This window comes from Apus apus, chromosome 17 (assembly GCF_020740795.1).
Source record: "Apus apus isolate bApuApu2 chromosome 17, bApuApu2.pri.cur, whole genome shotgun sequence".
NCBI classification, from domain to species: domain Eukaryota; kingdom Metazoa; phylum Chordata; class Aves; order Apodiformes; family Apodidae; genus Apus; species Apus apus.
The window spans coordinates 6,426,685-6,703,765 of NC_067298.1; the positions used below are offsets into that span (position 1 = coordinate 6,426,685).

Here is a 277,081-nt window from a genome sequence, read left to right on the forward strand (position 1 = left end):
AAAGTTCGCTGTAATACATAACTGCTGTTATGGCACCTCAGTCCTCCTATCACCCATGTTTTGCTGCTGCCCAGGAGCTGGTGGCCCCATCCTGTGCGTCCCCTTGGGTCACACTCTGCTGTTACCCGGTGCTTGAACCCTTCAGTTTATGGCCATGGCAAGGGGCCTTTTTGCTTGAGTTCAGTTGCAGGACCCTCCTTGCTGGTCCCTTTGCTGTGCCCTGGCTGAATGGGGTGCCAGGGCACCCATGGGTGCTGCTCCTCCTTGGCATGGGCCATGACTGCGGCCGTTAAGCCCTCCTGGCAATGCCTCCTTCCTCATGTCATTCCTGTCACTAACCCACCTGTCGCTGCAAATGCCATTGCTTTGCTGCAAGTGTTGTTTTTAATGGGAGAGAGGGCTGGCAGGGGGTGATGGAGCAGGGTTTTGGTGCTGCTCCAGGGTCCCACACCATTTCACAATACCCATTTTCCTGGCTCCTTCCCATCTTTCCTTTGGCAGTGGATCTGGGGGCTGCTGGGGCTTTGCCACGGGGCAGCACCAGCCACCCCTTTTCCCCACTGGTGGGAAGGCTCAGGATGTCAGGAGGCAGCATCCTGTGCTCCCCCCACTCTTCTCCAGCTGCAGAGTTGTCAAAAAAGACCCCGAAATGCGTTAAATAACCCGTGTGCTGCTTTTCCCCCACCATCACTTGGGTCTCTCTCATCAGGCTGCTCAGGAGGGTGCAGGGGGGGGGTGAGTTTGTCACCCTCCCTGGGGCTCCGGGCTTGCCTGGAAGCCCCAGCAGCCATGGATGGGGAGAAGCAGGTTTCCCCCTTTCAAAATAAATAAAAATAAATTAAAAAAACTTCCAGCATTTTAATTTTGACCTCTCACATCGAGGTAACTGTGGTGCACCTCATCCCTCAGCCCACCGAGGGGAGGCAGGGAGGCAGCGCCGGTGGCCACCCTGGCTGCTCTAATGAGGCTTTCCCTCTAATTAATATTCCCTGACAAAGCTGGCGCTGGTTCTGGGTCTCTCAGCTTTCATCTCTGTTGGCATTGATGTGACATCAAGGGGAGAGAGGGCTTTGAAAACTGTTTGCTGTTTGTGCTGTTGCATCTGCCGGAGAGGGAGGATGGAGAGGGGCGTCCCCAAGCCGGGGTCCAACTCTGCACCTCCCAGAGACCCACGTGGGGGTGTAATTTGGGCATCCCCATTTCCAGCCCCTCTGAGAAGGTACGTTAGGCAAAAGAATGAGATTTCTGCACCCAGCTGCTTCCCACAGAGGTGCCCAGCCATGGATGCCCAATTCACAACCCAGCACGCAACTAATTAACGGGTGAGCACCCAGTTAGGTCACTCCTGAGCACCCCATTGTGCCATGCTTGGGTGGCCAATTAGCCAACACCTGAGCACTCAAGCAGCTGACACCTGAGCACCCAAATGCTCCTCCTGCCTGAGGGTCGTTTTGGGTATAAATAGGAAGGTTTTGGTAGCTGGGGGCTGTGGTGGAGGCAAGAAGTTAAGAAGGATCAGGTACTAGTCATGGCTGCTCTGAAAGTGATGGAAAAGCCCCATTACACCCCGAAGCACTGGGGGAGCGTGTGGTACCCAAATGCAGGCAGATCCAGGGAAAGCCAGTGGCAAGGAGGGCAGGAAATGTGGGGCTGGAGTCCTGCTGGTGTGAGGGGTCCCTCCGTGTCCCCCCTGTGCCCTCCAGCCGTCACTCATCATCTAAAAGGAATCTGCAGCGGATAAGCTGGTGTGGTGAGTTCCCCCGGGGTTGCAGACTTCCCGGCCTCGGGGTGTTTTGTGGAGCTCGCTGGGGTCCCCTTGCCCCGGGAGGCGGGTGGGGGACACGTTTTGCGTGGCAGGCATCCTCCCAGGGGCTGGCTGCGTTCCCGCAGGCAGCCGGCTCCGCTCCCCCCTCCTCGGCGCCGCGCTTTGCACAGATGTTCACGCCATCCAGCTCCAGTCATTCCAATATTCCTGACAAGTGAATTTGCAGCTGAAGCTGGCCAGCGCTTGCTCAAAATATGCTGCCTTTTAATTTATTATTATTTTTTTCCCCTCTTTTTAAGCCGACTTTCCCTGCAGATCGCTGCCAGGGCTTGGAGGGCAGCACCAGACCCTGGTGTGGGGGCTTGGGGGGGGCGGACCTTTGCTTAGCTCGGCTGCTGCCTTAGTTTCCCCTCCCGTGAAAGCGTATCCTGGCTATTCCCATCCAAGCCATCCACGCGTGGCCCTTGAGCAAGTTCCCTGCTCAGCTCCTCCCAGAGCCACCGTTTGCTCCGACTCGGCTTTTGCAAGGATAAGCTGGGAATCCTGAGCCCTGCGTTTCAGGGCAGCGCCCTCCAAAGCAGGGAGAGGGGGAGCCCCGGAGACAAGCTGATGGCTTTGCCCCCTCCAGTCGGGTGGTGTTAGGGCGCTGCTGGGTGCGGTGAGAAGAGGAGGGATGGGGATGCTGCCTGCTAACCCGCCCGGAGGAGAAACACGAGCAGGATAACGCGGAGCTGTTTAACACCGATTTTATTTATTATTTTTTTACTGGGCAGAGGGGGAGAGACACGCTCCAGGGGCTGTGCGGGGGGATTCGCAGCTGTCCCCAAGCTGGCTGCCATGGCCACCAGCACATGCCGAGGTGTTTTGGGGCTCACCAATACCCACGGGGTGCTCAGCCCCTCCAAACAGGCGCCGCAGCCGCCGGGCCAGGCTTTGGATCAGTATTAAGGCTTGGAAATCTCCCCCCTCCTGCCCGGCAGCGACTTCATCCGTTTCCCGTGGGACTGTCCCCGTCGGCCACCTCTGGGAAGGATGGGAAGGGATGGCTGGAGGAGCGGCGAGAGGCCATCAGTGCTTATTAAGGGTTATGCAATAGGCACTTGGCTATTACACGGCTATTAATCCTCCTTTAATATGGTTTTGGTATTTACTGACCGCGATAACTATTGCGTTAAATCGAAATTAAATGTGTGTTTTGGAGGCTTTACAGAAGGGCAGAGGAGGATGTCTGGGGAGGAGGGCGCAGGTTTGCTGGTGGGAGGAGAGATTTGGGGGGGGATAGGGACCCCAGTGGGTCTCAAACGGCCTCACCTTGGGATGTCCCCAAGGTGGTGTGTTGGGCTGTCAGTCCAGGTGAGATGCTGGTGGCATCCCTGGTGCCTTTGGCTTTTTGTGAGCTGCTAAATTAGAGGCAAGAGATGCTGAGGGCTTTGGGGAGCCTCGGCTGCTAACCAAAGGGGAACAGGCTCTGCTTTTCACCTGGGGTTTTACACACAGCTCCAGGGAGAGCCGAGGCTGCTCCTCTCCCCGTGGCTGGGTGGATTTGGGGTTAACCCCCTGTGTGCTGCAGCCTGGCAGCAGCATGTAGCAACTCTTCACAGGATCAGCTAGGGCTGAAACCCAGAACAGAGGACCCCGGGGCTTGGGTAGGGCAGGAGGAGGATGGTGATGCTTGGGATTTGGAGCCAATTCTCTTGCTGAAATGGCTGGATGTGGCCCTGGCTATATGAGCTGGGTGTCTGGCTGTCCCAAGGCCACTTCCCCTGGTGCCTCAGAGCTGCTGACTTGTTCGGGGGCTTTACCCAAAGGTGAAGAACCTGAATATCCCTGCTGGACCCAGTGCTCTCCCTCCCACCCATGAATCTGGGGCAGGCAGAGCCAAGCTTGCTGCAATTATCCACGGATTAGAGGCAGCTAATTTAGTTTGAGTTACAGAGGCTGGATTGAATCGATATGGAGGGGTGAAACACACAACAGAGGAATCAATATGTGTTCAGAGATGCAGACGATGGGCTGCACAGATCAATGGGGTGATATGATGCCCAGGTGTGGTGCATCCTCCCAGCATGGGAGGGAGCCAGTGGTGGGTGATCCCTGGTTCAGCCAGAGTTTGGGCAGAAGCTGGCTTGGCTCATCTGTAAGGTGTGGATCAACCAGGCCTCCCAACAGCAGGATGTTCACTGGGGTAAACAGGGGATGTCCCAGTGGCCCCCAGGGTTTCTGAGCCCCTGTGGCTGCTGCCCTCTGGGCAGCATGGAGGGAGGCAAGGTACTTTTTCATAGCTGACAGCTTATGAATATTTATAGCAGTATATTAAAAATGTCCACTGCATCCCAAATTAGTCCTGGTGCCCTGGATAGAGCCAGGGTGCTGGATATGGTGACACTGATGACAGTCCTGGCTGCGTGGTTGGGCAGTGGGTGTGTGGCCCCACAGGCAGGGAGTGGGGGTCCTTGTCCTTCTGGGGCTGCATGAGCAGTTCTTGGGTCCTGCTTTTGGACCTGTGCCCCCATCCCCATGGCCTGTGTATGGGACTTGGGGTTCTTTGAGGCTTGCACAGCTGAGGAGGATGGGCAAAAGCCCCCCTGGGAAGCTGCTGTTCTCTCTCTACATCCCCTCTAGTCTGTCTGTCCTTCTGCTCTGGTCTCCCTTGTCACACACTCATGACAGTCCTGTTTAGTGCCACTAATGAAGGGCTGTGGCTTTGGTTGCCTGTGCTCATCTCTGTCCCAGTTACTTATGGCATTAATAAAGCCCTGAATTCACTCATCTCGGGGGGCAGCCAAGGGGAAGGGCTGCAGTGGGGTGGGGGTCTTGCACACCCCCCTCCCTCTGGAAGGCTACAGCACCCCGGGCTCCTCCTGAGCTGCATTGCCATGGCAACGCTGAGGGATGCTCCTGAGGGATGCTCTTGCAAGGCACAGAGGGGAATCCCAGCAGCCTGGGGGCTTCAGCAGCTAGCAGAGGTGGGAAGAAAATGCTTGTCTGGGCTGGGAGCAGGGCTGTCTGTCTGTCTGTCCACCCACAGCAATATCCCTGTGGATAGTGCTTGATCTCAGTCCTGGCAGCAGCTGCTTCAAGCCCACGTCCATGAGGCCTCCTCCGCTTCTCAGCCTCAGCAGTGATGACGAGCATCTCCCAGAGCAAATAAGCACAGAATTAACCCCATGATCCTTTCAGCCCCTAATTTTCTGTCCCTGACTATGTGGCTTCAGCGAGCCAAGGGACAGATATCTCCAGCCACTTCCATAGCAGGGCACCAGAGCAGCATTTGGGCCCCAATCTATGTCTCTCTGTAACATCTGTCTTTCCTTTTCACTGTTTTTTATTGCTAGACACATTTGTATTAAAGTAAACACAGCCCAGGAGCAGGGGGCTTGGGGGTCCTCATGATGATGAGGACCAGCTGGGAGGCTGGGGTGTCTGTGGCTGCTTTGCACGAAGGTTCAGAGCAGTTTTCAAGGAAGCAGGATCCATCCTGCTTCTCCGAGGCTCTCCTGTGGGATGTCTTGGGGCAAAAATCTGCCCTGCAGAGGACCTGCAGCACCGTGCCTGGTTGCTGTGTGACAGTGGTGGCTTCTGTGGGGCTGTCCTCTTCTCCAAGAGCTGTCACCCTTGTTTCCTCCCCAGCTGTGCACGGGGAGCTCACACTGCTCCCCTTCATTTGTTGCCGTTTATCTATAATTTAGCATGGTTTTTAGTTATATTCTAATTGAGTTTCATGTGTCATAGTGTGTCTCAAACAGAAAGTATAAATATTTAACAACCTCCACTGGTAATAAAGATTCACATTTGCCTCGTTCTGGTTCCCAGTACATGAATATTCTGCACCACACTCTGTGGGTATTAACTTCATTCAGATTTCTCCCCAGTTGTACAATGTAATGGTAATGACAGATAGAAACCAGATCTTAAAAAAAAAATAGTAATCAAAACCAACAACAAACCAGTTTGATGTCATAAACTCCCCTGCAATGGTTGGGGGACCACTAATGTGTTCCCTTTCACTGCTGGCTTCTCCAAGTATGCAAGCAAGTGTGCCCACTCTGGCAGCACTGAGCTGCCCCTGTCACACCAGTATGGGTGAGAACTGGGGTATGGGAAGGGTAGGCACAGCTTGTGGTGGGTGAGAGGCATTTGAGGGTTGTGTCTTTCAGGGCAAGGGCTGAATGGAGCTTGGTTTGGGCTGAAATAAAGACAGAATTTGTCTTTGCTGTGCTGCCACTCCAGTGGGGATGCATGTGAGGTGGGACATGAACTAAAGCATCACTGGGCTGGGTTGTCACAGCCTGGCATTGGGATGGTGAAACAGGCTGGGGCCCTCGCAGGAGGCAGCCCCAGGTGATTTTGGGGTGATGGCTGCTACCCACAAGAATGAGCTGGGGCTGTCCCGAGGCAGCGGGACCTGGGCACTGCAGGAGAGCAGCTCTTGGGGCAAGACTTCTTGTGCTGGGGGTGACTAAGGGCTCCAGCCAGGACCAGCATGCAGGAGCTTGCCCAGGTCTGCACCAGGGGAGATGAAGCCATTTGGGTCACAGCTGGGTCTGGGTTTCCCACCCAAACAACCCCCAACCTGCCCTTAGTGCCAGGATGAATGTTTTAAGGCATGTTGGCTCTGGTGTGATGGGAGCAGGAGGTGGCAGGGGACAGGCTGTGAGCCTGTCAGTGCCTGGTGCCTTGCTGTTGGGCTGCTGGGAGGTCAGCATGGGGCAGCTGGGGGTCCCTTGCTCCCTGTCACTGTGTGGTCTGGGGACTCAGGCTGCTCCTGGGAAAGCTCCCACGGGAAAGGCTGGAGCTTTGAGCGCTCGAAGGCTGCCTTGCAAACACCAAACCCCAAGAAAAGGGAGGACAGGGAGGTTAAAACCCTGTCTGCAAGCTGCTCATGTTCTCTGGGGATTCGTTAAGGTGATTATGATTCAAGCTGGAGAAAGGCCACGGGTGGACTGGGGGGTGTTGATTAAGCTAGATGGTGTTGGACCAGCTAGAAGCACCCCGGGTAGCACCAGCATCTCCCGGGGAGCTGTAGGGGACGGGACCACACCAAGTGGCATGTGGCTTGTGCTCGGGGCTCTCCAAGGTGGCCACGCTGCTCTGCCACCTTTGGCATCACCCCCCTCATCCACATGCCACACGTCCCCCTGGGCACACCTGGCCCAGGGGCTGAGCTCTGCCGAGAGCTGTTGCCTGGGCTCCTGAACAGCACGGAAATGTTGCAAGCTGCTGAGAATTCAAAGTGCTGCTTTAATTACATGCTATGAGGAAAGCTGTCTGAATCTTGGAAGGAGGCTAATGATGGGACTGCCAGGATATTTTCACTGGTAGGAACCCAGGATACATCCCGAAGTATCTCTAAAAGGGAAAAATGTCAGGTTCGTCTATGAGATAATAACTAATAACCAATAAACAGTGACATCACCGTTCACCTCGCTGGCGAGGAAGTGATTTAGAGATTCCTTGCCTATGTGAAACGAGAACATCTGCTCTCTGCTGGAAAGAGGAGGAAGATCTCCTCATCAGCATTAAATTTAAATGAGCCAGTCCTCATCTGCAAGCTTCTGCTGTGCTGCAGCTCCTGCAGGAGGGCGACAGGGGAGCGCAGGCTCCGGCAGAGGCTCAGCAAGTTGTTTCTCCCTCCTTGGCTTTCTGAAAGTGTGAAAATCCAGACTTTTCTATCCAAGAAGGCTCCCCAAGGCGTGGACTGACCCAGTTGCAGCCCCACGAGCAGCCGGGTGGGGTCGTGTCTCCTGCCCCGGTGTTTCGTGCTCAGAATCTCCTCCCAGCGATCCTGCCCCGAGCTCCATCTCCCATGGGAGGCTGAGGATGAAGCGTGACCCAGTGTCCCCGTGGGTGGGACAGAGAAGCCCGGCGTTCTCGGCGATTTAGACATTAAGTTAAGGCTAAACGAGGCCTGGGTGAGCCCACCCCAGCACCTCAGAGCAGGTACCCCCAGACCTGCTTTGCAGCACCCGTGGCCACCCAGCTGCCCCTCTCGCCATCAGCCACCCACCTTGCAAACTGCCAGCAGCTTTCTGCCTGCTCCACATTAATTTTAATTATATTTTACTTTAAAGGGCCATTAATTACAAAGATTTCCCAGCAGAAGCCTTAAAAAAAGAAAAAACACACACCAAAAAATAGAAAAGGAAAAAAAAAAAGCCCCTTCTACTTCAAGGGCTGTTAGAGGTGAACTGGGATATGAATAGAGGGCAAAAAGTTCTTGCTTGTGGCCCAGGGTCCTGCTGTCTTGGCAGCATCTCCTCTCCTTCTGCAGACCCTGAGTTAGCCTCACTCTCCCTCCTGACCCCTCTCCTCCCATTTCCCCAAGGATGTGTTTCTCCATCCCCTGGCCTCACTCCTCAGAGAGCAGGAGCCATTTTTGCCACATCAGTTGGTTCTTGCTGTCAGCGCCACGTGCTTGGTTAATATTTATTTATTATAAAACCATTTGGATCATTTGCTTCCCAGCTTGGGCTGGGGAGGGGGAAGCTGCTTTTCTGGGACAAGGTGAGGGGTGCAGAGTCTGCTGTGACGCCTCCAGACCTGCCAACTGGAACTACAAGGCAGGGGCTGCTGTTGTCCCCTTTGGAGTAGGGGGGGTGACCCCCCACCCCATGGCAGCACAGCCTGTGCAAGGGGGGGTTTAATGAGAGTGACCTCCTTGACATGGGACTCAGCTGGGGCTGTCCCAGCCTGGTGACTGTGTGCCAGGAGAGTTGGCTGGAAAAACCTTCACTAGGGAATATTTTCTTAATCCTTTTTATGTGGGACAAGAAGCTGGTTTGCTTATGTCTGTCCACCAGCAGCACCAGGAGCTGCTGTCCTCTCTGTATCCCCTCCTCCTTCCACCTCCTCCTTTTCTCAATTAGCACTTGCTCAGCTTGTGCCCATCACTGCTGAGGCTTCTATCTCCCCCAAACAGGCCCAAGGACAGGAGGTTGCCTACAGTGCTGCTGCAGCTCTGGGAAGAAGGTGGTTTCTGGCTGGAGCTCCTGAATGTTCAGGTAGGAGCTAAGGCGAAGCTGGCACAGTGGGACCTCTTGTTGATGTTGTGTATGTTGTGCTGGGGCAGGGGAAGAGGTGCCCTCGGGTGCCTCTGGCTGCTGTGAGTTCCTGGATGGAGATAAGGTCATTGTTTTTCTTGAGCTTGAAGTTGCTTGGGAGTGTGGGAGGGTGACTTCTGGGTGTGCTGCTGCTCAGAAGGTTTGTCTTTCCTTGCAAACCCATGTTTGCTGTGTGAAGTCTTGGTGTCCTGGGCCCTGTCAGGGTCAAGCTCTGCAGCCCGTCCTCTGCCTGATGTGAGCTTTGCCCTTCCCCTTGTCTGATGTCTTCACTCTGTTGGCTTTCTGACACCTAATATCTTTGCTTCCTGGGGCCACCCTGAGCTGTGGTGATGCCTTCCTGGGCACACTGGGATGCTGGAAGTGCTGGTGGCAGTACTGGGGGCCAAGGCAGGCACTCTGGAGCACCACACGATGCTCCCCGGAATTCCAGTGCTTTGCAGCGCTTGGGGACCTGGGGCTCAGCAACAAGCAACTCATTTCCCTCTTGTCTCTTCCTGTCAGACAAGATTTGAAGATTCAATTAGAGCAGGAGCTGCTGATGGCGCGGTGCTGGCGTGTGCCCCCCTCCTGCAGCAGGGGAGCCAGATGAAAGCCACAAGCAATGTGAGGGGGTGGGGAGACAGGGGTATTGGGAAGGGAGGTTCTTGGGCTGGCAAAGAGCCTGGAAGAAAAAGGCAAGAAATGCACATTTTGGGTGGTTTGAAGGATGGCTGGAGGCTCAGGATCTGCTCTGGCTCCCATAGCTGCAGGCTGGTGCCTGCTCGGAGAGTGGCTCTCAGGGCAGCACTGAGCTGGGGGAGACCTGCACTGAGATCCCCCTGTGTGTGCTTGGCAGGGTGAGGCTGGGAGTCAGGTCAGGGCTTGCTCACCCAAAACCTCATCCTGGTGAGCTGGGTCTCTGGGAGAGCAGGTGCAGTGAGCTGGGAGGGAGGCTGGGTCTCTGCACCAAAGGGAGAGCAAGGCAAAGCCTCCCAGGTGGAGGGGATCCAGCAGAAGGCTGGATTACACTCTGGGTTTCTCCCTGCCACCCTCCCAGAGTTGAGCATTGTTTTGAATTAACACTTCAGAGATCATAGAGACCATCTGAGGGGGTTGCTGACCCACTGCAGCCTGTGGTGAGAAGCCTCGTGGCCACTTGGCCAGGAGTGGGGACAAGAATGGGCTACTGTGCTCCAACCAGAGAAGTGAGAGGGTATTAAATAGGGACACTGTCAAGTGTGGTGCTGAGTTCTTGTGTCCTGTCTGAGGAAACTGTCTTTGTGGGGCTGATGGACCTTTTCCCCTTTTGAGGATTGCTCTGGCCACTAAAACACCCAGGCTGCCTAATCAGGATAGTCTTGAAAGAACAATTCCATCTCCTCTTGACGTTCTCTGCAGGTAATAGCAGTTGTTAAGGAAAATGCAATTTTTTTAAGGACTGAGGAGCAGACAGATTTTTATTACAACCTATATTTTTACTGTAAATTATATTCAGCTCTTGCCAAGTCCAGAGATTCAGCTGCACCTATGCTCCAGCCCCAAGGGGCTCAGAGGTAGCAGTTCCCAAAACTCGGGCTGTTTTCAGGCATGGATTTATTGTGTACCAAAAAGTCGAGGTGCGAACATTGATCATGCAGGAAAGTGCTGGTCAACAGCCAAAAATAAGCATTTCCCAGCCTAAATTATTAATTCCTTTCTGCACAGCAAACTGATGGTTCTGGTTGCCTAGGTCCCTTCTGCACAATGGTTGTGCTTCATGCCATAGTATATTTTCTCTCCAACTACTTGTCTGGCTCTTCAGTTAATAAAGATTGAGAGAGACAATAAAAACATTCATTAAAGGGGGCGGGGGGGGGGGGAAGAAAATGAAGCCCTGCTTGTAGCCTCTAGCAGTTGGTTTCATTAAGCAATTACTTTTTCCAAAGAGGCTCTCAATGCTGTTATCCAGCCCCAGGGTTTGGGGATACAGCACTGAACTGGGAAGCCCTGGAATGCCTGGAGTGAAGGACTGGCCGTGGCACTGATGGGGTAACTCAGGAGGCCAAGAAACCACTCAGGTGATGAAAAAAGGAATTAGCAAAATAAGCTCCTGGGAAAAGCAGCTGTTTGGACTGGGTCATGCAGGGTTAAGCTGTTATCTTGTGCTGTGTGGAACCTGAGGCTGATCTGCTCCTACCAGGTCATTAGCTCCTGCCCTAAGAAGTCAATGTGCTAAAATTATTAGTCTGGGCCCTTCCAGTCTTCCAGCTGTGGGCACTGAGGGACTGGAGCACTCGGTGGGCTCTGCCAAGGCTGGAGAAGCAGGGGGAGGGAACAGGGCTGGCTGGGGCCAGGTTTGGGGGGAGGAGACAGGAGGGATGGGCAGGGTGGGCTCTGCTGTAGCTGAAATACGGTGAACAGCATTTCTCAGGAGGTTAATTCGGTGATGGGGAGCAACCAGGAACCCCTGTGCACGGCAAGGGGAGGTCCCACAGCACTCCCTGTCACTGGCTGGGGGAGGACATGAGAGCAGCCTCGCTGCTGTCAAAGTGCTCTTCAGCAACACCCCTGTCTGTAAAGTGCTTGTGGGAGGCCTGCTCTGCCCCCAGACTGTGACATCTGAAACAAGATGTGTGTTTTCTCTCTGGTTCCAAGGCATGAGAAGAGCTTTGGATCTTGTTGCCATTTATCACTCAGCCCTGAGCCAGATTGTCTATATGGGTTCAATCTATGGCTTCCAGAACCGATAGAAATATTATCCCATCTTATTAAAATCACCCACAGCTACTGCAGCTGTGTGTCAACAGCAAAGCAAATAGCGACCGGTTCTCATCGGATTGGAGCCTCTCTATTGAGGCTGTCTTCAATCCTCCTCCTGCTAAAACGGTTACAGATGTAGGCTTTTCCCAGTGCAGCTCCTGTGTAGCCAGTTTCAAATCCCATTACCATGCCAGAGCTGTCTTTGGTGAGCAGCAGCTCAGCTAAAGCTCCCCCGCTGACCTGAAACGTTGCTCGTGGTGATTTTCCTAGAAGTAAGAAAGAGAGTACAAGGCTGTGCTCCCCAAACAAAGCCCTGGAATGGCAGGGGGCAGTTCAGCTGTGGGGGAGAGGAGAGCAACAGAGCTGTGCTGGGATGAGAGTGGGGCTGCTGCTGCTTCCTCCTCCTTGGGTCACATGGTTCCTGTCCCTGCAGGGGGGTCTACTGAGTAATTTGGGGTGCATCTGCTGCTGGAGGCTTACTGATGTTGTTTTGTGTGATCCCCTTGCCCTCCATCCCCTCTGGAAACGCCACAGCCCAAAAGTTCCTGCTGCCACCCAAGCTGTCTCTGGCTCACCCTCATCCCTCTCCTGTGCTATCTTTGGTATAATTAGGAGGCCAGGACTGTGCATGTGAGGTGAATGTGACCTCATTAGTTTCTTAGGCTGTATTGAAATTTCTTCTCATTTGCATCCCTGGTCCCTAAATGTGCAGCTCTGGTCTCCAGGGCTGCTTTCTGCTACTTCCCATCCCTCTCACCAAGGCTCTGGGCCAGGGCTGTGCTCCTTCTCCTCCACTAATCATTCTCTGTGTGTCTCAAAGCTGAAGAGCTCAATGTGTTTGAGGAAGAAAAATTCCTGGTCTACCCTGGGTGGGTGGGAAGAGCTTCTTTGGAAGATGCCCTGGGCTGGGGCAGCACTGGGGAGCTCTGGATTTAACATCTCTGCCCATGTCAGGTGAGTTAGCAAAGCTCTGGGTGCTCCCTCTGCTCCACTGCTGGCTGAGACAGGGGATGACAAATGTCCCACCTGGGCTATGACAGGCTCTGTAGTCTCATCCCTCTAAGATCCACAACCAGGATCACTCTTCCCTGGTAAGAGCTTCCTTATCTGTGTTTGCTGTAGCACACAGATGCCAGAATCCTTCCAGACTGGTGCTGGCTTGATCCTCCTGATGCTCAGATGCTTCCTTTTAAAGTTAGAGGATATATAAAGGCTCTGTTGAGCCTTTCTTCTTTTCCCGTGCTAGCTGGAGGGGGAGTGCTCTTTGGGAAGGTTTGCATCGTCTCTCCTGTGTGATGTTGGATCCCTTTATAGGGCAGGTATCTTCTAAAGCAAAACGTTTTCAATTCCCACGAGGAGCATAATTCCTGAAAACGTACGCAATAAACAAAACGAGCCAAATGTAATTAAAATGGAGACAGTATATAATCTGGTAACCCACTTAGAGGCTCAAAGCTTCGGCTTTAAAAAAAAAAAAAATGTTTGCTCCAAATCCATTTAAATAAACAGACCAACACACAAAGGCTCTCTGTGCACTAGCAGGGTACAAAGAGAACGGGATCAAAAGCAGCTGTGGCCAGGCTGTACATATGTAGGGAGGAAATTGCTTGATCTAAGACTGCACCTTGCACATGCAAACGTCTTTGTGGACCTTTCTGTGAATTACATTTGCACAACAGCCGAGCTGCTGGGCTGTGCTCTGCTGGAGGGGCAAAGGCTGGTGTCTCCCCTGCCATGGGAGGCTTTGCTGGGGAAGTGGGAGAGGTGCCAGCGTGTCTGCTTGCTTTGGCAGGAGTGGAGAGAAGCCAAAGACTGAGCTTTGCCCTCTCCACTAGTGCAGATGCTGCATCCGGAGGGGGAATTGCTCAGAAATATAGAAAAAAAAAAAAAAATGGGAATCCTCATCCTTGGCACCCGTGCTGTGAGGTCTGTGCTTGTCTGGTGTCCTGTGCCATGTGTTGTTACACTTGTGTCCCGCTGGGCTTGCAGGAGGGTCTCCTGGTGGGGGGGCTGTGGGGTTTGCATCTCCTCTCCCCGGACTCTGTCTCTCGCGGTTCTGCAGCAGAGCTTGGCTGGCCTTGAAGTTTTGCCAAGAGCCATGTGATTTGTCTCGGGCTGGACAGCACGGGCTGTGAATCCAAGATCAAGTGTGCTCCCAGGCCAGCAGGACTTGGCCCAAAGAAGGAATTTTGGGTCAGATAAGAGCATCTTCCTACTGCTCTCGCAGGTGGTTTTGGGCTTTCTGGAGCTCTTGGGAAGGGGATGTTCGTACATATAAACATATAATGTGGGGGATATCAGGGAAAGGTGAGAAAGCTGTTTCTAAAGTGGCAAGAAATCTTAAGCATTAAGAGCCAGGGCTTTGGCTCCGCCTGGGGGATGTCTGCACTCGAAATGAGCCGCGTCTGCAGAAAATCCTTTACTCTGGCTCTCCTGAAAGAAGGTCTCTGGCTTGCGCCGTGGCTGCCCCCACCCGCCGCCGTGTCCCCGCTCCGGGGGATGGTTGCGGTGCGGTCCCAGCCGTCGGGGCTGGCTCCGGTGGCGGGCGGGACTCGCACCGGCAGAGGGAGCTCCGGCCGCGTCCTCCGAGCTGGGGGGACCGGGGGCACCCGCTGCTCCGGGGTTGGGGGTGGCGGGTCCGGCCCGGCTCAGGGCTCAGCTCCACTGAGTCGTGCACCCGCCCAGCCCAGGGGTTACCTGCTCCGAACCGGGTGGCCCCTTGGCGGGGACCCCCACACACCGAGCCCAGCAGCGTCGTCCCCGCTGGCAGGCGGTGGGGGGCACAGCGGGGAGGTGTGTGGGGGGGTGGGGTCTGGGACTCTGCAGCATGGCGACGATGTCGGGCAGGGGCTGCAGAAGGAGCAGCGGGGAGCGGGACCGAGGCGCTGGGAAGGGGACTGGTCCCCCTCCCTGCCCCCGGGATACCGGAGGCTGCTGTTGGCTTGCGCTCCGGTACCGGCTCCTCCTGCCCTCGGCCCCGGTGGGCCTCCCGTTGCCTGGGGCTCCTGCCCTCCCGCAGGAGGGCCCCAGCCGGGGCAGTATTCCTCCCTCCGCCCCATCTCTCCCCCTTTACCGTCCACCGGTTTTCCCCTTTCCCGGTGCTGCGGTAGGTCCCAGCGGGGTCTGTCTCTGTCTAACACAGTGCAGGGCTCTGCCCCCCCAGCCCCCGTCTCCACGGATAGGTTCTGCAGGTCCCCCCCAAAAAGCCTCGTACGCCCCTCAAGGCAGGGGGTGACCGGACCCGACCCTCGGGCGGGTGCGCCCCGTCCAGCCCCGCCGGGGGACCGTGCCTGCCCGTCCAGCTGTGCTGCCCGGACGGACGTGTGCGGCATCCAATGGGGAGGAGCGGAGGGGCCGGGGATGAGCCCCCATTGGCGGCGGGGGGAGGAGGAGCCGGGACTTGAAGTTGGAGTGAGGGATCCAGCTGTGCGGAGCGCTCGGCTCGGCGCGGCCGCCCGCGGGAGCATCCTCCACCCGTCCCCGGGGCGCCGGGCAGCACCGCCCGCCCGGGGCAGATGGTGGGGCGCGGAGGGGGCAGACAGAGCCGCTAAGGCGGCCCCCCCCGGGGGTGGGGGCCAGCACCGGCAGCGGGGGCCGCCCCACCGCCGCCTCCCTACCCGCGGATCGCCCGGCTCGGGCCCCCGGAGGCACGGCGAGGAGGAGCTACGGAGCCCGCAGACGGCAGGGCAGGGCGAGGGGGCGGCCTGGCCCCGGTGGGGGGCGAGGCAGCGGCTTGCCCGGCCATGCCACCCAGGAGCTGAAGCCGCCCCGCTACAGCCCCCAGCCCCCCGGCCCCGCCATGGCCGCGCCCCTCTAGGCTCCCCCCGGCTCGCCCCGCGACGCCCCGGCTCCCCCCGGGGCCGCCGGCTGGAGGATGGACGAGGATGGACCGCGAGCTGCCGAGGAGGAGCCGGAGCCGGGCAGAGCCAAGACTTTCATCCGCCTTAATGACCTGTCCGGGGCCGGGGGTCACCCGGGGCCGGGGGACAGGGAGGTGGGCAGCGGCGACTCGGAGGCGGAGGCGCTGCCTTACCCGGCGCTGGCCCCCGTCGTCTTCTTCTACCTGAGCCAGGAGAGCCGGCCGCGGAGCTGGTGCCTCCGGCTCGTCTGTAACCCGTATCCTTTGCAGGTGCTCGGCGGCGAGGTAAGCCCCGCGGGGCCCCCCCAGTTCCCGCAGCGGGGGGCACCTCCCGGCTGGAGCCCACCGGGTGATGGCGAGGAGCCGGGGTTTGCGGTCCCCGGGGTCGGGGGGCGGTCGGGCGGTGCTCGCCCCCTCCCCGCTGCTCGGCCGAGAAGTTTTCTGGGCAGTTGCGGGGCTGAGAACGGGGCGGGGGGGGGAATCCGGAGCTCCCCTCCTCCAGCCTCCCCGCCGCGATGCTCCGGCTCCCGCGGGCTCTGCCGCGCCTCTCCAAAGGGAATCGGGGCGGGGGCACCGGGCTGCTCTTCCTCCCCTGGGGATCGGTCGGCCTCTGGTGTTCCTGCTCCCCCCAGCACACTGAGGGACCCTAACTCCTGTCTCCTCTCCTTGCAGAGCCGTTCTTCCTCCCTGACCCTGTTTCTCGCCCGTTTTAGGCTCCCTGGCCCCTTCCCCGAGGGTTTTAAGGAGGAGGCAATCTGGGGGGGTTGGTTTGCTGCCTGACTCCAGGGTCCCTAAATCATTCACAGCATGCGAGGCCGGTTGAAGGGCCCGGTCTCCAACACCCCCTGGGGGGATGCTCCTTGTTTGGAGGGTTCCAGGCAAGGCTGGGGTCATAGTCCCTGGGGTGTGCATCAGCTAAGGGCTGCTGCTTGCCAGGTTCTGGGGTGAGCTGTGACCCCTCAAAGGCATCTGGTCTCCTTCCAAACTCCCCATCTGCTCCAGCATAGGCTCTGTATCCGAGCTGCTTCAGTCAAGTTTAAGCTTTCCAAAGAACAGGAAAAAAAAATAAATTAAAAAAAAAATATGGAAAAGACAATAGAAAAAATGCTTCTTGCCACGGTCTTGGTGTCTTTAAAACCTCCCTTGGAGTTGAGTTGCAACCAGTACACGGCTCGTAGCATCGCAAGTGTTTTACCATCCCCGAACTCCGGTTCCATTTATTATTTGCAGAAACAAAACCCCCAAATTAAATCAAGTGGAGTGATGTGGCTTCCAACAGGGCTGGTGCAGGAGAGGCAGCCGCGGAACGGGAACTTACCGGGTCTGTGCTGCTCTGCCTGGGCAAGAGGCAGGCCAGGGTGGATGGGCAGCAAACCCACATCTGGAGTGGGAGAGGCTGGGCTGTAGCAGGGAGGACATGTTCCATGGTATAGAGGGAATATCCTGCGCAAGTCCCCCCGTGCTCCTGCTGCGTGGGATCTGTTAGGAATTGCATCTCGGCTGAGCTCGGTGTGTCCAGGAAGAGTGGCCAGGGGCTGCCAGAGTTGTGCATGTTGTTTTACTGGAGCTTCAGCAATCGTTTATCTGATAAACAGGCTGCCTTCTTCCCCAAAATGTCCCCCAGGAGGGGAAACCCAAGAATTCTCTTCCCAGTCGTGAATCCTCCCAGCAGTTTCCCCCCAAATCTCTTTCACACTAGCTAAGCAGTTCAAAGCTGCATTTATTTAAGCATCTTGGGAAATCTTGCAACTTTGTGAAGCCTTCTGTTTTGGGAAGAAATATGCATGACAGGCTGCAAGTCAGTGTGTTCTTATTGCCTGCTATGACTAATATTATTTATGATTGCTAATTTAAATATGTTTTCAAGTCTCTTTTTTCCCCCCTCTTTGCTAATGATGTTTTGAAGCAGGTAACACCTGCATTTTTAAAATTGCTTTCAGTAAAATCCCCCACCCCAGTAATACCTTGAAACGTGTCTCCTCCTCTGTGGCTGCAAATACAAGCAGACTAACTTTTGTCCTTGGAAAATTTGTGTAATTCTGGGCACCTGCAAACACTGCTGAGCAGGGGATGAGCCCCACAAGCTGGGATTTTCCTCCTCACTGATTTTCCCCTCATTGCTGACAGAGGAAGGCACTTGCTGGGAGCTCCTGGGCCACGGGGGTGATGCTGCCGGTCTCTGAGTCGCGTGTCTGCCTGTGGCTGTTTGTTTTCAGGGTCGCTGACCCAGAACTGGGGGAGCTGGTTTAAAAACAACACAAAAGAAGCAGTTCATCTTACAGATGAGAGGAAGGCAGCGGCCAGCTTGGCATCTGTGCCGTGTCCTGTCACTTGCTGGGCTGTTCAGCAGAGCAGCATCTCACTTGTCCCTTGGCTCAGTGTGCCCGAGTGCCTGATCTGAGCCTATTGCTTGTTTATATTTATTACTTTTCTCCTCCCCCCCTCCCCACTTAGCGTGGTGGGCCAGAAAAGTGACTCTTTTTCTTAGGCTGTAATCTAGGAATCATGCCCTGGTGCTAAAAATGTATAATCACGTCACTGGAAGGTCTTTGTTGCCAGCAGCTGCCCTGGAGAGGAGTGACAGTGCTTGGGCTTATGTGGCTGGCAAATCCTGCCCTGGCCGTAGGGGGGTTGGAGTTTTCACTGGCTTCTGCTGCTCTCTGGGCTGGCCATTTGTGTGGAAACTGGATGGATGAGCTCTTGTTTGAGCTGTGCAAGTGGAGATGGATGGATTGCCAGGTCAGGAAGGTGTTTTTGTGGTGTGCTAGTCTGGCTGAAAACTTTGCCATCGATAGGGTGTTGGGAGGAGGTGCTGGAGCTGCTCCTGTGCCTGAGACTGTCTCCTGCCCTGGGAAGGGCAGCTTGTGCACCCTGGGTGCATCTGGAGCCTCTGGGATGCTGTTCTCTATCCTTCTCCAGGCAGCTTGCATGACCGTGGTAGCCAAGGCTGGGATGTGAGGTTAGAGGGAAGGTGATGGTTGATTTGCCGAGTCCAGCAAGGATGCAAAGTCCTGTTGAGATGGTTTGTCGGGCTTTTCTACCATGTTTCCATTCAAAGCATCCTCTGCCTGAGAAGGTTTCACCCTTGCACAAACTAGGGGACCTCTGCTGTGCTCTGGCTCCTTTTTCCTGTTAGAGCTAGAAAGAAATCTTGAAGCTTGTCCCAGTCTGGAGTATTCAATTTCTAGAGCTTGAAATCTTGGCATTTTAACCCTAAATCTGTATCAGTCCTGCAAAGCTGTCCTTCCCCTCCACTCTGTTGTGGTCTTTCAGCGAAAATCTGGCTGGGGCCAGGTGGGCTGTGCCATGGACACCAGGGGGACAAACCTGCTTTCCCACCTGTGTGTTCATCTTGGCTCTAGCTCTGCCCTGGGTGAGGACAGTCCAGGTCAAAAGGGAAGGAGCAGGGACACCAGAGGGACAGGCTTAATGGTCATAGCTTGGCACCCACGGGTTTGGGGCTGTGGGAACAGGCAGGGTAAGGCAGTGAGAGGAGGAGCCAGCATCTCTAGTTGGGGAAAAAGAGAAGGCAAGCTGGTTTCTTGACTTTCCCTTATAAAAGCACCATGAAAGCTGGGAGGATGAAAGGCTGTAGCAGGGTCTGTGCCAGGCTGCTCCTCTGATCAGAGAGAAGAAATGAGGCTATTTCTGGAGAGTTGTGGAGCGATTGAAGAGTGGGGATGGAGAAAGCAGGGAGGATGCTACCACTTAGTGTTAAAAGCTCTGAATGGGAAAATAACAGTGTAACTGGAGGGGCCTGTGATCTCTATTGTAGTTCTGAAACCTGCCTCCTCGCCCGCGCTGTGCCTGCCTAAGGAGCTGCTGCCTGGAGAGCAGCAACGGGAGGGCTGCAAAAACCTACTGAAAGGTGCTGTTCTGGGGAGATGTCGCCTAATTGGTTGAAATCCCATCTTTTTCTCCTGGTTTGGAGAGTGAAGGGCAGCTCTGCAAATGCCCTCTCTGGGGAGGGGAGATTTTGAGTGGTACTGGGAGGGAGGGCTCCTGTCTTGCCTGGTTGCTCTGTTGCCCCGTCCCCAGGATTTGGGTTTCAAAAATGGCTTTAGGGAAGAAATGGGTCTTGATCTGGTCACAGCAACCAGCCCTGCCTTCTGCCTTTGGTCTGCAATAAAACCCAGAGGGCTCTTCCAGCAGTCGTCTCGCAGAGCTCTGCTTGCTTCCCATTAGTGAGAGATGGATGATCAAAGGCTCTGTCCCAAGGAGCTGCTGAGTGTCCCCAGCTCTCACTGGAAATCAGCAGAGCTGCAGATGGCTGGTGGCCTCCAAGAGTGGGCTTGGAGCTCTTGGGCCCTCATGCCACAGCATAGCTGAGGTCTGCACTGGGCTGGTGGATGGGATGGCTGGAGCTGCCCAGCTGGGTCTCAAAGCAGTGATGGTCCCACCAAAGGGTTGGGTCAGCCCTCGCCTGCTGAGCTCTGTGGGTGTCTGTGCCAGCCCTGCTCTGATCCTCACTGGATCCAGCTCTCCTGGCTAGGTCCATGTGTCTGCACTGGAGCAAGTAGCCTTCTGTGTGGTGGGGACAAGAGCTGAACCTGCTAAGATTTGTGCTCCCCAGCCCCTGCAGTGATCCCATGGGAGTGCCTGAAGTGGGTGACTGGGACCCTGCTCACTCAGTGGGTGCTGGGGGTTCTTGGCCCCTCTCAGCTCCTGGGGAGAGCCAAGTGCTGTGTGTGCTGCTGTTTGAAGGGCTCAAGCTGTAGTACAGAGCTCAGAATGTAATTTCTTTTAATCAAAGGGTGTGTTTTGAGGATAGAGCACATGTAGTGTCCTTTAAAGTTTTGGGTTTTCTGTTCCAACTTCACTTTGAGATGTAACAAAGAAAAATACTCCATTTTGAGAGGCTGGACCTGAAAGGGATCTTGTTTTGATTTAAAAACCTGGCAAAGGAGTCAGAATCTGTTTGCTTCACCTGGGTCTGATTGATCCCAGGGCACCTGAACTTGTTTTTCCTCCTGTGTCTGGATTTGACAGCCCTCCATGAGCAGATGGAAATGCTCCCATTGCAGCTCTGTGCCCCTTCCCTGACTCCTTTGGGGAATGAGAAATACGACTTGCCTGGCTGATGCCAGTCGGGGTGGGGGGGCTCCCTCAGTCCCCTGGGACAGAGCATCCTACTGCTCCCTGGGGCAGGTGTTGGCACATCCCTGGGCTTGAGCCAGCTCCTGTGTGAGGATCTCAGAGAGAAGCAGGACCCTTTGCCTTCTAGCAAAGGCTGCAGGAGGGTGCAGTGGTTATTTCCCTCATCCCAGGGGAAAAATAACTGCAAAACCTCTTCCCCACTGTTCACAAACCCTTCAGGAGCAAGTTTGGCAGCCAGCATCCCTCTCATTGCTGCTTCCCCAGCAGAGCCAGGATCCGGTCGATCCTAATCGAGGTAACGAACCACATCTCACCAGGGATCTCCGGACCCATCCGTTGCTTCCTTTGCTCCCTGCGTGTGTGTTTCTTAAGGAGCTGCTTCTTCGAATTCCCTCTTCCAGGCTGTTGTGTCACATCTGGAAGTTTGTGTAGGAGTTTATCCAAGTGCTGGAGTACAGCACAGCTTTTTCTCATTTAAAAATCATAGGCTGGCATTTTGAAGCGGGCTGGAGTGGGGAGGGGGTGGTTGAGCGGAGGGGGTGCGGAGGAAAGGGGAGAGGGAAGCTGTCTGCCAAAAAGGAGACTGGAGCAGAGGAATAGTAATGACTTCCAGAAGTGTTCTTTCTTTCTTCCTTTCTTGCTTTCCCTCCCTCTCTCCCGGCACAGACAAAAGACTCGGCCTCATGCAGTTCATGGTTATGTCATGTCGGCGCGGGGAGCCCTGGCTGGGAGGGGTGGCCCCGTCCTGCCTGGGGACCCTGCTCTCCTCTGGGACAGCTTGGCTTTGGCTCTGTGTAGGAAATCCGGAACAAGGGCTCCCAGGCAGAGCGGGGGGGCTTGTCTCCAGAGACCTGCTTCTCATTTGGGGCCAGGAGTTGAAGCTGGGTGGCTGGGAGGGGATCACAGCATCTTCCCCAGCCCCTCGTGCCCAGGGCCGAGAGGTTCAGATGGGTCGGTGGTAGTTTGGGATGGGGCTGGACCACCCCAGCCACCACTAATCCATGGGGCTGACGTGTCTCCTGGCTGATCCATGCAGACTCATTGCTTTCGATCAGCTTTTGTGCTCTCTCCTCCATTCAGTAGCTCTGGGTGTTGGAGCCGGTCTGGAAATGCCCGGGATTTTATGATGCATAGAAAAGTTTTTGCTTTCTTCTCCCCCTACACCCCCTGCAGATGTTCTGGCATCACGTTGTAAAATGCTTCTTTCCCATTTTTACTTTAAACTCTGTTTCAGAGGTTTTTTTTTTCTGTGCAAAAAAGATGAAGTTTTTGATTGTCCCAAGTTCCCTGCCCAGGTCTCTCTCAGCTCTTCTTTTCTTTTTCTACTGTTTTGCTGGAAGGGAGCAAACCCTTTGGCCAAAATGAACCTCCCTGATGGCTTTTTCATTTGGATCATGAAACAATTTTCCCTTGGAAGAGCAATCCCGGGGAGCCTTTGCTCCCGGCAGCTTTCTTGGCTGCTGATGATGGGGAGGAGGGTCTAGGGGAGCGGGGCCATCCGTGGGGAACCAGTGAAGGAGCATCCGGAGTCAGGTTGGGAGGGCTTTGAAGCTTTAGTGTGGTTTGGAGGGAGTTGAATTTCCTAGTTAATTAGGAGCCCCAAGTGTTTCTGGGTTTGTTACGAAGCCAGATCATGGCTTTCCCTTCCCTGGCGCCTTGGCTCTCCGCTGAGCGACCTAGATGTGAAATATTCCTTCTGGTCGGTGATGCACATGGAGGTTTCCCCCAACCTGGGTTGGTTTGGCTTTCACCAGCCTTGGCCTCTCACCCAGGAATGTGGCCCAGTGCTAAGAAACGAGGGGAAACAAAAAAAATAATAAAAAAAAGAGAATTCTCATGGTTTTATGTAACGGAGTGAGTAACGGCCAGTCGTGCTTTGGGATGCTCTCACATCTGCTTCCTACCAAAGCCCCGGCAAAGAGGCTTTTGAGCAGATGGAAAAAGCACATATTTCAGCCTGAATATTTGCTGAGAGAAACTTTCAGGCTGGATGTCAGTGCTGGCTGCTGTGGTGCTGGTTGCTGCCTTACGGGAACTGGGTGGTGGGGAGCCAGGAGCGGCAGCGTGTGCCCGAGGTGTGGCACGGCTGGGCAGGTCCTGCTTGGACCCCAAGCTGGGTCTGTGCACAAGTGTGTGGGACCAGGATGTGCCCGTGACTCAACCCTCAGAAGTTCACCAGTTAGTCACAAGTGAATGGAAATTGTCTATTGGTTTGGCTCTGGTGTCTGAAATGTAGTTTTGGTTGGGATTTTTAACACTTTTTTTTTTTTTTAGGTGGAAGGGACTGGCTGCTGTTTGGTGGTGGTTTGGGTTTTTTTGGGTTTGGTTTTGTTGGGTCGCCCATGCCCTCCTTGCTTTCTCTCTCCCACTGCCAGGATGTGAAACCCCAGGGTGAGGGCAAGAGGGGGCTGAAAATGGGAACGAAATGCTAAAGCAGGTGATGGGGAAGAGCTGGGAGCTTGGCACAGACAAGCTTATAAAGAAAAGGGGATTTATTTACTGTAATCCATACGCTAGCCCCACACTTACAGGGTTCCTGATGCAAAGCATCCTTATATTTATCTCTAATTTGGGTCTCTTCCAAGAGATTTTCCCTGGTACATCCACCAGGCTCGAGATGCTCCCTAACCCTGCAGCTGAAGGCAAACCCAGAGCCACAGGCAGAGCTGGGTGAGGGGATTCACGGGGATTCACACACCTCGGCAGCCTGACCGCCCCAGGGGGGGTTTCTGCCTTCAGGGTTTCCTGTGATTCATAACTTAATCAGGTCAGGTTTAGCACTCGCTCCTCCTACGGCCTTACTGGCTGCCTCTGCACACTCCTGAGCTGCTGGTGGCCAGAGCAGCCCAAGGCAGAGCCCTCCCCTGCCCAGATGACGAACAGGACTTGTTAATGATTTCTTAATTCAATTAGAAAGCGCTCATTAACCCGTGGTGAGGAGGAAGCTCCTTTCTGGAGGGCAGGGCTCACCCCCATGCCTGCGACTCCCTCTGCCAAAACACTTACTTGGTGTTAAGCTGCCAGCCACACTATGCAAATATTGATGTTAATAATGAATAAGGTTAGTTTTTTGCTCTGGGTTGAGACTAGACTTGGGAAGAACCTGGTTCTGGGGGTGGTGGGGAGTGATGCCTTTAGGGGGGGAGCACAGTTCCAGGGCCAGGTTGGCTGGATCCTGCGGGAGGGAGCAAATGTCTCCACTCCCTCTCAGCCTCCAGGTTTTGTAGGAATAAAATGTTCCTCCTGCCATGGGTTGAATGAGGCTTTCAAGGGCCTTTGATGGGCTGCACTTTCACCAGCCTCCTCTGCATTGGCATTAGCTGCTAATAGCATGAAACCCAGGTTTGGGCTGGCAGACCCTGGGCCTGTGTCGGATGCAGAGTATCTTTAATTTAGGAACCATTGTCCCTAGGTAGCCTGGCTGTAGCAATTCTACCTTAACAGGAAAAAACAGAAACCCCGCTAAGAATGATAAATAACGGAGCTCTGATGTTCCATTGAATTAATGCTTATTTGGGCAGACAGGGAGGAGAGGAATTAAATTAATATCTGACTTGTAACTGCTACTGTATGTGGTTATTGACTTATCTTGCTTCAGAGGACCATAAATATGTCTTGGGATATACCCCTGAGACCATAATCTGCTTGGGGTCACAGTGCACGTCTGTCTCTGATGTTCCTTCAGAGACTCATCCTGACTTCTGGGGTCAAAAATCCAAATTCCTTTGACAAAGGACCCAGCCACGTGTGGAGGGGATGGTGTTTGCACTTTACTGTGAGCACACGGCATAAATCTTGAAGGCCTCTGCCTTGCATCAATTGCTTTATTGTTTGTGATCCCTCGTGCTGGAGGGTGTGGAGCCCTGTTTGACTGGGGGAGAGGCAGGAGTGAAACTCCTCAGCTCTGGAGCTGGGATGGATCACAGCTGGAGCCTCATACTCTCATCCCTTCCATTTTGTTCTGTGCCTGGGGTTATGTCCTCCTTAGGCAGTTGTTAGGGCGCTTGGTGAGATAAGCTGGGGTGTCTTGGCATGCCCCTCAAATAGGGGCACAGGTATCTGTAAGCCCAGGTAGAGGAACGAGATCTTCCCTTTCAGCCCCCAATTCCACATGGATGCTCAGGTTTGGATAACCCAGTGGATGTGATGTTGATCCCAGGCACCCCAGCAGAGCCAGCTGTGGGGCATTTAATGGCACAGCATGCCCTGTGCCCGGGTGGGTGGGCTTCTCAGTGTCCTGGGTGCACGTTTGTGGGTGCATGTGGGATCACCAGCTTGGGAAATGCGTGGTTGGTGACACTGTGGCCCAGGCTGACCTGCCATGGTTTCCTTGTGAGGCTGGAGCTGGTGCTGGGACACCCCTGAGTGGCTGAACCGTGGCAGTCTGGCTTTCCTCTAGCTAAGGTGGACATTTCCTTCCCACCTCTTGGGCTCTGTTTCATTTAGAGGATAAATCTGTATGTGACTTCTCATGGCAGTGTGTGTCAACCCTGTTCTCCGACACAGCCCATGTTAGTGCAGAAGTCCCCAGACCAGACAAGCAGTGCTCTGAGCCCCCTGCCCTGCCCCTCACCCATTGCTCCAGGCCCTGGTGCATCCCTATGCCTGGGTTAGGCATTGCTCTGGGGAGTATATTTGTTAGGATGCTTCTGTTTTACCTTGCCAGCCCATCCCTTAGGATGGAGCCTGGTCTGTCCCCTCCTGCAGCCTCTTCTCTGGGCTCTGTCTCTCCCCTCCAGCCATCAACACGCAGCTCCCATGGCAGCAATTTCCCCCACCATGGGCAAACTGAAGCCCCTTCTTCAGAAACCATTCATGGCAGCAGCAGAGGGGAATCCTGCCTTTTACCAGGCTGGAAAACAGCAGAGGACCCCAAGGCCAGCACAGGGTCCCTGCAGCGAGGGTGGAGACGCTTCTTCCTTCATCTCAGTAAATGGGCTCTGGCTCCTCCAGCAGCGGATGTTCAAATCTTGCAGCTGGGTTTTGGGCTTGGCTTTTTACTGGGTTTTGTTTTCTCTTTTCTTGTGGCTCCCTGGAACCAGCTCGTCTCATCTCTGGGAGCTCAGAGGCTTGGGCACGTGGTGGTCCAGCTGCAGAGCTGGTGGTGAACTAGGGGGAAAAAAGGGACGCACCGAAAGCACTTAGGTGTGCTGCCTCTTCCTCTCCCCCAAATTCCCCCCTTTCATCTGCTGAATACCTTGATTTTTCCACCTTTCTTTTTTTTTTTTTTTTTTAAATTTGTTTTACTATTGCCTGGGTTTTGCATGGGGGGCAGGATGGAGCTGCAGGGCTGCGTGTGTGCGCGCGCTGAAGCTATTCGAGGAGTTGTGATCTCTGCGTTTCATTTTGCAGTTCAGTTGGAAAGATCTCGTTTCCAAATACACCCACACACACAGGCACTGCAAGAGAGAAAGCAGGCGAGGGAGCTGCTCGGGGGGGTGGGGAGGGCTGGGGGCCGGGCAGTGCTGGGTGCTTGGGAACCTTTCCCTGCTTTTGGGGAATCTGGTTGGAGTGATCCATAGCATTTATCTGGGGACAGGAGATGGCACCCTCTGCCTCAGCCTGGTATCTCAAGGGCACGTAGGTGCTTGGCTGCACCCATGGGTGCCTGGCTGCTTTAGTCCAGAGCAAAGGGGGAGCAGGAGGAGCGAGGGTCCCTGAGAAGAGCCTTGCCCTGAGCCTGGCGGTGGCCAGGGGAGCCCAGGGCAGTTGTGGGGTTACTCACAGTGTATGTGTGTGTACATAGACATCCCCACTGTGGGTTGAGCAGAGCCCAGGGCATGGTAGCACAGTGGTGAGACCTGCTTCCGCAATGGAAGAAGAGCGAAGATGCAGAAAGGAGTCACTAAACTCCTCTCCCAGTGACCTTCAAGCCAAAGTCATCTTGTTTCCAAAGATGAGCCAGTGCTGGAGTTGCCCTGGCTGGAGTAACCCTCTAACTCCCTATCTGTGTCATCTTCCTCCAGCAGCTTCTTTGCCAGTTGGGTCCTGACTCCAACTCTCAGTTTCTGGAGGACCTGATGGTGGTATGGATCCATCCTCCAGTGCAGGGAGGCATGGGGTTAGCAAAAAGCAGATGAACCTTCCTCTGGGTGGGTCAAGGTGAGGGGTTGGCTGAGAAGCCAAGCAGATAGGGGTTCAGAGGTGGTGTAAGGTTTTGGAGAGACACCTCAGCCTGCCCGGGCTGCCAGCCAACAGCAAGGGAAGCTCACAGGGGCACCTGTCTGTGCCATGGGTCTGGGTCCTTCCTTGGCTTTGTGGCTACAGAGCAGCTCAGGACACTGGTGTGTGTGTGTGTGAGCATCCCCTCCTGCAGGGATCTGCCACCAGTGCCTGTGTCCTCCCCAGCTCCTCTCTGGGCCCTGTGGGTGGGTGCTGGTGGCAAATCTCTCTACTCAGCCCCCACGCACCCCGAGTCCTCCTGCCATCGCTTCAGGGTCAGCGCGTGATTTTTTCCATGGCTCTGAAGAGGCTGAGCTCATAAAACAATATTCCCTGGGCCAAAGCCGCTCCTTTCAGAAGTTCCTTGTTTTGGTATTCCTCAAACTTCAGATCCTCAGGCACGAAACACAACACCCTTTGGCACTGGAGGCTTTTCCCCAGTGCCACGGCTTTGGTTATCCCCAGCATCCCATTGCCTGGGGAAACCACTGCCCCATCCCTGAGCTGCCAGCAGATGCCATCCCCTCCCATACTCACCACAGGTCTTAAATGGTGCTAAAAGAGGATCCTGGGGCCAGCTGGGCACGCCACAGCGTGCTGCCTGGGCTGGCAAGGGGAGGGCAGGCACTGGAACGTGCTGCAGGATCTGTTTGTCTTAGCCAGGGGCCACCACCAGAGCCGAGGTTCTGCCAAGCAGGGAAAATGCCAGAGCAGTGAGTTTATCCCACCATGTTTGATTTGTGGTCCCAGTAGAAGTCGGGTCAGGAGTGAATGTGGAGGATGCGGCAGGAAAAAAAAGCAATTTGGAGACGGTCACAAAAACATCTTGTGGTGTTAGAAGTTGGGATTTTTCTTCTTGTTTTCCCTCCCCCCGCTGCTGGCCAAGCTGGCTGCGAGGTGAAGTTTATGAGAGAAATAGCGGAGGTTCCGGGAAATATTTTGCCTAGCCTGTATTGTTGAATTTTATTTTCTGTTTCTGGCAGCGGATGAAGCAAAAGGGAACACAAACAGCTTGGCCAGTGGGTTGTTGGTCCAGAATTCAGGCTGGCCAGCCAGCAGCTGCTTTGGTGGGGAGAGAAAATACTCGAAAGCGGACGGGTTCTCGTTGCTTTCGTTCCTCTTTCCATTCTCGCTCCTGGATGGATTTTAGGGTGTTGTTAAACAAGGGGCAAATGCACCTGCAGGCAGAAACTGTCAAGGCAAGGATGTGCATTGATGCTCCTGGCCTCCCATGTGTTCTCACTGATTAAAATCTTAAATTATTTCATTTTTTTGACAAGATTTGGGGTTTCTGTGCCGAGCGGGAGAGTCTCTATGGCAACAGCAAAAGGCAACTTTTATCCCTAACCCTTTTTTTCTTTGCTTGCAGAGGGGGAAGGGGATGGGTGCACGATCACAGGATCTTAGGGGTTGGAAGGGACCTCGAAAGATCATCCAGTCCAACCCCACTGCCAGAGCAGGATCACCCAGAGCACATCACACAGGAATGTGTCCAGGCAGGTTTTGAATGTCTCCAGCAAAGGAGACTCCACAACCTCTCTGGGCAGCCTGTCCCAGGGCTCTGTCACTCTCACAGTAAAGAAGTTCTTTCTGATTTTTGTCTGGAACCTCCTGTGTATTTATGAACATTGATGAGGTCGCCCCTCAGTCTCCTCCAAGCTAAAGAGACCCAGCTCCCTCAGCCTTTCCTCATCAGGGAGATGTACCACTATGCTGGGACACTGATAAGTGTTTGAACCCTCCCTATTATTTGCGGTAGTGAGTTCTGGGAGAGGGCTGGGACCAGAGAAATACAAAATTGCTTTGTGCCTATGAAACTGGAGGGTTGGGATGAGCTCTGCCCTTGCTGGGCCCCTCTGCCAATAAAGGTGGTTTTTGATTGTGGGAGGAAACGAGGTTGCATCCATCCCCACCCCTAGGCTGGGTGTTTCCCACCCAGGTTTGTCACATCTACAGGAATTTGTAGCTGTTCTCAGAGCACCATTGCAGCAACGTTTCAAAAAGCAATTAAAACCTGAACCTTTCAGCAAAAAGTCTTGCAGCACGTAATAGAAAGGAAACCAGCTGGGCTAGATGGAAACATAATAGGTTTGGGGAGTAATTTTTCGAATCCTATGCTGTAGGTCTTTCTAGAAAGATACTATACAATTTAATAATGTGTTATATTCCTATATGTTAAATTTAAATAATCCTATAGTATAGTGTAGGAGGAATCTAATTTTCCACTACAGGCTAATATACCTTTCTATAGATAGTTATATTTTTTTTCAGTTGTGGGGGTTTTTCTGTCCAATGGAGTTAAATGAAAAATTATATCCTTCCTAGAAAATCTAACAAAATGATGAGAACATTAATACCTTTAATTTATTTAATAAATTGTGTAAGTATTTTCTGTGGGGGGGGTTATGTGGCCACATAAAAACTCACTTTGAGCTTGTTAGGTTTGTGATTGGAGTTCAGATATGGTCCTGGCTGGGCACTGTGGGGGTCTGGACCTCTCTAAAGGGGGGGTGGAAATAAATAAAACCAGAACTTTCTTTTCTCTCTGTTTCCTTCCTGGAATGCAAGGAAAAGGCAATCTGCACCTCAGGGTGGACAATGCTCATATTTAGTTTTCAGTGCTGTTTTGTCTGCAAGGGCTGAGTCCTGTTGTGTTTCTGCCTGATAGTACTTGGTTTTGGTCATGCAGTTGTGTTCAAAGTGAGGCAAAGATTTCTTCTCTCCCCTGTGCTACTGGGAGGTGTAATGGGGATCAGTGGGCAGATGGTGACTGGGCTTTTCCTCACCCTAGGGAGTGGGAGTCTCTCTGTTGGCTTTAGCTCCACCAATAAATTCACCTTGCTGGGATGCTCTGTTTGGGTGCAGGTAAGGCTGGGGTATGTGATGGCCTGGGGGTCCATGCTGCAGGGAAAATATGAGGCTGGGCCCCCACTTCATCATAGCTTGGGGGTGCCCATCACCGTGGCTTTGGCAACCTGCCTGGTCCTTAGGACATGCATGGCTGTGTTTCCACTGGGCTTCCAGGGAGCTGATGCCATTCCAGAGAGGGGTATAGGAGAAGGTGGTAGCCCTGGTCCTTAGAGGTCCCCAGAGGACAAGCGCCTTTTAATAGCCATGGCAACTAATAAGCCCTGCGTGGTGACATCCCCACCATCTCCATGGTAACGGGCTGAACATCACGTAGCAATATGTGCCTCACGTACCCATGGAAACGGGCCTGGTAGTTTTTTAGCATCCCAGCATTATATCTCTGCTCTGGGAGGTGATCATGGGGTTTATCCCAAGGTGAACCCTTCACTGCAGGGAGGAGGGAACCCAGGGGCTGCAGGACCCTGGGGTGTTCCTGGAATTTGGGCTAGTAATGTGACTGGGGAGTGCAGCCCAGCGGGGTGTTCCCAGATGGAGGGGGAAGGTGAACACTGTCTGGGGCTTTTTAATCTCATGAAGGCTGCAGGTCTTGGGGGGGGGGAAATGGTTTTAATTAATTTTTTGATGGGCTTTGGGTTGCTGGATGGGGTGGAAAAAATAAGAGGTACTCAGGGGTGGAGGGCTGGAAACTACCTTGCTGCACACAAAAGGGTTTCCCAGTGGGGTATCTGCAGGGTGGTTTTCCTTGCCATGTCTGGGACCTCCTTGTCCTCAGTCTCCCAAGCTGGGGTTTTCCAAGCTGCCAAAATGGGGTGTAGAGGCTGGGAACATCCCTCCTAGATGGGCAGTATCCAGAAAGTGGGAGGCAGCAGGACATGCACCTGCTCTCCATGCAGCCCCTGGCCATGGTTTGCTCAGCACCTCATTAACTAGCCCTAGATGTTACGTGTTAATTAGGGTTTGTAGCTGTTGCAGGTGAGGGGTCTGCCAGGGGGACACCGTGGCAGGGCTGTGGGGGCTCAGAGCAGCTCTGGTGAAATGCTGCGGTAGTCAAGTTGCACACATGTGCTGGGTGCAGTGTTTGCACTGAATGGCTCCAGCAAATGCAATTGTTTCCCAAATTTTTCCACCAAGAGACTGAAAATTTTATAAATTAATTTATTTGTAGCTGTCCATGCACTTCTTGCAGATGCGTTTGAGCAGATCTACCATTAAAACACATTGCACAGGCACTTAGGAGTATCTCTGGTTTCTTTGAACACTCTTTCAAATAAATGTGATTGCTTTGGGAAGGTTTACAGGTCTGTTTTTTTAAAGGCTGTTAACTAAGCTGGTTAACTAATTAATTTTGTGAGCTTTCAGGCCAACCTTTTCTCTCATTCATTTTTCTCCTCCTGGCTGGTGCTCAGTCTGCGAGGGGCTGGGAGATGTGGTCAGGTAGCACATTCAGTGTTGTCCATGTCCTGCTGGCTTTCTGGAGGACTTCAGCTCAGACTTTCCTCAAGTGCTTGTTAGGTGGGACTGGGGGGTTTCAACAGTTGAGGCTTTTCAGAGTTTTACCCGTGGTCAATTTGTGGTGGGAAGATAAACGCTGGCCAAGCACAGGACTGGTGCTGTGGGAGAGATGGTTCATGCTGGAGTGTTTAGGGTTGTGGGTTTGTCCTGGTCAGGCATGAAATTGGTGCAGTGATGGATGGGCTTTAAAACCACAGGAAATCTCTGTGCCAAAGCTCTTCTGGCTGTTGGGACTGGCAGCAAAAAGCTGCTTCTGCAGTTGTTGTGATGTGCTTGGTCTTGCCTGTCCATTGGGACAGTGGGGCTCTTGGAGCAATGGCAGCTGTTTTCCCTACTTCCCAGCTCCATCCCAATGGGAAATCCTTCCCCTCATCCCCAAAATCCCACTGCACATTTCACCCTGTTCCTGTGAAAGGCAGTTGCAATGCAGTTGGCCTGTGGTGCTTTGCAGCCTTTTCTCTGCTGCTCATCTTGGGCATTTAATGGTTTAGAATTCAGGGAAAAAAAAAAATCCCTGGATGTCCACAATAAATGGCAAAAGGCAGGAGTGATTTGGCTGATGTACCATTGTATCCCCACCAGCCTCAGCTGCCATGGCCAGGGGGCTTCTGGTGATTCTTGGGACCATAATTCCCAGCTTGTCCTTTAAAGCAGGACTGGAAATGGGTTTATGTGAAGACTGAGGCTGTGCTGGCTGGGTAAACCAGTGTGCCAAGACCCAGAGCACACTTTCTCTGCTCCTCCTCTGCCTAGTGAGCAAATTTGGGTGACACTTGGGGGATTTCAGTTATCTTTGGGGTGTTTTCTACTCCTGTTCCAGTTTCTGCTGGAATTGGTCAGGGTGGCTGGCAAGGGAGTGTGGAACACCTGATTTTGTGTGTCGCTGCTTTGCAACCTGGAAACTTTCTGTAGGTAACTTGCTGTATCCCAGGCAAAAAGCAAACCCCAGCCTGGGGAGGTCCTTGTCACAGCCACCTCCCTGCAGTCTGTCCCTAGCACCCGTTGTCCCTTAACAGAGAATTAACCTGCAGTTTTGAGTAGGTTCATTGGGTGCTTCAGTCTCTGCTGGGGAGCTCGTTCCTCCTGCACGGTCCCCTTTGGTGTCTGTAGGACCCTTCTCTCCTCTAGCATTGGAGACCTGAGAAAAGCTTCCTTTGGGTTTACTTTAGACCCTGGGCAGAGCTGGGGAGCACAGCCTCCTCTCCCTCTGGGATGGGAATTATCCCCAGGCCATGGAAATAGTAGGGATGCATGTGCTAGTATCAGGCAGGAATTGCCCACTCTGGCTCCCTGGCATCAGCTTGGGCTCATCCCACTGTGTGAGGGAGGCTCAGAGATAACAGCATCAGTGCCAGCCTCGAAGGAGGGCTGCTGCCAGCTCAGAGAGGTTTAATTAAATCTGAAATCCTGGCCGTTTTCTCTCCTGAGCTTTGGCTTGGGATGCCATGGGTAGGAAATCAGTGGAAGAAACTAATGAGAATTAGAGTGACTTCAAGGGCCGTTGTGTTCCCAGCTAGCAGCGGGCTGGAGGCTGGGTGGGCTGCGGTGGGATAGAGCTGTGCTTCTCCTTTGGGATGTGCACGACATCGATGGGATAACTCCTGGGGAAAGGCTGTGCCATTGCTCCAGCCGCGAATCATCTGAATATGGGATTTGTTCAGACTGGGAGCTTGGAGCTGGCAGTGCCACCCCCAAATCCCTCTTAATGACCGAGCCACTCTGAGCCTGGCTGCAAACATCCCCTGCAGTAGGTGTCTTTTTCCCCCCTTTTCTTTCCAGACGTGCTCATTAGGGCTGCAGAGAGCCTGACTATAGATTAGATACAAATGTACAGTTACTGCCGAGTCTCCCCAGGGCCAGGGTAGGTATTCTGGTATTTAAACTAGCAGAGCCAAGGGTGTAAGGATCCAGTGAAGGGAGAAAGAGAAAAAGGAGGGGAGGGGGGGGAGGGAAAGGAAAAGTGCCTCTAATTGAAGTCTGTATTTGAACAGCGAAGACTAATTAATGCTCCTGAATCAATAGGTCTGTGTGACTGAACTAATACATCCTCAGGGAGGATTTGTGTGCACACAGTGCCTGGGGTGCTTTTGCCAGGAGCCCGCCTGGGGTGACCCAGGGTAGAACCTCCCTGCCAGGGCAGAGATTCTGGCATTGGCAGAGATGTTGGTGTTTGCAGCCCCGGGGGAGGCTGCCGGGCTGAAGCCGTGGGTTGGTTGCGAGGGTGAACCTGCAAGAGCCCAGTCTGCTCCTTCTGGCTCCAGCCTTGCAGGAACCTGCCAAAAATCTGCTTATTCCCCCAAAACATGGTCCCTCCCCACTACACTTCCTCTGCCCAGTTTTCCAGGCCAAAGTGGATTATCCTGGGGTGGGTTTCCTGGCCAGGGCATGCTGCCGGCTCAGCAGCTGAGCTTCCCCCCAGCTTCCCATCGGGATGTCCCGGAGCCGTGGGCATCCCTCCCGTTGCCTTTTGGCCATCTAAACCTTGCTGGGGTGGTGGCTTAGCAAATGTCCAGCATTCCCAGACTTGCATTTTTATTCTCCTTTCTTGAGCTTCCAAGAAAATGCCTGTGTGCGTGGGGAGAGGAGATTATCGCTTTAGTGTTCAATGCCCTGGGGGAAGGTGGGGAGGGCTGGCTACGTTACTATTGCCTGGACTGTCTTCCAGGGACAGACATAATGAGCAGCAGCATGTGCTCCTGTGATGTGCCACCCATGGATGCTGGGCATCGTGGGGTGCTCAGGCAGCTGATGCCATCCTGGGGAGTCTGCGTTGCCAACAGACACAGTGGGAAAGGGGGGGGGAATAAAAATCCTCATTGTTATTATTCCACGAATTTTATACATTGAACTGATGCATGTGGCAGATGAGATGATTTGCCTCTGGGCATACAGGAAAAGCGACGTGAGGCAGGATGCTGTTGTCAATCCTGTGTCTTAATCATGAACCCCAGGGAGGTTGTTGATGCTCCATCCCTGGATGTTTTTAAGGCCAGGTTGGATGAGGTTTTGTGCAACCTGGTCTAGTGGTAGGGAGGGTTCCCTGCTCACGACGGGGGGGTTGGAACTTGATGATCTTTAAGGTCCCTTCCAACCTTAATGATTCTGTGATTCTAAATGAAATTTTTTTCTGGGCTGGGAAAGGGGTGGGAGGGGCCACAGTTCATGCATCCATGGGTCATGCAATCCCTGCCTGTGGGGCCAGGTGGGGCTGCAGTTTGCCCCAACGCTGCTGCTTTTCATCCCCATCTTTTCAGAAGTGGGGTAGAAAGTTTGCTGCTATTTCCACCACCTTGCTCCATTTCCAGGTTAGGAATTCAGGACGTTCCAGGTTTGCCGGAGGAAGGTGGGGAAAAGGCTGTAAAACCTGGCTGTGTTCAGGAGATTATTTATGGCCAGGTTTGATGCCACATTCAATACCTTTCCCTGCCTTGTTCCCACCTCCCACGGCCCCATGCTGCAGCTGGGCTGGAGGAGGGGGAAGGGGAAAATGCTGTTGGCAGCTCCCAGGGGGCCTGATCCTGCTCTGGTGGTGCTGGGGGAGATGAGTGTGTCAGGTCTCTGCATGGAGATGTGCTGCTCTGGGAGACAGGTGTCCTTCCCATGGATTCCTGTCTTGCCCAGCCAGAGCAGCGCAGGGGAGAGGAGGCTGGTGCCAGTGTCCCTGTGCCAGCTCCTTGTAGGGTGATGCAGTTCCTGGGGTCCCCTCCGCCCCTCCTGCTGTCACTGCTGAGGCCGTGTGGGCAGACAGATGAATGAGCAGGTGCTAACGAGTGTGGCTTGAAATACCTCATCCCCTTAAATGTGTGGATTTTGTTATTTTGATAAAAACCAAAAAAGTAGAAAACAAGCACCTATGCTGGCCAGGAGTGTCAGGGGAGGAGCATCCTGCTCCTGCTTCTCCCTTACTACCAGCAGTGCCCCAGGACCAGAGCATCTTGGTGAGGATGCTGCAGGTTGTGAGGCCCTCAGGTACCAGGGTGGAGGGATGGGTGCAGTATGAGACCCCCTGTACCACTCTGGGTGCACAGCACAAGTGGGCTGTGGGTGCTGGACAGATGTCAAGGCTCAAGTGCCAGTTTAAATCTGCTCCAGCTGGACCTATAGAAATTAAGCCCAGCTCTTGGAGGTCCCCGTGGCCTCAGTGTTTCAGCCACTGTCCTTGGCTGTTGTTTCCCTTCGAGCTGGCAGAGACACTTGGTGACGCCGGCACCAACTCCGTGCGTTTAGAAATGGCACAAGCGGCGCCTTCCCCTCGCTGAGCCGCGGATGGGGGAGCGTGATTGATGTTTTCGTGCTTTTCTAGCGATTTCTGGTGTGTTCCCACGACTCCAGCTGCTGGGACAGCCGGGGGAGCAGCTGGCCAGGCGAGCTGGCAGTGCAGGCCGCTCCTCGCTCCTCCCGGCTGGCCCACGCCTGCCCAAATACCAGCTGGGGAGGACATGAAGCTGCAGGCTGGCGCTGGAGGTGTGGCGGGTGCTTTAGCAAACTGGCATTTTCTAAAATTACTAAGGCTGGTTCCCTGCCGGGGGAATCACTCACCCAGTGCCATCACACCCTGCTGCCCCGGCATCTCTCTGCTGCTGGAGAGGTTTTCTGCTCAGCACCCTGGCTGGTGGGAAGGCCACGGGCGATGGGGTGGGGGAGCTGGCATTGGGTGGGCTGTGGGGACCTGATGCGAGCCTGTTGGTGGAGAGTAAACGCTGTCACTTCGTGTTATGTCCCCTCTTGCTGTTGGACAGGCACTGGCAACTGCTGCCTGCACCCCCCGAGCTCGGGCAGCCCCGCAGAGCCCCAGGCGGCCGCGCTCCGCGGAGCAGCCTCTGTTGATTAAGGGATTGTTGCGTAACCTCTAACGAGGCTCCTCTCCGGTTTACAGCTGCTTTGCCTCTCTGCCCTCTAATTAAGCTGCTGCGTGGTTCCCCCTGGGTTTGCCTTCCAAGGAGGGCTGGCTGTGCGACCACCTCGCCTGCCCCAGTTTTGGATGTTGTTTTTTTGTTGTTTTTTTTTTTAAACGTTGGGTCAGTGGTGTGGTTGAGGGGGGGGGGGGCGGACAGGGCCCTGCACACCTGCCGGGGGGCTGGGGGATGTCCTGAGGCATCACGAGCATCATCGCTGCCTTGGATGGGAGCGGGGTGAGGCTGCTGCTCTGGCATTGCCAACTCTGGGTGCCTGAGCTGCTGTGCTCACCTGCTGAAAATATTGCTGAGTGGCTGAGTATTGCTGCCTGGAAGGAGGAAAAAGCTGGAGTATTTATCTTGGAGAGAGGATTAGCAGGGAGGGATGCAGTGTGCTGAAGCTCAGCTGCTGCCAGTGGGGATGGATCCTTCCTGCCGTGACCCAAAGGCTGGGCATGTTCCCTTTAGTCCAAGCCCTCTCTTACTAACATGCTGTTGGCCCTTTCTGGGTGTGGGGTTGCTGTCAGAAAACCTGAGAGGCTTTGGCTTTACTAGAAATGAAATGGAGAGAGGGTGGGGGGGGGGGGCCCTGTTGGCATGGGGGGGGTCTAGCCTTGCTTCCCTGCTTGGGGCTGGGGGAACAAAAGAGAAACCCTTGATGACTTTTCGAGTGTTGCACAACTTGGCACAATTGGCAGCGGGTTGACTTTCTCATGCTGCTCCCTCCATGCATGCCCTTCTTCCCTAGCTCTTTTCTTCCTCCCTGCGGCAGCAGCTGGTTTTGGGAGCCACTCCCAGATGCTGGTCCTAGGGAGGATGTGCCCCATGAGCCCCTTTCCCACACTGGGAGAGGAAGATGCGTGATGGAAACCCTCAGCTGGGAGGCTGACAGCCCTGCTTGGCTTCTGCGTGGGTCCTGGGGAGCACAGAGAGGTAGTGCTGAGCCCCACAGGGTGTTTGCTTCTGCCTGGGGATAGTGGCAGGAGGGCAGGACATTCCTCAAGTGGTCCTCTTGGGGCTGAGCCAGCCCTGTAATCCCATTCCCATGGGACAGGCATTTGGTGGTTTCTCTTCCCCTGTCCTGCTGCTGCAGCTCCACACAGTCCCCACAGCTCAGCTGGGGGAGCCCCATGTGAACAGATCTGGGGGCTGCTGGATGTGCTGGCTTGTCCCTCTGTCTTGTGTCCCTGAGGCAGTCCCACCAGAATGCCTGCCTGCCTGTGAGCAGTTTTTGGGGTGGGCATCTCAAGGAATTAATCTTTGCCCTGGCAGCTTCTGGGGTTTTGGGATTGTAGGGGGCTCAGGAAATCCCAAAGGTCTGTCCTGCCTCAGTTTCCCCATCAGTAGCATGGGTATGACAAGGCAGAGCATCATCCCTGACCGATGATGTAAAATGAGTATGAGGAACCGGCAGCTCTCTGGCTTCTTTCCCACCACTCACAACCTTTCCCTTGCTCACGCAAACAGTTTTTGAATTTTACTTCTCAAGATACGTATATAGGTATAAGAATACCATCTCTTGGCAGCTGCTGTTCCTCAGCACCTGTGGTTTCCCTGGGCAGATTTGGTAACGTTGCAGCCTCCCCAGTCCCTGGAGCCCCGTAAACCCGAGTGTTGTTTACGGCGCAGTTCCTGCTCCTCTGCCAACACCTCCCTGCCTGCTCCCTGCTGCAGCAGGGCGGGCTCCTCTGGGGCTTCTTCTGCCTCTAACATGAGCTGTGCCAGGGGCTGGGGGTTCTTTGTGGTGGTTGAGCTGTTTGAAGGTGCAGGACAGAGCTGGTCCTGGCTCAGTCCTGGTTCATCCCTTTGTCCTGTCACCCCAGCGCATCCCTGTTCTCGCAGCCACTGCTTTGGGTTTGGATTTTAATGTCTTGCTGGCTTCTGATAATCCAGGGGTGGGTTTGTGGTCTGTGCAGGTGATGTGCCGAGGGTGCCCTTCTGGGTTTTAGCGATAGCAGGGCAGAGGCATTGTGTGGGCTTTGCACCCTTGCTGGAGACTTTGCAACTTCTCCCTGTTCTGCCATGGCTTTGGGATCCTCCTCATCCTCCTCCAGCCGGTGCGCGCAGCGCTGGGGCAGCCTGTGCCGTGGTCACCTTCCCCTGCGCTGCTGTGGTGGGGCACCAGGGCGTTGCCATCTCCCTCCTCTTCCTCTCCATCAGCCTGGTGGTTTGCAGGACCCCAGCGGGGACAGCTCCTGCCCTTCGCCCCTGCCGCCGGGTTCCCAGCTCGGCCCCGCGGAAGGAAAACCCCAGCCTGGGGGCAGCTGCAGGGATTTGGAACCCTGAGAACGAATCCCAGCGCCTGTCCTGCCTCTCGGGGGAGCGGGGTCACGTCCCTGCCCAGGAAACCGCTCCCTGGGAGCGACAGTGGGTTAAAAAGGGAAAGAAACCCGCGGGGGGGGGGAGCGGGGGCGCGGGAAGCCGCGCTGGCAGGCAGCGAGATCCCTGCAGGGCTCCGGGGTTACGTTGCACCATCTGGGTGCAGGACTGTGGCATTTCGGGGTGTGTGTGGGGGGAAGATGTGATTGCGTGTCCAGCACAGCGATCCCACTCCAATGGGTACAGAATCTTGAGCTTCATCCCTTGCTTCCGTGTGGGGCAGCTCTGGTTTTGGGGGAGTCCAAAAAGCCAGGAGCTGGGGTGCAAGTGGGTGCCCCGGGCAGGGTGCAGCAACCCCTGTTGTTGTTTATTTGTGTTTGAGCTGTCCATCCTCACATCTGGGTTGGATCATGCTGTCTCATCATCTCACCCCTTGTGGCTCTGCTAATTAGGAAGTCATTAGGCTGAGGTGTGAGGTCAGGGAGGTGGTGGCAGCCCCACGAAGGCACTGCTGGCTGGTTGGCACAGGGAGGCTGAGGGTGGATGGAAATCCTGGGGGTCCCAGGGGAGGTGTGGGGGTGAGGGAGGGGTGAGTGGGAGAGGACAGCCTGAAAGGTGATGGGGTGTGTGGGACCCAACTCTTCCTAAATGGACAAGCAAGGCTGGGATCTAGGGTCTACAAGGGTACCTTGGAGGACATGCAGGGCCTGTGGGAATGCCTGTGTGTCACCAGCAGTGGTGGCCCCACTGTTGGTGAAGCAGTGGGACAGCAGGTATGGCCTCAGAGGGGGACAGTGAGGTGGCAGTGACATGCAGGTTCTCTGACCCTGCACCACTGCTGACCCAAACAAACCATTCCCTCAGTGGTGCTGGGTAGGGCTGGGCAGAGCTGTCCCCCCTTGTAGGAACATGTGTGTGGCCCCTGGCACCCAGCACAACTCCTGTGTACGACATCCCCAGCCTCCGTTTTTTTCTCTGCTCGCTCCATTGCCAGGGTGAAAACTGCCCAAACCCATCTCTGCTGTGTGGGGTCCTTCCTGGAAGCATCAGCAGCAAATACCTCACCAGGGTTCCTGGCTCCTGTCCGTGCACTCGGCTCCTCACAGGGACGCAGAGCCAGGCGAATAATTCACCCTGAATAATTCATCTCACTAATTTATTAGCTGGATGAACGTCACCACATTCCTTCCTCGAACTGCCCACCAGCAGATCCCAACCTTCCTAAACTGGAGAGCATTCCTACCCTGCCATTTCCGCTGGTGAGCTCTGGCTCCCTCTGTTTATTTGCAAATAGCCTGTGTGTGTGTGTGTTATTTGGAACCCTCTGACTGTGCCTGCCTTTGATCTGGACACGTAGCTCACTCCAGGGGTTGCTGACCCATGATGGGGTGAGATGTAGCTCTGAGAAACCAGGGCTTTGCCATGAACAGCTGCAGGTTGTGGTTTGGTTTTTTAAATTCTTTTTTCCATTTAGAATTTGTTTTCTACAGCCCCATCCTCAACTTTTCTCACCGCTGCCTTTCCCGCAGTCGGGAGCATCCCGTGGGAAGTGGGAGGAGAGCAGGCAGAGGGATGGAGTGAGGCTGGTGGTGCACGCTGGGCTATTTGGATCTCCCTGGCTGGTTTTGGCAGTAGTTGCTGCTTTCCCATTCCCAGTATTGTGGGATGGGGCAGGCGATGCTGGCATGGCCAGAGCTGCTTTTCTCTGGAGGGAGCAAAGGGCTTGTCCTGTGGGAAGCACAAGCTGTCCTGTCCCCTGTGAAGGCATTCCAGGCTGGGGAGCATGGAAGGGAAAACTGCTGGAGGAGGGGAGAACCCTGTGCAAGCTGGAAGCAAAGCAGCTGAGCCCTGGGGTGAGAAACTCACCTTCTGGGCCAAATCTTCCCACTGTGAGGAAGGGTTAGGAGGAAGAGAATGTTGTTTGCTCTGGGAGATGTCTCTCCTGGCTTGGTGGGGAGAGCCTGACTCCCCCAAGGGTTTCTTGAGAAGCTGTTGGCCTTGGCCATCACCTCTGTGTGAGGAAGGGGTGGCCAGTTTTAGGACAGGTGGTTTCCCCAGCTGGGAAGCATGTCCCAGTGCTGCTGTGCTGGGCTCCTGCGGGTGAGTGGCAGCAACTCTAATTGTGCCTGAATTCCTGCGAACCACAAGTGAAATCTGCAGAAATATGGAAAGTAAACAGCTCAGAGCCAAAATTCCCAGCACTTTAGGGAACCTTCCACCAGGAAAGAGTTTCCAAGCTGCTGACAAAAACTCTGCTTTTGCCTTGGGCTGCCTGTATGGGGACCCCCTGGACTGGGTGGGATGTGGCTGCAGTACTGTGAGGACCATGCTGGGGACCCCATGGAGCCAGGCTGGCTTAATGCCTTGGAGCAGCTGGAATAAGAACTCTTTTTCATTTTATTTTTTTTTTAATGTTATTATTCTTCTGCCACTCACATCTGCTCAGTGGAGATGCTTTAATCTCCTTCTTGCAGACTGCGAGAACAATTGCCCAGGATGCTGGAGCAACCTTGCTGCACAGATAGGGGATAGGAGAATGGCCCTGGGAGCCAGCACTCTGCTGCAGCCTGGTGCTGTCCTGGGGGTGTCCCCTTGTCCTGGGGATGTCCCCTTGTCCCTAGCTCGACGGGGGCAGAGCCTGTGGCAAAGCACTGAGCAGCCCTTGCTCTTTTCACCCTGGGGACAATGCTGCCTGTTGGCTCCACCTCTGGGAACCCTGTGGCCAGCTGGGTGTGCCAGCCTGGGACCCAAAATGGTGGTAAATTTGGGTGAGGAAGCCTGAGATGTGCACACAAGCTCACCGGCATGTTTTCAGGATTCTCTCCATGGGAGAAGACTTGACATTCCTGGGAAAGATCCCCCCACCCTCCCACCCACATGTGGCCAATTCCCAGTGACCCCATTTCCCTCTGGCTGGGACTGTCCCGGCTCCTCCAGCCCTGCGGGGCAGCTCCGGTTCCCTTGGCCTCTCCCTGTGGGTCAGGCCTTTCTCTGGCTCCCCTCCAAGGTTTTGAATTGCTCTTGGAAAAGTCAAGCCATAAAGTTTGCCCTAGCTGGAGCATGAGCCCACAGTGGCTGGCCTGGGAGGCGAGTGCCAGACCCCATGGATATTTATAAAGCAGCAGCAAGGTTAAAAATAACAGAAAGTTAAGCTCAGGAAGTTGTTTTGGAGGATATGCAACTTTCTGCTTTGGCATTTGGATGCCAGGGCTAGTGCTAGCCATAATCTGCCCCTGTTGTCCCTGTGTTGTGTCCCTTGGGGGCTCCAGAGGCTCCACCCAGTGTGTTGGGTCCTGTTTTGTGGCTGCAGGGATGGTGCCCAGTGGGTGCTGCAGGGATGGTGCCCAGTGGGTGCTGCAGGGTTGAGCAGAGGGAGGCAGAGCAGGGCTCTGCTCCGGGGTTGTGGCTCCCGTGCATCCCACTCAGTTGTTTTTATTGTTGCTGCAGCTGTTTATTCCCCTGCCAGGGGTCAGAGGGGTTCCCACCCCCTGCTCCCAGCATCTCTGCCTCTGGCTGACACATCTGGAGCCAATTCCTGCACTGCTCTTGGCACCTAGAACCTCTTCAAAGCCTCTAAGGGCTCCTGCAGCTCCCTTGCTCCCTGGGACAGGCTGGGAGGAGGGTGCTCCCTATGCCCAGCTCTCGGTGCCAGGCTGGGCCCTGCTGAGCATGTTCCTGGCACAGCAGGTTTGCAGGGGGAGCTGCAGGGGCTGCTTTGCCATCCAAAAGCCCAGAGCTGTTTGGTGACACAGCATCCCCTGTGACCTCCCCTTCCAGCCTGCTGCAGCTGAGACACCAACCTTCACAAACCCCTGTGCAGGCACGTTTCTTGGTGTCTATGTCTTATTTTGGTTCACCTTGAACCTTTTCCCTGTTGACACAGTGGCAGCTTTGCTTGAGCTCGCCGGGCTGGAGCAGGGGTGACCTTTCCATGTTTGCTGTCTGGGCTTGGGATCTATCCGTGCTGTGGGCTGCAGCTCTGCACCCTCCACCGAAGCTGGTGGGTGAGGGTGAGCAGCTTGCAGAAATGCTTCCTTGCTCCCAGCTGACTCCTGATAGGTCTGCTGCTGCCTCCCCCTTCTCCTTTCTGTCCTTCTGGCTTTTGGTCCCTTTCTTTGGACCTGGCAGTGTCTTGTTTCCCCAACGTGGAGCTGTGCTGAGTGCATATGGGTCTGGGTTCCCCTGCATCTGCTCCTCAAAGCCAGGCACCCCAGCCCAGGCTCCCCACAGGGGCTGCATTCCCAGTTGAGGGAAAAGGGCTGATCCATCCCATCTCTGTGTAGTTGTGATAGAACCCTCTTCTCCTGGGAAAAACCGTCTCTTTAGGAGTGCTCTTCAAGGCTTAACCTCCTGGTCACATTCTCTGTGGGAAGCTGCTTGTGCCCAGACCCAAGGGACATGTAGGGACACCTGGTCCTGGGGTGGGTGCCAGTGGGCAGGGAGAGCATCCCTCTGCCAGGGTGGGGACAGCCTAGGACCCGCTGCCACTTCCTTGGTTGTGGGATGTGTTCAGGGAGCAGAGCTGGGGGCTGCAGGGCCACCTTGGCAGCATTTCCAGCAGAGCAAAACAAGGTAGGAATGGAAAGTGGAGACAAGCTGGAGGCTCCATCTGTGACAGCAGTTCCTGTGGGATCCGTGTGGACTTGCCTGTCTGGTTCTGGGTAGCAAAACCAATGTGTTAAACCCTCTGGGGCCTGTCCCAGAGCATCCCTGGCCCTTCTTTTCCTACTAGGCCTGAGCAGTGCATGAACCCAAACTTTGGCTTTTATTATCTGCAGTGAAGCAAACTCACTAATGTTACTTTTTGGCAAAGTCTTGCTGAGAAGTCCTCGAGGGTGAAATGAAACAGGGTCACGGAGGGTTTAATTCGGTACGTTGTCCTTCAAGGGAAGGAAAAGTCAGACAAGAAGTTTTAAACATTTTATAAAAATACCCACATGTGCTCAGTGCAAAACTCACCGTCTTTACCTAATTTAGAAAATGACTTTATATGGAGAAAGATTTAACACTGCTCCATGGAGGGGAAGAATAATGAATCCGTCTGTACCAAATCACACTGTCATCCGAAGATCTCCAAGTGCTTTTGAAAGGGTTGGAGAGAAATGATTGTCCTTCTCTTCCCTGGTTTTAGAAACTGAGGCATGGGATGAGAAAGCCAGAAAAGTGCAACTTTCCTGGCTAATTTTAAGCATTAGAAGTCCAGATCTAAGCACCGAAATAAATGGCCTGATTTTAATAGACTGCTGGGCAAGTCTCTGGGGTAAAACCTGGGAAAAGTCTGGCTCTGTAGGTCTGCAAAGGTGGCCTGGGGCTGGAGTGGGAGGCTGCTTCCCTTCATTTGGCACCGCCACTGCTAACCTTGCTAAGATCTGGGAGCAGATGATGAAGCTTGTGAGAGGGAATTTATCTGAATTTCTTTGAACTTAAGAGAAGAAGTTTCTGTTCAGGGCAGCCTTCTTTTAGCTGGGGGAGTTCAGTGCTCGAGGCCTGGGTCCCTCTAGGTGTGGAAAGTAAAGACAGATTCAGGCTTTTCAGCCCTGTTACCACACCCCAACCTCTGAAATGTATTTAGTGATAAACAGTGGTGAAGGGAAAGAGGAAACGGAGGTAACCGAAGCACCTGCTTTAACCTGAGCTGCGTGCAGCTTCTCAGATGGGGAATTGGCTCCTCGATGCTTTTGGCAGTACATGGACCATCTTCCTCCATCATGAATGGTGAGGCTGAAGCTACAGCTCTCTGTGCCTGCCCCCGTCTGCTCCTGCTGCCCAAATATAAGGCAAAATCTCTTGAAAGGAAAATGCTATCTCACTCGCTCAGCTGAGCAGTGTGCCAGGTCTCCAGGGTCAATCTCACCAGGAATAAGCAGTGAAATGCTTGCAGAAGTTGAGCTTTGAATTAGGTGAGTTTAGCTGGGATCCTAAAGCTGAAAAACTAGGGGCAGACATAGGCTGGTGGGTTGCACTGGAAGGTGGGAGCCATTTCCAAAAAGCCTTTCCAGGCTGGAAGCTTCTTCCTGAGATCTGCAGCTTGCAGTGGAGGGGCAGCAGGGACCCCCACAACAGCCCAGCCCCGGGGAGGTGCCAGCAGGCCTGTGGCAGGGTGGCCATGCCAGGAGAAGCCAAAATACATCTTCATGTTTTGCCTTCTCCTACAGAGCAGAGGTCACTTGTGCTCTTCTGCTCTGGGCAAGAACAAATTATAATTTTAATTATGCGGCTATGACACCAACCCCTCCTCTGTGATCAGGGCTTGTCTGTGAAATTGGTTGAGAGAGAATTGCAATACGTGTTTCTTGGGACCAAGGGCTGGTTCCAGCCACGGCACCTGCATCTTCTCTTTGTCATTCCAGAGTTTGCATTAGTTTAGTTTTGTGTCTGGCTCATCGTCCTACAAAACTGCCTCCCTCTGAAGAGGTAGCTGGGCTGAGCACGTCCAGGGCTGGAAGATGCCCACTAGACTCCTCCATCTCAAATCTGTGTTGCTTTGGGATGGACCTTGCAGTGTGATCAGACAGGGGTGAAGCACAAATCCGTCTTCTCTGGTTCCCACTGGCACTAGGCAGAGTCCTGGGGAGCAGTGGTGTGGGCAGCACAGTTGGACAATCTGTGCCTGCATTGGGATTGGGGTGCAGGGCAGCTGGCAGCACTGGAAGTGGGGAAGAAGCACCCTCAGCCTTTCACATTTCGCTTGCTGCTTGCTGCCTGGTGGCTCTGTGCCTGTTCTATTGGTTTGTTTTTTTTGCTCCCTCCCAGTCTCAGTCATTCCATGACATGATCCTTCATGCCACGGGACAATGGGCATTGCTAGGAAGCCAGAGCCATCCCAGTGGAGGTCAACATGCCCCTCATGGAGCTTGGCGGGGACCGGTTCCCTTGCAGGCAGCTGCTCTCATGGGGATCCCACCCACTTTTTCACCCGTGTCATTTAGGGATGTCACCTCCCTGGGATGTCCAAAATGCAGCTCCTGTCCTGCTGGCACTCAGGGTGACAGGGATCATGGCACAGATGGGGCGGGAAAGGCTAGATCAGGGGAAAATGAATCGGGACGTGCAGAAGTACCCTTGATCAGGACAGTAACCTCTAATCCGGCTCAGTCCTCCTTATTTACAGCTGCCGAGAGGAAAGGCAGGAGAAAAGCAGCCTGGCAAGATGCACAAAGCCCGTCTCCTTCCCCCCAGCTGCTTTGCTCTCACTAATGTATTTGCTGGCAGCGTTCGCTGTCCCCGGAGCCTTTGAGCTCGGTGGGAGCAACTGTTCACAGCCAAAGGCAGGAGTGTCAGAGCTGGCACAGGGCTGGGAAGGGCTAGGGGGGCAATGGGAGCCCCCAGCCCCTCGGCACGGGGGGAAATGAAGTGCTGGGGACTTCCCTGTCCCCTCCTGGGCTGGCAGGGGTGCAGGCAGGGAAATGGTGCTGCTCCTGCCTGCAGCGATGCCCTGGGCTCTGCACTGTAGTTCTCTCCCCAGTGCTGTGCTGAGGGAAGGGCCTCGGTGCCTGAGGGGTTTTCCCAGGATGTTCTTGGGAATATTCACTGAGATGCCCTGAGGGTGCTTTTCTTCAGCTCAGCACTCAGAGGAGTGGGGACATCTTAGAGCACTGCCCTGTACAGGGACACAGGGAAGGACAGAACCTTGAGGGACTTGGTTTGTTCTCACCTTGCCGTGTTGCGGAGGAGACCAAAATCACCCCAAAAACCTTCTGCACCATAAAACGAGGTATTTTACACTCCTGGTCACAAGCAACTGCTTCTTTCCCGAGCATCACGTGCTGCTGTGGTGTGCTGGGCCCGTGCTGCCCATGCTGCGGCAGTGACACTCCAACTGGCTGCTGCAGAACGTTCTGGCATTTTTAATAAGGGTTGATGCGGTCACTGCGCTTGTTCCAGGCAAAAGCAATGAGAATTTTATGAGGTGTAAATGGATTGTGAGTGCCTGACAGCATCCGTGTCCTGCGCGGCTCCTCGCGTGCACACACGCCTGCACCCCCTCGCCTTGGCCAAAACACCTTCCCTCCTTGCAGGTTGGGAGAAAAGATAAATATTAGCACTGTGAGATGCTCTAATCTGAGTTTCTGTCCATGATGCTGCTGTTGTGGTTAAAATCCCCTTATTTTGACTGCAGGATTCATTAGGGCCCAGTCTGCAGGGTTGGGAGGGAAACCGGAGCAGCTGTTAATGAGGGAGCAGTAACATCAAGAGCTTGTTTCAAAGCAATAATGGAAAGATCCAGTCCATGGGCCTCCAGTCCCGTGCCTGATGGCTTTATTTTCGGCTTCTTTCTTGCTTTTCACTTTATTAGTTAGAATTAAAGCATCCATTTTGCATGAGAGGGCAGATGATGAAATCACACGGGATCAGAGAAAGGTCTCAGTGATGGGCTGAGCTGGGGAAGTTTGAGCTTTCCCGGCCGTTTTGGAGACTTTCCCCACAGACAAAAGGAGTGAAATGTGCAGGGGGAGCAGGAGAGGATGGTGAGGCTGTGGTGGAGGGGGAGGCAGGACAGCAAAGGGCAGGAGATGGAGCCTGCAGCCTCTTTAGCCTGGCTTATAACACGTTATTAATGGAAAAGAAACGGCAATTTTTATTTTTGTGGACATTCTTTTGTTCCACATTAATTTTTAAGCGCGCTTTGCTCCCATTACAGCCTCCTGCCGGAGCGCGGTGCTGGCTGGGAGGAACTGCCCTTTGAAAGGCTCTGGGGGGCCCACTTTGTGTCTGGGCAGGGGTGCAAGGAGCTTCCTCAGGGCCGGCACCCCCAACCCCACCGCTCTGTTTGCACCCACCAAACATCACCCAGGCTGCGGGGTGGGGGAAGGTGCTGGGGCTGGGCTGTGGTGGGCTCTGTGCCTTCGTTAGGTGCTGAGGCTTGACGAGGCCCTGCCTGCACGCTGAGCTCTTTCTTAATTAACTCCATGTGAGGAGACACGCGGATCCTGGAACAGGAACAAGGCGCCCTTATTCCCCAGTAAGCTTGTCTGCACATGGAGTAAATCAATGGCAGCTCATCAGGAGCAGCACGCTGGCTGGAGATGCCGCTTAAGGATGAGTCACGTCCAGAGAGGGGGGGCAAAAAGAAGAAATAAAAAAATATAAGCTGAGATCTGAGGTCAGAGCTGGATCTTAGGAGTGACCATCATGATTTTGGTGTACCGAACCAAAGGGGCTGGCTTTGTACCCTGTCCTTTCTCCTACCTGGTAAGCCTTGTGGGAGATTTTGCACCTTGAACACGGAATTCTGGGGTGGGGGTGGCTGAGTGTTGGGTGACTATGATTTTCAGACTGGTGGTGGGGGTTGGTGCTGCTATGGGGCTTTTGCTGGGCTTCCCCTGTGCTTCTCCCCTCCTGCCATTGCTCGGGCTGCCAGTGGCTTTCTGCCAGGGTTTGGGGCTTTTCCCCATATCCCCTGGGGTTTCCAGCAAGTAAGTGATTGAATGGGCAGGGGCTGAACAACTCTGAGGGTGTTTTGGGTTGCCAGGGGTTGTCCTTGTTGCTTTTCCCAAGCCAAAGTGAGCAAGGCTCTGGTGATGCGGGGGAGATTGGGAAACTGGGGAGTTTGGTGCATTTTTCATGAAGCTTTTGGAGAGATCAAAAGTGTTAGAAATCGTTTGGTTTATGGCTCCTGAAGTGTCCAAATGCTCTGGCTGAGGCTTTTCCCAAGCAGTGTGGAGCTGTGCCAGGACACAGTGGTGTGCAGGGCTGGATCCAGCTGCAGGAGCAGGGCTCACCTCACTTCTGGGTCTGGATTTGGTTTAATAAAGGTTTTGGAGAGGAAAGAACAGGGAGCTGCTTGCCAGGGCCTGAGTACTGGAGCGTTTCCCATCTCTGTCCCAGCCTAGTGGTTGCTGGTGGTGAGGGTCAGGTCATCTGCAGAGAAAGTGCCTGGTCCCTTGGCAGGGCTCAGTACAGGACACAGACGCCCAAAGTGACAATTTCCACCCAAATGTCCTCAGACTGACCTTGTTCCCAGCCACCTCAGTAAAGACGGGATTTGGAAGGGATGGAAGAATGGAGCTTTTGTGGCTGCCAGGGTCTCTCTGCCTGGTTTCTCTCTGCTGAGCAGCTCCCAGGACAGTGAGGACCCAACAGCCTTTGAGGCTTATTGTGCTAGAATGAATGAATGAAACAAATCTATTTTAAATGTCTGGTTGTGACACTGGTGACAAGCAGTAGAAGACATCAGTGGCTCAGCCTCTGCTTTCCCTTTGGTGAGGTTTGGCTCCTGTGGCATCTCAGTGCTGCCAGCACAGGAGCAGCCGTACGGGCTGGAGCTTCTCGGAGGCATCACGGGTGACGTGCCACCCTCTTCCTGAGCATCCTGCCTTTTGTCAGCTGCTGTTGAAGCCTGACACTAATTAAATGGCATGGTTTGTGTTTAATCAACTCCCACTTGAGTCACACTAGGTGGAGGATGCTGGCTGGATCCCTCCTGGTGGCACTGTGGGGTGGCAGTGCTGGAGTGGGTCCCTCTGTGGGTCCTCAGCACCCACTCTTGGGTGTTCCTGCACCCCTCAGCCCCATGGGGTGTCCTTGGGAAGAAGAAGCTCCCTTGCTGGGTGAGCCACACTTGGGGATCCCCAGAAGGATCTGTAAATGCCGAGAGCAGTGGTGCTGTGTCCCCTCCTGTCCCCTTCTCTGCCAGCCTCATTCACACTCCCCCCCCCAAGATCTGCTCTTTCTTCTTATCTCTGCAAGAAGATGTCAACACGCTGTCACTGAAGCTGACAGCACCAAAGAGGAGAGATGTCCCAACCCCCAGGAAGCTCAGGAGCACTGCCTGTGCCCTGCCTGTTGGGAAGGTGGGCAGCTGCCCTTGCTACCAGCTGTGCCTCCTCCTCCCCTTGGCTTTCCTTGCCTAGAGGGGAGGCTGGACTGGCCTCTTTCCCCTGGGGATGCCAGGATTGAGCAGAGCACAAACCTGGGCTATCTCCATCAGCAATCAGAGTGCCTGGGGTGGCAGAAGGGGGGATATGAGGTGGTGGATGTGGGCACAGATCTGACTGCTCCAAGCCTTTCTCCAGCAGAGCAGCTGGCAGGGTGGGATGCAGGTCCCCCAGCATCTCCTGCATCTGCACTAGTGTTCTTGCTGTCAGCTACTCTTGTGCTCACTCAGGGAGGGAAGCCAGGGGGGCTGTGCCATCCCTGCAAGCAGATTCTATATGATGCACCTTAAAGTTTACAAAAAAAGCTTTTTTGTGTAGCCCTTCCTAGGACTTGATGTATTTCATCTAACTTCCATCATACAAACCCCACTGTGGAGCTCCTACCTGCTTCTTGGGGTTGTGCACCTTCTCTCTGTGTCTGCCTGTGGGTTTTTTGGGCAGTAGCAGCAGGCAATGAGATGCGGCATGTGCAGGTCACAGTGTCTGAGCTCAGCCCAGGGCTTGGGGTGAGCACGTGGGCTGGGCTGTGGCTGTTTGGAAGCACAAAACTAGGAGGCTTTTTTTTTGAGGTGCCATCTCCTACAGCATCTGTGCAAGTGCCACGGTGGAGCTCTGCTCCACAGAAGGGTGTGCTGAGCACCATCTCTACCTTACCTTCTTGCCTCTGCCTCTCTCCTTTTCCTCTGCCAGCGAGATGCTAATGAATGAGTTCCTAGCCATAGATTTGCATGCAATTAGACCAAAGGCAGTCAGGCAGCACTGGGGAATGAGCTTTGCCTGAGTGCCCCAGCCTCCTCCAGCTCCCTCTCCCTGGGGAGAGCATCTTGCTGTGCCCAGTTGCTCCACATAAACCCTGCACCCGTGATGGCTTTTAGTCACTTTTAGGCACTGCAGTATTTTGATGTGGCATCAAGATGTTTCAGTTCATGCAGAGGCACATTGTGTGTAGACACCTCGAGAACTGAGTCAGGCACATCCACATGCAGCTCATGGCTTGAGCATGTTCTGGAGATGTTCTCCTCAAGCATCATCTGCTGCAGTCATGAACTGGCTGCTCCTTCCCTGTGTCACCAGGCAAGAGCAGCCTCCCCCAGACAGGGGCAAAGGCAAAGGGTTTTGGGACCAGGGTGGCCTTGACCTCCATTTCTCCACCTGCAGAATGACCTTAGCTCTCATCCCTGTTGTGAAAGCTCTGAGCTGCTTTCACTGAAAGACACTATTTTCCTTTTATTTATTGTAGACTTTAAAGTCTGAAGCATGTAAGATGGTTCCTGTCTAATTAAGTACTTGACCTGCAACAAAATATTTTATTTTACATAGTTTTTTTTAGAAAGGAAATGTTGGCTCCATTTCTAAGTGAAACATTGAAGCAGACCAGTTGGAAAATTGTCATCATATTCAGACTATGTAAACATAGTTTTTAATATTTCTTTTCCTCAGCTTGAAGCCAGGTCAGAAAATGTAATTTAAAAATTGTGGATAGTTTGAGTTGCCCCAAAGCTGTATTTCTTCAGCAAAACTTTGCATGGAAAGTGATACCCAGTGTTGGCTAATGTAAACCATTACGTGGAAAAAGTTCAGTTCTCTGGTGGTCAGGGAGGGGTGAAGGGTTTGTCCCAAAGGAGACGGTTACCTTGGTCAACCTTTCTATCACAGCAATTCTGGCAGTGTCCTTAGAAGGTCCTGGCAACCACCCTGGCTGGTGTCCCCAGGTTGGCAGGGCACTGGAACGAGAGGAGGGGAAGGAAGAAGGTGTTGTGTGGACACTGGGTCTGCAGCGCCTAACTCTGCTTTAGGTGGTGTTAAGCTGTTTGTGTCCTTCTGAAGCATCAATACTGGTTCCTCCAGCCCTTCTGCCCTGTCTCAGTCTGTAGGGTTAAAGTGATGCCGAGTTTGTCCTTGAATTTGTCCTCTGAGCTTTTGGCAAGGCTTGGCCAGGTCTCCCCAGGGGCTTTGAGCTCATACTCTTCTGCAATTAAAATTCTGGGCTGGGAAGAAGAAGGGCCTGGCTGCAGCAGATGTTGTTGGGAGCTTTCAGCTCCCTCTGGAGCTGGTGTAGCCAGGAATCCTGCTGCATCTGCCCCTTTGCTCCCCTTTTTCCTCTGCTGAGCCCCAGGTTATGTTTGAGCTCAAAGTGCAGAGTCCGAGATTCTCTAAAGGTGTCAGAATGTGTTTGTCTCTTGGCGGTGGAGACACTTCCCTGCTCAGTGGAAGGGGGCAGCTGGAAGGGGGGTTTGAAATGCCCCTGTGCCTGCTTGCCTTCCTGGGGGTCTGGGCAATGACTTTGTGGGTCTGGCAGGTGCCAAGGCTGCTGGCAAGGCCTGTTCCACGCCACGGGGTGGGATGCTCTGCCACTGCGGGGGGGTTTGCTCTGGTGCATCCCCCTGCCCCTCACCTGGATTTGTCCCTCTCTCAGATCCTGCCCATGAGCATCCCTCACCTGGGTGCCTGTGGGTGGACAGGAATGGGCTGGGAAGAGATGTAGGGCTAGAAACTGGTCATGCATCTTAGCTGGAGACAGTGCTGACTTGTTTTGCTTGCTTGCATCCCAGCTCTTCACTGACAGCTCCGAGGCTTCCCCTGGCCCTCAGTCAGCAGAGGGAATTCCCTCTCCTCTGCCCAGGCTCCAGCTGCAGCTGGGATCTCTAGGCTATAATTGCTGCCTCTCTCGGGTTTGCTTGGTTTTGTGATCCTTGTTTGGTTCCCACATCCCAGTGCCATCCTGTTGGGGTGACTGGGGAAGCACTGGATTAACCAGCAGCCGCTGTTGCCCCTGCAGAGCTGTCCCGTCTCCTGCGCTCCCGGCTGACATCCCCGCCCCGGATGAATCTTTCATGCGTTCGCCTTGTGTATTTTTAATAGGCTGGGATTGGGTTCCAGCTCCTGCTGGAACTGCAACCCAGCCCCCAGCGGGATGTGGCTGGAGGGAACAGAGCGGCCCCCGGGGGGGAAGGCGGAGGGAGGCAGAGCCCGCAGCTCCTGCGCTGGGCCGGGTGCTGATGCTCACAGGGAATGTTTCTGCTCCACAGGGAGTATTTTGGCTCTGCAGGGGTGGGAGTAGGGTTTTCCTGGCCAAGGGGGTTTAACCCACTTGCGGTGGGAGCAGAGATCCTGTCGAGGCTTCCTGGCGGGTGTTGGGGATCATAAGGCAAGTGGAGGAGCTGCCAGGACAATTAGCACAGGCTTGTTCTCACCAGCGCATCCCAGGGCTGGAGCAGGGCTCTAATCAGCCTGTCACTTCCCTGGCTTCATTAATACATTGATTTTCCGGGGGTTTTGGCTCCACGCGGCACGGTGCCTGCCAGCAAAGCTGCTGCAGGGAGAGGGGGGGCTCGAGGCAGCACGTCTCTGGGCATGGCAGTGTCTCGTTTTGGAAGCTGTCCGGGTTTCTTCCTCGGGGACCGATGAAGGAGGAGGAGGAGAGACATCCCCTCCATCTGTGCACTGCCCTAGGAAGGGATTTAAATCACAGGCTCGGGAAAAAGACGAAACGTGCCTGTTTTGCTCAGGCTTTGAAGCCTGCAGGAACCTCCTGGAGATGCTCCCTTTTCCCGTTTGGGAAGGGCTGGCTCAGACGGGATCTCCTTCCCTGGCCGTGGAGGTGGGCACTGTCTGCCCGGGGTGGGCTCGCTGCTCCGTGGGGTCGATCCTTGCCGGCTCCTGGGGCTGGGGATGCAGAGAGGACCTGGCTGCCCCCCTGCAGCTCCCGGGCGAGGGCAGGGAGATTTTCTCTGCCTGGGGTTGGTGCCCTAGTCCTCCATCTGCCCTCTGTTCCAGCAAAAGGCAAGATGCTCTCCGAGGAAATACATGAATATATAAGTATGAAAATATAAAGAGATATTATTATTATTATTATTATTATTATTATTATTATTATTATTATTATTAATATTAATATTAATATGTGTGTGTTTAGGGCAAGTTTTATCCTGATCCACCTTCCCATGTGTCTGGGATCTCCTTCTCTCTCTCCTGACCTCTCATTCTTTCCTGCTTTGCTCTGGACCTGCCTGAGCAGTGCAGCATCCCTGGCACAGCAACACTGATGCCACACGTGTGGCCATGCAGAGCCAGCTCTTCAATTCCTTTAGTTCACCAACTGTTACATAAATCCCCTTTTATACTCAACTTGTGGACGTCACTGGAGCTCTGTCCATACCCATAACATCACTGTTTCCATGGGAACCAGTGTACTTCCAAGGGGGAAAAAAGTAGAAAGAGCCTAAAAAAAGGACAAAGGAGGAACAAAATAAGACAAATATGTGACATATCCCAACTCTGTGTCGGTGTAGGATGTTACAAAGATTTCACTGCAACTTGTTTAGGAAGCCTTGCATAACAGGTTTTGTCTTGAGTAATGCAGCAAGCCAGATCAGGGACAGTAGAAACTTAATAGTATCCCAAATATGCTGAAACTCTTAGGGAGTCAGAGGAATCTCTGACAACTCTGCACGAGGTGCTTTTCCATGTGGGCATGAAGGGAAGGTGCATCTGCCCATGTTACAGTATTTGCCTGGGTTTCCATGGGTTGTTCTCCCTACCAGACCATGGCTTGGGCTGTGGGTTGCTGGGTGCTGTGGATCCATCCTGGTGAGCAGCCAGCCCTGCCACTCTTCTGCTCCACTGAGCTTTAAGGGAAGGTGCTATTAATGGGCAATTTACAGTGAGTGAGTTTAAAAATATATCTCTTTGGGGGTTAAGTGTCTATCCATGATGCACTTCATGAGGCATAGTGGGAGAAAAGGTCTTAAATATATTACTGAGCAATGGCTTTGGCACATTTAGGGTATTTTAACTCATAACCCTGGGTCCCTCCTGCAGAGGAGGAGTCCATTAGGAAGGATTTTACTGCTCACAACATCATCTTTGTTAATGCCACGTGTGAGCTGCTGGGAGGGAGCTCATCCCGGGGCCCCGTCATGGGAGGTGATGGCTGGTCCTGAGGCTGAACTGGGAGCTGGGAGGAGGATGGGAAGAGGCCTGTGTATGCTGGGACACAGTCCCACTTCCCCAGCCCTGCTTTGCTGGGGTGAGTGGGAGGAGAGCCCATCCCCAAGCCACCCAAATGTCAACAGAAGGTGCTAAGCCAGCGACAGAGTGGAGCCCTAAACCAGCTCGTTGCATGAGGCCATTTTTGGGCTGTTCTTTTGATCTCTGCTCTGTGATGCTGACAGGCACAGGGAGGAAGGACTGGGGTGGGAAACCAGAATAAAGTCAGCCTAAAGTGCTCTTGCTTGACACTTTATTTAGGTTTTTTAAAGCTCCCATCCTTCCAGGTGCTTGCCACAAGACAGGGCTGCCAGCAGCCAAGCCTTCCCAGTTCAGGAGTTAATTGCAAGTGTTATGTTGGGCTTTTCTTAAAATCTCCAGCTCCTGAAGTTGGGAGATTATGCAAGACACTTATCTTGCAGGATTTTTTGTATCTTCTTTTCTCCCCACCGCGCCCCCCCCCCCCCCCATTTAAGCAATAAGATTTAAAACTCTTTTTCATTGCTGGTAAAAAAAAAAAATAAAAAAATCCCTTAAAGTAGAAATCTAAAAGGTTGTGGGGAAACAATTCTAAAACAATAAAGCAAAAAAGTACCTCATCAGGATTATTATTATTATTTTTTTTATGAAACATCTTTTTTTATCAAGCTTCATCCTCTCTAAATACAGCATCATTCTTTGCTTCATCACCTGGGTGGCTGAGCAGGGCTCCTCCACACTGCTGAGCAAATCCTACATCCCCTGGAGAGGCAGCTGCGTTTCCGAGGCAGAGGAGAGCAGCTCCTGCCTGCAGCTGACAGTGCAGTTGTTAAATCTTTGGGAGAAAAATGAAAGATGATGAAAGTGATTACTCCCCCAAGCCCCCCTTTCTCCCTTCTTTTGGGGTTTGCAGTTGTGCATTACAGGGCCTTTGGGGAGCATCGTGGGGCCACAGCCCTGAGTCCCACCCGGATGGGAGCAGAGTGTGGCTATTTCGTGGCAGAGGGAAGCAGCTGCTGGTGCGTCCTCTGGAACATTGCAAGGGAAAAGAAAATAGAGATTAAATTTCAAAAAAAACCTGCTGGCATGAATAATCACCCTGTTCTGGTTTCCCAGGTTTAATTGTGAAGCTGCATGAATTAAAATAACCTCCTGGGTCTGTCTGCGCTGTGAGGGAAGCAGTTTCGAAGAGCTGCAGAGCAGTGATGATGCAGGGATGCTTCCCACCTGGCTTTTTCCCAGCTCAGAGCTTGTGGACAGGGATGTCAGGGCTATGCTGGGCTCAGCAGGGTCGTGTCAGCTCCTGGCAGTGTGTCCTTGGGCTGGCAGATGTGACTCAGGATGGGGCAGGCACTGGGAACGTTGTGGAAATGCTTTCTGAGTAATGTTTGAATTTTTAAACCCCTTTGCTGTAGCCCCACCAGAGTGCCTTTGGCTTTGCTTTCCAGGAATGGGCTGGCCTGGCATGAATCCCTGTGGACCACAGGCAAGGACCATGCCTGGGGCTGCTGTGCCCTCAGTGGGTTATCCACCCTGCTAGGAAAAAGAAATTGTTCTGCCAAGTGCAGTGCCTGTGGTGTGGGAAAGTTGCTGCATCTTCCCTGCTTCATCCTACTCTTGCATTCCGTGGAGGGAGGGGAGTCTTCACACCTGGAAAAGCATCTGGGAGGGCAAACTGGTGGGGTAGAGACTGTGTCAGGATTGTACCAGGGCAAATCCCTGCCTGGGCTCAGCTGGAAGCCAGGCAAGTGGACTCAACAGGGAAAGATGCTCTGAGAGCACCTCTGGAATGTGGCATCCAAGAGGATGCAAGTGCTCCCTGCAAATGTTAACGGCAAAAGATGGGTGCTGCTTCTGATTTTGAAGGAATATGGTAGGGGAAAAAAACATTCCCATAACATGTCCAGGGTTGTGATGGGAATCCTCTAACCTTTCAACTGGGCATGACATGAAGAGCTGTTTCCTGTTGGCCTGGTGCGGTTGGAGGCGAAGCTGGGAAGGGGTTATTATTTCCACCCATGAGGCAGATTAATTCTGAGAACTTTTAACTTTCCTTGCAAACTGCTTGAATTAATGTTTTAGGATTTTAGTCCCTGCCTCCTCCCGCCCCCCCAAAGGCCAGACCCTGGAAGTCCCATTATGCTCCTGTCAAAGGGGCTATTTCTGGAATTGATGATATGAATGAAGCCTAAAACTCGGCTCTCATTAACGTCTGCAGCTTATCCCAGTGTCACTCCTAAGCTGGTGGGACTTGGTGACACTGCAGGGGAAGGCTGTCATTTCAACCCAATTTTCACATCACATTTGCACAAAAATTTCCAGGCCTTGCCGGCGCTTTCGGCACTTTTGTCAAATCCCAGCTGCTGCGCCAGGGAGCGAGGGCTTTGCCTGGCACAAAAGAAATGGCTGCGTGTGGTGATGGGGGCCTCAGTCATGGCCACGGCCTGTGGGTCTGAGGGACTTCTCCTTGCCCCAGAAAACAGGCAGCAGAACAGTGTGGAGGTGCCACCTGGCTGGGTCCAGGCGGTTTGATGCGTTTCTCTGGTTGGGTTTTACTGCAGGATACAAGTTTGCAGCCCTTGGGAGGCTACCTGGGCATCCATCCTCATGGAGCCCCACTCCCCATCATGCTGGCTGGGCTTCTGGGGGGTCCCACCCCATCTCCCAGTGATGGCATGACAGTAGCATGTTGCCTTGGAGCTGTTTGTTGTTTTTTTTTGCTGGACGTGCTTAGGGAGAGTTGGAGGAGGAGGTCAGGGAATGAGCTGCAGAGGAGAGAGAGGGATGCAGGGAAGGAGAGAGGGAATGGAAGAATCTGCATGGGAGTAGCAGAGAACTAAGGGAAGAAATAAATATTAATCCCGTGGAAGAGCTTGTGTCCCATCACCACCACCATCTCTGGGGCTGAGTGATGCTGTGACACACTGGTGCCTCCTCTCCCCATCCCCACACCAAAGAGCCCACTGGGATTTGTGCTCCAGCTCAGCCAGGAGAGCCTGGAATGCTGCTGGACCCAGCATCGAGCCCACACTCCCCTTGGTTGCTGCTGCCCTCGAGAAACAGCTTCCCATTTAATTCACTTGCTGGTGAATTTGATCCAAACGTCTGCAACCAAATCATAGTGAGCATAATGCAATATCTTTCTCTTTTGATTATATTAAGCTGGGTAGTGCTGGCTAATTGAATCTGAAGCTCTTGCCTCTTAATTATGAAAGGTCAGGCTCTGCTGAGTGCAGGCAGGTGGCATGGGGATGTTTTGGGGTGGGAAGGGGCCTGAGGGCTCTTGCTCTGTGCAAAGTCTCCAGAGACTTCTGAATATTTTTATTTTTTGTTGCTCTTCAGCTTATGAACGTTAAGAGTCAGGTTACAACAAAAGTGTTATCGGATATTTCTGTGTAGCAGAAACAGATTATTTTAATTGAAAAGAATCTGCTGTTTTGACCAAGGCAATGGTAAAAATGTGCATTTTTAAGGAGAAGCTGGGATGACCAGGTGACCCTGAAAAGTAGGGACTCTTTCTCTGACACTGGTGGGATGGAGTGATGGGGTGACCACCTGCTGTGTGCACATGAACCCCATTATTTCTTGCCTTTAAATGTCAGCCCTATGCATCCTGCCTGCTCAGGGAGAGGCGGGGGGAAGGACCCTCAGGACCTGCTCTGCTCCTGGCAAATATTTATCTCATGCAGTGTGGACTGTGGGCTCAGCTTAGTGCTGGGGCAAGGGGCAGTGGCAATGCCACTGCTGAACTGAGTGTTTACTGGCTCCTTCTCCTTCTCCTCCTGGCCTCAGTTGCCTGCTGAGGGCCAGCATGGTGGCTGGTGCTTCCCAAAGCCCCTTTGCCTCTTTCCTGGCCAGGCTGCAGCAGTGAGCAGCATTCAATAAAGCACCTTCTGCTTTTGCTAATTCAAGAGTTTCCCTTTGTCAGCCTCCCGCCTCGACAGAGGGTCGGCACAAAGCCGTAGCCATCAGCACTTTGTGTGCCTCTGAAAATCCCATTAGCTGAAGAAAGAGCTTGAAGTTTCATTCAGCTGGAAAAAAAAAAAAAAAAAAAAAAAAGAAGGCAGAAAAAATAAAATAAACCTCCCCAACCTTCTGATCTGTCAGCTGCACATTAACATACCGCCCTCGGCACCACTGGGGTCCCCGTCCCAGGAATATTTAATCAGGGTGAAGTGTTATATTGGACTGAAATGTATTTGCTTGAGGGAGTGATATGCTGATAAGTGGGTCTGTGGTTAAAGCTGGGGAAAATAAACCTGTAAATAAAATCCTCTCCTGTTACTCCAGTCCCCCCCCCCCTGCTTCCCCAGGCTGTTTTTCTGCCCGTGGGGTGTTTGTTCCTGCAAGGGGAGGGCAGGGACCAGCCCTGGGCTGGGGGGGGCTGTGCCTGGGCCAGCACCCACATCAAACTGGGGGATGTTTGGGAAGGTGAGGGCTGTTGCCCACCTGTCTGCACTGCAGGGGATCCCTGGGTGGGTGCAGCCCTAGCATTGGTTCCCGCATTTCCCTCCTGGTTGCACCCTGTGTGCAGCAGTTGTGGCATCTAGGCAGGCTGTGTTCTCCTGCCTACTCTCCACTTGCAATTAGTCACTGGTGCTGGCACACTAACGAGCACCGAGGGGCACCCGTGACTTTGCCATCTGTGACATGCCAGAGGAGGATAGAGAGGGTGCCCTGGGTGCCATCCTGTGCTGTTCCTCCCATTTCAGCTACTGCTCAGCCCTTCATGCTGGACAGGGGACTGTGATGAGCTTGGATCTACTCAGCTGCTCTGAGGGGGCCTTAGGGTCTATGACTCAGTCTTGGAGAGGGTCTAGGTCTTGGAGAGAGGGTGGAGGTAAGATGGAAAGTGGCTCCAAGTGGGTACACATCATGGTTGTGTGCCCATCTCTTCTTGCTCAGGAGTTTGCGGTTCCCAGGCAGCTTCCTACCATCCCAAAAGCACCACCCAGATCCTCTGCTCAGCTGATATGGAGCCTGTAGAGGACAGCCAGGCCCAGCACAGGGTCTTGTCTACCACCAGGTCAGAATTGGTATGAAACTCTCCTTGTCTGGGGAAGCATCTGTCTGTTTCTGCAGGTTTTGACCCAACCAAGCAGGCTTCTCCTGACCCTTCTCGCTTCCCTGCTGAATATTTCACCCAGCCCTTCCAGACACATTCATGTTCTGTCACCTGTCTGGGATCTGAAAGGGTTTATTTTTTAAAAAATTTTTGATGTTCTCCAGGGCTTTGCAGTTCCTCTCTGGCAGAGCCATGGATAAGACAGGCTCTGCAGAGGGATGCTTTCCAGCCCCACAAGCCGGGAAGCACCTACAGGGGGAATGTCCCCTCCTCCAGCTGCCCTCCACGCCTGCCCCAGCAGGACTATATTTGGGCTAAATATTCCAGCTCGTAGCCCCAACCTGACAGTTGGAATGTCTATCCCAATATCTTGTAAACATTTCTTCCGATTAAAGGATCCAGATTGCCGACGACCGAGCCGTGACTCAGCCCCATGTGATTTCCCAGAAATCCACCCAGGATTGGGGTGGCAGGAGCTGCCAGCTCCAGCCCCATGTGCCCGGTGAGGAGGTACCTGCTGATTCATCTTCACCTTCCTCTTCCCCAGCCAGCTAACGCTACAGCACGGGCTCCCAAACACCTCCTGCTGCCACATGGCAGCCAAAGCTCTTGTCTGACAAGGGCTACGCTTATTTTCCTGGAGCCTGGAAGTTGCTGCCTGCACCCCAGCAGAAGTGTGGCCCCAACTGCCTACTGGTTGTGGCAGTCGATGGGGTGTTTTCCATGCTAGGCTGGAAGATAAACCCAGCCCTGTGTTGCACCAGCTCCTGGATTTCACACTTCTGTGCCCCTGACATTCAGGAGCCAGCTGGAAATTCTCCCATTGAAGGATACAGAAGTTGGGTGCCAGGTCTGAACCATCTCTGTGAAGATTTGCTGCAGCAGCCTACTTTTGTTCTGCCCTAAAAGTAACAGCATCCAAAGTCTGTCCCGGCAGCTCAGCTCTTCTAAAATTGGTCCAAGAGGGTAAGAAATGGGTTCCCTTGGCCCTCACAGTATTAAAGGCTTTTAGGCAGTTGGTTTATGGTTTTGACAGTCTTAATTTGGACTTGGAATGGAAAGTTCAAGCAGTGACTTCAAGGAAACGCCCCTGGGATAAGCTGTGACACGGTTAATAGAAAATTGTAATGTTGTTAAAGTGCTTTTCAGTGAAATGCCAGGAGAGGAAATGAACGGTGTGGGTTGTTGTTTTTTTCTTTTTTTTCCCCTAAAAGTTGATATCATTCTTTTAATGTAATGTTTTAATCCATCACACCAGCACTCAGCACTCCTGCCATGCTACTTTCATTTTATGGCAGTTTTCCCATTAGCTGTAGCCACTGATGGCAGCGTGGGGAGAACATACTGTGGCTTTGCAGGTACCTGCACAGCAGCCAGGCTTTCTCTGCAGACCCAGATAAAGTCTAACCTAGAAAAGCTGGTGTGAGCCTTGCTGTGAAGACCAGAATAACCCTCCTGGTTCAGCAGTGGCTGCTTGGGGATGGTGGTTTGGATCCATTGCTTCCTTGACAGGTGCCGTGCAGGTGGTTCGAGCGGGTGAGCATGTTGGTGATCCTGCTCAACTGTGTGACTCTGGGCATGTTCCACCCCTGCGAGGACATCGCCTGCGACTCATCACGCTGCAGGATCCTCCAGGTAGGGCCTGGCTGCTGCTTTCAGCCCCAGGCTGGTGGGGAGGGGGAAGGATCAAGCTGGGGCAGAGCTGGCTCCAGCCACAGCCCCGGAATGGCTGAGTCCTGGTCCTGCCTGCTCTGGCTGTCCTGCCAGCACCTAAAAATGCTGATTTTGCTGCTGGGATGTGAACACATGGTGTCATCAGGCAAAGCTCTGCCAGGCTGTGCCAGCCCCAGCATAGCCAAGTCTTGCTTGGAGGGTGAACCATCTAGTTTATGGGAAAAGCAGAGCCCAAAATGTGCTTGTCCCTTTATCCTAGCACTGTGGGTGCTGTTGGCCAGCCTGGATTGGGGAAAGACACGGGTCTGCTCCCAGCACTGCCCTTGCCTAGAGATTTTAGCCCTCTGTGGTGCAAGAGGAGCCCTGGTTGGACTCAGGTCTCTGATTCCCTGCCCCTTTCTGAGTGTGCAGTGCTGCAGGAGCCTCCCCCCTCCCTGCCTTTCATTTGCAGAGCTTCGACGATTTCATCTTTGCCTTCTTTGCTGTGGAAATGATTGTGAAGATGATCGCGCTGGGGATTTTTGGCAAGAAATGCTACTTGGGAGACACCTGGAACCGCCTGGACTTCTTCATCGTCATTGCAGGGTAAGCCTGGTGGGGTGTGTCCCCTTCTCTGTTGTCATTCGTGGCATCACTCAGCAAGTGTCAGATTTGGGGGAGCAGCTGGTTTGCAGTGGTGAAGGCTGAGGGCTGGCTGGGCCTTGGCACCATCAGTGTTGTCCATCCTGGCTCTGCAGTGGGGATCTGCACCTGGACTGCAGAGGTTCCTGGTCTTCTCCACAGCTCATGGAGAGAGCTGAGAAGGGGAACAAAGTCTGTTTCCCATTGATTTTGGTCAGCCCGTGCCCTGGGACTCCTTGCTGGGCACTGGGCTTGGCTCTTCTTCCTCTGGTCCCACCGGTGGCTTTGGTTTCCATGGGGTGAGGAGGTGGTGGAGTGGGTGGTCAGGAGCACTGAGCAGTGTGCCAGGGAGGAGGACAGTCAGTGAGATGTGCGTGATCATCCTCCTTATTATACTTTCCTTTTTCTTTTGTGGGAAAGTGACCAAGTTCACTTTTTTGAATGTTTTCCTTTCAAAGGCACCTGGTTTGAATTAAAGGCTTTTCCAGCACCCGAGAGTCTCCTGGCAGAGGCTGGAAATCCACATGAAAAGTCCCTGGCCCCTGGCCAGAGAGCTGAGTTTCTTTGACACACGAGTCGCTCGTCAGGCCTTGCCTCCCCTCCCTGCTCCAAGAGCCCAAAGACCTTTGGGAAAACAGTAGCTTTTTCCTCAGTGGCTTTTTCCTCTTTTGATAGCGCTAGAGATCAAATTCACTGGATTTTCCTGGGAAGGAGCAGGAGATCCTCCCAGCTGGGCTGTTTACTTGGCATGGGTTTTGTGTGCCCCAAGAAAGGGCAACATCTGGGTGGGCTTTGCTTACAGTCCATCACTGACCCCATAGGGTCATGGCACCCTGTGTGTTCTTTATTTCTTCTTCTTTATGTGTTTAAAGATGTGTTGACATGGTGCTTAGGAACACGGTTTGAGCGTTGGACTTGGTAGAGTTAGGTTAATGGTTGGTAGAGTTAGGTTATGGTTGGACTCGATGATCTTAAAGGTCTTTTCTAACCAGAATGATTCTGTGATTCTGTGATTTGTTGCTGAGGTTTTGCAGCCTTGCAGCTTGACCGCTCCTGTGACTCCTGCCAGGTTGGCTTTGCCTCTGACTAAGTGATGGGTCTTCCCTTCATGGGTGTGAACTGTTCCCATCTGGGCCCTGTCAAAACCAATTCAGGTGACAAAGGATCGGACTGGATTTAAATACAAAGTGGAGCCTCTCCTCCTCCATTTTCACTGCTCCTCTTTGCACCCTTGTGCTCTCCTCCAGCCCTTGCTTGTTCATCCTGGCGTGCTGTGTCTGGCTTGGTGCATCATTGCCATCCTGGAAGGTCCCTCAGCTGTCCCTGGCAGTGCTGGGTGTCAGAGAAAGCTAAAGAGGTGTCAGGAATGGGCCATGGTTGTAGCAGAGATAAAAATAAGGGACCCAAGCCTGTTAGTAATAAACACCATAAGGATAAGAGGAAAAAGCGCTGCAGGGTTAAATCAAATCCCACTGTGTTTGCTAAATACATGATAAAACACATTATGGTTTTATGTAGGTCCCACGTAAGGGCTTCAGCCAGGTTCTCTGGTGAGATGACAGGGGAACAGAACCCCAAACTCACATTTCCATGTGGCTCTGGTGACCACAATGAAGCAGCTCTGCTTCTGCCTTCACACTTTTTTCTTCCCTGTTTTCATGCAGGACATAGGAGGGGGGAAGCAGCAGGACAAGGTGGTCTCCCAGTGCCCAGCAGGTCATAGGCTCCTTCTCTCCTGCTTTCCCTGCTGCTTTCCTGCCCTTGGGCTGCAGCAGAAAGTGAGAGCAGGGGGAGAGGAGAAGCAGCAAACTGTGTCTACAGGGCGTGGGGTGGGGAAGGCACGTTGTGCAGGGGACAGAGGATGTGCTGTACACTCCCATGGGCACACACCATCCATAGCCACCCTCACCCACCACCACCACTGTAGGGTAGGCTTCCAAAAACATACCAACTCCAAACTCATAGTATTTCATCCTTCCTGTTCCTTGATCATTTTCTGGACCTGCTGGGGCTTCAGATGGTAGAGAAACCTTTTTGTGCATGTTTTGCCCCAAATGTGCCGCCAGCAGAGGGCTGGGAGAGCCACTTGAGTGCTGTTCTCGCTCCCACTGTGCTGCTGGCCACTGGTGGGATTGCCATGAAGTACTTCTCAGCTCTGTTAAACTGTCCAGACCAATCTCATGAGCTCAGAGGAAGTAAATGACTTCTTTGTGACAATGTAATGCAATTAGTGCTAATTGTAGAGTGTGTAATGTCTGCAACACGTCTCTGTAATTACAGTAAAACTTGCTGGAGATGAGAATAGAGCTGTATTATCTAAACTCAGCTTAGTGAAACGTGGCTTTGGCTGTAGGTTATGGAGTTGCATGGGGAAAAGGGAAGGGGAAAGAGTGATGAATGATGTAATTATGTTGTGTTATTTTAAAGAAGAAGGTTTGGGAGTTGGTTTTCTAGAGAACGCTTGAAGGTTAATGGGCATTATAAGGCAGCTCTTGTCCTCTAAAGAAGGCTCAATATGATTTCAACCTCTCCCAGAGTAAGATGCTGAAATATTGAGGATGAACATTTGTTTACATCAAAAAATATTCAGAAGTTTTTACAATGTAGTGCTGGTTGAGGGTCAGGCTGGTGAACATGAGCTGTGGGGTGGAGATGTGCCCTGATTTGGCCACTGCAGGACCCAGCACCCACTCTGCCTCCACCTTCTCCAGGCAAGGCCCAAGGACCTTCTCTCTGACCAGTCCATGGGAAGAGGGTAGCCACAGATTGAGCTCTACCTGCTCCTCAGCTGGGGCCAGCCCCAGCCACTTCGTTGCAGTCCCACCAGCTTGCAGGACATCAGCTTGTTTTGACTTTGGCCAGATGAGGTCATCCCTGAACCTCTGCATCCCTATGGGTTGAGTTGTGCTTGAAACCATCCTCATGGAAAAAAAACAACCCAAAGCAACAAAAACCCCAATGATTAATTGTTTTCAAAAGAGAGAAGCTTTAAATAATTTGACAGGGTTGAGCAGGGCTCAGGGTCCTTGCCTGCTTTTCTGCTCCCCTCCAAGCTGGGCTCTGCACCGTCTGTGTTGGAGTCCTGAAGGTCTGTTGTTACTCTGGGCTCAGCCAGTTGTTTGGCCAAGTCTGTGGAGTCCTCCTTGTGCTTTGCTCATTGTAATGGGCCTCTTAAAGGACTTTGTAGGAAAGTTAAACACTTCTGGAATATTTTGCTTACAATTTGAGAGGAGCCAGGGCTGGAAGTGGTTGGCCAGCTGCTCTCTTTAGAAACACACTGTTTCTTTTTGCTTCCTCAACACTTCTAATGTTTGTTATCATTTTTTCTCCCTCTGTTGAGGGCTGTATTAAAGAGTTAGTTCCACTGAAGCCTTCATAAACAAACCTTAAGAATGTCTTGCTCCCTCCTGGTTTTGTGTGCTGAATTTCAGGGTTGAAATACACTGCAGGAAGCCTTGCTGTGTTCAGAAGTACAGGAGAGGAAGGGATGCCACAGACCCCCACTCAGTCCGTGCTCCACCTGGATGGTTTCTGAAAAGCTCTTTAGCTCAGAAATTGGGATCAGGGCAATGCTGCCAGATGGGTCCCCACAGGGAGCAGGGATGCTGTGGCTGCAGCAGCCAGAGCAAGGTTCCTGCTGGGTTCCTGGCCTTTGCCTCACAGCACCGGGTCGCTTTGCAAGCAGGCATGAGAGCTCTTCTGAAGGGCTCTTTAGCTCTATGAGGCTGATCAAGGGGCTGTTCCAGCTCCTGGGTGCAGGTGGGGCAAAGAAAGTGCTGGCGTGGGGCTGCCAACCAGGGTCCCTGCTACAGCCTCCTGCTGTGAACTGCTTGCAAAGGATTTTCCCCCCCCCTATGTATTAGTCCCTTCATCCCTTAAAAAAAAATAAAAAATAAAAAATTAGAGAAGCAGGGATGAATGTTGCTGTTTCATCTCCTCTGCCTGTCTGTATTGATCCCTCTCGCACCGAGGAGCAGCACCTTGGAGAGGCGGGTGCGCGGTGACCCCTGCGCTGCCCTGGCACCAGCAGCACCCTGGGGTAATTGTCCATGTAAGAGGCTGATTTACACATGCAATTACCCAATGTGCAATCACTGCTGCAGCCCCTGGAACTGCAGGAAAAGCTGCACCCAACCCTCTCCCAGGAACTTGCCCTTCTCCAGTGCTTTCTGGGTGGGTGTGAGTGTCCTGGAAGCCGGGAGCCTCTTCCTGGGGCTCCATGGCTCCCTGGCTCACCCCAGAGTAAGAGCTCTTTGCTCCAAGCAGAGGTGGCAGAACCATATCAAGCTGATACTTATGATTGCAGACACCCAGGGGTTCAAAATCTGGGGCTGAGCTTTGCAATTTAATGCTTTAAGTGAGTTTTCGGAGGTTGAAGAGCAGCCAAGACAGGGGGCTAGCAAAGCCCTGGCTGCTCTCTGCTCCGTGCCCCCTCACCACAGCCCAAACAAGCCACATTCTTGGCCTATGGAAACCTTCTGGGTAAGAGAAACCCCTCAGCAGCTTCCCTCACAGCTGAGCTGACTCAAACCCACCTGCAAAAAACTTTTGTTTTTTGAAGTTTTAGGACTCTAGAAGGAGAATCCTTTAGTTTCTTTCAGTTCTTCAGCTGAACTTGCTGCTGCTTCAGAAGCCTCGTTAGTCAAACATCGTGGCTGGGACATGGGGTGCCTCTGCTCAGCTGGACCCAGCAGGCTGTGGGGCTCATGGTCCCTCCAGTGCTACTCTTTTTATTTCATTCAGCTTGATCCAAATTAGTATTTTTAAAATTAAACAACACCCACGAATGCTGGGAGACTCATAAGGCTTCCAAAACTGTGCCTGAGCAAAGGTGGAGCACGGCAAAGGCGGTGAGGGCTGGGAGGATGTTTCATTCTGGCTTTCTGAAGATACAGCACTGTCTAAATAATTTCCCCTTGTCTTTTCCTACACTGGTGGCTTAATAACACCCACTGATTGCTGTGCTTTGTAGATAAAAGGTGCCTATATGCCCAGTTTTGGAAAGCTTTTAACACTGAATAAATCTGAGCCTATCTCCTGCTGGCAGTGAGCAGCGGCTCTGTGCCCAAGCAGGCTGAGGGACAGGCCTGGGATGCCTGCAGGCATCTCTGTCTTGTTATGGGTTCCCCTGCCTGTGAGAGGAGAAAGGCCAAGTTCTTCTCAGAAAGCATCTTCAGCACAAACTCCACAGCTCTGGTGGGTCTTCACACTATCTTCTGCTCCTAGAGTACGAGCGATCCCAGGGGTCGGAGTAGAACCAGGGCTGAGGGCAGGGTGAGTCAGAGAGGCAATGCTGGGTAGGTGTGGGAAGGGCTTTTCCAGCATTTCTGTGCTCTGTTAGTCTCACTAGTTGGGAAGAGGCCCTTCAACCTCTCCTGCAATGCTCCTGAGCATCACTTCTGCAAGCCCATCATCACAGGCAGGGATGCTGCCTGACACTGCGCTGCCGAGATCCTTCCCAAAGCTTTGAGTATTATATGAAGGAAACCCAAGTGTGCTCAGAGTCTCAACATCTCCACACAGAATAGGGATGAATTTCTGACGCCTGGTCCATCTTTAACCACCCCTTGTGTCTTGTCTGTCTTTTGAGTCCCAGGAGTTTTCCTTCCTGGAGGAGTGTTTGCCAAAGGTCTGCAGCAGCTCTCTCTGCATCCCACCACCAGCCCGTTGTACGTCTGGCTTTGCAGATGCTCTGCTTTTGTTCTTAGAAAGTTCTAAATATTTCGGCTTTCCTTTTTAATAACTCTGGTGATCAGGGGTTGCTGATCACTCTGACAAGTCTCAGCATTTGCTTTGAATCCATCCTAATTTAATGCCATGTATTTTTCTGAGCCTTTAACTTGGCTGAGCACCCAGGGCTGTGGCAGAGGTGCTGACAGCCCTCGTGCTTTCCCGTTTGAACAGAAGTGACATTTGAGTTGAAGCTTCATCGGGGGCTTTTTACACTGCAGATCCTCAATGCATTCATGTTATATATGCTGGCAAATGCACCTGTCACCTCGCCAGTTGGTGACATCCTGACATCCTCTCCCTGGGTATCTCTCCTTGCCAGGGACGTGGATTGATTCCTCCCATGCATCCCATTGCCTTTGGAAGTGACCTTTAAGCTGGCAAGCGGTGGGATTCTCGTTGGACTTGCTCTTTGGTGACTGATTTTTACCCACTTTTTTTTCCCCCCAACCCTGGTTTCTCTCAAGGCTTTTGAGCTGTTAGTTTACAGATCCTGTAGTCTCACTCTGGGGCTGAGCTTGTGGTGCTGGTGCTGACAGCAGCGTCCAGCAGCAAAGGCAGGAGGGCATCTATCTGCTCCTGTCTTGGTGTTCAAGTGTTTCAAGTGTTTTCACATTGTTGGTTTTTTTTGTTGATTTTTTGTTGTTGTTTGTTTTTACATTAGGCATTATAATTGTTCATTAATATGTTAAATCTAAATGCATTTTACAACATGCCCTTTGCTGGTTACAAGCATGTGCCCTCTGCATGCAAGTCTAGAACTGTCACTAATCAGAAAATGATTTATCTTGGTGCAAATAACCATATGCTGCTCTAAATTTTGCTGGTAGCTTCTGTTTTAATAACAGATGAAAGAAAAGCTGTATGTGTGACATGAGCTTTTTACCCAAATCCTGCAAACCATACAAAAATCTTGTTTTCAAACAGTGAGTGAAACTTAAGAACCATTAAAACCCAGGCAAATTGTTGCCCCTCTCCTTACTGCTTGGTGTCTATTTGGGTAGGATGGATTCAGGCCAGGGCAGGTGTAGAGAAAGGTTGTGAGTGGGAAGCAGGGAGCCTGGCTGGGAGATGGGGCTGGAAGTGCCTGGTTTTTTTGGCTTTGCAAAATCAAGGCTGAGGGGACCTGTGGTTTGTCCTCTGTAAGTACGTCAAGTGGGTAAACACCAGTGACAAAGAACAGTGATAGAAGCTACTTAAAAGGCAGTGCTGCTGTAAGAACAAGGGAGTATGAGCTTGTCCTGAATAAATCTAGGCTAGAAGTTGGGCTTCTAACCATCAAAGTTGGAGGGAGTGAATGACCCAATTGGTTTTGAGGTAAAATTTGGTAATTTTTGGGAGAGATTAACTGTCTGTGGTTGCCTGTGGCAGCCAGAGCCTGGCTGTGCAGGGAGCCTCGTGGTCCTCTTCCTTGCCTTTGCCTGGTTCTGCCTCTTCAGGAACACTTTTGAGCAGAGAGCTTGTTTCCCACGGCTGGGAAGCAAAGCCCTGGAGGTGATGTGACTGATGGCCTCACTGTGCTTGAGCAGAAGTGCCATGAGCAGAGCGAGACACTGCAGGGGGGATGCCAGGGACTTGCAACAGTCCTAGGGCATCCTCAGCCTGTCACGTGAAGGTTGTACCTCCGTGTCCTGAGCTGTGAAATAACCCCAACATGCACTGTATAGAAGCACTGGGAGGTTCCCTGGTCCACGGTCGCCTCATTTTTTATCTCCAAGTATCATCAGTTTGGATTTGTGTGCTTGCCCAACCACCTGAGACCTGCCTGTGAGTGATGGCTGCTGGACAGAGCTAGCAGGGCTCAGTGTCCTGTGCTGTGCACCTCCTGTGCCCTGTGGAAAGGCTCTGTGCCAGGGGATGCTCCTCTGCTTCTCAGAGGCTCTCAGAACAGGGAACCCAGATTCGTCTGAGTATCTGTACAACTGTTGCTGAAAAAAGGACTCCTGGAGTCAGCCCTGAAGTTGCCCTCCTGGGGTGTGCAGAGACTTCCAGAAGCTTCTGCCCTGGACCTGTGCAAAAACAGTAACCAAAGCAGATGAGAGAGGGAGAAGATCTGTGGCTGTGTCAGCTGGTGTATCATGTTCTCGCTCGTTGACTTTATTCTGATACGCAAACAACCTTTAATTAATTCCTCTGGCAAACTTTCCTGATGAGAGAGATGCAGTAACGAGTCCCTCTGTGAGTGGTTGGCATATAATGTTTGATTTATGATGTTTGATAACCCAGCATTTCTCCAGAAGGATCCCTGATGCTCCTCTGCGTTGGTGTCTCTTGCAGGATGCTGGAGTACTCCCTGGACCTGCAGAACGTCAGCTTCTCAGCCGTCCGCACTGTCCGCGTCCTTCGGCCCCTCAGGGCCATTAACAGGGTCCCCAGTAAGTCAGACCTTTATTCCTCCCAGTTGATGCAAGTTCTTTATCTCTGTGCCCCAAAGATGGAAGAGCAAACAGAGATGCTGCCCATCTTACATTGCCGCTCAAACGTTCACCCAAGCCTGGTAGTGTTAGGTCCTACCACCACCCTCTGGTTTCCAGTGCCTGTCACTCTCCTGCTTTAAATAATGTTTGTTTTGGCACCTGTGGTGTCAGAGATGAACCATCCATCAAAAAGATATCCAGGACTGTCTTCAGATGCCTTTCATTCTCATCTGAAGGTGGTCTTGGGAGGCTGGTAAGGTGAAGAGATGCAAGTGATAGGGATTGACTGAGCCAACAGCCTCTGCCAGGCAGTAGGGGCAGAGGAGTCCAAGCCATGCTGGACTCACCCTCCCTGCACTACCCCATCCTTTCCTGGAGAAACTGAGGCAGGGAAAGTTTGTTGTGCCTGGAGACGGCTTCCTGGGATGGGGGAACATCTCTTGGTCTGCTCCTCAGAGTACAGCCAGAACCCCCAACACCTCCAAAGCAAGCCTGGGTGGGATGGGAGGGGCTAGTCAGTGCTAGTTTATCAGGTTATGCATGAGACTCTCAGGCCCTCCTTGAACAGCAGCCGGTGGCATTGCCTGCTCCTGCCTCGCAGCTGGAGATGGCAACCCAGCCCTGTGCTTGGAGAGGCCTTGGCTATGGCAAACCCAACCAGATGGGCCACAAGCTGTTCTTGCTGTACCACATGGGCAAAGCATCCATCCCTCTTGGATGCTCTGGGAATCAGGTGTGATAAGCTTAAGTACAACCACATCAGAAATGTTGTTTTCCTGGTCCTACAACCCTGGGTATTGATTCCAACATTGTTTCAGACAAATTAAATACAAGTCTGAGCTCCCCTGTCTGAACTAGCTCAATGCCTTGATGAGAACTAATCAGCTTCAGTTCTCTCTGCTGATGCTGGAGGTGCCTGGATTCTGTTTATTTTTCTGGTCCTTCCTCTTGAACTGAAACTGGATTTGCTGCTATTTCACTCTTTATAGTAGCTGCAGAATCCTGTTGGTAATGTGTTTTGGTTTTTTTATCCCCTCTGATGAACTGATGGATGGCTGAATTTATCCACCACTGTCTAACTGGGGATGTAATTCACTTAATGTATTTTGAAACCCCGGGTAATTTATCTTGGCTTCTCTGCAACATTGTTCCAATAGGTTAGAAATATAAGGTGGGAAAAGAAAAAAAGAGTTTTGTGTGATGATAAATGCAGTAACCACAGAAAGTCATTTCAGTTAATTAGGAGTTGACGTAAGGTGGTTGTTCCCCAGTAGAGGAGTAGAAGGAAAGCCCTGATAGAGGAGGTGACAGCATCAGGAAGAGAGAAAAAAGTCCTCTTCAAGTATCAAAGTAAAGGGTTCAACAGTAAAGCTTTCTTTAAATTAAAATCAATATAAGTGAGTGAGAGAATGTGGAATATGGGGAAAGGAGGAGAGCGAGAGATGAGCAGAATATTACAGAGATGTCAGATCAAATAAATTTTTTGTGTGTGTAAATGTCAAGCTGAAGTCACCATCAATTTGTCTTTGTTACAGAACTGGCTGTTCCTGAACTTGTGAGAATTAACTGCCAGAGAGAGTCCTGTATTTTAAGGAAGAGAGGGGATTTAGGGTAGATGAGGGGAATTAGGGAGGGGAATTTTAATATATACAGAGCGGGGAAAGAAATATGACTGAGCAAGGGAGAATGTCAGAGTTTGGTGTCAGGGATGAAAGGGGACATATAATTGCTAGAAAGCTTAGGGAGAAGAGGGCTTGAGATGGGGAGTGAAGGAAGGGAAGGGAGAAGGTTGGGTTGTTGCCCAGGAGCAACAGATGAAGTGCATATCCTAGGGGCTTTGGGGGAAGCCAAAGGGGACTGGGGAGCTGCAGAAGTTTGCAAGTCTTGTGTGGGTGACAAGGGCAACGGTTGAGAAGGTGGTGGCTGTCACTGGAATGAAAACTAGGGATGGAGAGGAAAAGGTCAAGGGGACATAGCTGAAGTAAGAAAATTCAGTGTGGACTTTTCTGCTTCGCCTCAGGTATGCGCATCCTGGTGACACTTCTTTTGGACACACTGCCCATGCTGGGGAACGTCCTCCTCCTCTGTTTCTTTGTCTTCTTCATCTTCGGCATCGTGGGAGTCCAGCTGTGGGCAGGTTTGCTCAGGAACCGCTGCTTCCTCCCTGAGAACTTCAGCATGTGAGTCTGGGTGGGCAGAGGACGTATCTCTCCAGCTCAGGCTTGTCTATCCCTCCAGGAGACAAGGATCTCCTCCATTAAAAAGCCCTGGTTTTCTGCAAATGCTCCAGACTCCTAAATGCCACCACAACTCCTGTCCAGGCATGTGTGGTTGGCACAGAGCGAGCTGTGACAGTTTGCCATTCAAGTCCTGCAGGGCTGTCCTTAACCCTCAGCTGGAACTTGGAAAACTCTTGATTGATAAGAGCCTCCAAAAAACGCTGAGAATACGAGTTCAGGCTCTCTGAATTCAGTGTATCATTAACATGTGACCTTTTCTGCACTTGTGGAGACGTTGAGGTGTGAATCCTGGTCAGCTGCTGGTGGTGTTCATTGGCATGGTGTTTGTAATCCCACCCAAACCCCAGGGGATGCTGATGGAGCTGCCGCACACTTCAGGATGCTAGATGCTTTACAGTCTCAGAGCAAGGGATAGTCCCTGTCCCACAGTGTTATTTTTCACAGATTCCTGGTTTTTAAAGCCAAGAAGATTATACTGATCAAACAGGGTTTTATAGCACCCAGTTTCCTGGCCAGCCAGCTTGCCAGGAATATTTGAACAGTGGTTATAATACCTGGTAGCTGTCAGCCTCTTTCAGACCAGCATTTCCATACCTGTTCTCCTCCCTACATGCTTTTTTCCACCACCTCCCACACTTTGGATGCCAGGAGAATGGCAGGTGACTCCAAGCCCTCAGTGGCTGCTCCACCAGACTCTGATGTTCCAGGCTGGTGCTCAGTTATCTGGTTGTCTTCATGTACAGCAACCACCCTGCAAATAGTGCCATGAGCCCAGAACTGGAGGAAGATGCCAACCTGACAGGCATGTCGCTTGTTATTAGGGGTTACCAGCTGCAAAGCAGGTCTCTAAAATCTGTCTCCTTTCTGTCAATTGCTTAGAAATGTTGACTTGGAGCTGGCTGAATCCACACTGGGATGGAGGAGTCCTGCAAGCCCAGAGGCTCTCACTTGCACACAGCAGGGTCACGATGATGTTGCTGTAGCTGTGCTGGGTCCCAGGTCTGGAGTTGGCACCATGCACCTTTTATCTTCTCCCAGGCATCTCCTAATAGCTGTCACCCCTCTAGTAGGTCGTGCCCTCAGGGGGCATTTGGGAGAGTCTCTACCAGGGCACATCCATGTTAAGTAAATGGCAGCAGAGCAGAGGGGCTGCTTCACCACTGAGCAAATCCAATAGAGCCACAGGTTTGGGTGCTGTTTAATTGAGCCAAAATTCCAGGGGTTTAGATAAGCTTTGAAGAGTATTAAAGGCAATTCTGCAGGAATTAACCGGGCTGAACTAGGCTTAAAAATATCTTTGCAAGCTTTAGTGGGAGTCCTGGCAGCATTAAGGAGATAGCTGCATGCAGAGCAAGAAGCCAGTTTCTGGCTGGCCAAGGGTTGTTTCATCTCCCTGAAGAGCATTTTTGCCTGGGTTACTGTGGTAAGGCCACCCTCAGAGGGAATTTAGAGCTTATCTATGGGCTGAACAGGCACTATAAAATGCAGCTGAAGGCCTTGTCTCTGTTTTTAGGAAGCTTGGGAGGTCCTTGTACATAGTGTCCCCCAGCCACACTAAGCTTCTCCAAGAGGACAGGAGATACAGGAGCTTAAACTGATTTCTATCTTACTACAGCAAAGACATTTCAGAGAAGCCTTGCTGGGCTGAATCCTGCTTTTAGTCCCCCAAAGCCCAAGCACTTCCAGATGGAGTGACTCTTAGTAATGTCACCAGAGGGGCTGCTAAGCGCACTGCCTCAGTTTCTCAAAACCCAGTTAGGGACATGATCTCAGCCAGTGTGGCTGCAGGAAGTCCACAAAGATCCCATTTAAAAAAAAAACAAAGCAAAACCAAAACACAAACCTTTACGATCCAGAATCACAGCTGCCAGACGTTGCTGTCACAGTTGTTACTTTACCAGATTGCCTACAGTTGGTGTGCAAACCCCAGCCCTGTCTGGACTTTTTCAGCCCCTACACAGTGGATTTGGAGCCATACTACCAGACAGAGAATGAAGACGAGAACCCTTTCATCTGCTCCCAGCCCCGGGAAAATGGGATGCGCTACTGCCGGAGCATCCCAACACGGAGGGAAGAGGGTCTCGAGTGCACCCTGGATTATTATTCCTACAATGACACCACCAACACATCCTGTGTCAACTGGAACCAATATTACACCAACTGCTCTGCTGGGGAGCACAACCCATTCAAAGGAGCCATCAACTTTGATAACATTGGCTACGCCTGGATCGCAATATTCCAGGTGAGTCCTGCGTGCAAACTGTCACCAGGTGGGGAACAGCCAGGCATGCCCCCCAGCATGTTCCCAGGGGCTGCATAATCACATTCCCAGTGGCTATTTTGCACCAAGAAGGAGCTATATAGTAGCACACAGGTGCTTAAAATGTCAGGGATACAATTTGAAGCCTTCTTTGAAGGTGCCTCCATCTCACATGCATGGACAAAAGGCCAGACTCCACCCTCTGCCTGTGTGCAGTAGGACCATCCTGATGTGGAGCAGAGCCCGGAGCCTGCCCTTCCCTCTGCAAAGTGCAGTAGTGGGTCTTTGGTCCAGCTGGAAAAGAAGGGCTGGGTTCAGCCTGGGCAGCTGGCCACATGGCTATTGGCATTTGTGGGAGCAGGACTTGGCTCTTCAGTGTCTTGCTCTGTGCCAAGACCAGTTATGGGGTGTCAGGAATGACCCAGCCAGGAGAAATGTTGCTTGCACACTTGGTGTTGTAACTGAGCCCTGACAGGTTCGTATTTCCTTCCTGTCTCCACCAGGTCATCACGCTGGAAGGCTGGGTGGACATCATGTACTTTGTGATGGATGCACACTCCTTCTACAACTTCATCTACTTCATCCTCCTGATCATTGTGAGTGGCCTTAGGGGAACATGGGGGACTTCCTGGCATTTGAGAGGGCAGAGAGGAGAGATCCAGAGGAACTGAGCAGATAATGCAGAGAATATAAAAGCTAATGCCATGTAGGAGGGATGGAAACCATCTTGCTAGAAGGCATGGAGCTTCCATACAGCATTGCATTGCAGCTGTGTTTTGCTGCAAAAGAAGGAAAGAAAGAAATGCTTTAAGCTATAGTAGATACACTCCTGTTGCTGCTGTGTCTACTGCTCCTCTCCTTGTGCTCCAAGGTCCTCTCCCCAAGTTGCCACCTGGAATTTAAATTTTAAACCAGTTAGGTTTCAAAGGGGGAGGAGGTTGTCCAGACATTCCCCCAACTTGAAGAACCCAGCTGGCTGGCTCCTCAGTGAAGAGGGGACATTCCAGGAAAACAGTCCCAACCTTCAGAGAGCGCATTAAGAAAGGAGGGAAGAGATTACTGCCCACAGCCCACCCACACTTCACAGCATCAGCTGAGACCACCCATTAAGGAGCCAATAAAGAGCTTCTGTGGGGTGGGCTCCATGATGGGCTTCATCTATGCAAGCAGAATTGTCTACCATGACTGCCTGAGCTGGTTGTCTAGACTTCCTTTATCATCAAGGGAGAAAAGTAGGTGCTTTAAGGGGGTGATTCATCTCCTCCGAAGGTAGACATTCAAAATAAATTAGGTGCATTGCAGACTTGACGTGCCTGCTTCTCTCTTGACTCTAAAGGATCATTAGGTGCCTCACTTAGATGTATCTGAGGTAAGTGAGATGGGTCCCTTTCTTCCTCTCTAGTTGGACTAAGTCCAGCAAAATAGCTGCACATCATCCACTAGGAGATTGTGGGGATTTCTGCTCCTCATCAAACCGGGACTCAAACCCTGATGAGAAGGTCATTTAGTCTGTGGTGCTTTTTCTGGTTCATCTATTAGCTTCCCCCCCAAAAAGAAACAATCCTCAGCTCTCAGCATTCCTGAAACAGCAGAGAGGAAGGGCAAGCAATGCTTTTCCAGGTGCCATGCAAGTAACATTCACAGTGTGTCATAGCCTGTTAGTATGGCAGTAATTGTCTGTGATCCAGGCTGTGCTCTGCAGAAGGCAGAACCTCACAAAACCCTGGTTGGAAAGAAAACCTCCAAGCTATAGGTACATATTGCTGTGAAGGCCTTGTGTAACAGTCCCCTGAGAATCCCATTAGCAGGGGAGAGGGATCTGCTCTTGAGCTGCCCACACATTGCCAGGAAAAACACTCCTATCAGGAGGGCTCAGCGTGTTCATCGTAATGCCACTAATTGTGGTAATTACAACCACTGTCTGCGGAGAGAGAAAAACACCATCTTAAAACAGTAAAAGCTTTTTGTCAAAATAATCTTTTCTCATCTTTGATCTCTGACATAGAGCACTGGTGTGGGAGTCCCCAGGGTGGGGGCTTGGGGGGTGTCAGCTCCTCCATGGTCCTGGTGGTCTCTGCTGGGTGACGGCAGGGAACAGGGCTGTCTGGGGTTTGCCCCGGCTCCTGCAGCAGGGTGTGAGGTGAGGTAGGGCCATGGGGTGGGGCATGGCCACCCGAGGTGGCTGATGGCTTCTGTTTCCTGTAGGTGGGCTCCTTCTTCATGATCAACCTCTGCCTGGTGGTGATAGCAACGCAGTTCTCGGAGACGAAGCAGCGCGAGAGCCAACTGATGAAGGAGCAGCGGGTGCGCTACCTGTCCAACGCCAGCACCCTCGCCAGCTTTTCGGAGCCAGGCAGCTGCTACGATGAGCTCCTCAAGTACCTGGTTTACATTGCCCGTAAAGGCAGCAAGCAGCTCGTGAAGGTTTACCGGATGGTGGGCGTGAGGATGGGCTTCCTCACCAGCCCCACCAGCAAGGCAGGGGACAAGCGGCACACCAGGAAGCGCAGGAGCAGGAAGAGGTCCTCCGTACACCACCTCATCCACCACCACCATCACCACCACCACCACTATCACCTGGGCAATGGGAACCTGAGGGCTCCCCGTGCCAGCCCGGAGATCAGTGATGTGGAGACCAGCTCGCTCCACAATGGGACCAACCGGCTGATGCTCCCCCCTTCAGCACCGAACCCCCACGGGGCCTCCAGCCCTGCTCCCACCAACACCGAGTCCGTCCACAGCATCTACCACGCTGACTGTCACTTCGAGCCAGTGCTCTGCAGGTCATCCCTCCCACAGCCAGGCCTCAGCTTGCCGAGCCCAGAGGGGATCCCCAAGAACATCGTGGGCAGCAAGGTGTACCCCACGGTGCACCCCAGTGCCCCCCACGAGATGCTGAAGGAGAAGAGCCTGGGGGAGGCAGCAGTTGGTGCTGGGAGCAGCACCTTGACGAACCTCAACATCCCTCCTGGGCCATACAGCACCATGCACAAGCTGCTGGAGACACAGAGTACAGGTGAGCCTGGGGCTGGATGTTGGTCTGGGGTTGCTTGGCAGAAATATGAGCTATCACTTAATTTCTTTCTCTTTCTAAATATTTGCAGGGTTCTTTTCAGTCCATGTTACGGAGAAAGGCGATGGCTTTCCAGGTGAGGCTAAGATGAATCTTCTGATGCATCTATAGCAAAACCAGGAGGGAGGTTTCAACCTCCCAGACTTTGATCTCTTCCTGGACATGTTCAAAGCCAGGTTGAATGGAGCTTTATGCAACCTGGTCTGGAGGAAGGTGTCCTTGCCTGTGGCAAGGGGGTTGGCACTAGATGATCTTTAAGGTCCCTTCCAACCATTCTACGATTATGTGACTTCATACTTGCAAAAATCCAAGTAAAACACATGCTAGAATGTTCCCATTTTCTTTCCCATCCCAATTTCCTCCCAGTCAAACAGATTTTTCTGCAATTAAAGGGAGCACTCCCCAAATCCTTGAACTTCCAAAATGGGCTAGAACTGGGCTTGGTGTCACCAAGCAGAGCTGGAGCCCAGCCTGGCTGCTTGGAGATGACCATGTCCCTTCTTTGTTAAAACGTAGGGTTTGGAGGTGATGGCTTTGCCCACTGTCCAGCACAGGGGTGGAAGCCTTCCAGATCTAGCTGACCCAAACCCCAGCATCCCCTCCAGGTAGCTCTGCTCCCCAAGGGACCTGCAGCTCAGGAAGCTGGGGTGTCTGCTTTGAAGGAGTACTCACTGCCACACCCCAAGAGGACTTTGTAACTGGGGAGGAGGCACTTGGGGTTTGCCCTGGGCTCTTTAACCCATCAGGAACCCTTTGCCTCTCATGTCCAGGGCAGTGGTTTTGTGCTAGCAGGGATAGTGTTTTGCTCCCATGGCTTCCCACAGCCCCCCAGTCATGGCTGATGGGCTCCCCTGCCCCCCTGGCATTTCAGGTCCCTGCCAAAGCTCCTGCAAGATCTCCAGTCCCTGCACGAAGCTGGATGGCGGCTCCTGTAACCCCGAGAGCTGCCCTTACTGCCTCAAGGTGCTGGCGAGCGAGGCTGAGCTGACAGACAATGAGTCGGGTGACTCGGACAGCGAGGGGGTCTACGAGTTCACGCAGGATGCCCACTACAGTGACCAGAGAGACCCTCAGCGGGGCAGGACCCGGGCCCGGAGAGCCAGCCGGGTGCTGGCCTTCTGGCACGTGGTGTGTGAGACCTTCCGGAAGATCGTGGACAGCAAATATTTTGGCCGTGGGATCATGGTGGCCATTCTCATCAACACTCTCAGCATGGGGATCGAGTACCACGAGCAGGTGAGTGCTGTCCCAGTGCCTCCCTGAGCAGCTGGGATGCCAGAGGTGTTACTGGTCCAAATCTGGCTGCTGGTGGGATGGTTTGGGGTGAGAGGAATTGGGGTGCTGTAGGAAGGGTCCCAGGACAAAGCAAGGCTGATTTTTCTCCTCTGAGCCTGCTTCCAGCTTGCTGGGTGAGCTTCTGCATCATGACCCCACCAGGGATGCTCAGCATCATGCTGAGACCACCACCACATTGCTGGTTCCTGAGGTGTAGGTGCCGAGGGGAGGGAGCAGCCGTTTGCCACGGGGTTTGTGCCAGGCTGGCAGTGGGTTCTGGGGTTGCTGTGGCTGCAGGCTGGGAAGTCTATTGAGTTTGCAGTCTCTGGAGAGGAGGTAACAAATGCCTTTGCCTCCCTGGTGAATGCTCCAGCAACAGCATGCTGAGTCCAAAATAGACTCATCACTGGCTGTTCCTCGCTCGATTATCTGAGTCCTTGCAGGCAAGAGGCTGCCTCTGCTCCAGCCTCGTGCACGCTTGTCACCTAGCAGAGCTTCTCCCTATATATAGTCATTAAGAAAAGGAGTTGCCACATTCCTCCGGAAACGTCTCCGTAAGGATGACAAGAGCTCTGCTTTTGGAAAGGCTTTTGTGCCGTCTGGTCTTAACGCAGGTTTCGTGGCTGCCACCTGGCCGGGTGCCCGCGGTCCTGCCTCAGGCCTGGGGTGACTTGGTGCTGCACCTGCACCCTGCCTTCGGGTACGGGGGAAGGGCTCACCAGCGGGGATGCTGAGATGTTGCAAAACCTTGTTCCATAGCCCTCCAGTGCTTGAGGGCTCCCAGTGGCCAGTCCAGAATGCTGCTTCTGGGATGCTGGAGCTCTCCCCTCGCAGACACAGCCACCTCTGTCCCAGCACCAGGCATCTCTGGGAGCTCCCTCGAGTCCTGACTGGCTGCTTTTCTCCCTTCCTGCCACATTTTGGATTTGCGGAGTCACTCGCAGTTCGTGCTGAGGCAACTTCCAAAGCTCCTGGTGGCAGCAGTGGTGGCTGCAGACCAGCTCCAAGTTCCCGTGTCTTCCTGGGGCATTAATGCCTCAATGCCCAGCCACCAGGGAGACATGGCTGTGCTCAATGTGTCCCTTCCAGCCAGCACTTTCTCCCTGATGCTGTGATTCAGTCTGGCTGGCTCACCCCTGGGCTCAGCACACATTAAACAGCGAGGTGCTCTGAAGTGTCCTGCAGGTTTCACCTTCCTGTGCTGCCTTCTGTGGGGAAGCCCGAGTGCTTCTACCTTTATTTAATAATATCAGGAAGATAATCTCCTGAGAACCTGGGGGGAGGTGGCTCTGGAAACCGATGAACAGTTCTATATCCTTTGGCTGAGAGGTGAAAGCTGATCTGCCATGGCTTTGCTGCAGCTGTCCAAGGGGTGGATTGTCAAAGCTTGTTGTCCTTTATCAGGCACATCTTTGGGAGATGCTGGTGCAGGCTCCTTTGGGTGTACCACGGGGGACCATCCCACCAGAATGGGTGTCTGAGCAAGTTCCCATCAAACCCTCTAAAGGCAACACAGCTCCTTTATTCTGTGGCTTGGAGGAACAGGGCAGGGGATTCTGGCCTCTGCCCTGGTGAGTCCCAGCAAGGAGCTTGATCTGAAGAGGCAGATATTTGTGGTGCTTTTTGGGTAACAAGGTGAAGGGAGCTGATAAGCGTGGGGGGACTCCAGACACTGTGGGTGGTTGCTTTCTTTGACGGTATTTTGAAGCTACTACTGTTCCACATTCTTTTCTCCAAGGCATTTGGAGTGAATAGTGGAGCTTGTTTTTATTAGTTCATCTGCTCGCAGTGGCAGCAGAGAGCAGAGAGGTGTTTTTCTGTAAACTTGGGAGGCTTGTAGTCAGTTTCATAATCAGACAGTTATGAGAGCACGAGTTAGAGGAGAGAAATGCTGGACCAGGCCTTTCTGCAAAAATTACAACAACTGAAACATGTTTGGGTTGTTTGGTTTTTTTTCTTGTCTTGTAGAAGAGCCTTTCCTAAAAGTGCAAATTATCAACCTTGCCAAATTTATCATTGGCTGATTGTTTGCAAAGATGTGAGGGAGTCTGAGGAGCACTTGACTCCGTGACTTTCTATATTAGGCTCTCTGCTTATTTAATGAAAAGCCTCTTGGGCTTTTCCCATGTGGCCACCCTGGGCACACCAGGCTATATTAGGATAAATACCTTCAGGATATGTTTTATGGTGCCATGTCAAAAGTCTTGTGTTGTTTACCAGCACCTTGCCAGAGGGCAGAGGACACACTAGCAGCTACTCTGTGAGAGGAAGGATTGGCTGGTGCTTACTCAAGGAGGAAGACGGCTCAAGAAGAAGGCTTCTGCCCTCCCCTGTGTCCCATCAATGTTGAGTGGGATTCAGCAGCTCTGGGATTACCAGAGTATCCTAGGCTTCAAGACAGAAGCTGGTCAGCTGAAGTCCTCACTATAGCTGGGGGAGAAAAGTATGCCCCTCTGGAGGCTTTGCATCTCACCTTGAGACAGGCGTCCTGGAGGGACCTGCTTTTCTCCGTGGAAGATGCCTAGAAGACTGAAATGGTCTTTCAGCCACTTGCTTAGCAGACTCATCAACCAAAGAAGGCCAGGTTGGGATGAAAGTTATTTAGGATATTTGGGTTATTTAGGATAAAAGTTATTATTTGAAGGCACATCAAAATGAGTGGAAATTGAAAATGTGTTGAAAACACTAGCTCCTACCTCTTTCTGTTTGTTTGCATTCACCCATGAGTCAACACAGCCAGACTGGGCACCCATGGCCAAGGGTGCTGGATTCACATAGCAAAGGTACTTCATGTACCCAGGAGCTCGTCTCCTTCCTTAGAACCTTCCATCCTGAAGCTCCTCTCCAGAGACCACTTTCCATGGTAAAGTCATTGTCCACAAATATTTTTAAAAGGTATAGCTGGGGGGGTTCAGTAGCTGGGTTTCCTCCAAGCCCCTTCTGACATGAGCTTGCTGACTTCCTCACTCAGCATCAGGTTACTTCCACACGGTCCCCACACGTGGGTGAACCATAGGTACACCTGACTGGGCTTAACTTGGCACTTTCTGCCCATCCTCCCCACCTGTCCAGCTCTGGCTCCTGCTTTTCTGGCAGCTGCTGGGCTCCATGGGAGGAAAGCAGAGTGCTTTGAGGTGTGCTGAACACTCACCATGCCGTGGCTGCTGGGCAGCACTGTGAAATTTTCCATCAGGGAAATGACAACCAGATTGCCGTGGATTATTAATGTGACTGCTAAATAGCTTGTTTTTCTACAGAGATGAAGCAAAATGCAGGTAGGAACTATTAGCTTGGGCTAGAGGAATACAAAGGTGATTTAAAGGCAGACTCTGGGGGATTTTAAATACACTGCTGAACCAATTGACTGATTCGCCTCAGGGAAGCTGAGGCTCTGCAGCGCTGCGGGTTCAAACGACAAGGGCTTTGCAAGAGCTTGTTCTGCCATAGAGCAGGAGTAAAATGTGCTGCTAAACTAGAGGGTTTCTGTGCTGCTTTCCCCCAGCCTGGCTGTAAGCCAGACTCTGTTCCATAACCTGCTACTTTTTTTTTTCTACTTTTTTTTCCCCCCCTTTTTCTTTTTTTTCCCTTTTTCTTTTTTTTTTCTTCTCTTTAAATCCTTCCGTGGAGTGAAATGCAAAGGCTTTAGTACAAGGCGTGATGTTGGACTCCTCAGCAGGGGAAGGAATTCAGCAAGGCTTCCTTGAGGAAGGGCTTTGGGGTTTTGTTTTTGTTTTTAAAATCTGGTTCACATTGAGCTGCCTGGCTGTTCCGATTTTCCTTGTCTGAACTCTCATTGTATGAACTATACCCTACATATTCATTCGTTTAAATAGCTCTTGAATTTCAGCCGCTGTCTCTGTGGTGTTTTGCCATTGTTAACATAACAAGAAAGAGACTAGAGAGTCCTGCTTTGGCCTCCCCAGAGCTGCAGTTGGTTCAAATCCATGGCTGGAGCTTGTGGGGACTTGGATCTACATTGATCCAAAACTCTGGTGTGTCTGAGGGAAGAGGAAGTTGGTTCAGATCTGTAGAGAACCTCTTGTTAATTTTTCGAGGCAAATCGGAGAGATGACAAGGGTGAATGACTCTTTGGGACAGCACCCAAGGAGAAAAGCTCATAATCCACAGGAAACAATTCTTCAAGGAAGTGGGAAGAGGTGATGTCTGGCATACCCACAGGAGGAGGATAACCAGTGGAGTTATTGTAGAAATCCAGAAAGCAGCAGTGCCCCAAATCATGGTGTGAAAATCCCATCTCTGGGCAGGAGCAGCCTAAGGCCATGGTAGTATCTCAAGCTGAATGCCTAGTGCATCCTGCTGCAGGAGCCCAGAGGGTGCATGGTGCAGATGATGTAAAGTTGTCACTGGTAACACTATGATCTAATAGCTGCTGCAGCATGGAAATATCAACCACCTGTGCCAAAGTGTCAAAGGAAAGCTTGCTGGCGAAATGCATTAGAATGTCTGTTTATGTAAACAGTAGAGGCTGGAGAACATGGGAGTCTTCTTAATCAGTGTCAGAGGATGTGAAATTTTCCAGTATCCAGGATGATCGAGAGGGGAGGTGAAGGGTCAGTAACTGCAGCAACATTAGCAAACCTGCTGGTGTGGAGGAACCATTAGGCTCCTGATTCAAGCATTAATAACAGTCACCTAAATGGTATTTATGTGCTACTCCCTGAATTCAGTATGCAGGGAAGAAGGTAACTGAAAATTATTAGCTCTTGTGGCACCCACTGGTTGATTTCTCCATGTGGGAACAAAATTTGATTGCTCCACGGATAAGTGGTGTAATGGAGCTGGGCAGTGGGGATTTGGCAGGCTGATGCCCCAGCTCTTGGGGTATTTGAGTCTGTGCTAGTGTCCAAAGCCCCAGGCAGGCTGGAGAACAGCAGGTCTTGGTCCATTTGTGAGCACTGCCTCAAGAAATAAGGGTATTCTGGGGATCAGAAGCACTTGACTCCCAGCACTCGGTGGTCAAGAGCATCCTATACTCCACCAGTTTCTAGCCAAGCTGAGCATTTTGCTGCTGGCCCCAGCAGTGGTGGAGGGCAGCTGCAGAATTGTTTGGCATGTGGAGGCTGCTCCTTTGACATTCCTGTGTGCCAAAATGAGATCTTGCCAAGTGCTCATTCAGCTCCTGAGGAGGCTGTGGAGGATCTGGGGCAGAGCTGCAGCTCGTGGAGTGGGAGCTGCCTGGCTGGCCCTGCCTGGCTGCACAGGGCAGCCATGGGCAGCACCATGTCTGCTCTGACCTCTGCTGCTCCACATCAGGGAGATCCAGGACATCTAAATTTTGGCTTCTTTCATGTGTGTGGATTTGTGTCAGGCCTCCAGATCAGGAAGGAAGGGAATCCTTTTAAAAACAAATATTTCTGGTGTGTCTTGCAGCTCTTTTGAATTGCTCCTTGCAAGGGCTGGGACTCAAAGACCTGCCCCACACCCAGGCAGCTGCTGGTGTTGCACCAAGGGCTCTCTTCATCACACACCAATGATAACTGGTGCTGCACCCCCTAGCCCTGCACCCAGCTGCTTTACTTCAACTGTGGCCTTACTAGCACAGCCAGACACAAACACCACCAGACTTTGTGGTGATGTTTGTAATTGGATGCTTCCTTGTATGAATCTGATTAATTAGGCTTTGATTCAGGAGAGCACTTATGCATGTCTGTGCATCCCTCTCAATCATGAGACAGCCTTTCCCTGGATAACCTCCCTCTGCCCCAGGCTCTTCCCAGGACCTTGCAAGGTTCTGCGCTCACACACCATCCTCTCTTCCTAGAGGTATCTCCACTTCCACTTTGGTGCATATCCCGTGTCTCTATTTAACTCCATTACACATCTCTCCAGCCCTTTGTCACCTACTCTCAGCCAATTGATCAAAGCTTTGGCAGCACAGCCAGGCTTTACCCTCCCTCAGTGTCTGCTGGCTTTGCCCAGCATGGGCCTTGTCTCTAGCATCAACTGAATTTCTCAGCACTACGGCTGCACTGGGCACTCCCATGGCAGGAAAATCAGGTGCCCTATAGATCTGCACATGCTGTATTCAATTAGCTCCTGCTTAAGCAGAAATTACTCTTATTAACAGTTTGCTGTTGGAGACTGGAGGAGTCAAGTCAACACTAATGGAAGTCATCAGAGCTGTTAATCACTAGGATCAGTGACTTCAAAACCAGCTCTCTGTTTGTGATTGGGGGTAATTCTTGTTATGGACCTCAGAGGTCCTTCTGCTCCTCAGGGATTTGAAAGGTTTATGAGGTCTTGTAGGAACTTATGTGTTTTAATTGACTCGTTCATGAAGCTCCTCCAGAGTACCATGCAAAGTACAGGCCTGCCATGGCCCTCGTAGACCTTAAAAAAATGGGCTATGTCTGTAAGGCAGACTTTATCCTGGTTCTGGAGATTGAATGATTTGAAAATTAAATGAGATTTCATGCAACTGGAAAATGTATGGGTTTTTTATCAGATAGTTCAGTCCTCTGCATGCTTTAGGGATGAGCCTATGTGGATTCCTTGACATCTACTGAAGTTTTCTTCAGCTCCCTGGATGAGGAGCTGTGTCAATCCTTTCCTGTTAATTTAGTTCAGAGGCTGGAAATGCTCGGGCTGTCTTAGATCCTATCACTACAGCTGTTGTTTCAGCTGCCATCCGTACCCTTGCGTTATCTGTGCTCAGGCAGCCCTGGGAAGAGACTCCAGCTCAGTGAAATGGGAAAATGATGTGTGCTTTTGAAACTCGCTTCATCCCCGCACAGATGAAAAATCGCTGCTCTCTGCAGATAGTCGGGCGTTTCTCTCTGCTTCTTCTTTGATTATTGTGGTTGTTCCCCTTGGGTGGGAGCCAGAAAACACAGCTAGAGCTTCTGGAGCATCCTCAGCCTGCACAAGCATACGCTTTCATCTGTAAGTGCTCCTGATTGCCAATTGTTGGTGATTTCCCAGGGATGACTTTTTCCTTGATTCTCCTGGTAGAAGTTGGTCCCAATGACTCTGCCTTGTTGAGACCCGTGTCCTCACAGAGCCCCTTCCCACCTCACTCAGCCCCCAGTGGGAGCAGGGACAGGAGCTGAGCTCTTTCCCCCTTTGTCTCTGCTGGATTTCAGCTCTTTGTGATAATATTTTTTTTGCTGACATGAGGAAACGACCAGCTTTTCCCCCGTGGACGTCTGTCAGCATGAGAGATAGTGTTACCAGCATCAGAAACCCGGGTTCAGCAGAACTGTGCAGGAGCTGTACAGAGATGGCCTTTTTTTTCCTCCTTTTTTTTTTTTTTTTTTTAAATTTTATTGCCTCCCTCCCCCTGGTACCTTCTCAAGTACTAATGGAGAGATAAGTTTCAAACTTGGTTTAGATTAACTAGCAATAGAGGGCTTTAAATCTCAAGTATTTACAAGGTGTGACCAAGTGGAAATGCAGCTTTTGTTCAGCTTAAGCTGCTTCGAAACCTGGGCAGAGGGCTGAGCCACTTCATGTTTTTCTTGCATTTCTGGGATAATATTCATCCAGAAATCTCGAGCTGAGAGAGATAAGGAATTCAGGCGAGAATATCTGCTGTGGCTCCTGAGAGCAATAAAGAGAGCACAGCCCCAGGGCTTGGAGGAGGAGAGCATGGTCTGCAGGTCCTGTTTATGGTCCTAGGGAAGGATAGTTTATGGTAGGTTCTTCAGGGTTAGCTGATGAGGTTCTCCATCATGCTTGGGGCTTGTCTCCTCATTTGCCCCCCAGGTTTGGAGTGGACAGGAGGCAGAGGTGCATGGGGACATGGCCCCGTCCGGGCAGTCCAGATCTGGGAATGTGCTTGTTGGCCATGGGTGCTCAACAATTTCGTGGTGGAGAGCAAAGTCTTGCACCAGAAGGTGCCATATCTGTGAGACTCAGCTCCTTCCTCCCACAGGCATGAGGCAGGAAAGGATATTTGTTAATTGGAACGGGGAGGAGTGGGTGGAAGGTGAGGAGCTTAGTGGAGGTGGTGGAAGGGGAGTCCCTTCTGTGCAGACAGCTCCTGATTTTTAACAAAATCAAAGCTGCTTTCCTCCTTTTCTTACAGCATTACTTGTCATGGCATGAAATATTCAGCATCCATTCAACCCGTAACAAAATCTTCCTTTCCCGTGCAGTGATATAATGAAACTGGACTTGTTCACTTGTTTGTCAAAGTCCTTTCTTTTAACAAATGCCTACTAATCCTGAACCTCCCAGCAGTCCTCCAGCCCACCGAGAAGCGAGCACGCTGCCCTTTCCATGTCTCCTGCCCCAGGAGGAGCAGAGCAAACACCACTGCAATCCTTCTGCTTTCTGCATTGTTTTCTTTAACCAGTTTGGCAAAGGATGAGGAAAGAAAACCTATCTGTCTATCAGGCTCTGATTAAGCACAGCTCAAGTTCGTGCTGTTGGACCCAGGATGATAGCTAATGCCTGATGCCTTTTAAGGAGCCCCAAAGACAATGAATGTCATTACTGAAAATATGTGTGGATTGAGTTTCTATTTATAAAGTAGAAAGTGGCTCTGGAGCTGAGAGAAGCTGGATTTACCCAAGGGAGCCAAAGAGGTTTTTTGGATGGCCATGGCTCAGGGGGTGCACCAAGACTGGGGGAATAATGTGGGTGCAATGAGGGCAGGGGTTGGAGAAGGCTCATTAGTTGACTGAGGACACGGCCATAAGCTATAAATGATGAGGAATTGGCTGTGGGAGAGGGCAAAAAGAGGGCACCTCATTTTGTTAATTAATAGCTGCTTCCGTTCGTCAGAATTTCTTGCATTTTGCCCTGGGACTTGTGGTCTGGCTCCTGTTTTGAGGCAGACTTGGTGTGTGTCTGCACCCACTCAGAGGGTGGAGAGGATGGTACTGGAGCAGTGTCAGGTTGAAAATAGCATCTTTGTGTGACCTGTTTGATTTTTTTCTTATGTATATATATTAAAAATCTGCAAGTGATGAGTCAGTAAAATGTTGGTGGTGTTTCCTGTGAAATAGCTGAGGTCGGTATTTTCTTTCTGTGTTATTTTTCCTTAGTTGCCATGGTAATGATTTCAGAAGGGTTTTATTCTGCAGCCGTTTGAATGGGCTAGAAGTTTTCCTGCTCTTCTGGATCTGCTTGCAGAAGAGAAGCCCCCGGGATCAGGAGGGATCTGCTTCCTGGCTGGTCAGCCCATCCCTCCCTCAGTGCTGTGGCAAGACAGAGTGTTTTATCTATTTTGTTTTATTGTTAGCAAGTAGAGAGGAGAGACCCTGGGGTGCTTCTGCTCCTTTGTGCTGACATCCCCAGGGGCTGGAGCTGGGCAAGACCAGGCTTGGCCACAGCCTGGAGCTCACTGCTGGGCAGAGGGAGATGTCTGCCAGGGCATTTGGTTGCACTTCATCATGCAGCAGGGCTTGTCTTCCAGGAATTGGTTCACACAGCCCCTGGGGATGCGCTTTTACTGACCTCCAGCCCCTGTCTTCATCTTTGGGAGCTTCTCCCCTCTTGTCACCTGCAGCCTTGCCTGCTAGCAGACACCTTGGTGCCCATGGCTCCACTGTTTGCCACGCAGTGCTCACGAGAGACGTGGCGCTGTCGGCTCCTGTTCCATCTGCTGCCAGCGCCTGTCCATGTGCTGTTTGGTACATCAACAGATCAACACTATGCAAACAGAGAGCTAACAGGGAATGATTTATCCAGGACAACACGTCTGTGTGTCCAGCAAGATGAGGTGTCTTGAAAACAAAATTCAGTATTTACCAAAGACTCATCAGGAGAGCTGGTGTTTCGTGCCACAGCTGAATCGTGCTTGTATCTTGCTCTTTCTGGGTGTTGCTTGTTTAATCATAGGATGCTTTGCTTTTAATTAGTCACTGCTGGTACTGATGAGGGAATTAGCAGTTTTCTCTTAATGGAGAAGCTGAGGCAGGTTTGCTGTAATATAGGTGGTGAGCAGGAGGCTTTGTGCTGCAAAGAGGCTTCAGAATCTGTACCTCAAACTCTGCCTGCCCACAAAATGTCCTTTCCATGGGGATCCCAGAAGAATTTGGTTTCCAAATAGGTTACTTAGTCAAAGGAGGGGTGTTACCTCCCTAGGCTGTTGTGTTGTGGCCCTTGGAGGGGAAACCTGCTTGATTTTCCTGGCTCTTTTCTGCTGTGCCCAGCGAGGCCCTGTGGAGCTGTTCGTGTGCCAGGAGGCAGTGAACTTCCCCAGGTACATTATGTCTAGAGTTGGTCAATATTGTTTTGATTAGAAGTTATTGTCAGAAAATGGCAGTTTATCAAACTTGAAGCTGTTTGTGGGAAGGGAGTGGTTTCAGTGAACAGGCTGACAAAAATTTATTGAAATACATTGTCTGAGATATTTGAAATGTCTATTTGAGCAGCTGGGGAACAAAAAGTTCTGTGTTCTACTTCAAACTGACTGTTTTTCAATTTCAGTTGATTTACAGCACAGAGCAAATGGGTAAGGGAATAGGGGCAGAAGTGGAGGGGAGAGCTTTTGAAACTGGGCACCAAGTGTTCCAGTTTGCCAATTCTGAAACTCCACATTCCTGTTTGGGATGGGATGACAATTTCAATTCCCACTTGAGAAAAAAGCCACTTTCCTGCTGTAATGTAATGATGTCTAAGGAAGGTGTCTCAAACACGTTTCTGATTTCTCTAGAGCAGAAGCATCTTATAAACAGTTTTATTATCTCTGGCTGCGTGGAAATCCCATAGCTGGCAGTCTGGGATGTTTGAATTCCTACTGCCTGGCTGTGATCCCTTGAGGCTGGATCACAATCTCAACCAATCTCTTTTTTTATACATAATTCCCAGGGTGCCTGTGGCAGAGGTCTGGACTGGCATCCCACGTCCTGGCTGCAGTGATGTGTCCCTGGAATGGGATGTGGAGCTGCTGCAGGGGGCTCCTGGGCTGCCTTGGGGACCCCCACCCCCAAGCTGGGAGCGAGGGGCTTAGGGAATAACACTCCACCAGCGGCTGCAAAAATCCTCTGAGTAATTCCCATCACCCCAGCTCAACTGCTCAGGGATGTGCTCATCCCTGAGGCAAAATAACTCCCAGATTGCAGAGGGTCTGGTTGCAGTGTTCTTCCAGCAGAAGCTCACCTCATCCTTCCCTGGCAGAGCTCTGGGCTGCCCTGGAGACCCTTCTCTTCTCCTGGCCACATGAAAGGGAGTTTTTCCTTCCTCTTTCAACCCATTTTGGCCATTACACTTAGATTTTTTAGTATAAATTCTCAGCTCTGGTTCAGGAGATCCCACTCTAAATTTTTATTATGTGTGCCCACTGTCTCAGATACGAAAAACTATTTGCTGTGAGATAAGTGGAAAAGAGTGGGGATAAGTGGCTTTTTTGGGATGAAGCAGGGGGAGGTGGGTGGATTGGGTGCTGAGCATCAGCATGCTGCTCAGGCTGACCCATAGCCCACCTGTGCCAGGGGAATTTGGGGCTCTTGTGAGCTGAGTGGGCTGGGAGGATGTTTCATGGGCTAGAGAGTTCAAAGCCTTACAACTCTCCCCATGGCTCCCCACATCTCCCAGCTGTGCCCTGCCAGTGCCTCCCGTCTGGATTTATACATCCCAAGAACAACTTGAAGCATAAGGTGCTTGTGAAGTGCAAATTTCAGGAATCCATGCTATTAAGGCAGCAACCTTGCTGGGGCTGGTTGGGTTTTTGGTGTCACTTCTGCAGGTGCTGTCACCATCGGACAGGATGCTGGAGGTGGGGAAAGGATGCCAGGGCAGAGGAATATGGGGGGAAAGGGATGCTGGGTGCTGCTCAGGCATCAAGAGACCTCACCGGGTTGCACCTGCAGGGCAGCTTGGTGGCAGAGGGGACACAGAGGGTGGAAATCAGCCCTTGGGTCTAGGATTAGCGGTGCTGAAGGATGAGAAGATAAGCTCCCAGGAACATGTTTCCTTTCCAGTGGTGTCACTGCAGCAATGATAACAGCACAGCCTGCCTCAGCACTGGGGCACTCATGAATGAGTTGACATTTTTTTGGTAACTGATGTAGATTTTCAGCTATTTGAAATTGTCCTGAGGTGCAGCTTGACATACAAGACCTCGGCCTATTTATTGCTTTGTGTCTGAGCATTCCCATAGGTTTAAACCATTTAAACCAGGCTGCGTTTCCTATCGGGAGCTGGAGCAGTTGTATTTTAGCTCTAGTTCAGTGAGGAGGTGATTCAGGCTGTATGTCCAGTGTGTTTGGCCAACTCTAGCCAAGGGGATCTGTTCCTCAGTGAGGATGTTTGAGGTATAGGAAGTGTTCAACATCCTCTTCCTTTTTCTTTTTTTATGATTTCTTTTCAATGCTGCTGTTTTCCCCTTTGCTGTCCTGTGACCACTGCTGTGTCATCACAAGCTTCCACTGTCCCTGTGGATTACACCACCATGCTGAGACAACATAAGTCCAGTTTGGGTCCCAATCTACCATTGTACTGGGTTGCAGGGACTGGAGCTGCAAGGGCTTGGCCAGCTGTGCCTGGAGACTTCAACCCTGAGAAAGAGGGAGTTGAATGCCCACGTGGATTTATCTGTTTATTTATCTGTTAAGCCTTGCTCTATTTTCTTGGGGCTCTGAAATACAGTTGATCAAGTGTTGACTCTGCCCCTCAACCATCTCCTCTCCCAGCTCCCATGGTGTTGAGTCGGGGTTGGGTCACCTCATGTCAAACCCTACGGTTTCTGCTGTGGTGTGGCAGCTCCTGGTGTAGTGTAGGAAGTTTCTGGCCAGCCATGAAGGTGCTTTATGTTTGCGGTGGGAGCAATGTGCATTTCTAAGAGGAATGCAAGCCCCTCTGTGGTTAAGGTGCTTTGTGAGCTGTGCCAGCCCGCTGCCCCATGGGCATCTCTGCATCACCAACACGACCTTGTGGCCACCTGCCAGCAGGACATGGTCCCTGGATTTTAACCAAGACTGTAAGTAGAAACATGCAGTTGCAGTCATGTGCTGGGGTTAAATGGGGAAAAAAAGGGATCTGGTGCTGCAGTTCTGCTCCTGTCTTTGCCACTGACTGATCCTAAACAGACTACACCACTGTTTTTTGTCTTCTGCCATATGTTTTCCAATAATGCTCACCCACCCGCCGGGGAAAGCACAGTGCTGGGTGTCTGCAGGCATTGTTGGGAACCCTCTGTGAAATATGCTACAAAAACATGAAGGGTATTAATTGAGGTCTAGGATTACAGGAAGTCTGTTTGTTAGGAGTTTTTTTTATACCTCTATTTTTAGATTTTCAGGATCGAGCTCTTCCTCCACTGCAGCATTTGGGGCTTCCTAATAATGAGGTTCTTTGAGCTGCTCCAGTTATAGCACCTCGGGTCTCAGCGTTTGGAAAAAAATGAAATCTTTTGATGAGACACTACATAAAAAGACAGGCCCTAGGAGGATACTTATGTGAGGAAACAGTCCGACTTTGCTTTCTGCTTAAGGAGAAGTGGTTTGGAGGATGTGAAAGCGTTAAGGCTCAGTACGCGCCGCTTTTCCATATCCCTCCTGAGGTGGTGCTAAAGCTGCGATTTACGTGAACTCCGTGTCTGGGTTTACCTGCTCGATTTACAACGGGTGTCTAAACCCTAAATACTGTAATGGTATTTTTCTTCTCTCTCCTGGGCTTTGAGTTGAGCTATTACCATTTTCTCACTACACCATTAGCATCAATATTCCTCCACTTGCAGTACTGGGGCTTCTGTTTCCAGGTATAATTTTGGATATGCTAAACAAATGGAGCTGTGCTTCTCACTGTGTCCCTTTCCTCATCCTCTTCCCCCAGCCAGAGGAGCTTACTAACGCCCTGGAGATCAGCAACATAGTCTTCACAAGCCTCTTTGCCCTGGAGATGCTGTTGAAAGTCCTTGTTTACGGTCCTTTTGGCTACATTAAGAATCCATACAACATCTTTGATGGGATCATTGTGGTGATTAGGTACAAATCTTGAGTTCTCTTTATGTGTTTCCCCTCATTTGGCTGTTTAATCAGAAAATAATGGACTGAGCATAAATACCTTCTTTATACTTCTTTGCTGTAAATTAATGCAGTCAGATATGATTGCTAATAGATATCTTGGGGTTATTTTATGATCGTGTTAGAAAGAGGCTTAAGCAGAAAGCCATCAGTCCCACTGTCCTGGGAATGTCTAGGATCCAAATGGTACAACCAGTGCCCCATTAAGGAGCTGGCTGGCTTTTTGGCATTTGCAAAGGCTGTAATTGCTCCTGCAGCTGCAGCCTCTGATTTGCAGGAGTGTGTTTGACATTCCAGTGGGACTCTGCTCTTTGTGAGCCTGGATGAAGTCCAGCTCACCGGGAGCACTGGCAGTGTGTTTCTGCCCACTTTCCGTCCCTCTTCTTTCTGAATTTCACCCTCCCTTTGCTTCCTGTCCTCCGTGCCTTTGCATTAGGCTTTGTCTTCTCATCTGGAATGACCTTTTTTTCCTTCCACAGCGTGTGGGAGATAGTGGGCCAGCAAGGTGGGGGGCTCTCGGTCCTGCGGACCTTTCGGCTCATGCGAGTTTTGAAGCTGGTCCGCTTCATGCCAGCCCTCCAGCGCCAGCTCGTAGTCCTCATGAAGACCATGGACAACGTGGCTACATTCTGCATGTTGCTGATGCTCTTCATCTTCATCTTCAGGTGAGCACTTCCGATTCCCAGTCCTGAGGTTGCTGTAGGTCTTTTAGGTGAGATTCCATGGGCAAGTGAGGAGATGCAAGAGTCTGTACCAGGGTATGGCTGAGCTGAACAGTCCCAGAAACAGCAGCACTGGCCAGTGATGGCTTGCTGCCCTGACTAAATTCTCTTAACTTTGGCCAAATGAGACATCTGTCTTTGTGAGATGATTTACAAAGAAAATCTTTCAGCTGGGTGGTTCCTTGACATCACCCCAAGACAGCAGTCCCATTACTTACTGACTAGAAGAAAGCCTGGTGCTAAAATATTGCCAAGGAGAGGCTCCTAAAATAAAGTCAGCCATGGTGGTGCTTCTGCTGGCCTCTTCTTCTGCAGAAAGTCTGCGCTGGAAACATTAGAAATGGGCTTGGTGTAGCCCCCAGTTCTTGGATTTTGGTGTAGATTTTGAGAAGAGCCTGTCTCCGTGTAACAGCCAACTCCGGAGTTCCAGCAATCCAGGCACTAGGAGGGCTGAAGGAAGTCAGTATCTTCCATGGAATAATGTCCCTTCCCCCAGTGAGATATTTCACTCCAAAGTCACCATTTGCAGCCATGGTGCTCAGTGGAGCTGTAAATAATTTTATTATCCAGGTTACTGGCCGAGAGCAGGGGAAAACAGATAATTCTTTTAGTATCAGTCTCAAATGAAAGGTATTTTGTTTTCCTGTCAAAACTGAAAAAGCTGTTTTGGGTCCCCTGATGTGTCTCATTCAGGCATTTCACAGTAATCCTTTCTGTCTTCCTAATTCAATTTAAGCCTATTTTGCTAAAAATGTGTCATTGCGAAACAGAAAGTCCAAACATTTTGTTTAGAAAATGTTGAAACAAAATGTTTTGACTTCAAAACAAAGCAGAAGAGAAAGAAGGAGCGGGTGTACTTTTTGGTTGAAACTCTTCTGACAGATTTGACCCAAATTCACAACTGGGTTGCATGATCTCGAGGAGTGTTTTTCCATGGATGATTGGATCCAACTTTTAATTAAAATAAATAAAACAAGTCAAAAGAATTGCCCAGGTGAAATCAGGAGACATGGCCAGCCCTGGTGCACAATTATTAGTTTTCTCTCCCGTTGAGCCCCTGCTTTCCCTCCCGTGCAGCATCCTGGGGATGCACCTTTTTGGCTGCAAGTTTGCTTCAGAGCGAGATGGTGACACACTGCCTGACAGGAAGAACTTTGACTCCTTACTCTGGGCCATCGTCACTGTTTTCCAGGTACAAAGTGGATAAATGCCACAACTCCTGTGTTTTGGGGCTGCAGGGACTGGGGTTGTTTTCCAAAGCACCTAGATGAGCTTAGTGAAGCTCTTCACCTGGAAGGGAGAGGAACCAAGTGCACAAGTGAGGGAACATGGGAGGTTGCAGACTGTTTTCCAGAACAAAGGAGAAAGCTAATGACGAGGGGCTGCCAAGGCAGGAGGCTCATGCATTTGCACGGTGTGGACTGGGTGGGTGAAAGGAGGCACAGAAGGTGGAGATGAAGAGGAGGAGATGAGGATTGTTTGCAGCTCTATTTTGACAAAGAACAGAGTCCTGTTTAAGCCCATATTTAAGATGTGCAGATTTTTGTTCTAGGAGCTCTGAGCTTTGTAACTGTGTGATTTATAAAGGAGTCTTGGCTGTTCTGGCTGACCAAAGAAAAGGTCTGACCCAGGCAACATTGCATTCCCTTGCAGCTCAACGTGCCCCTTGGTGCAGTGGAGTTGGGGATGAGGGTGGCCAAGGTCCCTGCTGATAGCACGAGAGTCATGGTTGCTTTGGTCCTGTCTCTTCTCTAGCTCAGCAACTGGCTTGGGCCAGATTGTCCTCCTACAGCAGATACCCCAGAACTTGGGTGTTTGTCTGGCCCATCTACAGCACAGATACCCAGCCAGGCTTGGGGAAAAGAGCACATAACCCCTGGTATCTCCATTTTCCTGGTACCCTTCCTCTGCAGATTTTGACCCAGGAAGACTGGAACAAGGTCCTTTACAATGGCATGGCATCAACCTCCTCCTGGGCTGCTCTCTACTTCATCGCTCTCATGACCTTTGGGAATTATGTTCTCTTTAACCTGCTGGTGGCCATCCTTGTAGAGGGTTTCCAGACAGAGGTAATGTCCACATGCTCGTGCCTTTGCTTTCTTCTAAAGTTTCAGGGCCTCCGGATCCTGGAATTTGTATTCTGAGATGGACAGCAATGCACTTGCAAGAGTGATACATGGAAAAAAGTAGAGGAAAAAATTAGATCTTTCTTTATTTCTTTTTTTTTTCCCTTTCTTCTTTTTCTTAACCATGGTACAATTTAACACAGCAAGCCCTCGAAAGGAAGGGCTTAAATGAAAAGCACTGTTAGCATTAATGCAGGAGTGGGAATTCAGCAGTGAGTCAGGCACTGCGGATGGGATCGCTGCTATGACAGTGGCTTTGAAACAGTTCTCACCGTGCTTGTCAGCCAGACAAAAAGCCTTTCCTGAAAACTTGTGCAGGCTGGTAAGAGATTAGTGACACCATTATCTTTGCTGATGGTATGTGTTCATGGAGCTCTTCCCTTTTCCAGTCCCTCAATACTCTGCACATTTCGAAGTACATGACTTCTGGGCTCTGCCAGCTGCTTCTTCAGGCTGGGAACTTCCATGAGACATCCTGGATTGCTGGAGGCTTTCAAAGAAGGGTGGGGGTGGGGGGCACTTTGGTTCTAACTCAGTCTTTTGCTTCATCCTACTGCCTTCCCAACTATCTAACTCAGGGATGGTAAGCAGGTCACCTCATCCTCAGAGCGAGGGACCTGCAATGCCCACCCACTCTCTGCAAAAATTGTCCCACTGTCCAAGAACATCAGTAAGGGGAGGGGACCTTTACCCCCTGCCCATGGGGCTGGAGAGATAAATATAACCTGAAAATGTTCACTGGGGTCTGTTTGTATAGACTGTGCTTTTACCCGCTGTCGCTGATTTTGATAAGTGTTCTGAGGAGCCATAACGTTATTTAAGCTTTGTTGCTTGTGTATTGTAACATTGTTCTACCCTATGAATAGCTTTGCACAGATCTGTTTTTATTATTCTTATTTCCAGAGCAGAGTGTAGTGTTGAGTTAATGGAGTCGTAGCAGGAGATAGGAAGAAGAAATATTTTTTATTTTACGTATCGTCTCTCTCCATGTTGGTGCTTTTCTTTTAAATTGTTATTCTTGTAGCTGTCTCTGTCTGTAACCCCCCTCCCCACCATGCCATTCAGCTGAGGGGAAGGTCACTGCCATGTTCTTCTGAACAGCACAATGTTCCCTTGCCCAAGTGAGAAGAGGTAAAAAGCTCCTTGTCTGCTTGTGATGACGGCTTCGAAACCGAACCTTTGTCTGTTCAGTCTGGCAAATTGATTCTCTGAAGGTCGCTGGAGTGGGAGATCACCTGCTGCACCTGCTGCTCAGAGAAAATGGTGCAGCCTTTCCCTGCGGCAGCCCCTTTTCCACCCCCAGTCCTCAAGGGAGGCTGACACCTCTGGTCCTCAGCTCAGCCTGGTATTTCATGCTAGATCATCCCTGTGCTCACTCACCCACGTGCTTCTGCTCCCGCACACCCAGCCAGGCACCTTTTCCCTGGGCAGCAATTTTTCCATGTTTGCTTTGTGGCCAGCTGGTACCGTGGTGTGACATACTATAAATTCGTGCCCTGGCTTAATGCACAGCAATTTTATTCCAATAATGGTGTCCTTGAGGGTACATCTTCCCTGGAGTCAGGGGAACTGCCTGCAGCATCCCCCCACATTAGCTTGCAGGGTTTTTCTGCAGCAGGGCTGCCCCTTCACCTGCCCCTGCGGCTCCTGCCGGAGCAGTGCCAGGCTGGTCCAAGCCAGCCCCAAGGGTTCCACCTAAGCTGCAAACGTGCTTTAACTGCAGGGTAAAAACCAACAAACCTTAGCAGCATAAATCAGGGAGTAACTTCTGATTCAGGAAAGCACTGAGACAACCTGAAGCCGGTGATGCTCACATTGGTATCCAGAGGTGAGTGCAGGGACGGGGACCCAGCACAGCCTCTGCAGACCAAACCCTCTCTGGCTCGTTGTGCCCAGCCACAGAAATTGCAGTGCACTCACACCAAGTTCCTATAATTTGTGACTCTGATTACAGTGGTATTTTATATCTCGGGCTTTGATGATGGCATTTTAATAATAATCTTCCTTCCACGTCCTTGTTATTCTGCGTTCCCCGCGTTCCTCCAGTAAATTGCAATGGGATCCAGAGGTCCCTCAGTTCAACCCAAGTTTCCCACAGCAGACAGGGAGCAAATGTCTGCTGGAGGTCAGGAGCCAGGTCTGGCTTTGCTGGTTTATGTTTATTCAGCTTTGTTGGTGTGTAGCTTTGCAAACAGATCTCATTCTGCTTTTTGCTAGCTAGCACACAAAGGATCATCTCCTAAGCAGAATTAATAGAGAGATCATCTCTCGCTGTAAACAAACCCCAGCATCTCCCTCCTGTGATTGCACTTGACCCTTCTTCTGAGTTTGTTTTTTGTTTTGTTGTGGTTCTCTTTTTTTTTTTTTTTTTTCCATTCTCCTTCAGATTTCTGGGCTGAAACACAATCCCAGGGCTGCTGCCTTTATCTTCCTGGTCCTTGAGTGCCTTTCCTCAATCTGCAAGCACCTCGTTAATTTTAGTGCATGGCTTTGCAGCCCCAGTTGCTAGGCAGCAGATGTATATAAGCAGTTGAGAAACAAAAAGGACCTGTTCCAAACTTTAAATACGGAGCAATATATTTTGCAGGATTGAGGTTCCTTTCTTTTTTTTTCTTTCTTTTTTTTATTTCTTATTTGGTAATCTGCCTCGCTCTCACAAGAGGCACACACAGGACTTTATGCAACGCAGTTATTTTTTACAATGTGTTCTCTGATTTAACTTGAGCCTGGTGTTGGTGCAGGGAAGGAGGTGAGCAGGGGACTCCATTTGATCCAGCTGCTGATTTGAAATTGCTGCCTGACCTCTGGAGTCTCTACCCTGGGGACTTCTCTCTGAAGCAAGCAATGACTCCTCTTAGTCAGACATAAAGCTTGTCTCCTGAGGGACTTCCTAATATTATCTCCAAAGTGTATTCTTCCATTGGTAATCCTCCCAGTTTTGTGTCCCCTTGTCCCCAGCCACCCTTGCTCATGGATTTGTTCCTTCCCCTCTTTGGTGCTCTGCTTTCTTCCCAGGACTGTCCTCCAGCACCTTTATCCTTTCCTCTGTAGGAGGATGTTATCTGCTCTCTGGATGTAGCATCCTTGGTGAAAATGGGACTTTGACTTTTTCTGGGCTACAACCAGAGTGAATGGTCCCTTCTCCCACCAGTATGGATTTTGAATGGTGTTTTTCTTGCATCCCTTACATTTTACATTCCAATTGGTTTCAGTGGGATTTTCTTTGTGACAGAAAAGTGTTTTCATGTTTTCTTTTGATGGCTTTTTCATGTTTTTCTCTGCTGACAACCAAAGACTTTCAGTGTCCATGACATCACTAGCAAGACACTCTTGGCCCATCCAGATCCCAGAGCTGATCAGTCTTTTTTAAGCATTTAATCCCACCTTGAAGTGGAATGAGTTTTACATCCTATTTAGCAACTGGAGGAAAGATCCATTGCCCTGTAGGCAAGAAGTTAAACCTGTGGGACAACCTGCAGCCCTGAGGGATGGAACCAGGCATGGCCATGATGGCAAAATGTGCTGAGGGGTGTTGAAAGAGCCACCCCTGAGGAAGGGGAAACACAGCGAGGTCATAAATACTGTGTGCTTTCCAAGTGGGTAGGGAAAGACTGACTTCTGGTGCTGGAAAGAGATGCTGGAGCCACTGGTGTGGCAAGGCCCCCCAGGATGGGCTGTGCCCCCTCCTGTATTGGGACACCTGCTGATTTAAATGGGTGTCTCCACCAATGGGGGTGAGGAGGAATCTGAACTCAGAGCAGGTTCTGGTGGCTTTCCTTAAATTAGGTATTTCACCTGGTTGTAAGAGGACTGATATTGTGTTAATCAAACATTTGTTTAAAGCCTCCACTGCTGCTTAATGAAGGCATTATAAATAAAGATCCTATTATGCAGCTGCAGAAATAATAATAATAATGTTTGCAATACTTATTTGGTGTTTCATTAGCACAATTATCACTTGGAGCTGAAGCAAGCTCTGTTTGAAACACTGAATTTTAAGGTAAGGCTGGTCCCTTCGAAGGGCTTTGCTCCATCTGAGATCTCCCATCCCCTCCCTACGCTGAGCAGAGCGGGTGCCCGGCCCAGCCACCCATCGCAGCCACACGCTGCCCTTCTCTCCTTCCCCTCTCCTCCCCTGCCTTCTTTTTGTGTGTTTTTTGATTCCCTTCTCAGTCCTGCTGTTGAAACTGTGAAAATTGAACCCCCCTTCCCCTTCCTCCCCCCTCCCTCCCCCCGTTTCTCCTTCAGGAGATCTCCAAGCGAGAAGACGCGAGTGGGCAGTTAAGCTGTATTCAGCTGCCTGTCGACTCGTCGGGGGTACGTACACACACATCCCACCGCCCGCTGTGCTTGTCCTTCTTGTGGTGCCTGGTCACACGCCGTGATGCTGTTCTCATTGTAGTAGCTGTTGTTCTTTTGGGGTTTGTTTGGGTGTTTTAGGGATGGTTTGTTCTTTTTTTTTTTTTCTTTTCTCTTTTTTTTTTTCTGTCGTTCTCATTGTCAAGTCAGCCTTGATTTTAAGTCCCTTCCTTCTCTGGGAGAGCCAGGTAAATTAAAGTGGGTGCGGATGTGGCTCTCACCGATTCCTCTCTGGATGCCTGCCCTGGGAAAGTCTCCCCGTGGGGCTGTTGCAGCCCCTTCCAGAGCATGGTCACAGCCTGGGGACCTTCCCAGGGCTGCAGAGGGTGATGCTGGCTGCTGGGCACCCCTGCTGCATGCTCCCTCTGTCACCCAGGTAGAAGAGGGTGCCAGGGAGTGAAGGGACTTGGAATCAAGCCTGTTTGTGGAGACATGTGGGGGAGCCCTGTGCTCAGTAGGAAGGTGGCAGCTGTGCTGTGACGTGTCCCAGGAATGCTGGCTGGGATGCTGGGATCACCGGTGAGGTGCCATGTTACAGTGTGGGTCAGGACGTGAAACGGTCCCATTCAAGCCTGAGGAAGCTGTGGATCTCCAAAGTGCAGCCCACCCCAAACCTGTCAACGTCATCTTTCTCCTCACCTCTCCCTTCCCTTTCTGTCCTTTCCAAGAGGTCTGGCTTTTCCCTCAGCACAAGAGCCCTTTCCCATCGTATCCCCGTGTGTCAGTCCCCTTTGGTACAGGCTGGTTTTGCTGTTGTACCACCTGGTCCGTCTTGATGTACCCTCGTTTCCCAAAAGGATTTTAACTCCCTCTTCTCTCATAACCCCTTTTCTATCCAGAAAGGCAAACTGGGAGTACAAGAACAGGTAACGGGCAGCAGCCCCAGCTGTGAGATGCTTGCCTGCACCATCCTGAGTCTGACACGTGGTGTTTTGGAGAGGATGCTTCTTGCCCTCCAGACAGGGGGTTTGGTGCTGGGGGTTGGAGGGTTGGGAAGTCCCCATGTAGCTCTGCTTTTCCATTCTCAGCACACATCTCAGTGTCCAACCTAAAACTTCCCTTGGGCTGTTGAAGAGCACTCCAGGAGTACAAATCACATAAAATTCACTCTGTTATTTATTGCTTTTTAACAACCCATTAGGGAGAATGAGTAATTTCTGGCAGGCCGACAGAGGGGCTGAGCTGGGAGCCTCTGTGGGGAGTGCACCTGGAGCCAGTTGGAGCCCCTCTTCATGTGGAGACATGGTTTTGACTCCAGTAAAGTTCAGGCCAGCCTGGCTTTACTGCTCCCCCTTGCCAGGTGCACTCCTAACCTTCCCAGTCTGCCTCCTGCAGGATGAGCTTCCCTGACTAGCACAGAAGTCCTGGATCCTGAGAAGGGGAAGTTTTGAGCCAACATTTTGCATCATACCCTATTTTGCCTTAAAAAATGCATGTCTGAGAGCATCCAGGGTAAAAAATCCCCTTAACTGTTTAGTGACCCCAAAGGGAAATATCGGGGCTCATCTCTCTGGGGTTTTGCCTTACAAAGAGGTGCAGGGCACCAGACCTTTTGTTGGATACCATCTCCTCCTCCCATCCCATGCTCAGACCCCTCTGGGTTTTTACAGGCAACAGGTACCCGAGCACCAAACCTCCGCAGCACTGGCCAGGGCTCCTGGGGGCAAAGCTTAGTCTTGGTGGGGTTTTCTGGGGCTTCTGGTGTCTCCCAGCTGAAGTGAGGGTCTGCTTGGCTTCTTTCATCCCAGCATCCTTCCTCCCTCCTTCCCCCCTCTCCTTCCTCCCCATGTACATCGCAATGGAGCTTGGTGCCCTTGCCAGAGCAGTGGTTTCAACCATGAATCCTCCACTTTTGGATGGGCATCATTCTGGCGAGCACCATGGGACCCATTGGGTGTATCCTGGCTATACCACACCCTAAGCACCTTTCTGCAGTGCCAATGGACAGAATCAGTGGGACTCTCAGGGATGTCCCTAATTGGGTCTGTGCCGCAAGACTGAGCAAGAGACCTGGGCACCACGCAACGGTAACTTCTTCTCTCTCCTCCTGAGGATGGGCCTGTGGAAAAGCGGGCAGCTCCTGCTCAACCCCCTCGGAGTTCAAAATGATATGGTGGAATTTAAATCCCCCAGATGATATAAATCACCAAAACTTCTGTTGTGTGTCTCAGCTCGGAAAGGAATGGCCACCCACGGCCGTCCTTATCAGGTTCTCCCATGCGCATCCTCTCTGTGCTGGTGGGAAGTCCATCACCACATGCCCAATAGTTGCATTGGGAATTCAGGATCCTTTGTGCACCTTCTGAATCCTGGATTACTCCATCAAACCATCACTAGAAAGAGCCACACACAAGGAGCTTTAAGCCAGTGTATAAATTAAGAGAGATGAGCAGGGTCAATTTTTGTTCCAAAATTGCTCATCAGATATCTGTCCTTCCATAATACTTACCCAGTGTGCAATTCCAGCAGCAAAAAAATTAGGCAATAGGGTTATTTTCTGATCCCTTCCTTGGACCGCGTTTGGAGCCAGGGCCAGTCTGTCATCCTGGTAGGAGGTTAATTAGTCTGTGGTATAAATATGTGCATGCATCATTTTGTGAAAGGTGATGTTGCATCGTGGTACAAAATTCAGTGGATCTGTAGGTGTGGTGTTGGAGACGGGAACCTGTTTTTTCAGAGGGGTGTCCATGCACCACAGCCTTTTGTCCTCCTTGCTGAAACTCTCTGTTTTGCTCCAGGGTGATGCTTCCAAGTCTGATTCCGAGGCGGATCTCTTCACCCGCAGCCTGGAAGAGGAGGGAGGACTTAAGAAAAACTTGTCAAATCCAGCCTGTGAGTAGCAACCCCAGGAGGATGGGGTTTTCCGCAGAAACCTCACTTAGCTGTGAAAACAATGTGTCCCAAAGGGAAGAGCCCTCCTAGAGAGGACAGCATAATCCAAGCCATGGCATGCTTGACCGAGGCCAGCAGGCTTGGGGCATGGGGTTGGGTGTGGGATGCAGACAGAGACATGGTGGCATTCAGGCCATAATCTCCCCACTGAGACCGAAGTCTGGGCTTTCAGGGTCTCTCTGCTGCAGATGACAATGTGCATCTGCTCTCCTTTCATGTCCTCTCCATCCCATTCCTGTTTTACACCCCTCTGCTCCCATGCCAGGCTGAAGGTTGAGCTCTCAGCTCTCCCGAACTTTTTGGGTCCCATTCTCCTGATGCTTGGAGAAGCCATCCCTGCACTGCTGCTTTGCCGGCCTGAAAGCAGGTTGTAGATGTGTCCCTTGTGATGTGACACCTAAAACCCGCTTGTGTCTTCCAGTGATGGCCCTGAGTGACCACCCAGAGCTGAAGAAGAGCCTGACCCCACCACTCATCATACACACGGCTGCCACACCGATGCCCATGCCCAAGAGTGCTGTGTTTGGAGATACAACACAGGGCCATGAGTCCCGCCGGGCTAGTGGAGTCTCCATGGATCTTGCCACCTACGAGCTCAAGTCCCCGGTACTGGAGTCACCTCCTCCCATGGATGCTCCGCGCGTGTCCGTCGGGCTTACGGGACCACCTGTCCATCCATCCGCCCCAGCTGGCGCAGCAGCAGCCTGGCACAGGGCGGGTGGCATGGAGCTGATGCTGTCCCTGTCCCTCCCACAGCCCAGCGCCCGCAGCTCCCCACACAGCCCCTGGAGTGCCGGGAGCAGCTGGAACAGCCGCCGCTCCAGCTGGAACAGCATCGGCCGGGCCCCCAGCCTCAAGCGGCGGGGACAGAGCGGAGAGCGCAGATCCCTCCTCTCTGGAGAGGGGAAGGAGAGCTCGGAGGAAGGGGAGAGCTCGGATGAGGAGCACTCCAGCCGGGCTGGCAGCTTCAATGGCTCTTTGCCCCATCGTATGGAGTCACTGGAAACAAAAGGCTCCTTCGACCTGCAGGACACTCTGCAGGTGCCTTCTCTGTACAGGACCAGCAGCATGCACAGCAGCCGTACCATCACCTCTGAGCACCAGGACTGCAATGGGAAGACCTCTCCGGGTTTGCTGCTGCACCAGCTCCCCCTGGATGACCCCCGACAGGATTGTGATGACTGCGATGATGAAGGCAACATGGTAAGGAAATGCCAAGAGCTGATTTGGGGTGTTTTTCCTTGTCAAAGTGATGCTTGTACCTGTCTCTGGAGCACACAGGTGGATGCGAAGCAACGGCTTGTTGCAGTGGCAGGGTTTCACCATCACCTCCAGAGCAGACTGAGAGTCACCCAGAAGAGCATCTGGGGGGCTCTGGGCTGTGGATGCCATCAAACATGGGGTTGGCATCGGATTTAGTAATTCAGTGCAGTACCAGATGGAGAAATCTGGGCAAAACTCCCCAGGTTCACTAAAAACCGCAGAGCAATGGTTATCTCTTGGAAATTTGTACTTTTCTGGCTTTATTAAAAAACAAAACCAACCAAAAAAAACCAAACCAACAACCTCCTAAAAAAACATGATTCACTTTCCCTGCTCTCCAGCCATTACTCAGCTTTCTGCCCCCATGCACAGGAGCAGACAATGTCTATTGTCACAGGCAATGAAAGGGCAGGGTTTGCCCCCTCTGATCCTATGACAACGTTACTGCCATAGACACATTGGTGATTTCAAAGGCTTTGCATTAATTTCCACATGAAGATGCACTAGACCAGTAAGTGTTCCTCTTTCATAGGCCTGAAAAATGCCATTTAGGAAATATTAGGAATTTGGCTGCTTTTCCAAGATTATTGCATGGCTAGTGGATGAAGCTTGAGTTGGGCATCAGGATGCTCATGGTGACTGTTCCATCAGGATATCCTCAGGACAGTCTTGGGTGGGGTTGGGATGTTCTCTGCTCTTCCCAGGTTACCTCTTTGATTCACTTCACCTTGTTCTCAGGCTTAAAAAATGTGGTGGTCTGATGTGTCAACCCCAAGGGGTAAATTTGTTTCTGTTAGTGAAGTGGATTCCTTTTGGGGCAGAGTCATGTGATGGTAACCAAGACAGTACTGGGAACAGGAAAGCTGCATCTTGTGGACATGATTTTCCTGTGTTTTACTAAGTTTGTTGAATGCAAATGGGATTTGGAGCATGTGAAGAGATGGAAAAGGCAGCAGTGACCCCAGAGAAGGAAAAAGAGGAGAAAGAGTTAGTGCTGGCAGAATGGAGCCACTCAGCCATGAATCACCTTTAAAAAAAGCCATTATCCCATTACATCTCCAGCATGGATCTTCAGCCTGGGATTTTTACTGATTATCTTCACCTGGTTTTTAAAGTCCATAAAATACATTGAATTTTTAAGGAAAAAGAAGCAGTAATTATTTTGGAGAAAAGCACTATTAAAGGTGATCAAAGACCATGCTCTTTATCACTAGCTTGGGATTTTTTTTCATGCTACAACATCTCTTGCTTTTTACAGCTCACCTGGTCCAAGCATCCCACAAGGTCCCTTCCTTTCCCCTGCAAGATCAGAAGATCTGGGCATTGTGTGATGGGACATTGTCCCTTCTCTCCCATCCCACCCAGCCCTGCAGCCCCAGCTAGGGCTGATGACAGACTCTTGAATAAGACGCATAATCTTTATTATGGTGGCTGCTTTCAGTATAAACCAAATGTTTTCTCCTTCTGTGTGCTGAGGTCTGGTCACGTAGGTTTAAACCAAAGGTCCCTCAATCCTTTTCTATGTAGCATTCAGGAGCAAATACCTAGGGAATGAGAAAAGAGAGTAATTAGATCATGCCCCAGCACATGATATAGCCATGCTTGGCAGCTGGGACATATTCAGCTTGCTGATCTTTCCCCATGTTCCCAAATACGACTTCGTTGCAAATCACTAACCCAGATGGATTGGAAAATGTTGCTGAAATTAGTGAAATGAGCCCCTAGGTTATGGAGCTCCCCCTTGTGATTCCCTCCTGACATTTGGGGAGATGCTTTGCCCCTAAATTAGCCTTGACAAAGTCAGAAAAAAAAAAGTAATTATTTTTTAAATGGAAAAAAAATAATTTGAAACAACAAAAGAAGAAAATAACTCAACTGTTGTTTGGATCAAAGTAATCTTAAATATGCCCTTCTGCAACAAAGCTTCACAGCTCTCCTCCCTGGCTGGTTTTGGTTGCCTCTATGCAGAAAGGAAAGGCAAGGCAGTCTAAAGGCTTCTTTTGGATCTCCCAAGCTCCCCTTATATTAGTGCCACTCCACTGCCTTCAATTAATTTATTCCAAATGTACGTCCCTTTGAGGGGGCAGAATTCGACCCCTGACAGCTCTTCTCCCCAGAAGTACAAAATCAGGGACTGAAATCTGTTCTTCACTTTATGAATGCAGAGAAGGAGAAACTCCACAGAGAGAGTGATCTGCTGCCTGGTCAGGTTCAGGTGGTTGTGACAGAGATCAGGGATTTGCCATGAGGTCTTTGCTCATATCTGCTGGATTTTGGGTGCTTTTGGGAGTTTTCCTACCCAAATTGCTGAGTGCTCAGAGCAGAAAGTGAGGGAAACATTGAATCTTCAACCAAATGTGTCCCTTCCTCCCCAAATCCTCATTGCACATTGTAATTGCAGCCCCTTTCCCTGTTGCCTTTTGCACTTTTTTCTATGCTGTGCAGTCCAGCTGCTCCCTATACCCTCTCAGCCTGTCCCTGTTGCATATTTAAAATTAAATAATCAGATGCTGAGTGCTCCTGTGCAGCTTCCAGCTTGCCTGGAGGTCCATTGCCACTTGTATGGTGTTTTTCAGCACTTTCCCCCCACCCTTCTAATGAATCTTTTATAAATCTAAGCCTCTCCCATACTCTGAGGAGTGCATCAGTCATCTTTTAATGCCAACTGCCTTTCATCCTGCCCTCAGAAGTACATTAATATATGAAAGTCCTAAAAAAGATTTTTTAAAAAGCAGGTATTTATCAGCAGCTGTGGGATGGGAGGGCCCTGTCATCACATGCCATGTCCTGGTCCCTGCCTACATCCCAGGGAGGGAGTTCAGGTGGTGTCACCCAGAGAAATTTTAAGTCACTGGCAATTGAATGAAAGAGTAGCTTTTTTCTCCCCCCGCAGCTTTATTCATCCTGTCCAGGTGTGTTTAATGAACAAATAGATGTGATTTAACCCCTGGAGCTGAGGTGTGGCTTTGCCCCTTGGGTGGGCTCAGCAGCAACCAGCTGCCTTGGCAGCGGTGGGTGCGTGTCTGGACCTCGCTGAGAAGGTGTTCAGTGGGAATTAGGCTGGCAAAGCTTGGTTTTTATTTCACAAATATCTTACATTTGGCTCACATTAACTGAACTGCACTGTTCCACTGGTGGAAATCTGGAGTAATTCCTTTGACTTTAGTTTTCTGTGGATGTACTTGGCCCTGTGTGGAGCGGCCCGGTTGCAGCCCTGGATGAACCAGCCCTGGGTGAGCCCTGGTGCTCACCCTTCCTCTGCCATGCTGAATAGAGAAAGGCATGATGGAAGGTCACTTTTTGCCTTTGTTATCTGATTTAGCCCATGAACTGCAAGCTGCAATGATTAGCCAAACCCCAAAATATCTTTGGCATTAAAATTGGACAAAAGGAGTATAAAGAAGCATTCTGTGCTGCTGACGCATTACCATTCACTACAAATCCCTATGATAAATACCAGAACTACTCTGAATAATAGATACTTCTGGAAACCTTCCAGCTCTCAAAATGAACTGGACCGAGTTGCAGCTATTACTCCGTGGCCGGAGGCTGGAGTTGCAATTGCTCTTCTCACTGCAACTTTGATCAGACACCTGATTTTCATCCATTTACCTTTGTTAAATCTATGGATAATTAAGCTAACTAGGCTGCTCAAAAGGATAAGACAACCCCATGGATGCATGCTCTATTAAATACAGTTTAGAAAGAAGTTCTGATTCCTTGTCTGGAGTTGGAAAAGGGATGTGAAAACAGTCAAGATGTGGCCAAAACCTACTGGTGTGCAGTGACATGTCCTGTGTTTGTGTGGAAGGGGTGGGAAAGACAGACAGCTGAAGGAGAGGGGTAGAAAGATTTCACTTATTTTTGTTATTCAAACTTTCCTTGTTATTTTTCACAAGGTGGTTTTCATTTTCTGAAGGGTTCAGGTTGTCACCAAGTGCTTTCATTAAAGCTGACACTACACTAGCTATTACCCATCGCTAATGAGACCCCTGGCTGAGTGTGTACAGGAACAGAAAGCACTTCCTCATTCCACTCAATTACTCTAACAAATCCTATTTTTATAGTCCAGAATACCTCCAATTGCTAGCAGTTTGGCTCCAAACAAATCCTCCTTCCTTGTTTCTAGGGTGAGATAAATAAAAATGTCTCAGCCTCAGGGTCTGGGCCCTCCTGGGGTGTGAGCTGTGATTCCTGCCCTGTGCTTTGCAGCTCCTTTTCTGAGTATCTGCAGAAGAAAGCTTAAAAGAGCCCACGTGTGTGTGCATCCAAGCCTGGGTGGTAATGGGGAAATAAGGGTAATGAAAGAGTAAGGATTCGTTTTTATGTATCTGTAAATGCAAACTTTGCCATGACATTGCACACGCTGGTCTGTGGACTTGTCTTCTGGTGGTTTGATTTGGAAGGGCCAGGAAAGCCCTGGCATGGTGGGCAGGATGGTTGCCTGGCTTCTGCTGGTTGTCCATGCATGAGATGCTGGCACTGGAATGCCAATTGGATTAAAGATCCTGACCTTCCCTCAGAGACCTGTGGATGAGAAGGTGACAAGACCTAATCCAGAGGCTGTTGCAGCTAGGATGAGGCTTCCTCTCGGTCTCCAATTTTCATGTTTTTAGTTGACCTGTTGGACGAGGCTTTTACAATCTGCCCTCCTGGCCTTAAATGACCTTGCAGATGGTCTAAAACATAAGTATGTGTGGTTGAGGATGTGCTGTGGTTTCAAGTAGGAATTAATTTGTGGGAGTCGCATGGCCTGTGCTCATGCAGGACAGGCTGGCCACGACATTCCTTTCTGCCTTTATAATCTCCCATCTAATCTGTTCATGTGGAATGAGAGGCAGATGCTTGCCATTGCATTCCTGGACCAAAACTCAGGTACCAGATGATTTCTTCAGCTTCCCAGTGGTGCACAGACATAGGACTTGGCCCAACAAGCAACAGGAATTCTTTGCTGTCTTTATACCCTCTGAAATAAGAATGATATATTCTTAAAACTTCTCAAACAACAAAAACCCAAGAAAAATGCCCAAAAAAACTGTTAGAAGATTCAGGCAAGTATCTGATGGGTACCTGGAGGGAGTAAGGCTGATTAGAGTGGCTTGCCAGTCCCCTAGGCAGGGGTTTGATTTACCATTATTTCCCCTTGGTTACCTGTGAGCCAGGTGCAGTTACTGTGTGGAAGAAGCAGCAAGACCAAACCCTGCATGGTTGCAGGGCCAGCAAAGCCCTCACCTGGCTGCCTCAGCTCCTTCCCTCGCCCAGTGGGGTCTCTCCTGGGGAGATAATTTTATTTCAGTTTCACTGAGCACTTGGAGATGTACGTTCAATGAAAAATTGCCCTGCATCCTTTGCTTGGAAGTTTTGAGGGTTTATTTTCTTTAACAGCTCTCTCTGTGTTTTCCCTCCTGGTACGTTTCTGCTGTACATTTTCCTCCTAGAGCAAAAGGGACCGTATGAAGGCCTGGATACGGGCACGTCTCCCCACCTGCTGCAGAGAGAGAGACTCCTGGTCCATCTACATCTTTGCCCCTCACTCCAGGTAAGGGGTCCCACAGTGGTGGGGTGTGCAGGGCACTGTGCCCTCTTTACCACAGCTTGCTCTGTTCACATATCTCTGTCTCTGTATGTCAGTCCACAAAATTCCCAGCCCTTCCCCTGCTCCAGTACTGCAGCGGGACACAGAGAACTGCTCTAGGGTGGGCACGGCCCTGGCACAGGAGAGTCCAGTAGAGACCCATAGCCCAGGGCATGGCTAGAGCTTCACTCCATTTTTCCCTCAATGGAGCACAGGGTGTTTGAGCAGGGGGAGACATGCTGCATTAAGCAGATAAATCTGAATTTGCCCCCAGTACACACTTACAAGACAGCAAAGGACACTCCTTGACCTCCTAAATGTGCCTCTCAGCCTGGACTTAGGTTCTCCCTCTTCCCTTCCTCCCTCTTTCAATAACCCCCAGAAAACACCCTCTCCTTGCCACAGGCCCCCAGCTCTGCCCTTCCCAAAGCCCAGATGGGATCTGTGCTCTCTTATCTGTTCCCCGGGACATGATCAATGAGGGTTTCTCATGTTTGAGCTGGTTGCCCCTGGGCAGTATTTGAGTTCATTCATACCAAGATTAGAGAGATTTTCAGAAACAGGCTTTGGGAAATGTAATATGGTATTACGAATCCTGGGTCAGTGTACAGCCATCTGTCACAATAAATAGCTTCTGTCCCTTTGTTCCATGTGTGCTCAACCCTTACAGGCTTGCTGGGAATATTTCTTCCCTTATTTAAGCTAAACCTGAGCATTACGGACTAGGGGGTCAGATCCAAACCTGGCTGCACATCTGAGTTGTGGAAGCAGCTGCTCCATTTCCAGTGACCGAAAGCTCCCTGTGAACATTACCAGGGCTTGAAATTTGTGGCCCAGTTCTGTATCTTGGATCCTTCTCTATTCATACCCCGATTTGCCTTCAGCTTGAGGCTCTGCCAGGGAGGAGACTGGGAGATTGTAGCTCATCTGCTTTGCAGACAGAGCGCTCAATTCCCCTACCATACGTTGAGCTGCTGCCTTCCTCCCCAACCAGTCGAGCATTAATAGTCTGTGTGTCCTCTTTCTTTTTTTTTTAACTTCTTTTTTGGCAGATTCCGCCTGATGTGCAATAAAATCATCACGCACAAGATGTTTGATCATATCGTCTTGGTGATAATTTTCCTGAACTGCATCACCATTGCCATGGAACGACCCAAAATCGAGCCTCACAGTGCTGTGAGTTTCTGAGCTTAACCTTTTCCTGTGCTCCCAGGGGTTGGACCCCACTGCTGTGCACTTGGTCTCACTTTCTTTCTCTTTTATAAGTGGGAAGCTGCCAAGACACCCTGTGTATCCTTTGCATTAGGTACAGCAACTCTCCTGGTCCCTACCCAGCACCCATTCAAAGTACAAGAGCAGAGCTCATGGCCTGCAGTGTATCAAATATCCCATTTCTGCAAGTACAATCAAGGTTTTAACACCTGACATAAGCATGACATCTGTCTCAGTTTCCTTCTCTGATAAACCTTCCAACACTTTTCCTCCTTCAACACAGTGTTTGTTTCTTCCATCTGTTCTTCACGGGCACTTATGTGTGGTGTGAAGGGAACGGGGGGGAAACTGTTCATTTTATCCTCTTCTCTCCCCTTTTGTGTACCAGCTTTGTTGTCACACAAGGAAAACTCAACTGATACATGCACTGCAATGCCATTTCTGCAAACCACTTTGGTTTAATAGACTATGTAAGGATTTCTCAAACCAGACCCCCACAGCACCAACATCCATCAGTCAGAGGGACAGAATCATCCTATTTCTCTTTTATTTTAGCATAGATTGTGGCTGAGAGATATGCTGGGCTCTTGCTGACATGTTGCAAAGGACTGCTCATATCACAATCGTATAGAATCCTGTTTTGTTGATGTAGGCGTGTCAGGCTGTTCATTTTTGTGGATCTTCAATGTGAGACCTCAAAACTGGAGTCCTGGCTGCTCTGTGCCTATTTTAAGCTTTCCCTAGTAGTCCTCCTTACTGAAATGGTTTGCCCAGTGGTCCATCCCCTAAATCTATTTTTCCCCTTTTGATTATCATGCAGTCATGAAACAAGAAGAGAGCAGGACTCTCTGCCAGCCGGTCTAGCAGGAAGAAATCACCCTGCTATTCCCCAAATGGGGGATGAGAATGTCCCTTGAAATCCCAGATGCTTCTTTGGAGCCCCTTGCTTCTGCCTCGGAGGGTCACCATTCACCATAGCTGGCTCCAAAAGGAATTGTAGTTACACAGAGATTAAGGGAATATGTTGAGATATGTGAGTCAGGGGAGTCCATAGCAAAGAGCTGTAGCACAAAAAAACAGTATATGAGAGAAGGATGAGCTGTGGTGTCCCTGGGCATTAGAAGAGTGCTGAGAGGAAAGGATACAGGGGCCAGTTTGAGGTTTATCAGCATGAGGTTATAACCGAAGGAACCAAAATGAGCTCCAGGACTAGAGTTGAGCTGGATCATGGTCTGGGAGCAGCAGGGAGGAGAAGGGGGATGCTGAGTGGTGGGGCATGAGAGCCAGGAGGAGGGTGCGGGCCCTCGCCTGTGCTGATGGAGCTCTTATCTGGAAACTGAGAGAGTTAGTTTAGCTTGAATTGTTTAAATAATTGTACTTTGCTTCCCCAAGCTGTGGATTTTCTAGCTGCTTCAAGTGAGTTCTCTTTCCCTGTCCCAGTTTCAGCTGGCTTATTAGAAGGGGGATGCTGGATGCTGTTGCTAGCCAACATGCACTCCCTGTTGCAGAGTGCACGACACGGGCCAGGGAGATTATCCTTCAAAATAGCCACATGCTTGCCAGAGAGGAATGTAATATCCCCTGTCTCTCCTCCATGCTATTGCTGTTTTATCTCCAGCTCCACAAGCAGGTCCCTACTCTCTTTCTCCCACACAACTGTCTACTCCTCTACAGCAGTCTTTTGTGTGGCTGTCAGGTAACGGCCAGAGATGTTTCCTATCACAGCTCAGGCAATCACAGTGCAGGTCTAGGACCTAATTAATTATGGACCCAGTATGGAAACAAGCTGCTCTGTGGTTCCTGAGTCACTTTCAGTAAATCATGATCTGGCAAGCGAGTGAGTTGCCAAGGTGTTTTGTCTTGTTTAAATTGCATCTCATTTTGAGCGAGAGATCTGCATCTCTTACAGGACTGCTCTGTAGGGAGAGGCAGAAATAAATCCAAAACTGGTATTAGCAGAACTGGAGCTGGTTCAATTGTATGCTCACATGCATACATGCATACGCATCTTCTTTCCTCCAGCCTCTGCCTTCTGCTGCCCATTTCTCAGTACAGGCAATCAGAGATTGTCCAGGGATTAGGGAAAAAGTGTAATTTATTTAATGACCATCATTAAAAGAAAGGTTTCTTCTAACTACAGATAGGGAGCCAGCCCATGGTCTCATCTGTAATCACTAGCTGCTATTGCAGAGCAGTGGCAATGAGGACTGCATGGTCTGGTGGATAGTGCAGGGGACTGGGAGATGAGACTATTGGGCTTCACACCCAGGTCTAGCCTGTGGCTTTGAGCAAGTGAGTCAACCTTCTGGGGACAGTTCTCAGCTGGTTTAAACCTCCAGGGCTTCACTGGCTTTGGTGGAGCTGTGACAACTTATGCCAGCTGTGCTTTGGTGTCCCATGGGTCCTGCTTGCCTTGCAGCACAGCCACTCTAATATTGACTTAATTTCTAGGACAATTGGGAGCTCAGTGATATTTGCACTTTGCGGCGACATCTGCAGGTGAGGGGCAGGTAGATCTTTGTCAAGCATGCTCCAAGTGGGGGGAAGATGTCCCTGTTTCTGCTGGAGGATGGGATTTGAGGGTCAGATGGGGGGTGGGGTAAGTGGGGGGATTCGGGGGCAGATGAGGGGATTTAGGGGCAAACGGGGGGGATTCGGGGGCAGGCTTGGGTGGCTGCCCCTGTCCATGGTGCTGACCCAGCCCCGTGCTCGGGCGCTGCTGAACCTCCCCGGTGACATTGTCTAAATATTTGGCTTTTCCCTGCTTTGTGAGCAAACAGCCCGGGATTTGTTTCAGCACAGAAGCTGGAGAACAGTTAGCAACTGCCCAAATATGCCCAGGGAGGTGTGCAGCTGCAGAGAGCAGGCTATAATGCATTGTCTCTCATTTTCTTTTTTATAGGAACGGATTTTCCTAACGCTCTCCAACTACATCTTTACAGTTATCTTCCTGACTGAGATGACAGTTAAGGTAAATGTAACGGGAGGATGAGTGCACTTGTGTTATATTAGTAATATTTTATTACAGTGGAGCTGCAAACCCCCTAGGTCTACCAGCTACAAGTGAGGTATATTTTCCCCTTCTGAATCACATTCAAATACCCACCACACGCCTTATTCTAAGCACGTTTTGCATCAGAACAATTTCACTGAAGTTGCTCTTGATTTACACCATTATATGAGCAATGAGATGCTTCAGTTCAGCAATCCTTCCCTATTTAGCAAAGCTCTTGAGCACAGGCCTAACTTCAACCATGCATGTAAGTCCCATTGTCTTCAACAACCTAAGCAGCTCCCTGCTTTCCTGAGGAGGGAGAGAGTTAAGCCCAGTGAAACATTGTGCTGGATTTGAGGCAGGAGGCTCAGAAACCCATTGCTGTAAATCTCTCTTTTGTAATCCATAATCATCTCACAGAACAATTGCTCTTTCTTTGGAAAGTTTCTCTAGTTTCTTTATTTGCAAAGCTTGTAATTGATTGCTTTGGGTCAGCCACTCTGAACCTTTACTGCAGCAGTCTGTAGGAATAAAAGATGATCAAACTTTTCATGCCAGATCTAAACATGTAAGGAACAGTTTTCTGCAGCTAGTTTAGCTGCATTAAAAATATATCAGCTGTAAGGGACAATCTGGGATGTTCCTGCAGGGGTATTTTTACAATGCTTGCAATATAACACTTTGCTGATTTGTCTAATTAGGCTTCTATACTGGGAAGCAAATGGACTCACAGATTTGTATCTGTAAATAATGCGTTCTCAGCAGGCTGCTAACTGGAAGAAACGTATTGGATGTGATAGTCATAATTTGTTGCAACTTGGTGTCCGGGCAGGTGGTGGCACTAGGCTTGTGTTTTGGGGAAAAAGCCTACTTGAAAAGCAGCTGGAACGTGCTGGATGGGGTGCTGGTTCTCATCTCTGTCATCGACATCCTGGTCTCGATGGTATCCGACAGCGGCACCAAAATCCTGGGCATGCTGCGGGTTCTGAGACTGCTGAGGACGCTGCGGCCCTTAAGGTAGGACCTAAAAGAGTGTAGGCTGTGTGTGCCAAACGGGGAGCTGAGCAAGCAGCAGCAGCCCTGCAAGGGAAGGGGCAGGCGAGACAAGGGCAGGGCGCCTGGCGCCAGCCCTGCTGCCCGGGCTCCTGCTGCTCCCCAGACAATGAGCATCCGCAGGTCCTGCAAGGAGCTCCGGGCACTCGCTGTGTTTTGGGACCAGCCCCAAGTGCAGTAGTAAACTGATCAATGCCTCTTTTGCTCATTAAAACACACATCCCCTGCTATTTGTGTTCTCATTTGTTCTGTGTAAAGTGCAGCTTAACAGCTTCTTCTCCCCCTTTCCTTCAGGCAGTCGATGGCTTTCGTAACAAAGAAGGAAATTAGTAGCAGGTGGCAGATCATTTTTAAGGAAGCAGAGACTAAACTGTTGCTTAACCTAGAATGCAAAGAAGCTCTTTTCCCCTCAGTTCCCTATTAATTTTACAGAGACATTCATTTTGAAAATTGATGAAAGCAGTTGTCCCCCTAACTTGGTCCCCCACCTCTGGGAGCCAGCATTATATCCCGTGGTCGAGGGCAGGCATCCCTCTGGCACAAGGACCAGGCTCTTCCAAACAGGCATCTGTTTTGTCCTGAACCCTGAGGCACAAAGTTTTCTCCCCATGCTAAATGCAGTCCGTGTTCAATACCATTGTTGCTGCTCTTGTTATGCAGCAGCTAATAAACCTTCCTGCTCAAAGCATCTTTGTGTGCCTGTCATATCTTACTGCTGCTTCCCTCGTAAAAGGTTTGCTTTGAGTCAGGATTTGCTCTTTCAGGACAGAAAAACAGGACCCTGCTTCTGAAGAAAGATGTTGTTTTACTACCCCTGTGTGAATACTAAATCTAAATAACAGTGACCTTGCTGTATGTACAGCTTCCAAATGTTCTCAACAGCTTTGAAAGACATTCTGTTAAATTGGGCTGTGTGTATGTTTGGCCCAGTGAGTTTTCAGGTGTGAGCTGCTTTAATATTTTTTTTTTTTATCTGGACAGATCATGCTATTGTGGGGTTCAGCTCCCTGACCACATGGCAAGTCTCCCACTTGACTCCAATGCAGACTTTTTTCTCTTCATGTGTCCCCCAGTATCCCTAAGTCAACTGTAGTTTCTGGGGTAGTTTCTGCCAGGCTGCTGACTCAGTAGCTCTGCATTTTTTACTCATGTTAAAAAAGCCTAGAAAATAATTGTGATATCTCTGGGTAAGAGAAGGATTTATTTCCCATCTCTGATCTGTGGGATGCAAGTTTTTCTCTTGAGGTGGTTTGATTAAATTGGATCTAGAGTAAGAGGGTTGGATTGTGCTAGCCTAAAGTCACCTGTCTTGGATTGTGCTGAGCCCTGCTAAAGTCACCTGTCTGACCTAGTAAAGCCCTGTATGCTTCTTTGTAGATCTATATGTCTATCTAGCCAAGAGCTGGGTCTTTGTTTACTAGAGCTTTTCTCTGCAGTCACCTGTGTGCATGAGTAGGCTGCTGTTATGGGGAATAATCCATGGAGTAACGGCAGGCTGGAGGAAGACCTGCCATCTGGAGCCTGTGCAGGATTAGGCTCTTCCATTGCTATTCTGTTCCTGTTGGCATTTGATATGTTTTCTCAAAGAGTGTGTGAATGTTTTCAGCCATCATACTGCCTTCTACTACAAAGGAAATGTAAAAAGGCAGCAACCAGCCCATTCCTTAAATATGTTCACAATCAGTTCTATTCCTCTGTAATTAGATTTGTAGGAAATGACAAAGCAGCCATCAAACTGGGGGCTTTTCAGTAAGTCATAAATCTCCTCATGTGAAAGCCCATCTGCCTCTGTGATGCACATCTGGGCTGGCCTGAGCCTGCCTCTGCCCACAGCTGCCCACCCTGCCTTTGCCACCAGCTGTGCTGTACAGCTCAGGGATCTGCCCGGGATGTTCAGCTGGATCAACAGGGACTGACAGTTGGCACAGGTGACCTGAGGTTTTTGCACACTGTGGCTCCAGTCACTGTGTCCAGGTGAAGTCCTCTGTGGAGACAGAGCCAGTTTTTCCTTTCCAGGAAAGCGTAGGGCAGAGCCCAAAGGGAATGCTCCATCCCCACTGCAGTGGAGCCAACCTGGCTCCTTCTGTCCTCCCTTCCCACAGGCAGTTGTGGACAGGGCTTCAGGAGGACACTGACAGTGAGAAGCCAAGCCATGGCTGTGCATGTCACCCTCAACCTGAGGGCAGGGAGAGCCCTCGTTGTCTCTGCATGGGCTTCCCTGGTTGATTATCTGAAGAAGTTCTTGCAAAAGACCTCCCTTCTTCTGTCTCTTATTTTCTCCTGTGAAAACAACCCCGTTGCTTTACGCAACACACAAAACCACACATGTGCCTTTTGCACAGGCATTAAATAGAACTGGCCTGTGTGCCAATCACAGGCTTTTGATTGCATGATTGATTGTCAGCCTCCAAATTGAAGCCATGAGGATTTGAGCCCAGCTTTCTGACCAGAATTCCAAAAATATATTCACAAAGGAGTGACATTTAAATGTTTCCATGACCCTCTGATGTTTCAGCCAGTAGATGGATTGCTTATACAACATTCCTTCCTAATGCATTCAACCTGCTGTTGTTGGGATCAAGTGTTGTAGCTTAAGATACAAGAGAAATAAAAATTGAAAATATATTCAGAATTCGTGTGGATAGATTTCAGTGCTGTTTTACTCTCTGCAGAATCTGGGCTTTTGACTTCCAAAGCAGAGGGATAAATTATTCACTTTTCATACCATTGCAGTATGAAATAATAATTTCATTGACTCTCTTCTATCAATCATATTAACACCTTTGCTAATTTATTTTTTTTAAATCTGTGGAGGAAGGTCTTCTTTAATGTTGATCTGGTACTTCATCTAAATGCTACTTCTTCTGAGAGCTCTAACCAGACTAGCAGGCTTAATGTTACAAAATGTGATCCAGCTGGCGTGAGGCTAGTGGAAGGCTTGGAGTGTCTCACACCAGGGGTTTAACAGTGTTGGGTACTCTAAGACTGGCAGAACCAGGAGGAACTCAAGGGATTAATTTCTCTTCATGCTGAAAAAAAAAATACTCATTTAAATTTCCCCATTTGTCATATGCCTAATGAAGACTGGAATTGTCCTGAGTGCAATGTCAGCAGGTCTACGGCTCTGGTACACCTGGAGGGCTCCAGATTAGCCTCTTCCTTCAGCAATAATTTGTAGGAGTGGTGGGTCAGATAATATGAGTTTACCAGCTTGATAACAGCAGGACCTTGAGTTGCACGGATGCTGTATGTTGAGATATTGGAGGTGACACTAATAAACTGGGAATGCTGAGGATTTAATTGGCACGCCTAAAAGAGTTATCAGACTCTCAGGAGAGCAGCAAGAGTCTTTGCATGGACTTGCCTCAATGTTGGATCAGGCCTTTAGTCTGAGGCAGCTCCAAGGTCTGAAGGTTTTCATTAGTAAGAAGTATTCTTTTTCAAAATCTTTTCAAAGTCTCTTCTCCCTGTAGAGCTGGCAACAGCACTGATGTGGAGCTAAACTGGTGGCAGCTTTTACCCTCATGCATTCTCATTTGAGGAATTCCCTGGTTGATCAAAACTCTGAAAGAAGCCAAATACTGCACTTTCTCAGCCCTTTTTTTCTCAACGCATGTGACTTTGTGAAGTCAGATGAGTAACCTCCTATTTTCTCTCTCTGCTGGATACCAAATAGTGTCTCACAAGGGAAATCACTTTATGATTTCTAAAATAGGCTTTCCTAATAAGCGTTAGAGAAAATTATCAACTTTAGACTCTGGAGACTAAAATTTCTTACTTGTTCCCCAAAATTTAAGGATGCTTCAATAGTTATACCACAGGTCTTTTATTAAGAACATCTGACTTGTGTGGCAGTGGGCAGGATACCTAAGTCAGGATTCCTAAAGACACCAAAGTACCTAAGTTACATTGAAATCATTGGAAATGAGGTGCCTGCACACTTACGAGAACATGGCTTGTGGTCCTTCTGTGCCTCAGTTTCACCTCTGTAGTTTGGCAGTTGCAGTATTTCACCCAGGACTGTGTGAGGGTAATATGGGAGGGATGGGGAGGTCTTTAGGCTATCTGAGCATCCATAAGAATGGTTCAGCCTTAGACTGCCTGGCCCAACATTTGCTTTGTGCAATCGGATGAAGTGGGAAGAGCCCTTGCCTTGCAGACTCTGACTCTTGGGTCACTGAGTATCTCAGCCTGGGCTAATTCATGTGGGTGGTTAGGCAGTAGGTTGGATTAGAAGCATAATTCCAAGTTTGAAAAATATGGGACTAGCCTTCCTTTCCCAGGTCCTTCTCCAGTGAGTTTTCTGGCCTGTCTCCACATATGTGGTCTCCTCCTCCTCTGTTTTTAGGCAAAGCTGTATGTGCAGGCAGAGACCCTTTCCCTCAAACAACTCTATAATCTCACTGGTCAATCTTCCAGAACAGCTTTTTCCATCATGATTTTTGAGTTATTTCCCATTCTAAAAAAATCCCCAACGCTGTTTTTTCCACATCTTCTAGCTTGATAGGAGGCAGAACTGGGCAAGAACAGCACTAACATCACTTTTGTGCTTATTTGCCCCTACAGAGTAATTAGTCGAGCCCAAGGACTGAAGCTGGTGGTGGAGACTCTCATGTCATCCTTGAAGCCCATTGGGAACATTGTGGTCATCTGCTGTGCCTTTTTCATAATCTTTGGGATCCTGGGAGTTCAGGTGAGTCCCCTCAGCACCAAACCCGAGAGTATAATGAGCCCCAGATGGCCTCACATGAGGTGTCTCTACCAATGGGCACAGGGCAAGCCTTTCTGAAACTCAACCAATGTGCTGTTTGGCATTTACTCCTGACTTCCTAGTCTTGGTTGTGTGTCACTTGATGTGGTGAACTTTCTTGAAGCTTCCCTGTTGCACTCAGTGATACAAAAGCCAGCACAATGACCCTCTCAAAGGCCCAGAACGGGCTTTCTTCATCCGTTCCCCACCACAAGGACTTCTGCACATCTCCTGCAGTGGGATGTGAATCAGACTATTTCTGCACTTTTCTCCCCCAGGCACACCACAGAAGGGTCAGGCCTGAGGTGTGACATGTGCCACCAGAAAAACTCTGCTCAGGGAAACTGTTAAATCCCAATCCCATTCCCATTCCATCTGGGAGATAACACGGGAACATCTCCCTTCCTCCTTTCTCCTCGGTATAAACCAATGGGGAAATAGAAACTCTCAAAACTGAAATTGTTGGTTTGTAAATTCCAGAGGGACCTTGACCTGGAGATCATTCACATTCTGACAGTTTGTATAAATGAAAGCTTGCAGAAACAGACATTTCTGAGTCTGTTTCCTGCCAGCTCTCTTGGCATTGTCCTCAGTCCCAGGAGTGCAGGAACCCAGGAGAACAGTGGCAGAGTTTCCAATGCAATTGGTTTCTCATTACCTGAGAAGAAGAGATTGTTTCCTATAAATATTCTGACATAACACTTCTTTCTAAAGTTTATTTGATCTGTCACAGCCAGCTTTGGAAAGCAGCTCCATTTGGCTTTGTTTCGGAAAGGTGTCTTATGTAATATTTTATACTAATATACCATTTAAATAATAAATACAGCATTGAAAATAAACAGAGAAGCAAATCATGCTGGCCATAACCATCTCAGCAGCCAGAGAGGCTTAGCACTACAGTACGGCAACATCCATCCATTATATTAAACAGATTCATAAGACTAAGGATATCCTGTAAAACAACATAAAACTCAGACACAGGAAAATTTATGCCAAACAACAAAACTTGCAGAATGCTCCTTGAATTTCCTCCCTGTTAATTGAGATTGCTTTCCCTGGTGACTTGCAGCCTTACATTAAATTGCCGTGACTGTTGATGTGCTTAAGTGGTAGATGCAAGCAAGACTGATCCTGTATTCAGGATGCAAAATTCTCAGTTAATATTTATGGGTAATTAGGTGTAAGAAGAGTGCTGTAGCTATTTGCTGTAACTTGGAGAGATCATCTTTTTATAGTTGTTTCTCCCACGTAAATATAAACTGGGGATCAAACCAGAGGTTTTTAATGCTATTAAAATCCAAATGTCCATGTTTCTAATGGTGTTTCCTCTTAGCAAGACTTTTTGTTGTAGTGCTTGACCACATAGTCACTCATAAGACACAAGAAACAGACAAAACAAACACAATAGGAAACACCAGGTCTTCAGAAGTGCTAAAATTTGAAGCACTGGCAGGGATCAGCATATTTGGAAACTGGGCTTTGTGTTTCCAAACCCCAGTAGTAGCTGGGTTACTGCTCCCATCTGAGTGACATTACAGTCCAGCTCCTGGAGAAGTTATGTTTATAGGCAATATATTAAAACCAGTTGTTTACCTTCTTGCTTAATTAAAACTTTTCTCCATGAAGGCTGTATCTCCCCAGTCTGCGTTACCACGGGTAGTGTTTCTCCATGGAAAGATCAGGCAATACTTCTCTTCTTACATCCAGAAGTTTTATGGCTGCTTTGAGTGGTGATTAATTTTGCATGCCTAGAGAACATCCCTCTGCTGTTGATTTCTGAAGGAAACCCATGGAGTAATGCGTGGGTTTATCTTGTTCACTGTTATTTCTACTGATATTTGTCTAGAACAACAGATCTAAACCATCAGTGTCTTTTCTCCGTACACCCAGGTGGTGTTTTAAGGAGCCTGGAGAGTGGGTTGCCACTTTCCCCAAAAACAGTAATGTCAATAGCTTCTGTCAGCAAATAAACCCAGATTTGTTGGATGTCTCCCAGGCACTGATACCATCCACCCTGCTAGCATCAATCACCCTGTCTGAAGCAGTAATCATCCCCTGCCACTCTCTGTGCCACGCGCAGGAAGCACCAGGTCTAGAATTAACTATGTGGAGGCTCCTGTTCCTCCTGGAGGTGTAAATCAAGAGCTGACTCCCCAGGGGTTGCATCTCTCCTGGTTTACGCTGAAGGAAATAAGCTTGGGATCAGGTACCCAGCACCAGTCAGGCTTGACTTATTAAGCTCATGGAATAGTTTCAGAGCCCCCTGCTCGGCAGCAGAGCCTAATGATGGCTGGAGAACAGAGGCTGGAGCAGGACTGGCAGCAGTCTCGATTCAGCAAGAGCTCAACGTCACTCACAGCAGCTTGGCTCCTCTCTGATGTGTTCCCTTGTGACCTGTAAGAGCAGAGCTTAGTCCATCACTGCGACTCTTCAGTGCCACCTTTTCTCTGCTGACAGAGGGGCCCTGTTACACTTAATTTGTTGGTAACTCTTGAAACCAGCATCGCTAACTGGGCTGAGAGTTGCCAGAGTTTTTCCATGAGGGTTGAGGAGCCATTAGCTGGCCTGGGCTATTAGTCGGGGCTACAGTTGAGCTGGTGACCCAGAAGCAAAAGCCTTTAGGCCAGTCTCAGATCACTGAACCAAACAACTTAATGCACTAGGTGGGTGTCCTAAATGATGTGAAATCATGCATTTGCTCATTAGGTGAATATTATACAGGCTGCTCACACTTAATAACCAGCATGAATGAGGCCATTTTCCTTAACTCCTCTGGCAGGCGTGGGCTGTGCAGAATACCCCAGGACAAATGCCTGTCAATCCCTTACAATTCCTCTCTTCTTTGCATGTTTTGCAGCTTTTCAAAGGCAAGTTTTTTATCTGCCAGGGGGAGGACACCAGAAACATCACCAATAAATCGGATTGTGCAGAAGCAAGCTACAAATGGGTCCGGCACAAGTATAATTTTGATAATCTCGGCCAGGTATTAATAGAATGGTAATCTGCTTCTTTGCTCCTTTACCTCCTTGACTTAAAACCTGTGCATTATTATCCCATGGGATTCTCTTACAGGGCACTACCAGTTGCAGTAAAAATTCAGTTCACATACACAGCATTCTGTCTCTGTAAATCCCAAAGGTAGTGTTTCCAAGCAGGCATACACTTCTTTTCAGAACAGAACAAGCACATGTGGCTTCGTGGAGTACTTAATTGCTTCACTGCTACATAACAACCCAAATATATCTTGCAGAAGGGCTTGTCTAATAGAGCCGGACACTCTCACCCATCTCTGCAACACAACCTTATTTTAGCAGCATGGTAAGGACTAATTAGTTGGGAGCAGTAGAGACCTGGAGGGTGGAAATGAAGCTGCTTTTGTCTTCAGCTCAGTGGTTTCCAAATCAACGCTCATTGCTGAACTGGGTGCTGACATTGATAGGTTTTTGCTGTCAGGAGAAACCTTGGGCATCAAAGTATCCCATTATCAGACAGGTAATGATAATGCCCAGACAGGAAAGGGCAAAGACAAATAAAATGTTACAGGTAAAAAAGCGCAACAATGTCTAACTTTTTGCCCCTGTATTTCTAGGCCCTGATGTCTCTCTTTGTTCTGGCCTCCAAGGACGGGTGGGTGGATATCATGTATGATGGCTTAGATGCTGTGGGAGTTGACCAGCAGGTAAGTGCTCTAGCAGATCTGTAAGAAACGAATTTTCAAATGTTTTCGCTCTTGTTTTGCAAAGTACTGTTGGCCTCCACAGTTGAATGTGGTTGTGGAGTTGAGATCAAGGGAGGTGTTTTACCCAAGCCCTGGGGGGTGACAAGGAGTCAAGTGAAAAGTCTGGATTTGGACTTAGTCTTTCTCCTGCAGATTTTGCAGCATGAATGCTGTAACATTGTGAGAACCCCACCTGTCGAAGAATGGTTTGACTTTTTAAGTAACCTGGACATTACGTGAGAAAAGAAGTGCTTTGTATAGGTACAAGATTTGATGAGGGACTTAGAATAGCTGCAAAGGTTTCTACTGTCCTCAACGTGCTTTGTGTTTTGAAAGAATTCCTCTGAGAGGACTCTGATTTTCTGGAGGAGCAGAGCACACCAAGCTGCCACAAAGGGCCACCCATGGATTTTGTGGATGGGGCAGCTCTATCAATTTGCTCCCATTGTTTTTTGAGGTTCAGTTGACATTCGCTTTCCTTCACTTTGCAGCCAGTCATGAACTACAACCCATGGATGCTCCTCTACTTCATCTCCTTCCTGCTGATCGTGGCCTTCTTCGTCCTCAACATGTTCGTGGGGGTGGTGGTGGAGAATTTCCACAAGTGTCGGCAGCACCAGGAGGAGGAAGAAGCCAAGAGGCGGGAAGAGAAGAGGCTCCGCCGGCTGGAGAAAAAGAGAAGGAGTAAGGAGAAACAGATGGCTGGTCGGTAGTCTTTCCACATCTTTCTGAGTCCTGCTTGACCTTCCACACAATCCCCTCCTCCCTCCCCTCCCTGCCTCGCGTCTGGTGATCATTCTCCTCCCAAAAGCATGTCCAGCTCTAAAATTTGCATGAAGGAAATAGTGTCTTTTTAGGCTGAGCAAGGAGCCATGGAAGCCTTTCTAATGGCTGCATGATTTGCAATGACCTTTCCATTGGAGGTTATTTAAATTAAAATATAATAATAATCAGACCTGGAGCTTCTTGGATAGCAGAGCTCAGTGTTACACAAATAGTGACAACTGCAAAGATCAGCAGTGTCTGATGGTGCCATAAATCTCCTCAGTCATGAGCACTGTTGCTGATAACTGGATTCACTATTTGGTTTATTGCAGCCTTGTAACGCCACAGTGATGTTACCTGTCCCATTTATCAAACAGGTTTATTTATTGGCACAGTAGCACCACTGCTATTCAAGAGTGTAATAAAATAACGGAGCCATCTCATTCCAGTAATGCTTAAAAACTCCTTAGACAACTGTATCAATACATTTGCTTGAGAAATACAGATTAGAAAAAAAAAAAAGAAAAAAGCAGTTGAGGAGACTAACTAGATAAAATAGCACTAATGCAAACTGAACCCAACTCCACACTGGGAGCCATCAGCCCTGCCTGGAGAAGACTTTGCAGGTGGAAGGAGGCTAGACCTCCACTCTTCCAAAAGTGTCTAACCTGACTTTTGCCTTTTTGTCTTTTTTTTTTTTTTTTTAATTTTATTTTAATGTAGTTGAATAAGTAAGAGATAAGTCAGCCAGAGGCCACAGGTTGGAGGTACTCTTCTTCTTGCATGCTCTCCTGACCGAACTTGCTCTGTTGCCCTTCGTGTCCGTGGCCTCACTCTTTCCCTGGTCAGTCTGCCTGCTGCTCTCTCCATGTCCCCTTTCACAGCTCTCCTCCACCTTTGACAGACTTCAGTAGTGTTTAAGAGGCTGTCTGATCAGGTGCTTGTTCCAAAAGCTGGTAATATTAAGTCTGGTTTTATTTTTTTTTTTAAGTAGCCTAAGAGGTGTTTAATAGCTATGACAATGCTTATCCTTCAACCACGTAGCACAGCAGGGTCTCAGCTTCTCTCAGTTCAGCCTTTACCCAGCACTTTCCTTTAGTCACATCTTTCAGTCTCATGAGCTTCACAGGTTTTGTAACCAATAGGATTTATGACACCAGCCTCTGGACATCAAACTTTGGTTTATGCCAAGAGCCTGGCTTCCTCGATGGTCAGTGGAGAGATGGAGTCTTCCCTTGAGAGTGATGGAGGACACATTAGGCTGTTCTCAGTTAAGCAGGACACAGACAGAAAGATATTTTGTTGTTGTTGTTCTTCACATCGAGGAAATGCCTAGAAAGCTCTTTTGGTCAGTCCAAATTCCTAACCACAGTTTCAGGCTGATGAGTTAGAAAGTGTTTTTCAAGGCTATAGAGACCCCTATTTGAAGCTGCAGTTTTGGAAAGAACACATTTCTGTAGCAGAAAAATAGATGTTTAGTTATTAATAATGGCCTTATTTATAATGCTAGAGGAACCAGATGAAGAAAAGATGTAAGTCTGGGCAATTTCCCAGCGGGAAGGAATCACAAACCATCCTTGGAGATGTAGTTATTCATTCAGTCCTGTGAAATGCCTAATTAAAGAGGCAATAAACAGCTATTTTACTGAAGATCAAATATTGCTGAGTATTCAATTGCCATAAAAATCTTTCAAGAGCAAAGTATGAAGCCCTCTAAATGGTTTCAGAACTGTTTTCCCAATTCACGTTCAGTGAAATGTTGGTTTTAATTGACCGTGTCCAGCTTTGCCTTCAGAGGCAACAGATGTCACTGCTTGGCTTCATTCTGCATGGTGGTGAACTTGCAGATGATACCAGGGCTTTGGTTATGCCAGCAACTGCAGGGGGCTCCTTCCAGCTGGGCCTCCTGAGTGCCCTCAGTGCCCAAACCAACCTCTGGATGTCAGACATAGATAGATGTGGACATCTAACTGCTTGCATAGACATATTTTTATTGCAGACTCTTCAAGTGTTTGTACCCAGTCTGAAAACCAGAAAAGCAGGTGAGATCATAGAATCATTAAGGTTGGAAAAGACCTTCAAGATTGAGTCCAACTGTAAGAGATCCCAGGTCAGTGAGGTGTAGGCAGACACAAGAGTGGTTGCTGTAAGGTGTGCTGGCCCAGCAGGATGTGTACAAAGTCCATCCTTCAGAAGTGTCCTCTCCATCATTGTCAACCAAGGGGGTTCTCCTGGATCTTTTGCATTTCCACCTGTGTACGTGGGAGAAACACCAAGTGCCCATCCTCTGGTACAAAGAGCCCACTCTCCATGAGGAGCAAGGAGAGGATCCCACAAGGAACATTCCTGGTAGAGGCCATGGAGAGCCTGAGAGCCACAGGGACCTGAGAAGGGGAAGGGAAGGCTTGCGGTGCGTCCTGCCGGGTGATTAACACCGTTTCGTTCTTTTAGATCTAATGCTGGATGATGTGTTAATGGAGAGCTCAGCCAGTGCAGTGCAAGGTACTGGGAAGTCGGCACGTCTCGTCCCATGGAATGGCAGTGCTGTGTCACTAACTCTGGCCACCGCTGCTCCCAGGCATCCCACTAAACCCTGTGTGTGGTGCAAAGCTCGTTTGCTTCCTTCATGGCACACGCGAATCATTCTGAGCCACAGGTCTGCAGACCTGCCTCAGGACTGACACCTGCAAACCCTTAATTTACTCTTTATCATGTTATGTTCTTCAGTATTTATTTTTGTTCTGGTTTTCATTAAGACACTGTCAGACCTCTCATGGCTTTGGGTTTTTTTTGTCTACTTTTTGTTTTGTTTTGTTGTTTTTCTTTTTTCTTAGAGAATAATGGCTGGACTGTGAAATGGATCCTGTATTGTTTACTCTAGCTTTCCAACCACCAGCTTTGGTGTGTCTGAATAGTTCACAGGAGTGTCTCTGGAAGGCAGGCAGGCAGTCTTGCTTAGGGAGGTTATTTCATTATTTCTCCAGCCTTTGCCTGTTGCTCCACAAACATTGTGCTTCAGGGAGGCACAGTATTTTTTCAGCAGGGTGAAATTCCATGGAGGGCAGAGCCTTGGAGATTTAATGGGAAGATCAACCCCACACTGACTTGCAGCGTGGACATGGGGTTCAGCCAGTGCCCTGCCCAGCTTGGAAACTCTTCAAATTGATTGGGAGTCAATTGATCCATGAGGTGACTTGTGAATTGAAAGAAATAAAGATGCCCCCACAAAGTCTTTGCTGATCCCAGTGGGGATGGACCAGCTGGACTGAATGCTGCAGGAGGTTTGACCTGGCCACCCTGACCAGGTTTGCTCATTTCTCCCTTGTCCATTTTCCCTCACCAGGATGGTGCTCAGGGCTGCAAGATCTGTCCTTTGTTCTTTTTATTTTTAGGAGAAGCTCTGATCTTGCAAGCATTTTGTTTAATTCATAACTTAAGAATATTAGCCTGAATAATTAAAGAGGCATCAACATAGAAACAAATAGAGCTGTAATTTTCATCAAAAATAGTATGCCAGGAAAACTGTGCCATTAATACTCTCAACCTGTGAATAAGGTCCCACTGCTTGAGATGGGAGCAGGGCCCCATCTGCCTCTCACAAATTGCAGGGAATTTGATTAAATAAAAATTGCAAGGTGAGGGCTATCAGCTTTCACCACAGAGGGCAACTCAGGGAGACCGAGATTCCCGCCTTATATTTCTAAGGCTTTGTTGGAAGATACCACAACATGCTTTGATAAATCCTGAATCTCCTTCCCTTTGCCACCCTTGATATTTTTCTTTGCCTTCATTCTTGCTCTTCTTGGTTGGCCTTCTGTCCCCTCCTGTGGAACGGGGTCAGCACAAGGAGGGGTGTTGTCACTGGGTGGGGGGGTCTGCTTATTTTTTCTCCTTTTTATTTGGTTGTGGCTGCTGCTCTGGTCCTACAGAACTACATCAAGGATGTCTTACTGTATTTTATTTTTAAGGCACTGAATTAATTCCAAACCCCTCTTTTATCCTGCGCAGGCTCAGAAAGGCTCTTAGAGTTTGCCTTTCAAACATGTGCAATTGTCAGGTCTGTGCTTTGTGTGTCCTTTTGTTGTCTTTTCTTTGCATCCAGAGGCAGTCAGTGTCCCATGCTGCTCTTCAGGCACCAGCGTGAGGGAACAGAAAGATTTTATTTCTGAACCTGACTGCTGGGGATTTTAGGGAATCAGTCCTGGGTGCTGTAGATGAGCCTCCCGTGGTTCACTGAGAAATCCGGAGTTGTGACCACAAAGCTTCCACACATCTCTGGACTTACAGAGGGTTTCTTTTCTCTTCCTGTGAAGATAAGATGGAGTATTGTGTGTGTGTGCTGCTGCCTGGTGCTTAGTGAGATATTATAATTTTATTTTTCCTTTTTGTTTTGAGTCTACATTCTATCACAACTGGAATCTTCTGAGTGGAAATAATTTATCATTTTCCATTTCACTTTTTTTTTTTTTAATAAATCCATTCAGTACAATAAAAGCCAAGTTTAAAACGGTGTGTTTAAATAAAAAAAGTTCCTTCAGTGCAAACTACTTTTTAACCTAATAATATTCTTGATACAGTTTGTAAATCCAGCTGCGTCACAGGCTCATTGCTCACTGGTTTGCTGCTGTCCTCCAGATATACTCAGTCCTGCAAAGTAGTTAATTCCCTGATTATAGGAGAAGGAAGAAGCTGGAGGAGATAGTAATGGAATTGTCCCACTCTCGTGAATTCCAATTTCCTGTGCCCACGCACCTCCGGCTCAAAAGCCACCTTGGGGAAAGTGGCAATTTCTCTCTTGACAGGGCTATATTCAGAGGCAGCTGCTACTTGGAGATATTCCAGAGCCACATGCCCAGTCTGATTCCCCCAAGAAAATGCAGTGAATGGGAAGAGAGGGGCCGTGGCCCCATCTCCTGCAGCTCTGGCAGGGACCTGGAACCCTCAGGGAGGTGGTGGTGGCACTGCCTGGCAGAACCTGGGGTGCCACCAATGCAGCTTTGGTAGCCACTGGTGCCATTTCAGAGGTCCTAGAGCTGTTGGACAAACAGGGTACAAGGCTTACTGCCCCAAACCCAGGCTGTGATTGCTGAAGGGAGAAGTTGAAGCAGGCTGAGGATGGGAAATATTTATCCTGTAAGAGCATTGGCCTCTGCCTTTCCAAACAGGCAGGAGAGGACACCAAGGAGTTTGGCTACCCCAGGACAGAGGCTGGAGCTGCCTGGGGCTGCCCTGCTCTGCCTCCAACCCCTTGCTAAGGGAGTCAATTATAATCCTGCAGGATGATGCCAAGAGGAGTACAGGTAATCTGCTTGGGAAACAACTTGAGTTGAGAGCCCATAAAATGATAAGCTAAAGCCTAAAGCCCCCCTGCCAGGCACCCCCTCCCCTTCCCAGCATGGTCCCCTCAGACCACCATCACCAGGATGTGCAGGCAGGTGAAGAATTCTCCCAAACCAGCTTATAACCAGCTGCAAAATTTCCTTCATACCTGGGGTGGGAGGTACTTGCTCAGGATCCACCATCTGAGTTGCTTTTCTCCAGTGTCACAATATCTAAATCTGAGGCACTTCTCCCCCACTCCTGGCCTCCAGCCGCAGTGAAGCAGCTTGATTTACACCCTGTTTACCAGCCTGATGTCTCTTAGTGGGCTTTTGCTGTATTTCCCCATCTTTTCACATTCTCCTTCTGCCAATTCTTCTTCTGTTTGCTTGTTCTCCTCCTCTTTCCTCTAACACCACATGTGCCGGGAAGCCAAGTTAACCTTTCCAGTAATAACCAAGACTAACCCAGAGCTCTTGTTGTTCTTGACACAGTGTATTGTAACAGTACAGTAATGTGGTGTTGTGTTAGTTGTGAAGTTCACCACCTGGAGCTTAACAGATGTCTGTATTTCCCAAGATGTTGGTATTGTTTAGATCTTAATTGCAATAATTAGAAATGATGCTGTGTGATAGGGAGCAGGGGCTTTGCACCTAGATGATGATGTGTGGGCAACACCCAACTTCTCTGCAGAGCTGTGCAGGTTGGGTTTAAAAAAAATGGTATTTATACCTTAGCAAGAAAATGGTTTATTTGTTCAGAAAGTTCCCTGCCCACCTAGACACAGCAGCTCTTTAGTCCTTAGGACAGCATGCCAGCTTGTGTGGTTCAGCTCGTGACCATAATATCTGCACTAATATGCATGGCCAGCACGTGGCAACTGGTGGGGCCAGTGGTGGCATGATCCATAAACAGGGTTGGCAGATCCCCTCTTAATTAACAGGGAAGGATGAACTGTTTCCTAATGGGAATTTTCTAAGGCTGCAAGCTCATCTGTGAGAGCAGCATCCAGAGATGCTTGGGCTGTGGAAACCTGGAGGCATGTGCTGGGAAAGGTGAAAAGCAGCTTCGGGAATTGGGAGAGGGGGATGCGAAGGTGGAGAGCCTTGGCAGATAGATGAACAACTACCAACCCTGCTTAGAAGGTCATGCACTGGCTAATCCAGGTGCAGGAGCCCTGCACAGGAGACATTTTACAGCCTCTCTCTAAATCCTCTCTCTGTTCTAACGGCGTCAGTGCTATTCTGTAGGATTTGGAATTACCTGTCAATCAAAGCTAAGAAAAATTTGAATTCCAGTGTAATTATTCATAAGTAAATCCAGTGCAAGAAAAGGCAGAAACATTGACATTTTTCTTTTTGAATGTGAGTTATACATAAATGTAGAAGTGATCCAATTACAATGGTGTTTTGTTCTGAGATGATAAGTTGGTTCATAAAAATAGGTCCTATTCCTAACCTAATTGTATTCAAACATTTTAGTTAATTTGCTACTCATAATTTAGCATAATGTGTTTAAGATACCTTGACTTTATGGAGATTTATGCAGATTCTGAGATATCTGACAAAGTCTTATGGGTGAGTCAGCAGCTACCAGTCTGCTTTTTTGTAAGCACTCGATAGATTTGGCATGAAAATTCATTTTATAGACCTTTTCATCAATAATGTGCTTTAGCACTCAGGTACAGATCACCTAAAGCACACAGCAGATTAGAAGGGGAATAATTAATATTGCCTTTCGTTTGATGATACTGAAGCAGAATTTTGGGCATTCCAAACCCCTATGGAATAAAACTGCTGAGTGATTTGTCAAACTGGTCCCTAGGCTGTAAGGGAAAGGTCTGTCTGGAAGAAACAAAACTGATTTTTCAGGATCCTGTTATGAAGCAGAGAACATACAAGGCTGTTAAATCTATGGGTTTGATTGCAATGTCATTGGCTATTGACTAAGTGAATTCTATTTCCAGGCAAAATTTAATCTTCTAAAATTGGTTTTCCCTGAGGGCAACCTAAACCTGTGCTTTGTGGTTTCATTCTGCCCAACTTTTTTGCTCGGAGTAATGTTTCAAACTGTACATTTGCTCAGCTGCACTAAATATCAAGGCATGTAATTCTTACAGCTCCATAATTTTCATAACCAGTTGATCATCTAATTACGGGAGTAATGTCAGACTGTGACATATTCAAGACAGTCCTTTCCACTTCAATCTGCATTATAATGCTTCCTTGAAAATTGTACTGAATTATATACTCAGCCTTGGCATCTCCTCATTAGAGATTAGGTGAGTAAATGAGTTTATCTCTAGGAACATTTGGGGTCTAAAGAGCATGTGTCATCCCCGAGGCAGCGGAACACAGGAATGAGTTGAACAGTGAAATCTGTACTTGATAATCTTGTCTAAATGGAGGATCATTATTTTCTAATCACTAAGGCTGACTGATCAGTTTTCCTTGGTATTTTTATGGACCATTTTTCAGGGCTCTGACAGTCAAAATGTTGAATTTTCTTCTCTGTACAGTTTATTGCAAAGAACTTAATATGTCTGAATTAATTATCTTTCAAGGACCACCTCTAACTCAATGTTCTGTATTTTTAAGCCATTGTTAGTAAAATCTGTCCCCAGTATCTGACCACTAATTGGGCTTTCAGATACTTCGGGGACTTTTAAGATCAGCAGAAGCCAAAATTGTTTTAATTTAAATTTAATTTAAGTTTCCCTACAGGGAAAATATCCTTTAGCAGCACAATAGTCCCAGCTCACCTCATCCCTGATGCCATAAGGCTGAGTATAGAGCATGTCCCACTGAAGATGTTTAATGGATCTAAGATGATGGCAGCCCTGCTGTGTATTAAAAATGGTAACATGCCAGCAAGAAACAAGGGGAACAAAAAAAAAAGGGCAGCATGTTGCTGTAATCAGTCTAGAATTTATCATCTTTGGAGCTGGAATGTGAGGGTGCATTAGCTTCAGAGAGAGAGAGGAATGACTTGACGTGCCTCTCTGCTCTCCTCCTCCTGCTGCAGAAGCACAGTGTAAGCCCTACTATTCAGATTACTCCCGCTTCCGCCTCCTGATCCACCAGATGTGCACCAGCCACTACCTGGATTTGTTCATCACTGGAGTGATTGGCCTCAACGTGATCACCATGGCCATGGAGCACTACCAGCAGCCAAAGGTACTGGGATAGAGAAGGGGAAAAATTTGGGGGGCTGGGAGATGCTCAGCTGTGGTGGGATGTGCTGGTGGGTGGAGTTGCTGATGCCCAGTTAGACCTCGGGGGCCCCTTTTCCTGTGCCTGATTTGTCCCTTTGCTCCATGAAACATGCACCCATCCTTCATCTGGCTTCCACCAGAACCCTGGAAGTGTCCAAGGCCAGGTTGGATGGGGCTTTGAGTAGCTTAGTCTAGTGGGAGGTGTCCCTGCCTATGGCCGGGGGTTGGAACTAGGTGATCTTTAAGACCCTTCCAAACCAAACCATTCTAGGATTGCATGATCCCAACTCAAACTGTGGCTTTTGGTGCCTGGATCCTATTGCACCTCTCCCTTGTAGTTAAGTGCAAACAAACTGCTTTGAAAATGAGATGGGAGGAGGTTTGGTTTGCTAGATGAGATCCTCATTGAAATTTTCCATTTGACGTAGGTTTTCCACCAGAAAACGAGAAAAAAGAATAGTAGGATTGGTAAAATGTTTATTTCTGAAAAGTTGCTTCTAAATCCCTGGTGTCCCATAGGGCCCAGTTTTCACAGGCACTGCATCCCATGCTGGTCTTTAAAATGTATTTTAATGTATTAGTGCACTAAGTTCCTGGGTCTTTGTCATGATCTGAAAATACAAACAGTCTGTCCTGGGATGTCAAGTCTCTTGTGCCTAAGAATGAAATGGAAATAGCTGCCTTTGCTGTATAACTGGTGCTTGTTTTTATTAGCCACTTTCAGGATGAATAAATATAACACACAATAGGAGGAAATATTCTTTAAGACTAGACAGGACTTGAATACTTAATGTAAAAAAAATCCAAACAACTGAGACATACAAGTGAGGGGAAAAATATCCTCCAGCCTGTCATGAAGAAGCCAAAAAGTGAACAGGCACAAGCCCAATTTACTTTTTTTTTTTTCTGTTCAGGTCACCTTTAAATACCCTGAAAGGCTCATTGCATGATTCAGTCACTTAGTGATGAAAAAGGTTGTTGGCTGAGGAGCCTGTGCTGGGATCAGTCTGGGGCGTGCGTCTCACCGCAGTCCTTTTGCAGCTACATTTTCTCTTGTGTTACAAAAAAAATGCTGGGCAGGATTTTGTTTTTAATTTTCTCTAGGAAAATAACTTTTTGTCTCTAAGCCTCTGGTATGCAGCATCTGGGTAGTAACTCCAAGCTTGGGTTGTGCTGAGATGACAGCACCCTTAGAGCCATGCACGTGTTTGGGAGTCTTTCTGAATCAGGACCTTTGAATCTCTCTGGTCTGAGTGACTGATGGTGTATTTCAAAGACATTTCAAAGGCCAAACATAGCAGAGAGCTTTGTATCCAAATTGCTCAGCATGTTGGTGTCGAAAGGGGTTGTTGGTGGGATATCTCAGGGTGCCCTGTGGGTGGGATCCCAGCAGGAGGTGTAGAGGTGGTTTGAGCAAAGAGCTACTGGGCAAATCAATATGTATGTTTGCTGGCAGAGCCCAGATCCCCTGAAGTATGGCAGGGAGACCCATTCAGAGCCACAGCTTCCTGTGGTGGCAGGGCTTGTGCTTCTTGGGCAGATGAGGTGGTTTTCATCCATGGATGCCTGAAACTAAACTAGCATGAAGGCAGAGTGTGTGGCTTAAATTCCCTCCACTATGATTTCGCCTGCTCAGGGATCAGCAAGTCTTATTTTTGGTCTGAGAGCATTCTGTTGCCATCTCCCACATTCCCCAGCAGTGCTCTGGACACAGTTATTACTATTACTACTTGATGGACATTACTGAAGAGGCTGTGCAGGATGCTGCTCCCACAGTGTTCCTTCACGAGCAGGACTTTTGGGTTGAAATTCTCTCTGTTGTGGCTTAATGCCTGACTGAACAGGAGTTGTCCCAGCCAGGAGGCACCTGTAGTTAATGGCCAGGCTGTGACACCTGCAGAGGGAAGGGTGGGCAGACGAAAACCCAAGGCCCTCACTCCTGTTGGTTTGCCATCCTTCTACTCCTTGTCAAAAGCTGAAGGTGAGAAGTAAATATCAGGCTGCCACAAAGAAACTATTTGGCCAGCGCTTGCATGGTCCTAGCCAGCCCACAACTCTTGCAGCAGTGCACAAACAAACAAGTGGGATGAAATTCATCTTTCTGCCAAAAGCACAAGGGGTTTTGTGCTGCTGCCACCTGCAAACACAGCAGGTCCCAGCTGGGGCAACATTCCTGCCATGGGGATTGAGCTGTGCCCTGGGACTGGGTCAGCCCCTCCTGTGTGTGACATCAGCTGGGTCAGGGCCAGGCAGAAGTGCAGTCTGTGCATTCCCTGGAGCACTGGGGCTTTTCTCTGGGACGTTTGTCATGGGGGAGAGCCCACAAAAGGCTGGAGCCTTTTGTCTGTAGTTTGGAAATCAGTAACTGCTGACAGAAGAGGAGGGCAGGTTTGCAGCCCCACAGCAGAACTGGCATCTAACCTCAATCCTTTGCCCACATCCCAGGTTCTTGATGAAGCCCTGAAGATTTGCAATTACATCTTCACCGTTATCTTTGTCCTGGAGTCTGTTTTCAAACTTGTTGCCTTTGGGTTTCGTCGCTTCTTCCAAGACAGGTAATGAAGTTCTGTCTTGACCATGGGGGCAGCACCAGGTTTCTGGAGACTGCTGCCCAAAATCTTTGCCCTGATGCTCTTCCTGGCAGATGTCAGTGTGACATGTGTGAATTTTTTTGTGTGTGACTGATTGGAACCTGGGTAGGTGGAAAGCTTGGGATGAGAGTTGGAGAAAGGAATGTGTGTGCTAGGGAGTGTCATTGCACCACTTTGGCCCTTGGGAGTGGAGACTCACACAGAGCAGCTGATTCCCTTCTCATGCCAGTTGCATGTCCATGTAGTCAAAAGGACCTGGGGAAGCTACAAAAATAATGCTAAGAAGGAGAATCTGGTCCTGAAATGAAAGAGATAAGAGACCTCTTTTTATTCAGACGTGGAGCAGCAGATGAAGTTGCTTTTTTTCTAGATTGTTCACACTCTTACCTCACAAACACAGATTTTATGTCCTTGGCGAATCTTTCTCCTCCCATTTTTGCCTCCTTCAATGGTAACACCAAGAGGGCTGGCACTGACAAGGACTTGACATGAAGCCTTTCAGCAGCCGGGGATGATTCCACCCCTCTCCTCACTTTTTGTTTGTCTGTGCTGGGATTACATCTCTCTCCAAACTGACATGAGTTCTTGGGGTCTTCCCTTCACCCAGTGTGATTTTTATTGCAAGGACTGGACGTAGGGTCCGGTTCTTTCTAGGGCAGATCTTGTGCTGAGGTCCAGCAGTGTCATGTCTCGAAGTGGCTAGACAGATATGGCAGATATGTACCCTGATCTCTGCAGCTTCTGGGTACAAAACTGCCTAGCTGTTGTTTCTCTTTCCCCTCAGACAAGAATATCTTTGGAATTGGCTGATTCTCTAATGAGATGCATTAGTTATAATGATTTCATAACATAACTGCTTTTGTATAATACCCTCAGAAAAAAATGCTGCAGATTCATTTGAGTGCTAGAACCATTGAAATGACTGGAATTCACATGAAACAAGCTACCTCCCCTTGCCAGCTTCTTAGTAGATGTTAAACTTCATTTTGTGCTGTCTCCAGATGGAACCAATTAGACCTGGCAATCGTGCTGCTGTCTATCATGGGCATCACGTTGGAAGAGATAGAGGTGAACGCTTCGCTACCAATTAACCCCACAATTATCCGAATCATGAGGGTGCTCAGGATTGCTCGAGGTGAGATGAATAAAGCAGAACTGACTCATGTTTGAGGTGCAGGGTCCCCTCCAGGAGAGAATAACGTGTTGGGAAATGGTTCTGGGGCACATCCCCATCATGATGTGTATAGTTCTGGCATCAACAGGCTGTAAACAAAAGAACAATGGGGGAAAATACTTGAGATAAGCCAAAAAGCTGAGCCAAGTGACCATGTGTTTCTGTCTTAAGAGGACTTGAAAGCTGAGAGCTTAGAAATAAAGGCTAAATAGCTGTGGCTGTAACTCCTAGAGACTTACCTGGAAAAAAGACACCAGTCAAATCAAAGTAGTTTCTAGCAGGGATTAGGGAACACAAGCTTGAGTAAGTTGGCTTTCAGAGACAAGCATCTAATGAATTCAATTTCCCATGGGACTTTACATCTCACCACTTGGTGACAAAGCCTGCCTTGTCACTCTGCACCCATCTGTCTCCTCCGACTTGTAAGGACACATACTCAAGTTGGGAAGCCAATGTCTTCGGGGCCTGACTTTTCAGAACAGGGAGGTCTCAGGGCCAAATGAGGAAGCCATAAAATGTGAGTGCTCAGGCCCTTAATAAAGTACTCCTAGGCCCTCCTGAAGGGCAGTGTTGTGCTCTGAGGCATAATTGCTCTGATTGCAGCCTCATTTAAGCAAAGAAGTGAAATGCTTCTGTGTCTCGAGGGAGGGGGGGGGAGTGTTTGTCCTGTGCATTGGATCCCTTTCAGAATTAAAAATACATGCAGTTTCCAATTGGAAATGCAGCCTTCTGGAAGAGATGTGTAAATCAGTTCCTTGGTGAATCATGTATGAAAGTGGGTAGCCTCTGGAAGTGGGAAAGTAGCCCTGGGGCTGGTAAAGTAACTGCTCACGATAACCAGGGGAAAAAGATGAGTCCAACCCAGAAAATGTGAGGAAAGGAAAAGCCAGGCAGAATGGGAACACCTTCTCCACGCCTCAGGATAAGTACTGTTGCTATTCACGAGGTTTTAATAGTATCCAAGCAACCAGGAGCGATGTAAAAAGGCCAGGAACTACAGCAGCTAATGGAGAACACCTGACATGATTCCACATTTCTCTTCCTATAATCTGTGGCTCCTGGGAGAGGGGCTGAGTTTGTGTCTCTGTGCTAACGCTGCCGCTGCCAAATGACGACCGTGTTTTCCGCAGTGTTGAAGTTGCTGAAGATGGCTGTGGGGATGAGAGCCCTGCTGGACACCGTGATGCAAGCGCTGCCGCAGGTAACCCACTGCCATATCAAACCCCATCTCCTCCGGCCCAGAGCTAATTTCTTACTGCAGAGGAATGCTAATCATTTTATCTTTACTGTCATTAGAGAATCACATTTCCCTTCCGAAGCCCAGTCTGAGATACAGTCCTCACATTGAGGTCATTTTTCCCCTGAAGCAGTTTAAGTTTGGGATTAAAGAATACAACAAGAAACAGGTCTGGAACAAAAAAATCAACAAATGTTCTTTTTTTGTGTTTTTCCCCCCCCTCCCCCATTTCTTTTTCTCTTTCCAGGTGGGGAATCTGGGTCTTCTCTTCATGTTGTTGTTTTTCATATTTGCAGCTCTTGGAGTGGAGCTGTTTGGAGACCTTGGTGAGTGTTCCTGTGCTGGTGGGAAGGGTGGGGGTGATGTGTGAAGTGGGGTCTCACGGCTGTGCTTGGTCCCGCAGAGTGTGACGACACGCACCCCTGCGAGGGGCTGGGGCGGCACGCCACCTTCAGGAACTTCGGGATGGCCTTTCTGACACTCTTCCGAGTGTCCACAGGAGACAACTGGAATGGGATAATGAAGGTAAGAGACCCACGGAAAACAAGCATTGCCTATAATGGCTTAATTAGAATCTGTCCAGGCTGGTAATGATGCTCAGGCAGGACGCTCCCGTCCTGCAGTGAGCTGCCCTCTTCATTCGTGCACTGCACAAAGCCTCTAACATTTCTGTTCCCTCCTCCCAGCAGGACAGTGCCTACAGTTGCAGGCTCCTGGCATGCTCCATAGATTCCCTTTTTTACCCTGTGAGAGGAACTTAAAAAGAAGGGGAAAAAAAAATAAAGGGTCTGGCTTCTCAAGTTGCACGAGTTCAGCTCAGTAACGTGTTGGTTTTGTGCTTTTCCTCAAGTCTCCATTTCTTATTGCTGCTGTTGTTGGTATCGCTTTGTTGGTGGGGTTTTTTTTCTGGGAAAACTCAGGTTTCTAAAAGAGGGTCTTTCTTAGAGGACAGCCATAAAGGCATGATGTTGATGATGCTGTGAAGGAAGTCTGGTCTATGAGTACACAGGGTGCTTGCTAACCTGAGGAAATCACTTCTCTGTTCAGTTGTAGCCCAGGGTGAGTGTAAGGTGGCCAAGGTCCTAATGACGGGGTGTGAACTTGAGGAAAGACTGTCTGCAAGCCCAGCTGCTGTGGGATACTGATGGGTTGCAGCTGCACCCTGCTTTGCCACACTCTTGTGTATTTGGTCTCTAACCCAGTGAAATGGCCCCTCCTTTGGGAGCAGCAGGGTGTTGGTGTCTGCTGTCACACAGCCCAAGGGTGATTTCCCCTGAGCTTGCCTGTGGGGACTAACACAGGAAACGTAAGCTCTTACTGGCAAGTATTTTGCCTTTCTAGCATGAAATTTGCCCAGTTTTCTCAGCTTTCTGCGTGAGGGGAGAACCCATCGCAGCCAGATGACCAGCTAGCAGACCGAAGTCCATGCTAGAACCCCCTTCACATCCCTCCATCATTTCTCCCCTGTTTCCAGGACACGCTGCGAGACTGTGACCAGGAGTCCACTTGTTACAACACTGTCATTTCACCCATCTACTTCGTCTCCTTCGTGCTGACGGCCCAGTTTGTCCTGGTGAACGTGGTGATCGCCGTGCTCATGAAGCACTTGGAGGAGAGCAACAAGGAGGCTAAAGAGGAGGCAGAGCTTGAAGCAGAACTGGAGATGGAAATGAAGACCATCGCCCCTGGCCAACACAGCCCCTCGGACATCTTTGCGTGGACAGGCAGCGGCAGTGGAGACAGACCTGAGAGCCCCCGAGGATGTACCAATCCCATGCAGATCAAGGTGGATTCTCAGCTCTCATTAGTTTACCCTATGGTGAGAATCTCAGTTGGAGGGTGAAGAGGGCTTGACCGGCATATTTGCGGGTTGAAGACATGCATGAGTTGGTAATGAGGGGTGGGTGTACTGGATGTCCAGGGCCTGTATTCCTCACTGTCTGCTAACCAGGGAAGAGACCCAAGGCAGGTCTCCAGACCACTCTGACACATCTGTTTGGAGGTGGAGAGCTTTGCAGTTTGTCCTGGAGATGTGTGTAAGCCACCCACTTCAGATCTAGCTCCAAATTTGCTCTAATCCAGAATCTGGGCTAGGTCCTTTGTGACAGCAAAATCATGAGCATCGTGTGCTTGCTTTTCTCACGCAGACCATGAATCGCAACATAAAAGAGGAATAAAACTTGGTTAATCTTTGCTTAAGTATTAAATTTGCTTTATGTAACTTCAATTTTAAATCCATCCCTACAATCGAGCTTGTAAGAAAACATTATTTTAACAATGGAATAATCCAGAGGGGACTCAAACCTGAGCTCACCAGAACTGGTGGCAGAACTCCCGGCAGCAGGAGCAGGGCCAGCGCAGGGCTGGAATGTGGTAGCTGCTATGAGCTGCAACAAGTCTCCCTAAAGCAGTTTCTGGATGAAGATTCAGTTTGAGGAATGAGAGAGGTGAGGTCAAGACCCAGACAGGTCCTTTGAGAGGGAACTGAGCTGGAATTATACAAGAAAAACAGTCCAGCCTTTTTTTAGTCTTAGCTGATTGCAAATTGGGTTAAATTCTACACAGACCTCATTAACATTTATTACATCATGATTTCACAACAGTGAATCTTGGCCTCTGCCTGGGGTGGACTAATGAGTATTCTAATGCATGAAAAACTCATTTATGATCTTTAGTCCAAGGGTGAAAAAGAGTAAATCCCTACTTAAGTTTTGTTTCAAATCCTAAGCTACTGGAAACTTCTGGTGCCATTAGAAGTCACTGATGTCTGAGATGGAGTCCAAGGCTGCTCTTTGGCACAGGAAAAAGGAGTTCAGGGCAATATGGGGAAATCCAGACTCATTATTTCCTCTAGGAAGAAACAACATGTCCCAGCTGTTGCTGTACATGTTAAGCAGAGTCCTGTCAAACTGTCCTCGGTGCTGCTGTCCTGCATCAGTCCTCACAATGGCCAAAAAAGAAAAACTATTTCCAAGACAAACCAGTGAGGAGACCCTCAGCTCTTCAGTCTCTTAAACTTGTCCTCTCTGAAGGTGGCTTTGGAAAGGGCTTAGTCTAGATATAGTCTCCAGAGTGTGTTTCTTAATCTTTCACTCAAACAGAAGCCTCAGCAACCTCTGGGAGATTTTATTCTGGCTATTCATCCTCCCAGCTAACACCTTCAGGACCAAGCTGATGCTTGAGCATGACAGCAGAGGAATACAACTCCCAGGACAGGATCCTGCAAGGACATGTGGTCAGCATGCTCTTTGGCTTGCCTGTTCCCCAGGATTTTTGCACTGTGTGCTGTTTGACTGTAATGATGGTCCTCATTTCATTGTATGTAGTAGGCATTCCCTATGTGAAAGGTGCAACCCTTAAATTGCTCCCATGCTGCCTGCCAAAGCCAGGCCCTGCTCTGTACAACCTGTGACTGTGCTGTGACTACCTGGTTTGAAGTTGGCCAGGACAAATGAGGCACCTCAACCCATGTCTGGCACATGAATTAGGGACCTGATGTGTGGCCATCCTGGGTACCTGCAGCTCTCATGGACAGGATGCTCAGCTTCTCTTCAAGTTAGGTTATTTTATTTTATGTGCCCTCTGGATATGGATTTAGGTGTCAGGTTCTAGGTCCTCTTGCTTAAAAATGTGGACAACGGGTACAGAAGCCTGACAGCAGCAGGGTCCTGTAGAAGTTCATGGCTCCAAGTACCCAGATGCTGCTATACTGGCCCCATTTTACAGCTCAGATCCCAGGAGCAACTGGTCGTGGTTGCTGAGAGGGAGAGTTGTCCCCCAGAAGGGCCCTGAGTGGGGCAGCTGGTGTCAGCCCCATCTGTAGTAATGTCTGAGAAAGCTGTCACTGCTCACCGTGATATTACTGCACTGTTCTCTCTCCTCTCCTGCCTCACCTCTCCTGTCCCCTTGTTTCTGTTACTGCTGTTCTTCCTGAACGTTTCCATCTTTTCCCCCCTCCTTCTATCCTGTTTTGGGTTGGTTTTTTCCCCTTTTGTTGGTTGGGTTTTATACACTGTCCTTTTTTCTCTCTGTCTCTGTCTCTCACTTTTTTTCTCTCTCTTTTTGGCTTGCTCTGTCTTTCTGCATGCTACACACCACCCCTCCTAGGAAAGGCACTTGTTTGATACCATATCACTGCTGATCCAGGAATCTCTGGAAGGAGAGCTGAAGCTGATGGACAACCTGTCAGGCTCTGTGTGCCATCATTATGCCCTCCCAGCTCCCGAATATTACAACTCTGAGAACCAGGTTAATATTCCTAATTTCCTGCAAAGTCTCCATCCAAACTCAATTTGACTGAGACCTTTAATAGAGTTGAAGTTCTTTACTATGTCGTGTAGGATTTTGAAGCCTAAGACATTTTGGCTGTTTCTGTGTTGGAGTTGAGGTAATATCTTAGTTTATGATGTTGTATATCAGTGCAAGAGGAAAAAGTACAGGCTCTGAGTTTCCCTCTTCAACACAGTGAGGAGTTTTTCATTGCGATTTACTGTTCACAGGTGGTGTAGGGAAAAATGTACAAAATCCCATCTCCATCCTTCAGTGGGGCTCTTGTATTTTGGCTTCTTGCTCCTAACCAGGTCCCCCACAGTGATGCCAGGACACGTCTGCAGAGCCTGGAGCATGGCTTGAGGTTTCCCCAGAGCAGAGCCTGAGCTGGTGGGGATCATAAAATAATCTCCACATTTTGTGCCTACTTACACTGCATGAAAATCCAGTTTTGAATGATTTTTCTAAAGAAGCTTCTTGCAAGTGGCTCATTGTAAACTAGATCCTCATCTCTGATATAAACTGAACATGGAAGGTGAGGCAGCCCTTAATGATGTACTTAAGTAATTGCGTGCTCCAGTGCCTCCTCAGATGAGGGCTGTAATACTTATTTAAAATAAGTTCATTTCCTTCTTAGAATAAAATGTCTACTTTCTCAAGCATGTTATTCTTTAGAGCAAATATTTTCCTTAAATTACAGCAGTGACTATAATAATAATTCAAGCATACCTATTTTTTCCTGCAGTTGGAATTGAGCAAATTCCATATTTCTCAATCTATTTGCTTTGTCTTTTTCCTTTCTGGCTAAAAATAGCAAAAGTTTTCTTGTTAAATCAGTGTGCTTATTTATGAGCTCACTGACACTCTAAATTATCCAACTCGGTGGTTCATTAGAGGAAAGGAACAAGCTTAGGTGAAATGAAATCCTACTGCAGATCTTTATATAGCAGGATAACATGTCTCCCTCTGATTGCTGCCTATCGCTTTCCAGATTGAGGTCTGTTAAGCTATAGGAAGTGGTTGCCTCTAAGAACTGCCAGAGGAATAAAGACAGTGGCTTTGGCAGGGAAGGCAGAGGGTCAGTATGAAACTCAGCAAGAGCTGGTTGGAAATTTTTTGTCACTACATTTTTCACCAGAAATTGCTGCTGCAGCAAAAAGAAACAAAACAAACAAAAAAACAGACAAGAAAGAAGGAAAAAAAAAAAAAACAGGGAAAAAGGTTTTGTTTTGACATTTTTGTAATGAAAAAATATAGCATTCCAGTTTGCAATGGCTTTTTCTTTTATAATTTAAGCTGTTTTATTTTGTCCCCTCCTGTAATTAAAACCCATATGAATCAATTGAATGTTTCCAACAAAATGTTTTGACAGCTTCAAACTCAATTTTGAGAGAGGGGAGGCTGAAGAGGGGGTGATGTTTTGTTTACATTTTGGCTTTTCTGTTCACACCATTTGTCATGTTCTCAGGCAAGTCAGGATTTTCTTGCAGCACTGGGACTTGCTGAAAGCAACCTGATTAATAGCAGCTCCCGTGGAACAGCTCCGTCAGGCAGGAGCTGCTGGTGTCCACCAGGCTCCAGCACAGCCTTCCCCTCATGCCTGGGCTCTGGGTGGAGGATCCCCCTTAGGGATCACCATCCTTGTGCTGCCAGCCTTTGTGGTGATGCTTTTTTTGGGGAGCCTCATACGAAATCAGGAGCTCCTCCAAAGTGTCTCTCTCATCCATTGCCAGCGGGTGATTGTGTCAGAGGAGATACCAAACCCAAGGTTAGATGAGAGGAGCCCGACCCTGTTACTTATCTCTGCTGAATTTTTGAGCCTCTCAAGCGTCACTCATCGCTGGGTTTATGTCACCCCACTGATGCCGTTTCTAAGAGTGAGAAAATCCAGCCCTTTGACAACTTAAATGCAACAGATCTGGGCCTCTGTGGTTTATCTTGAAGATATATTGCTGTTGAAAGACTTTTCAAGCATAGAGGATGGGGGGAGGGAAATGCACAGTGAGAAATGAAAAGGAGGTGCCTGGGACTTGTCCAGAGCAGGAGGCTCCTGCCAGTTTGTGCCAGGTCTGTAGGCTATCTGATAAGATGCTGTCCCCAGTCCCGGGGGCAGCAGCCTCTGACACCCACCTGGGGAGGAACTCAGGGAGGACTGAGCCTGCTCTTCAGGGCAAATATCCCTCCTTGTGGTACGTGGCAGCAGGGATGCTGCTGTAGGGGTGATGTTGCAGTCCTCTTTTCCTCCAAACCCTGTTTCATGGCTCTTATCAAAAGAGCTTTGTGTCTAGGGAGAATTCTTCATCGATATTTTGGTAAAGATTTTTCTTAATGAGTTTCATGCCTTCAGCAGGGATCGTTTGTGCCACACTCATGGGCACAGGGTTGGTGCAGCACCCATTCCCAGCTCGGGTTTGCTCTGTGCCAGAGGAGGCTGTTGGGTGCCAGGGCTGGGGGGCATTAATGGGCTGGAAACAGACAGTTCTTTTAGTAGGACAGTTATTGATGCTTACCCAAGCACTGGAGAGTCTTTAGCAGCCCCAAACCCACTGAAGTCACCAGCAAGGCACCTGCTGACCTTTCCAGACTTTGAATAAAGGCTTCAGTTTCTCCTTGGCCCCATTTAGCCACTAGGGAGTTAACTAATGTCCCACCTGCCTCTCTGGGAGGGAGAGGTCCCTGTATCCTCCTTGGAGCCCAAGGAAAGGCACACTCCATATCTCCCCTTATTTTGGTGTTGGGGAATGTTTAGGCGGTCAACTAGGTTAGCTCAGAGGCCAAGAAAATGGTGTGGTTATTGGGCAGGAACAACTTCAGGGAAGTGGGATGATTTTGAGGCTTCTTGTATTTGATGATAGTCAAGAGGATAAATAACTTTAGTGTGAAAGTAATGTTGCTTTTGCTTATTCATCTAGACAGGAGAACAAAAAAATACAATGCTAGCATTAGTGTATGTTTTAAAACTCTCTTCCAGCTCACTGATAAGCATTTAAGTATGAATGTCCTGCTCTTTTTTTTGTTTGTTTAAATTATTATTTCTTATATTTTGTTTCTTTAATGTTCTGTCCCTGGTAACAATGTGTATGACGTAGCATCTCCCACTGCCAGGATGTTGCTTTAGTGTCTAGAAGTATTTAGATTATGATATTTTAATTTATTATTATTTTTTTCTTTTCCTAAAGATTTGTGTCCTGTTTTCTTATGCTTAATCATCTCTCCCTTTAGATCCCTCTAGCTGAGATGGAGGCTCTGTCTCTGACGTCAGATATTCTCTCTGAAAAGTCCTGGTCCTTAGCTCTGACGGATGACTCTTTTCCTGATGACATTAGCACATACTTACTTAATGCTCTGGAAAGCAATGTACATACACTGGTCGCTGTATAGTCTGATGTTTACAGGGTTCAAAATACTGCTTCCACCTCTCTCCACCTGCCTAATGGCATTTCCAGTTCAAGCCCATTTCCAAATAGCACCAACCTTTCCCCTCAACAGGACGTTGTCCTTAATGCCATTAGGTCCTGGGTTGTTATTACTCTTGTCCACAAACTTGGCTCCTTGCAAGGAACAAGTATTTATTTCTATTTTTCCTTTGGCATTTATGTAAAAACAATGTGTTTTCTACAAGTTAAATAAAAAGTCAAAAAGAAAATGCTTTGGAAAGCATCAAGGTTGAAATTTCCTCCCCATCTGAAACAAATCAAGGATGCTGTGTTGAAGAGACACCCATGAGCTAATGACTCATGTGTCCTTTGTGGAGGGGTCATTTACAGCCCCTTGGATTGTAATGGATTTTTGTCTTTATGAACACAGGCACCAAAAGGCTTTTTGCATGATTGGTGCCAGACTGTTTATTTTACAAATATCAGATGGGGATCTCTCCGAGATGCTGCTTGTTTTGTGAATTCTTACCAGCAGTCGTCTTGCTGAAAAAAAATGTTAAATAAAGTTTGGACTATTTTCTGTCTTTTTGAATGAAGTAACCAGTATTTTGAACCCTGCCTTAACCATCTCCTCTTTGAAACATTAGACATTTTTAGCTGTGTAGCAGTTAAGTGCTTTTTTTCTGCTGTACAACAGACATAACTCCTCTTCCAACATTTTTGGATCATTCCTGTTTTCTTTGTTGTCGTTCATGTACCTGCCTTTGGATGTTTGTGTTGTTGATAAATTCTCTGCCATTCTAGTCGATTGTCATCCTAATTAGCACTTATTTGGGAAACATCTCTTAAACCGTGACAATATTTCCCATCATGCTTCATGGCATCCCGTGCAAAAGATCTTGTAAGCTACGTTTAACATTTTGTATGGGATGTTTTGTTTCAAAATTAGTTAGTCTGGAGAGCTGGACTGAGGAGGGAGCCTGTCTAGTTTGGAATCAGATTAGACAAACCTGTTTGACAGCATAGCAAAGTCTCAAGGAAAAAAAAAAAAGAGAGCAAAACCAGGTTGAATGACACATTTTGTGAATTTGTGTCAATACAAACAAAGTGTTTTGGTCAAAACAGTTTCCGAACTCCTGAAAAACTGCAAGCTTTCATGGAATTGTTTCCTAAATGCAGTATTTTTGTGTTTCATTTGGACTCAGCTTTAGTTGAAAAATATCTCAGGATGTTTTGTTTGATTCAAAATAGATTTGGGTTGGGATTTTTAATTTTTGTATTATTATTTTTATTTTTATTTTTATTTGGTTCATGGAAAATTCACATTTGATTTTCAGTCAAGCGAAAACAACATGTTTTTTCAAACCTACCAGTGAACCAAAAAGTCATGTGCTCCCATTGCTGTTTGTGAACTGGACTCAGAAGATCATTTTGCAGCCATTTAAAAATGGTTTTCATGAAGTTCACTCATGAAATTTCCCCTGAGAGATGATCAGAAAGTGGAAACGAGCCTGCTGTGGTGTTGGATCCTGTCAATGAACCGAAAGGTTCATTAAAGTTTGGGTTTGGACAGGATCTCAAACCCAAATTCTCGTGTTCAGATCCAAATGGTTTTGAATTTGAAATCTCAAGTTTCAGACCATCTTTTTTGCTTTAAGCTAAATAATATGAAAGCTAAATAGCATAAACATACTGCTTGAAAGGAGAAGGCAGGGAGGAGGGGAACGGAGAGGTTCCCAGAACCCAAAGCACAGGTTTCTCTCTCCTTCCCTGAGCTCTAACAGGAGACTGCAGTCTCTGATATCTAGGCTGTATCCAGGCTGCATCCAAATTGGCAGGTTCCTGAGGACTGAAACTAATGCTGCATGACAGTGCAGATCTGTTTCCTTTATTAAATTTACAACAGTGGTCTTCCTTTTTCTTTTTTTTTTTTTTTCCCCTTCTTTTTTCCTCCTTTTTTTTCTTTTTGTAAATTCCTTTTAACCTCACTGTGTTTCTTGTGCAGGCAAAACGCCATAGGGAAATTTTGGGTTTATGACTGAAGGATAAAATTGGGGAAAAAACCCTCGCTGTTGATTTCAGAAAACCTGTAAGGCACTGAGTGAAGGGAAGATTTGTCAGAAAGTAAGACTTAAAGTTTTCCAAAAATGATCAGGAACAAACAGTATCAGACTACAGTGTCACATCTTCTTTCTGTGTTTTTCAGTGGAGACCTTTTAAAGATGAAATAGTTATTTCTTTAGAAATATGCAGGGAAGATCACTTTGCTTCCATTTTTTGCTAGTACTGTCCAATGCAATAGCACCCAAGAACATTTCTGGGTCGGAGATATTTCCTTACGAAATCAGACCTGAATCCAGCTCATTCAATATTGCCTCCGGTGCTGCCCATTCCAAGAAACTCTTTGGCTGCAAAAACTCCACAGTCAACATATATACAATAACCCTCATTCAAATTAGATCCCTTCTAATTAGAGAATAGCTTTAACCCTGGAGCAGTAGGTTTAGATACCCTTTGCAATAAAATGGGTTTAGTTATTCATTATGTGAGAAGAAAAACCAATAAAATTGTGCTGGGAGCCAAAATAGGGAATATTTTCTGTAAATTAGTTGCTTTTTATTATTATTATTTGGGTTTTTTGATTTTATTGTTAGAGGAAACTACTCACCTTTGCTAAAGTCAACTTGCTGATGAGGGCACATTGAGAAAGCTTTACTGTTATTGCAGAGTATCTAAGTTATGCAAAGCATGTGACCTTTGCTGGCCTTGAGGCATGATGCCTTCTTTGCACATCCTGAAATAGTCATGGTTTATTACTACAGTGTCGCTTCCTCTGTTTCTGTGGTTCATTCTGTGTGACAATTTATTGACAATACAAAGTGAGGGGTTTAGCTTCCTGGTAGATCCATTCGTGCAACTTGTACGTACTGACGATGTGCATGCCCATCGTGCCATACTGATTGCAGTGGCTGTTGCTAGCGTTTCTGGGCACTTCTCCTCTTCCCATCCCATGATCTCTTCCTTCCTCACTGTTTTTTTCCCTCTAGGCTGATCTCCGCACCAGAGACGACGCTCTGACCCTGTCTCCCAGCAAGGACCTGCTGAGTGTGAGAAAGCCTTCGGTGGGACGCACCCACTCCTTGCCCAACGACAGCTACATGTTCCAGCCGCCGTACTCCAGCCCCTGCCCTGCTGCCCTGGGTGAGAGGAATCCAGCACATCACAAGTCCCAGTCAGGTACACATCTGTCAGCTGGAACACAAGCAGAATTATCCAAGAGCTGGGATTTTCCAAGCTCATCAGTAGGAAGCAGCAAATTGCCACAGGTTTCTAGTGAGGTGTTTATGCCCAGACCTGTGGAATGGCTTTGCAAAGACCCTCCACAACTCACAAAGCCCAAGCTGTTAAAGATAACTACTTTCCTCTGTGCTTTTTTGGCAGTGTGACAGTGAGCAGTTGGCCTGGCTCAACTCTGGTTGTGCCTCTGCCTTGTTCCTCAAGGGTTACAGTCCGTACAGCCTGGGCTCCTTCTTTCTCACCTGAGCTAGCTGTGGCCCAGAGCAAAAACCCCAGCAGAAAAAATACTTCCTGGTGCCTGATTTGTTTGGGTTTTTTTGCAGCAGTACCTATTCTAGCAGGTTTTGGAAGCTCTATATGGGAACATCTGTGAAAGAAAAGAAAACGGTGTCTCTAAATGCCTGTAAAATGAACATAAATGTGCTGAATTGAGAGAGATCTCAGCATGAAATGAATGGAAAAATGAGAGAGTGTAGAATTGTCCTTCCCAGTGTGCGTGGTTGGGATCTACGCCTTCGAGCTAAATCCAGAGATATTCTTAGATACAGCATATTGCAGATACCAAGGGCTCTCTCTACCTCCACCCCAGCTTCTGTACTTACTGCTACCTCCTGGTTCCTTATTAATATGCTTTCATTTGCTTGGTCTGCTAGGGGTTGCCTTCTGCTGCTAAGTGAATGTAGCTGTCTTTGCTTCTTCTGTACATGCCATCATTTTATACATTTGTCACAGATAAGACAGGGAAGTTTTTACAAGCATTGTCATTTGAGAGCCTCTAAGCAGAACAGTGTTTCAGCACTGTTCAGAATGGGAGGAGATTTGAACAGATTAGAAATAAGATGTTGAAATTTGCATAATAACAAGAATTTGGATGAATAGCGACTGTTGAACAGCAGGAAAAAAATTGTGGACACAACGGAAAATGAATTTGGAGTTGGGACAAATCACTGCCATAATGTGAAATTTTCAAGGTCAGCAGCTGCCTTTGAAGAATCTCTTTGAACATAATGCAGAGGTGCAACTAAAATCCTGGTCAAATCCCACTGAAGTCAATATCAAAACTCCTATTACCTTCAGTGAAGCCAGAATTTATGGCTCTCTGTAATACCCAAGAAATTACTTGGAGTTATAATCCCTGATCATAAAATAATATCCTGTTTGCTATAAAGGGAGTTTCCAGCACTTCATTTTTGACCCTTCATTCAGGTGCATTTGTCCTGTCTTGAACAAAAACTACGTCAGCTTGAACAAAAAGTGGGTAATTGCTGAGTTCTTTCTTTCTTCAAGATTCCAATTCCCAGTTCCCAGCTTGAAGAACTGAAAAGGTCCATCTGACAGCCCTGGCTTGGGCAAGGCAGGCATTGCACCCTTGTAAATCCACAGGAAAACTGTTCCACTGAGATGTAGGAGAAGTATTTTGGAAAGGTGAAGCTGATGTCTTACTCATAACCACAATAAGCAATTAAACCTTTTGTGTTTCTCTCCTGCTGGTGAAATTCCAGTCATCTTAAGTGGGCCAAAGTGCTCAGAGGTGGGTAAGGTGCCCAAGTCTTGGTGTATGCATCATTGTCCTGGTCCCCCTACAATGTCACAGCTTTTCAGGGTGGGGGAACTCACCCCTACCTGTTTGCAGTTTGTAATATCTAAAGTGCTGTGAAGATAGCAAAAGGTGCCAGGCGCCTCTAATAAATCACCACAACTAAGCCATAATATTTCAAGCTGAGAAAGGTTTTGTTGTCAGAAACACTGGCACTTGCAGGAGGTATTTGTTTGAATACTCCTTCGTAATGGGGCTGTTGTTCTGGGAAAGATTCCAGGACAAATGAGATTCTCTGGGATGCGGTCCAGGTTAAATGAATTGTTTTGAAAAATGTTGAGGCTGTTGGGGGAGGGGGAAGGGAATCATGCAGAATTTCAAACCTTTTAGAAGAAGTAGCCAGTAACCACGAAGGGTCAGAAAAAGGCTGGGGAGTATCTATTTCCTCCTCCTGGGATGTTTTGTAAAACTAGGCTTGAAAACTGCCAGGAGCCATTCCTGTTTGCTTCATTTCCAGCAAGCGTGCAGGGTTTGAGGTCCCAGCAGTTGGTCTCTGCATGCGCTCAGGTATGGAGACATCCTTCCCTACAGCCCTTCAAAGTCAGCTCCTTGCAGTGCTGAGATGTGTGGTTGCCTGCAAAGTTATTGGCCCTAAAGCAGGGACGTAGAAACTGCCAGTCCAGATGAACTTGTAGTTCATCATCTTTTGTTCTTAACAGGAGCTTGTCCCAGTTGTATCAGGGGAAAATGCCAAGAAAAATGAAATCATAGACAATTTTGGAATAATTTATTAGTAGATGGGAGTTTTTTTCCCAATCATGGAGAGCCAGTTGCTGAATTCAGTGGTTTTGCCATGCCTGTCTGGTCCAAAGTGCAACGGAGCAGTTTTCTCTGAAAGGTCATTGAGACAGGGACACAATCCCCAGATTAATATCATCACATTTCTGTCTTTTCTCCCTCTCGCAAGGTTCAAAGGCCTCGGTGCAGTCACAGCCAGCAGACACCAGCTCTCTGCTGCAAATTCCAAAAGACCATTTTCACCACATAAGAGCTCATGACCGTTTGGTGAGGGAGAGCAAACCCCGGGTTTCCCAGCAGGTGCACTCTCCTTCTGCTGACAGGCTGCTCCGCAGGCAGGTAAGCAGACTGATCATGAACCTGCTGGGTTGTATATTGTCCTGTTTGCAGGTTAACTCTACTTTAAATGCAAGGAGGGATTCACAGTGAAATCTCCGGAGAACTGTATTTCTCCTACAGAAATAACAAAAAGGTTGATGGATTTTTGATCTGAAAGCCATCCAGGAGTCTCCAAAGAATGTGCGTGATGAGTATCATCTCCTTTGGCAACATGCCTAAATGTTCTCCATGTTGTTAGCACTTTATTTTTTTTCAGTCCTCTTCATAAATGCAGCCAAATGCTCCCCGAGGACTCATTGGGGTTAAGGAACTAATTTTAACTGCTGTGATTTTCTCAGTGCTTGAAAGGACATAGTGACACAGACTCCATCCCAGGCCACCTTTCCTCCGGCTCCTCTGGTTTCTCAAAAGGGAAAAACTGTTTAAAAAAAGCTGGATACCTTACATGCAAAACCATTGTGGAAAGCATACTGCTTCTACAGTGAGAACTGAAAATTAAGATCCTTTTGAATCCTCTACATGCTTTTGAGAAGTTTGAGTTCATGAAAAACAGAACATTTATATTTCGGAACTGGTTTTATCTTTTTTTTTCCTTTTTATTTTCCTGGAATTTATTTAAATCCTGATTCTACCAAAGATCTAAGAGATCTAATCAAGTATTCCAGTCTGGTTGATTGGAAGCATAAGTTTAAATTAAGCTTTTTTAGTAAAATACTTAAACTTGTGCTTCACTCTTACATTTTTAAGCATTTTTCGCTGGGCAGCTGGACCAGGACCAGAGACATGTCTGATTCCCAAACTCTGCTTTCTTCAGTAGTTTCATGCCTGATTTTATATACACAGAATAGATCAGTTCTATTTTTTCAAAAGCAATTTCTTTCCTGCATGAAAATATTCCCATTTCTTTCATCTTTTAATCAACATTGACAAATTAGACAGTTGATTCATTAAGTTCTGAAAATGAATGTGAAGTACCAAGGTTAACAATTACATTAGTCTGTAATACTAAATTGACATAAGAAATTCCTAGCATGTATTCGTTTGCACAGGGCTGGCCAGCTACCCCAATCACCACTAATGGGGAAACTAATTGATGTCATGATTCCAGTTCATAACCACTCTCTCTTGCTTTCTAATGAATAGCAGACCCATCCTTTTGAACTGATCTATCTAGAATAAATTACCATGTTAGCCATCTCCTCAGCCTAATTCTATTCAGATCTTTGAAGGCCTCTTTTTCCAAGCCTTTTCATATGTTGAAGTTAATTTATTCCCCTCCCTTCTCTCTCTGCTCATGCAGTGACATGAGCATGCTCTTGGAGTGACACTTCAGAAAGAAATAAGCTGTGGGACAGGTATGGTCCATGGGCCAGACAGATCCCTCTAAAGGTTAGTGTTGTGTTGCCTTGGCCATGCTCCTGAGTAGCAAGGAGCTCCCCCTGTGGCTACTGGGAGCAGTAAGGTTGTTCCTGGCAACAGGGCAGTATTGCTGTTACTGTTAATTGCAGACTAGATGGCCTGACACTGTGAAACTTAGTCCTTGAAGAGGCAAAATTCCTTTAACATCCCCTGCCTTTCTGCTTGCTCAAGTACTCTCTGCTTGGCTCCTTTTATTGCCACCACTAATTTGTTACTAGCACATGAAAATAGCCCAAACTAACAAAGCGTTTTGGTTTGCACGACCCATTTTTCCTTATTGATACATATATTGCATGTGATTCTGATTTGTTTTCTTTTCTTTCTTTTCTTTTTTTCCTTTCCTTTCCCTCTCTCCCCTTCTCCTATCCTAAATTTGTGCACAGATAAATCTTGTCCCCCACATACCTGGTCCGTGCACTTTCCTCCATCATTAAAACCTGTGTGTTTAACTTCCCTTTCCCTCCAGAGTGCTGGAGAGTGGACACAGTCCCCACAACAACCTGCAGTTAAGGTCTGACAATTAGTGATGTGCATGCAGATGAAGACGAGTGGATCAGATGCTTTGAGAGAACATTCCCTGCTGAGGAACACACTCCTTGGCAGTGCATTGCACAAAAGCTTTTCTCCAGGGGAATTCTACCTGAACTGAAAACTATATTGATTTTCTGGTTCCAGGACTGTGTATCCAAGCTGTAGCCCACACCAAGCTGTGGCCACTACAGGTGTACACCCCAGTGGGATGGCAGAGGGTCATTTTATTTTGAAACAAACCAGTAAAACATTTGTACAGTTACTACTACCAACTGCCAAAGATGCCTGTATCATAGGGAAAGAAAGAGCTGGTGGTGACTAATGGTGTCATTGCATGCAACACAGGTTGGTGTATGAGCAAAAGTAATGACAAGAATTACTTTTTGCTTCTGTATTCTACATTTTTGTGGTCTGTGCTTCTTTTTTGGATATGAACGTGGTTTCTTCTCCCAAACACTCCCTAAAGCCACTGGCACTGAGGAGACCAGAATCACCTCCACTCTTGACTGCAGTCAGTTGTTGGTACTCTGCTGTAAAATTTTAACTAGCAAGGATTCACCAGCATTGGACAAAATAATTTTGCCATACTAAATGTCCTCTCAACTCTCAGAGACAACAAAGGGAGCCCAATGTGCAGATGTAGCAACAGACTCTTGTGTTTCTGCATGCACACGTGTGCACACTGCAGCTGATGAGAGCTTTGCCTGAACAGAGATCATTTGGCTCAAACGATCCTTGCGGGACAATTTTTATATAAATTGTAAGATCATTTTGGGGCAATTTGTCACAAAAACATCCTTTAGTATGAGGAATTTCATTTCCTTACGCTTCTCAAAAGGACTGAGACCAGCTGCACGCATTCCCTCCAAATTTCTCTGCAAAGTTTTTCATCTTTACAATCATCTGAGAGTCTTCTCAAACTGCAGCTCTGCCTTCAAGGGCCAGTTAACGTGGCTGATTTATAGACCCTTTTGACAAGGGATGTGGTGCAGTAAAAAGACAAAGCCTTCAAAACATGCCATAGGTTCTCTGCCAGCAGGCACTGATGCTGCATACGGCTCAAGACAGCCAAGGCAAAATGTGCCTCAGGAAGCCTGAACTCAAGCATCAGAATAAGCTGAAATCATTACAGATTATTAGCTTTATTATTATTAGTCCAGCTTTGGACTCTAGCCTTTCCAGCTCCCCTGCTGTAAGATGGTGCAGAGCCATGGCTCCAGCCTGGGGACCAAAGCCAGGGACAGGCTGTTGCCCTGATGCTGACGCAGAGCGTGGTTGCTCAGGCATTGTTGGCTCTGGGGATCCTGCTCCATGCCCTCAGCATCACCTGAGCTAGGGAAGGGAATACAGAGGCTCACCTGCACATCTCCCCTCTTCCACTCACATCTGAGCTGCTAAAATTATAGAGGAGGTTGCTGTAGAGCCTCGTCCTTTGCATAGCAGGTGTATGTCTAAGTTTGGGTGGGAGCATTCTGTTTTTGCAGCCCTCCATCCTTAGAGGAGAAAGGTAAAGGTCAACCTGTTATGAAGAGCAAAGGGCCAAATTCTGCTGTCACTTACACAGTGAGGAACTCACAGATCACTGAACCATGGGACTTGCTAGGACCCACGGTGCAGGTCGAGTTATAGGAATCAGTAGGTCTGTGCTGAGGTACCTCAGCAGAGTTGAGTGCCCTGTAAACGTTGTGCCTTGCTTGCACTAACCTTTGTTTGGTCTGTCTCTCTCATCTGGCAACTCCCCTCCTCCCTGGTCCCCTTGTGCTCCAATACAGATGGCTATAAGGAACGACTCTTTGGATAGCAAGGAGAATCTCCACACCGAGGTGAGTGAACTCTCTGACCCAAATGTCCCTGCTGTGCCCATGGAGGACTCATCAGTGGCTCTGACACCCTCAGAAGCACAGGAGTTGGCCGCGTGGAGCCGGGCGAGCGTTCATACACAGCAGCATTCTCACAACCAGTACAATATTTCAAAGCAGGCACCAGCATCGTGTGCTTGTGCAGACTCGTATCAGGAGACACCTGGAGATTCAATGGACCAAGAAGTATCTGAAATAAACAGCTCCTCGGAGCCTTTCACTTCAGAAACTTGTACAGCCTCGAGTGCCTGTTCAGAGGTTCAGCCTCTCACTCCTAAGAGGAACCTAGGCAATACTGGCAACATGACTCTGAAGGACCTGAAGAAATACCACAGTGTAGACACCCAGGGTCTTCTAAAAAACCCACCCTCTTGGTTGGATGATCAAAGGAGACATTCAATAGAAATTTGTTCAATGGAAAACAGTCCTCAGCACCATTCCACATCTAGTTCTTCTGGCTTCATAAGTCAGGTGGTAAGTGAAATGGAAGGCTTGCAAGGAACACGGCAGAAGAAAAAACTGAGCCCTCCCTGTATATCTATAGAACCACCAGATGGACAGAGTTTGCTGCCTAGAGGACCTCACAGCATCTCACCTACCAGTGGAGACATTTGCTTGAGACGGCGTGCTCCATCCTGTGAGTCCAAGGATTCGATGGATATAGGGGATTCGTTGCTTCCAGACAGTATGTCAACATCTCCTACCCCAAAGAAAGACTTGTTGACACTTCCTAGCTTTTCCTTTGATCAAACGGAAATGGACCCCTGAGTTACTTTTTGTTTTGGTGGTGCCAAATGTTTTCTTCCTTTCATGTAATAGGAAAAAAAAAAATAAATTAAAAAAACTGTATTCTAAAATGGCACTGGATAACAAAATTTCCAAAGAAAGATTAAAGAACCAGCTGGTTAAAAGAGTGGTTAACCTATATCACGCTTACTTAAGCATATGTTCTGCTTAGGTAAAAGCAATACAATGTGCAGAATCTATATGTATATTATATTTTATTAAATTAATTGAATCTAGTATTGCGGGATGTAGTACATTTTGTGACTAAAGACTCGTTTAATTTTCTTCTATTTTTTGTATCTCAGAATATTTCTGAGATAAAGTTGGTTTTTATGAATATTTTAACCTTAAAAAAATATATATATTTAATCCCTTATCTTTTTTTTTTTGTTCTGTTTTGTTTGGGTTTCATTTTGTTTTGCAAAGCACAAAATGTAGCCAATTAGTGCATTACAGAGGAAATGTGTCCCACAGTCAGCAGTAAATAAGAATTAGTTAATGTAATTTATTTCCCCCCTCGACTTCAATAATATTCTGGGGAAAAAAAAATTTAAAAAAAGAATATTGTTTGCATAGTATAGAAATGCAGTGGCAGGTTTTTTACAAAATAATATTCCAATCTTGCATAAAATTGACATCCAGGGTGAAAGCAGGTGCACAAACCCAGGAAGGTCCAACATGCTGATGTGTGGCTGAGGGTGGTGAATGCAGAGCCATTTATCCATACACAGGAGGAAATCATAGATCATTCAGTGGTGACTTGCAAAATCATGTCAACTGCTAATTTTCCTCTGTGTCTGGGAAATGGAGGCAAGAAAAGCCTTTGTCACTTTGGAGATGTTTTTCCATCATCTCTGAGAGAGAGAGTTTCTTTGGTTGAGTTTTACAGCTTTGGAAGCCCATGGTGTGCAGTGCAGCTCCTTTGCTCTGCACCCCTGTGGAAAGGGGAGTAAGGCCACGGGTGAGATTTGCAGTGGGTGAATCCAGTGCAGACACAACACAGCAGTGGGCTTAAGCACATGCTTAAAGTTAAGCTTCTGCTTAAACTGCCTTGAGGTTGATCGTATTTAAGAAATTCTTGAAAATTAAAATCATATGCTTAGGTGTTCATGGCCTACTGCTACTTATTTTACAGAATACATGTAAGAAAGTCTGTAGGTACTGAGATGACTGTAGATTTTCAGTTTAGAAAGTAAGGTTTTTTGCTATCACTGCTAGAGGTAACTTCCATGACCCTGACTGTAAATCTATCAAAAGCCTTAAGTAGCAACATCATGATACAAGGTGGAAAAAAATTGAATTCATATCCTTACTTTATAACATGTCCTTACTGTCAGTCATCTCAGAAATTGTTTACTGCAGTGCTAACGCCCTCTGCAAAAAGCAATCTGTGAAACTGGGCAGCACAGCCTGAAATCAGGAGAGGTTGGCCCCATTCGACACCTCCTGCTCTTCGCAAGACTGATGGACACCAGACATGAGCTTCACTCAACCTCCATGAAATCCCATTAAGATGTAGGCTAAGACAGACTCTGCAGGCATGGTTTGAAGTGTGTGAGTAGTCACAGGTTTAAAACTGCACACATGGATAAGGCTTTGCTGGATCGTGTCTTTAAACCAGCAAAGCAAGAGGAGGATTTGTGCTAATTCTGTCAGTCAGGAGTTTGTAACTTTTTGAGAACTACTGATCTTCTCAAATCACTACAACATGTTGATGCATAGCCTTTTATCCATTCAGAGATTAGACTGTTACAATTGCATGTATCTGCAGTAGCTTCCAGTACAGATACAAGAAGAAGATGCTGTTTGTACCTAACATCCCCTGTGAGGTCTTAAGCTCCTTTATTTTCACTTGAGGACATTTACTCCATAAACAATCCCTTATTGATTTACATGTCCTGTAGAAATGTAAAGGCTTTCAGCAGAAAGTCAGGCAATCAGTGTATCTGAAGTGGGAGGATTAACATTCTGTACTATTTACTGCAGTTAGATTAATTCTTGGCTGGGACATTTGTCCCCTCTTCAAGCCCATACAAAGACCACTCTTTTTGGATATGCCAAATCCAGAGTTAAGCTCGTTTAAAGCAATGATTTCAAACAAACCTTTCATCAGTTCTTCCCCCAGATCATATTTAAGGAAATAATAAAATTACAGTGTATTAAGCCTGAGAAATATTCTTAATCCCCTTTTGGTTTTACACTCATAATGAGCCTTAGCTTTTCCTTTCACATGTACTAAATAATTTGGGAAAATAGCTATGCCACTAAAATTGCCAACCCTGGTTCCTTAATGATTAGGAGTGAGTTTGTATAGCTGGAATAATACTACTCATACAGTTTCTTCCTTACAGAAAAAAAAAAAAAAACAACCCATGGAACATTTTAGCTTGAAGTCGTGGCACAGAAGGGTGATGTGATGTTAATCCAATGCTCAGCTCCACACGTAGCAGAAAGCCTGAAGGCTGTTCTATATTCAGTACTTGGGGGTTTGCACACTGACAAGGTTTGTGGAAGTAACAAAGAATTTACATCATACATGACTATTCAGTAAAGACTACCCAATGAAAAAACACTGTATGGTGATGCATTCAGGAAAAAAAAAACCCATGTAAAATAGTTTGTTTTCTAAACTGGCAAAGTTTTTTCTAGATGCCCTTTTGAAAGACAAATACAAATGTACTGCAGTGTGTGCAATAATCTTAAGATAATTTTAAATACCTTGGGGAGGGGGGGTTTTATAGAATTTGACTTTTTTTAAGCAAAATGTACAAAATCCACAGGAATTCTGTAGAATGGTTATGTTGATAGAACTTTTTATATTTTTGTAGAAATCTATAGAGACATTGTTAAAAGTCTGCATAGCATCTTGAGAAAAGAAGCAGCTCTTATCTACAAGTTCCTTTTCATAAACCTGGAGCCAGACCTACTGTATTACAACATGTATAGCCTAGTTTCAGAGCCTGCATCCAGGTGGTGTTTAGAAGCAGCAGCTAAGCTCAAGTTCTACGATATTGCAGTGCTATTACTGTTCCAGAACTGTACCCCTAGAAAACATCCACCCCCCAAAACTCAGCCGCTGTCGATGGTGAAGCAGTCGCATGGTTATCCAGTTCGTTCAAGCACACCAGCACTTTACTACTGTGGATTTACTGTATACAGGTGGGAGAAGGATATTCTGCTATTGCCAGTCTGAGACACAGGGAAAAAGAGATGGCAGACATGTCTGGAAAAATGTAAATTCCATTCTTGCAGCCCCTTGCACATAGAACTGATTTTTCATAGCTCAGTTAGAGGCCGTTTATACGGTAGATATTTTGGAGGAGGGCAAAGAAAACACTGTTTTTTTGACTTCTGTGGATTGCACTCAGCACAAGGTGTGTTCAAAGATGAAAAAAAGAAAAAGAAAGAAAACAAAAGCATAAAAGCATTACCTTTGTAAATTAGGCTATGCCCCAGCCTCCCCTTTTCTGCCCCTTTGGCTATAATAACCCATGTACACTATTACACAAGGTGACTAGAGTAGGCACAGTACCATTGCAATGTCCGTAACAACCTAGTATATATTATAGAACTTTGTATTTAATAGTTAATATATTGTTATACTGTATCAGGTATATAGGCCAAAACGAGGTCGTTTGGTCAGGGCAACAAGAGGTGGTGTTCATGGGGAAAACTGGGTTAAAATGTTCCTTTTTAAAAAAAGAAAAAAGACAAAAAACGAGTGTAAATCTTTACAAATGACAAAAAACAAACGTGTCCTATTAAAAGCTTTTGAAAAGAAAACAGCTGTGCATTTCCCTTTTTTGTTGTTGCTGATGATAAGCTGTATCATTTTGAGAAGTCGAATCCTTGGTTGTGTTTTAATTGCGACCAGTTGGGGTAGGTGTGCTAGAGCAGGGAAGTTGAAAGAAAGATTGTGACATGTTGGCCCTCTGTGAATCAATTTGGTTTGATGATGCAAAGTGAATCTGGCCAGGGTGTGCTGTTTTACCAGTGAGACCATCAGCTGTGCTTCTGCAATGGCTCTGTGCTGGCAGAGGACAGCTTGGCAAGGTGTTTGGAGTCCAGAAAGCTGACAGGACTGCAACAGAGAGCTGTGGCCAAAGGGGAGAAAGGAGTCAGGAGAAGGGGCAGATTTGATCATGAAAACACGTTGCTGGGAAGAGGAAGGTGCTGGGCTTTTCCACACATTTGTAACTTCAGGATTTCCAGCGTGAAGCGCAGCAGCATTTTCTCCATCACTGCAGTCATTCAGCTCCTTGCTAAGGAGGTGTTGGAGGTGATGGTACCACCCTGGGAGCTGTGGGCTGTGTGCTGCAGGGCAGTGGGGCCTCAGCCCCCAGGTGCTGCTTAGGGACCACCTGAAACATTTGAACCTAAACTCTTCTCTAGACATGCTAGAGAGCAGCCTTGTGGAAAAGGACCTGGGAGTACTAGTGTATAAAAGGCTGGACATGAGCCACCAATGTGCAGCTGCATCCCAGAAGGCCAACCACATCCTGGGCTGCATCAAGAGAAGTGTGGCCAGGGGAACCAGAGAGGTGATTCTGCCCCTCTACTCTGCCCTGGTGAGACCTCACCTGCAGCACTGCAACCAGCTCTGCAGCCACAACACAGGAAGGATGTGGGCCCATTGGAGCATGTCCAGAGGAGGGCAATGAAAGTTATCAGAGGGCTGGAGCACCTCTCTTATGAAGACAGGCTGAGGGAGTTGGGGTTGTTCAGCCTGAAGAAAAGATGACTCCAGGGGGACCTTATAGTGACCTTCTGATACCTGAAAGGGTAGGAAGGCTGGGGAAGAGCTGTTCACAAGGCATGTAATGATAGGACACGGGGTAATGGTTTTAAGCTAGAAAAGAGGGGATTTAGGTTGGACATTAGGAAAAAGTTCTTTACTACGAGTGTGGTGGATCCCTGGAGCAGGTTGCCTGGAGAGGTGGTGGAGGCCCCATCCCTGGAGACATTCAAGGTCAGGCTTGGTGGGGCTCTGGGCAATCTGGTCTAGTTGGAGATGTCCCTGCTTATTGTAGGGGGGTTGGACTAGATGACCTTGAGAGGTCCCTTCCAGACCAAGAGATTCTATGATTCTTCAGGGGTCTTTAGTGAATGAGTTGTTCCGTTCCTAAGGTGAAGTCTCCTATCCTCTGGGGAGTAGCCACTAGAAGGAGGAACCAGGCACCTGGGCATTCTGCAGCCCTGTGTCTCAGTTTGACTTGAATGACTTGATCACTCTGCAGCAGGAGAGACCCTAAACTGACATCCAGAGTGGTTACATTGTCAGAAGATGTTTTGGTAAAGGTCCACTCATATTCATCTCTTAGTGGAAAACAGCAGGAAGGAAATTAGCCCTTAAACAGAGAGAAAACATGGATCTGTGCAAAATTCCATGGAAACCCATGCAGAGCAGAATTCCAGAGGTGAGCTCTGTAACGCTCTGCATCGTCGTGGCTTTGGGGCCAATCCCACCCCTCTGAGGCTGGATGATCCACATGGCATTAAGGTCAGCAGGGCTGAGCCCAGAGCAGAGCAGCTCACAGGTTCAAGCCCTTCACACTTCTCTGCACACAGGTGAGTTTAGTTCTGTAGTAAGTCCTTACAGGGGATGGCAAATCCCTCTATTGCTAGTGGTGGGTTTCAGAGAAGCTTGGGAGGAGGATTGTTTTTCTGCTCCGTTTTGTGGGTGTTCCTTTATGAAGCCCTTTTACTGAGTTTTGCTTGTGGTTTTTAGAAGGCTCCCATCCAGGCTGGCTGCTTGCTCTTAACCTGCCAGAGCTTGGGAATGGCACTTTTTTATTCTGTTTGGTAAGTAATTTGGATGCCACATGAAACTGGATTGTTTTCTGTGTAATGGGAGCTGCACCTGGCACTTAAAATTTGTTTGTGGCTTAGCTGAGACAGTCAGGTGAACCTGGGTACCTGTCCTGCTTTCTAGAGAGCAGTGCCCCACTGGCACAGCACATCTCTTGGCCAGAGCTCTGCAAAGCCCTGCAAGTAGCTGCATGAGAAACAGGAAACAGTTTGTGCTTCCTGTGTTTCAGAGATACAGGGACACACCAGCAAGTCTTAGATGTGACCTGCACTAGAACACTCTCCAAAAAATGAAGTAGGAAAAGGCAGTCTAAAGAAACGTGCCTGGCTCTACTGCCGCCGTGCACAGGAAGGGCTGCCGTCAGTTCCCGGGGGGGTGAATCCCGCAGATTAACGGGTTAAGGCCGATCAAGTTCTGGAGGGACCGGGGTCTGAACTGAGCTGCCCAGAGGTGGGCAAGGGTCACCCCGCAGCCTCGGCCGGCGGGTGCGCAGCGATTTGCTACCATCTAGTGGGCTCGGGGGAAGGAGCGGGCTCGGGCCAGATGCTCCCGGGCACGGGGCGCTGGGGCTGCAGCTCCCCCGTCCTGCCCGCCCGCCAAGCGCTTCCCTTCCTCGCTCGGGGTTGCAGAAACAGCGCGGTACTGGGGCGTGAGGGTTTCTGCTTCTGCGGGCATTTTCGGCCACCGAATTTATAACAAGTGTCTTCCTACGGTAGGAGGAGAGGGAGGGCTTCTCGCAGGTTCAGCAGCACCGTGCCGGCCGGTGGAGCCACACGGCAGAGACGCGTTCCTCGGTGCTGCTTGAAGCCAGGCTGCCCCGCACACCCCGCCTTCTCTCCCTGCTGCTTGGCTCGGGCTTGGGCAAAGCCCTGGGAGACAACAGCCCATCCAGGCACAGTTCTAGGGCTATCTAGCATCTTCGAGGCTGCACAAGAGGCTTGCTTGTCCCTGCATGTGCTTATGCCTTGTTTTAAGCATGTGTAAAATGCACAGCCCAGCCCCAAACGGGCTGTGCACCCACGCACAGCAGCTACAACACATCCACAACCCGTGAGCTCCAAGGTGGTGTTTAACCTCTGCTTGGCCCAGTGTGGGAGGAGGATCATCAAGCAGGCCTTGTGCTATCTTCAGGGACTTGAACCCAGGCGCCCAGAGGTTCAGGCTCTGCCCGGGCGCAGGCTGGGTCCTTGTCACTAGGTGGCAATGCCACGAAGGGGTTTAAGCTGGGATATTTGTGCAGTCTGCACCTGAGGTCCCCCCAGTTCTGCTCTTAGTTTGGTTTGGCATTGTCAACAGAGCCATCAGTGAAAGCCACTTTCTTGCTGGTGTTCTTGCATTTGAGAGTGATTGGACTTTAAGATGGCTTTTATGTGTTGTATTCAATGCTCTGGATATGTTCTCAGCACACTGTTTAATCCTGCAACATCCTCTGGCATTTTCTGTTATTGCTTGAGTACTGGATGCTCTAAGTGGCAAGCTTTCAAAGGGCCTGAATGGATTATCTCTCCATATCTATTTAGTACTCTAAATAATGCAACCAAAGACCCCTGCAGCTCCAGCTGGAAAATTAAAAGGATGGTTAAACCACTTAATTACTTACTGTGCTAACAATTATTTTAGGAAAACAGAAAGCAGAATCCAGCTGTTCTGGGGGAAATGGGGAAGAAGTTCATACTGGAGTCATTCTACAAAGAAAGAATACTACAGCAGACAGCATATGCTGTGCTGACACCTGCAAAGGCAGCACAGTATGAAATGGGGAAGACAGTATTACACATGGTGTCCTGGAGGAGTCATACGTACACCATTTTCTCATTTTACAGAGCCTTGATGCACTGGGTGGACCCCACAGGGAACAGAATGACTTTACAGTGTAGCTTCAGCCCAAATGAGTGTGCTCCCAACTTCCCTGCCTTGGCTTTCCAGGGAACTGCTGCCTCTGTTCTTCTAGCTAGGAGAATCTTGCCTTCCTTCCTTGCCTACAAAGCTGCGTAGCTGATACGTGCCCAAAAGCAGTGCTGTGAGCAGAAACTAGAGCTGCAAATTCCCAGCCCACTGGTTCATCTGTTTTATCAGGGGCCTTCTAAAGCGCTCATTGCACTTTCCAAAAATGAGGAAACTGAAGTTAAATCTGTTTCTGCAAGAAGAGAGATGTATACTCTATGTAACCACATTGGCTGCTTGAGAAGAAACTCGAAGTCTGCTGCTACTCATGCAGTGTTGACTTCAAGTAGAGTTTGTTACGTGTCCACATCATACATGTGTTAAAACAAGGTGTCATTCCCTTTCTTGTAAGTGTGTGTAATACATATTGCTATAAATGCCAAACTGGCAGCCTCTTTTTCTTGCCATCTGTAAAAAGTGACACCTCTGTGGGTCTCAGAAAAGAAGCTGAGCCTCTGCTGTTCCAAGCAGAGAAAGGAAGCGATATTTATAGTCAACTAACCAGAAAACTGTGAATTCCAGAGCTGCACGTGTCCAAGCCCTCCACAACCCTCAGCTCTAAGTGTCCTTTTTAATACGGATTTCTTCAGGAGTCAGTCACACTTCAGGTTGCTTTTGGTGCTTTAGCAATTAGCATGAGGTGTGATAGGAAAAGAAGCCAGCCTCATACCTGGCACTGTGCTTACACAAACAGCTTCTCCCTCACGTTACCTCCTGTCCTGCCCCAGCCAATCACTCTAGTTGATAGTGAACCAGCTGCTGTGTGGCCCTGGGTGTGCCTTGTAGGTGCTTCACAATTGCACTGACTTAACCTGCTCTGTGTGTTAGCAGGTGAAAAGTCCTTTCCTGTGCAGCTGGCAGGGAAAAGAGGATGCAAATACAGTTATTGAATGAACCCAGATCAGATCTTGCCACTCCCCGGAATAAATGTCCAGTGAGAAAAAGTGAGTTCGTGACCTCTCTGACATTCACACCAAAGGTGCCATTTCATTTTCCCGCAAAGCCAGCTTGTGTTTGGGGGAACATCACAGGAGTAATTACATGTTCTAGGTGCATCCTTCTTCCCTCCCATCATCAAAAGGAAATGGGACTAAAGTGAGCTGCCTGAGATAGTGCTTCAGGCTCTGCAGGTTCAGCAGAAGAGCTCCCTCCCAGGAGTTTTCAAGCTTCTCTCCCATCTTGTCTAAGAGTTTAATATTTCCTTAATTCCTGCCTTTGATATTTTTTTTTTCCTCTCTGAGAGTCTGTTTTGCCAGACAGCACCTGGAAGTCAGTAATTACACAGCAAAGTCAGTGCAAGTTGGCATGGTCTGCTGTGAGGTCTGGGCTGGCTGCCTGGTGGCTCTCCTTGATCTCCTGGTGGGGATGGAGGAACTGGCACCCCAGCTGGCACCCACCAGCACCACCCCTGTTTAATGGCATGAACTGCTGCTGAAGGCAGAAGAAGCTCCCCACCATGAATTAGGAACATGAAGCAAGAGGCAGAATCCTTTAGGGACTCCTACTTTAGGGTCCTGTGAGGCTCAGGGAAATACTCCAATAAAGGACCTTCCTCCACAGAATTGGTTGAAAAATTCCATAGAAGTCAGTAATTTCATTAAAGATTAATTCATATTGCACACTTCAGTGGAACTGATAAAATAAACCTCTCCCCTCCTGTACACAACCTATGGTAGGTGTTGGTGAGGTGCCTTTGTACCTACAACAACATCTTATAATGTCAGAGTCGCTGTTAATTTTGGGCACGTTCTCAGACTGCACCAAGTTCTGTTCCTTGGTGCAAGAAACACAGAGATACAGGTTCATGTGTCAGGAGACAAATTCTCAGCACTTCTCTTGGAGCAACTGCTCTCACAGGTTGTTGCAGGAGAGGAGGTTTAAAAAGCCATAAAAGAGGAACTCCCAACCATTACCGACTTTTCTTACAACTTTTATTGTGGAGCAATCCCACTGAGCAGAAGTTTCTATGTAAGACTTTGAAAGACAACCCATGATGTCCTCAGAAGACCTCATTCACCCAGCTGGCCAAGGCTCCTCTATTATTTCCCTGAGGATCGTAACGGGATTGTGCTGATTAGCTTGGATCAGTCTGAGATTTCAAATCTTTGTAGGCAGCCACCTGAGAATCTTATCTTGGGCAAGATCCTGTCTTCCCACACTAACGAGAATTGTGTCCCTTTAAACCAGATTATATCAAATGTCTAAAACAAGTTCTCAGCATTTTTTGTGGGAAGCACATGGCTTCCTCTGATAGCACTCTGAGTGGGTATCACCCCTAGTATCTTCAGTGGGCTTCATAAAAGATCAGCAGAGTATTTTTTTTCTTTAGGTAATAAATATTTTAGGATACAGAATACTGTGCTTTTCATCTCTTTTTTTCAATTCTGGTGAGCATTTTTGACCACATTCTTCTGTCTGATGGTTCCTCACCTTGCAGCAAGGAAGGAAATTCAAACTCTTAAAATATTTAGGTAGGTTTGTGGAAGGAGGATGCTTTGGTAGATGATGATGTTGAACCAGATGCTACAGCAAATGGGTGGACAAACAGCAGGTGCTGGAAGGGCAGGAAAGCAAACAGAGCTTTTGCATCACGCAGAGGTGCAATCCAGATTGTGTCCAAGGTGCTACACTACAAAATCTTTTAGCTACACAGATAGGTGAAATTTATTGACTGAAAGCTTTTGAAAATAGATCCACGCTGCTGGTTTAACCACACAGCCACAGCAGAAGAAACCAGCACGAAGGAAGAGGCTGCAGATGGTAAGAGATGTGACGTTCATTTAGGTCCCACTCAGCCAACCACACTGTACACTTCTCTAAAGAAGAGAGGACGAGCATTTCTGAAATGTTAAGAATAGCCCAGCTGGTCTGGGTGGATGTGGGCAGCCCCAAACCCAGTGGGTACCCCAGCTCAGCCCACCCTTCGCTCGCCCTGTGGGAACCACCCACCTTCCCCAGGAAGAACAGAGGTCTGGTTGTTCCAGCAGGTCGTCCTAACATGGGGAAACGTTTTCCTAGGGTCTTGGTCCTTCCACAAGGAAGTCACCCTTGAAAACCAAGAAGCTACATCTCAGCAGCTTCAGGGACCTGAGGAGAACTGTGGCAGCCCCTCTTTGTGACTCCAGCCCCTTGGAGGGGCTGCCGCAGCGGGGCCCGCCGGTCTCTCTTGTCCTGCCCGGACCTGAGGGGAGGTGTCGGACCTTCTGGCGGCCGCTTCCCGACTTCAGGTGCCTCTCGGAGGAGACGCGGCCCCGCTCGGCGCCTCCCGGCCCGAGGGGGCGAGAGCTCCGGGGCGGCGGCGCGGGCACCACCCGCTGCCGGCGGGAAGGGCGGGACGGGGCGCGCCGGGCCTGCTCCTCCCCGCCCCCGGCCCGCCCAGGAGGGAAGGAGCCGGCTTCTCCCCCCGTCCGGTGCCCGGCGTGGGCCTGGAGGAGGCTGAGCTCCCCTGCCGCGGCCATGGAGGCTTTCTGCGGGTCCCGCTTCTGGGTAAGCAGCGCGGCCGGCGGTGCCTCCTCCCTCCCTCCCTTCCCCCCGCTCAGGAGAAAGTTGGTCCGAGGGCAGCGCGGACCCGTCCCCTCGGTGTCGGCTGCGGAGCCTGTCCCGGGGCGGAGGAGAAGCGCCGTGCCCGTGTGCTCCCCGCCGCGGGTCCGAGGGGCCGGGGCGGGCAGGGGTCGGTCCTGCGGCTCGGGAGGGGCTGGGCTGCCTCCCCTGCCGGGCCCCTCCGGCGTCCCGAGAGCCGGCCGGGGAGCGGGGCCGGGGGCAGGCTCGATGGCACCTTTCTTGTTAGCGATTCAGCATCTCCGGAGCAGAGCCAAGACCCCACAAGGTCCCAAGGGGACCCTACAGGACCCCAGGCCGTTCCACAGCTCCCGCTTTCCTGCAGGAGAGGTCGTGTTTCTGGCTGCTCTCCGAACAGCTGTGGTCCACCTTGGACTGCTGTTGCCTTGTTCTGAAGGGTCCGGTTTTAGTTGTTGCTGCTGCTTTCCGGGCCCCTCTGATGAGCGGCAAGGTCCTCCTTGTTAAGAGCCTGTTAACTGTTGAATATGTGTTCGTGGTAGCCCGGGAACGCATCACAAGCCTCGGAGGATCGCAGAGACTTATGCTAGTTAGTATTTGGAGCCTTTTGGAAAGGCTGATTGCAGCAGGCACCGGGTTTGTAAGCAGAAAAGTTTGGAAATTGCTGCCACGTTCTGCTCTCGGGGTTAAGTGTGTAAACGCTGTTAGGAGCACTTTCCCCAAGGTACAGCATGTGCTTTCCTCTCTCTGCTGTGTAAGCAGGCGCTCTAGAGCCTATGAAGCCAGGGGAGCTGAGCAGGTATGGTGAATCTGGAACTGCCCGCCAACAAATCGCAGGTTTTGCCCATGCCTTTCTCTTATGTTGATTTAGTTGAAGGGGTACGTTTTCAAAGAAAGATGAGCGGGAATGAAAAGGAGCATCTGAAGATGAGTCACTGCTAGAAAGCTACTAAAGGGCAACACAGGATTGGCCATGAGGGCTTAATGTTGAGCTCCATCTTCAGATACCTAATTATCATTCAAAATCTATCATCTCCACGTTACTTTTTAACAGAGAACTTACGCTGCTAAGCCCCTTGGTTACATTTCTTTGTTCAGTCACAGATTTCATTTCCAAGTGCTCTGCAGGCTCTCTGCTACAACAGTTGGCAGATAAGCTTGCTCAAACAAGTATTTTCACCTCTTTTTTTTTCTACTAGAAACGCTTATAGAACAAGAACAAGCATAAACAGATCAACACTGCTCACTAGTTTGTAGACTGCCTTGGGAAGCATGTCTTGGCTTCTCAAGGGGAGACTTTTAGTGCACCTACTTTTAGTGGCCAGAGCTTTTGATGGTCCTAAGTAGGAAGTAAATGTATCGTTCTGTACTTTATGCAGTGCTGTTATACTCAAGCACAGTATCCTTCGTGGTTCTGTGGATGCTCAGGTAGTGTATCCTGGTTTTAATATTGCCATGACTTTTCAAAACTAAACTTACAGGAAGTAATATGCAGGTAATCCAGGGGGGGGATTTAAATTACCCAATATTTATATACAGCATAAATGTTGAAGAGATCTAAATGTGTTTTAAAAAGCATAAATAATAAAAATATACCTTCAGCCTTGCTTGAGGTAATAGTTCAAATGTGATTAACTGCAGTTGATCTGAAGCATGATAGTTTGGATTGGGAGAGGAGTGCATTTTCTCTCCCAGCCTGTGTAGGAAGATGTCAATCATGTGTTACAAGGCTCTCCAGACACTTCTCCTTTTGTGTAATTATAGCATCCTTATGCCTCAACATAAAATATTACTAAAGAATAAATGGGGACTGATTGGAAAGAGCAATTTTCCTTAAGCAAATGGGCAAACAACTTAATAAATGTGGGGCTGTTACCTTCTTTGGAATGATCCAGAGTTGTTTAGAGTCAGAACAACCTTCCACCTGTTTCATTGTTAAAAGAAAATGATACTCAATAACTGTGTGAAATGGAACATGTGACTCAGTGAGCAAGAGTCTTAACCCCTATTTTTGGTAGCCATATTTTCTCTTTTAATAGGAGTGTATACAGTGAACTGATTTTATAAAGGAGATTTTAAGTGAAGATTACATGGATGACAGGCACCTTGAAATGGTTCTCTGTGTAAATACACCTGTTCCATTAGAAAATGCAGGTGGAGGCTTATTCTGAAACAGGTCTGCAAAAGTTGGTGTTTCTTTCACTGCTGTACACTTGAAGAAGGCAGAACAAGGTGAAAGGCAGTTACTGGCCCGTTCATGCAAAGTAATGGTGTTCAGATCAAGAACTTGATAAAATGTGAACCATAATATTTGCTTTTTCTTAGCTTATAAACCTAGACTCTTTCCTCATATTTTGTCAAATAAATTCTGGATGTTTAAACAGTTCTTTGTTTTGGAGTTTAAACCAACTATAATACTTTCCTCCTAAAAGGAGGCCAGAATCAAAACAAAAAGCCATTCAGAATTAGCTCATGGAAATGTTTATATTGAAATATATCAACTTTAACAGATGATTGATTTATCTTGGATTTTTCTGGCTTATCAAAAGTGTTTTGGTTTCAACTCTTCACCCTGATGCAGGGTGGGGAATTTTGCTGGAAATGTCAATGAGTTGGGATTTTTTGTGCTTGTGCAGAGGCAAAATAATTTCCTGTTTAACTCATTTTAGAAATAAGAAATTAAAGGAAATACTGTAGATCATGTTAGAAATCTATAAAAGCTTCTGGCTTCCAGATACTGCTTTATCTGCTGAAGATGCCATCAGCAGGTTGCTAATACTAAGACAGGGTAATTTATATATTAAAGAGGAACAATTTGAATGTTATTTTTTCAAAATGCAGTATAAGCAGTCTCATAGCCTGAACACTGTCTACCTCAGCTGAGAGTTCAGAACTAATTGTTGGTGTCTCCTAGCAGTGTTCCCAAGCTAAATGCCTTTCAGGAGGAGGTGAATGTGATAGCACGTACCCACACCAGGCAGTCCAGAGGTGTGTTATTTACTATTGCCCGTAATTACCTCCTGTTTGTTGTGTGACATACTTACTATGTGCTAGTAAGTGCTCTAGATAGGAGTGCCAATTAATGTGACCCACAATCTCTGTACTTGAGAAGTAGATACTGGTGGATTATCACTCATTAGTTGCTTGTGTCCTCCATTGCAGTAAAACGTTGAGCGGTTCCTCTGAGGGAACAACAAAGTGATCTCCTAGGGAGAGTTTGCTGCAAAAGTGTTTTGGCTTAGGGACTAAACAACATGAGCTTAGAAAACCAAATGCTGTTCCAGTGAAAAGACACTTTGTCTTTCTGTGGCTCGGTCTCTGAGTGAGAAGTGACACCGTGGCTGCTGTGAGGATAAAACATGAAGTGTTCTGCATTACTTGGGTGCAGTTGGGATGATGGGTCATGGCAACACCTTAGCCTACAGACACAGTGCCTAGGCTTAAACTGCAGCTTGTGTTTTTGGTGTTGGTTTCTTTTAACAGCATAAATAGGAAATGGGAGGACAAGTGATACAGCACTTTTGAAGGAAGGACCACAACTTCTAGTCAGTTATGAATGAGATCCAGGCTTGTTCCCTTTGATCCTGTTTAGTCCACAGAGCAGTTTCCTTACCTATCCCATGTCTTGGTATCCTGACAGATGTTGTGTTGTTTTTTTTTCCCCGTCCTATGTGGAATGCTGGCTCCTTCTTCATTAAAAGGCTCTTGAGTAATTCCACAGGAAGTTGCAGCAACTCTCAGCAGTAAACAATACCTCAGCCTTGTCTTAGAGACAATCTCATACAAGCACCCCGTTAACCTTTAGATTTGCAGATATTCCTTCACCCTGAGTCATTCTGTGAAGTTTTGTAGATTTGGACTAAAAGTCATGCTGCTCTCTGGAAATGCAACTTCCTGCTTTCTTGGCTCAAAGTGCCACTGGTGTCCTCTCTTCATAATTTCCCCTTTTGCTTCCTCATGTGTCATGCTTAAGGTTTGCTGTTGCTTTTTTTTGTAGTTCAAGATGACTTAGGACAGCTGAAGTAAGGAAGAAATGTTTATTTCAAGGAGAATGAGAAACATTGTACTTCTTGTGTAGAATTTTATTTTAAAAGTAAAGAAGGGTGAAGGAAAAGGAAGTAGCAGGTCATTGCAAAAGAGAAATTCTGCAGTAGGATCATATGGTCCAGACTGGCTATTCTTTATATATAAGCTTCTCCTTCTGCCACACTGTGATAAACACAGGATGTTCAGTGCTTATAGGAACTTAAACGTGATGCAGATCTCCTCATAATCTTTGCTAACTGCATCCCACTTCAGATAAGTGAGTCCCACTTCTATAGATTTCTTCACGAATGATCATGTCAGGTATCTGTGTTCTTTCTTGTGTTAGGTAGGAGATCAGAACAGGTAACTTTAATGACCTCTTCAGACATCAGATCTATGAAGTTACATGCTCTCAGTGTAGTTGTGCTGGTAACATCCTGAACTTAAAAGCAATTAAGTTCTCCAGCTCAAATACTCCAAGGTTTTAAGATTCTTGAACTGAGTTAAATGGAAGGTATTGATGAAAGATTTGGGCCTCAGATTCTCAAGGTCAAGAGCAGTATAAATATTTATAAATAGATTTAGAGTATTATCAAGGACCTATTATCATTAATCTGTGTGTAAATGGAATAAGAGATTATATTTGACCCTGTCTGGAAAAGACAAAGTGTGGGTTTGAGAGTTGTGAGCAAAACTTAAGACCAGTGAAAGCTGCTAATATTAAGGATTTATGGAATCCTTCCATGACAATTAGGAAAATGATATTAATTTCAGTAGAATATGCGAGTGTGATTGTTCAGGTTTTTCAAGGAAAGCAGTCATTGCCATTTCCTTCAAACCAGCACATTGACAGGTCAAAGGAACAGAACAGTCCTTAGGACAGAAGAATGGGGTAGCTGATAAAATTGTTACCATCACCGTCTGACCAGTATGGTTGATTTCCATCTGCAATTCCTGTTTGCAGTTCTGGAACTGCAGGAAATGGGATCTTTTTTTTTTTTTGGGGGGGGGTGGAAATGCCCAAGGGGAGAATAACTTTTTTTTTTTTTGCTCAGGTGCACCACAGCTTTGTGGGAGATGCTTCACAAAGGTCTTCTGGACACAAAAGCCTGCTTGTCCCTTCCTTTCATGTGTTTCCTGGTGGTGGGACAGTAAAACCTGAGGATGCTGTGAGATGGGGCAGATGGCAGGGAGGCAAGATCCCACCTTGCTCTAATGGAGGATTAAAGCTCCATGGGGAGACCTTTTCTCTGTAGCAAAACTCAAGGTGCTTAATGTTCTTCAGCTTTCAACAGAACTCTTCCTGGTCACAGCTCTGACCGTTTTAGCTCAAGTGACATAGCTGGTAGATGTAGTGCCTGGGATTTAGGAATACTATAAAGTTTGCCTCCTGAAAAGAAATGATAGCAGAAACAAAATGAGTTGCCTTGAGGAGCTCCTTAAAATGAAGCTTATTTAATCGCTAGAGTTAAGGATATAAAGCATTTTGAGATGGGCCTCACCTACCTGGTAGGCAAATTGCTATGCCACTGGAGTTATAATCCTTTCCTTTCTACATGTGTAAATCTATAATGTATTAAAATGAAGTGACTATTACTGTTTAAAATTTAATTTTAAAATAATTCCTTTGAGTAACCTATTAAATGGGATCTTTGATTTTTCCCAGTAAGCTAATGCTCCATTTGTCTCCTGGTAGTGCTGTGAATATGATGGGCCATTATCCAGTCACACGTTATTGGGCTGAGCTGGGGGAGAGCACAGCAGCAAGCAGCCAGAGATCTTCCCAGGAATGTGTTCAGGCTTTTGTACAACCAGCAGCCTTGGTTCTGTGCTGGGCCTCCATGAGCTGGCGTCTTGTCCCCGAGCTAATCTCACAGCAGCATGAGAGGACAAGTCAATGTAATAAAAGATCATTTACAGTAACGTCACGTGCTGGTGTCATAAAGCTTTCAGTTAGAACAGGCTAAGGAATGAAGAAGGAGAAGCAAAACTGTTTCACAGGAGTTGTTTCAAATGCCAAAGTAATTTAGTTTCAGACGTGATAATTTCTTTTTTTCTGTCTGAAACTTTTTGAGAATACAGAAATACATTTGATACTTGTGCAATTAAAAAGAAAAAAAGGATAATTCTCATTTCTTCCTTTGGTGTCTCTCCTTTCCCCCTAATAGAGTGACTTGTATTCTAGAATCTCCCTCACCTCTTTAGACATGCAATTTTAAAAATTTCCCTATGTACACTTGGAAACATGGAAAAGTAAAAGGGGGAAAAACCTCCACGTTCTGCTTAGCATCTTTTTTTTGTTACAGTAAGGGGAGGTGCAAGTAGGAGAAATGAAACAAAGGGCATGAAAAAACTTCATCCTTTTATGTTTCACCTCATTTGAAAAAGCAAGAGTCATGTTCTGGGGGAATCAGTTTCCATCTGATAGATCTTCCAGTAGTAAAATTGTGGCCAGTGGAAATCTTCATATCCAGCAGTGCTATTCTGCCTGCTGCTTTTTTCCTATTTTTTTCCTGCCCTGATACAGAGTTGCTACCTCTTGGTTACATGTTGGTGACCTGCAAAACTTCACTTAGGGTGGTGTCTAAGCTTCTTTGTGGTGAAGTGTGAAAGTTCTGGCTCATTTGGGTATTTGTAGCATTGTTGCTGTAAGCAGGTTGCAACTGAGCCACTGGGTCTCACAGCAGCTCTTTAGGGATGAAGGTGCTCTCTTGAGTTGCAGAATGTTTGTACAGATCATAATTAAACATTATTCTTTTAGAAATTAGTGATTTCTGGATGTCAAAAATCAAGTGTTAAGCTTTATGTTTACATCATTTAGTTGATACTGGAGAGAGGCTGTTCCTACAATTGGTTTGGGGTAAAACAATGTACCAGGGCAGTTCTGCCTTTGCCTCGATTTCTCTGAATAACATATTCCTTTTCCATAGTCACATGATCTCATATTTTCTTTCTCTCTGTGGTTTTGGCTTTGCAACACTGAGGACCGACCTTCACTTTCAGAAGGAGAGAAGAGGGAATAGCTGAGAGGATGGGGGGAGGCACAGGAGCAGAAGTTTCCTGCTCATGCTACCTGTAGTGGTGCTTTGTGAGTGCTTTTTCTCTCATCTAGTGCCACGGTTTAGGGAGTGGATTTCACTCTTTTTTTCTGATTAAAAATTACTTCAATTAGTAGGTCTATGGGTTGGGAGAAGAGTTTGGTTTGTGCACGTTAACTCCACGAGTGTAGCTGTAGTGTAATGCTCATCTGTGGCAGGTGAGCTTAGGTCAGTTCTGTGAGTAATAAACCAGGGTTAATCTTGGCCTTAAAGCTCATTAGCACCCAGAGCCTGCCCTTGCCCACTAACCTGCTGCTGCATTTGACTTCGTGGTGCTCCCCTAATTAGTGTCCTTGCAGCTGAAGAGTGTGACCAACCTTGGGTGCTTGAGATGGTGCATGACCCATCCTGCCCCACCAAACTCCCACGCTACTGTCATGTAAAGAACCTTGACCAGACTCTAAAATCTCATTATTGCTGCAGTCAGTCTGTCAGTTCTGGCTCCTTCTAGGCAGGCAGAGTGTCAGAGCAGTGCTGGTGACTTTTTTTTTTTTTGTGACAATCCCTTTTATTGTACATTAGCCTGACTGGATGGGTCAGCTTGAAATGGAGGGGTTAGGATGGAAAGGGAATAAAATAAAGCAGGGACCATCTCATTTGCAGCTGTTTCAGCTGTTCCTACCTCTTCATAATTGAGCTATGTTCATTACAATCCTTGAATTAACTCAGTTCCTTTCAGCTGAAAGGAGCTGGGATGGCTCAAATTAAGGATATACCCTCACATCCATCATCGCACTGGGCTGAAATAGAGCAGCCCGCTCCTTTATTTGTGCTTACACAAGGCCATGGGAAAGTCCTTTGATGATGCAATTAACAGAAAGCTTTCTCTACAGCAGTGTATAGCTTTGATCAATTTTAAAAGGCAGGGAATTTATTCTGCTGAAAGAGTGATCCAATTTCCTTCTTCTTTCAACCCTGATTTTGATCCATGAGCATTTGTACCTCTGTGGTTGCACTTGCTTTCCCTTCTGCAGGTTGGTCAGTGTCTCTCTGTCCAAGCAAGAAGACTAACTGCTCTAAAACAATTGAAGTAGGTGGGTTTTTTTATTATTTTTTTTTTCTTTAGATGTATACTGTCTTAGATGGAGACATTTTGTGTGGTCAACTTCTACTTCACTATCTCTCTTATGCTACAGATGCTTTTTGGGAAGCTCCATTTCTCAGGTTTACGTGACTTCGGCAGAATATAAACCAGCTTTTTTTTTTTTCATGCTGCCTCCTGTTTTAGTTCATCACATTAGAGAAGCTCTGAAAGTCAATCTTAAAACTCAAAAACTAAAAAGAAAAGAAAGAGAACCTGAGTGTTTTGTTTAACACCTGTGACTAAGCCAGTACATTGATTTTTTGCACGTCTGCTCCACAGTTCTCGTGCATTGTGTGGTGGTACCGTTTGTACCATGAAACCTCAAATTCAAGCAAAGACCTGTGACTAGTTACTCCAGGACCATAAATGAGGTTGGACAGGCTATGAACTTGTGCCAGGTCTATTTGATCCACTAATTAACCACTGAAGATCATTTTACTGCTGGAAAAGGACATTCAGTGTCCTACATGGTGTCCTTCAGTAAAGCAGGTAGCTGTTGCAGTGTGCTTTGGAAACAGAAAAATAACATTTCTAGTTATTAACTGTGTGGTTCATGCAGTACTATAAATGTGTGCATCCTCTCAGCCTTACCTTTTTTCCAGACAGTACTGCTGTGTTGTTGCAATGGAGAATGTCATGATCTTCTGCCCTGCCTTAAGAGGGGAGAGAAGTGTTGTTCATGTAATCGTGTGAAGGAAATGAGTTGTGCAGCAGTCACTGTGGATTAATGAAGCATGTTACTCCTTCTGTGCATAAGGGTGAAATTGTTCCTTTGGAATTGTAAGGAAATTATCTTGCTCTGCAAAGGCCATTTGAAACTGGCAGTGTTCCGGAGGCCTGGAGCAGAGTGCCTGTTTACATTTGGGCTCTAAGATGATTACTAGAGTTTGCCACAAATAGTTTGCCAGCAGGGACTAAGCAGGGGACATGGACAATAGCTAGAAGTAGGAGGTGAGACATGGAGAGGCTGAGATGAAGACTGGGCTGTAAGACTGAGCCCTGATAGTTTTTGGTGTTGTAGTTCAGAGCCACTGCAGAGCCATCCTCATTCTTGGGAGTGTGGTAGAGCCAAGAGAAAACCATCTTTCTTTTTTTCTCTCTTTTTGTAAGGCTGTGCAAGTGAAACTCACTGGCAGGATATCTGCCAGATTTAGGGGCAAAAGCAGTCCAGGAAAAGCTGCCTCTGCATTTAAGTTCTCACTAACTATTTATTCTGCGAAAGATGCCATTTCCATGTTTATTTACTGCAGGAAAGCGTTGTCACTTTCAGTTACTCACTTCCCTATCTTTTACTCTTCGTGTGTACCTTCCCAGTCAGCTTTCCAATTTGATTTTTAATCTTAAATAAGATGCCAACTCGTGATAACTGGCACAGAATCAGTGATGTGGCACATATTAACCTTGGGTAGAGTGTGAATGACGTCAGCACAATGGCCTTCACCTTCCTAGCAGATAAAGAATGAATTTGTGTTTCCTGTGCTTTTCCAGATTCTTTATGCACTATAGGAACTTAGAAACATGTATTAATTTATCTGTTCAATGGAGATAACTGCTTGAGGCTACAAAAGCTGTTGTTAGTTTTCCCTGGGGTTTGGAAGCTTTTGTTGCTGGCTGTTGGGGGAGCATCACTGCAGCCTCAGCTGTACCCTGGGTGAAGCCAGTGTGAGGCATTTGGGTTTTAAACTTCTGTGGTGGAGTGGGTTTAGACTTAAACCCAAGACCAGAACCCCAGTTTGCCTTTCTCAGCTCTCTAAACATCATCCTCAGAGTTTGGGAAAGGGATAGACAGGAAGTGCCCTGTTCCTGATTTTCAGCCTAGCGTTGTGCTTTCTGTTTGTTCCCCCTTTTCTCTGGAAGCTGTAAGGGATGATGTGCAACCAACCCAGGATACTTTGCATTGAACTTTGGTTGCCTTTGAGTGCTTTACCAGTTTTAAGGATGGCCTTTTCAGGAGGGGAAAGTACTAAATATTAGAGGAGATTTAATGGTGCTCAGAGCTTCCCCTGTTGAATACCTTCCATTAAATGAAGATGATGTATTTAAAACTGCTCATCTAAATTTAAGTCCTGCTGCACAGATGGGCCTCACTACGAGGGTTGTGACTGGATGATGGGTGTGTTTGAAAGCTGCTGGAAGGGGTAATGTCAATGGTCTTAACTAATAAACAGAAAGGCCCACTAATTTGTGAGTTTTAGACTCCAGGGGACCCCTTGTCTGCTGTGAAGCTGTAACAAGCATCTCTAATCTCTTTTCCCATGGATGCTGCCACTGCATTTAAGTATTATTACAGGATTAAGTAAATTGTTTGTCTGGGGGTGCAGTACAGCAGGCTGGTATTTCTGTGCTGTATCTCACCAACAGAGCCTCCAACCTGATCCAGGATACTGTGTCCAAGGCCATGCTGCTGCTTACAGACAGTTGCCACACAGCTCTTGGCAGTCTGGAGCAACTGTGGAATGCAGTGGGAATCTGGGTTAGGAAGAGATCACAGGATACTGCCCTTAAGACTCACTTGAGGGAAGTGAGCTGATAGTGCTGTTGGCTGTGGTGGACACGCTGGCTGCAGTTTCCCTGGGATGAGCTTCTTAGAGAAAGTGGTGCTTCCCAACACATGCTGCTGAGTATTTCCCCTTGTGAGGTGCCTGCTCCGGGTCATGGGGCTGCCTGCAGAGTTTTTTCAGTGGGTTGTCAATGAGGAGGACCCTGAGACAGGACTGTGAAGCACAGAGGAAGGTGAGTGGCTCTCAGGGTGGCACAGAGCCAGGGAACCTCAGTTATTACATCTCTTTCAGTAGCAAGTCCAAAGAAAACCTCCAAACCCAAACAGTGAAAGGTGGGTATTTTCATCCTTGGTCAGTATGGGATGCAAGAAGCATTTCAACTTGCTCTGCTTACCAGGACAGGGTTCAGAATATAGAAAGGCAATGACAGATTAAAGCAGGAGCCTTGAAGGTAGGAATCAAAGAGCTGGTGTGTCCCTCCAGCCATTGCCTCTTGTGTTTGTTCTGAAGGGTGGAGTTCCACAACTTCACTGCTGAATTGAAGGGTATTTAGCAATATTTAACAATGTTGGCTTGGTCAGGATAGATTGTATTGAGATTTCATGTCATATCCTGACTCAAAATGAATTGTTTATGGTTGGAGTGGATGTTGGAATATATGCTGTCAGTGTGGTGATTTATAAAGCCATAAAGTGGAGCTGCCAGCTCTCTGGAAACAAATCCAGCTTGGTAAGAAATGTGGTAAGCAAGAAACACAACTTTCAGATTCCCAAATTTAAATAATAATTCACAGCAGAGTCCCTGCTACATGCACATGGCATGACAACATTAGTCCACTGTGGTCCAGTCTTCGGGACAGCAAGTAATTTGCATGGAATCACACTACTGAAAGGCTTTAGGTGCTGTGTTTTCTAACAGGAGCCCCTCTGATTGTATTTAAGAATGCAGAGTCTACTCTGAGAAACCAAACTGTTGAAAGGGAAACTTTTTACAGAAACACATCTGTTCCAGGAAAGCTTGGTTGTCTGGTCCAGGATGGAATTGGACCTGGGAAAACATTAGCAAGATAGCCAGTAGTCAGGTCTGTCACCTTGCACATAGTTTTCTCCTTCAGCCCACGTCCGTGTTGCCTATGGGCCATGGGAGTAGTAGGCTCTTGGTCATCGTGTGGGTGCTGCTTGTACTTTCACCTAATTTTGGAAAGGTTCCAATTTATTCTCAGGGATAATTCAACTGAATCTCAGAATCTTTTTTTTTTTTTTTTTTAGGACAGAATTTTTGTTGTCTAGCCAGCTGTATTTATACGTTCAGAAATGCAAGTCTTTTGCCTTGTTTAAATAAGAGTTAATGAAAACCTTTAAATGGTTTGGCAGCCATACAGTCTGTGTCTTGGATACAATAGTCAGCCTGTGTTCAGTCCCAAGTTAATGGACATCTGGGGCAGTTTCTAGGTTTCTGTCAGAAAACCATTTCTGGACATTTTGGTTTTATAGGAAAGGTTTAAATTAACAGTGCTCTTCCCCCCACACACACTTTTTAATTCTCTTTTTCCTCTCAATAACTTTTCCCTTAATCCAAGTCTTTGTTTTATTCTGTTCCCAGTTACTGCTGTTCTTTCCTTTACCAGGCTTTTTTCCAGCAAGCCAGAGGAACACAATTGCAAACATGCTCAAGACATTGCTAAACCACATGTAATTGAAAGAGGAAATTAGTATTTTGTTGAATAAATGATAGTAGATAAGCTCTTGCTTTGGAACTAAAGAGCTCTTCAGCTCCAAACTTCTAGAGGGCATCTCCTGCCCCAGGCAGGGTAGCTGTTAGTAGAGCTTATCGTGTTAGAGAGGCTGAAGTGCTAAGGTGATGAGCCAAAAATGGGTGCTTCTTTATCTTCCTTTCTGGTGCCAGAGACCTGCTCGCTGGAGGAAAACACAGAAATAGTTTGAATGTGAGGCTGGAGTTTTGTTTGGTTTTGATCTTATATTTGAATTGCTGTGTAATTGCCCCTGTGTTGTGGATTTGTGGGTGAAGTTTCCCCTAGGTCTGGACAAACCTGTTTAAGTAAATGGGAATGTTTCTCTTCCCCTGGCCCACGCTGGTGCCTTCAAAAGAGCCTCTTCTCGACTGGAGAGGCACTAACTCTGCAGCATTAAAGGGTGCAGTTTAGATGCACAGTTAGTGGATTTGTGCCACCCCTCACCACTGCCAGAGATTTCATTTGTCCCACAGCTGACATACTGAGTGACAAACTTGTCACAGTTCAGCCAGGCCATCCTGCAACCTGCCAAGGCTTTGTAGTTTCATGATACTTAGAAGCTCTTTCATGTGCACGTGGATTGATGCAGTGATGTGTGTTCCTTCTGACAGATCATCACTGAGATTGAAAGACTGTCAGCAGACTCTGGCTCTTCAGTTCTCCTGAAATCAACTACTGCTTCCAGCATTTTATCTCTTTTGTGGTGTTAAGCAAAAGCAGGGCTGGAAATACTTTTGAAGAATTCATATTCAGACTAGTCAGTCATTCATTTATAAGAGGCTGGGACAAGTGGCTTGCCTTAACTGAAACATACTTCTGCTGAGAGCTCATTTCCAAAAATAATTAGGTACAAGTAAATTATTCTAGTTCAGAGATAAGACCTATCTGAACCACAGATATCTTAGTTTTATCATCTGCTTGTTAATGATAATAAAACAAAGTAATTGTACATATCCTGCAATAAAATATTTATCTACCACATTTAAGATGACACATCAGGTGGTGAAACAAAAGTTGTGAATTTCCAGTAGGTTTGATTAAAACCAAGTTCCCCTAAACTGTAGTGGAATTTCTATTTTAGTTTGAACTTGTGTAACTGTGTGTATGCACGTGGTGCATTCAGATCCTTAGGTACAAGTTGCATATGTGAATTGTGGTGTCCCAAGGTCACAGATGGAAAGCACTGCTTGCAAAGTTTGCAAGAAAAATCCATATTCCTACCTGATGGACAATACATTCCATTTACCTTTGTTTAGAATAGGGAAGTAATTTGAGTCAGAGGCATTTGAGTAAGAAGGATAAAATGTTAGTCATAAACGGAGGGGGGTTTCCCAGGTCAGTATACAGTGGATCTAAATCTCCAGTGCTGGTCATTCTTGCTGGATGAGTTCTGAAGTAGAGGATTTTGTCTCAAGGGCTTTGTTTAGCAGTTGCACTCCAGGCTGAGAATGCTTGAGAAATGCCTGGTGTCAGCACCTGTAACTAAGCCTCTGCGAGGACAGAAGCAAAAGGGGTTTGTCTGCTACAAAATGTATGTCCAACTCTGAGATACAGGAGGGCAGAAGTCTCTCTTTCTAGGTTTTACTCAGTATTTAGAACTGTACTTAGCCCTTTTACTGTAGCAGATTAACCACAAGTAGTTGTGATAGGTATTTTTGGAAAGCTTTTACTTAGGCCATTTGCTAACTCCAGCAGAATTTGGATACAACTTCTTCAAGCAGATGTTCCAGCCGGCAGCTCTTCTGCCTCTATTAATAAATGTCTCTTTTTTTTTTTTTTTTTACTTTTTTCCAGGATTCAAATCTTTCAATACACACAGATAATCCAGACCTGACACCGTGTTTCCAGAACACCATCCTAGCATGGATCCCTAGCATTTATCTATGGAGTGCATTACCCTTTTATCTTCTCTACCTAAAGCGCAACAAAAGAGGGTACATCGTGCTCTCCGTGTTGAGCAGGTTCAAGACGGTAAGAGCTCTTTGCAGTTTTGAGCTTGTTAGTTCAGTGTCCAAGCAAGTGCTGCAGTAGGGCTTGAACAAAATTCCCTCTGATTTTTGGGGGAACTAGCTTGTAGGAAACAACAGCTTATATACAGATTTCAGAAAGAGGATACCAAAGGACAGCTCATCTGTGAGGAAATCCATCGTGTGAGCCCACCTTTCTTGGTAGAGGGATGAGCTGATTGCTCTGCAGAAGAGAGTTCATGTCTTCGTTGAGCCTAAACTGTGCTGCTTCACCCTTACTTAAGCTTTAAACCACTGAAAGCTGCAAAACAAAGACCTCTAGGTAGGTCTAGTGAGAATTTAATCTCATTGTGAAAGCAAGCCACCCTACCCACTGAATAGCTATGTGACTTCATCTGCATCTTGTGCTAATGAGATGGCTTGTGTCAACAGCACCTCTGGTTTATAAATGGCTAGGTCTAAGGAAAGCAAGCAGGTCACTTTCCCTAGGCCATGAGAGAACTGGGATTATTCCTGGAGAAAAAAATCCAGGCTTCTGCTTCAGGGCATTCCTGCCTTTAATCTGGATGCTGCCTCTGCTTCCAATCAAAACTGAATAGTATGGGGGAAAAAAACACAGTAGTCTTTCTCCTGGTTGTGTCTGCAGACCCCTCACAAAGCAGCTGAGACAAGATCCTTGGTCTGAGTGCGGGGGGGCAGTTCCATCAGCCTGGCAGCAGCTGATCATCACAGCAGTGTTGTTCTGTTCCCACAGCTTTTTCTGGCTGGGAATTGGTGAATTGTAATGGTTTTGCCAGCCCTCTCACTGCCCCTGCAGAAGAGTTTACCAAATGCTGTTTCTGTTTGACTACTTTCAGCTGTTTGGTGTCCTGCTGTGGTGTGTGAGCTGGGCAGATCTCTTCTACTCTTTCCACGAGCTCCTGCAAAACCGAACGCCTCCACCAGTCTATTTTGTAACTCCACTGATCGTTGGCATCACTGTGGTTTGTAGCTGGTTTTGTTTATTGTGACTGACAAGAATAACTCTTTCTTAGACAGATGAATGAGGAAATGAGTTCCTTTGCATTTATTTCCTCATCCTGTACTCTTTTAACTGAATTATTACTACTTGTATTACTGAAGCAAATTTTGCTCACCGCAGTTACAGATCTCTCTCTCATGTAAATGCAGCTATGGAAATTAAAATCTTTGTAATGGAGAGATTGTTCTGTCTCCCACCTTACTTTCATCTACTATTCCAGGTTAGTGATGCATTTGTGGAGAGAATTTGGATATAACTTTGCCTGGACAGGGAGATACAGATGTGCATTGTTCAGTATTGTATTGGACTTTGTGAAACTGTCTCTCTTACCTGGTGGATATTCCTCCATTAAACAGAAACCAAATTTGCTTTGCCTGGGATGACAGACAGGCTTGGGGCTGCTGTATGGAAAAATGAAGCAGTAAAAATTGCCAATTAAGTTTTTTATTTCTTGCTTAGTTGGTTATTTTTTTTTAGATCTTGTTTTCTAGACAAGTCGTGATTGTCCATCTGGACTGGAGAAATGGCAGCTCTTGCACTTCTTCAAAATGTTTGTAGCTAATATTTAATTGTGCCTAGCCCTGGGTGCAAAGTTTGGTTTAAAAATTGCATTTTAGACATGAGGCTCTGAAAACACTAAAAAAAAAAAAAAAAAAAAAAAATTACTTGATAAAGTTATTAGCTGCTTTCCTTAGATAGAGGAGGTTTTGCCATTGATCCCTGTGAAGTTAGGCTGGGGCCTTATTCCAGAGAGGTCCTGTCATCAGCGATGACTGTAATAGCTGGGAATAAGGGGAGCAGTGAGGTGGGATTGTGTTCATGTGTTCCTGTGTTGTCTTTTACAGCTGTTAGCTACGTTGCTTATTCAGTATGAAAGGCTGAGAGGGGTTCAGTCCTCTGGAGTGCTCATTATCTTCTGGTTTCTGTCCGTGCTCTGTGCCGTGGGACCTTTCCGCTCCAAGATCATGGCCACAGCAGCACAGGTAACGTGCCAGTCGTGTTCGTGCTGGGGGAGCAGGAAGCCTTAGCCTGAACAGTTCAGGGAAGGGAATGGATCACCTGCTTTGGAGGCAGATCTGAGCCCAGCTTTTGCCAGCAAGAAAGAGAAGTTTGGTTCGTTTGCCTTGACTCAGATTTGTGTAACTTGAAGGGAGCTGGGATTTCTCATGCCATGTCAAAAAGCAAATTTTGCTTAGCCAAAGGCTCTGCTGGAAACCTCACAGTCATGTGAGGGCTCTACCAAACCTACATCAGAACAGACTCTTTTTTTGCCTTCCCTTTTCCTTTTTGCAGCTCCTTTCCCCTGCCATGCCTAAATAGGGATGGGTAGTAATCGGACATGACACATTTTAATATGCAATGTTCTTTTTTTGCTTAGGCAGCTTGGCCACATTATACAGCCCCATAGGCTTGCTTTTGTCAGGGCCTGATGTGCTGAGGACAGCATTTTGACTCCAACTGTGGCTGTAAATAGAGAACAGAAAGTTGAAGGGAGAGGAAAAAAGAAAACTGGGCTGTTATGATTCCTGTTGGAAAACATAGCAGTTTCTCCCACAGTATGAAAGTTGTTATGTTTGTCACAGAAACAAATTTCACTAAGTAGGGCAAAGTAGATTGCTTCAGTGATTAGATCATCAAAGGCAAGGAGTGAAAGAGTATTTGAAAAACATTAAGGTGATTGCTTCTCCTCAGTGAAGTCAGTGTTGATTCCCTTTGGTGATTTCTTCTTTTTGTACTGCCTTTTTTTGAAACTCTTAGCAGCCTTGTCTTATCCTTTTAGCAAGGATTTTGCTGTCCCAGGCTGCTGTAAATATTCCAGTGGAGATGGACTTAAACCTTAAATGACAATCTGTGCAGAACTTCAGAAAATAGCTGCAATCCTGGTGAGACCCTTTCAAACACCACTTAAAGTAAACTTTAAAGCTTTAGCAGTGGTGAATAAGTGGAAATATTGGAATATTAATGTTTGACCTTAGTCAACTTAAAATGATGGATGCAGAGCCTTAGAAGGGACACAGGTAACATTTCTCCTGTGCTTGCTACTGCCAAAGACCAAATATTCTTTCTCTTGCACTTAAGGTTTAAGCATTTTAAGCAAACAATGAGAACATTCTCAAGTACAAGAGGGTATGAAAGAGCTGTGTAAGGGACATACCCTCACAGCAAGAAGTTTGGAGTCAACTGGAGTCTTGTATGAGTAAGAAAGGAAGTATCTCTAGAGCAGATGGAACTGTCATTATGCAATATAGTGTTTTTTGCAGCTTCTTCTGAAACTATTTAACACTGCTTGTCAGTGACAAGTTACTAAAGTAAATGGGTGTTCTCTGATCTGGGTTGACAATTCCTATGCTTAAGACTTGCAAGAACCTCTGGAAGTGATCTTAAAGGATGTCATGTAGCCCTGATTCCAGAGGGTGTTTGCATGCAGTGAAGATGTATAAGCACTTTGAACTAGACATAATTTAATGGAAAGCTTGGAAATAAGGGTGTTCTTAGGCACTTTACAGAGTACGTGCATACTTTTGTAAGATAATTCCTGCTAGCAACTACTTTGCAGTATTCAGTGGTAGAGGAAGAAAGGAATTGCCAAAATAAGCTGTGAAAAAGTCAGAGAGTGACAGAGTGTGTGTGCATCTGTGTGTGTGCTGGGAGGCTGGGAAGTACAACGAAACAATCATTCACTGTGTCTCTCTTTCCCTCTAGGACCATGTAAATGAAAGGTTCAGGTTTACAACGTTTTACATCTACTTTGCTTTAATAATCATCGAGTTGATCCTTTCATGTTTTAAGGAAAAGCCTCCATTTTTTTCCCCAGTTAATGCAAATCCTGTAAGTATTTTTCGTTTGCTTTATTTGCATTTGACAAATTATATCATGATCCCCTTATGGAACGTGGGGTATGGAGAGTAATATTGGGGTTTGAAGCCTCCTTCCATTATATGTGTCACCAATAAAGACTGGAGCTATGTATTGAAAGCAGCTTTCCTACTTGCTGCTTCACTGCACTTTAATTACATTTATGAACAATGAAGTGTAATATTAATTATTTCAAGAGTGGGTTTTGTAGTGGTCTCCTTGCTTAACATTCATTTAGAGTTAGCTAAAGTCTGTAAGAATTGTTTTAATAAATGAGTTCTATATTTGTTGAGAATAGATATGGAAAAACAATAATAACAGAAGATCTTAGTGGTGTCACAGGTTAAATTTCTTCTCCAATTCATAAAATGGTCTCTATAATTGGATTTCTGTTTGAACCAAGCTGAGAGAGAAGTAGAGTTCATTCCATAAAATGAACATTTCAGAAACTATAGAATGACATTTCACTTTATATAAGTGTGATTTAAGGGCAGTATACGAAGCAATTTTTAAAGATAAAGGGAGTTCTGTGTCACGTGGGAAATGAAAGAAATCAATTTTATGATATAGGTACATACATGTAATATACCATATAATATACCAAGACTGATCAAAATAGACTGTCTTACTACAGAAACGGTGAATGTCCTGTTTTATTTAGTTTGTTTTTATCTCCCCCATAATTTTACTATAGAATCCATGTCCAGAATTAACTTCAGGCTTCCTGTCAAGATTGACATTTTGGTGGTTTACAAGGTGAGCTTCTCTTTTCAAGCTGTTGAACAGCTGACAGCCCCAAACTCTGCTGGTGATGTGTGTTGTACCGAGTTAGCAAAGCAGGGATTTTTTGCCTCTGTAAGTAGTTGACGTTGGATGCTCTGTCATCCACAGTGGTGTCAGCACTTTGCCTTTTTAGAAACAGCTTTCAGAGTGCTCCTACTGTCCAAACTTCTCTCAAGAGTGGCAGCGACTGTGGCACGACTGGTAGGGCATATACAGCCTGGTTGTGCTTACTGCATGCTGGAGTATAACCTTAACCAAGATGTAAGACTCTGTTCCACAAGATTAATTGTGGCAACCTTTCACCCAGCTGAGGATGCATTTAGTTTCCTGTTGAGATTCATGGCTGAATGATTTTTTTTATAAAGACATTTTCTGTGCAAAAGGGAAATGAAACTTGGTTATATATACACAAATGGTTACCCCGATAGTGCTGTCAGAAGGCAAGTGTGTTAAAGCTGCAAATTTGAAATTAGGCTTACTACTACCCCATGGTATAGAGGTGGAACAGCTGTCAGAGGTCATGTTAGGACCCATTTTTTCCATAGTAGTTGAGGGTGTTGAAATCTTCATTCTTCCACTCCTGTGAATTCACTGTCCTTGCAATAGCTCTGTGAAGTTCCTTTCAGTGAAAGGAAAGTGAATGTTCAGCTTCCCCATAGGCATTCTTGGCCACTAGATGTTTGTATCCCTTGACAAAATTCCTCTTGGAGTTGAGGAACTGTAGTTTTCAGAGAAATCTGATTTTCCTTTAATTTACGTGAACTTTACTTTTGCATTTTGTTCACCTCTGACAGTTATTCCAGATAGTTCACTTGTAAAGCTTTTCTGTTTTCATTTAACACCACAGTTTCACTCAAATGCTTCTGACAGTTGGTTTTTTATTGTTTCCCCCCCCCCTTTTTTTTTCCTAAGCTGATGTTTTCAATAAAATACATGTACTCAAAACTACATAATGTCCTTTCCTTAACTGCAAACATCAATGTAAGGAACAAAGGGAGATGGAGGTATAATTATCACTCTTTCTTGTATCTTCTTGCTTTTGTTAGCTTAATAGTCCCAGAGTTACTAGCAATGCTTTAAGTACTATTAGCTAAACTGAAATGGACTGTTTTTCTCCATATGTACAGCCTGGCAATTCTTGGGTACAAAAAGCCCCTCGAAGATAAAGATTTGTGGTCACTGAATGAAGATGATACTTCAAAAGTTATTGTGCAACACCTCAGCAAAGAGTGGGACAAAGAAAAAGCAGAGAGCAAACAGTAAGTGTACAAACAAGTCTGCAAACAGAGATTGATCTGAGTCATTTCAACGCTAATAAGCTGCTCGTCTCTGAAAATGAGCCAAGTAAAACTGGCATCCACCTCTTCAGCCTGTCTGTTCTTCATTCATATTAACAGTCAAATTTGCTTGTTTTAATGAGTCTAGGCAGAGACAAGCAGGAGACCTCTGGGGCTTGTGTACCACCAACACACATTTTAACTAGCTGCTTAAAATCTACCTGGGCAGGTGGTGCCATTTGCCATGTGGAGAAGGGCTGACAGTGTGTGAGGAGAGGGGACTGAGCTGGTAGATGTCTAACCCCCTACCAGCATCCCTCCTAGGCATGTTAGAGCACAACTTCAAGGCACCACAAGCCAAAAGGAATTCCTTATCATCACCATCATGAGTTTTTTGGCCTGACACTATTTTTAGCCTGAAGGCTCTTAGCAGTGAACAACTTCACTTCCTATCAGTAAAGGGATGAAACTCAAAACATGTGAAAGGCAGGAGGGGAAGAGATATCCCACTTTAAGAGCTGAGACCCTACTCCTGTCGCCTAGAAAGTTAGCAGCAAAATTCTTAGTCTCTGATGGAAATGGGATGCAGGTTGGAACTTGCATATAGTTACATCCATGCTGGAGAGGATATCCTTTTTATTGCATTTGCTATCCTAATCTAATCTGAAGGCACTATCTATTGTGCAACTGTATTTCCTTCTCCCAGTGGTTAGTGTCCAAAATGTTTCCAAACAAATAGATGTGATAATAATGTGTTTTAATTGAAAAATGTCAGTAAGGAGGAGGCCTGCTCTTCCACTTCCTTTCATTGTGGAGATTTCTTCTCCATGTGGAGGCTTTTCTCTGATCTCTTCTGTGCATATCCTTGCCAAATTGGAAAGACCCTATTATGTGATAATATTAGGAGAGAGCTGTAAGGTCTTGGCAAGGCTAAATACGAGGTGGAGAGTTCCACTTCACAGCTAAAATTTGAGAGGTTTCCAGCACTAACACCACCAGCAGCTTGTCCACTAGTGCTCTGTGTTGCATATGTGTTGTGGTTTTACTTTGTTGGGGTTTTGTTTTGTTTTCTTAGTGTCTCTATTTTTATGGTGTGGAATAAAACACATTGTCTGGGTTCTGGTCTTCTTGCACAGACATAAATCTTACTTTCCCAGGCTTTTAAGTAATAAGAGCACAGCCATTGTGCAGAAGTGCCTAGGGTCCAGGAAAACTTTTGCTAGGAAGCCAGAAACCATGCCTGGAGTTTTGTCATGAGATTCATTACCTTTTGGAAATTATTCATACAAACTGGGGCCAGCTGGCAAGGAATTTAACCATAAATACTGGCTTGTATTTAGGTCAGGTAAAATTTTGTGGCGACTGTATTAATGATTCTAAGGTGGGGAAAAGAGCAAAAACAAAGCAAAGCACTGTACTCCAGGTTGCTGGGTTTCACATAACTCTAAAAGCTTCATGGCTGTGCTTTATTCTTCAATTATAAGTAGGCATTCTCAATTAGTTCATGTGAAATAACATTAGTGGTAGTTTGGTAGTTGACTTGGGAGCTATTTTAAATATTTTTAAACTTTTCTCATTAAATCAGCTCTGAGCAAGCTTTTATGACATTAAAAGTGCTGTGTCAAGTTGTACAAGTGTTGGAAGTGTCAAGGAAAATATTTGCAGTGTACATACAGTAGTAATTTGTTTTTAAAAACTTAATCAGTTGCAGCCCTGGCATAGCTAAAGCTTTAAACTTCTTTTTGTGGTAATGATTATCACAGAATCACATTTCTATTGTTCCTAAACCTACAAAACCTTTTTTATGTTTTGCTTCACAGCTATCTTGTGAATTACTGTTAAATAATTGCTAATCATTTGCTACTAATGAGTTACAAGAGGGATCAGTGTGGATTTTTAGTTGTTATTACAGATAATGAAGCATGCAAAGAGTATTTTCCTTTGCTTTTGCTCTGTCTGCATATATGGCTGAAGTCTCTACTCTTTGAATTTACTGATAAGTGCAGTTGCTTCTGAGAAAGTTAGAGCTGTGCTGGATGGAGAGGGAGCTGGCTGTTTTGCCTCGTTTTTAGTTAACCTCTGATTTTATGCTTATGAAGACTCATGGAAGATGCAGGGCCTTGTCATTGCCATTGAGAAAGCTGTGTATTTTCCCATGAGATAATCAGCATCTACTATCCGCCCTGCTATAAATAATAGAAACCAGACACATGTCTTTTGCTTTCATAACAAGCTGGGTGTGAGCAGTCCCACACAATGCTGAAAACCTGACCTCACCTACTACCCACAGTAAATACTAGAGGTGTATTTTCTCCCTTTGGGATTTTTTTGCCATGGGAGAACTATTGCACTGCTGTTAGCTCACTGTAATGAACATTTTTAACAGCACAAAACCAGGGACAGATAGTCTTGTTTTGTCAAATCCCTCAATGAGTTTAACAGCCTGGTTGCCAGGCTTTGCTCATAAACTCTCCAGGTTTGATCTGGAAGGACAAAGACAACACTGTTCTTGTCTGGGGTGAAAAAAGTTGTCTGGTTTGGGTTCTCCCCCTGCAAAGAAATTGGGATTTGCACATGCCTTTGTTTGAAAGGATGTGAACAAGTTTCTACCTGTGAACTGTTAGCCACAGTGATCATTTTGAATGCTTACAGGCTGTTGGAATTATTTGACTCTGCAGCCAAAAAATCTGCACACTCTTCATGAAGAATCATAAATCCAACCTCACTTGGTAGTACTTACAAGTTATTTATCAAATCCCTTCCTATAAGTCTTCACTGTTTCTAGAGTCTCTCTTCCATCTGTCCCTTCTTATAAGGCTTATGTGCCCCAGACTAATTTCCTTCTCCCTGCTCCACCTGGACTTAACCTTCCTCGCTGGCATTCAGGAAATTGTTCTCTAGGTCCCATAGCCCCCAAGAAACAACAGCAATTCATTATTTGCTGGCAGAAAAACTACTGGGCTGCTCTTTGAGAGCAATTCATGGAGGAAGTAATCTCCCACGGCATCCCCTCTTTATTGATGGGCAACAGAAGTCAGGCACCTAAGCCCCAGAGGTACTTCTAGAAAACCCACCTAGAGCCCTGGAGAGCAGCACAGATCTCTTGGGTCCATTTTTCATCAGTCAGGCTCAAAGAGCTTTGCAGAAGAGATTGCTTTTGTTGGCTTATTTTGCAGCTCGAGAAAGAGAGGCACAATATAAGAAAGGGATAAAGTCAAACAGGGCTTAAATTGAGAAAAAGTTAAGTAAAATTTAGGCACCTAAACCGGAAGTTTCTATCTTGAGGAACCTTGAACAACTGCAGCTCAGATCTGAGAGATGGCTGAGCTTTGGAGGTGCTGTGGTTTGTACTCTTTCAGATTTCCAGGAATGCAAAACTGTCTATTTTGAAGGGGCTGTCCCTGCTTCCTCTCTTAGCTTGGCCTGTGATTGGGTGCCTGTCTCCCGGGAAGGATTCAGCCTCCTCTGGAAGCAGCTGTGTGATCAGATAAGGCTGAAGGTTCAGTACAGCTGCTAATTGAATAACGACCACAGTCTGGGAAGGACTAGGTGAGGGTGCTTTTTGTGGTATGTAAATAGCAACTGCTAGAGGATCCCTTCACAAGAAATTAGAGATTCAAAGTCAACTCTGTCCTCTGCCAGAGGAAACCAAACCATCTCCTCCTCCTTCGGGCCACGTGCTTATTCCGTGGTGACTGATTTTCTATCCATGGAGGACACCTCATAAGTACTGCCTAAAAGGAGAAGAAAACAAGACTCATTACACAAGCGTGGCCTGTCCCTGGACATGTCCAGGGTTTGTTGGAAGTCTTGCTGTTGATCAGCAGTGGAGCAAAGAAAGGAGCAGACTTGTAGATGTTACTGCAGTGCTGTACACACAGGGCACTCACTTCCTCATTGTCATTTGTCTCCAACTGCTTGTTTCATTCCCTAGGAAAGAAGATGTGGCATATATGAAGAAATCTAACCATGTGCTGAATCATGTTGGTGATGGTCCAGAGGAAGCAGAGGTTCTGATCAGAGACAAAAAGCGCACTAGAAAACCTTCCTTTCTCAAAGCTTTGATGAGGACTTTTGGGCCATACTTCTTAATTGGCTCCTTCTACAAGCTGATACAAGACCTACTTTCTTTCGTCAACCCTCAGCTGTTAAGGTTGGTTTGCTGTGTGAGTAGTTTCTCTGTGCAATCCCCATGGAGGCTGGCCTTTGCACGGAGTATTTGTTTTTGAAATGCATAGCTGGTTTCCCTCACAGTGCTGCATGTGTATGCTCCCCCACCTTCCCACTGAAAGGCCTAAGACAGGAGCTCTTTATTGTGGACCAAGCTGTAAATTGGGCAAGCTTCACTGAAATGCAAGATTCATGAATCACCCATCACCAATAGACAGCTTTGAATTACAAATTACCTGTTGCTCCATGCAGCAGTCCAAAGCAACTTCCCCCCAGTCCTAAAGGATGATTTGTGAAATCAAAGGAAAGCACTGCTTGCTGGTCTCTGTGCATCCAACACCCACACGTTGGTGGTAGCCTCAGCTGTAGAGTGACTTGATACATCAGTGAAGCATGATGCTCAAGTCTGTGGTGCTTTGCCTGTGCTGCTGTCCTGTGTTCATGTGTTCTTAGTTGTGTACAGCAATGAGAAAGTGTGAGGTACAGTTGCAGTAAATTTCTGTGTGAAAGAAAATTATGATTCTATTAAAGAAGAAAGAGAAAAAAAAAAAAGAGAGAGGGATCTTAACAAAAGTAGTTTGTCCTCAAACTCTCCTTGTATGAGAAACACCTATACCTCCTGTCTCCAGGGAGACCAGTTGCTCAGCCTGATCCATAAAGGAATGTGCATGATTTCCACATTTCTTTTCTCTGTTAGTGTCATTATTAAAATGAGAATTTCACCAGATAATAACTAAGAAGGAAGTAACAGTGAAAATACCAACATTTTTGTCAAACAATTGTCTTTTATTTCCACACCACTGGAAAAACACAGTCTTGTTAATGTGTGAGAGAGCAGTGGAGTTTGGGTGAAGGTCACAAGTGAATGTGGGGAAGGGGCGAAGAGAGGGCCCAGCTCCTGAATGAGTGGCTCTTAAAATAACACCAGAACTGTGTTCTGAGATCATGTTGTTCTGTGGGTGGTTTGTGACATACCCAGAAATTTGCTAAAAAGAGAGTCCAACCCAGTATGGTGACATTTAATAGCTTACAGGCTGTCTTCTTCCAGAGCCCCTAGTGAAGAGGAGGCAGCTGGCTTCCTTCTGAGAACACATTAAGTATAATATATTCTGGGAATTTCTTAGATTTGCATAAATTCCTGGGTATGTTGTCAATGATATCTCAAGGCATGTGATGGGGAATTTCTTCTCAAGTCTAAATTCCTGCAGCCTTGGGAAATATACTGCTGGTGGTAAGGGAAAATGAAGAGGCCATGGCTGTCTGGCAGGTTGCACATAAGATAGTTTTATGTTTCTAAAAAGATTGCTGAATCCCATGCTGGGCTATGAGGAAGAATTGCTCCTGAAGCTGTCCACTTCCAGCATGAAGGACTGGTGCAGTGATGAAGGAAGATCTCTCTGGACTGGAAGAAGAAAGATGCAGCAACCTCATGCTTCTAATGCTAGGCTTTGGGGCTTGATTCGTAGTTTGCAGGTGTATTTCTCCCCTGCTGGTTATTTGAACCATGGAATCAAACCTCTGTTCCTCCCATATTTTGACAATTCAGTAATCTGGTCAGCAGGCTGAAATCACAAATGTGATTTTTGGGAATGCTGGACATTGCCACATATTGTTCTGCTTGTTTGCTGTATAACAGGGTGCAGATCTTGTAGTAAGAAATGGCTTATTCATAAAAGATGATATAGCCACTTTAATATTACTACCATTTTACCAAAAAAAAAGTAGGAATCATAGAATCATAGGGGTTGGAAGGGACCTCGAAAGATCATCTAGTCCAACCCCCCTGCCAGAGCAGGGTCACCTAGAGCACATCACACAGGAAGGCGTCCAGGCGGGTTTTGAATGTCTCCAGAGAAGGAGACTCCACAACCTCCCTGGGCAGCCTGTTCCAGTGCTCTGTCACTCTCACAGTAAAAAAATTTTTTCTGATATTCACCTTAAACCTCCTATGCTCCAATTTGTATCCATAGGAGTAAAGAACTCTTTATGCATCCATCCAGGAGGATGTCTTTTAATTTAGCTTTTTTTTTTTTGGTGGGAAAACACCCCAGGCAGAAGCACTCGGGCTGCTTGAAAAGGATTTGGGTAAGAAGCTGGTTTCTCCTGCTTTACCACACTGTCCTCCAGTGTCCTGTCATTCACCTCTTGCCCTGGGGGGCTGCCTAGCAGAGCTCAGACACTGAGCCATGTGTTTAACTGCTGGATCTCGGGGGGAAACCGAGAGTTTCTCGTCGTATTTCATTTTCTCCAGGCTTATTTGCAAATGGACTTTCTCTCTGGCAAAGCCCACGTTTTTGCTGTTGTATCTTTGCAGTGTTGTCTGATTGAAATCGTAACTCAACTTGCATCCTGGAGAGCTGTTTACTTTTTGTGGTTAGAGAGAGGATGTGGCAGGATGCCAGAGCTGCGAGGAGCTGTGTTATATCCCATTAAACTTGCTGCATGTTTTTTTTATTTGTTTCTTTTTTCCTTTTCCTTCCCTAATCTTCTGAAAAACAGTGTATTAATCAGCTTCATTAAGAACAAAGATGCCCCAGCCTGGTGGGGGTTTTTGATTGCGGCTTTGATGTTTATCTGTGCTGTGCTGCAGACGCTTGTACTTCACCAGCATTTCCAGTACTGCTTTGTTACTGGGATGAGGCTGAGAACTGGGATCACTGGTCTGATATATCGGAAGGTAAGACTGGAAGTGTTTAATGGGCTGGAACACCAGTGTACAGCCAAGGAGTAGTCTTAGTTCTCAAATACTCAGGGAAGAGCAGGCATCTTGGAGAAGAGCAGCCTCCTAGAATATAAAATATGGTTTATTTGGTGGGTTTTTAGGAGCACCTCTAGCATACTTGACAGAATTTTCTAGCAATCAGCAACTCAATGTGGGTGTAGTGGTAGGATACCAGACATATCACAGGCAAATATTGATTCATTTTAAATAGCTGGAAAAGGGATCCAAGAGGATAGTGAGTTTGTGCTATGAGTTGATTAGATGCAATTAGATTTTCTTCAGAACGCTACGTATTACTTGAGATAGAGGTGCTCACAAGCAAGCCATTTCATGTAGTCTTGTTCTTTGGAGATTAGGAATTGATATACGTGTGAATCATTTTATTCTTGTTGGAGAGGCACGTTCTTGGGGAGTCTCTTGTTTTCGTAACACTTGAGGGTTTCTTCTTTGAGCATTTCCATATGTATTAGGATTGTGAATCCACTGATTCTCTTCTTTCTCAGTCCTTAGTCATCACAAACTCAGCAAAGCGCTCATCTACTGTTGGAGAAATTGTCAACCTGATGTCAGTGGATGCCCAACGTTTTATGGACCTGATGACTTTCCTGAACATGTTGTGGTCTGCACCACTCCAGATACTTCTAGCTTTGTATTTCCTCTGGCAGGTACAGCCCATTGTCACTTTTTTTCCCCCAGCATTCATCTAGATGATGTACAAGCTGTTTTTTTGGTTTTGTTGTTTTTTTGTAATTGACCCACCACTGCTTTTTTAGAAACATACTGTTCTGCCTTGTAGTTAAATAGCTTGTACTGGTGTACATGATCAATTAGTCTCTTAATTGTTTTGTTCAGCTGGTAGGTAAGATAAGGCATTTGAAGCAAAAGATAGCCTTTATGTCTCCTCTGTCCCTACCATGCTTTGATAGGGTCAGTCAGGGACTCACTAGAGTGTTCCCAGTAGTTGATACAATTGAGAGCTTGAGGGAAATGATTTAAAAACTAAACAAAACAAAAACAAAACAAAACAACAACAACAACACAACAAACAAAACAAAACAAAAAACACACAAAAAACCCACAACAAACAAAACCAACCAAACAAAACCAACCAAAAAAAACCCAAACCCCTGGACACAGAAAATGTCAGCCATGTATAAAGATTCTATCATTCCATACCAAAAAATTTTGTGCAAGTCAACATGGAACAAATCTGACCTGGAATAACTATAACTTTGCTTTTGATACAGTGAAGTTCTTTCTGGTTTATTTCAGGTTCAGTTTGAGCCCTGGCTTTATCCTTAAAATGTTTCTATGCAATTAATTTGTTTTACTGCATAAACCAGTAGCACTAGTATAACCATACTGATTTAGACTTGAAAGCTACTAAGTTGCAGCAGCTTTATGATTTACCGCTCCACTGGTAAGCTGAACTATGGTAGCTAGCAGTTTGTGTGCTTTTACAAACATTCAAGGTACTGGCTTAATTCAGAAATTAGTTTCATAGGTCAGAGAGAAGTCAGTGAGAAAATTCCCTTTCTACATGCACTCAATAGCTCTGTGTTTGCATTAGTTCAAAGTTAATTTCCTGTCCCACTGGGAACCACCTAAGAGGTAAATCAAGAAGCATTCTTGATTTATCACCAATCCTAGCCTAATAATAATTCCAGGTGGATGATGTCATACTTTTCTGTCTCCTCCTCATAGTTGTTCTGTGGAATCAGGGCACTTCACTGGGAGGAGTTCAACATACCTATGTAGAACATTCCTTTCTGTTTCTATAGCCTGCTGTTGTTTTAGTGCTCACCATAGGGAACAGCAGCACTTTAGTACAACAACTTACCTTTTTTTTTCTTTCAATCAAGACTTTAGGGCCTTCTGTGCTGGCAGGAGTTGCTGTGATGGTTTTACTTATCCCATTTAACTCTGCAATAGCCATGAAAACCAGAGCATTCCAGGTAAGGTACTAGCAGAGAAAGTGACATTATCTGAATTGGCAGTTGTGCAGTGTGAGAAATGAAGGCATCAGTGGTTGTCTTGGCCATTAATGTACTGATTTACTTATGAGTAAGATTGTACTGATACTTTTAATAACTGTATCCTCTCAGATAGTTTTTCCATAGCAAATTGAATTGTTATTTACGGGAAAGGTGTGGCATTGAGTCAGTTGCTCTTGTAGCCCTGGAGCAGCTTCTGGGATTAACAAGAAGTTTCTTTGCCTCCATATCCCTTCACTTGGTAGCTTCTTCTAGGAGTTCCTAGGGAAGGGATAAAATAAACACTGTACTTGAAGCAACATCAGAGATGGGAACTGAAACCTGGCAGCTTCTTTTTATGCTAATAGCCAGTGTTGACTTTCACTGCTACTGAGCTGGCCTAAATTTGAATTATCTAAAAGGATGCTTTATTCCTCTCTTTGTAGTCTTAGTTGTGTCTAGTCAAGGAAGGCTGAAAAAACCAATATAATAGTGCCCTCTGGCTTTGTGCTAGAAAAATCTAATACGTGGCTTGTGCTGTGCAACCTATCAGTGGCTCTTTGGAAAAAATAAAAAAAAAATAATCAAGCTGTTGAAGTAAAAAATGCAAGAGCTGGAAAGCAAATATAAATGATGACATTTGAGCACAGCCTTAGTAACAAAGTGGTATTGCTGTGAGCCTTAAAGAGACATCCAGGCTTCCCATTAAATCTCTTGGATTCTGACATGTTAGTATTAACATTCCTTTTCTCCTTTGCCCATTATAGCATGCTCTGAGCTGCACAACTTGCTGTGTCTGTGTGTATGTGAAAGCAGTTTTTCATTTTGTGTCTACAGATGAGCAGGGATTTGTTTTTTATTTAAAAAAAAAAAAACTTTTTAAAAGTACCTAAATGAAGCCCTGTATTCTAACATACGGGGGAGGAAATAAACAAGGAGTAACCACAATTTTCAAGGGATGCCCTAAGAAGTACAACTATGCATATCAGGAAAATATCTGAAGAAAACCAAGGAAGAAGTGGAATTTTATTTTTGTCAAGTGCCTCAATCTTTTTTTAAGGTGATCTTGAAAATGTAACCCCTAACAGTGAAGATGAGTGGAAAGATTTACTTTCTGCTTTTCAGCCATTTTCTTTGGTTTCTGGTTTCTTTGGAGGTACACACTTGCACAGTAAGCTAACTGGGGACAGCCTGGCTTGCTTTAATTATTAATTTTGCATCTTTAGAAATAGCTGAAGGGCCCTCAAAGCTGTGAGACAACAGGCTCTCTTCTAGTCATTCCTGTGACACCGTCTCGTGTGTTTGCTCCTAACCCAGGTGGAACAAATGCGCTATAAAGACTCCCGCATTAAATTAATGAATGAGATTCTGGGTGGCATCAAGGTGCTGAAGCTGTATGCTTGGGAACCATCCTTTTCAGAAAAAGTGTTGGAGATAAGGAAGAATGAGCTGCGAGTCTTGAAAAAATCTGCCTACCTCAATTCTTTGTCCAACTTTGCGTGGGTCAGCGCACCATTCCTGGTAAATTGAATTTACCTTAATTTCTAAGCTTTACAAGTACAGCCTTGAAGGACAAGTCTGAGGCTTTCTGCTTGTTAAATGTACATAAGGACTAAAATGTAAATACTTTCAAAAAGCCTATTCACATGCTTTGAAGCAAAGTTCCCTCTTCTCTAGAGCATTTTTCTTAATCGGTATTAAAGTGTTTCTTGATAAAGTCTGCCAGTGGAAGCTGAGAATAGCTGTCTCAGGAGAATTTCCAACCACTTCAAAGTACTTCCCATAACAAATTGAAACTAGAATTTGAAACCTCTGAGACATTTGTGAATAGCAGGGAAAAAAAAATGTAATTGACTCAGTTAGGCCAATGTCTGTCTTATCTCTTATTTCTGCCTTTCGTGCTACAGTGCTCTGCTGGTTTGAGTGGGAGAGGGAGGTGTTAAATTAGTGCATCCTAAAAAAGAGAGGCTGATTTAATGTAAAAAAATAAAGCCCAATTGATACATTGTCAAATCTGAAATGCTTTTCCCTCAATTTTCTCCTTTCCTCTGTTTTCTGCTTCATTGCACTGTGATCCCTTTTGCAGAAAGGGTTTTGCTTTTGGTGAATAAAAACATTCATGGAAGCGCTTTGTCAAAGCTATTGCTACCCAGCTGTCCTCAAGACCAAAGGCCCAGCCCTGCAGAAATATTCCTAATTAACTCCTGCCTCTTTCATGTTTCCTTGAAGTTAATGGACTTCCTTACATACACATTTCCATTCCTGCTCACCATTAATTTACTGCGTAGGATGCTCCCTCCACAGTGGATGGTCCCTGTCATACTGGGAACCAGCAAATAACTTGGATTTTACTCCCTGATCCAATAGTTTTCTTAGCCTGCAGTTTACAATGGGAAAGTTTGGTTGGGTGGAGTTGGAAATGCAGCCAAACCACAGCCAGATAATCACTTCTCATTTTTATTTACCAGACTTGTGCATTTCTCCCCTTGAATCTCCTAGTTCAACTCCATGTAGCTGTTAGTCATCCGAAAGTTATTTTACTCTGCGTGCCCTTTTTTGTAACAACTTGTTCATATAACTTGTCATTCTTAAAGCATGTTGAAAAGGTCAGAAACGGAGAACTTGCCCCATTTTGTTCTCGATACTTTTATTTCAAAGATGCCCATCAGGCTTGACTGCTTTTTAAAATGTCAAAATATGTCTTAGGTCTTGCAGTAAACTCACTCTCTGGCTTTCAGGTAGCACTGACGACATTTTCTGTGTATGTCTCTGTGGGTGAGAAGAATATCCTGGATGCAGAAAAGGCTTTTGTCTCCCTCTCCTTGTTTAATATCTTAAGGTTTCCCCTCAGTATGCTTCCACAAGTCATTAGCAACATTGTGCAGGTAAGGAGGGTCTGGTGCATTGCTTGTTTTGAACAAAAAGAACCCCAGATGTTGCTGGTTTCTGGAATGCAGAGATCCCTTGCATCTCTGCCTGTTAGCTGGTTTTCTGTCTTAATATCCTTTCTCTACTGCTGGCTTGTGTTGGAAAGCCTGACATCATCTGAGCAAGCTTGCCTGTGTGAATTCTGCTTCACTCAGATGAACTCAGGTTGGTCTAAGAATTTTCACAGTTAAAAGCTTGAGTTTCAGCATCAGAGTGATTGCAGGGAGTGAATGAGTCACTGCTCAGGAAGCCTATGGAGTGAAAGTTTCAGCCATTCTGCATGCTTTCTTTTTCAGTAGTAAGAGCATTAAGCCCCCATTAAAAGAATGATAAAATAATGCCATGCTCTTTTCTTAGACAAGTGTTTCCCTAAAGAGAATTCAGCAGTTCCTGAGTCATGATGAACTTGATCCAAATTGTGTGGAAACAAAAGTGATTGCACCAGGTAAAGACATCAGTATTTTTCTAAACTGTGCTAACACAACAAACATCTTTTATTTATTTTGGACTAGCTGAGTTGTGAAACAAACAAACAAAGCAAAAATATAATAATATGTATTTAAAAATTAAAAAAAAAAGGCTGCTGTTTCTTTGAAAAGTATGCATTTGTTGTTCATGTGGAAATCATAAAAGTTTCTGGCTATATTTTTGAGCTTTGAGCTCTGTTGTTTGGCCTAAGTTTATATCTGCAGTGTACTGGGTGCTATCAGCACTGAAGAATGAAGGGCATCCACTGACTAGGGAGAGCAAGACCTGCTCAAACCTTTTGCACTGCAAAAATGCTCAGGAATGTTATAAACAGTCTTGACTTTTTTTTCTTTTTCTGCTGGAAACAGTGTCCCATAACAAATGAGCAAACCAGGTGGTCTCAAAAAATGTGTTTTCTTGTGTAACACACTTTGGTGATAATGTGGTTTGAAACCTCTCACATGTCTGATGCCACAGAGGGGAGGGATGGCTGTGAGGCTGTCATGTGATGACTGTTACATGCCACCCCACCAGAAGGTAAAGAAGGCTGCAGATCTGTAACTTGCTAGTGTGGCAAGCAAAAAGCTGCACAGAAGCAAATTTAATCTGGTACCTCCAAGTCAGCAGCAGCCACTGGTCTCCTACCAACTTGAAAGTGGTTTCTTTAGTGAAGTTATGTCAACATTGCACAGGAATTCTGAGAATCAAATGTTGGGACTGGCCCCACTGGGGCAGGATCAAACAGGTCAGCTTTTCAGCTCCCCAGGTCTGTAAGATCATAGTCTATAGCTTAAGCTGTGATCAGTTATTTTCACTCTGAACAAGCCTGTCTTGTGACCCACAGTCATGAGACTCTCAGAAAAAGGAACAGCAGCATACGTGAGACACCCGTGAAGATTCCTCTGTCAGTCTCTCAGCTGTACTATTCTGTGTAGTACTTTTATGCTTTCTCTGTTGTGTTTCTATCACACAGGCAAGGCCATCAGTGTGACAAATGCAACGTTCAGCTGGGGAAAGGAGCTTAAGCCATCTTTGAAAGAGTAAGATTTCTTTCTGCAATTACAATACAACAGCTACCTGGTTTCTGGTTCCTGGCAGGTTGATTTGAAAGATGTCTAGTAATGTCTGCAGTCCCACTACTTGAGGAGGTTGTTTCCTCACATCCCATCTCTTCTGCCTTTAAAACACTGAGCTAATCCTCACACCTCATGCTATTTAGGCTTTACAAAACAGGGCAGTAAGGCTTTAACTCTGCAGCAACTAGTATAAAGTACGTACCTATTGAAGTACAGAAAGGCTGCAAAGTTTCTTAAATAAGTTTCACTTTTCATTTTTAATTGAAGCCTTGGACAAATGAAGTTGATCTGATGGATTGTGAGGATAGTTGAGATGTCTGGGTTTGGACTTGGGCATGCAAACAGTGGTCTGTTCTTCTAAGAGTCTTGTGGCAGGCTCATCCCTGTGGCTGTAGATGGGTCATTTCCAGACTACAGGGGTGCATGTTCTGCTCATTTGCCTATTTGAATGACTACAAACAAAATTTGCCTGGAAGCTTATACTTCCTTATGTTATGCTTTGTTGTCAGATGAAAATCACAGAAGCCTGATAAATAATCCTAGAATTCTCAGTCTGAGGAGCTTGTGCTGCTGTGCTGAGTATATTAACAGCTTATAAACCTGCCAGCCAGAGGCTTAGAGTTCAAAGGAGCCAGGTTGGTTGAAGCAAACAAATCTGCAGCCAGGTAGACTTCAGTGTTGTGGAGTTTATTTCAGAAAGAATTATTCATCTCCAGCTCAAATTGCTAGCCACCTGGGCCCAAAAATTACATGGTGACTTCCTAAAGTGGCAGTAAGGCAAAACTCAGCTAGAGGGAAAGAATAATAATTTAAAAAAAAGAGACATTGTAGTGCTTTTGAGTCTTCCTGCATTGAGTGTTGTGGTTTTTTTAAACAAAAAACCTCTTGCAGTCTTCAAAACATCATCTACCTGCTTAGTTAGAATCTGAATAAGAATTGGAGTCCTAGTTGTGCATCAGTGTCTTTGCTAACAGAAGTTTGGCCTGATTTAATTAATGAAAGGTACATTGACAGCAGAGTCTGTGTCCATCATTCAGTGCTATATCAGTTCACCTTCAAAATGCTTGTTAACCCTGTTTGACTTGCTCATGGACTGCTAGGACACACCAAAGGGTCTTAGAAGGCTTGCTGCCAATCCTACAACCAGTAGGATAGGGTAATGCTAGGTTCCCATTTACTCCTTCAGTTATGGATTGTACACAAGAAAGGGAGGAGAAGACCAGTGACCAAGCTATGCCTACTATTACTTACTCAGGCTGATTTGTCACTGTGTATTTCAGCCCTGGTTTAAACACCCATCATGTCTTTAGTAAACTAATGTTTAATTAATTTCCAGCCTGTTTCCTCCACAGTATAAATCTGTTGGTCCCCAGTGGTGCTTTGGTTGCCATTGTTGGCCATGTTGGCTGTGGGAAGTCGTCTTTGGTGTCTGCTCTCCTGGGTGAAATGGAAAAGCTGGAAGGAGAAGTGGCTGTAAAGGTTGGTATTGTTTACAATGCCATTTAACAATGCTATGGAAACCTGCTGTTGATGCCTGCCAGTGCTTATAATGCATGTTAGGCTGGAGAGGGAGTTCAGTTTGTTCCTGTGCCAACTTGTCTGTGTATTTATTTGGGTTTTGCCCACACCTGTTCAGTTGTATTTTATATGAAATCACTTTCCTTACTCTTATCAACTATCCATCAGCAGTTAACACACATGTATGCATAATATGCATGTAAATCAAACAGGAGCTATACCCATGTGCTGCAGATCTAAATCAGAGTTTTAAGCATGAATAGCTTACTTGTTACAGGCAGAGGTTTCCTTTCTTGTTCCATGTTCTAGGGTTCTGTTGCTTATGTGCCTCAACAAGCCTGGATCCAGAATGCCACACTGAAAGATAACATTTTGTTTGGCCAAGCTCCTAATGATCAAAAATACCAAAATGTCCTGGAGGCCTGTGCTTTAAAAACTGACCTGGAAGTGCTGCCAGGAGGAGATCAGACTGAGATAGGAGAGAAGGTAATTTTTCCTGTTCTGTCTAGCTAAAGAGAGAATGCTGTGAAGTCAGCACGTTGTTGGGTTTGTTTTACAGTGGCATCACTGCTACAGTCAACACTGAAACATGTGGGGTGCTTTTGTGGAAGGCAGTTGGACTCCAACTTGTTCCTAACTTTAAGGATGTGTATCTACTGTGATGCATAATTGCACATCTAGCCCTGGAAGATCAGAGCATCCTCCCTTTTTTGTCCAATTGTAAAGGTGCATCTGTCCAGGATGGTTAGAAGTCCTTCCTTTTCCCGTAGGGATAAGAAAGGAGGGAACATATGGTGTGCTTCAAGTGGAAAAGTGATATGATCATCCCATAGCACCTCATTTTAATGAGAATCTTTTACATCTGTGCTTACCAACAAAGATATATATTTTTTTTTTGGCCACTAAATATGAGATCAATTTCATGAGATGGGCTGGATATGTGGATTTGTATGTAAGATGAGAGATGTGGAAGATGCTCCAGGTGCTGCAGCCCTTCTTTGAATGATCACATTTTACATCCCGGTTTGAATGTCTTCCTTTTTATAGTTGAGCATTTTAACAGCTCCCTTTAGGAGCTTATTAAGCAAGAGGCTGATTCCATCTCCAGATTGCTGGGTGAGTGGAAGTTTGGCAGGGAACAAACAGATTTAGAGGCATTCTGTTCCTGTCTTTGGCTCGGAGCGAGTTATTCTCTTTGGTGTCTCATGTTTCAATTTAGCATCTGAGTGTTTGACTGGGTAAGAGCCATGAAAAGTCAGAGCTGTTGTTGGAACTGAGTTGTGTGACATGTTTTGTTCTCTCCTCTTTCCCTTCAGGGCATCAACCTCTCAGGTGGCCAGAGGCAGCGAGTGAGCCTGGCTCGTGCTGTGTACAGCAACTCTGACATTTACCTGTTAGATGATCCTCTTTCTGCTGTGGACTCGCATGTTGCAAAGCACATCTTTGACAAAGTTATTGGTCCAGATGGGGTACTTAAAGGAAAAGTAAGTTGGCATTTAGATCCTCTTCAAAATGCACACAAACTCTGAAACTGCTGCTGGGGAACAGGAAAGCTGTTTCACTACCAAAGCTTGAGTGCTGAATCATTCCTGAATTTCAGTGTTTAATTGGTAACATGGACACCTTTTCCCCACAGCACAGCCTGCAGTGACCTGCTGTTTAGGTATGCCCAGAAGTGATGTGATCTAGTCAGAGTATGTAGAGACGAAAACATGATATGTTTTTTTAAATCCCTACTATGAGATCTCCAAAACCAAGACATTTGCAGAAACTTGTCCTGATTTGAGCTTTGACACTTGAAAAGGTTGTCAGCTTAGCATTGCTTGTTGTTACTTGGAGGCAACACAGTGAGGAAGTTGTAACAGCTTCCTGATTTTACAGAGGTCGGGTCTTTGGCAGCATGCAACCAAATTGCCACCTCTTTGCTTCCCCCCCAGCTCCCATTACAGTCTTCTCAGGCTGCCCCAGAGCTCAGAAGGGAAGGGACTGCAAAGGAAATGAGCCCAAGGGAAAGGGGGGATGATAATTCAGTTGTTTTACTTCTCTCTACAGTTATATCAGCATGCAATGGTTCATGTGCATATTTCCAAGCTCATTTGGCTAACAAGGACAGTGTATTTCCCCTGGCACTTCACCTTGACATGATAATTCACTCCCTGTCCCAAAAATGTGTTAGAATTTGGTTTGCTGAGCAGCATCTGAGTCCTCACAGAGAACTGAGAGATGTGGGGTTTTTCTCTTTTTCCCTGTCCAGACCCGACTCTTGGTGACCCATGGCATCAGCTTCCTACCTCAGGTAGACCATATAGTTGTCCTGGTGGATGGCAAGATCTCTGAAATGGGATCTTACCAAGACCTTCTGAAACAAAACAAGGCCTTTGCAGAATTCCTGCGAAATTATGCACTCAATGAAGACATCGAAGAGGACGAATCAACAAGTACAGTATTGCTTTTTCTTAAAACGTGTTTTTCTGTCAGCCAGAGTACAGAATTTTTCTCTGTATTGTGTCCCCTGCTCCTGTATGACAAGCTGGCATTTGCCTTCTTCTCTAGCATAAAAATTGTTGTCTACAGCCAGGTGTGTATTATCGATCAATGTTTTCAGAGATATCTTTAAAAATGTTGTGTAATTTGTTCTAGGAAAAAAAAAGTTCTCGTGTTAGGAATAATTTTAAATTGGAATTTTATTTTACAATTAGCAAGGACAAGCTCAAAAGGAAAATAGAGTAGCCAGGAACAAAGTGGACTTGCTATCACTGGGGCTATCCATAGTCTGGTATTTTTTTCTCTGCTTATATGTTTATGCCCTATGATTTTCCTGCTGTGGTATTGGTTTTCATTACTTTAGCTTTGAGTAGCCACCTTTTTCTGTGCTTTCAGCAGCAAATCTGAGATGTGGTTCTTGTCTTGCAGTGCTGGAGGAGGAAGAAGTTCTGCTAGCTGAAGACACCCTCAGCATTCACACTGATCTGGCAGATAACGAACCAGTGACAAATGAGGTCCGCAAACAATTTCTTAGGTAAACATGAGGTCCTCTTCTCTGTGTCTGGGGTGAAATGCATCTGAAAGATATTAGTCACTTAGGGCCTCTCAGTCTGGGCTTTAGTCTCCTTAGTTTCCTCTTAAAAATATGTTATTTTAGTGTCCTTTTGAAAATAAATGTGAAAGAACATGCAAAGAAGATCAAACAACTAATCCTGCAATTTTTAATCTGAACTGAATCAATTTCTTAAAGCAACTCTCTGATTCTCTGGTAACTCCACTGTCTGTATCTACCCACGTGACACTAAATTGCCACCAGTTGCATGAGAGACAAACCCTTTGCATTGCATCTTTCCATTGGGGATCTTGGAAATCTTTAACAGTTTTCATAACCATACTCATAGATGCTGTCCTGCTACTGTTGATGTGAAAACAGAGCTCAGGGGTTAGCCTGGAAATCTCTGTCCTGCAATGAAGCCTCTAATGACCTTTACCCAAGAGCCCAGGCCCTGCCAGAGCCTTTCTGAAGAACTATATTTCTGGCATCTGTACATCACTGAACGTTCAAAGGGGGGTGGTACCAGCACCCATAGCTGTGAGTGGGGTTGGCATGGGAACACAGCAGAAGAGCTGGGAATAAGTCCAACCTGCTGCATCCCAGTCTTGCCTTAGTGCTGCCACAATATGCCCTTTTCCTCCTAATGACTCTTTTGTTTTGACTAGGCAACTTAGTGTAATATCTTCTGAGGGAGGAGAATGTCCCAACAAAATGTCAACCAAACGAAGAGTCTGTGAGAAGAAGCCAGCAGAGGCTCCACTGCCAAGAAAAAATCCTACTGAGAAACTTATTCAGGCTGAAACCACCGAGAAGGGAACGGTATGGTTTGATTTCCCCCCTCCCCATCTCTTTTTCTAAAAGTTTTTTTTGCTGTTTGAAATAATAATTTTTACTTTCACATTTGGTGCAGTTCTGTTAAATGTGTTGGTATAAATCCCAGCTGCAGGCTTTAGGCATTAATCTGGTGGCCACTAATTGTTCAAATTTGGGATTTTGGCAGAGGCTTCTGCACCTGGTAAGGGTTATGTACTTAAGGGAAAAAGGAAAAGAAGAAAGAAAATCCCTTCCAGCTCCTGCCACAGTCACCTGATATGGCATAGCACTGTGCTCTGTCTGACTTTGCAGAGCTTTCAGCACTGTTGGTCTTTAAACTGTTTGGCTGCTGTTGAGTCCAGCTGCAGCACTGGGTATTGGGTGACCTGCAGCAGTGGTTATACAAGCCAGCTGGTTGCTGTGTGCCAGAAGATCTGTAGCCCATCTTCTGAGAGATTTTTAAAGCTCATAGGGACCAAAGGGGCAGTACTCTGACCCTTTGGGGCCGGGGCCTGAAATGGGAACAGAGGAAAAGAGAAAGGAAGGAGGAAAAAAAGATGGGAATGCAAAAGTAAAATAAAGGGTCAGAAAGGAGCAGAGGTTGGAATAGGAGAAGAGAGGTTTTGTTAAGAAAGCACCTTCCCTCCACTTCAGAAAGCTTAATGTGTCCTCTTTATTCTAATGTACATGTTCTATGGCACAGATGTGTAATTAACTGTTGCTGGGGACTGTTTTAGCTTTCCAAGTCCCTAATCAGCAACACTTGTGCTTTCAATTATTCCTTTTTATGCTTTTTTAGAGACTGAGTTTTGTCCTGAGCCTCCATCTCTTTTTGTTTCTCTGCCTTTTTGCACTGTCTTAGAGACCACATCTTTACTTTTTGCCACAAGCATCATTTGTTCGTGTTCCTGTTGGGCTGCACTACCATTTGGTACCTCGTTTAAGCTGCTGTAAAGACACCTGGATGGAGGCATATCCAGCACTTTTTCTTAAATAGGCCATTTAAAGTAGTCCTGAGCTCCATATGCCTGCCAAGTTGCTTCTTTTGCCTGGAAACCTTGGCTCCTGTTCTTGTTCCCCATCCTTTGCTGCTATTTGATCAGCCTCTTTTATATATATATACTTTTTTTTCCCCCCCTCTGGCATAGTCGTAAAAGCTAAACCTAATAAAATACAGTCCCTCAAAATGGAGGAAAAGAGTATTTCAGAGAATTTTCTGACTTGTTTTGAAAGTCATTGCCCTGACTTGAAGCTCAGGCAGATGACCTGTATGTTAAGAGTTCATCTGATGGAGAAATTCCTTTATCTTCTGTCTAAACCCCTGGTTGTGTAAGTTGTACCAACCAGCTTTGGTGTGTGACTTTACAGGTGAAGCTGTCGGTGTTCTGGCAATACATGAAGGCTGTCAGCCCTGTCATTTCTTTAGTGATATGTTTCCTGTATTGCTGTCAAAATGCTGCTGCTATTGGGGCCAATGTGTGGCTCAGTGACTGGACCAACGAGCCGGTGATAAATGGGACTCAGCAGAACACAGCCATGCGGATCGGGGTCTATGCTGCCTTGGGGCTCTTGCAAGGTGAGATCAGATAAAATCATGATGTCTCGAGGTTTAGTAAAGAGGAATTAGGTGGGAAAGCCATAGTACTGGTTGCTGGTGGCACACAATTGCCCCCCCCCAAATCCTGTCCTAAGTAAGGGAAGTAGCATAACCTGGAGCTACCAACTCTGAGCTCAGCCCAACACTTTTAATTTTGTTGTGAAGCCCTTGGAGGGAGTTGAACGGGGGGCATGGAAGCTTGAGAGAGGGAAGTCAGAGAGAAAGCATGAAAGCTTAGGTGTAGAAGAGACTGAAGGGTTGAAGGTGTAGGTTTAGGACTTCATGGAGGCTTGCAGAAAGAGGGAGGAGGGTTGTGCATCTGCCTGCTGTGCTCGGCGTGGTGAAATCCCCTGGGACGTGTTCCTGTGCCCCGGTGCCCTAGTGCTGATGTGCACGGCAAGAGAGGGATGGACAGGGAATGTAGTAAAGGAAAAGGAGCTTTTAGCATGACAGGAACTGCTGGGAGTCAAAGAGCTATGAATCAGGAGCATCATGTTGGCTGGTGAACACATCTCCTCTCCACCTGCTAGGCCTCATTGTGCTCATCTGCTCCTTCACCCTGGCCATGGGCGGCATCAATGCCGCCCGGACCCTCCACGCTGCTCTGCTGGAGAACAAGTTCCACACCCCACAGTCCTTCTATGACACCACCCCCACCGGCCGGATCATCAACCGCTTCTCCAAGGACATCTATGTGATCGATGAAGTAATCCCACCCACCATCCTGATGTTCCTTGGAACATTCTTCACCTCTTTATCGACCATGATTGTAATTATAACGAGTACTCCGCTCTTCTCTGTGGTTATAATTCCACTTGCAATTCTGTACTTCTTTGTTCAGGTAACTGGAAAAATATCTGACTGCCACTGCAATGACTCTTCTTCTATTGTTCACCTCTTCTCTTTTTTTTAGGAAAAACATGCATTTGGGGGAAAATTAAAATATCTGAAGTAACTCCATATTTATGTAAACAAAATATTTTTTACTTCTCTCAGAAAAAGGAATGTCCTGTGCGATGTGGTCATGAAATAAATAGGCATAATGTTTCTTTTAACTAATAACAAATAAGCCTAGTGCTAGAGTTGCAGTGCACTTCAATATATTGAAGTGTGAAAATATTTGACATATTGACAAGTTTTCAAGGCACAGAGGAGTTAAAATGTTGAAAATAGAAAGCATCGATTTTATTGACTTCTGAGCAAAAATGAAGATTGTTACAGACCGTAAATAGAGACCTGCTAATGGAGGTGCAAAGTCATGTTTCATTTTCTTGGAAGATGAGCCTCCTACCAATGGATTGATTTTTTTTTTTTAGACTGTTTAACTACATTTAAAGGGACATAAAATAAATTCAACTTACAGTCAATAGAAATTGCCATTACCCAATCCTCTGCGGCAGAATGAAGTAAAGATAAATTTCTTAACATTTTTCTGAAGTATAAAGGATATTTTGGAGGGTTGAAGTGCATTAGTAGCAATCTCCTTTAAATCCTTAACCTAAAAAATTCTTCACTGTTTATTAAAAGAGGAAATATTTAAAAGTACCTTCCATTTTCTCCAAAAAATGGCAGCGATTCTACGTAGCCACGTCCCGCCAGCTGAAGCGTCTGGAGTCTGTGAGCAGATCCCCCATCTACTCACACTTCTCAGAAACAGTCTCAGGGGCCAGTGTCATCAGAGCCTATAGAAGAGTGAAGTCCTTTGTAGACATCAGTGATGTGAGGGTGGATGAAAACCAGAAGAGTTACTACCCTGGCATAGTATCAAACAGGTAAAAAGGCAGATTGCTTCTTGTTTCCACTTAGATAATCCTGGTTGGCATAACTGGCCCAAGCAACCATTTACCCCTCTGCTTCCATCTGCCCTCTGACCAGGTGGCTGGGTGTTCGAGTTGAATTTGTGGGGAACTGTGTGGTCCTTTTTGCTGCCCTGTTTGCTGTGATTGGCAGAAGCAGCCTCAATGCTGGCTTGGTAGGACTTTCAGTATCTTATGCATTACAGGTATGTATTAGAGCTTTCTCTTCGTTGATGGGTTTGCATTTTTGTCTATGGTTTAGATAGATTACCAATACTTTAAGTGCTTGTTAAAGCTGAGGTTAATAAGGGAATAATAAGTGAGTTGTGGGACATCTGGAAACAGTAGATGTTTACATGGAAAGCTGACAGAGCACCAGCAAGATCACATGCAGTAGAATTTAAGGGCACTTTGAGAGCACTGAGGTTGTGCTGCACCACAGTATCCCCAGTAGCAGCACGTGGAAGCTCAGGAAGTTTTCAGGTGCACCCACCAAGAACAGGTTATTTGAGCAGTGAGGGCTTAACATGTCCTGCATCGTGCCTGCTACATAGCACATCAGTGTGGCCAGGTAATCACAGGCAGATCTGCAAGATTCATAAATAGGTGAGATAAAATGTACTCGCCAAGGCTGGGACAGTTTAGCAGATGTAATGGCCTCACTCTTGCCAGAAGCTTTTTGGATACCTTGAGCATGCAGGATTGCTCTTAGCAACTTCCCAGTGAGACCTATGACTAGGGGGATGACTCCCAGGAAACTTTTTTGAGAGGGCAATTTGTTAAATCACTCTGGCTGTCATATGCTTCTTCAGATGAGCACCTGATTACTGGTAGACTTCCTGTGCCAGTAACTGTATTAACATCAATGCACAGGTAATTTGTAACATTAATGTGATCCATGCCTTAGTAGCAGTGTCTGGTTTTGTTGTTGTTATTATTAAATCTGCTGTTCCTCTGTGGTTGATTCTTTGTCTTCTCCCAGGTGACCATGTCTCTGAATTGGATGGTCCGAATGACTTCTGAACTTGAAACTAACATTGTGGCTGTTGAAAGAATAAAAGAGTATTCAGAAACTGAAACAGAGGTCAGCTCCCAAGCATCAGGCATTGCTCCCCAACAAGCGTGGCCAAATTTTAATGCACACATTTACATGGTCGTTCTTTAGACTCTTGAGAGACAGTTCCTGCTCTGAGAGTGTTATCATTTAACCTGAACAAATGTCACACTCTGAACTGTAATTTATGCTATCACAGCTCCAAATTATTCCTGCCATCAGGCAGTCTGTGCTTAGCATCTCATTTTCTGCTACTGTGAGTGGCTGTAGCACAACAGAGATGAGTTTTACCATCAGAATATTTCTCCCGTTGGGTCTGAAGTGTTTGATGCATAGTCCTGCCTGCATGGATGATGCTGTGATCCAGCTAGTGAGCACAGCTGCAGGACAATTATCAAGCTATGCACATGTTTTTCAGGAGTATTGCTGTTTAATCAGCTTAATCACTTTGTCTGCCATGAGAGGAGAATATCTCTAAGAACACAGTACTGCCTAATCCAGGAAAATCATCCAGTCATCTACCTTTGTTGCCAAGTACTTTTAAAGGTGGGAGGTGGAGCTCAGCTGGGAAATCTGCTGCTCCTTGGACACACAGGGTTTAGTTAGTGCTGTGCACATGGTGGGAGATTAAGGAGGAAGAAGTGGAGGATCTGAGGAGAGCTGCAGTGTGTGTTTCTGGAGATCAAGTATTTGATTTGGAAGCTAAAAGGAAGTTAGACAGGATGCATGATACATGTTATAAGCCAGAGCTTGAGCTGGCATGAAACTGGCAGTTGAAGTTAATGGAAAATGGCCCTATGTGCTCAGACATTTTTCCTGTAAACTTCACAACAGAGACCAAAATGGGTGTATACTTAGGAACCCATGTTTTTCTCCCATTATTATAAATGTATTTTATAATGGAGATTTGATTTATCAGATATATTTCTAGTAACTCACAAATATTAATATTTGTATCTGAATTTCGTAATTTTTTCTCCTTAAAGCTGTGCGAGACATTTCTGACTCTTGTTTTCCTTAGGCTCCCTGGATCATTGAGGGTAAGAGTCCCCCAGAAGACTGGCCATCCAAGGGAGAGCTGGAGTTTGTGAATTACTCAGTGAGGTACAGAAAGGGCCTGGATCTAGTGCTGAAGGGTCTAAACCTCCATGTGCACGGTGGAGAAAAGGTGAGGTACCAGCTGTATGTGTTTGCTAGAACTTTGCTCTGGGCCGACAGGGACAGGGACAGGGGTTACAAGCCCACTTGCCCCAGTGGTGGAGACCTACTGAAGCTGGCATTGCAGGAGCCAGCAGTGACAAGCGTGCTGTTGGTGTGCCAGCATCCTCCAGGCTGGAAGCAGTAGGACCAATTGCATGGGGCTTTCTGGACTTCCCAAGTTAGGTTGGCAACAGGCTACCATACACCATGTAGGAGGCAACAGCATAAGTGACAAAAATTCAGTGACAAGAACACTTTTCTGAAGAAATGCAGATGGGAGAAGGAATTCCAGCTTTTCCTGCTCTCTGGCTTCCCCCGTGGAATTTTTGGCGTGGAAAGAAACTACATTCTTGGCTTCCTTAACCAGGACATTGCCTTTGTTCTGGGAGATTCACTTCTTCAATAGAAAGTTCTGGTCTTTTTGTGCTGGCGAGAGAACTAGCATGGGAAAGTCCTCCACCAAACAGGCTGCTTTTAAAAGAGAAGGCAATTATCCTTACACTAAGCAGACAGGGTGACAACTGCCTTCTAGATACACCTGCAAGGTCTGAATTGCCCTCTGAAAAGCCTTGATTTCTTCCCCTTGAGTGATTTGGCTCCTAACAGGGACACTTCAGCTAATCACCCCAAGTTATGCAGGATGGCTCTAGGCCTGTGTGTGTATATTTATGGTGTATCAATCACACAGGAATGGCAATTGATACCTTACAATGTATGACAGGGGTTTCTAGGGAAAAGTGGTTACAATCTTGGTGAGATTCAGATCTTGTGTCAAACCTCTTAGGGGAATCTTGGACGTTTGTTTGGGTTTGTTTTGTTTCATTTATTTCTGTTGGGTTTTGATTTTAACCATGTGTTTTGTTGTTAAACCTGTGATTTGTTGTAGATTGGAATTGTTGGCAGAACTGGAGCAGGGAAGTCCTCCATGACACTCTGTCTCTTTAGGATCCTGGAAGCTGCAAAAGGGGAAATCAAAATTGATGGTGTGAAGATTTCAGAGATTGGTCTCCATGACCTTCGATCAAGGCTAACAATTATTCCTCAGGTACTGTTGCTGTGCATCACAACAAAGGAAGCATGTCTGGCAGCTTAGAAAACCATAACTAATTGTTTATCCACAGAGGATAATATTTTGTTACACTCAGAAAATTGCGTTGGTAAAGCAAACTATTTATACTTTAAAGTGGTCCTGTCACCTTATAAGCTGATGCTGGGTGATAAAACAGGATTTAGGATAAAACATCTTTACAGTTGGAACTTGATTTTTAACTGTGTGCAATGTAATGTATTTTCAGAGGGGACAGGATTGGGAGGTGGCCCAATGGAGACTTCAGAGCAGTAACTTGTATTGTAATACCTGTACTTAAAACAGCTTGAGCACTTATCTAATGATACTTGGTTTTATATCCAGGATCCTGTTCTCTTTTCTGGAACACTGAGGATGAACCTGGATCCATTTAATAAGTATTCAGATGATGAAATATGGAAAGCTCTTGAACTGTCTCATTTGAAGAGGTTTGTCAGCAGTCAGCCATCCATGTTGGACTATGAATGCTCAGAAGGTGGAGAAAATCTTAGGTAAGGAATTCTGGGGTTAGAAACACACACACAGCTTTCACAGAGCCCTAGCAGGGAGTAACACTGGAGCACAGGTTTACGCTGTAGTATGTTGTGACTAAAATGGTTTAGCCACCTATTCCTGTTTCAGGAAACCAGTAAGGCTCAAAACCACTAAGGCCTATAGTTCTGCCTCTGCCATGAATGATCTGATTGTTCTTTGCTGCTGGGAAGTGTTTCTCAAACCAAAATCTGTCTTAATCAGTGAAAAATGAAGTTTTAGGATGGCTGAATACTAGGAAGTCCCTTAAACATGGTTTGGTAGGAAAGGAAATGCCATGGTAACATACAAAACTGCTGGGCTGAGTAAGTCCTCTGCCTCAACTGACTTTAGCAATGTTTGTTTTGCATTATTCTTTGGAAGACCCACGAAGACATCAATGGGGATGATAAAATGCCCTGCTTTGGATTCTGAGCCTGTGGTGTAACCATACTCTGTATGGGATCAACGTTCAGATCCTTCCTCATCCCACAGTCAGAGAGCCTGTGTCTGGGGAGCTGTTGTGGCAGGGGATGAGGAGTGGACTGCCCAGATTTATGTTTTTATGGTAGAAAGAACATACAGCCTCAGAACTTTTTTTTTCTCTTTCTTCTCTCTGTTGTTTTTTTTTTTTCCCCAAGTTTGTTTGTGCTCAGTGTGGTTTCAACTGTGTGTTTCTGAAAACTCAGGCAGCAGCACTGTAACCATTGGTTGCCCTGGCTTTTGTCACAGCCATAGGAAAAGGGGATTTGGTGGCTCAGGCAGCCCTGGGTCAGGCTGTGAGCAAACACACACACGACAGGCAGCCGAGTGACGCCGCAGTGTGTATTTCTGAGCTGAGACTGGGCCGTTTGCTAAGTACTGGGGGTTTTTGTTCAGTAACTGTGCCTGAGGAGTGACCTGCTGTAGCCCAGCTGGTTCTGAGCAGCAGGGAGCTCCAGGCCCTGCTGGTGACAGCCCTGTCTGTGCTCACAGTGTTGGGCAGAGGCAGCTCATCTGCCTGGCACGAGCGCTGCTCCGCAAGACAAGGATCCTGGTCCTGGACGAAGCGACGGCAGCGATCGACCTGGAGACGGATGATCTGATCCAGATGACAATCAGGACCCAGTTTGAAGACTGCACGGTGCTGACAATAGCCCACAGGCTGAACACAATTATGGATTACACAAGGTAAACATCTGGGAGTGATGCATGGCCAGGGGGGCTCGCTGCTTCCCTGGGTATGTGAAGCAGCACTTAAAAGGGCCTGGGTTGTCTCCAGTCACGCTGATGGTCTTGCCAGGAGTATGTAAGAAATGCTGTTTAAGCCATATAATCCTAGAATATCCAGGCCCAACTTTGCTTCTGGTGGCATAAGAAACAGGTTCTATATTCACTAAGCAGAGCTATGCAAGACAGCCTTCCCAGTTGCATTAATGGTGCTGTCAGCAAGGCTATGGATCCTTTCTTAACTAGCAGCTGCTTTAACATTTTCACCAACAGACCATATTAACTACATTTAATATATTACCCTACTTAACGCTCCTTGGCTATCTGGTGCTGTGTTTTCAATTCCAGAATTAGTAGCAAGGCTTTTTTTTTAATTATTCCCCCCTCCCCTCCAGGAGACAGTGACTCTCCTGTACCTTTTTAAACCAAACAGCAGCTCAGGGAGAACATTTATCATCTGTGTGCTTCAACGTGGGAAGAGAGTTGAGCAAAACAACAGCCTGGAAAAGATTAGAGCAGCATTTGCTTTGTGATAGAAAGGGATATCCCATTTCTTGCAAGGAATTCTCTGACACCTTTTTGTTTTGCACAGGGTTCTTGTTCTAGACAATGGGACTGTAGCTGAATTCGATACACCTGCCAACCTTATAGCATCAAAGGGGATTTTCTACACTATGGCCAAAGATGCTGGACTAGCATGAAAAAAAAAGACCCCTTGGGTTTTTGTTTTGGGTTTGTTTTTTTTTAAAAAAAATATGATTGAGTTGCCACAAAAGTGACTTGTGAATGTACTGTAATTTACAAAACAGGTTTGTAGTAGACTATACTTGTGATATGTGAACAAAGTATTTTGCAGTTATGAGGACCAGAATTTTATATTTTTAAATATTTTCTATATACGTATTTTATTATATGGGTGGTTTTTTTCCCAAAGAATGCCAAACATTTTGCCAAGAAAATGTATGTATCAGAGGGCAGTATGTACTGTATTTGGGTTTTTCATTAGTAAATTATGTTAATGGTACAAAATACACTCGTTTTGTGTGTTTTCTGCATAAGGTTTTATTGATTTTTTTGAAGTGGAAAGACATGCCCAGTTAAGCAGTGACTCAGATGAAAAACAGATAAATAATGTGTAATCTCTGAGTGGTTCCAACCTCTTCCTTTGAATATTTCCCTCAGGACAAGGGAGCTGAATGCTATGGCTGCAGGGCTGTGAGCTATCCCAGGACCTTTGGTATCCCTGCCCAGGGCAACTTGAGCATTATAAAATGTCTCTTCAGCCTAAGAATGATGAGTAACTTGTATTTAAAACTAAAGCTACAAGTGGCTTAATATAAATCATTAACTACACAATTTTTACCAATTTAGTTGACTCCACATAAGCCTGCAGGGACATGATTGGTACAGAAGGATTTAGATTTTGCTCTCTCCTCTGTATTCTCTCTAAGTCTCCACTTAAGCTGAACATGCATGCTGACCAGATGAGTATCTAATTTATCTCATTCGACACTTAATCACCTGAAATAATGTGATTTCGTTTTGCAGAAATAAATATCTGCCTTGTTATTGATAACCAAGCCTTCTCAGATAAAGGGAGTACTGTGTTTGAACAGTATTTGCTGCTAGATTATGATAGAACATCTTTTGCTTGAGTTGTTCACTTCCTTCACCAAGCACTCTAGAAACCTACCCAGCAAGAAAAAGTTCCTCTGTTTTTCTGTAAGTAAAGTTCAGAAAAACTTTGAGAAGAAAAAAGAATAAATCATTTATTAATTCTTACAAATGATACTTCTTAAATAGAAACAAGATTCTGCAGCCAAGCATTCATTTGACATTAACATTTCATACAAGCAGAGCACAAAGTAATGAATTATTTATCATCCACAGTAATGTAATGATTATACACTGATCAGACTGTTAGCAGTGTTAATAATCTTCTGTGTATAAACTGCATAAGGTATAAAAATATTCCTCTGAATGCACAGATAGGAACCAGCATCTGTGCAAGATCATCAGCGTAACAACCAGGTCATCCATCCAACAGCTGAGCTGGTCTCTAGTAGTTCTGACTGGTTAAGCCCTGTACCTTCATGGGTTTAGCTGGTTTAGACAACCAGTGCCTAAACTGAATCCATTCTGTGTGCCAGGGAAAATGCAATAGATCAAGTGTGATATGAGGGATGATTTTATTATTCTATTATGCAGAAGCTGATACACCAGCAGCAATTTGGTATAAAAAAAATAGATGTGACAATGACTCAGAGCTCATTTGACCTCCAGTGCTTTTCAGAAGAGGATATTTTGTTGTGACAAACTGCTCTGCTGTTAGCCTTAGAAGGCTGAGCTTCAGTCGAGTTAAGTGGCACTCAGGCAATTTGGGTGTTTGCATGGATCTGTGCTTCCAGGTGAACACTGGACAGGGCAGATTGGGAAAGGGCTCCCTCTTGTGTGCTCAGTCCCTCCTGCTGAAGCTGCTTCCCTTTGCACAAAGTGCAATTCACTGGATGAGACAAAGAGAACGGGTGAATTCAGGCACCAGGTCCTACTGTGTGAGCTGTAACACAGGTGGCTGCTCTGTCTGCAGAAGAACCAACTTCACCTGCCTGAGCATCTGAGCAAGGAGACCTGTGGTGGCCACCTGAAGTCATCAAGAGCAGTAAGAGCCTGTGGTGCAGCTCCCACCTCAGCATTTTCCAGCTGGTTTGGGTGGCTCCCTGTGCAGCAAGCTACTGCTGTAAATCCCAATGACAGGGCCACATACCACGTACAGCTAACTCAGGCTGGAAATTATCAGAAAAAATAAGACAATAAAACACTTTGTTTGCTGTAGTTTCCAAAGAAACTGCAGGGGAGATGATGAAACAGTGGAAAAAATCCATCCAGTTTTGTCGTATTTCAGACTTTAGTCCATTCATCTAGTTCATACTACACACTTTCACACTTAGGCTACGAGAGTAGAACTGTTCCTCAAATGCAGAGGACCAAGTAAATATTAAATCCTAAAAGATTAGATAAAATCCAGCTCTTAAATACTTTTCAATTTATTTATTCCAGAATTTCATAGCAAAGTAGTTTAATTTTTAAGTAACAGGAACAGGAAAAGTGATTATTTTTTTCAGTAAACAACACAGGTAAACACAAGTCATTGGAAAAAAAATACATTGCATAGGAACATCAGGATTTAATATCAGCCCAGACAACTCTGGCATTTCACTAGTTTATTTTCACACAGGCAACTTTAAAGTTTCAAGATCAGTATTTCTCAGGAATGTAGAGGTAAAAGGAAAATAAAATTACTTTTTTTTGTGCTTTTGAAGGGGGAAATTAAAGCAGCATTGGATAAAGGTGTTTTCAATACAGTAACAAAGATAGTATTTTAAATTGCACATGTCAATACTATAGTTATATTGACAGAAAACAACAACAGGTAATTTGGTTGAGAGCATATTTCTGATTTGGATAATATTTTTTTGTTTTAACCTGAGAAATAGGGAAAAGTGTAAACAGGGATTAAGAAATCACAGGTAATAAGTCACTTGATAGTATTTAAACTAGATGTGGTTTTGTGCTTCTTCCACAGATTTAAACCCTTCTCTTTGTTTTCTTCTAAATAAGGTAGGACTTTAAATACACGAGTGAATGTTAATGGTAATGGACTCAGTACAAATATTAAATGGGTTTCATGGCAGGTTCTTTAGCTATTTTATAGCAAACAAATTATTAGAACAGTTTAAGGTAACCCTTTCCCTGAGAGTTGCTAACTCTACAGTATTTCCAGATTTTTGTAAGGAAATGTGTTGCATTAACAGTTCTGCCAATACTTCCTTTGCATGAAGCTACTTCCATATCAGTTTCATTACTCTTATATTAACTAGAGGCTGTAACTCTGCATAACGACTTTAGTTCAAGGTTACAAAATTTTCACACCATTAGCCCTTGTAGATATTGTATTTCAAATGTCATTTTAAAATGAGAGACCCAAATCTTTTGTTTTAGTCTTTAAACAATTAATAGGTCAGTTCTGATGCCTTCTTGTTATAACCACTCTGTCCAGAAAGTGCTGGGACTCTGAATAGTAAGTTTGTGTCACTTACTGTTAGAACAAGCTCCAGTTCTTGGAAATCTTGTAGCCTTGCAACATCTTTGTCCTTTAAATAAATACAGTAAGTTGTTAGGTGATAAACCATCTGTTCAGTTGTGCAGAGGTAAGTTAAAATAATAGGCTCACACTAACACAGGGGATGTATGTATGTATGTATCCATAAATATGACCATTTTTTACAGTAAACTGGAAAGCAGAAATCCTGTTGCATCTTATTCTGACACTCTACTCAGCAACTCACTTGAGTCTATTTTTAGAAGGAATGCAATACTGATGGTGAGTGCAAGTGATCAGCACAATTAGAGTCACACACAGAGTCACTTTCAGATCAAGTCCAACCATTAACCTAGCTTTATACCTGTAAAGATCTACCTCATGCCACCCCCAACTCCTCTGTTTTTCCCCCTTGGTTATTCTTAGAAGCTCATGAATTGTTGCCTCTACCCCAGAAGGTCCCCACCAACACCATCCTAGTGCTGCCTCAGGCAAGGTCTGGAGAGAACACTGGGAAGACACCTTCCCAAGGGACAGGCTCCAGCTCCAAACCCCCTGCAGCAGCAGCATTCTGCTGCTAAATAGCATTACACAGAATCAGGTTTGTATCACCTCCAGGGACAATAAATAACCTACCCAGAGACCCTGAAGTCATTAAGCTCAAAATTAAAAACAGTCCTTTCAACAACAACCTAAGCTGACAAATGACTAAATTGCTTATGTCTTCTTATTTTTTTCACTTCTCGACTAACAGTAAGTCATCTTATAGTCAGTGAAGATGCAGTACAGTGAAGTGTATTAATCTAGTACTAATCAGATTAGCTCCATGACTGACGCCAGCAATGCTCTAGAGGGATTTGAGAGTGAAAGAAAGGTCAGTGGTGAATCAGTAAAACAGGCCAGCAGGTCTGTTTTGTGTTCGCTGCTCAGGTGAATGTCACTGAAGTGAAAAGACAGTTACATCCAGGGACCTGCACTCAGAATCATTCTGAAACACCCTTCTGTTTTTTGAAAGGACTGTGTACAGTCCTTACTGAACTAGCAGAAAGCACTGCAGGCTTTTTAAATGCTGCTAGCAGGTCACGGGGGTGTGTACCGAGTTCAGGACTGTAGTAGAGAAATCAGGTATTAACTGGGCTCAACACCAGATGTTTATGAAAGGAAATGATGAAGAAACCTGAGAACCTTTTTTACTACAAAAAACCCCAAAACAGCCCCAAACAGCTACCCGCTCCTGGAAGCTGAGTGGAGGTTTTTGGGTTTTTTGTCTATTGTTTTATTTTTGTAATTTGGGCCTGTGCAGGTGTCTGACAAATTACTCCTTTTTAATGGTAGCTTAAAAATCTGTCATAAGTTACTGCACTTCAAAATTTAGAGTTCTTACCTTTCTCAACATTGTATTTGGTAATTTTCTGATCTTCTGTACATGCTCAGGGTTAACACCCAGCTCATGGCAACTGACTCGGAGCAGTTCCTTATAGGTCAGTTCTTGTCTGTCCAGTTCAATTTCAATGAAGTCATTTTCTCTAAGATTAGGATTTTGTATTCTAACTTTAAGCACCAGTTCTATTAGACATAAAAAGGGACATTAAAAGGCAGATGCATAAAGGCATTGGAAAAGATATCTCTATGCTAACTTACAAATATTTTTGTTTTATTAACCTTGTTTGTATCAGCACAATCCTCAGAAAGCAAACAACCAGCCTTGTATGACCACAATTTTCATTAGATTGATTTTCATCAACCTATATGAAAAAAATCATCACAAAGCTAAGTCCCAGTCTGTATATCTGTATGCAAGAACCTTTGTGTGAATACTCATCTTAGTGGATTTAAGCTAATTTAAAAGCAGATTATTATACTGGTTATCAATCTTCTGAGCAATCCAAGATTGCCTTTACTGGTTTTTTGAACCTTTTGGTGATCAGTTATCCCATTGCTAATTTATGGTCTCAGAACACCTTTTATTTCATTACATTCTGAACTGAAGCTGAAATACCAGATTTCCCTCTTTGGGCAGGTGATGTTTACCTGCAGAAAAGGCAGATCATCTAACAGTTCAATTCCAGACTCTGGTCTGCAGATTGAGCCATGGGAGGTTCTCTCTTGAACTCACTGGCTGCATACTCACATTCTGTATTTGAAGCTTGGAGGATGCTATTTAGAGAATTGGATTACCCTGGTGTCTGTATGCTTTTATAGCATTCGAGACAAATAGCAAATGTTTTAATCAGTATTTTAATAACAGTTCCAGCAGAAACAGGATATCTGCCTCTTTAATTCCCTTTCAAATGTTTCCTGAATGCCTAAGCACAGGAGCCTGAAAATCTCTGTGAGTGCTGTGAATACATGTAACCCTGATTAGTCTATTTTTGCTGTCCAAGATGACAAGTTCTAAGACAAAGTGAGAAGAGACTTTTACTGTTACCTTGCATATTAAGTGGAAAAGCTCCTGTGAAGAAAACCGGCTGAAACGTTGGCACAGGCCCCATACAGGAGCTGTTCTCCTGCTGAGGTACAGACTGGTTTGATCCAGCTGGTGAAGGGGGACTTCTGCTCCAGGACACAGATCCCGGGTAAAGTGGACCTCTCTGGAGGACAGGTTTGGAGTGTGGTGGTGCAGTGCAGCCCCGGGGCACTGAGGGCACATCTCCATTCCCAGCTGGCTGGGGAGCAGCGTTCCCGTGCTGTAGCGCTGCCCGTGTGCGAGGCTCCACAGCAGGTAAGGAAGAAGAGTTGGTGTCTTGTGAGTCTAAGTGTGAGACACTCCCATTCATGGAGGGATCTGGAATACTGTTACTCATGGTGTTATAAACATAAGGGAAAGGTGGGTTAGCCAGGTAATTAGGGATGATTGGCAGATCTGAATCTTTCTTTACATCTAAGAGTTCATCGTCTTCCACTGTAAAACAAACAAAGCAACATTCTCCAGGACTGATTTGAAAGAAGTATTGCTATTGCCATATTTTTCTTTTAATGAGGAGTGTAGTATTAAAAGAGGATAAAAATTAATCTATTCAGACTATCTATGACTATTCTAGATGAATCTATTCAGACTATTCTAGATGAATCTATTCTAGACTGGCTATGCCTCTTTTTACAGCAAAGAGAACCGTGCTCAGGTGTTGCAATACAGCAAACAAAAGCAGAGTCTGATTCCAGTAATTCTGGGAGCACTACTTCCTCCTAAAAGCTGCAATCCTTTTGGTTTGGTTTGTTTTAATCAGTTGCCAGCACGTTGAAAGGTGGTCTCTGGTGGAATAATGTGATCATCATAATGTATAAGGCAATGAATAACAAAGGGTAATAGTTCTTCAATATTAAGGCAGGGGATAAAGGGAAAAGAACATGCAGTACTGGGAGAGCTGAAACATTACCATTTCAACAGCTGGGAGACAATGAAAACAAAAACAGACAAGAGGGGAGGCAAGAGGTTGTTAATGGACCACATTTCAAATTACTTATCACCTCTAACAGCAAAACCTACTCTGCTCCAACAGTTACAAGACATAATAAAAATGCTCTACCATGTCGTTTATTGAGCTGTTTCTCTGGGCTGCTCATTTTCTATTTATTCTACACAGTGTCTAAAAGCTCCATAGAATGTTGGGAGAATTAGGTGTTGCTCATATAAGGGCTTCATACAAATTTGAGATATTATCTCCTGTTGCCCTTTTGAAAACAGGAAGCTGCATCTGTCTGTTTAATCATAACATTTTTCAAAATAGGTTTGTTGTTGTGTTGTGTTTTTTTTTTAATTTTCCAGTGTTTAGAATAAAAGTTTGGCTAGCTAGATATGGAATTTGTTGGCAATCCTCTCATCTTAAACTTTGCTTTCTTACCAAGTAAACACTCTAGAAATCAAATCACAGTTATTACCAAAACCTGAACGCAGTATCTTCGCATGCAACAGAAAGACTGGAACACACGTGCTTTGAACAGCCTTTTACTGGTGTCTTTGAGGGTCACATCTCACAGCCAGTGGTTTTTACCTCCCAACATCTTCCTTATCTCTCTCTTTGACGTCAGCTGGGCTGGCCTCTCTCCCTTCTTGGTGAGGATCTCCTTGTCAGCCCCGGCATGAAGCAGGTAGGCCACCACCCGGGCATGGTTCCGTTTACAGGCCCAGTGCAAACAAGTCCTGCAGATGGAAAACGTTCACACAGTTTGAAATCCTAAATGATGGCATTGATTTCCATTCATTCCTGCTGCCTAGGAGAAGACCTAATGCACGTCTAGTGTGAAAAAAGGTTTTAATTGCAATCTTCTTTGGAATTTTACGCTGGTTTTGGAGCCTGCAGTGACACCTGCTGCTGTAGTTTTCCCTTGCTCTAATGCTCTGGAGACCAAGTTACCATGGTCTTATTTTTAAAGTTCGAGATCTTTTCAATGCATCATTTATTAGGCTACTAACTTTTCTGGAAAAATAAATATAAAAGGGCTCGTGTATGCTATTTTAATCTTTGAAAGAATAAGTTGTACTTAAAATACTTGTGTGTATGTGTGTATGTAAGCTAGTAGGGATTCTTTCCTAGGATCCTATTTTTGCTCTTTAATTAATGCTGTCAGCACAATGACTTGCACTTTTTGGAAAGTGAATTATGTTTAAAAGACTGAACCCATACTTCTCTGCCCAGTTGCTGTTTGCTGTACCAGTGATTCCTAAGCTTTCATCTGCAAACAACTAGTTTTCTGCAATCTGTAACTGATGCACAGAACTTTTCTAGTGTTTTAATTATTATTTGCAGTTGCTGACCAAGAGAGACAGAGTAAAGAAACATCCCCAAAGCTACTGAGTTTATTCAGTGCTTCATATTAAGGACTTAGTAGACTCAAATATTATATAACTCCCTGTCCAGTCTTATCACTCTTCCCTATCCTGGGTTCCATTGATGTTTCATCTTTCTGTAGGTTCTGTATTTTATTTTCAATTTTCCTGTGTCAAATTTTTTAAAAATAATATTTTATGACAGATTTCTCTATCCAAGCCAGTTTTAGATACAAACTAATTTTGATGACAATCAGCTGTTTATCTAAGATAATTCCACACCTTATGAATCAGTTATCTTAAATTTTCACAAGTTCTAAATTTAATCACCACAATTTGAACCTCAAGTTGCAAGTGTCCCATGTGCCTCAAAACTGCTGATCAAGCTTTGAAAGTCGAGCTCCTTTCCTAATCTTACTCTTCCTATTTTTAATTACAACTGCAAGCACAATCCAGCACAGTAAGTACAGGCTGAATTAAAGAAAACAAACTCCAAAAATGCCTGAGCATTCCCAGTAAATCCTGCAAGTAACGTTTTTGGGGGTGTGTGTTCATGCCTAGAGTCCCACTTGTGCAAGTGTTTATTACAGAGAAGTCTCACGTTTGGTGTTGTCAGGTGGTATCTGAATGAGATGTCAAAAAACAAAGTGTTTATGCAGATCTTGCACGTTCCCTGCTTGAAAGGGAAAGTCATTTTCGAACCTGATTTAGGAGTGAATAAAAATTATTTCTGGTTTAGGCAAGCAGAGGTGTTGCAAGCGGAGGTTTGTGTTCTGGCTGCCTGCGCCGTTTGAAGTTGCTCCCCCCCAAAAAAAACACCCCAAAAAAGGCAAAATAAAGGAATAACATAGTGACTTGAAGAGCCAGCAAACCCCACAGCGCCCAGGCCGGCGGTGGGACGGGGACGCGTGTTTGTAGCAGCAGGTACGGGGCTGCGTTCCCCTCCTCTCTCGGGAGAGGCGGCTGCGCCCCGACCCTTCCGCCCCGTTCTGAAGTCACACGGGTGGGTATTTCCCGCGGAAGGGTGAACCCACGGCAGCGCTAGCTCTGGAAAACCTGTCCCAGCGGCGGGAAGGAGCCTTACCAGCCGTTGACTTCGTTCTGGGAGTTGGGGCTGACCCCCAGCCCCACCAGCCGCTCCACCTCCTCCGCGTCCCCCAGCGCCGCCGCCTCCCGCAGCCGCTCCTGCCGCTCCCGCTCGGCCGCCATCTCGCCGCAGCCACCGGCCGCTTCCAGCCCGGAGAGATCCCTCATTTCCCCCCGCCCCCCAGCACCGACCCCGACCGGCCCCGCAGACCGAGCGGCGGGCGCGGCGCGGAGCGGCGGCCGGTGTCACCCCCGCAGCGCTCCGGGCCGCGCTCCGCTGGGGGACCCCGTTAGCGGTGACAACCTCGGCCCAGCCATCGAGTTCCGGGGCTGATTGACCGGCCACCGGTGGGTCCGTGGCACTCCCGAAGGCACCGCAGTATCATTCGATATACACCATTTAATAATTAACAGCCTCCTACTCTGGTAATTCTTCTTTGCAGGCTCCGGAAGCGTGTCCGGTCTAGGAAATTCTCCTCAACTTTGAGCATTCTCAGTGAAATCAATTCCTGAGGAGAAAAAAAATAAATAAAATCAACATCTACCTTGCGAATCAACTGGAAAGATTACAGGTGATTCGTGTAATTTCCATTATTTGCTCCAAAAAGTTCGTTTTGGACATTGTGGGTTTGTGCTAAATCAAGTAACAGGAGAGACGAGCTGGTGAAAAATTCACAAGTATATGAAGTCAAAACAATAATTTCAAACTCCAGCCAGACAGCTAGCTATTTCTACTCTAATCTGCTCTGTGTGACTATGCCAGGGGGATCTGCAGCAGCTAGACTCCACTGTACCTGTTTGCTTGCTTGGTGGAACTGGAACAACATCAATAAGCTGAAACACGTGCAGTTCTGCCCCCATTTTCCACAGCAGATCCCTCCCATCCCGCCTCCCAACCCCGGACTGGTGGATATGAAGGCTGAAAATTCCTACAAGTTGCGTTGCACTGATTTCAGTTACTCCCTTCCAACAGTTCAAGGGGTTGTGAAGTCATTATGAAATTGCAAAGCTTGAAAGAACTTCGTGGCGCCTTAGAGAGGTGCGTGATGGAGATTGTTACGGGCAGATTTCCGAAAGGAAACTCCACAGGTCGTGCTGGTGTTTGTGTGAAGCCCTCAGTGATTCTGAGCAAGGCTGCCATGAGTCCTGTGGACTTCCCGAGCTCTTTAGAGAAGTATGATCTAATTAAAAAGGTAATTCATTGCCTGCACTCAGGATGTTCAAAATTATTTTGAGAAATTGAGAAAGCTGGTGTGTGAAACTCAGTAAAGGAGATAGAAGGTCAGGTGTATAAAGTAAAAACCAAGATGAGAAGCTGGTTCCAACGTCAAACAGTAAGATTTAGGTTAGATCTGAGGGATGTGGTTTTTCCCCCCGGACATGCCACTGGAATTCCTGAAGGAACAGCCACTGCTGGAGGCGCTCTGGGGGAAGGTCGCTGTGCGCCAGGGACGGGTTTGGTGCCTCTGACCCTGCCAGGGAGCAGGGGGGACAGCGACGACCCTCGCCCGTGTCCTGCCTGCAGCCGCGACCAGCATCGCCAAGGCTCCTGCTTCCCCATCCCCCTTATTCCCCGCCACCATCTCGGCCCAGCAGCTGTCCGGGAGGCGGCTGCGGGAGCCCCGGGGTGCGGGGAGCGGCCCCGGGGTGCGGGGAGCGGCCCCGGGGTGCGGGGAGCGGCCTGTGCCCGCGCTTCTCCGGGCGCCAGAGGCGGTTGGGGCGCGCGGTGCATTGTGGGCAGGGCCGAGCGCCGCGCCGCCATTTTGTCTCTGTCAGGCTGAGCGGCGGCGCGGCCGGTCGGGGAGGAGGAGGAGGCGGCGGCGGAGCCGGTTTTTTGGCCAGGGGGGGGGATTCGGCTAGGAGGACAAGATGATATCGGCCGCCCAGCTCCTAGATGAGCTTATGGGCCGGGACAGAAACCTGGCCCCGGATGAGAAACGCAGCAACGTGCGGTGGGACCATGAGAGCGTGAGTGCAGCGGAGCCGCCTCTCCCCTCCCTCCCTGCTTCCCGGCCCCCTCGCAGGGCCGGGGTTTTGTCGTAGCGAGGCAGACCGCGGGTTCGGGCCTGTAGTTTCTCCTGGTCCGGGGATAGCAACGGGAGTGGTGGGAAGGGATGAGGTGCCGGCCGAGGGAGGGGGGGGTTCCCTGGGCTGTGGCGGGGCTGCGGGCCGGGCCCTTGGTGCGGAGCCCGAGGCTGCGGGGCTCCCGCATGGCGCGCTAGGCCCGGAGCGTTGCGCGGGAACCTCGCGGAGCCTCAAGATGAGGAGGAGGAAGCGAGTGGCTGGGAGGGAGGAGGATCCCTCCCCCCCCCCCATAGCAAGGCGGTGTGAGAGGCCTTGCGCTGTTGTTTGGGCTGCAGGGAGGAGGGAGGCCTTGTGTTTGGGTTTGAGCGCACGGGGGAGAGGTTGTGTTCGCCGTGGCGTGATCTCCAGGGAGTGTCGATAAAGGGGCATAGGGTTGGGTATTTTTTGAAGAGGCCTGTTGGTGGCTCAGATCTCCTGTTGGGGAAAAGAAAACCAGTGTCGGGGGGTGAAATGGTAGTGGAATTCTGCTTGCATGAAGGGAGATGAGGCAGATGTTAGTTTGGAAGACAAATGTTTCTGGATCTGTTCCTGAGCGTTGCATTGGAGGAGGAAACAGAAGGGTACAGATACACAGATGTAACTGGAGGCTGTAGCACAAGGAAGAACCGTAAGACTTTTGAAACTGAGGGTTTTGCTAAGAGGAGATTGATTCCTTCCATACTTTCTCAGTCAAAGGAGTTCTGCAGCTCCTGGAGGGGGCTAACCTAAACAATACTGTTGTCTAGTAGTACTTTCGCATTTTTTGTTAATGTGGTGGTTCATTAATTTTCTGCAATAAATAGTTCAAACAAGACTTCTTAAAAGTACTGTTTTGGAGTGCGGTTTCTCCCCAGGTGTGGCAGAGTTTTAATGAACAGTGACAGTTACATACATTGTAGTCATATTGTAAGTTATTTCACAAAATATAAACGGTAATTCTAAAGTTCCTATCGCTGCTGCTTTAGGAGAGATGAACACTCTGCTGAAGCACCTTTTTTATTTTTCATTATGATACAGTTGTTTGAGTGACAGTATATGCTAAAAGAAAGTCACAGAACAGTTCATTTATTACCTGTGTGATAGGAATTTCTGCGGTTTAAGCTGCAAAAAGCATTTAGCTCCTCCCCTCCCTTAGCATTTTCTTGGGCTGTTGTTGAATTGGGAGGAGAGAGAAATGCTTGCTAGGGTGGGCTGTTCTAAATTGCATCTGAATTACAGAGGTGGGAATTTCACGTTTTCCAGCAAGAGTTATGTCATTTAAAAGATGCTAATACATGTTGAATGTATCTTGGAATGCGTGAGATAAGGACAGATACCCATCTTACCTTAGATTTTGCAAGTGTAAGGTAATTTTGAGTTCAGGAAGTGTTCATTATGTTCCTATTATCTTTCTAGACTTCTCTTATTAACCAAATATCATTATTCCTGTAGGTGTCCAGTTTTGATTCTGAACACAAAATAAGGTTTGAAAATATGAGGTAAATGGCTTGAGCCATGTTGGTCCAGGTAGAACAGATAAGGAGATTGGTTTGGTTTATTTCTTAGGGTGATAAATATATAAATATATGTATATTTACCTCATTCTCTTTATTCAAGTTCACATGGCTTTCTTCATCTTCAGATGAACACATTTTTCAATTTTAGACTGCAGAGATAGAGTATAACCATAGGAATCTATCTCTAAGCTGTTGAGTTTTGGCATTGAAAAACGGGGCCTTGTCTCTTTTCCCAGTCCTCTTCGGCAGTTTATAAAGTGGAGAGCTGTCCTGTCTCTTAAGGCCAGTGGGAAATGTACAGACTTAGGGTTGAGCCTTCAGTCTTGCAAGAAATGCTGCTGTTTACTCTGCTTCTGTTTTTGAAGGTTGTAGGACCATAACTAAATGCAGCCTCTCTGAAAGGAATGTTTTAATCGATTCCTGAAGTCAACTAAAGTGTTAATTAAAAAATAAACAAAGCACTGTTAAACTAGGTTTCAGTTTGACTTCCTGCATCACCTAAAGATTAAACTTGCAATACTGACATGTTTTAAAAGACAGGAAATAAAGATAAGGCTCAAATAGTAACATTAACTTACCTGCTTGACTGCTGTTTTGCTTTTCAGATGAACTGCACATGCTAATGTAATTTCTTGTCAAATTAAACACATTGACAAGGCTACATGTTCATATAAGCATGTTGTACTTATGTCAAAGTTTAGGATTTTGTGTTGCATTTCAGCATGGAAGGTTATCAAAACAAGCTCATCTCCTATTTGTAATTTGTAAATTGCACCTAGGTGGATATCAAAAACTGTATGGAAGATGCAGCTTTGTTGTTTTGAAGGTGTGGAAGCAGTGTGTGGTAGCTGAGCATTTATTTGCAGTTCCAATGGAACATGTTGATCGTGTATTATAAAGCCTTTTGTAAAGCTTAAGGTCTTGCTTTTGAAGACTTGGACATGATTAAAGCCTTGAATCTTAAAAAAACAAGTCCCAGTTGCTGTATACTTGAGCATCACAACATGTCCTTAGATGATCAATTCTATTTTTTTGGCATAAAGGCTTTCTGTTTTGTATGCAGGAGGAAATTATTAGTATCATATATTTTAGTTTTTCTACTTACTGTCATATTCATAGAGAAAGTTTATTTCTGGAGTAGTAACTATTGATTCGTGCATTCTTGCTATTATATGCCACCTAAACAAAACCAAGTTCATGTGGAAACAACAATTGTGTAAAAGTTCTGAGACTGTTCTGTAGCACAAGAGGGTCCAAGGTTGACTGCCTGTGCTTTGTGTAAGGCTTTGAAGTTGTGATGGTTCCTTCCAGGTAAATTCAGTGGAAGGGTGGAGAACTGTCATGGACAAATAACTTTCTAATTGTCTAAACTTTCTAATGCCAAAGACTTACATTGGTTTGCACCTAGATGGAATCTCAGAACTTAATCCTCCAGGTGATATGGGGTTACTTGTTTTAGAAGGTTATCTGTTAAGAGCGGGGCTTGGGAGTAGGGCTTATGTTTGTTTGGTTTTGGGTGGGTGGGCATTGGTCTTAAAATGTCTGATGCATGTGACCTTTAATAGTTTAAAGAAACTTACGTGTATGAAGGAATTTTCTAGTTGTTATTGTATAAGACACAACCTGCTGGATTTTATTCTTAGCCTTTTTACTAGGAATTGCCTCCCTAATGGAATTTTCTTACATAATTGTTCACTGCAGTTATACTGATGCTTCTTAATCAGTAAATAATTTCTTGCAGAGAGCATCATCATAATGTAGAAGTATTAATGATACAGAGCTGTCAGTAGTTCGTTTCTATAGGAAAGTTTTTATTTGATTCACAAACTCTGGAAGAGCAAGCCATTCTTGCTGTAAGCTTAGTCAACTTGGAAGTGAAGGATTCTACTTTCCCACCTCCAAGAGATTTCAAGAATTAGTGAATTTGATATGCAGTAGAAAGTTCCAAGTGTCTGTGTTTGTTCTAGATTTGTAGCAAAGTGTGAGACCCTAAGGGCTTTTAGACACAAGCTATGGCTAATCCTCTTGCAGTAGTTGACAATAACATTCTTCTCTGTTACACTTTCTGGCTTCCAGAGTCATCAGAAGACTTTGGCAAAAAGCACCAAGTTCTTTTTGCCAGCATAGGTAAATATCGATACTGAACGTCCTGCTGCTCTGTTTTGTATTTCCATATTACTTCTGACTTGGGCTAAGTGCAGTGGTCTGATAAGCTGTGGATGAGTAATGCCGTTTGAAGCATATCACCTCCTTGTCAGGCCTTTAATGGCTCTGTGGTGCTTCAGCCATTTCTTGACCCTTTCTATTCTTACTCATCATTGATTACTTAAGACCAACCCTAAGTGCAGCTGACTGGCATCTACAGCATTTCAAGGCCAAGGTACCACACAGTGAAGTTAAGCCTGTGGTATCTTTCAAGGTTCTGCAAGATTCTCTCAAGTACTGTTTTTCTGTTGAGGGATAATTGTTGAAGAGCATGAGATGGGAGAAAAATGCTGCAGACACACTAGTCTGAACCACTTTAGTGTATTTCTCTGAGGGCTGCTTCATAGGAGAAAATGTAGTTCACTAGGTGTCGTGTCCAGAGCTAGTTACGAGAAAATTTACTGCAGCCTTTGAGTGTTTTTGGGTTCTGTTGTTGCTTTTTAAATATATAAATAATACAGTGTGTGACACATGTTTATGCTGTATATTTTTGTATTGGTTACTATGAATTTTATCTATAACCAGCAGTTTATAAGAGTAGGGTTTTCCTGGCAGTGCTGCTTCATAAAATAATTTTAATTATTTGTAGTGTTGGTCTGAGGGTTTTTTCTTTTATCATACTTCTGCCATTAAGAACTTTTCCTTTGCTCCTGTTGTTGCTACTTGTTTCAAAACTGTTACAGGCCATTTTTCATAATTTTTGAACTGATAGAAGATGTTCTGCAACTCTTTACAGCATAATGTGGTCAAACTGTTATTATAGTGCTGCCTGTGTCTCAGGAAATTAACTAATCCATTTCTAAAATTTTTTGGGAGAAATGTGTTTTCACTGACCCACATAGTTGGATCTGAGGATGAGAAAATGGAGGAGAAAGCCAATATAGAGAGAAATTAAATTTCTATTGACTAGTACAGGAGTTCATCCCAGAAAATGCTCCCCTGAAACAACTTGCTATTAAAACAAAGGATATTGCAGCTTTCAGAGAAGAGAGCAGATTCTGAAACCAGATTTTGTCAGTAACTTTCTCCTTGCTTCCTGAGAAAAAAAAAAATACTCATTTTGTGTAGTGTCTCCTTAACTGTTCTTGATAAATTGCTTCAGATAGATGTCACAGTGTCCTTACCTGGCTCATGGGAGAAGTATTCAAGTAAGAGATTTTTGTTTGTTTGGTTTTGGTGTCCATGGTTTGTTAGTAGAAAGCCTGATTGTTTTTCTGTGTAATCCCTAAAGCAGGCAGTACAGTTCTAACTTCAGTAGGGTGATTTGCAGTCTGGCAGTTAGCATGGAAAAATAAATAAGACTGATCTAATTTGATCAGCTGGTATCAGAGGCATTTCAGTGGGGTGTTGGTGTGGGGTAGGTTTTGAGTCTCTATTCTCACCCCCTTACGTTAAAATACTTAAAAATATGTCTTGGGAGATAATACGTCATAAATCTTTGTCCACAGTGCATGTTGTGAGTATAAGAACTGGGTTGTAATGTGCAGTAGCAATAATTAGATTTACCAAATATTAGAAACTGGTGTAACATAAAAGATGTTAGAAGAATGTTGAGGCTAGTTTTGGACTGACGACTTTAGTTAACTGCAAGCATGTCTAGAGGAAGGGTCTATTGAAGAATTAATTAAAGATTGCTTATGAAGCTAATGGTGAAAGTGTTTCTGATTTTCTCTTTTGGGCTGTTCTCGTGTATAGACAGGAGATATATCTGTGTTAGGAACTTCAAGAACTGACCTAACTGACTAGCTAACCAAATTGACATGCTTCTGGGGGAGGGTGAATAAAGTTTTTAACAAAAGCGGGGTTTATCCCATCATATATTAAGTATTTATTGGCTTGGGTTTTTTACAGGTCGTTTTTTTTTCTAACTTCTGTTATCAAAAAGTGCCTGACTTGCTCATGTTCAAGTAGGCTGTGCAGAAACAAAACAAACCCTTTTTTAGTTGGCAGGAAACCAGGTTAAAATTAATGTCATGTCCGCCTTTCTCAAGAGCTATACAGTGTCTCTTTGCATGTCATACTTGAAGTAGGAATGTTTTCTAAAGCATTGGAATGGGGAAGCTTTTGGATAGTTACTGTGTATAGTAAGTCTTTTAATTGACATCAGAATCCTTGAGGCAGGACCTTACAGTTGAATGCTGATGGCTTCTGTTCTCCAAGCCAGCAGCATTGAAGAAATGGAAGCAAGCGAAGAGGAATTTGCTTTCATGCTTCTGTGGCAGAAACTCTGACCCCTTGTAGGTTTTCAAAGTTACAGAATTTCACAGTGATGTTTTTAATAGTGAAATATTATTTCATTCCTTTGGAAATACCAAATGCTGTATTGTATTTACAAATAGATGGCACTTTCCTGTGATCTTAAATATTTAGCAGTAAAATGAAGAAATATCATTATTGCAATGGAAAAAGAAAACTTTAGGTAAAGGGGATTTTTACACTGTATTTTAGAAAATAGAAGTGATTACCTAAAATTACTAATTCACAAGGGAAAATATTGATGCCTGTTTCTTTCTTCTCTGTCAGGTTTGTAAATACTACCTTTGTGGGTTTTGCCCAGCTGAATTATTTACGAATACCCGTTCTGATTTAGGTAAGTCTGTAAGTCTTGTAACATTTATTTATTTATATGTAATTACAATTGAACTTTTGTATTAATGAAGACCATCTCTAGGTTGCTAGTAGTTTTCAAGTGATGGTATGAGGATGACGTTGTTTGGAGACAGTAACTGGGGAAAAAAAAAACTTCTTAGCATTAATTTCCAAGTCCATTGAAGAGTTTGATAGGCCAGGAAGGGTGGGGAATTTTGACATCATTACCTTCATTAACTCAGGCCAAATACCTCCTAATTTTATTCTGAAGATCAGCATTTTAAGTAGCCAGTTCTTTATTACAAAGAACCCCAGAGCTTGGAAAGTGCTTGGTGAAATTACTCTTTATATGTAATTTTTTTTTTTTTAAGGGCCCCAGATGTTTTAAGTTACTAATTTGTTTGCGTAATTTTACTGATGTGGAACTTGATCTGAAAATCCTGTTTTCTGTGAAGCCTTCATATGTCATTCAGAGTCTCCTTTGGTTTTATAATTAATAAACCATATTGGCATTATTTTCTTTTATGTGTCTTTCAAACTGCAAGCAAAGGCAGTAGAAAGACATGCAGAGAAGTCCCTGGGAAGTGTTGATAGCTCTGTTCAATCATGGTGCACAAACAAATGCTGTTGGAATGTGAATACAGCATTCAGGAATGCAAGGTTAAACTTTTTGTGTGGTCTTTTTAGGTCCTTGTGAAAAAATTCATGATGAAAATCTACGTAAACAGTAAGTGTGTTGGTTGCCATGTAGTGTTTCTAGTAATGCTTGACATTAAAAAAAACAAGAAACTAATTGCTCTTCTATTTATGTAAACATTTATTTAAATGTATCATATTTTCTTACCTTGAGCAAGAATGTATAACATTGCCAGTTTTGTTGATTTTTCATATATTAGGGAGTGATGTGAGCTTTCATTTTTAAAATATTTTAACCAGATACGAGAAGAGCTCTCGTTTTATGAAAGTGGGCTATGAAAGAGACTTCCTGCGCTATTTGCAAAGCTTACTTGCAGAGGTAGAACGCAGGATTCGAAGAGGCCATGCTCGTTTGGCACTGTCACAGAATCAACAGTCTTCTGGGGTGAGTCTGGAAGAATCATTGATGCAATTTTTCCTCTAGATAGCATCTTCATGTCTTCTTGTCCCCTGATGGATTCGGAGCAGTAACTGTGCTCTTGGAGCTTCCTGACTGCTCGGGTAACCTTGCTCCTTTTTGCTGCCCTAATTAGTTCTGTGCAAAGTGCAGTTGCTTCAGAAGGAGCTGTGGACAGTGTCCATTCAAGAGAGCTTAATGACTGTGGAGTAGAGCAAATGTATAGAGATGTATTCTGGCAGCCAAAGAGGGACATTACTAACAAGTGCTTTTCGGATGAAGTCAGATTCTTCTGCATTTTGCTCAGAAGTTAAATTTCAGAGTCCATGGAATTCTAAGTTATACTTGAGTGTCTGCAAAGATATGCAATAGCTACATGGCAGCTTCAGAGTTTAAATTTAGGACTTTGAATTCAGGAATCATACCTTTTATGGTCCAGAGCCTTGAATGTTTTTGTTGTTTTAGGAGGAATTAGTGTGACTGGAACTTGCTTCACTCAGTAGGAGTGAAGGAGGCTGTGAGGAGTTTTATGTTAAGACTAGACTTACTAGTAGGCCTTCATAGGAAGAGAGGCAAGAGAAAGTTATTCTTGAAGTGTCTTTGGAATAGGAGAAGACATATTAATGTGTTCTAAGTTATTTTAACTTAAACCAATTTTAACAAAACCAATTAAAAACCCTACTTGTACTGTTTGGCAGGGAGCAGGACCTACTGGTAAAAATGAAGAGAAGATTCAAGTGTTAACTGACAAAATTGATGTACTTCTACAACAGGTGAGGATTTCTTACCCCCTGTAAGAGTGATCTCATTCTTATGTTACTTGATTAAAAATTATAGTTGAATTTTTTTTATAATCCTTTAGATTGAAGAACTGGGTTCAGAAGGGAAGGTGGAAGAGGCACAAGGAATGATGAAACTTGTTGAACAGTTAAAGGAAGAGAGAGAATTGCTGAGGTCTACAACTTCAGTAAGTAATATGTTGTAGTTCTGTCAGACATATTTCAATATTTGATGCAACAGTACATAATTAATAACCTTACATGGAAGGCATGCAAGTTCTATGCAGTATTTATTAGACAGTAACATGACATTTAAATGTGTAAATCTGTGCATTGATTTCACGTGCTACCTTGAGATTGGGTTTCATGCACACAAATTATGAAATTACTTACACAGAAGTTCTAGAGGTGAGCTTGCATCTTATTGCAGTCTCAGTTAAACTTTGCTGTGTAGCCTCCACAACATTATTTCACTGAACTACCAATCTGACTGGGTTTCAGAAAGCTGTCATGTTAGAGCTCTGGCTAGAGCCGTGTCTGACTTTGAGAGCTGCAGAAGCCAGGATGTTTTAAATAGCAACTTCCTGTCAACAAAAATGAGCTTATGTTTATACATCATATTTTGGTGTTTAATAATCTGCTCAAATTGTGATTCCTATTTAATTTTTTAAAAGTTCTTAAATGTTGCAGACAATAGTGTTTGTGTCCATACTGTGTGATTCATGAATATTGCACAGCAATAATCACTTGGGCTTATGTTGACATTTCGGTGTATTTCTTTGATGTCTGTTGAAACAGTGAATTAATTTCACCACCATCCTTTTAAATAGAAGCCCAACATTCTTTTTGGTGTTTCTTCCTGTGATATTCTAGCCTTTTCATTCCTTGAGACATATTCCATCACTGTTCTGCAGCTCCAGACGTTTCAGTTGATGCCAAAAAGAAATCTTAAGTGAAAACTTTTTTGTTTTCCTTAATCCTGAGGTTGCAAGGAAGCTGCAGATATGGCTGTATACATATTAATCCTTTGCACTGAGGAATAATGTTTGTTTTGTGTGTTTTCAAATTGACTGTTTCCTTTTGGCTCAGATGAACAGGTGTGTGCAGCCCAGCTCTGAAGGCAAAGCTCGCAGTTACGGCTTTAAGCTTTCACTAGTGCCCAGGATTTGACAGCAGTAGCAGTGAAGTTCTTCACTGGCTTCTGGCTGAAACTTTCCTTCTGATTTATCAAATGTTTTTGCAGACAATTGAGAGCTTTGCAGCCCAAGAAAAGCAAATGGAAGTTTGTGAAGTTTGTGGAGCCTTTTTAATTGTAGGAGATGCACAGTCCAGGGTAGATGACCACTTGATGGGAAAGCAGCACATGGGCTATGCCAAAATAAAAGCTACTGTAGAAGATTTAAAAGTAAGTATCTCTTCAGTTACTGAACATAAAAAATTGCTTGGAGTCTTCCTGTGGTAAACAAAAAGCTGCCCAGTGGTTTTTCTCAAGTGCATGAAAAATTTCAAAGATAATAGAATCACAGAATTGTTTGAGTTGGAAGGGACCTTTAAAGATCAGCTAGTCCAATCCCCGTGCAAGAGCAGGGGCGTCTTCAACTAGATGAGGTTGCTCAGAGCCCATCCAACCTGACATGGAATGTTTCTAAAGATGGGGCATCTACCAACTCTCTGGGCAACCTATGCCAGTTTTCACCACCCTCATAAAAAAAAAATAAATTCTTATGTCTAGTCTGAATCTAACTTCAAAAGATGTTAAAAGAAAATAAAATAGAATCTTACTGCACATTTAGTAGTGTGCTTGCACCGACACTGTCATACGTGATTACACTAGATACAATTCAGGTGGGAAATTCTTGTGGCCCTTTGTAAAGAACTGTTGTGTGGCCTGTGTCCTTGTGAGAATGACAAGCAATAAAATTCTGCAACACCAATAATTGCTGTTTCAGGGATTTTAGAAAGTACTTCTATGTAGACTGTCCTTTGTAAGAAAAAATCTGAAATGGCTTCTACATCCTCAGAATGTCTAAACTAAGTTATAATGAATTATTTATCTTGAGTAATCTGAATTTCTTTCTCTGGCCTTTTAAAGGAAAAGTTAAGAAAAAGAACAGAAGAACCTGACCGTGATGAAAGGTTAAAAAAAGAGAAACAAGAACGAGAAGAGAGAGAGAAAGAGAGAGAACGGGAAAGAGAAGAGCGGGAAAGGAAGAGACGACGTGAAGAGGAAGAGAAGGAAAAAGAGAGGGCTCGTGACAGAGAGAGACGTAAAAGGAGTCGCTCCCGGAGTAGACATTCAAGCAGAACATCTGACAGAAGATGCAGCCGCTCACGAGACCACAAAAGATCAAGAAGCAGAGAAAGAAGGCGGAGCAGGTACGTGTGTGTGTGTGTGTGTGTAAGTATTTTCATGTAACTTTCCAAAGTGGTAAAGTATTGTGGGGACTTGATCTGTTAGCCTAAGACATCACTGATGTCTTAACTTCACTGTTCTCACCTCTTAAGTGAAGACATACTCTACTGTTTCTAAAGATAAGCAAGCTTTTCTGCATTTTCATTGACTCCTCTATTATTGGAAGGAGATGGCATCATTGTGATGGAAGTGGAGGGAGCTTTGAGTAGACAAATGCTCCCAAAGAACAGGCTCTTATATTGTTTTTTCCTTAAGTTGTTTAATTCGTAGTAGTAGATATTTTTAAGCTGTGTGTTTGAATGTTTGAGTGAAGAAGGCAATGTGAACCCAGGTTTTACCTACTGAGAAATATTTATACACAGTATGCTAAGGCTTGTTTTCAGTTGGGTTTTTTTCTGCATATATTCAATGTCTTGGAAAGCGCTAGTGGTTTGCTATTTTAGCTTCTGAGTTAGAAAATACCAGTTGACAATGACATTTTTGAAATTTTCTCTGAACGTTACTTCAGGAGTCGTGACCGAAGAAGAAGCAGAAGTCATGATAGATCAGAAAGGAAACATAGGTCTCGCAGCAGGGACAGGAGGCGATCAAAAAGCCGGGATCGGAAATCCTACAAGCACAGAAGCAAAAGCAGAGAGAGGGAACAAGACAGGAAGTCCAAAGAAAAAGGTATGTTTATGTGAAGACTTGAGTTCATATCAAGTTGTAAAACTAATCTTTCCTTCAAGTCCAAAAGCTTTTTCAGTCTTTCAGTGAGTGACTGAAGTCTCCTGGCATCAAATCAGATGTGGTTTTATAAACTGTGTGTTGCTGTTAACCGATTAGAAGCATTTTGTTCATTCCAGTTAATTTCATGTGTGTGCATGCATATACCCTTGTGTCCACTTCTTATCTGGTACAGTAGTTAAGAAAAGCTTACCACTTTGCAAATGAAGCGTGCAAGGATTTTGACGCATTTTAAGACCTGTTTACTGTTTACCTTTAGAAAAACATAAGCCTGTTATTGCATTTTTGTAAGAGTTAATATTTTCTATTCCTACTGTTAGCAGACACTTCTGTAATTACCCTTTGCTGGTATGTGTTTCGTGGAAGATGATAGCTGGTTTTTCACCTGTGCCATCTATTACTTCTTTACCATGTTTCCTTTATTTTCCTTTAGCAATTCTTTTAAGTTTTTTTTTCTGATCTATGAATGTAGTCCAAGACAAATCTTGCAGAATTTCTGTGATGCTTTATATTTCATGCCCTCTTCCCAGTCTCCTGCTTCCCCCCCATCTTTCCTCTTTGTTGTTTTGTTGTTGTTTCTTTTTTTAAATGGAGAATTGCTTTGTCAGTGATCAGGTGAGTCTCAAAGGAATGCTGTATTAGTCCTTGGAATGCTTTTATAGCAGTACAACAGCATTGATGGTGACTCACTGCTTCATCAAAGGCTTCACCTTTAAGTAGGATTAAAAAGAGCTACAGAGAGAACACTACAGATTCACATTCTGTGAAAAGACACTAATTCACTGTTAATCCTAAATTTCCCCCTTTAAAAGTCTTGTGAAACTTCTGGAGGAATGTAATACTAATTTCTGGCTTAAACTGCTGGCTCTGTTGGGGCACTGATTAATGTCCAGTCTGAAACAGCCACCCCACTTCATTATTAGAGCTGACCATCAGTAATGGATGAAATTCTGTTGCCTTTCTATGGTACTTCTGAGGTTCTCTGGAATGAAGGGTGTTATGTGCATGTTTCTGTGCATGGGCCTGTTCGCAGGCCTTACTTCTTATTTTCCCTTTCCCATATTTATCCAGCCAACTAGTTCCCAAAATGTTGGTAATGATTCGTGTATTTTTCTTGCCTGACGGGTTTAGTTTTTCTGGTTTATACTACAGTGCATTTTTAGTATTGACTCTTCTCTCATTTTGCTTTGCCCTTTATACACAAGTGTTTTTTTGCTGCTTGCTCATTGGCAGTGAAACTGATGCATAGTTTTTTAAACTCTGATCAGTATTGTAGCCTGTATATGTCCATTAGTTACTTTATTCCTACCTGATATTGTGCCTTTTTTGCCTACTTTATGAACAGATTTCTGGTACTTAGACAAGAATGTCCTATTTAGTATTTTGTGTGTATCTATGCATATGAATAATTGTGTTCTTATTTATTCAAATTTGGTCTGTTTTTTAGCTTAATGGCTTTTCAGTTCTTTCCTTAATCCTTCCCTAAATAGAGGACCTAGTGAACTTTCTTCAGCATCTCAGTATTTTTAGTTTTAACTTGACTGATTTCCTCACTGGCCATTTTATTTGCTGCTTGCTACTTTCTTCCCCCAGAAATGAGAACAGTGTGGTGATGCTGTGATGAAAAATTCTGCCTGGGAAAATCCATGACTTTTTTTGACTCTGTAATCGTAACATTTGTAGAAACACAAAGAGGCCCTTCGAGCAGGACTGTAATGCTGAAGAAGTTTTGTTTTTTTCCCATTGTTGGGAAAATCTTTAATGTAAAAAAGGATAAAAAAACCCCAAGCCAGTAGTATTTTAACTGTATTTAGCTGTAAACACCATTACATCCTCATGTTTGCAGTGCATTTTAGGTATTTAAGGAGAAGGCTTTAGAGGTTAATCTATCTGAAGAGTGGCTGGCTACCTGCTGTACTGTCTGCACTAAAAGAAGGAACACAGAAGATAAGACTTAAGTTAGGACATTTGCTCCATTGGGATTACTGGATTCAGAATCTAGTTGTCTTTATATAAACCATTGATCTGCAAAAGGGGCTGGCTGTAGCTACTCAAGGTAGTGCCTTTCGTCTTGAAATCTCAAACTGCTTTATAAATGTGAATCTTAACAGGAAAAAAAGCAAGGCACGGCTGCCTAAGAATTGCCTACTAAAATTAGTGCCATACTTGTAAAATTCAGAAGTCCTGGCTTCTTTCTTGTTCATTAAGATACTGTGGAATACAGCAACCTTTAAGATTGTAAGAAAAAAGTGTAATATAAAAATGGAGACACTTAATTTCTGACTCACATTTCGTGAAGGGACATGTTTGCTGAAAGAGAGAGCCTGCCAGCCATAAACACCAGCTGAGCATTAGTTTAATAGAAGCCAGCAGAACACAACTGCTTCTTCACGTAAACTACAGAGTAGGTATAATAAATAGGAGGCTTTTTTAAGAGGAGAAAAATGTGTTCTGCAAGTATCTTCACTTTATGAAAGGTTAATACTGGAACATGCCTCCAGGCTACTTCAGCTTGGCTCTTTTCCTTCCTAAATCTGGATTCATATACTTACATAAAAATAATTATGTCTGAAATTTTGTTTTCATGTTAATGACTAAATGTCAGCAAATGCTCTCAGGGCACCCAAACCCTCAGTAATACTAGATATGATGCTTGTATAATTTTTGCATTCTCTGAACAGTAAAACCATTCATGTTATCTTGGTAAGAATTCTCACAAAATATATCTCAGTTGCCCACACAAACTCAATCAGAAGAGTGTGCATGTGTGGAATCAGTAAGCAAAGTCAATATTATGTCATTATAGCTGAACTAAGATACACAGTTTTAAGAGGAAACTAATTGTATGTGCTTTTAAAGAAAGAAATCTTACAGATTGAAAATACAGTGGAGGAACTTAACTGCTTGCAGATACTGCAGGACTTGAAAGAAGTTCAGTTATTGGACTATTTGTTAAATACACTTTCTCAGTTCTGCTTAAAGGTTTTAGAGGAGTTCCATCTTTCATACCACAGTTTGTTAGTAGCTTTTTAACCTTAAACAAAATTATCCTTCCTGACAAAATTTGAGAATCAAGCAAGACAAACAAACCCCTGCACACTGCACATCCATAGGGCTATTAAGATCTACCATATCTACATAGGACAGAAGATAAGATTATTGGACTGACTACTAGTCCTCTGCGGGGAAACAAGACTACTATTCCTCAGTGGATCTACGTGTGCATCGGAGATACCTATAAGACACAAAAAGAAGACTTTTTGACAAGGTTAGTTAGAGTGCAATCTACCTGCGGAGTTGGAAAACTGAGGGCAGACAGATACAAAATTATCAGTTCTTCAGTTAGTCTTTTGACATCACTGTGTGCTTTCTCCAAGCACCATGTACTGGGTGTGCTGCTTCAGGTGAAGTCTCAGTAGTAGTGTTCAGTAGGCAGTTGCCCTCATTTCTGTGTGGGGGCTTCTCCCCTCCCTTTGGTGGTCTGTTTTAAAACAAAGAAGTTGAGATGTTGCTTCTCTTTTAAAGCTTAATTTCTGCTTTGTCTTTTGGAATATAAAAGTGTCTTATGCCAGTCTAGGTGATAACATTATTTAAAGTAGCTTTTTCAGAGTGTTTTATCTGTGTGCTCCTGTTTGGGATATAATATATATATATATATATTTATATATATTTATATTATTTATTTTAATTGCTTGGATAGCAGGGAATAATCAGAAAAAAGATCATGAATGTTGTTCTATATGATGACATCTGAGAAGTTGGTTTTTCAGATATTTTTTTTCCTCTTCAAAGTGTCTTTACTGATCAAAGGTTGAATATTATGGTGTGAAATAATACAGAAAGAGTTGATATTAAATTTGCAAATACTGAATTTATGGATGAGACATGCAGCTCTAATGCAGAATGTTTTTCTTCCTGTGGAAATATTTTTACTTCTGGCTTCCTTCCTTCTTTGAAGATTATTGAGGAAAAGATGAGTTTTTCAGCAGTGTAGCAAACTTTTCAGTCAGCTTTCCAATTCATGATGAAACTTTGGGGTCCATCCCATCTTGCTGTTCGTTAACCTTTGGAAAATAGTGCTTTTTATATATCTTCCAAACTGTCATCCCAGACCTTCTTAATGAGTGGATTATGACTGAATGCTGGTTTTATAAAATTGAGAATTAATAACGGCAAGTGTGCAGCTTCTGTGACATACTGTACGGTAAATGTTGATTGTCACTGAGACCCACACCTTCAAAGCTAGTGGTGCTTAATATTGCTTGTTAACTCGGCCTGCTAGTTTTTTTTTTAATTGGCAAGTATTGATCTCTTTGATTATACAGTGGTGCATTGTCCCATCACTGTTTTCTGATTGTTTTCTCAAGAACAATTTTTAACGAGAACTGTAAACCAGCCAAGGCTATATGCATCATAAACTAAAACTTGGGACCAAGAAGAGTCCCCCACAAGTAAGGAAGCCATGCACCATAATTACACATTTTCTTAACTTCTTGACTGCCTCTTCACCTCAAATTTGTGCAGTTCAACAGACAGCTGAGTAGCTGTCTCTGTTAGGAGATCTGTCCTTTCTCTTCCCCACCCTGTACTGTCCCCTTTGACCTTTTTTTGTTCCCTCTCCATTCCAGCATGGTAGTCTGAAGGCTATTTCTGTAACTTTGAGTATTACTGTTATTGCTATAGAAAGTAATTACCCTTTTTTTATGCAATGTATATCTCACATGTGCAATGTTTGTTTTTACTTTGAAATCCATGGTCAATGTCTTCTTTCATGGCAGAAAAGAGGGGATCTGATGATAAAAAAAGTAGTATGAAGTCCAGTAGTCGAGAAAAACAGAGTGAAGACACAAATACAGACTCGAAGGAGAGTGATACTAAGAATGAGGTCAATGGGACCAGTGAAGACATTAAATCTGAAGGTGACACTCAGTCCAATTAAAACTGATCTGATATGACCTCAGATCAGACAGAGGTAAGTGCATTATTTCAAACTTTGATTAGGGCTTTTTGTTACTGTTTAACAGTGCAGCGTAAGTATGCACAGATGAAGATGGAACTAAGCCAAGTAAGAAGACATACTAAAGCACCTTCTGAAGGAAATGACAGTGTAGTCCTGCAAAACATTTTGAGGTACATTGTTTTGTCTCAGCTCTTTTGTAGCAGACTCGTGCCCCCATTAGTGTGCCTCTTTGGGACATATTTGTAATATAGCCACCATAGAAAAATTAATTATCCTTTTTTATTTTTAGGGATTTTGTTATCGTTTTTAAAAAAAAAAGTTGAACTGTTTTTGTATTTAAGTCCATATTGTGTTGGTACATGAGCAGAAACTTTTGCTTTAATACTTAATGTTTGAGGCACATGTTGGACTACTTTTGTTTTCATATAAACTGCTAGTATTTCTTTGTCGAGGATGTTTCTAGTTTTTTTTTGCTTTATTGCCTTGCATTCTAATGCAGTTTGTTCTGTAACTCGAGAGCCAGTAGCATTGGATTGATGGAAGTGTAGGGTTTATGAATTATTGCAGCTGACTACCATACCTCACACAGCGTTGGTGTTGTGAGCGGCCCATGAAAAGCCAAATTAAAAATCAAGGATTCAGTCAAACTAAGCAGGTACTCATGCCAGGTACTCCTTTCTCTACCCACATCCATGTTTGAATGCTGTTGCCTGTAATCTTTAAGCTTACTGTTGTGTTTTTGATTTTCAAGATAGTGAAAAGGACTTTTTGTGTATTGTGTGAATACTGTACATCTGATGTTAACAGAATGGAATTTTCTTTCGACTGTGTGTAGGGATGCAGTGCTGCCCAGAATTAGATATCTTTAAAGAGTTTAAAATGCAATAAACACTACATAATAACCGCCTTGTTACTTTCAATGCAATTCAAGTCTTTAAGAGGTATGTGTTTAATATTTCCTACTGTGTAGGAGAATTTGCAGTCAGCCATAATACAGAGGAGTGGCTGATAACAAGCTTCTAAGGCAAATGTAAATGCAAAGGCAGATGCCACCAGATGATTACAATGTTCATGGCAAGAATGTGTGCTGAAAAACTGTTGGAAATGAAACAGCCAAACAATAGGAAATACAAATACTGTATTAAAAGGAAAACTTGAAGTTTTTTCCTCACTCTTGACATAGCTTTCTTACAGAAGGTCTGTAGTTGTATTCCTGAAATAAGGAATAACAATGGAGAGTACAGCTGATAATGAGCTTCTTGCAACATAAATTGCTAATGTAGTTTTATTATTTATGCTAGGAACTCATAATGTTGATTATTAAACTTAATGTTGATTATTAAACCATTAATGCTACACTATTGCTTCTAAAGCCAGTCATGTTCAATGTTGACATTTTTGTAGAGTTAAGATGACAGCTAACAACTGGGCCAATATATAGAAATGGTAAAATAAATGCTCCTAACGCTGTCTAATTGTCTGTTTTCCCAAAATTTTGCATTATAGGACTACAACGTGAAGACTCTGCGAAGACAGGGGAAGACAGCTTAAACTGAAGATCTGCTTTAAAATGAGGTGAAAGAAAGCTGTAGTGGCATAGAAAAATATAAAGTTGAATTAGAAATATTTTTTTTTTATAAAATTTAAGTCAGGACTGGTGTTTCCTCCCAGAGTTCAGAAAGATGTGTTGATAATAGCACATATGCTATTGAGAATATAAGTCCTGTATCCTTTTTTTCTTTAAGACTTTTTAAGATAAGAAACCAACGTAACCTGAACACATGGCTTGCTCAGTGTTTAATTGCAAGTTTTCATTCTTGGACTTTAAAACACAAGAATAAATGTTTAGTATTTGTGTGAATCGAACTAAAACAAATCCCATTTTTACAACTAAGCTATTCCTAGCTTCTTGATATCCAAGAAATGGAAATAAAGTATCTTTGAATTTCTGTTACAAATTTGATTGTCTCTGTCATTGAACGTTTAATATTAAATAAGTTTCTTTCCTAATAAATCTACTTACGTCTTCAAGCTTAGTCCATTAATTTGGATGCTTAGTTATTCTGTGGTGTTTGTGGGTTTGAGTTTTTTTGTGCCCTCAGTTAGTGCTTCATTTCAAGCTTACTTTTTCAGCTTCTAGGTGGCTGTTGGATTTGTGTCCCCTAAAAAGTACAGCTTATGCTGCGCTTGATTAAGAAGGTATAGAAATCTTGCAATAAAAATGTAGGTGTTGGGTCTTTATAAAGCAGTTGGACTTTCACAGCATTATCAGAAAGATGCTATTGCTGAGATGAGCCATCAGACTCCTTACATTGTAGTATCGGTTTGGAATATTAGTTAACCACTGTGTGCGGTTGGTAGACACGCACAAGTCTGCATGTTACAAGGGAAAAGAGATGTGCCTTATGCTTTTGTGTGAAGCTGCAGTGCAGGCATTATAGTTCCTGTTGGAAGAGAACTGCAAAGTGTACTAGTCTGCAGCAGAGACTGAAGTGTACGTCAGTACTATGTCTGTAAGGCATTGAATTGACTTTTTTTAAAAATAAAAGCATTATCCTTCATATTAGTATTCAGGACTTGACCACACATGTTCACTGAAGTCACACATAGACAAGGCGCTATTGTAACTTGCTCCTTCTCATTTTGGTGTGCCTTTTATCTTCAGACTGTGGAAAGGCACTCATGTTGGTCCCTCTGTGAAAGAGTGCTGGCTTTTGTTAAGGAGCAATACCACAAGCAGACAGGACAGCCATGTTCCCTTTTTTGACTTACATCTTTCTAAAGCAGACACCCATACAGGGGCACAGGGAATTGAGATGGTGTGGCAGGTTTTTTTTAAAACCAAGAAAAACTAATGCCAGTAGGAGGAAGCAAAATTAGAAATAAGTTCTAATTATGGACATTGCATAAACACCTGTTCCTTTTGAAACGTGCATAAGAGACATGATTCAGGTACTGCCTGGATGTGTTACTTCTTCCAGAGGCTGAAAGGTTGGTCCTGACCTTCCATGGTACGTGTTTGTATAGGACTAGCATTTTCCCTTCCTGATTTTGCAGAGGTATAAATGATAAAATTAGGTACCTTGCAAGTACATAGGACTGGAATTCAGGTTCTGACGTGTCTGACAGTATACTCTTTAGTGCATTGAAGATAAAGGAAAACTTCCTTCTATCAGAGCATTCAGTACCTTTCTAGTGCCTGCCTTGAGATTTGACTGTAATGAACATCTCCACAATAGATTAATCTGTGTGAGAAGTGTCGTCTTCAGAGCTTGAGCTCAGGATAAATACTGCCTTAGATTTCTAGGAATGCTAAGCTTATTTAAGTAAGCACCTCCTACATGCATTCTCCATACTGGTTTTGACAACTTGACAGTCTTCTGTTGGGTGTGAAAAATGTACTGGACTATAATTTTTCAAAGTTGTATTAAAATGTTAAGACCATCCTGCCTGCTCTAGAGTGCCTCTTGTTGTACCCTCCACCCTCTAAAAAAGGAAGAAATGTAGGTACTTGAAACAACTGGTACTTTAATTAATCAGTGAAGAGTAGCATTGTCAATTCAGTACAAGTTTGTAGTGCAAACAAAAGTTGTCCTTGGAAGAACAGTAAGTTTTGTAAACATAGTTTCAGTTGTCATACCAATAATTTATTGTTCAAAGAAAAAACCCAACCAAACAAAAAACAGTTAATGTTAAGTAGTGTGCCTTAGAGTTTATCAAACTGCATAAAACATATAAAAATATTTCTCTGAATGCATAGACTTACTGTTACAGTCAGATCATGATTAAAGTTTTAGTCTAACCACATTAACAGTTACTCTTTGTGGAAACTAGCAAATAAAGCTTATTTAAACCAGCTGCTCCTCTAGCTGAATGTTTAGTAATTAGTGGAGGCTCTTAACACTGATTTCCTGAACAAAGGAACTGAAAAGATATTAGATACTCTTAATTTTGAGCCATTTAACTACTACTGTTTTTCAAACAGTTATTGCACATAATCTGAACTAGTCTCCAAGCTGTGCTGAAAAGATAAATGAACAATTGTTAAAATTAAAGTCCTTTCCTGTCCTACAAGACAAACAAAGCAGGAGCCAGAGTTAGGAAATTTTACTTCATACTGTGTTACAGTCTTGAGCTTGCCAGGAGTTGAATTGGGCTTCAAAGTAGCCCAGCTCCTGGAGAGGGAAGGGCCAGGACTGAGAAGGGGGAGTTAGAAGAGTTGAAGAGATAAGATGTATGTGCAGCAAGGAGGAAAGGATCATCACTATTTTGAATGCACTGAGCAGGAATTTTAAGCCTAGAGTAACTTGGTGAAATCCTGAACCCAGAGTCACCCTTCTGGCAGAAGGGGCTTCTATATCCTTCTCACCTGCAGGCTTTTGCTAACCTTGCCTGGAGGAGCCACTTCAGGGATAAATTACAGAATCATTAAGGTTGGAAGGGACCTTAAAGATCATCTAGTTCCAACCCCCCTACCATAAGCAGGGAACCCTCCCTACCACTAGATCAGGTTACACAAAATCTCATCCAACCTGGCCTTAAAAACCTCCAGGGATGGGGCATCAACGACCTTCCTGGGCAACCCATTCCAGTTCCTCACCACCCTTAGAGTGAAGTGCAGCTGTGCTGCAGGAGGCTAAGATGGGGGGGGGGTGGGTAGCCATGCTGCTCCTACCAAAACATGTTGATTGTACTATTTATGGTCTGAATGTCAACAACAACAAACACTGCGTCAGCTGTGCATAAGCTCTGCTCTAGTGCAGCTTAATCAAGCAAGAGATGGAAGGAAAAATCAATAGTACAAGGGCAGGAGGGGTGAGGGGGAAGCAGCTCATGTCCAGGGGGAAAAAACCCTCCTTCACCCACCCCAGTACTCAGTTATGGTTTTTGGTGCAAAGGTCATCATTGCAGTTTTTGGTCCAAAAGAAACCAAAAAGCCTCCTAAGGTGTAACTGCAGATGACCATGTGAACAGGAAAAGCGTCAGGCTCTTACGCTGCAACTCAGCTTTGTACTGAAAGGGAGCGACTTCATGCTGTGTTCCAATGATTACTTTTTCCATACATAAACCACAGATTGATGTTTTCTCTACTGCTCTGCTTAAATGCAATTGAAGCAGTTTGTAGCTTAACCAGCCTCATGGGTTGGTTTACCCCCCCACCCCCAAAATAAAAATCAATTGACAGCACCTGGAGGCATTTAGCCCTTTCATCAGTGCTCATCTGGCTGAAGCTTTTTACCCCATTTGCTAACGGGGTGTATTTCCAGTTTAGGATGGCTAATCAAGAGCTTGTTATGCTCCTTGCAGTTCTGATGCCTCAAGAGTATACATTTGTGCTTCTGCTGCTCACAGGGCAGAAACCAACCACATGCCCTGGTCTGTGAAGGTGGGCCTTAAAGAAGGTAGCTGACTTAACAGTACTGACTTCTAGTGTGAGTAAAGCCTCATCTCACACCGTTAGGAAAACTAAATAAATAAATTAAACCATGGCCACAGCTTTGGTCTCCCTCCTGAGCTCCTGAAACATACAGGCTTTCTTTTGCTTTGTGACTAATGCTGAATTAAAAGAGGCTTACATATTTTTTGTGGAGGGAGGCCATCACTGAAGTTCCTATATTCTCATACTGGAAGGAAACAAACATTTAAATGTGGACACTTATTCCACTTATTTTCAGCCCAGTGACAGTTTTTGCCTGTCACTACACAGCATTCAAGATTTCTGTCCCCAGCAGGCACTACACTGCATCTTGGTAAAGTCTTTGTGAAGGGGCAAGAGATTAAAGACAAGAGCAACTGTTGATTGTATGCCAAATACCCCCTGATGTTCAACTTAATCAGGAAGTTTAAAATATATATATTTATACACACACACCCCCCCCCCCCATACAATTTCCTGAATCTCTTTTCCATTAGTCTTATTTGGTCATAGAGTGGGAGTAATCAACATGCTTTTCATAGCAATAATTAAGTCTTTCCTGCCCTTTGTTGCCAAATACAACCAACAAACTTCATTGAAATACACTGGAAGCATATGATTTTAGTAGACAAATGAGGTATCCCTTATCTGAATACAGTATCAAGTAAAAAAATAAAAGCAAAGGGGGTATTAAATATAAAATATAAACTATTAGTTAAAATAGTAACCCTAACAATAACTTAAGGTTTTTACATATGCTTAATTCACTGCCTTCAAAAAGGTGGCAGCATAGAATTACCAGGTCTTCATACTCTAGATGCATCTAGAAGAGTCAGTAGGTCAGCTTTGATGCTCTACTGTTGTAGCATGATCTCTCTGTCAAAGTTGATGCAGCATTTCTGAAAGGAGTGCTGTCACTTTTCACAAGAACTAACTCCAGCTCTTGGAAGTCCTGAAGTCTGGCAACATCCTTGTCCTTTTAAAGAACAGAGCTACGTGTTACTTCTAAACATACCTGGTCTTCTTTTGTAAACATAAGAATAGCTAAAGGAAGTAAAAACTAAAATGCCAGGAAGGTCACACCCAACAGCAGGAATAAATAATAAAAGAAGAAAATCCCATCAGAAGACACTCTTTCTTTCAAAGCATGTTTGGTTTTTTTTCTCTCCTTGGAACTGTCCATTTTTTTCCTCCTTGAACCTCATTAAGATTTGCCTGCGTTGGTGCATGTCACAACTCAAGAGTTGTGACTAAATGCATTTTATTTACAGACCTCCAGAATAGGTATTTTTGGACCAGAAGAGCATGTTCATTTACTAATGAACATCTGTTAATGGCATGTCTTTAAATTATTCACATGGCAATTTGTGGGTTTTTTTCCTCCTTACTATTCTTTAGGCAAGCAAATAGTGAAGTAGTACATGGCAATTATGTTAAAAGCACAATTAATGCACTGTTCTGATACATTCTTTTTAAAAAAGTCAAGCCTTAATAGTTTCATGTGTTTTAGGAGCTGAAATACTCTGCTAAGTTTGACAAGAGTATTTCTAAGTTGTGATGGAAGTTTAAAAAGTCCAATATCCTTATGAATTTGTGAGTTTTAGTCAGTTTTTTGTTCTTTAGCAAGGCCACATCCACCTTTTGCTGATCTTTTTTTTACAGAAATACCTTCTCTGGTGTCTGCAAAGTCAAATTAATCTCAGATTTCAATTCTTACCTTTCTTACTAGTGTATTAGGCAATTTTCTGATCTTCTCTACTTGTTCTGGATTGACACCCAATTCACAGCAACTCACTCGGAGCAGATCTTGGTAGGTCAGTTCTTGTCTGTCCAGTTCAATTTCAATGAAGTCACTGTCTCTCAGGTTCTGGACTCTCACCTTCAGCACAAGTTCTGATTGGAAAAAAAATATTAAAAGTTACTTGTTTGTTTTTTCCTCAAAAAAAACCCCAACTCACACCTAACAATAGTTACCATTATCTTTCAAATTCATGTTTTATAATACAACGCCTGTTATTTCATCCAGAAATACCATGCAGTTAATGGAAGCTTCCACTTGAACAGAAATACTGGGGGAATCTTACCTGTTAAAAATCTGATCCATCCAGTTACAAACTTGTTACCAAACTACTAGAGATAGATTTGATATAATATTGCAAAATACGAATGTTTATCTTGCTTGGACAAATCTTTTCATCAAAGTATCAGCATTTTTAAAGTTCAGTAGAACAGTTATTTTACTTAGCAGAGGAGAAAAATGTTCTGGGTGCTTTTGGCCAATCCAGCATTTCTGCCTCTATTCCCCATGAGTCTGAACGTGGAACGATTCTTTATCTTCCACCCAGTAAAGAAAACATGGAACAGAATGTCATAGGAGGATGGGAAGTTACACATCATTACCTTGCATGTTACATGGGAAAGTTCCAGTAAAGAAAAAGGGCTGAAAGGCTGGTGCAGGACCAGGGGGGGAGCTGTCAGAGTGCAGTGGTACAGGCTGTTGAGAAGCCACCTCCTTCCCTTGGCTGCCAGGCCAGCAGGGCTGGCACACGGGGCCATTCTGTGCTTCAGGCTCGGTGCATTTTGGTGCCGGGCTCGTTCCTGACGGGACCAGCAGCTGTTCTGCAGTGTCTAGGGCAGGAACGTCATCCTCGCTGTTGCAGGATGTAGGTGTGCATATACTTTCAAGCTGAGCTGCTGATGAGCAAGGGCTAGTTTCACACTGGGAAGCAGAAGAGATGGAAGCACTTTCATTCTGGGTTTCTGCCAAGCTCTCTGGAATGCTTTCTTGGGTGGTAACGTAAGGGAATGGTGGGTTGGCCAAGTAGTTTGCAACAATTGGCAAATTTAAAGCCTTCACTCCTTGAATTTCAGTTTCATCCTCTACTACTGAATGCAAAAATAGGGAGAGAGAAAAAACACGTTATTGGAGAGATCTTTCTCATTCTGAATATAGTTAGTCTTCCTATTGTGTCTTAAAACTGCATCACATTCTGATGTAATCAGAGGTGACACTAAGGATTCATAAGCACGTAACACCTGGAAGGCAAGTAGCTGTCAAATCCATGAAAAATCTACAAATGTATACAATGTATTGTGTTTTTTACAAGCAAAGTGGGAAAAACGTCATTTCTAGCAGGTTATTCCAGTGTTTTCCAAGAAACTGACTGACCAGTGATGACCCATGCCAGCAAATTTAACCAAATATTTCTTTGGGCAAGTCACCATCCGATACAATACCCAAGCCAACTCTTCTCTTGCTTTAAAGTACTACAGTAATTGACATTCTTGCCTGACTGAGGATGACAGGACATTAATAGTAATGTCAGTGGAGTTCAGAAAGGTCTGCTCAATCGCACTACACTCCCAGAATAAAAACCATTTAGGAGAATATAAGTGATAGGTGTTTACTCCCCAGGAAACACATGGAAGCTTAACACACAGGAAAACAATGCAACTATGAAGAGTTCATTAACACATACTTGACAGTTTAGATGTTAAAAAAGGAATGCAAGTCATTTGCCATGAACTAAGGCCCAGAGACAAGCACCTTGCCCCCCAAAACCACCAAAAAATATTCATGCAAAGAACATGCCGTTCCTCAGTTGTGACTCTTGTAACCTTAGCCATGATTTAGCAGCAGCTTCAAGGTAATTGTGCACTGTTGATGTAAAACCGTATCATTGTAGAGAGCAATTTAAATGTAATTAGCAGAAGATAGAACATCAACATTTCCCAAGGTGAAGTACTTAAAACTTTTAACCTGGAGTGCAGTGCCTTGGTGTAAACATGCACTGGCAGTTCAGAAATGTCACATACATCTGACTAGGTTTGTTGTACGTATGAAAAGTGCAAGATGACAGAACTACAGGGCAAAAATTTATCATACAGCAAGTCAAAGTAATAACAAAACGCTCAGAAGCTATAATTTCTGAAATGCTGCAGCTGAGTGGGTTTTTAAGATTTCTCATGGTCAGACAACAGTCCAACTGCGAAATCCTCCATTTGCAGCCTGCATCCTAGCTTCTGCCTAGCAAAGGCAAACAGGACTGCAGCAGCATGTTCCCCAATGCATACACCTTCTTCAATCTCCTGATGACACAGCACAGAACAGAAGGCCTTCCTACCTGAGATCCGCAAGTCTGTTTGCTTGAGTATGAACTACAGTTGTTACACATCACAGCTATCTAATGAGATTCAATAGTCCTAGCCCAAGTTTGCCAACCTACTGCCTCAGATAAAAGCATTAACAATACTTCAGTCCTCAAACCAAGAATCCTAGATGACTTTTAAATGGGAACAGTACCTCCCAAGATCTTCCGGATGTCTGGTTTTGAAGTTAACTCTGCAGCCAGCTCCCCTTTAGAGGTGAGGATCTGCTTATCTGCACCAGCATCCAGCAGGCAGGAGACCACTTCAGCATGGTTCCGCTTCGAGGCCCAGTGCAAACAGGTCCTGCAGGGAAGGAAGCAGAGGATTGTGCTGTCAGCCTCAGATCCACCTCCTCACGTGCCCGTCCTAATTCGCCTGAGTTGCCTGTAGAGCGACAACAACTGGGAATAAAGTTTCCTTCATTACATCGCTCTTCGGAAGTTACTCTTCTGTGCTAAGTTCTGCAGGGGAAGACCCTCTTTTACCTGGATGCAGCATAAAGAGTGCCTTGTGAAGAGCCCTCTTGTCGGACACGAGCAACTTCAGAAGACGTCCTCAAGCCAACGCACAGTGGCAGGTGTCAGGAGGGCGGCCTCCTCTTAATACCATCCTCTTTAGCAGTAAATCTCAAAGCCTCCTGAGATTAGCATTTCCTTTTTTGTAAACACCAAGACTAAGAAACAGAAGAGCTGTGGCCTCCAAGCAGCTCTCCCTTAGGTCTAACGAGGGGGGGTGCCCAGCCTCATGTGGGGAGCCCCTGGTCCCGCACGTCTGCCCGAACCCCCCGTGCGAGGCAGAGGCAGAGGTAGAGGCAGAGGCAGAGGTAGAGGCAGAGGCAGAGGCAGAGGTAGAGGCAGAGGCAGCAGCAGCAGCCCCGGGGCCGGGCCTGGCCGAACACCGAGCCCGGGCCCCGCCGCCGGGCAGGGGCCGCCCGGCCCCCCCGGGAGGACGCTCCCAACAGCCCCGCCAGCGCCCCGGGACCCCGGCCCGGCCGCCCCCCGCGCCCCTCACCAGCCGTTGATCTCGTTGCGGGAGTTGATGTCCGCCCCCGCGCCCAGCAGCCGCCGCACCTCCGCCAGGTCCCCCAGCGCCGCCGCCTCCCGCAGCCGCTCCTCCAGCTCCCGCGCCTCCGCCGGGTCGCTCATCGCCGGCAGCCGGGAACGGGCTTGGCGGCCGCCGGGCAGCGTCAGCCCCGCTCGGTCCGGCTGCGGCCGCCGCGGCAGCCCCTCCCCGGCGCGGCCGGGGCCCGTCAGCAGCGGCCGGAGGAGCGGGCGGCCTCCCCAGCGCCGCGCCGGCCCGGCCCGCCCGCGCTGCCGCCCCGCGCCCGGGCTCCCGCCATCTTGTGCCGGGGCGGGGAAATGCCCCCGAGCCCGGCGGGGAACGGGCCGCGGCCTGGGGGCCCAGGCAGGGCGAAAACACCCAAAACGGAAGCGTCTCCCCTGGAGGTTTCATCCCACCGTCGCCCGCCGCCCTGCCCAGCACACAGCGGGAGCCCTTGCAAGACCCTTGAGGGGAGAGCTGCTCCTGGGGAGAAGCTGCGATTCCCAATTCCCTGCCTGGCAGAGGCACATCGGACTGGCTTTGCCTCCTTCGAGGCAATTTTAGCCATCTTCGCCCGGCTCCTGCCTTTACGGCGTGGCTGGGGCTGGGCAGGCGCCTTCAGGCTGGGTTCCAGAGCCGTGGGCTGGGAGCAGAACCCATGGGAGGTTCCCGTCCTGCAGCAGCCCTGGCCCCCGTTCCCAGCCCCTGCCTCTGCAGCGCTGCTCACACTCGCAGTTAAATCTCTGCAGCCTGTCTTGAGGAGCTGTGCTTTAACCCCAGGGTTTCTCTTTTGGCTTCGCTGTGCCACCAATGAGAAATTTGCGCTAAGCTGTTCTGGCTGGGTTTGTGCTTGTGTTTTTGCTTTGTGGTTTGTTTTTGTTTTTTTTTTTCTCTGCATCTTTTCTTGCTTGCTTTTCACATTAGAAACATTATTTTTAACCTCCTGTTTAACTTGGGGCTTGGGTTGCAGTTGCTCTGGACGGCAGTGCTTCTGCTGGGGCAGTTGGGGCAGTTCCGTGAAGACTCTGCCTGCAGCATTTCCTGCCCAAACAGTTCCCAAATATCAATACAAATGAAGCTTCAGAACGAACCCAACAAGAGGAAAGATCATCTTCCTTTAAAGGTGCACAGGTTAGAATATCTCTGCAAACTGCCCTCATGAAGCCAGGAAGGACACACATGAAGAGCAGTGACTTTTTTTTAACAAGCATGACAAAGGTTACCCCGTGACTCAGTGGCATTTTTTTAACACCAGACCACAGGGAGTTACCTCACACAAGAGACTGCAGCAGGCTGAGCAAAGATTTTGCCCAGCTCATACCAAAAGACACAACCAACTGTATGAGAAACAATTTGAATCAGGGAATGCTTTGCAAACCAGATTTACCCACTGACAAATGCACATTCAGACCTCAGAGAACTAGAAGACCAGCCTTCAGCTGCACGCTACTGGAACCTGGATCTTTTCCTTTTAATTGACTCTCATTTTCATTAAAAGCTGTCTTAAACAGTCACACTTTTTAGTCCATGACACCGTTTGTCTGTTTTCAGCATCCGTGGCAATAAGTTTTAAAAAACAAAGCCCAGGCACACACACGTGGGGACACGGTGATGAGCCCTAAGCAGCAGATCTCTCCTGTGCACACTGTGGGCGCTTTAAACGATCCCAGCTAATTAAATCTAGAAAAATCCGATAGGAAAAGTGGCAAAATAGCCTTTTCCGAAGTCATACACAACACCTCTCAGACCGATGGGGAAAAGCAGTTCAGGAGATGAGTACGGGAGTAGGCCTAAAAACACTAACCCAGTTCCTCGTTCATCGGTAAAACTGCACAGTGCCACTAGATGTCATGGTGAAACAGCGAGAGGAGCCCAAAATGTGGCCTTGCTCCTCGTGCTGGAATTGTAAAGTGCCTTTCAACTTGTCTCAGCACATCCATGGGGTCTCCATATGGCCTTGATCCTGTGGATTTCAAAGCCCTGCACAGAGCAAAGGGACATTATGCACTGTTTCAACAACAAGCGCAGGAAAGGCCTGCACAGTGATTTCTTCAGGGTTGTGGAGCTTTTTTCTTTTCTTTTTTTTTGCTCCTCCACTTGAGCTTCTCTCCTAAGGCCACACCAGGACTTGTAAGGACTCGAGGCCGGCGGGCGATGCACTGAGATGGTCCCTCTCACGCTCTCTCGGGATGAGTATCCTACTCTCTCACGGCTGTGCCAAGCCCTCTTCAATGCAACTCGGGTTCACCATTGCTTAGTTACACAACGTCCTTCTCCCTGGAGTCATAAGATTCCCTCCCCCAAGAGAGACTGTGTAGAAGAGGATTAGCAGCAGGTTCCCTTGACTCAAACCTCCCCACGGCCGCCAGGAGCCCTCCCGCTCGGCACTAGAGTTGCACACACCAGAACCCAGCAAAGCCAAGAACATCTTTCCCTGCTCCTTCCCTCATCTTTCCACCTTTGCAGGTGCTCGCTGCTCCCTGTGCATTCACCACCCGTGGTGGGACCGTATCCACCAGCCTTGGGTGCAGCCCCAACAGCCTCTGGGCATCACTGGGAGCACTGGGGCACAGCTGGCAGGGCCAGCCCGTAGCTGTGACCTGCTTGGACATCCTGCTGCTGCTCAAAGTAACCACAAGGGAGAGATGGGCCATTCTTTGTCCTCAGAGCAAGTTTTCCAGATTGTATTAGTTTAGTTTTAATATCTGCCTTTTTGCAAGCTTTTGGCTGTGACTGAACCTCAGGATGGGCTCTTTTCTCCTTTTTTGGAGAAACCATGGTCTGTCTGTTTGATCTTTGCTCCTGTTTTGGTTTTGGGGGGTTTTTTTTGGGCTTATGAATTTCTTCGCTCTCTTTGCGTTTTAAGTTTCATTCCCCAACTCCTTCAACCAAGTTCTCAGTCATTTAAAATTATTATTAAACATATTTTTACAGGCTCAATTTCCCCTTACCCAGTGATACAGTTGGAAAATCATACTTCAAACACCCAGTCCCCACCCAACCCACCAAAACAGTTTCTGGCAATTTCAACCAACCTTGCACTTGTGTAAGGGTATTAGAAATAAGATTTAGGAATAGTCAGAAACCTTAAATATTATACTTAATACACACATACACAGATCTCAAGCTGTTAAGGCATTAAGCTTCAGGAAAATGGCAGGACTGGTGGAGAATAAAGATCGAATTAATCAAAAGGCAGGTCCAATATTCAGCTAGGTTTAAACTAATTTACCCTGCCTTACTTAGGACCTTTCAATGAGTGAACATGGAGGAGACAATTTCAGAGGAGTAAGTCAAAGCCACACAGGAGAAGCCATTACTATCACACCAGGTTTTGTCCTGGCCTCATGGAAGTCCCTGTGTGAGACTTTGTAGGTGAATTAGGTTAAATTCAAAGCCCCAGATGATCAAGTCTGAGCCTGCATCACCCAACGGTTGCTTCGTCCCCACGGGAAGAAACATGCAGCACAGAGACTGATTCATCTCATCCTGGGGCAGGTTCCTAAGGACACCACAGAGAAAGCATCCTCTGGAGACACCTCTTGTGCTCCACCTACAGCCAAAGGAGCCAAAGGAAACAAGCTTTGAAACCAATAACTTCCAGCTATCTAGTGTCAGGCAAGATGAGCACCTGAGGCAGGGTGGCCAGGGCCCTCCCTTCAGCTTCTCTCTTGTTCACAAGATAAAGAAATCCTTCCAGTGAATTGCAGCTGCAGGGAACTCACCAATTCTTTTTCTTTTGACCTTAAATCATGGCTCATTTCAGCAAACCACGAGGCAGGAATTGCATCCCTGATCGTGACACAGAGGACAGGTCTGGAACATCCCTGAATCACAGTGCAACCACCTATTTCATGGATTTGCAGCCCTGCTGAGCATCCTAAAGGGGTTGAGGGGAAGCTGAGTGCCTAAGTGAGAAATGTGTTCACACACACCTGCACACCCAGATGCACACACCTGCAGCATGGAGTGAAATTTGATGTGAGGGTTGGAAAATGGCATTGAGATGTGGGGGAGTGGTTTGGTATCTGCAGGGGAAGGATCTGCTCGAGCAGCCAAATCCCTTTAGAAATCAGGCACGATGTGCAGGTGTTTGTTGCTTTTTTTTCATTTATTAACTTAACATCGTTCCTATTTCTAGGACAAATAAATAATTTTGGAACAAACAAGTCAGAGAACTGGAATTTGAGGGGGGTGGTGCATCAGCTCAGGGACTCATGGTTAAGAAGTCCAGTAGATTTTGATAACAACTGGAAATTGTTCAGTGGATTAGTGTCTAAAGCCAGTTTGGCTTCAAGTAATGACAAGCCTGAGCTGCAGTGCCATGGATCCAAACTTCTCCCTTGAGGCTTGTTGTTGCTTGTGTTGGAGTTGAGGGTATGGTCCCCAGGCATGAGCCCAGTCCCCTCTGAGCTCTAACCCAGAAAACTGAGCAGAGGAGCTTTTTCTCCAGATAGCTGGCTGCATTTCTCTCTGCCCATGTCTGTACTCCCTCACTTTGTTCTCCTGAGCCCTGAAACAGGCTCATCCCAGGGACATGAGTCAAATGTATGTACTCCTTCACTGGGCCATGTCCTATCTAGGCTTTTGTAGCCAAAAAGCTTCCGTGGTTCTTGTCCTAGTCCATCTCCCACAAGAGCTGACTCTTGTGGAAAGTCCACATAGTGTTAACAAGATGATGGACATGGTTCACCTGAAATTCCTAAGAAAAAAAAAATTGTTTTCCCAAGACAAGCTCAACTTTCTTCTTTAGAGGAAGCTGGCCCCATGCAGGAGACCAGATCAAGCTGTTTGGGTTCACCTTAGGTTGTGTTTTGGCCATCAAGAAGAAAGCCACAAATATGAATCATAACTGGTTACACTTCAGGGCTGTGCCCTGTGCACACTTCATGGTCCTGAGACATGGCTGGTCAATTGGAAACTCTCCACTGCCTTGGATGGGCTTTCAACCAGACACTATACAACTCAACAGAGCAATTAGCAAAGCTGTAACTTAAGAGGTCTCCATGGAGATTGACAGCATCACCTCCCAGCTGGTACATTCTCTGCCTCCTATTCTAAATTTGTTCTCACTGTCTTCCTGGCTCTAATCCATAAGATTTGATAAATCTTCCAACATTTGTGATACACCAAAGCAGTGGAGAGGAGGACAAAGGCAGCTGGGAAGGGGCAGAGAAAGAAAGAACCCAGTGTCTTAAGGAAAGCAACAGAAACTCTTCAGACATATATAGCCAGAGTTTTGAGAATGAGATTAGGCAGAACAGCACCTCTGCCTGCCTGTCACTTGCAAATTCTTGTTAATACTTTAGGAGCTTATTGGAGGTCAGCACCAAACACCCAAACAGACTAATCTGTATTATAGACACATAATCAAAGTCACAAGGTTTTACATAATATATATTGGTGACACAAGAAGTGTTTGTTCAAATAATTTTGTCATCAAGATTAGTGGCCATGAAAGCCTCTACTGTGCACTAACCTGGTTTTCTGTGGCCATTGGTACACCAGATTCCTCAAAGAAATTGAGGAGCTGAGAAAGTACAAACCAAGTGTATGTTTTGAAAGCGTATTGGGTTTCTAGCCATGGCAAGTTAAAAAAAAAAAAGAGTGTGTGAGCTAGAAAGGGTTGTGCTTAAGTTGCAGCTTAAGGCCTGCAGACAAATGGTTGTAGATACAATTTTTGTGTTCGTCATTTTTTTTTCAGGCAGTTTTGGGGTTGGAGCAAAATCACACCTCACACGTCACCTCTGCAGCAATGGCAAGAAGGAGGGATTTGAAAGACAAACTGATGTCACTTGACCCACTTGTGAGGTTTATAGTCTCCTTCAGAGAGGTGGAAGCTGTGGCACAGATGGAATGAGTAGTGTAGGCTCATGGAATAAGTCAGTGGCAGAGACAGGAAGGGGTCTTGTGTAGAAAACAACTCAATTTCAACAAATTTAATTGATTTTAAAAGGAAACTAGTTTGTGGAAGTGCTTGGAAATGTATGGGAAAAGTCTGCTTTTTCCACCCTGCAGAACATTGTGACTACGGTGATCGAGAAACGCAAAAGAAAAACATGTAAAATTACAAAAGCAGAAGCACAAAAGCAGAAGGAAATCAAGACCATTTTCTCTGTGATGGGAAGAGGCAAAGTCACAGCTCATGCTATGGGTTGCAGAGATGATTCAAAGATTTCCCAGGCACATAGGCCAGCTTGTTCTCATGGCTGGTGCACAGCAAAGCCAAGGGGTTTGTGAGGGTACCCCTGATCCTCCCGTCTCACTGCAGGAGTTCTCCCCACCCAGCTGAAGCACCTAATTAGGAATCTGATTGCCCTAAACTTTCCCACAGTCAATGAAGAGAGAGCAAGAGCGATGCCAGCCTTACATCTGCAGAGGAGAAATCAGCACCTAGGAGGGCTGAATTGCCCTCTAGATTTGCCACAATTCACATGCTGCTGCCATGTGAACCCAGGGCTAAAATCACGCCGGCAGCTTTTACAGGACTCCTGAAAGCTCCTTTGTGGAAGCAGAGCTGACTGAACTGGCCTTCAGGTCAAGAAAAATCAAACGCTGGGTGGGATTTCCAAGAGTGTGTGACTGTAACCTCCCCCCACTCCCCTTTGAAGCCAGCAGAATATTGACCACCACCTTCAACCGAGGAAAAATCAGGCCATTAGGGAGCGGGTGTGAAACACTCTGATTCCTTTGTACCTCTCTGCTCACGGGTAGCCTGCTGTGTCTGTCATTAAAACACAAGCCTAGCAATGGGGTAGGTAACACAATGAGCCCAAGGTGCAGGCCCTGGAGGCACAGGAAAATGATAACGATTAAACCATGTGAATCTCCTCACATCACCTGCGATGGCCCTGCCAGCCACCAGCACGTCGGGCAATCCAGGACTGGTTATCTTCAAAACTGCCACAGGGAAGAAAGTGCTGCATCTCAGTGAACTCCGCCACGAGGTAGCCTGCACGTGGACTCTTCACACTGCAAGCAGTAAAAGATCAGAATAAAAATGTGTGTTGAATTAGCTGGAATCAGAACGAGGGACGAGGGGAAAAAGCCATTAGATGCAGACAGATGCTGCCAGGGCAGGCAGGGTTGGTCTGGTGCTCTGAAGAGCAGTGGAAGTAGATCACTACTGCTCTGCAGACATCACTGGCACTTGTAGTGCAACACCTCTCATGTTCAGATCTGAATGCCAGGAGAGGAGCACCCTGATTATACCAGAGCTGCATTTAGCCTTCCTGGGACATCTCGAGTATCAGTGTCAGTGGCCAAAGAAGAGATTTACTGTTTCTGATGGCTGTTACCTGGGTCAGGCAATGCTGAGCATAGGATGGTGTGCAGCCAGTGGTGAAAGAATACACAGGGCAAAGTGAAACAAAACCCTTCACCTCTTGAAAAGACTGATAATGTGGCCAATTGACCAGGTTGGAGCCTGCTTCTGGCAGAGGTCACATCTAGGCTGTGTGACAGCCAGGACTGCTAACAGCCAGCAAAGCCAAATGGAGGCAATAACTCTTCAGTTAAAAAAGAATTTTGTCCTAATTTAGATTTAAATTCCAAATAGACAGAATTGATGCTAAAAGGATTTCATTATATTTGCAGAAATGGAAATAGTTCCATTTTCTGAAAATTAATTATTGTTTATAGCAAAGTTTTGGATACCAAACCCTCAGAGGAGCTCTGGGGCTTCCAGGTTGTCTGGAGAAGCCAATGCTCATTGCCTGATTAAAAGCTGAGTCTCTGGGAGCTGCTCTGCATCTCCTGGAGAGGCTCCCAGCCACAAAAAGGACTTCTAAACTTAAACAGATTCAGTGGCTGGTTAAGTCTCACAGTGAAGCACAAAGGCAGCAGTTTTATCTCACCTTACAAACTCTCATCTCAGGCCTCATCCACTGAAGTTCAGACACTTTCCAAAAGGGTCAGCTCAGAGTGATGGTGAGATGGTATCTTCATACTGACGTCATGGGGAGTTAAGGTGTGAAGAACAAACCAGAAGAAACTGGGTTTTCAAGGGAGAAAGGTGATGGTTGGGAGGGTTTAAATTAAACTACCGCAGCAGGTTAAAAACCTTACTGTTTGTATAAGTTGAATCAGATCACAAACCAAAGCAATGTGGCATTTCTCTATTGAATTAGCTTTTTGACAAGCAAATGGTGCCTGTGGGGTTGGAAGCAGGGTCTTGGAACTCCAGCCTCTCGTGGCTGTTGTGGTGTGATACTCAGCAAGTGCTTTCCTCCCAGCTTTAAATGCCTAAAAGTAAATAAGGGAGGTTAAATTAGGGTCATTTGCAGACTGAAGTGAATCTGTACAATGGCTTTAATAATATTCATTACCCTCCCACAGCAGTTCGTAGAAATAAATTAACTCACATTCCTGGAGAAACATCACCAGCTCTGGTGAAGGATGTGCCAAGCACTTAGCCTGAGAGTGCCCCAGGCCAGCATCTTGCTTTTATTCTGAGCTTTCATTCAGATCAAACTGGAAGCAAAGAGAAAAAAAATGATCAACAACAACAAACATACTGGTTCAACGCTGAGGTTTTCACCCTGTGGCTGATACAGCCCCAGCAGTGCTGCAAGACATGGGAACATCTCTATTTGCACAGCACAGATATGGGGAGAGTTTCCTAAAGTGCTGTTATTCAAGTTAGCTGTGCAACTAACCACTAGTTACTAAAACCTGCAGCAAAGTGAGGTGCTCAAGCCTCTCTGCTGCAGCCATGGGTCTGTGCAGGACAGGTTTCTCCATGTCCAGCAGGCAACTGTTTCCTGGTCCAGCCTGTGCACCATGCAGGTGGGTAACTGAGAGGGCCTAACATGGAAAGTGCTGGCCCTGCAATCACACCACTGGGACTGTGATTTCTGTTCCTTGGCTTTCCAGCTTGCATTGCAGAGCTCCCTGGATCAAAACTTAACTGATGGAGCAGGTCTCACTCCACATGGAGGGTGACAGAGAACAGGGCTGGAAGGGACTTTGGGAAGTGACTTACACCCTCCTGCGCTGAGGCAGCATGAACTCGTTCCCAACATTTGACCTTTGCAATCTTGCCAATCCCAAGATACTAACTCCATGGTCTCCATAAATATGGGATATCTAAGGCTTTGCCTCTGAAGGAGAGAGAGGAAGAGATGGGGCAGTTAAAGACAAGCCTCTGGGCCCAGCTTTTCCCCCCGGTATCTCACTGGTAACTGGTTGATTATCTTCCTTTGTACCCTCTTTGCCTCTTGCTGTGCTGTTCAGACAGTATAAACCTAGCAATAATGAACCATCATCAAACTGGCAATTGCTTCCTGCCCAGCTTACGTTAGCAGGGAAAGAGAAAGCAAATGATGATTAGTCTTGTGTCTGCACTCAAAGATAAAACCCCTGAGCAGAAGCCATCTGCCAAGGCATAAAACAATAATTCTGGCACTACCCTTGTCTGAGAGCAATGCCAGCAGCTCTCACTGGAACGCAGCGTAACGCAGGCCTGGTGCTGAGTTCTAGCAGGTGGCCCATAACCCTGTAATCAACTCCCTGACATTATTGATTTCCCCCCCCCCCCCAAACTGAGCCCTTTTGTCTAACGACATTAACTTCTGCTTACTGAGCATCTGGGTGTGAGGCAGGATGCACATCAACAGCAGCTCATTTCGCTGAGCAGTCGCTGCTCTGAACGTGCCGCCGGCTCCTCAGCCCGTCCCTGCTCACTCTTACCTGCTCTGATGGGATATTTCAGAACTCAAAACCAGCCCTGGTTAGTTATGGGTGCTTACAGGGAACCTTAACCTTTCCCCTTAACTAGAAGGAAACTGAAATATGCTTCCACCTTTAATGATGTGTATAAATGGCCCCAAAAATAGGACCCAGAGACACCATTAGCATCGCCTACCTTCAGCCCAAGCCTGCCCCTCTTCATCTGCCTCAAAAGCACGTGGCCAACGCAGCCTCTGCCTTTGCTTTGGTGTTCAGAGGTGCCTCAGGTGGTGCCAAAAAATCCTCCTCACTTGGCCAACCTCATGGCCAGCATGAGACATGTGCTCCTCTAAGGCTTCTAAGGCTTCCTGGCCATCCCCTGAGCAGCTCCTGCCAAGGTTCCTGGGAGCAGGACATCACTCAAAGGGGAAGACTTGGCCCTTTGCAGCCCGAAGCAAGCTGAAGCTGAGGTCCTGAGGCATCATCTGTACTTCTGTGTGGGTTTGGAAGCAATGCTTGAGGCAAGTGGTTGGCAGCTGTGCTCCAAAAGGGATCTGGCCGTGACATTCCATCTCCAACGTCTGGCTATCAGCTTGAAGTGCAATGAGCTTTACATCCAGACTGGAACATCGTTACTTGCTAAATGAGACAGAGCTTTTTTAAAGTACATTTTCTGTTCAGGCATTACATTTTCATCTGTGCAGTGACAAGAAGCCTTGGGACCTTGACAAAGACCCTAATTCACAGCTGGTGTTGTGCTGGAGTACCCAGTCAGATCCTTTGAGGTCAGTGGGGCTACACTAATTTAAACCAGGCAAGAAAACAAGAAAACAGATCTCAATGAAACCCAGGAGATACTGAGAGCATTAGGCAGAGCTTGGCTGTCTGTGCTGGGACAACCAAGGTCCCTGCTGTCCCCAAGCCAACCTGGGGCAGCCTGAATAGTGGTGTCTCCTGCTGAATGTCCCCCCCAGGTTGGGTAACAGCACGTCTGAGATGTCCTGGCAGGGACAGGGTGGCTGCCAAGGGTTATTCAGAGTCCTCTCTGCCTCCTCTGACCTCAGGAGCTGCCTGCTTGCATTCATGGGAAGATTTATGGCACTGTTTTCCTCTCTCTCCCAGCTGTTTTCAGGTGGCCAAGGGACTGATCCTTCATGGGACTGAGCACTCCCTGTTCTTAGAGCAACGTGAGCTGGAGGGACACAGCATCTGTCCAGTTTCCATTGGCTTAGGGCAGGATTTGGTTCCCTAAGAGGCTTCCTATGCTAAAGTTTTGTTGAAAGCATGATTCCTCAGTTAACACAGGTTTCCTGTGCCTCATTTATAACATTAGTACAGTGACCACACAAAACCATAGTTGTCATTAATGATAATTGCTTTGCCCTTTTTCCCAGGCTCCTCTGGGATGTCCCTGCCCCTCCCTGCTGTGCCAAGCGCTGGCCCAACATTTGGGTGACTACACATCAAATACAGCCCTTCAAATGGCCTTTCCTTGGACAGTCCCACTGACCTGCAACAGGGACACAGCTAAATCAGCTCATCTCCATGTCCTGTGCAGCTGCCCCTCCAGCTGGGCTCCCTAACCTGTCACCTCTCGAGATCCACCATCCTGAGCATCACACTGAACATGGTACCTCGGTGCCAAAAGTAGAAAGCTGTGGTGGGACTTACCTGTCCCTGCAGAATATCCCTCTGGGTGAAGGAGGACACAGCAAAGCTGGAGGCTGCTCCATCTGCCTGATGCAAACCAGTGTCTGAATCTTCAGAGCCCCACTGTGCTCCCCCGCAGCTGAAATGTGCCTCTGGGCAAAAGGTCCTTGGTTTGGAAGGAGAAAAAAACAACAAGACGTTATTCCTTCCTCCTTGGAAGGGAGTCCTGCCTGCCATGGGCTCACACTGGTGGGTCTCTCACTCAGCATGGCCACAGCACCCAAGAAGGTGGCTTTGTGGCACCAGGAGAGGGGACAGAAGCTTCAGAGCACCATGGACCCACCAGCTCCCCACCTCTGGCCCAGTGGGGTAATGGGGTAAAACAGCCCAAAAGGACCCTGAGGATGGCAGGGATTTATGCACAGCTACATGGTGGCAACACCATGGACTGAGGGAAACTTCTCTGCACATGGAGCATCTGCTGTGGTAGGACCCCCACACATCCCAGGAGCTCCTGCAGCACCCAGGACACCCTCACTCTTTGAGCCCCACATACAGCTGGTTTCAAAGCTTATCTGTAGTCCGTTCTACAACATAAAGTGTCTTTGTTTAGTCAACAGAACCACTAATACATGTGATTTTGTTGTTAATAGAGCTGTAAGAATTTTAAGTACCTCTTGGGAATGTGTCATTTTTGGTTGGCTTTTTTAGGCATCACAGGGTGCTGCGTTTGTCTTTGTAAACAAGTATTGAATAAAACATCTTGCGCACAGCCGCACTTTGTACAAGTGTCGTGCAGGTTTCTGAAGTTTCAGAGAGAATAAATTGACTGCAAACTGCTGCCTGGCTGTTGACTTCACTCCTTATAAATAGCTAATTAGGACAACTTCTCTCTGCACGTCATACGAAATTCAAATACTGTGCGTATCATGAATGCGGTCACACGGATCAGAACTGCCAGAGCCTCTTTTGTAAGCCTGGGTTGCCACAGAAATGCCCCAGCCAAGGGCAGATCAGCTCCAGGTTGCTCTCCCTTCCTGTTGGAGGCAATCCTTGGGAAAGAGCAGCAGGTCACTGCGCTCTGCTGCCTTGCCCCAGGGGAGGAGCAGAAGCTCCATGGCCTGGGGCATTGCCTGTATGGTGGCTGCTTCACTGCTGGTTACACTGGTTGGCATCAGTCATCACTCAGAGGAGAACTAGGCCCAAACTCAGCCACTAAATCAACCCCGGGTTAATAAACCCAACAGAAAAACTCATCTTTAGTTAAGGGTTGATTGTGCCCGGGTCTGTCAGCTTCACAGCGCTCAGCACCGGGCACAGAGCAGATGCACAAACCTTCCCTCCTCCCAAAGCTCAGTCCTGCTGCCCCTCACGTGGGATGCAAACTCACCTGGTCCTCCCAGGGCACTCAGCACCATGCAGGATCCAGCCAACCAGCCCAGAATGCAGCCTGAAGGCTCTAATCCTGGAAGGTGCTGAGCGACTCCGACTTCTGCCACTCGTCTCCAGATTTTGGCACGTGTTCAGCATGAGCAGGATCAGCTCCTTGCTGTAATAATCAGGGAACGAGGAACTCAGCTTGACTGAATTTTCCCCCCGCCCCCCAATGCAAAAATGCTGTACATTCCTTTATGCAGGTTTCCATAGAGTTGAACTTCTACTATTTTTTTGTTGTCGCTGTTAAAGGGGTCAGCAATGCACTGTACAATGGGATCTGGCTGTCAGGAAATGTGGAGGAATTCAGGGACACTTTTAACATCTTGCTGGTGGGGCTGGAGGGCAGCATTAAAACCAGCATCCTGGAAATCTCCCCACCAAAGAGAAGAAAAAAGCCCGGAGGAGCCCGGGGAGAAGTTATGAAGACATGCAGCTTTTGTCGATCCTAAGTTTAAATAAGTTATTCCTTCCCTACTTCCTTTGTTAAAATATGATATTCTAGCTTTAATTGCTTCAATCCTATTACTTGTTCCTTTTAGCAAGTGATTGTGGAGCCCCTTGCCGTGGGGAAATCCCCTGACCGCGGGTCCGTGTTATTTAGACAAGTCCCCTTTCAGAAGCAAATGCCATTCTTAGCATAGGGAAGTACTTTAGGTCTAAAGGGGTTAAGAAGGCCTCCCTGCATTCAGAAACATGCAGGGGTCCCACCGTGCCAGTTCCAGCCTTTTAAACTCTTTCCAGCTTTTTTTTCTTGCAACAAATCTGTCTGACTGCCACCAGGACATAGGAAGCGTGTGCCTGTCAAAGAAATCAAGTTTACTTTTTCTGACTTGTTAACAGAGGCAGGGTATAAATAGAGCTAACTCTGCTCAGACTATCAGCATTTCGCTTAAAATAAGGGGGTAACTTCCTAGGACCTTTCATCCAATGAGGTCCAAACCAAACTGCACTATCAAGAGAGGCAGCAGAGGAGCTTGCTGAGGTTTCTGCAGAAGTCAGGTGCATTCGGGTTCCTCGAAAAGTTGAGGCTTACCAAAAAAAAAAAACCAACAACCAACCCCAAGCAAACAAGAACTACCTCCAGCCTGGTCACTGCCATTGCCCTGGAGAAGTTCTGAGATGTTGTTGATGCTGTTCACTCGGTGGATGTGGATCTTGCTGGGGAAGAGCAGCATCCTGTTGCTTCTGGAGGTCTCTCTGAAAGGGAGAGCTCTCCCTCCGATCCGGTATTCCCACGCTGGGATATGTCCCAATGACATGAACCCCAACCTGTGGGTGGACGCGCAGAGCACTTGCAAGAGAGAGTGTGAAGCTGACCTGGTGAGTGCTGAGGGTTTTCCTCTGGCTGTCTGGTGGGTGGTGGGGTTGGGCAGTGGGCTTGTTGGCACCGCGGGCTGCCGGGGTTCCAGAGGGAAGGGCACTGTGTAGGACCTGATGCAGGCAGCACACGTCTCTAATTGACCCGTGACCTATAGGAAATAGAAAAGGTTTGATGAGTTACCAGGGAGGTGGGGAGGTGTGTGGCAGCTGCCACTTATGCCGGGGTGGGCACAGCGCTCGCTCTCTTTGATCATTTTCCTTGCTTTCTCATCCAAAGAAACATCCACATTTGATACTCCAGAACTCAGCATGCCTTGGGGCCGGCCCGTAGTTTTTTAGCAGTGTCACCATGCTCTTTGTTGGTGGTGGCCATCAATGCTTTATGTTCCCAGGAGGAATTCTGTATGAAATCATTGGTTTAACATGTAAATCATCAGTCTTTGCTGCACTTGAAACACAAAGCGTGCTTGGAGTGCAAAACAGGGGCATGGTTAAAATGACCAGGCAGATGTTCTCTGTGATGCTCCCGGCTCAAAACGTGCTTTGCTTACAACCCTGAAATTCATTTTTCAACCTGTCAGCACTGCCAGCTCAAGCTGGCATCTGAAAATACCTGCTCGTCCTGCCTCTTACCTCATGTCCAACAGCAAAGCTCCTGCAGCCCACACCAGGCTGACAGCAACACGTACTGTGCTGAAAAAAGGCATTGGGTTTATGTTCTGTAATCATGTTGTTTCTGCAACGCTAAAAGGAGTGGGGGGTAGGAAAAATAGAGAAAAAGCCTGGCCATAAAGTAAACAAAGAGATTTGCTCAGATGGGTTCCACGTGTTATGAATGAAGGTGCTGTTTTTACTCTCACCATTCCCAAATAAGTCCCCTTTATTTCACCTACCAGGTGCAGCAATGAATATTAAAACACTTGCAAAAACACCACCACCAGCAGCAGAGGATGTTGTTTTAATCATTTACTGGCCAAAAACTGAAAGCCAGAAGCCACTGGCTAAAAATATTTGCTTTTGCTTTGTGGTAGCACAGAGTCCTGGGACCTTGCACAGCATGAGTTGGTCTGCAAGCACCAAGGACTCTTCCTCTCAGCTGAAAACATTACCCGTTCTGGTTTCTAAATTCTCTTCTGAAACCTAGTAATGTGCTGCTGGAAATGGGGAAAGAGTTATGTTATTAGGTCATCTTTTTCCCAATAAGGAAAGGATGCTGAACTCAGGGGAAGCTATTTAGTTTGGTAGCTTAAAAAACATGTTGTTCTCACTTACAGAGAAAGCCGTTGGATTTCAGGGGGGTTGTAGAGGTTTAACACAGGGTGGAAATGTGCCCTGTTGGGTGCAGGGTGGTAGTGTTCATGGTCCCTGAAAGTAATCCATGACAACGCAGCAGCTGTGATCACACATATCAAATACCTTTTCTGCACAGAAGATGAAAATTCTGCTAAAATTAACTGCAATTTAGAGCTGACTGGAGCTGGGATGGGGTGTCATAAATCACTAGAAGAGCAATGCTGCATTTGAAAACAGGACTAAAATAGGACAGAGAAGCCATAATGAGCTGTTTTGGGTTTGTTTTTCTCAATACCATAGAAAAATTATTTTTGGAGCAAGAATTTCCTTACTTTTTGAGATATTCTATTCTTTCCTCCACAATGTGAACAATTACAAATCCCTGGCAGTTTCACCTCCAAGAGCAGGCTGTTAGTCTCAGGGAATTCAAATAATACTTTACATACTTCTGTGGAAAATAAGAAGGATTACTGCCTACAGCCATATGATAAGACTTCACATCCGCTCTTGTTTCTCAGGGTTTGTCCTCAGGCATTTCAGAGAGCATGGAAGGGGGGTTGTTGGTTCAGTAGTCAAGAAGTCCACGTGACTCTAGGAAAGACTTATGATGAGGTTAGAGTTGAAGAAAGAGAAATACCTTTTTCTTCTTGAGAATCTTCTCTTGAAGCACTTCAGAAACCCTGGTGTGTTCAGGGACCTCCTGGGATGCTGCAGGGATGTTTCTATTCGTTGCCAGTGGGGACACCAAATTGCAGACCACAGATGTCTGTGTCAGACCAGGTCCCCTGAGCTAACATCTTGAAAGCTTCTGGGCTCTCTGCTTGCTAAAAGGGACTTTACTCTGTCCCCAGTAATTATCAGGTCATTTTCTTTCCCTGCAGGAGTGTGAGACCTTTGAGAAGTGCTGCCCCAATGTCTGTGGAACGAAGAGCTGCGTGGCAGCTCGGTACATGGATGTCAAGGGGAAAAAAGGGCCAGTGGGAATGCCCAAAGAGGCAACCTGTGACCGCTTCATGTGCATCCAGCAAGGCTCAGAGTGTGACATCTGGGATGGACAACCTGTCTGCAAGTGCAAGGACAGGTGTGAGAAGGAGCCGAGCTTCACCTGTGCCTCTGATGGGCTCACCTACTACAACAAGTGCTACATGGATGCAGAAGCTTGCATCAAAGGCATTACACTGAATGTAGTCACCTGTAGGTACCATCTTACCTGGCCGAACACCAGCCCCATTCCACCAGAAACAACAGCTCGCCCTACTACTGCCTACTCCGAGACCACGGTCGTGGATATCTTGTCACCTGTCCTAGTGAACAACCCTGTCCATCAGTCAGTCTACGTGGGAGAGACCGTCAGCTTCCTCTGTGATGTTACAGGGAGACCCAAGCCAGAAATCACGTGGGAGAAGCAGGTCGATGGGAAAGACAAAGTCATTATGAAGCCAAATCACGTCAGAGGGAATGTCGTGGTCACCAACATTGCCCAGCTGGTCATCTACAACACCCAGCTCCAAGATGCTGGCATCTACACCTGCACTGCCAAGAACAGCGGTGGCCTCCTCAGGGCTGATTTCCCTTTGTCAGTCATCAAAGGAGAACCCACATCCAAAGAAACTGCCCAAAACAAAACACATTTTCCAACTGATGAGTGCCTGAAGCAACCAGACAGCGAAGACTGTGGGGAAGAGCAGACCAGGTGGTACTATGATGCAAAGAAAAACAACTGCTTTACTTTCATCTATGGGAACTGTAACAGCAACCTGAACCACTTTGAGAGCTACGAGAACTGCATGTTGACGTGCATGAACGGCCCAATCAACATCTGCAACCTGCCAGCCCTCCAAGGTCACTGCAAAGCCTATGAGCCCAGGTGGGCCTACAACAGCTTGACAAAGCAGTGCCAGTCCTTCATCTATGGTGGGTGCGGAGGCAACGAGAACAACTTTGAGAGCCGGGAGGCCTGTGAAGAGATGTGCCCTTTCCCAAAGAACACGCACTGCAAAGCCTGCAAGCCCCGCCAGAAGCTGGTGACAAGCTTCTGCAAAAGTGACTTTGTCATCCTGGGCCGTATAACAGAGCTGACCGAAGACCAAGACTCGGGACACGCCCTGGTGACAGTGGAGGAGATTCTCAAAGATGAAAAAATGGGATTAAAGTTCCTGGGGAGGGAACCGCTAGAAATCACGCTTTTGAACATGGACTGGAGCTGCCCGTGTCCCAACATGACCACGGTGGATGGCCAGCTCATCATCATGGGGGATGTCCACAACGGCATGGCTGTCCTTCAGCCAGACAGCTTTGTGGGCACCTCCAGCATCCGGCGCGTGCGGAAACTCCGCGAAGTCATCCACAAGAAGACCTGTGAGCTTCTGAAGGAGTTCCTGGGGTTGCACTAACCTCCTGCAGCCGTGCCAGCCTCCCAGGGCCGCGTGTTCCGTAGGGCTAACGAGCGCTAGGCTAAACTAAACCCTCTGCCTGAGGATGCACTGTAGGAATGATGCAGAGCCCTTCTTTTAATCCATTAATGATGCTTAGCAACATTGTAGCATGGTCTTTGGCAAGCACCTAAAACAGCACCAAAAGGCTATTAATCTTTGCATTGAAATCAATTTGTCCATATAGGAGTGCCATTTAACTAGATGACTCACTGCAGTAATTATGCAATTTTTATGTAGCTTCCATCATGAAGGATGGAGTTCATAGCATTTGTTTAGCTAATTGGTACACAGCTAAGTAATATATAATGTCAACTTAATCTGTCTCATTTACAGTATGGAAATGCTATGGTAAAGTCATTTTATGTAAGTCACACTCTTGTCTCCTTGTAGCAGCACCAATATTTCAAGAGAAAAGCCTGTAAATTATTGTCTGTATTTACAAGTGTGCACCTGTAACCAATCTATGCACTATGAATTTGCTTCTTTTAATCAAAATTTTCCTAGCTGTTTTCTTCAGAATGTACCTCATTTTTAAATGGCAACTACTACCTATCTTGCAGTCCTTACTGGAGAGAAAAACTCCATTGATCCTATGCCCAGGACAACAGGTCCGTGTAGAAGCTCAAGGCACAGTCTTACCCCAAAATGACCCTTCTGCCATCAGAAGAAGGTCAGCAAATATCCTCATTCCATTGCACTTCCCTATTTTTGTCCAAGACAGTCCAAGACAGAAGGACAGCAGCATGCTGCCAGTGCTCCTCCTTTTGCAAATCCTTTGCACCTGAGCATATGCAGCAATTTCTTGCTTATTTTCATTAGAGATCCTGCCTTTGTAGGAGAGAGAGTGAAGTAAGGGGAGTCAGAAGCAAAATTCAAAATAGCAAAGTGCAATAGACAGCCTGCAGACTGCATGACACAGCCACAAAGCTGCTGAAACCCAACTGCACAGCCACACGGAGCAGACACTCTGTAAAGGCATTTCTCAGTCTGACCCTTTCAGAGCACTCTTTCAAACCACAGAGAACATTTTCTGCCAGGCCACTGTATATATGTGTGTGAGTAAATACCCTAAAAAGGGCAGCACAGGCTGTGGGCGTGAGCACACACATAGGATTGATCATTCTAACATTTGTCTGTCCAAAAATGTAACATTTGCCTATGCAAAAAAAAAATAAAATAATAAAAATCCTTAAATAAAGAAAAGGCTGATCCTGGAACAACTCCTGCCTCCCCTGGGGACTGTCACTGCAGGGAAGAGGGGTGAGCAGGGCATGGCCAGAGCCTTATCACTGCTGCTGGGCTGGCTCAGGGAGGTCCCATGGCAGTGCCTCACACAAAGGGCCAATTCCAGGCTGGAGGAGAGTCAGGACACGTCTGGGGAGAGGAAGGGAGGTGCAGCAAGTGCTTGGCCATGGTGCCATCTAACGGGCTCACTGTGGGGTGGGAAGCAGGGCAGAAGCACAGAATTCTTCTGGTCCGGAAAGACCTTTAAGGTCATTGAGTCCAACCATAACCTACCTCTAGCAACCACCTGCCTGCCTTTGCAGGCCAGGTACTATAAGGGCTGGAGGGAGGAGTCAAAATAGGGGGGGCTTCAGCATGGTGTGCCAGCCTCTGCACCCCCAAAGCCTGCACACCCTGGGAATTCTGAGTTACAGGGAGGGTAACAACACTGAACGTGAGACCAGCTGGGGTTTCTGTGGAGGCTTTCCCTGCCCTGTGCCAGGCAGGGGCAGAGAACACAGCATGATGGAGAGCTGGGCTCCTCTCCCTGGGGGCTGGGCTTGTGTTACATCTGAAATGCTCTGGCAACAGGAATGGATGTAGATCTCTGGTTATTGGTATCATTTCAGAAGCAACTGGGTGGGAGGGAGAGGGGCCTGGACCAGACTGGCAGGCCAAGAAAATACCTGCTTGGTTTTTTTGCTGCACCTTTCCTAAACATACCTGAGAAAAATTCCAATTAAAGGTCCATAATATTTGTGTATGTTTTCATGAAGGCTGTTCTCTGGAGCCAGGAGGTGCCAGCCCTGCTGCCTTCCCTGCTGGATCATCCCTGGCTGCGTCAAGTGCCCCCGCTTTGATGGCTCATCTGTCATCTTTCAAGCAAGCCATGCAAAGTGTCTTGTTCTTGCCTTACTTTCTCACACAGAGGCAGTGGAGGATGAAGGTTTAATAAAGACTGGCTTCATATGGCTCTTTTTTTTTTTCCAAACCCTAAAGAATTTTGCAAGTGTGGGAGTACTGGAGTGACTCGGGAGACATGTACCCAGTTCTAGAAGGACTGGGATGCAAACGTGGCTCAGAGCATAAAGCACACGGGTCGTTGCTTTCCCAGCTCCCACCTGGCAGTGCTGAAATGAAGCCTGGGCTCTGCATTTTGCCTCAACTTTGACTCCCAGTGACACCCCTGTGAACACACTCAAAGGGAAATGAGTGTGCAAGTGATCCCCTGCCCCAAGCCCTGGGCTGGTGCAAGGTGGGATGTGTCTACCAGGCCCCTTTGGGGCTGCAGTCCTGGTATGCAAGCAGAGGCAATTCCTGGGGGATATTTTGGGTCAGTTTTCTGATGTGGTGCAGCAGGAGGGGACACCAAAAAGGCCAGCCCTGCTCCCAGACATAGCGAGGCCACACTCATGTAGCTCCTGCCCAAACCTAAGGAGCTGGGCTGCTGCTGAGCCCTGCACGGTCTGTGGGATGGCTCTGTGGTATGCACGGGTGAGCTTCAAACCCAGCCAACATCCCACACCAGCCCTGCCCTGGGACACGGTCCCTGCTCTGCTGCAGATCAGGATGATCCTTTCAGCTCCTGTGGTGTCATGAGAGCAGGCTGGCCAGGACCATCTCAGTGCCAGCAAATAGCCCCGCAGGGACAGGCCACGCAGAGAAGACACATTTTGCACCTGACCAGCCCCTTTGGGGCTGACAAGCTCTGCTTTGAGCTCCTGGACAAGCTCCTGCTGGAGCACACAGGGCTGGAAACCACTGCCCAGGAACACCACAGCTGCCCCGAGGCAGAAGGAGCAGTGCCACTGGCTTCCCCTTGCCTGCTCACCAAGCAAAAACCATCCCTGGCCACCCAGGAAGCACTTGCACAAGGCATGGGACTGACCCTAACCCTGAGCCTCTCCACCTTCTGACCTTGAAGAATTCAGCTCTCTGCTCAAAGCTGGTAGTTTAGTTCAGCCTCTTATTAAACTCGTAAGAAGCCTAGAATTCAAGTCTGACCAGTCAGGCAGCCTGAGGAAAGCCCCACACAGGGACAGGCTCTGAAGGATGTTGTTAAAGCCTTTGCAAGGCTAATGGGTACTTGCATGCAGCTCTTGATCAGAAAATCCCTTTTGGGTTGCTCATGGCCTCAGTTTTCCATCCTGCTCTCCAGGCTGCAGCTCTCAAGGTTGTCAGAAGGCTGGAAGGAAACACCACTAGTTAAATTTTGTATTAGATGTATGAGAGGAGAGAGTCAGGGAAAGGCCTGCTTCACTCCTTTCCTTGCACAGCAGTAGCTGGAAAGGGGCACAAGTGCCTGTTTGAGGCTCCAGGGAAGAGCTGGAGGAAGGATGCCACCTCCAAAGCCAAGTGGCCATGGCCATTGGCCAGTGTCAAAGTTCTCCGCCAGGTGCAGACGCCAGAGAAGAAGCATTTCCCACAGACACCAGGCTGGGAAGCAGCAAGGGAGCAGAGCCACATTAGCTGGGTCCAAGACCTGCAGGAGCTCCCAAGGCTCCAGAATGGATCTGATGGACACACCTGGAGGGGCAGGAGGACAGGACAGAGCTGCTGGCACCAGCACTGCGTGCCCACTTCCAGCCCAAAGAGAAAAGTGCAACACATGATTCTGCCAACCCTGCAGCTGGAGCTTCAAGGAAACCATCCAGCATAGGGATCCAAAAACGAGTCACAGGTTATTTTGCAAACGGTCTGTGCAGTCCAGCTCCAGTAACAGGGGGACAAAACAGCAGCAAAAAAGTGACAGCACTGCAGCTTCTGCACGGGGCACTGCCAGAGCACAGCCAGGTTACACACAGGGCCTGGTGATTATAGAGCTGGTGGCACAGGGCACGAGGGCCACGTGTCAGCAGGCAGGGAGAGATGGCTGGATGATTACTCAGAGATAGGATCCTGCACCCCTGCAAAGCCCAGAGCAGCTGAGGTCAAAGGAAAGAGGAAATTAGGTGTGTTCTCATTGCAGGGACTTGAGATGAGGTCAAGCAGAAGGTTTTATAGGCAACCAGCTCGCAGAACTAGGAGCAAACAGAGATGATGACGCCACTGGAATATGATTCAGACAACAAAGGTATTTAAGAACTTAGTCCCCAGTTGTTTCAAAGGGAATTAGGGACCCCTGTGAGCATTACCACCTGGCCACAGGTTCCTGAGGGAGGTGGCTGTGATGAAGGTCATGCCTGGCTTCAGCCAACACCTAATGGCTTCCTGCAAAAAAGAGGAGTAATTCAGCTGGCACCAAATTAGCACCTTGCACCACGAGACTCACTTCCTTCACCTGCAGCACCCATCACCCTGGTTTGCTGTAATTCCTGCCTTGTGCACGTGCTGTGAAGTTACCAGGAAAAACACATGGCCAGGGTGAGTCACTACACCAAGGCTGGATGGAGCCAGGTTTCCAAAGGCACAGCTGTGAAAATGTCACCCTGAGCGAGAACTTCAAGTTTAGAGCCTGTTTTGATACCAAATATTTAGTGTTTTCTCCTTTGCCAGCACTGGTTACTGATTGACTACAAGTGACCTCCAACTGCCTCATTGATTTACAGCAGCTGTCAAAGCACAAAAAATGAGCCCCATGTCCAGGATCTGAGAAATACTCTGAATGGAGGTTGCACAACTGAATAAATGTTCTGCCAGCTCTTTAAATCTTGAAAAAGAAGAAGAAAAAAAAAAAAAAAGGTCAGCTTGAGCTCCTGGTCTACAATGCAAACAGCACTGGGGGATGAAGATAATGCTGCAGCACCAGCAGACACATCTATTAGCCAAAAAGCCACACAGCCTGTTGAATTCACAGCTATTTATGGCTGGGCAAATGATGTGACATTCAAGGCTGAGAGTGTAGAAAGCAAATGGAAAGGCCTCCAAAGGCTGCTCTGCAGTTCATGTTTCAGTCAGGAAACTGATTTTGGTGGTTTTCCCTGTGCACATCCCTACAGCTGCCTGGTCTCAGCCAGCCCTCCCAGCGCCGGGCTGTGAGCCTGGGCAGCACAGTTTGGAAGGTCTCTTCCAAACCTTGGGCTTGCTGCTGGACCCAGACCTGCACGTGCTGCAGGAGCCCATGGCCACAACAGCTCTGACAACGTCATCAAGCACAAAACTCAACAGACCTGAACACCCACGTTTCAGGATTATGGGCAGATTGGGGTGGGGACCAGGCTCCCACTGCCACTCTGGGGCATCTTGCCCCACCCCCTGGGGCATGAGGCAGTGGTGCCTACAGGAGGGAAAGAGCCATGGGGCTTGTCTGACCCGGCAATTCCTACCCCCTCTCATTTGTCCCCGAGATGGCCAGAAATGCAGGAGGAAAGGAGAAGGCTGGGAAAATAAGAATGAGGAAAAGATCCATCTAGAGAGGAACATGAGCACTTTTTTTGGCTTAAACTGGAATGACAACATGGTAGTTAGACTGGAATAACTGGCATGAGAAACAACTACCCATAATGGATTTGTGCCTTCTCTTCCTCCTTTGCTCCATTCCTATCACACCCAAACCAAGGGGGTGTTGTAACACATGTGAAGGACAAGACTTCCTCTACTGCTTGAAATAAGCAGAAAAACAACAGTCATAAATCTGCAGGATCTGCTGGTGTTCACCCAAGGGTAAAAGTACTCACATAAGAATTGCTTAACCATTAACTGCAGTGAATAACCTTTGCTTCAGTCTGTGGCAGAACCAGAGGATGGAAGGTGGCAAACATGGGGCTAATTTGAGAAGAGAGTTCCTGGGGGCTGGGTTTGAAAACTCAGCAAGTCTGGTAAAAACTCCAACAGAGGGTAAAACAGCTGAAGAGAAATACGATG

General features: G+C 46.8%; 6 protein-coding genes across 10 annotated transcripts; 4 read left to right on the forward strand and 2 right to left on the reverse strand.

Annotated features, from left to right (window-relative positions):
- Positions 1-15,011: 15,011 nt before the first annotated feature.
- Positions 15,012-155,946, forward strand: CACNA1G (calcium voltage-gated channel subunit alpha1 G). The gene is made up of 39 exons (XM_051634860.1): positions 15,012-15,660; positions 60,693-60,804; positions 61,295-61,428; positions 69,472-69,569; positions 71,632-71,791; positions 73,802-74,093; positions 74,615-74,707; positions 76,317-77,127; positions 77,216-77,260; positions 78,056-78,420; positions 92,203-92,354; positions 92,873-93,058; positions 94,193-94,307; positions 95,029-95,184; positions 99,490-99,558; positions 102,339-102,432; positions 102,914-103,098; positions 103,249-103,695; positions 109,194-109,294; positions 110,383-110,506; positions 113,445-113,513; positions 114,370-114,554; positions 119,157-119,283; positions 122,198-122,323; positions 122,930-123,019; positions 123,550-123,763; positions 126,275-126,325; positions 132,167-132,318; positions 134,802-134,911; positions 135,949-136,082; positions 137,252-137,322; positions 137,606-137,684; positions 137,762-137,883; positions 138,833-139,177; positions 141,466-141,606; positions 144,850-144,984; positions 148,052-148,241; positions 150,806-150,975; positions 154,698-155,946. The coding sequence occupies exons 1-39, from the start codon at positions 15,419-15,421 to the stop codon at positions 155,550-155,552; spliced, it is 7,347 nt and encodes a 2,448-aa protein (XP_051490820.1). The 5' UTR covers positions 15,012-15,418; the 3' UTR covers positions 155,553-155,946.
- Positions 155,947-166,734: 10,788 nt separating this feature from the next.
- Positions 166,735-215,399, forward strand: ABCC3 (ATP binding cassette subfamily C member 3). Of its 2 annotated transcripts, XM_051635044.1 has the most exons (31): positions 166,735-166,809; positions 181,096-181,272; positions 182,126-182,251; positions 183,135-183,272; positions 184,993-185,118; positions 185,840-185,901; positions 187,056-187,187; positions 191,140-191,358; positions 193,875-194,052; positions 194,601-194,762; positions 195,960-196,052; positions 197,388-197,591; positions 198,809-198,955; positions 199,356-199,443; positions 200,440-200,506; positions 201,895-202,021; positions 202,370-202,546; positions 203,377-203,544; positions 204,315-204,498; positions 204,974-205,079; positions 205,766-205,919; positions 207,282-207,489; positions 208,041-208,351; positions 209,083-209,282; positions 209,386-209,512; positions 210,289-210,390; positions 211,382-211,528; positions 212,447-212,605; positions 212,972-213,138; positions 214,133-214,327; positions 214,959-215,399. In XM_051635044.1, the coding sequence occupies exons 1-31, from the start codon at positions 166,780-166,782 to the stop codon at positions 215,065-215,067; spliced, it is 4,590 nt and encodes a 1,529-aa protein (XP_051491004.1). In that variant the 5' UTR covers positions 166,735-166,779; the 3' UTR covers positions 215,068-215,399. The 2 variants fall into 2 exon arrangements, with proteins under 2 accessions (XP_051491004.1, XP_051491005.1); XM_051635045.1 differs by lacking the exons at positions 203,377-203,544; positions 204,315-204,498; positions 204,974-205,079; ... (9 more) ...; positions 214,133-214,327; positions 214,959-215,399 and having other exon boundaries at positions 201,879-202,021; positions 202,370-202,438.
- A 710-nt stretch (positions 215,400-216,109) lies between these two features.
- On the reverse strand, positions 216,110-224,579 carry ANKRD40 (ankyrin repeat domain 40). 2 transcript variants are annotated; one of them, XM_051634999.1, is made up of 6 exons: positions 224,318-224,579; positions 222,458-222,606; positions 220,894-221,367; positions 219,850-220,031; positions 218,464-218,517; positions 216,110-216,869 (listed from the first exon to the last, which is right to left on the reverse strand). In XM_051634999.1, exons 1-6 carry the CDS (start codon positions 224,485-224,487, stop codon positions 216,867-216,869), a joined length of 1,032 nt encoding a protein of 343 aa, XP_051490959.1. In that variant the 5' UTR covers positions 224,488-224,579; the 3' UTR covers positions 216,110-216,866. The 2 variants fall into 2 exon arrangements, with proteins under 2 accessions (XP_051490959.1, XP_051490958.1); XM_051634998.1 differs by lacking the exon at positions 216,110-216,869 and having other exon boundaries at positions 217,395-218,517; positions 224,318-224,575.
- Positions 224,580-226,088: 1,509 nt separating this feature from the next.
- LUC7L3 (LUC7 like 3 pre-mRNA splicing factor) lies at positions 226,089-244,602 on the forward strand. 2 transcript variants are annotated; one of them, XM_051634648.1, is made up of 12 exons: positions 226,090-226,287; positions 232,608-232,674; positions 233,361-233,400; positions 233,610-233,754; positions 234,465-234,539; positions 234,629-234,733; positions 235,789-235,950; positions 236,638-236,921; positions 237,467-237,627; positions 242,463-242,603; positions 242,709-242,814; positions 244,151-244,602. In XM_051634648.1, exons 1-12 carry the CDS (start codon positions 226,189-226,191, stop codon positions 244,161-244,163), a joined length of 1,398 nt encoding a protein of 465 aa, XP_051490608.1. In that variant the 5' UTR covers positions 226,090-226,188; the 3' UTR covers positions 244,164-244,602. The 2 variants fall into 2 exon arrangements, with proteins under 2 accessions (XP_051490607.1, XP_051490608.1); XM_051634647.1 differs by having other exon boundaries at positions 226,089-226,287; positions 242,709-244,602.
- A 1,550-nt stretch (positions 244,603-246,152) lies between these two features.
- Positions 246,153-253,540, reverse strand: LOC127391853 (ankyrin repeat domain-containing protein 40-like). 2 transcript variants are annotated; one of them, XM_051635065.1, is made up of 5 exons: positions 253,221-253,540; positions 252,364-252,512; positions 250,461-250,943; positions 249,778-249,953; positions 246,153-249,036 (listed from the first exon to the last, which is right to left on the reverse strand). In XM_051635065.1, exons 1-5 carry the CDS (start codon positions 253,352-253,354, stop codon positions 248,893-248,895), a joined length of 1,086 nt encoding a protein of 361 aa, XP_051491025.1. In that variant the 5' UTR covers positions 253,355-253,540; the 3' UTR covers positions 246,153-248,892. The 2 variants fall into 2 exon arrangements, with proteins under 2 accessions (XP_051491025.1, XP_051491023.1); XM_051635063.1 differs by having other exon boundaries at positions 250,461-250,946.
- A 16,014-nt stretch (positions 253,541-269,554) lies between these two features.
- Positions 269,555-271,572, forward strand: WFIKKN2 (WAP, follistatin/kazal, immunoglobulin, kunitz and netrin domain containing 2). Its single transcript, XM_051634871.1, has one exon. The coding sequence runs from the start codon at positions 269,570-269,572 to the stop codon at positions 271,010-271,012; it is 1,443 nt and encodes a 480-aa protein (XP_051490831.1). The 5' UTR covers positions 269,555-269,569; the 3' UTR covers positions 271,013-271,572.
- The last annotated feature ends 5,509 nt before the right edge of the window (positions 271,573-277,081 follow it).

Bases quoted from the DNA above. Each gene is read 5' to 3' on its own strand.
- LOC127391853 (XM_051635063.1), bottom strand. From the start codon at position 253,354: ATGAGCGACCCGGCGGAGGCGCGGGAGCTGGAGGAGCGGCTGCGGGAG. The intron at 252,513-253,220 runs GTGAGGGGCGCG...CCTTCCCTGCAG, and splicing joins CGCAACGAGATCAACGGCTG to GACCTGTTTGCACTGGGCCT. The intron at 250,947-252,363 runs GTACTGTTCCCA...TTTTGCATTCAG, and splicing joins CATCCGGAAGATCTTGGGAG to TAGTAGAGGATGAAACTGAA.
- ABCC3 (XM_051635044.1), top strand. From the start codon at position 166,780: ATGGAGGCTTTCTGCGGGTCCCGCTTCTGG. The intron at 210,391-211,381 runs GTCAGCTCCCAA...TGTTTTCCTTAG, and splicing joins ATTCAGAAACTGAAACAGAG to GCTCCCTGGATCATTGAGGG. The intron at 211,529-212,446 runs GTGAGGTACCAG...GATTTGTTGTAG, and splicing joins ATGTGCACGGTGGAGAAAAG to ATTGGAATTGTTGGCAGAAC.
- LUC7L3 (XM_051634647.1), top strand. From the start codon at position 226,189: ATGATATCGGCCGCCCAGCTCCTAGATGAGCTTATGGGCCGGGACAGA. The intron at 234,540-234,628 runs GTGAGGATTTCT...ATAATCCTTTAG, and splicing joins TTGATGTACTTCTACAACAG to ATTGAAGAACTGGGTTCAGA. The intron at 242,604-242,708 runs GTGACACTCAGT...ACTGTTTAACAG, and splicing joins TGAAGACATTAAATCTGAAG to TGCAGCGTAAGTATGCACAG.
- WFIKKN2 (XM_051634871.1), top strand. From the start codon at position 269,570: ATGGATGTCAAGGGGAAAAAAGGGCCAGTGGGAATGCCCAAAGAGGCA.
- CACNA1G (XM_051634860.1), top strand. From the start codon at position 15,419: ATGGACGAGGATGGACCGCGAGCTGCCGAGGAGGAGCCGGAGCCGGGC. The intron at 74,708-76,316 runs GTGAGTGGCCTT...TGTTTCCTGTAG, and splicing joins ACTTCATCCTCCTGATCATT to GTGGGCTCCTTCTTCATGAT. The intron at 148,242-150,805 runs GTACACATCTGT...CCCTCTCGCAAG, and splicing joins ACATCACAAGTCCCAGTCAG to GTTCAAAGGCCTCGGTGCAG.
- ANKRD40 (XM_051634998.1), bottom strand. From the start codon at position 224,487: ATGAGGGATCTCTCCGGGCTGGAAGCGGCCGGTGGCTGCGGCGAGATG. The intron at 221,368-222,457 runs GTAAAAACCACT...TTTGTTTTACAG, and splicing joins GATAAGGAAGATGTTGGGAG to TGGAAGACGATGAACTCTTA. The intron at 220,032-220,893 runs GTAACAGTAAAA...TATGTCTAATAG, and splicing joins TTTTCCACTTAATATGCAAG to AACTGGTGCTTAAAGTTAGA.